At 34.9% G+C, this 287,711-nt stretch overlaps 4 protein-coding genes across 5 annotated transcripts; 2 read left to right on the top strand and 2 right to left on the bottom strand.

Moving 5' to 3' along the window:
• Positions 1–46,688: 46,688 nt before the first annotated feature.
• LOC123546033 (dysferlin-like) lies at positions 46,689–168,362 on the top strand. The gene is made up of 50 exons (XM_053550454.1): positions 46,689–46,925; positions 49,316–49,371; positions 60,727–60,818; positions 67,874–67,982; positions 68,900–69,175; positions 70,549–70,794; positions 71,595–71,741; positions 73,447–73,493; positions 75,537–75,619; positions 77,937–78,040; positions 80,578–80,690; positions 86,697–86,773; positions 88,797–88,808; positions 92,475–92,575; positions 93,854–93,967; positions 94,415–94,514; positions 97,416–97,618; positions 97,944–98,050; positions 99,193–99,388; positions 100,461–100,613; positions 104,038–104,175; positions 104,487–104,576; positions 105,171–105,250; positions 105,811–105,925; positions 106,616–106,718; positions 107,278–107,408; positions 110,037–110,207; positions 111,739–111,756; positions 118,250–118,316; positions 118,708–118,967; positions 119,308–119,457; positions 136,025–136,128; positions 136,457–136,488; positions 138,160–138,235; positions 138,707–138,833; positions 144,289–144,396; positions 146,135–146,260; positions 147,926–148,081; positions 149,360–149,451; positions 151,022–151,192; positions 153,611–153,756; positions 154,776–154,915; positions 155,094–155,182; positions 155,679–155,822; positions 156,091–156,181; positions 156,992–157,091; positions 157,812–157,999; positions 159,989–160,098; positions 160,450–160,597; positions 164,782–168,362. Exons 1-50 carry the CDS (start codon positions 46,832–46,834, stop codon positions 164,815–164,817), a joined length of 5,937 nt encoding a protein of 1,978 aa, XP_053406429.1. The 5' UTR covers positions 46,689–46,831; the 3' UTR covers positions 164,818–168,362.
• A 1,785-nt stretch (positions 168,363–170,147) lies between these two features.
• On the bottom strand, positions 170,148–175,441 carry LOC123547812 (4-hydroxy-2-oxoglutarate aldolase, mitochondrial-like). The gene is made up of 7 exons (XM_045335064.2): positions 175,153–175,441; positions 174,170–174,298; positions 172,979–173,106; positions 172,308–172,442; positions 171,963–172,059; positions 171,332–171,465; positions 170,148–170,895 (listed from the first exon to the last, which is right to left on the bottom strand). Exons 1-7 carry the CDS (start codon positions 175,427–175,429, stop codon positions 170,746–170,748), a joined length of 1,050 nt encoding a protein of 349 aa, XP_045190999.2. The 5' UTR covers positions 175,430–175,441; the 3' UTR covers positions 170,148–170,745.
• A 104-nt stretch (positions 175,442–175,545) lies between these two features.
• Positions 175,546–194,603, top strand: LOC123546762 (programmed cell death protein 6-like). 2 transcript variants are annotated; one of them, XM_053551012.1, is made up of 7 exons: positions 175,546–175,708; positions 176,141–176,238; positions 188,479–188,931; positions 190,310–190,437; positions 192,325–192,399; positions 193,692–193,766; positions 194,228–194,603. In XM_053551012.1, the coding sequence occupies exons 2-7, from the start codon at positions 176,230–176,232 to the stop codon at positions 194,586–194,588; spliced, it is 1,101 nt and encodes a 366-aa protein (XP_053406987.1). In that variant the 5' UTR covers positions 175,546–175,708; positions 176,141–176,229; the 3' UTR covers positions 194,589–194,603. The 2 variants fall into 2 exon arrangements, with proteins under 2 accessions (XP_053406987.1, XP_053406988.1); XM_053551013.1 differs by lacking the exon at positions 176,141–176,238.
• Positions 194,604–206,186: 11,583 nt separating this feature from the next.
• Positions 206,187–208,863, bottom strand: LOC128559666 (uncharacterized). Its single transcript, XM_053551989.1, has 3 exons — positions 208,802–208,863; positions 207,944–208,018; positions 206,187–207,304 (listed from the first exon to the last, which is right to left on the bottom strand). Exon 3 carries the CDS (start codon positions 207,300–207,302, stop codon positions 206,343–206,345), a length of 960 nt encoding a protein of 319 aa, XP_053407964.1. The 5' UTR covers positions 207,303–207,304; positions 207,944–208,018; positions 208,802–208,863; the 3' UTR covers positions 206,187–206,342.
• Positions 208,864–287,711: the final 78,848 nt, after the last annotated feature.

The following is a 287,711-nucleotide window of genomic DNA, read 5'->3' as shown; positions in this document are numbered from 1 at the left end:
CATTTGCTTTGTGTAATATGAAATTAGGCGCTGCCTATCTGACGGGAAAACATAGCCATACGGATTCTTTCTTCTTTCTGCATAAATTGTTCTTTTTGATATTTTCAGTTTTGACAGTAAGCCTGCCGGTTTTGCTCTTAAAATTGTTATAAAAATTATGAACAAAGGAAAATGTTTTGTTTAAATGAACGTAGATCTAATCATTTCTTCAAATGTGTCAAGACTAGACAGACAATGGAAAATAGTGTTCATGAGTTAAAGATAATAGTGATATTTGAGTGCTCAGAATCTAGTCCCAAAATGCACCCATAGGCCACCAATTACATATACGTACTAATATGGCGTACCATTAGGGTCGAAAATGCCGATTTAGCTTTTAAGACAATTCGATTTAGTATGACCCAGGGTCGGACATATTCCAGTTAGTATGACCCTGGTTGAGAATTAGCTTAAAGCTATTTCATTTAGTACGACCCAGGATCGGACATATTATACTTAGTATGATGCAGGTTCGGAATTAGCTTAAAGCTATTTCATATTTAGTACGACCCAGGGTCAGACATATCGGAATATGTCCGGCCCAGGGTCATACTAACTGTAAATATGTCCGACCCAGGGTCATACCAATTGTAACTATGTCCGACCCAGGGTCGTGCTAAAGATGGCTGCCGTAATTGAGGGTCATACTAATTCGGAATTGTCTTAAAGCTAATTGGAATATGTCCGACCCAGGGTCATTCAAATTGTAAATTTATATGTCCGACCCAGGGTCATACTAATTGGAATATGTCCAACCCATGGTCGTACTAAAGATGGCTGCTGTAACTGAGGGTCATACTAATTCGGAAATGTCTTAAAGCTATTTGGAATATGTCCGACCAAGGGTCATACTAACTGGAATATGTCCGACACAGCGTCGTACTAATTCGAATTGTTTTAAAGCTAAATAGATTTATCTTAATTCAGGGTCGTACTAATTCGATTTAGTATCATACTAATTGAAATTGTCTGACCCTGGGTCGTACTAAATGAAATAGCTTTAAGCTAATTCTCAACCAGGGTCATACTAATTGGAATATGTCCGACCCTGGGTCATACTAAATCGAATTGTCTTAAAGCTAAATCGGCATTTTCGACCCTCACGGTACGTCATATACTAATATTTAACAATGTTCAGTATACCCCCTTCGTTACATACCTACACTCGGCGCTATGCTCCCTAACGATCATGCCTTTGCTGTCAATTTGTTTCTCTAATACAAACTTCTGAATCCGGGAATGCACAGTTTCTTTTCAGTTCATTGTTACAAATAGTTCTTAAAAAAGATAAAAAAATACACATTAAGCCTGCGTAACATCACGCTCAACCTCATGTTCTTCTAATATTCTTTTGTAGTATAGATACCGGAACTTCCATAATCCTGTTATCCTAAACGCTGATTATTACAATTCTTTTAAATGCCATTATTGTCAAATGACACTCCTTTAGGACAATTTTTGGCCCACTTGTACAGCTATGGTAAACCTCTTGTATGTGAGAATGACAGACAACCATTTACACGTAAAATACTTACTTTACTTCAAATTCATTCTAAAAAGTTCTTGACCAGAATTTTATCCATAACACGAACACTCTTGGTCGAAATCCATTTTAATTTACCTTAAAAAAATTACTCCTAACAGTCTGGGGCATTTTTTTAATATGACTAGGGTTAATTTCTTAGCTCGATAGGGATCGTAGTTGGGGCCTCTCAAGTTTATAGCTAACATTTTTTTGCAAGTGTAAAACTCTAATCAATGAATTGATTTATTAAGAAAGTAGTTGCAATGTATGTGAAAGACTGTTGAAGGGAGGGGAGATAAGCAACATATGCTTTTCCATGCCTTTGAATTTTTGTTCAAAATTTACAGGCAGAACATTGGTTAACTATTAACTATACACAAAAAAAAATTAGAAGCATCTTACGAGGTTCGAACTCCGGACCTCGCGCATGAGAAGCATGTATGCTAATCATTTGACCACGGGGAACTGTGACGTTACTTGTTGATAAAATTATGTATATAAATAAATGTTGTTACGGCAGCGTGTCTAAATTCGTTTTACTTTGACATTTTCGAAATAATTGGCTGTTCTACATTAAAAATAATAAACTGGCGATGATTTTGTTATTCAAACAGTGCTGTAATGTACATTATTATTCAATATTGGAAACAAAAAGCGGGCCGCTTGTATCATCCATAAACTCGTTGCATGAAGAAACCCGACCAACACCGATTCCATTAATACCGCGAATTTTCAACTCGTTAGAATACGATAGAACAAGAATAATCTGTTTTCTTTTTCACATACATGTATCTATAACGGTAATGCGGCGCCGGACCGTTCATAAGCAATTTTATTTTATCAAATGTCGTCCTGAAAATTATTTACTGCGCGAATTGCGCGGCAGCAGTTCCGGGCATTATGGGTAGAAACAACAACAACAATAAACGGTGAAGGTATAGGTTAAAGGTCAGTAATTCAAATCCTTCTTTGTTTCATATAAAAATCGACAACTTCATGTCGTCTTTACGTATCTTTAGAGAACATCACTTTTTCCTACACCAATTTTTCATGAAAGTTCTATTACAAATTAACGCAAAAATGCAAAGAAAATAGGGGGTTGAATAGTTCCTAGTGAAATGCCAGTCAGTTGTGGTCTGCTACCCTAAAAATGGCGCATATTTGCTCTCCTCCGCGCAATAAACACCTACTTCCGGTTTCGATCTGCAAAACTTGCCATGTGGGTTGAATGAACATGAAAACCGTCTCATTTCATGCAGAATGTATTCTAGTAGCGAAAAAGTGTGATTAAAGCACTCGTTCTACACGAATTTGCGCAGAAAATGGGAAAATTAGGATCTATTTATTATGGAGTTCTTTCGACTACACCACGGAAGCACATTTTCGACCGAATTACTGACCTTATTCCTATAGAACATATATTCCCGAGTTGAAAGGTATATAGGTTTACTTTGACATATACACGTACACATTATCTATAGACGGAAAAACCTTCGGTTTTCCCGTATCAAATTTACATATATCACAGGCGCTTAAAGCTCTATCAATAAATATATGCATTACCATATCCCACCCACCTTATATACTATTTAAACCTTGGTATTTAGTAATTTAATTTTTCTAAATGTGTACACTATTTTGTGGTACATTGATTTATTTGTTTTGGGTTTAACGCCGTTTTCCAACAGTAGTTCAGATATATGTAACGGCGGACAGTTAACCTAACCAGTGGTCCTGGATTCTGTACAAGTACAAATCTGTTCTCCGCAAGTAATTAACTGCCAACTTCCCCACATGAATCAGAGGTGGAGGATGAATGATTTTAGACACAATGTCTTTTATCAAATCGTCACGGAGAACATACGCTTCGCCCAGGGCTCGAACTCACGACACCGCAATCCGTAGATCTGTGCTCTCCCTACTGAGCTAAGCGGGTGGGCCTTAAATTGATTAAACTATATGTACTAAAGGTAATGATTCTTACTGACAGCTCTATTATATATTTTTTTGTATTTCTTTATACTTGTTTTCAGTAGTTGGTTAAAAAGCTCATTCAGAGCTTATGTTGTATTGTTATATGATAATACATGTATGTCTTGCCCACTTAAAACAAGAGCTGTGTCCGTAAGACAGCGAATGCTCGACTATTCGAATGATTGTCCCAGAAGCAGGAAAATATTACCCTAAATGTTAAAATATCTGTAGAGTTTCAATCCAGTATCTGCATTAGTTTTGGAAATAGTAACTTGCATGCAAAACTTTAACAAGCAGTTTTAAGTTCAAAAGGGGACATAAATTGACCAAAATGCATGTCAGAGTTATGGGACTTGATGCAATCAACTAGTTTTGTAACCTCGAAGGCACATGTGAAGTTTCAATTTAATATCTGCATTTGTTCTGCAGACAGTAACTTGCATGCAAAACTTTAACCAGGATTTTATAAGTCCATCAGGGGGCATACTTTGTCTAAATACATGTCAGAGTTATGGGACTTGACCCAGTGAGGTTGGTAATTGATCTATAAAAAGAAAAATTAAGTTTCAAAGCTATATGCCTTTAAACGATAGCCATATGTACTTGCATGCAAATCTTTAACCAAGGTGTGACGCCGACACCGACGCCGACGCCAGGGTGAGTAGAATAGCTAGATTATTCTTCGAATAGCCGATCTAATAAAACTAACCTTATCTTATTATATCTTATCTCAGTTAGAGTTACTGTTGCATTGTTTTTGTCTTGCATATCTACCTTCCTTCCTACCTACCTACCTACCTCCCTCCCCTCCCCAGCCCATCCATTCAATCCCACCCGAACCCCACCTCATTCATCCATCCATCCATTTAACTACCCTTGCGGATATTAACGACAGGTGAAAGCCTCACAACATCACGAGAAAGTTCGTTCATGATATCTTGACTAAATCAAAAATTTGTCATCATCATTTTTGTGCAGCCAGGCGCATGTTTCACTAAACTATTTCACAATTAAATGTCATGTAATAACATTCTTTTCAACTGCCAGTGTTTTCATATAGTCATATTACAAATTCATGCATTAGGTGCTCAATAAAGTGTATACTATTTTCAATCTAACGTACAATACTGTATACATGCAAGCATTATCCTTTTGTAAACATTTTTAATTTCGGCACAAGATCGCTTTTCAGTTTATTAGCCGCATGTAAATGCTTGATTCTAACCGATAGGCAAAAAAAATCATGAAAATGTTATAAGGTTAGAGACCACCAATTGTTTTCCCATAGACTTACATTGTAACATTATGGCGTGTACGGCCTTCCATACATCGAAACATGTATATCTAATTACAAGTTTTCAAGAACTATCTTAGTTCTACCAAATATCGGACGAAAAACATATGAATAGTGATACTTTATTTAAGTAATTTTCGTGGAATGAGATGACCCCCTTTACATCATTGACATGGCGGGAGAAATTCGTTTGATAAAACTTTTTTTCAATACACATAAAATGTAGCAAATTTTGTCAAAATGTATAATAAAATACTGTAAATGCAGTGAAAAAATATCAATTTTGAAAAAATAATCACTTCCTGGGTTTGTTTACATGACTGACCAATCAGAACGCACAGACGTTACCTTATTCCCAGGTATACACTTACCTCATTCCCAGTAAGTTCCCTGTACCTTTTTTGAATTGGTGGTCTCTGGCCTATAGATGAATGTTTCGTATCACGTTTTCCAATTTTACAGTGGTATTGTGAAACATGATCCAATACCAAATGTCTTACAAAGTTTCATAAAGAAATGTTCAGTGTTAAGAAAGATATGGACAGTTTACTGAGGCCACCCCCTGTCGATTTATATGCCCATACTTAGTCCCTGTCGTCTTCAGATTGCATTTTTCGTGAAAGTTCAGTTATCTGCATTGATTGGACTTTGAGCTGAAATGCGATTCATTCCGTAAAAAAATAGAAATAAGGTCCAATAATTTGATCACTCTTTAATATTACAGAGAAAAAAATGAGCCTTTTGCCAAAGCTCAGATAAAATGGGCACACCTGTTAATAAAAGAGGCACAATTTAAAAAAAAAGTCAATTTCACGCTTATTTTTGCACGAAACGTCTTCTACATATTTACAACAGATTTGTGGCATTACTTACCTGTGACGGCTTCGACGAAAGACATGTTTTAGCTCTACTATAGTTAGATACCACCAATTGTTTTCCCATAGACTTACATTGTAACATTATGGCGTGTACGGCTTTCCATACATCGAAACTGTATATCTAATTACAAGTTTTTCAAGAACTATCTTAGTTCTACCAAAATATCGGACGAAAAACATATGAATAGTGATACTTATTTAAGTAATTTTCGTGGAATGAGATGACCCCTGTTTACATCATTGACATGGCGGAGAATTCGTTTGATAAAACTTTTTTCAATACACATAAAATGTAGCAAATTTTGTCAAAATGTATAATAAAATACTGTAAATGCAGTGAAAAAATATCAATTTGAAAAAATCACTTCCTGGTTTGTTACATGACTGACCAATCAGAACGCACAGACGTTACCTTATTCCCAGGTATACCTACCTCATTCCCAGTAAGTTCCCTGTACCTTTTTGAATTGGTGGTCTCTGGCCTATAGATGAATGTTTCGTATCACGTTTTCCAATTTTACAGTGGTATTGTGAAACATGATCCAATACCAAATGTCTTACAAAGTTTCATAAAGAAATGTTCAGTGTTAAGAAAGATATGGACAGTTTACTGAGGCCACCCCCTGTCGATTTATATGCCCATACTTAGTCCCTGTCGTCTTCAGATTGCATTTTTTCGTGAAAAGTTCAGTTATCTGCATTTGATTGGACTTTGAAGCTGAAATGCGATTCATTCCGTAAAAAAATAGAAATAAGGTCCAATAATTTTGATCACTCTTTAATATTACAGAGAAAAAAATGAGCCTTTTTGGCCCAAAAGCTCAGATAAAAATGGGCACACCTGTTAAATAAAAGAGGCCACAATTTAAAAAAAAAAAGTCAAATTTCACGCTTATTTTTGCACGAAAACGTCTTTCTACATTATTTACAACAGATTTGTGGCCATTACATTACCTGTGACGGCTTCCGACGAAAGACATGTTTTAGCTCTACTATAGGTTAGATACCACCAATTGTTTTCCCATAGACTTACATTGTAACATTATGGCGTGTACGGCTTTCCATACATCGAAACATGTATATCTAATTACAAGTTTTTCAAGAACTATCTTAGTTCTACCAAAATATCGGACGAAAAACATATGAATAGTGATACTTTATTTAAGTAATTTTCGTGTGAATGAGATGACCCCCTGTTTACATCATTGACATGGCGGGAGAAATTCGTTTGATAAAACATTTTTTCAATACACATAAAATGTAGCAAATTTTGTCAAAATGTATAATAAAATACTGTAAATGCAGTGAAAAAATATCAATTTTGAAAAAATAATCACTTCCTGGGTTTGTTTACATGACTGACCAATCAGAACGCACAGACGTTACCTTATTCCCAGGTATACACTTACCTCATTCCCAGTAAGTTCCCTGTACATTTTTTGAATTGGTGGTATCTGACCATAACGTAATTTAAGTCGTTTTATATTTGCAATTCACGGTGGGTAAATTGGAAATGATAGGTACGTAGTTCTCCCGTACTGTCACAGAAAATAATAAAGGTAAGTTATTGAATGATCATAATTGTGCTAGTCACTATAGATCATCTCAACGCTAGGTAGACGGGTCAGCAGTTTACTGTTGTATTTTTGTACACCGGACTGGCGGTTCCGGTGATTTATCCCATGCCGGCAAAATCCATCCTGTACCCCATGCTAGATGACTCTCGTGCTGTTAATGGCATGCACTGGATACATTTTAAAAATAGATAAAAATCTAATACCTTGATAGTTGCACTTCATTCCATATAGTATATTTCTCGATTCAAATAAACCATTTTACAGAAAAATGTAAAGTTATGCTACAAATGACCATACTGAACCGGAACTTTATTGTTTTGCGTCACTCAAACCTCATGATGTCTCTTCTGTTTACGGACGTTAATTAGTTTCCCGCGCTTTGTTTAAATACGCTACAATAAGAAGGAGTGATATATTAATTCTATACTAGTAATCTGTAAAATACGGTATACAAGAAAATTAATCTACCACTGGTTGTAGATGCAGATGGGAATATCCGGCTCTCAGGTAGCTGTTTTAGCGGTAACTCGACAGAGCCTCGTTACCGCAAAAAAGTTACCCTCGAACTGGATATACCCATCTGCATCTACAACCAGTAACAGATTATTATACTCTTGTCAACTATCTTGAATACTGGAAAAAACATTGGCCACATTACATTATATTTAAGAGTCCACATCAGTTCAAGCAGGACTGTTATATGAACGTGAGGATCCGAAATATCTCACGTGAAAATATTCAAGAATCGTGACGGTATGGAATCTAGGCAAGTGAACTTGTATGATTCACGGTGCCTTAAAAATCGCCAAACCATATGATGTTAGTATATTATATTTCTTTGGTGCTGTAGATAAGTGCCCTTATCTGGTAAGTTACGCACACGAGCATCTCAGTGAAAATATCATCAATGTACTGTAGCGGGAAGACTCATGCTGTGTCTTGTTTTACCTTTTGGTGAATGCCAAGATTTCTCTCGAATTCTGTTCAACTTCCCAGTTTCCTTTATATAGGTTACTGGACGTTCGAAGGCAGTGCCCCTATTTTCAACTTCTTTTCTGTCTGTCTTGTATTTTGTGTTGCATATGTTGTCCTGTTTGTTGTTAGCGTTTCTTTCCTCTTTCTCCTCACTCCCCCTATCGCCCCTATCTTTTCCCCTTGCATTTCCCCCTTGTCTTGGCATCCACTCCCCTTTCACTATGAGTAAGTTATCGTGTCCACCTTAATTTTGGCTGCCGAAATCCTAAGGCGGTGCCCGATTGTTGTTTTTTCCTGCTTATGTGTGTGCGTTTGTGTGCTTGTGCGTCTGCGTGTATTGGGCGGTACCCTACAGTGTTGTTATATCTTACTTGTCGGTTTATCTATGTAAGTTAGTTATGCAATCTGACTAAAGTACTTGATCTTCTAAACGAAGATCTGAGAACGACCCATTCACATTCGTCTTCTGTATATTTTGGATTTCCAGTATTGCTATTTTTATTTTATCCAATCAGACGACTTGTTCGACTGTCAAAGAGTAAGAAAAATATGCGGTCATTCTAGGGCTCGAACCCGGGACCCATCGCTTACAAAGCAAGTGGCCTACCGACTGAGCCAGCCGGCTATCTGATACATTACGACATAAGAATCATAAATATCAAACGTCAAGGCTACATGTAGATTTGCAAGATGTTGTAAGTTAGGCTCTGATTGGCTAGCGAAAGGGTCGTCAGAACGAGGCTATGAATAGGTCGTTCTCAGATCCTATGCGTAGCGTAATAGGAGATGTACTTCAGTCAGATTGGTTAGTTATGTGAGTTTGTCTTTTGTACATGAGTTTCTGCGCTGTTATGGTTTACTTTGTAGGGTAACTGTGATTAAGGAACGTAGCATTTGTTCCACTGTCCCCTTTACACCCCCCCCCCACCCCTTTCTACCCCTACCCCTTCCTCGCCCTTTTTCTATATTTTGCATATAATTAGAATGTACTTGTTGGATTTTTGAAGCAACCCGTCTATAATATTTTTCCGTTACAGCTTCTTTTTGTTGTGGGCATACTTTGCAAATGCGTGGCTGTGAGGCTGTGTTTGTGGTGCTCTGTGCTTCCAAAAATCTACTATTACCTATTATCTTTTGCCTCTAGGCTTGTGATATTATATACATGGTTGTTGTGTGATTGGAGGAGGATTTCGTGTCAGGAAAATGACAGGTGTTTGTATCGTTTTGTTTTTTTAGGACTGTCGGATGCTTTAACCTTTTTGAGATCTCTTTCCTTCTACATGGTTAGTCGCCTTGTCGTAGAATCCACCCGTGGGGGTGTTATGATTTTTAGCGCGTTTTTTCAGGGGATATGTTTGTTCTATATGTTAAAGTGCTTTGTGTTGAATCTCTTGAATTGATCAGTTGTGAATCTGTTTGCAAACTGGTTTCTGATACGCCAGTTTTGTTCTAGAGATTAGTGATTCCTCTTGCTTGTTTTCCCTGTTCGGGGATATAAGTGTATCAGTGAGGACATTGTCTTGGCCGTCATCACCCTGCGAAATGTTTTCATTTGTGAACCCACAATGGGCTGTAGTTAAAGAAAAGGTCTATGATCTTTCTATCTCTAATTGCGGTTTCAACCATTGTCTGTGCATTGGATTAAGGGCATAGAATATTTCATATACTAAGGAGATAACAATGTGAGATGTATGTGTGCGAGAAGGCCATTCAATATCTGGTAGGCTGAACAATCTCCTGCTACCCAGAGCTATTATGGCCAGTATCCGGCATAATTAGGAAATACGTACATTGTACATGAGTGTCTGCGCTGCTGTGGTTTACATTGTAGGGTAACTGTGATTAAGGAACGTAGCATTCCCTTTTGAATATTCATCCTTGTTCCACTCTCTCCTTCACCCTCACCCTTTTCTACCCCCTACCCCTTCCTGACCCTTTTTCTATATTTTGCATATAATTAAAATGTACTTGTTGGATTTTTGAAGCAACCCGTCTATAATATTTTTCCGTTACAGCTTCTTTTTGTTGTGGGCATACTTTGCAAATGCGTGGCTGTGAGGCTGTGTTTGTGGTGCTCTGTGCTTCCAAAAAATCTACTATTACCTATTATCTTTTGCCTCTAGGCTTGTGATATTATATACATGGTTGTTGTGTGATTGGAGGAGGATTTCGTGTCAGGAAAATGACAGGTGTTTGTATCGTTTTGTTTTTTAGGGCTGCCGGATACTTTAACCTTTTTGAGATCTCTTTCCTTCTACATGGTTAGTCGCCTTGTCGTAGAATCCACCCGTGGGGTGTTATGATTTTTAGCGTGTTTTTCAGGGGATATGTTTGTTCTATATATTAAAGTGCTTTGTGTTGCATCTCTTGAATTGCATGATCAGTTGTGAATCTGTTCGCAAACTGGTTTCTGATACGCCAGTTTTGTTCTAGAGATTAGTGACCCCTCTTGCTTGTTTTCCCTGTTCGGGGATATAAGTGTGTCAGTGAGGGCATTGTCTTGGCCGCCATCATCCTGGGAAAGGTTTTCATTTGTGAACCCACAATGGGCTGTAGTTAAAGAAAAGGTCTATGATCTTTTTATCTCTTATTGCGGTTTCGACCATTTTCTGTGCATTGGATTAAGGTGCATAGAATATTTCATATACTAAAGAGATAATAATATAAGATGTATGTGTGCGAGAAGGCCATTCAATATCTGGTGGGCTGAACAATCTCCTGCTGCCCAGAGCTATTATGGCCAGTATCTGGCATAATTAGGAAATATGTATTTTTCCGTTTTCCAGTACAATTTCAATACACAATGCACTTTGTTTTCGTCTACCCTGGTGACAAGGTACACTGCATCCTTAAGCAGCAAACTCTATGTCACAATCATGCTAGGTTAATCTAAGATTCCTCCTGCGCCTAATGCGACCCGTGAATGACAATTTTTATCCGAGTCGAGTACTACATTTGAAATCAAGTTATTGTTGAAAGAACGCAAGTGATTAAACCTGTTACGTCAAATAGAATTCATGGCAGGTGTCATGTAATGCAATACAATGTATTTGAAAACTATTGCCTCGTTTGAAAACGACTTCTTCATGTAAGAATGGAATTGCTGTGGGATATTAGACGTTTAGTAAATTTAATCTATTTGCAATTTGATAACAAAAAGCAAGCTTTGAAGATCCAGCAAGGCACGGTCTCATAGTAAGGGCGCAGAGTTCTCAGACAGTGACCTCGGTGTATTAATGGATGTGTACATTTTCAAAGTGGGGAACCGTCTTGGAGTGGCCGATGTCAAAACACAACTGCGGCGTTTAAATAGATTAAATGCAGACCAAACCTCAGTCTTAATACCCACAGAAAATGACGGCAGTGTAAAGTACAGGTAACTCCCTAATGCACCTAATGATAACAAAATATATGTGATGTAAACCACAGACTTATATAGAAGTACCCGATGGAAACATATACAACGAACTCAGTGACCTTGCACGAGACAGTCTTCCATTTGCGAAACTATTTTTAACAGTTGACCTTACTGTGATGTGGATGCCTCATTTTGTTCATACAGATATTTCTCTTCGTAAATTTGCCATTACCTATGGCCTAGTACTTGCAACGCCGTCGTCGGAAACAACAGGAGACAGCTTTATTTCACAAAAGAACTTGCTTACTTTATATAGGCTATGACTAAATACAGAGTTGGTGCGCCCGTGATATATTACAGACTCCGGTATATACCGGATTAACTAAATTTGAACAAAAATACCTTAAATGTATATATTTTGTAACCATGGTGATTCTAACCCTAACCTTTAGTCATTATATTATGCACATTATACACTAAATGCATGCGGACATGCAAAAAATGAGTATTTTTGCCGTGCGTTCCATTTGATAATAATTCCGCGCATGCGCCGAACGGCTGCACCAACTCTGCAATGAGAAACATTCCTTTATATAAGTGTGGGTGTGTGCTGATCGTATGCACGTCCGCGTGGGTTAAGGTTTAGGGAGGCTGCATTTTTGGAAAAAGGTATCTTTCCTTGTAATACTGCTGATCCAAATAATTACAGACAAATTTCTATACTGCCTTCTATTTCAAAGCTATTTGAGAGACATGTCACTAAACACCTATTCGCTTATCTCAACAAATGTAACTTGCTACAGACATCGCAAAAACCATTCCTGCCAAATTGAGCTAGTTAATGTAATTTTGTAATTATTTCTTTACACTTATTAGTGTAAATAGTCAACGTATGTACTCTACATGTTCTTTTACAACTATATTACATAATAAAACGACAGCTGCACTTACTCCATAACGGTTAAAATTCCAATATTTTAGAAGATTTGGTGTCTCTGTGAACTTCAGTTATATCCCGCCAAATTGCATTAAAGATGGCTGACAGTACTCATGTTGCCCTCCAAAATAAGTTACAGCTGTTTTTTGAGAAATGACCATTTTACAGCTGTAGTTTGCAACTGTTAGGCTATATTTTACAGCTGTATTTTTGAGAACTGCCTGTTTTACACCTGTAAGTTTCAACTGTATTTCTGGACATTTTCCACGTACAGGTCTTTTAGAGCTGTAATTTCAATTTACAGTTCATTTACAGTTGTTTTACAGCTGTAAACAGCCCGTTTCTATTTTCGTACAGGTTAAGTTAAACTCACAGATAATTCGCTAACAAATAACGGAGAGATAAACCCTGTACGAAATCTTACAGCTGTACAAGACCTGCACAATTGTTCAAAATTACAGTCATGATTATTTTACAGTTACACCTGTAGATTTTATATAACAACATTGATTTTACAGCTGTAGATTTCAGCTGTAAAACGACTGTAAAACAGGTCGAATTATGCAAATGAGATAAAGCTGTAAACAAGAGTGCCAGGCTGTCACAAAATACGCCCGTCTAAATATTCAGTTACGTATCATAAAGGTAAACATTTTGGTGTTGTATGCCTTGTTAACCAAAAAAAATAGCAAGAAGGAATAAAGGTATTTGTGAGGTTCCATGTGGGATGAAATCGACAATCGGATCAAAACTGTCTGAAAGGACAAGGCTAATTACGCACAGAGTGTCTGGGGCGATTTGGGTGGTTATCGAACTTGGCAGAGATATTATGCCCAAAAACATTGTCACCAAGTTTGGTGAAGATCGGATAAAAACTGTTCGACTAAGAGAGCGGACATTACACACTGTACTAAGGCTAAATTCGCATTTTTCAAGAAATTCAAGGGTCATAATCCAAGAGTGCCCGAGGCGATTTGGGTGGCTATCGAACTTGACCGAGATAGTATGTCTACAAACATTGTCAGCAAGTTTGGTGAAGATCGGATGAAAACTGTTCGACTTAGAGAGCGGACAAGACTAAATTCGCAGTTTTTCGAGTAATTCAAGGACCATAATCCAAGAGAGCCTGGGGTGATTGGGTGGTTATCGAACTTGACCGAGATAGTATGCCCACAAACATTTTCAATAAGTTTGGTGAAGATTGGATGAAAACTATTCGACTTAGAGAGCGGACAAGGCTAAATTCGCAGTTTTTTGAGTAATTCAAGGGCCTTAATCCAAGAGTGCCTGAGGCGATTTGGGTGGTTATCGAACTTGGCCGAGATATTATATCCAAAAACATTGTAAGCAAGTTTGGTGAAGATGGGATGAAAACTGTTGGGCTTATAGAGCGACCATGCTTTTGGACGCCGCCCGTCCGCCACGGGTGTTCGCATAATACGCACCGCTCTTTCACAGACGGGCGTATAAAAATGTTACAGCTGTAAAAAGGAGAAAGTTACAACTGTAAATATGTCTAAAATTTACAGCTGTAGAAATATTATAGGTAGTGAAAAGAGAGCATTATTTTAAGAGACGAAAGCAGAGGTACAAAAAGTTTAAGGATACATTGTAGTTCTCTAGAAAGGATAGCCATTATAACAGAAAATGACAAAATACATGATCTAGTAAGTACAGAAAAATATGAAATATTGTAACAATATAACAAGTGCAAAATTCAAGAGTAGAATACAAAGTAAATGTAAACACTATGCATCATATCTTGTTTATTAAAATTTCTTTGCCACGAAAACATATGGCAATCTTGTAATTATTTCTTTTAAACTTATCAACTTCAAATATAACGTAAATAGTTAATGTCTGTACTTATACATGTCTTTGTACAACTATATAAGATAATTTAATACTTGCACTTACTCCCTAATGGTTAAAATTCCAATATTTTAGACAATGTGGTGTCTCTGTGAATTTCAGTTATATCCCCCCAAAATGTATAAAAGATGGTTGACAGTACTCATGTTTCCCTCCAAAAAAGTTACAGTTGTAATTTTGCGACATGACCAATTTTTACAGCTAAATCCCTTGCCACTGTTATGGATAATGAAAGGGTAAACTTTTGACCTTGAGCTGTGACCTTGATCTTGAACTGACATGGCTGACTCATGAATTCTGTACATTGTCTTGATGAGGTGATCATTTGACCCAAGTTTCATGAAAATCCATCAAGGGGTTTAGGAAATACAGAGCTAAAATCTTTGACCTTGAGTTGTGACCTTGACCTTGAGTTGACATGAATAAATCGTGAGTTCTTGATAAGGTGATCATTTGACTCAAGTTTGATGAAAATCCTTCAAGGGGTTTAGGAGATACAGAGTGGACACAAAATGGAAGGCATAAACCTTTCATCCTAAGTTGTGACCTTGCCATTGAGCCAGCATGGCTGACTCATGAGTTCTGCATATCGTCTTGATGAGTTGATCATTTGACCCAAGTTTCATATGAATCCTCCAAGGGTATAATGAAGATACAGAGCGGACACAAAGTGGAAGGCTCAAACCTTTGACCCTAAGTTGTGACCTTGACCTTGAGCCAGCATGGCTGACTTATAAGTTCTGCACATCGTCTTGATGAGGTAATCATTTGACCCAAGTTTTATAAATTCCTTCAAAGGGTTTAGGAGATACAGAACGGACACGAAATGGAAGTCTAAAACATTTGACCTTGAGTCGTGACCTTGACCTTGAGCCGACATAGCTGACTAAAAAGTTCTGCACATTGTCTTGATGAGGTGATCATTTGACCAAAGTTTCATGAAAATCCTTCAAGGGGTTTAGGAGATATGGAACACGAAACTCCCCTACGAAACAATATCATTCTTTTAGCTTACCTGCCACGTAGTGACAAGGTGAGCTTTTGTGATCGTCCTTCGTCCGTCGTCGCCCGTCCACAATTTCTTATGAACACGATAGAGACCACACTTTGCAATTGATTTTAATCAAACTTGCACACAACTTTTATAATATCTCGATTCCTTTCGAAAACTGGCCAGATCCTATGATGAGTTCCAGAATTATGGCCCCTTAAATAGCCAAAATTTGCTATGTTGGCATTTGAGCCATATAGAGACTTCATTTTTGGTTTGATTTGATACAAACTTGCATAATATCTTTAATAATAACAGATCTTGGGTTCCATGATGAATCCATCAGATCCAATCATAAGTTCCGGAGTTACGTCTCCTGACTGAAATTAAGATCTCGGTTCCTTTTGAAAACAGGCTAGATTCCATCATGGGTTCTAGAGTTACTACCCCAGAAAGGGGCAAAATTTTGGCCCATTCAGCCATATAGAGGTTTCATTTATACTTTGATTTGATACAAACTTGCATAGAATGTTTATCTTGATGTTCTCTAGGCCAAGTTCAAAACTGGATCATGCGGGGTTAAAAATTAGGTCACCAGGTCAAATCAAAGGAAAAGCTTGTCAACACTACAGAGGCCATATTTATGAAATTATTTTCATGAAACTTGGTCAGAATATTTACATTGTATCTTGATGATTCCTATGCCAGACTTAAAACTGGGTCATGTGGTGTCAAAAACTAGGTCACCCACTCAAATCAAAGAAAAAGCTTGTTAACACTCTAGAAAGGCCATATTTATGGCCCTATCTTCATGAAACATGGTAAGAATGTTTATCTTGATGATTCATAGGCCCAGTTCGAAACTGGGTCATGTTGGTACAAAAGCTAGGTCACCCGCTCAAATCAAAGATAAAGCTTGTTAACTCTGTAGAGGCCACAATTATGACCCTATCTTCAAGAAACTGGGTCAAAAGTTTATCTTGATTCCAAGACCAAGTTAAACAGGAGAGCTATAAAGGGTCATCATGACCCTCTTGTTTAAATGTAATCCAACGATTCACATAAGAGTTTTTAGGGTTTTGTGCGCGGATAACAAATAACATTTATTCTTTAAAAACTTGTACATTTTAAAAGGTTTTTTATTGTACTGAGAATATATACTGTTTATGCCATTAAGTATTAATTAGTTCATAATACGTTATTTCAATGTATGTCTTTCATTACATACTTAGGATGTAGTTTTGAGGACCATATGTTAGACTGGTTATAGCCAAATGTTATTCTCTTTAAGTAAAGTTATTATTATTATTATTGTTGTTGTTGTTGTTGTTCTTCTTCTTCTTCTTCTCGGATAATTATCTTTGTTGTTTTATTAATTATATATTATACATTAGCTTAAGGCTGGTGTAATATTAACACGTTTCGTTACATATAGTTTAAAGAAATGTAACTTCGAGTTTTGTTGTTGTTTGTGCTGCCAGTCGTAAATGTTACGAGAAACAGACACATCCAGATTACAATCCTTTTCATTTTTTATAATGTATGTTGTAACAGCATTTTAACAAATGTATGATTATAGCACACTTAAATGTCACAATAGAGAGAGTTAAAACAAAGTTGTCAGTCTTCGTAATAAGTATCCGCAAGCTGAAATGTATAATAAAGCGAGAATTTTGTCAGTAAATCACAAAGTTCTATCAAACAACTTAGTAAAACTATCACTAAGAAACGTAAACATGTTGATTTTTTTCTTACAAAGGAAACGCCCTTTATATACTAATATTTTAGAAACACTTAAGGTGGTGTTAATTAAAAAATGACTGACACTTCCTACTGTCAAACATTTCCTATCAAACGTGTTATACATGTATATTAATATATATTATACATACAATATATACATATTAATAATTGATATATGCGGTGACAAAGAAATGTATCAAACTTAAGAAAGGACACGATCTTCATAATAATAGGTTTTACGTCTCCAGATGATATCATAAAACTTTAGATATTTGACATAGATTTCCGGAAGAAGCAATCAAACATTGACCTACATATCCGGAAGTAACGGCATAGACTCACAGTTGAACATTCGTACATGCATTACGTTTCCAGAAGTAAGGATTAAACTGTATAACCATGTAGCAGACATTTTATGTTTCCAGAAATTTACGGTGCTATTGGTTTCCTGGTGTTTTACCGGATGTTTTGGTTGTAATGCGCATGCGCTCTTTACGTGTGGTATAGAAATTGGCTGTAGCTAGATCTTTTTGCACTGGATACCCACCACTTCTGTTACAAATAATCGAATTTATTTTATTGCATAAAAAAACAAAACCTCTCATTTTGGTATCTTGTGCAGAATTAGAAAACCGGTGAAGTTTCTGATATCAGTTCTGCTTTAAATTAGTGTAAAAGTCAAGATGTTCTTTAAATCTGTCAAAATGATTCAGGGAAATATGTTTTTCGCAATTCTAATTATTATAAAAAATGAGACATTATATACGAACATACCGAGAAAGGACAATACAAAATAAACAGGAGCGCCCATAGTCCACAATAAATCGCTCAGCAAATAAAGCTAGTTTTAATGCTGCTTTATTTTTAATATAAATTGAGTCTCTATTTCCAATACTACACCAGGAGCCGTATTCATAAAGCATCTTAAGTATAAGTTTTGACTTAAGTTGAAGATTTTACTTAAGATTGTGGTGATTTCAGCTTAAGCCTAAGTGAAAAACTTAAGTCCTATTCATAAAACAGCTTAAACTTAAGATACCGTAAGAAATGACTTAATTTAAGTCAGAAAACAAAATGGCGTCGTGAGTACGATTAAAGTGTTGTTTTTCAGATAAAAGCACTTTAAACATAATTGTGCATGTTGTATCTGTCTGAAATTAATGTGTTTTTTTTTAATGTTTTCGTGCACAATAAAAGCCAAGAATTACTTATGAAGTTGTTTTATGAATAACAAATATACTTAAGTAAAATAAATTTCTTACCTAAGTAATACTTAAGTAAATAATAAATTTCTTATACTTATACTTAAGATGCTTTATGAATACGGCCCAGAGTACTAACACTTTCACATTGACGTCGTTTCAAATAGATAGGTAAATAAAGAAAAAAACTTCAACGTGTTAGCAGAAAAATATAACTTGTGATAAAAAGAATATTCCACTTGTGTCTTTCCACAATGAATTTGAAAAACTCGTTGAATTAAAATGCTACAACACTCGTATACCCCTATACAAGTCATGAAACAAATTCAAGATGAAAAGACATTCTATCCTCTATAAATTATGTAAAATATTCAAAGCATGCTCTTAGATTTAGCTTATAAGTAAACACTGTTAATAACATTTAAAATTATTGTCTAGTATGACTGTTTTGTAAACGCATATATTTCTTCGACTAGCTGGTCCTTACCATTTATATGTATGTTATCTGATGTATCCCTGTAAATATCGAAATAAAGGACACCGGTATTCTTTCAACATCAATAACTATGTACATATTTGAGTGAAAATATTTATAGCTAACTTTTACTTTATCTAAAAATACAAATACAAATACATGGCATTTGTATAGCGCAAAAATTATAAAATAATTGATTGCTCTAAAGTACAATTACATAACACATATTAAAAATACAAACATTGAATACTGTTTCATACCACTACAGACTTTTTGTTTGTATTTTGTATTTAACAAGAGTACACTCATTGTTCATGAACTGACTAAACAAATGTGTTTTCAGTTTTGATCTAAAGCTGGCTTCAGACTGAATGTCTTTCAGATAGCTAGGTAGATCGTTCCCCCATTTGGGACCAATGACAGCCATAGATCTGTCTGTTAATTTTGTCCGCCGTCTAGGGATGTTAAAGGTAGTGTCCGTTGTCGAGTAGATACAAACATTTCCCTCAGATATACTGGAGCTGTACTATTGATGGCACGGAAGACTATTACTAGGACTTCGAACATTTAACGCAATCTAATGGTCATCAGCGTATCCATAGAGATCGGCTGGATATTTCTGCACCACTCAGTTGAGAGCCGATATATACAGGCTAAAGATCACCGGTCCGGCACAAGAACCCTGCGGGACACCGAACCTCAGTGGCTCCGTGTCAGATGCTGACTGTTCGACTAAGACTTTCATTGTTCTGTTCGAGACATAAGATTCTATCCATTTCAAGGGAGTGTTATGAATACCAAATTTATCTTGAAAGATTTTGATCAGTATCGGGATATCGATGGTATCGAACGCTGCACTCAAGTCGATCATGACCACTATTGTCACTTGATTTCATCTATGATTTCCAAAAGATCATTATACATTTTGAATTTTTGACCATTGCTCTTTCAACCGCGTGATATTTTCTAGAGGCTTTTTGGTAAGCTGGGAGGAGATAGTTAGCTTCAATATGCTTATTGATTTGGTTTAGTGCTGCTTTTTCAAGAATTTTGAAGTGGAATGTTAAGTTTGACACCAAACTATAGTTATGCAGTTCCGGTGGGAGACCTTTCTTCTCCAACCAGGTTTAATCACAGCACTTTTCCACTCCTCAGGGAACACACTAGATAGCAGTGATCGATTTACAATTTCTGTCACAACAGGAGCAAGTTGTCAAAAAATGCTCCTTTAATTTTTTAGTTGGAATTACATCAAGTGTAGATTTTGGGTTGAAGTTGTATTTTTTATAGTATTATTCCATATTTAATGTTATAAACGTTTTTATGTCATCTATAATATATTTTTCTAAACATGATACTAAAACGTAATATTTCAAACTGGCGGAGTATCATGTGTTGCGTACAACTTGCAACCAGGTAATAAAATTAATTTTTGGTTTTGACCGCACATGGCGACAATCATAAAATAACACATCCCACATAATTCAACGCACAAAGAGACAGCAAATGGTAGAAAATCATCTAATTTAACGAGTGGGCTATAAGTTGTGAAATATGACTGAAAAAATGTTGAGAAAGACATTAAACCCGAACATACACACACACACACACACACACACACATAAGTTGTGAAAAGCAATCAACTGTCAACACAGTAATTCAATTGCTTGTCATTGTCTGTGTATACTTAATTTGCAAATACGTTAAACCATACCAATCCCATTTGACGTAATAGTCACCTTAGAAATGAATTGCACGGAAGTTGTGGACAATATTGAAATCATAATAAGATCAAACATACAGCTGTAACAGTGACAAAATGAATATAAAAGTATATCATTGTGTATTGATTCTTGATGCGTATGCTTTGCATTACAAACTTATAATTTATTTCCTACTTTTCCATATTCTTCTTATGTAATTGTTTGGTAATGTTATAAACGATTATGCCTAAAGACAACATATGTCTACGAAACCCATTAAAATTGAAATTTACAAACGTTATAGATAACATATTGAACAATTGTCTGTGTATTTTAGCTCGACTATTCGAAGAACAGGTAGAGCTATTGCACGCTTCCGTTTGTCGGCGTCAGAGCCCCCGTCCTGACTTAGTTAATTGTTTGTATGTAGTTACCGCTCGTGGGAAAATCGGAAACTTCAAGCGATTGTTCACTGTGATAATCTTACTTGTATTACTCCGGTTTCATAACTCATGTTGCATATTTACAAAGTCTTTTTGATTTAGCAATATTTGTTTAACTTTTAAATGTAAGATGGTACCAAGGTAACAATTTGCGGTAAAAGATGAAAACTTCACACACTTGTTTACTTTGATACTATGACATGTTGTGCACAGGTTCCATAACTGTATTGTGTCTTTGCATTGTTTACCATATTTTGCATTTTTACAAAGTTATGACCCTTTTTCGATTATCAAAAGTTGGATAAATTTTTGTATGTAAGCCGGTATACATACTTATACGGATTATACTCAGGCTACATAACTCTAATTTGCTTTGTCGCAAAGTTGGTTTTCATACATTTTACACTTTTGGTGACAAGACTTTTGGACAGTCGAGCGTGTCCTCTGACAGCTCTTGTTATGTATAATGCCATGATGTTCACATCCAAACAGTCATTGCTGTAGAGGTTTAGTATAATGGTGGCGTTTCTGAGAACGTTGTCGTATTTATCATTTGTATGTGTGATGGCTTTTTGTGAGTGCAGTGAGAAGTGTATGTCGTAAATGACGATTTTTTTCCTTTCTGTTTGCAAAATTTCAAAATTTTATTTTTAATGTCTGATCTGGCCCTTATAATGGCATCAGATTTAACAACACAAACAAGAAAAATAAGTTTCACTAGAAAAAAAAGCAGGAAAGAAACAAAAGAGCAGAAAAGAAAGCAATTTGTGTCGGAGATCACGTGTAAAATTCCTTTCGTTTTCAGTTTGATGAATGCGCCAGAAAGAAGTATACCTTTTCGTGTGTAATGGTTTTATTATTTTTTTTTTTATTTTATTTTAAATATTGATTTATTACATTGTAGGAATTGTTATTTGCCACATTTATTTCATATGATAGGGGGATATAGGCGTTTTATTTCAACCGAAATTCCGGAAACTGCTTTGTAAAGTTAATTCATGCTAATTTTTAAACCCATTTTAGTGTGTTATTTTTATTGGATTGTATATAAGTAAGTTTTATACTACTACTTCTGTATAAGCAGTTGTTAAGGATTGTTGTGCATTTGTTAAGGATTGTTGTATGCTGTGTATCGTGTTGTTACACTGTCGTTGTTTCTATGTATTAAGTTTATAACTCACCCTGCAATTCCTTAAGTACAAGGCCTAGGCTATTCCCATTCCTGTTCCGGTTATCAACACCAAACTTACTACACAGTACGTACGTCTGAAATAAACAGTGTCTTATATTTTTAGTTTTATACTTTGATTTTTTTAGTTATATACATGTATATGTTTAATGGTTCATATACATAATTATAGTCAAATGTTTTACAAGTAACAATAAGGCAAAATCTGACATTTGAACCAAGGTGACTTGCATTTTAAAGTATTCTTGCTCTATTATCTCAATGTAAATTCCTTACAGGCTTACCTTAAGCAATATTAGAACAATGGTCTTTCTTGAGAGGTAGGTAATTGCACAACATTGGCTGTTTGTCCTTCCAAAATACCAGTTGATCAGTATATGACACGTGTAAAGGTGTTTATAGTAGTGAACTGTTTAGTCAATATTCATTGCTGCGTATTCAGAAGCTGTTTTCTTAAGGAGGGGGGTGAAGAAATCAACAACAACAGCAATACCCTCTAAGTAAATACACCAACGTATCATTAACATATAACATTTGGGTTATAATTTTCTTGTTCTTTTAAACTGTGTTCCGCGCACCCAGAAGGGATAAAATGTTTGTTGTGTTTCATTCATTGTACATCATAGTCCTTCCTCATCATTTAACTTCAAAGTATCATATAGAGCCCACATTCCTGATTAGGCATTTATCAGAATAATGGTCAAGATAACATCTGAACTAAGTTTGAAACTCAGTCATTTCGGAAGAACAACTAAGTAAGTCTGAATTTAAGCACAACCTTGTGTATGCAATACATTTCATTACATATACCGAAACTCAGAGGTCAATTTCGCATATGGGTCGTGATCAGTCAATAATTAGGTCACTAAATACAACAATAAAAGTCCTGCTCACACTACAAAGGCAATGCTTTTTCTCCAACATTCACGAAACTCCATCAGACTGTCTGTTTGCTTAGGGTCTACAACAAAGACATCTGTATTATTATATCATCTCCTGTTCTATCAGTACTACGTACACTGCTTTGTTTAGCGCGGAGTTTCCTTTTGCTACATCTTGCAGCAACCTTCGTGCTTGTATATATTGACACCCCGCTATTGACCCCAATTAAAACTGGTATATCTGCAGTTATAATTGATAATGCTTTCACTAAAATATCCAAATACCGGTCATCTATGGCAATCATCGAGGTTATACGCAAACAACTGGAGTTATATCCAAATATTATTACACGTGAAATGTGTATACATTTAATCAGGGGTCCGTGCAAAAAGGTACCTATCTCCAGTTTTGGTGAAAATGGAGATAGGACCTTTGTGACATAAAAAAAAAACCCATTTCCTCACCTGATTAACTCCTCCCAACAGCGTATTCTTAGCGTAATAGCCTAATGTAAATGGACTATATCACAATAATTTTAATAGTCATCAGGTATGTGAAATTAATATATTTCATTGACATACTTAGGCAAAATGATGCGCATAGCATGGTTTAAATGCATCAATGGTCCTAACTCCATGGACTTAGAACACTTGTTGCACAACTCCATGGACTTAGAGCCCTTGTTGCATAAACATAATCGAGAAAAACAACAATTTTTTTGTTATAAAAATGATATAAATAGTGCAAATTACACGAAACTTGGTAATATGACTGTTTAAAAAGTATACAATCTATATTTTGGAAAATATCACACTTCACCGAAATTTTACAGAAATGCGTTTTTCCAACATTTTTAGTAAATGAAGATAGGTAGGCCTACATTTTTGCACGGACCCCTTCCTATGTAAATAACAATATGGATTAAACTGGTATCAGAATACAAACATTAAGTAATTCAGTCCCATTACAAGTGGTATTCAATATATTCCGTTATTTATGCACTTAGGAAATAACATTGAAACGTGCATTTGAATGTATTTCAGTATATGCGAATATGCGAATAAATGTTACGTCCAATAAGAATTAACAAAGATAAAGATAAGCGACGGTTTCATACTAGAACTTGTATATAGTGCCAATACTTCCATGCGGCGATAAGAAACTGCATATATAGAAATACGGAATAAAGGAAGATATGTTTTAATTGTACAAGTAAAGAGGGGTTTCTTTTGGCTAAGAAATTTAAAGTTAAATTTACATGAACGACAGTCACAGTCTTTCAGGTTATCAATAATTTGCGTGGCCCGGTGGTCTAGTGGTAACACGCTTGACAGTCATTCCAGAAGTCTAGGGTTCCTATCCTGGTCCTAGCACTGAGAATTTCTGAGATGCTTTTTCCAACCTAACTAAGAGGCCGTGGCAGTACTTGTTCTCCCCAGGAAAGACGGCTTCGCGTCTCGCGGTGCTGTACACCGGGCACATTAAAGAACCGAACTATCCGCAAAGAGCTAGGCTAAATTAGCCGATCAGGCCTGTATCTAAAAGGATTTCTCACTTTCCCTTCTGGGGGCTTTGTCTCACTCTACCCCTCTGGTCAGATCGCTCTGTCTGTATTAGTAGAGGATGAATTTAGCGTCATAAGTGGCTGCCTTTGCGCTATGTAAAGCGCTTTTTACATGTTTATCATGATAAGGGTGCTATATAAATCCAGTACAATATATTAGCATCAATGATTTACAATTAAAAGAGATTTATTATGAATTATAGTATTTTTGTCTTGCAGTTACATTCAAATTTAGTTGACGACAAATACGAAAAGCAAAATGTTTAAAGGGAATTCCTATAGTTTTTTATGCGCATCTTTCTGCGCAGCCGACACTTTCTATGGAAAACTGAAGTGAAGTCAACATTTGTTGAAACATGTCACAGACAATCTTAAATATGAGGAATCTTGAATGAAATAACATTTTTGATAAGTTTTATCAGTAATCAAATGTTGATACTGGTTTATGTTGTATTGACAAGTATCATGCCTGTCAGGTATCTTGCCATTTTTTGTGATTGTGTTTTCACATCGCATTTTAGTACAAAGACAGTGTTGTTCATATAATGTAAGACAATTGACTTAGTACTGATAAGACAATATCTTCTTTCAGATTATTTAGTATTCAATTATAGAAATAATTAAGATTTTTTAAAACTTTTTTTAACTTCTAGCAGATATACATGTAATCAATTTGGTCAGGTTCGCGCCATTTTTCGTCCGAACAGGTGTTGTATTCAAGCGGTCTTAACATAAAATTTAGCATGATGACCATACATTTTAGCCATTTTTATGCTCACAATACAATTATTTATACACAAGAAAAACAGGGAAAAAATCTATGAACGAGTTTTTTTCAAAATTTAAAAAATATTCTTCACTATGGGTATTTTTCATTGAAAAAAGTTCACAAATGTGAATATGAAACAAGACATTTTTTTTCATTTGTACCCATTATTGTAAGGATATAGTATTACAAATATGAGTATGATATCAAATAAGTATAAAATAAAATCTGTAAAAAGAATAAACCTTTTTGTGCTGTCTTGATGTATATTTTGGTTGGTATTTATAAAAAAGCAGAAAATGTTGAAAAATCGCTGGCAGTTTCAGCAACAGGGGGTGTGTTCAAAACAAGTTTTCACAAAAACAAGCCTGGTGACCCATTGTTTTTATTTGTTCATTGTTTACAGCACAAAATTTCCTATCATATATGTGAATTTGAAAAAAAGTTCTATGAAATGAAAAAAAAAATAGGAATTCTCTTTAATTAATATGTGCTTCAATGTTATATTTTTTATTATATAATTCTTACTTTGATGGAACGCATGTGTATAATTTTGAGCCCCTATGACGGTTAAGCAACAAACATGCGTAAGGTAAAACTCAACTCGATATTATCATAATTGTACCTGATATAGCATGTCTTCTGTACAATGTAACCATAGTTACAGGTAACGTAGTAATTACTCGTCGTGTATATATTCATGAGCAGAACATGATAGTCGCAGATAATATTTAATACTTCGCAGATCAATGATCAATCTCTGTAACACTATATAATGACGTATTCTTTTCGAGAATGTTGAACATTTTGTTTTTCCGTCATTTGATTGACACTAACGTTAGGAAATCAGAGAATGAAGAGAGAACCACTGTTACTGGAACGCTTATATATTATTATATTCTAAGACAGATAGTACATAAAGTAGACAACAGACAATAAAATGTACAGATTTCATGTAGTCCTACTCGATATAATGTTGAAGGTACTGTTTTTATGTGCTTTAGTTATTCCTGGATTTGCAGTAGGATTAAATAAAGCTCCACATTCTGACGTGACCAGTCGGAAATTAGAGATGATTATGAAACAAGCAGAACTGTGCCCGTACATATCTCTTTGTACGAAGTCAAACAGTTCTGTTCATAGAAAATCCAAGTATCAGGTACCGTGTTGTCAAGAGTGCTCGTGTGATAACACTTGCAAGATACATGGTACATGCTGCCCGGACGCCGAAATTACGGAATCACATGCACATTTACTTACTGTACAGAAACCGTCTTCAAATTGGACTAGGGAAAGAAAGGTTTGTGTAAAGACAAAGTTTGGGAACCTGATTAACACCGATAGGTATATGATGATTGGTTCCTGTCCGGATAAGTTTAAAGGTGACGTCATAAGATTTTACTGCGAATCAAATTTTGAATTTTCAAGTACAGTATCATTGCTCAATCATATACCAGTTTCTGATACTGTTACAGGACTGACATACAAGAATCATTACTGCGAACTGTGCAACAGAGGCCCGAAAAGTTTGTCTGTAGTACGGGATGTGTGGTTAGAATGCGGAGCGACGCGGTTCCTATTTCCGTATTACTTGGTGCGTGACCAATTTGAATTTGCTGCAGAAACTATTTCAGAAAGGAAACGAACATGCAATATCGCTTTTCACTTGAATATAGCGAAGGACAACTTCACGGAACTTCAGCCTTGTGAAGTAGACAACATCATCGACACATGTAATGAGGAATATCATGGCAGTGAATCTGAAAAGGTTTGTATGGGTTACTCGTGGCGAATTAAAGAAATGACGGGCGTCAGAACGTACAAGAACTATCACTGTATGGTATGTAATGGACAGAAGTTTGAAGAGCGCTGCTGGAGGCCTGTAAAGGTAGATTTCGCCGTTTCGCTTATTATGAACTCTGCTAAGATCAAACAGATGGATTCATCATACAGTGATGCAAATACGACATCTGAACAGGTTTACAAGGATCAGATAATTGGACGATTCTTTCCGAACGAAGCAGGCAATATTCAGTGCCCTAAAGGGTTCATTTATGATAGCAAAAAGGTACGTCTTAATCGAAGAAAATATGTAGATATACGTATAATTTGACCTTGAGTATATTCTGTTATGTCATTTTTATTCAAGCAATCATTTTACTAAACAAAATAATTTGATATACAAACAAAATGGCACAAAGAAACATATTTGGGCTTCATTATCTGTTATTAAAACAGATATCTTAATTTATTCATTCATTATGATGCATATTCATGATATTTAAGTGTTAAAAGAGTGTTTACGTTTCTGTTGGTAAAATAGTTAAACATATTTCTGCAGGTTAACTACATCATAGTTACATTCTCGGCAATTACTAATGAAATAAGCTATATAAAATGCAGAATCCGACAAGAGACAATATGTTATTAAGGTAATAATAGTTCGAGTCTGAAATCTTGTAATTGTTGATTATTGCATATGCCACAAGATTTAAGTACATTGTATAAATCCGTCCATAAATTATTTGTTTTTGGACATTCTACAAACACATGTTACTAAGTTTCCACTTGATTGATTACAAATAAAACAAAACGTTTACCATTCCAAAGGTAATCAAATATCCGTTTGTACGAATTTTTGGACCACTAGTGCATGAAAAGTGTACGCGAATTTCAGTCTGATTAGTGTTTTGATATTTTTGACACTTTCTTTCAGTTGTCAATTATCGTTTTGGATTTGAACATTTTGTCTTCTCAGTTCGATTCAGAATATTTAGATGCATTATGACCAAAAATGAACGTCTTAAACTTTAAATTGTTTTTTTTTTTATTTTATCCCGCCAATTTGTTTTTCGCTGAATTTTGATTTGCCAATCCACAGCCCTTCAGTTTTGTTTTTGTTTGATTTTAATCCCGAACTTTAAAAGTATTTCCAGCATTTTCTCAATTTTTAGTAGTATCACCTGCTAATTGCGAAATGTTTAGTGACTTCTTTCATATTTCTGAATTTACTGTTATGCCTGCTATATCATTAGAGTTCATATATATTAAAAGCCATTATTTCTGCGACCAATATAAAGGGAGGAACTTAATTGGAAGTCTTGTCTAATACCATTCCATAATTTAAAGCTTTCGATTTAAAGTCGATATGAAACCAAAATATTTAAGTACGATAAAAAGAAAGATCAGATGCTTTTCTAAAGACTAAAATAGTATTGCTTCTTCTATTTCAAGATGTTCCGAATAGTCTATTATCTCTTGTAATTGTCTCAGATTATGTTTTTTATTTTTTATTTATCCCTGTTGGTCAGTGTTTCTTATTTTGTATATAATTTCTGAACTCTGTCTGCTTATATCCTTGCTGCAATATTGTAATCATTATTCAATAATATTACCGGTCGCATTGAGGGTCCCTTTTTTCTTATGTATTAATGATTTAAATCCTAATTTGTATACTAGTATTTGAAAGTGCTGTTTTTGCAAATTTTTCATTTGGTGAGTACATATCTTTGTCTAAAACTGTTTATAAAATTTACAAGTAAGGCCATCTAAACCAGTGGTTTTATCTAATTTAATATGTTTTGCTGCTTGTTTGCATTCTTCACATGTAACCAGACCTTCTCACAAATTAGCAGCAGATCCGGTTAATTTATTTTCTTAAGATGTTTCAGCAATATATCTCGAAATTATTTCAGATTCGACTTTATTTGTGCTCCTTTTGCTTTAATTTCATATAATTCTTGGAATTCAATTAATGACACCTTTTTAAAGAAAAACACATTATATTCTGTGAAATAAATGTGTTTTAAAAGTTCATACTTAGGAGAGAACTTAGGATGAAAGTTATGAAAGTTTGTGAAACGGGCCCCGGATTATTCAGGTTTTTGAGAATATCTTCAAAACAGAGAAATACTAGTATATGATAGACGAACAACATCTTTACCAACAATCTACCTGACCATCACATGTTCTGCCGTACTGTCCAATACGTCGGATACTTAAAATATTCTCAAAACGTTGCCCCCGCCCCCTTTAAAAATGAATACATTTGTAAAGAAGCAAGAATAAATAATTGCTGAAAACTACGTTCTGAAATCTTAAGTTATGTGAAATTTCAGCACTGGAACATTATTGCAAATGCATCGAAACGAAGAAATGTAACAGTTCTTTGAATAGGTGCCCATGCGTTATTGAAGGCAGACATGTTTATTTTTTGGCGCATAAAAATTTGATCATCTACGAATATCTAGCGATTTTGTGGCGAAAACGTCTACATCATTGAGATGGGGAACATCAATATTGTGAGTCTGATTTAGTATTGGCACGACTAGAAAATAGAGTCTGACAAAATTAGACCTTGGAATTGGATCATAGCCCCAAACGGAAGAAGAAGAAGTCATCCGAATAAACCGGAAGTTAGCTAGTAAACATCCTTTGGACAAAATGTGAGAATCCAAAGTCCCTACAGTAACCATTGCTCTTGAAGCTTCCTTCTGTTGTATTCTGAATCCTTATAAAATTAGTGAAATAACAGATAGAGGTAATGACCGTACCATTATTGCTCTAAGAAACATAATTAATTCGAACCAGCATGCTAGTGTTTTCCTGTTGAATCGCCTTAGACTTCCCGGTATTAAGAATGCCTCGTATAATGGAAAGACATGTCTTACTTACCTGTGCTACTTATTATGAATTCATCAGACCGTCACCCAAATCCAGGACCTCGCATACCAAAGTTCTCCTGTCTAATATGGAAAAAAGTGGTGAAGAATACAGGCCCTAGCATATGCTGTGACAGTTGTGATATGTGGGTCCACACTGAGTACTTGAATATTGGAATAACGAGATTGCATTGTTTGTCTGACAGCAGTGTTACATGCACTTTGTCTTCAATGTGAGTCACACACTGTAACCAAATCTACCTCACTATATCCTTCTGGCGATATTTCAACCTCAATATCATTTGAATCTATGTGAAACACATTAAAAGATAGTGTATTTGTTTCTGCAGAAAATAACGTATCAAATGTAAAGCAAAACAGACTGTCTATAATGATCACTAACACCCAGAATATAAGAGCAAAGAAATAAATGTTATGGACCCAAATAGAGCAAAGTAAACCTCGCAGTGCTAAATCATACTGCATGTACTGTTAACAAATTGCTGACATAATATCGTTGAATTTCAGTCTCCTTTAACATAAAATCCGTGCGCATTCTGGATAAAGATTGAAACAAGTCATACATTGTCTATATGTTGGTCTTTTTTCACTTATCATTTATATGTTTTATTCTTCAGCCTTTCCGTAAATTATATTTCACATTTAAAAAACCACTAGCAGTTCTATACCGCAGTCCATTATTTGTTTCGAGAGAATGGCCCTTTTTGGCAATAGTATGACATTGAAAGGCCTTCCTCGATTTTTTTCGTAACGTTATTCATTTCTTCCGCAGGCGTTGGTAGCGATCAAGCTATTAACCCAGATATAAACTTGTTTGGTGTGCTTTCTCCCTGCATCACGTATTAGTCCATTTATGTTTGTCTGCTAATCTTGCAATATGTTGTGATTTATTTTTAACTCGACTATTCAAAGAATAGGTATAGCTTTTGGACTCAAACGTGCGTCGGCTTCGGCGGCGGCGTCGTCGTCCAGATTTGGTTAAGGTTGTATTTTTGTATGTAAGCTGATATCTCAGTAGCTACTTGTGGGAATGGATTGAAACTTTACACTCTTATTCACTGTGATAAGCTGACTTGCACTGCACGGGTTCCATAGCTCTATTTCTTTTTACAAAATGATGCCCCTTTTTCGACTTAGAAAAGTTTGATTAAGGTTTTGCATGTAAGCTGGTATCTCAGTAATGGAAATGGATTGAAACTTCACACACTTGTTCAAAATCATGATCTGACATGCAGTGCACAGGTTCCATAACTATGCTTTGGAATTTTACAAAATTACGCCCCTTTTTCGTCTTAGCAGTTTTTGGTTAAGTTTTTGTATGTAAGCTGGTATCTCAGTACCAACTTATGGGAATGGATTGAAACTTCACACTCTTGTCCACTGTCATCAGCTGATTTTCATCGTACAGATTCCGTGACCCTGTTTTGCATTAAAAAGATATGCCCCCTTTTCGACTTTTATATGCATTAAATTGATAAGGCTGTTAAATAGTCGAGCGTTGCTGTCGTCCGACAGCTCTTGTTATGTTTATGTCTAGGTTTCTTTTGTAGTGTAGAATCATAAGATAGAAGGGAGACTCTCGGGTTTTCCACTGTCTGTAGCTTTTGTCTGTTGCATTTGTCTTGAATACTGTAGATTTTCTTTCCTATAGGCGCCCTTCGTTTAAATTTCGACCGACTGTTTCTGATGTATTTCAAGAACTCGACGGGATATCTGATGTCACATTACTTTTTTTCTAAAAATGATATACGGAAAGGCACCTTGGGTGTTCCTCCACCATCATAGCTGGACAGTCGCCATATGACCTATAAGTGTGTCGGTACGACATTAAACCCAACAAAATAAATATTTTTTTTTTCTAGAAATTGAAATGACTTTAAATCCTTCTAGAAATAACTCCGTCATCCGCAGATAAACCGATGTTTCGTAGTGTTCTCATGGGTTTATCATTAAGATCGCTAATGTTTTCCTCTTCAAATATCAGTGTCACCTTGACCTCTAGGTTATCCAGGTAAATATGTCTGATGCCCTAAACTCGTTAAAGGCCTGTGATATTTATGATTCATCAATCACATAAGATATACTCATGAATGTTTCTTCATATCTCTGCCATTGTTTAAAATCAGATGGCATGTTCCTATACAGACCTTTCTTTTGAGAAAATAATAAGGGGACGCCATGTTGTTTTGTCAGATACATTCTAGATCAAATTATCCTTATCCACACTCAAAGTACCCATATTTTATTCATTTATATAGGTATTTATAAAGCTTATACTCCTTTTATATCATTTGTATGGCTAGCTTTGCCTTTATCACTTTTATATAATTAAAATTGTCCGATTTATTTCTGTGAAAGAAAACACTAAATTTTATCATGTCGCTTGTAAACACAAAAATATATATATTCGATTGATTCTGAAACGGAACAAGCCGTTGCACATTTTTACTAAAAAGGTAAATTGACAGAGGTGTTACCGAGAGCTACAATGTCCTGAAAGTATTATGTTTTTATATGAATTAAGAAATAATATATGATCTCATCCAGTGATTTCTAGGTGAATAAAATCATTGATTGGAGTTCAGATGCGAAGGAATTATATAATACGCATCTAAACGACAAACAATGATTTTATTTAAGAGCAAATCACTAACTGAGATATATCATTTCGATTCTAACACGTTACCAAGGATTTTTAAGTACATCATTGACGACGTTCGTCAAATATTTGCTTGTTTTTTTTTTTTTGTTGTGATGAAAGCATAAGAAGTCTGAACAAAATCCATAAATACATTTGTACCATGTACAGTATGGAAATTCTGTCAATAATACAGACATCAAGTAAACTTCTGTATAACAGCTATTTAAATAATAAGCAGAGTTTTCTCGTATCAGTTTATATGTGTGTGTAAAAAGTGTAATATAGAAACTAATTCAATCGCAACTCACTTAGTGATGTTTTGTTATGAAAATGATGCTGTACGTCATAAACTGTGGTGTTCGCTACATGATATATTAGGCGAAGAATTTGAGGTTTTCTGTAGCTTGAGTCCAGATATACAATTAATTGAATTGCTAGCTGGTTTACCATCATTTTACATGCAAGACAGTAAAAGGATTTCTTCCTTTAAAATGATTCTGAGACAATTACATTTTTTTTGCAATATTTTAAATATTTAGATTTACAAAATAAATATTTAATTACACTTTGCATAAAATGAACATCATCCGCAATGCATTTACTATATGGCTTTCCTCAGCAATATGCTTTCTTTTCGTTTCGCTAAGCATCCTGATAAAATGAGAGATATCCATATAATTAAGATTCCATCAAAAGATGTACATTTGTATTTTCATGTATTTTCAATACAATATACACTCAGTTCCAGAAGAAAGTGTGCACTTAGTTTTCTGTTATTTTTTCTCGGTTATTTTCATGAAAATTTATAATGTTTGGTGCCAAAATTTAAATCAGTTCGTAAACAAATTGGTGTGCATTTTAGATTTTGAGTTATACCTGAGAGTTAGTGTATGAAAAAATGAAACAAAAACGTCAGGGAATTTTTTGAAATATTTAAACTTAAAAAGTGCACACTTTCTTTTGGAACTGAGTATATAATAATATTTTTTTACAAATTTCAACACCGTTTTCTATCATATGCTTAGATACGCTTTCATCAAGTCTTATTCAATGCAATATAAACGTTGTCATCTGTATATTTACCATGTTTGCATTTATATTTTCTCATTTCTGCTTAGATTCATTGTATTCATTTTGTACATTGTATGTGACTCTTCAAAATCTGGAGGAAATAAAGAAATCTTATCTTATCTTGTTTAATAGGAAAAGGAATCAAGTCGTGTTACAATTATTCTTTTATTTGTAGAATACGGTATGTAGTAAAACGATCATTTGTTTAAGGTCTGGCTTTCGGGATACTGATTTGAAGAGTTGCTGTTTAAATAGTAGCCTAACCCTTGAGTCGGATATTCCTATATGCATCTAGAACTGATCAAAGTTTCTGTTAACCCTATTGATTTGTTTTTCCTCGTTCAACCATCAGTGTACAAAATGTAATTACCAAACCATCTGATTATTTCAGATGTCGACATGTTCTGTGCCCTTTGTACTTCTTCGTAAATAAAGGGATTTGTGTTTCAATGTTTGGATTGGTGAAAGGTATCTTTTACACAGTTGGCTTAAAATTGCTTGTTCCGGATTCTATTAAACACGCTGAACAACATGATTTTGAAAAGAGTGTTTCGTCTAGTATCAACAGTTTCCTTTCTAACCGATTAGGCGAATCGAATTTTAAGTTTTATCTATGGAGTAGCCAGACACTACCAGGAAAAGTGGATACTACAAAACCGTACTTGATTGAATTAATCGTAGAAGAAAACGTTTACGGAAGAAACTATACGTCTGTTTTAGAATTTGTGAATAACTTTGTGTTTCGTGTTAAAAAGATAAATATATCCCTACACACGGAAGGAGAAATTAAAAACGAGACAATTGGAATTTGCTTCAGCTCTTCAATTGTTTGGATGAATTTAAAGCCTTACGGTTTTCCAGAGACATATCGCCTCATCAACTCAACAAAGGAAATCACGGAAAACCTAGGTATTGAAAATGCTACCGAGGTAGTCATATCAGAATCATCTCTTTGTTTTCGAACGAATCTGAATGATGATGAATTTCAACAACAGGGTGTTAATCAAATCCGTATTTTTGAAACTGATGCTATTCTTTTATCCCCAGATTATTTCAAAATCACAGTAAATGAAGAAGAACGGACACTATCTTGTATAAATAAAGCTTTCAAGGAAATACCTGATAGTAGTAACAATGTTTTCTTCAATGCAAAAAGAGCTAGTTACAGGCAGCTTTCACGGTCTAACGTAAAAATTAAACATGCAGATGAAGTCGCTAATGCCAACGATGGAGATGATGTCGGAACCTTGTTATGGCGACCTGTACTGTGCACAGTTGGTCTGCTTCTTTTTCTGATTGGGATTAGCCTTTGTATTGAAAGATTACGTAAAAGACATAAACAACTTAATGACATTGATTTGAACCCTGGATTTGATGATGGAACTGTACATGAAACACAAAATGCGGATGGTCTTGTGACAATACAACAGTCTATGAATAGCTACGAATCTTTAACGAGACATATATCTGCAAAACAAATCTGCTCAGCCGACAGAAATCAGTCTTCAGGAAAAATGTTAGCCATATGCCAGTCCACAAGCAGTAGTGCATGTTCAGTTAAAATTCAGCTTGCACGCAATGATCAAGATGAATCGGCATCAGGATTACAGGCTACACACTTTGAAGAATCGGCAGCAAGCCTTCAGTACGCAGTCAGTAATGAATCTTCAGCAAGAATTCAGATCGCGAGAAATGATATATCTGCATCAGAAATACAGTCTGCAAGCAGTGATACATCTGCAGCAAAAAATCGGTCTGCAACCAATGATACATGTGCAGCAGAAGACGGTCTGCAAGCAATGATACATCTTTACTGCCCTTAAATGTGACCTACTGACCTACTTTCTTGTTTTCTAGATACAGCTTTGAAATTTGGATGACATGTATAGTTTTGCATGCCAGTCTTTAAACAGACTTTCAGTGACCATCAGTGTGACCTACTGACCTACTATCTTGTTTTCTAAGCTACAGCAAAAGGATTTGGACCACCTGTAATATTTGTTTTTACAGATTTCAAAAGTAATCTTGCATAATATTTACCTTGACCCACTCTCCTAATTTTCTTGTTTTTAAAGCTTTATCTAAGAAATTTGTTCAAGCAAACAACTCTACTCAGATGAGCGATATAAGGCCATCATGGCCCTCTTGTTTAGTATCTTAAAGCCTTGAACTTTCAGTCAAGAAGATTTTTAAAAGTTGTTTTTCCTATGTTAGTCTATGTAAAACTTGGGACCCCAGGGCAGGGCCTCTTTTTATCCCAGAGGCATAATTTGATCAATCTTGGTAAAAGACCACTAGGCAATGCAACATACCAAAAATCAAAAGCCTAGGCCTTGCAATCTCAGACAAGAATATTTGTTTCCTATATAAGTCTATGTAAAATCTGAGTACCCGGGGCGGGGCCTCTTTTCACCCCAGGGGCATAATTTGAACAATTGTGGTAGATAACTACAAGGTAATGCTACATACCAAACATCAAAGGCCTAGGTCTTGTGGTTTCAGACAAGAAGATTTTTAAATTGTTTTCCTATCTAAGTCACATGTAAAATTTTGGACCCCCGGGGCAGGGCCTCTTTTCACCCCAGGGGCATAATTTGAATAATCTTTATAGGGAACCATTAGATGATGTCACATGCCAAATATTGAGGCTCTATGTCTTGTGGTTTTATACAAGAAGATTTTTTAATGTTTTATCTATATAAGTCTATGTAAACCATGTGACCCCCACGGCGGGGACATATTTGACCGTAGGGGAATAATTTGAACAATCTTGGTAGAAAACCACTAGAGGATGCTACATACCAAATATAAAAGCCCTAAGACCTGTGGTTTTGGACAAGAATATTTTTTAAAGGTTCTCATTTCGGTTGCCATGGAAACCAGAGTTCTGTATGGAATTCAATTCTTTGGACAACTTTTGAAGAGGACCATCCAAAGAACATCCCTGTGAAGTTTCATCAAAATTGGCCCGATGGTTTAGGAGGAGATGTTGTTTAAAGGAAAGTGTTGACGGACGACGGACGCCGGACGGTGAGCGATCACAATAGCTCACCCTGAGCCTCTGTCTCAGATGAGCTAGAAATAAATGGATTATTTGAAGCACCAGCTCGTTCACGAGAAACTTAAATTGTATCATATCCAAGTTTTTTTTACAGCAATTTGACATCAACCGTAACATTCGCGTGTGTATACATTCGTGATTTTATGCTGTAATAAAGTTTGAAATTCTTTGAAAGAAAGGTATTCGCGGACAGTTTATCGACACTGTTCTATTAAAAGGCGATGCGCGTAATAAAGAAATTCACTTTAGTCCACATATTAATAGTATTGCTCTTGTAACAATCGTCTTCATTATCAAAAATGACACTTAAAACATGCCTGTTTAACTGCTTCGTTTATATGCCTAAGTGTTTAAAATATTGCCTAAAATACTTAGATGTTTTGTTTTTAAATATTTCAGAGTACTGCCTTTACTTTCCGGAAAAAAAAAAACCCCACTCCATGGCAATTGAAACACATGCAATTTCAATATAGTTCAATGAAGCTTTAATAAAGTTTCATTAAAGTCAGTAATTGGGTTTCTTACGAAAAGTTGGCACGGTATCTTGAAAATGTGTTGCATGACTATGTCTTAATACGACAAGTCTATGTAACATTATCAATTACATGTCGATCATAGGGTTATAGGACGAGATGGGTGTTGCAAATTCCTAAGAGTCTTTAAGTGTCTTGTGGTGGGTGTGAAAGGTCGCCCTGTACTTGTAATCAGTGTTGTTATATTTTCTTGTCCAATGGGATCAGGAGTACATCCAATTTTACAATAACAGAATTGCTAGGGGGCGTGTAGAGTGTTGCACAAATTTTATTACCTCTCGTGAACAGACTCAGTCAAATCGACTCTACTATTATTTAAATTGGTTGTGTTCTATACTTCCTAGGCTTTATTAACTACCACAGCTGCAGTCTTTAAGTGTCTTGTGGCGGCTATAAAAAGGTCGCCCCATACTTTGACTCTTCTGGTCTATTTGGTCAATTTTACTACAATAGGATTCCACTTCAGTCGGTGCTAGGTGATACTACGTACGTTGCACATTACAAAGGATCTTTTATAGATTTCATTATGTTATAGAGGTAGGTTGCAATCTATGGGTGAATTCTAGTTTAATATTTAAGTGTATTCTGTAAAAGCTGACATTTTCACAAGGGTTTAAATTTCGCTATATTCGCGAGGCCCTACATATCGCGAAAATTAATCCTCGTGTATATATCCACGTATATATAGTTTAATTCAAATTCAAGTAGGATTTCGTGAATATTAAACCTCGCCAACATACTCAAAATTTTGATTCACGAAGTTTTGAACCAGCGAAAATATGAGCTTTTACAATACACAAACAGTATAGCAAAATTTATTATTTTGTATAGTGTTTTGGCATTTTGTATTTTTAGATATTTTCTATGATTTTATTACTTCATCTGATTTTTTGAAGAAAAAAAGATGAGCTTATGTCATCACTTGATCGGCGTCGGCGTTGGCGTTGTCTGGTTAAGTTTCATGTTTAGGTCAGCTTTTCTCGTGAACTATCAAAGCTATTGCTTTAAAACTTGCAACACTTGTTCACCACCAGTAGCTAACTCTGTACAGCAAGAAACATAACCCCATCCTGCCTTTTGCAAGAATTATGGCCCCTTTTGGACTTAGAAAATATTATATTTCTTGATAAGGTTTTGCGTTTAGGTCAACTTTTCTCCTTAACGGTCAAAGCTATTGCTTTAACATTTGAAGCAGTTATTCGTCATTAAAAGCTGCCTCTGCACAGCATTGCCTTAGATCTACATTGCTTTTTGCAAGAATTGCGCCCCCTTTTGGACTTACAAAATCAGATTTCTTGGTTATGTTTTGTGTTTCAGTAAGTTTTTTTCCTAAACTATCAAAGCTATTGCTTTCAAACTAGCAACACTTGTTCACTATCAAAAGCTGACTCTGTACAGCAAGACCAGGGTTTTTTCTAGCTAATTTGGGAACATAGCCTATACCCCCAAAATTGGGAATTTCTACATGCAAATGTTCCAAATTGGGAAATATTTAGTCCCATAGGATATAGTAAGGATGTGTTTAAGCACTTTCTCATACACTTGTTTCACATTGTACAACTCCTTTAACATACTTCCATTACAAAAATGTCCATAATTTGGTCAATTTTTGTGCAATTTTGATGACTTTTTTTTCAGAATGTAGATTGGGAATTTTTGCACTCATTTTGGGAAAAATATATACTTTTTGGCATTGGGAAAACAGCCGAATAACGGCTATAAAAACGGCCGAAAAAAAAAAACAACCCTGAAGACACATAACTACATCCTGCTTTTTGCAAGAATTATAGCCCCTTTTGTACTGGGGGTGCAAAATGACCATTTTGGAAGTCGTCAAGGGATACGAAATGACCAAAATAGGGACGATTTGACTGGGAGACGAGTTGACTAGGGAACGAGTTCACGGGTGATCACTCCGTATCAGAGTGAGAGAGTTGAACTCGGCCGCAGAGGATTCAGGTTTATGACGTTTTACAAGCTATTTCCACGGGAGCCTTGCAACGGATTATACAGTCTAACAATACAGCTCAGAGCACCTGCACACCCCTACAGAAAATACTATCTATTCCATTATAAACCTGTGGATTTTTTCATCCAACAATCAAAATGTACAGTTTTAAGCAGCTGTCAAATGACCTTCACCCCACTGAGATATAAACAGGAAGTAAATATGAAATCAGTACCGGCCTGTGGCCTGAAAAGGGACAGATGAAACATCGCATCCTCTATAATTGAAAGAAATGTCAACTTAATCCCTCGAATACTTTTTCAGTCATGTTCCCACCTTCAGTATTTTCTCAGTTTTCAAAAGTTTCAGTATCTCTAGAAAAGTGTTAATACCAACATTTTAAAATAGTTAATATTTTTGATATATTTATCTATCACCCGTGAACAACTTTATTTATTTTGCTTTTGTTTAAAAAATTTGGAATAATCTCACTCTATTGTTAATTCGTCATATCTTACAAAGTTGTCAAAGTTAGTAAAAGTTATCCAAACCTTTGTTCTTATTGTTCCTTCTTTGTCTCCTAACACTTAGAATTGGTAAGCCACACTTGACTGAGCAACTGATCGCTAAAACGGTGCCCAATCAAACTGTGACGTTAAAATTATTTTTTCCGAATTGAGGCGACTCTCTGGCTGAACACGCTCCGCGGATTACATTTTACTAAACCTGAGAATGGAAAAGTGGCGTTGTTGAAACATGCCAAAACATACGTCGTTACCTTCGAATGCATAGCCAATATGTGAAAACAAACCCCAGTGCGACCCTCTCATTGTGCGCATCAAATTCACGCATCGAATGCCCGGGTGTCACACTCACGAGATTTAGGACAGATACTACTAAATTGCACTAAATTTGTTGTGTGCGAGGACGTAGACTGTTAGCGCATCAAATCACTACATTAGGATGTTAAACAGAAAAAAATAAAGCGTGTCAATAAGGTAGTCGCAAAGGTTTCTGTATCCGCCTCAATAACTCAGTGGTAGAGTATCCGTTTTGAGTGCGAAATTTTAACTTTTCAAACAGACACAAAATGTAAAGTGCCTGCCCATTGCACAGCTAGGTCACAGGAGCTAAAAACAGATGTTTTAACTTCTTGTCTGAGATTATTATTATTATTATTATTATTATACCAGATTTATATAGCGTCCTTTTCATGATAAACACGTTCAAAGGCGCTTTACATATAGAAACGCAGTCACACAGGACGCGAAATTCATCCTCTACAAGTACAGACTCAGTGCAATCTGACCAGAGGGACAGAGTGTGATAAAGCCCCCAGAACAGATAGTGAGAACAGGTTTAGATACAGGCCTGTCCGGCTAACTTAGCCTAGCTCTTCGCGAATAGACAGTCTGGTTCTTTAACGTACCCAGTGTATAGCACCGATACACGCGAAGCCGTCTTTCCTGGGAAGAACCAGTACAGGCCTCTTAGTTAGGTGAGAGACACTCAAGAGAATCTCAGAAATTTCCAGTGCCTGGATCGGGATTCGAACCGGACCTCTTGATTGACAGTCAAGCGTGTTACCACTAGACTACCGGTCCACAAGATCACTAGACCTAGGCCATTGATATTTGGTATGTAGCACTGCCTCTTATTTCCTCTACCAAGTTTGTTCAAATAATGCCCCTGAGGTGAAAAGAAGCCCAGCCCGGGGGTCTCAAGTTTTACATATACTTATATAAGAAGAAAACTTTAAAAAATCTATTTGTCTGAAAGTACAAGGCCTTTGATATTTGGTATGTAAAATTGCCTAGTGGCCCTCTATCAAATTTGTTCAGATTATGCCTCTTGGGTGAAAAGTGGCCCCGCCCGGGGGTCACAAGTTTTATATAGAGTAAAAAGCCCTTATTACTCGACAAAGTTTGGGCCTAGGACTCTTCGACTAATAGTGAGGTTGGACCTGAAGAGTAGATGACCTCAAAGTCAAAGATCAAAGTCACTGTAACCTTAAGTACCAAAAAAGGTTAAAACTCTGTAATGCTTATGCATTGTGACTAGGGCCCTCAAACTTAGTAGGGATGTTGGTCCTGACCACTAGATGACCCTGAGGGCAAAGGTCATGGTCAAGGTCACCATGACTTTTAGTACCAAAATGCTTGATAACTCGGCAATGCTTGGGGCTAGGACCTTTAAACTTAGTAGAGAAGTTGGTCCTGACCAGTAGATGACCCTGCGCACATAGGTCAAGGTCATCGTGACCTTTAGTACCAAAATACCTGATATCTCTGCATAGATCAGGTCTAGGACTCTCAAAGGTAGTAGGAAGGTTCTTCAAGTAAGTCTGATATTCACTGACCTTTACCATGACCTCCTGACCTACTTTCTGTATTCGAAGCTATTGTACTATTTATTTGACCTGTCAAAACATGTTCCCGGCTTTCATTATATTCTAGTCACTCCTATATAAGATTAACACGAAAGCCAGAAACATGTTTTGACAGGTCAAATAAATTGTACAGTACAGCAATGGAATTTGGACCACTTGTACTCCTTTTGCATGATCAGAAACAAATTCCAAAAATCTCCTTGGCCCGACCTGGATTTGAACCCGGGATCTTGAGTTCTCTAAGCTGACACTCTACCCCGTCTCCATCAAAGCTAGCTGATAGGCAAGGGAGTAGAAATAAATAATCGTTTCGTATCTGATTTTAGTGCGGCCCATTGTGTACCTACTGGCGCGGACCTATCACAATCTCTTTACCAAGAGTCAGTCAGTCTATGTCAAAGTACTTAATCAAGATCATCATATTAAATGCGTTCTCGAATGGTAGAGAAGAGTGTTGTATAAACACCAGGAAACATTTTGCCACCATACGTTTGACATATCATACATAGTTTCCATATCGTACAAAGACTTGGGCTTAGTGTTGTTGTGATCAGACATTTTGATACATCTTTACAGGTATAAAACAATAATATTTAAAACAAGAGCTCCGCCAAACCGGGCAATATATGCCCTAAGGGTTATATCAGAGGATGGGAGCAAAATTTAAAGAACTTGACAGTTGAAGCCTAAAGGACTGGAACAACAAAGGGAAGAAGTTAAAAAAAATGTAAGTCCACAAAAGAATCCTTACCGGGTAAAGATATGTCAGAATACACCTAAAAGACACTATTTATAGTAGCATAAAAGGGAAGTAATTCAAACAAGAGTTGTCACTATTGGTGACAAATGCCCCCGAAGTAGGCTCAAGAATGCCACAGTTGTATTCGCAAAAAATCACAAATCATTTTGTGACCTTGATCTAAGAGGCCTCGATCGTAAGTGTGACACATCTTCTCAATATGGTTAACACTTGTGTCAAATTATTTTCAAATCCCCTGATAAATGGCAGAGTTATAGACCAGACAAGATTGACTTCTAAGTGTGACCTTGACCTTGGAGCTACGGGTCCGGGTCTTGCACATCACACCTCATCTCATTATAGGGAACATTTATGCCAAGTAATTTCAAAATCCCTTCATCAATGACAGAGTTATGGACCGGACAAGAAACGGACCATGTTAACCTTTGACCTCTAAGTGTGACCTTGACCTTGACATTGGAGCTAGGTGTCTGAGTCTTGCTCATGACACGTCGTCTCATTATGGTGAACATTCATACCAAGTAATTTCAAAATCCCTTAATGAATGGCAGAGTTATGGACCGGACACAAAACACATTCGGGGGCATAAACACAATTATTGTAAGTAAAAGAAAAAGGGATCTGCCAAATAAAAACAAGAACATCGCAATGCAGAGCAATATACACACGAAACAAAGGCATATCACATCTGACACCTAAATGTGACTGATCTTGAAGCAAGTCATCCGTAACATGCGCTCTGCATGTCGTCTCGATATGGTGTACATTTTTGCCAAGTTTCTTCAAATGCTTCAAACAGTTCAAGAGTTACAGAGCGGACTCGAAACAAACTGATATGACCTCAGACCCCTCAAGTTTGACATTGACCTTAAAGCAAGCCATCCGAAACATGCGCTCGATGTGGTGAACATTTGCGTCATGTTTCTTCAAAATCCTTTAAGGGTTCAAGAGTTACAGAGCGGACACGAAATTGCTAACGGACAGACGGACACCGGGGGTATATCATAATACGTCCCTTCGTGCGTATAACAACATTACAGAGATATTAACAAACAGAAGTTAAAACATTGTCAAGAAAATGTTAGAAGCAACTTTATTGGTGTGTTTCATACAGAGGCTTATGTAAGATTATTATTAGTAGATAATTATCAACAGGTTTCTATTTTGATTAACGTCTATTAACGATGCAGCATAGAAATTATTTCACTAAAGCTTTTGTTTTCTTTCGCGCCACTTTAACGATGCAGGGCCTACTATGCTCACCTTTTACATAAATATTTCATCAAATGTTGCATATCTATCTAATGAAATATCTTTACCTTGACTAAATATAGAAACTGTGTATAGAGCTAGTGCAGACACAATTAAATGTTTATAAAGTAACAACCATCATTTTTGTTTCAAACAAACTTCCAGTTATTTAGTGGGTGGCGTATCATATTCGTACTAGCGCGATTCATCGATTTGCCGATCCTATTCTGTCGTTTATTTCGCATGAACACCGAAAAAAATAGTTTCATTTCTTATATTTACATTATATTCCTTTCCATTTATAAACAAGATAATATTATGAATTGCATATATTTTGTGGCGTTCAACATTAAAATCAGCTACCCGGCCATTCTGTTCATCAGACGGAACAACAGCGACGTCATCTAAAGAACGTTCTCCCTGACTATACGCGGACATTCAATAAATAATATGCGATAATGATTGTTCATATATTCAAATATGAAATTTGGGCAGTGTATATCTTTAATATTGTATAAATGACGTTCCTTTTTTTTCAAAATAACATAATGCTAAATAATTACAAAAAAAAAAACGAGAAAAAAAAACAACAACTCATAACAATTATTTGAAGATGGTGATAGATTTAATTTTAAGAAGTGGCCGCTTTAATCTTTTTACCAAGAATATGTACTTTACTCATTACACGTACAAGATATTCTCGATATAACTCGGAATTTCAATGTAACTTACTACCAAAGCGTAGAGGTGTTGGTCCTGCCCAAGTTTAGGCAGCTCTCGGGTAGTCCTAGTGGGTCATGCGAAATTTCAAGTTACAAATGTAGAAATTTTGAGTTAAAAAATGTAGAACCTTGAACGATAATTTATAGTTAGATTTCTACTAGAAATTTCGATTTACCTTGTCAAGATTTGAGCATATCTCATAAAGTACAATACAACTGTATCATAGAGCTACTTTTTAGGAGTCTTAGGCGTAGAGAAAATTGTTTGTTTCCAGTATCCCGACCTACCCTAAATTTTTGGCCCGACCCTAAATGTTTTTATGGCCTTGGAGAATAATTTTTTCAACTTTTTGACAAGAAGTTGCCAAACTGCACTTTTTATATGCTTTAAACATGGTCAGTGATGTTAGAAATCCACTTCGGCAAAACATCCATATTTGTATTCATTTTTTGACACAATAATAATAAAAAAAAATTCCGACCTACCTACCCTAATTTTTTACCGGAAACAAAGAATTTTTTTTAGGCCTTACCGTGTTTGATAAAAGGCGGACCTACACATTTTTTCGGCGACGCCGTCTAAATTCGTTTTCGTTACCTATGCCACGTGACTTCAGTTTGCAAATCAAACTACCTGATAACGCATTTTAGATAATTTAACAAAATGGAAGATTTATGCAACACTCTGCCTGACTGGACGAGAGTGTCAATTTCTTTCACTCTGTTGATTGTGCTACGCTGAGTGAAATGTAGACACAGCGTTTATCCTAAACGACGCTGTTCACAGTTTTAAAGCTAACTTTGGCTCAGTATATTTAGCAAGAATATTGATATATCTCAAAATGATAAGTAAGTTTAATAAATATGATAAAAACCTGTTCAAATACCAACATATATCAAATTAAAGAAAGAGCTGAATACGGTCTGCGTATCACATGAATAAGGGTGTGATAAGAGTCTTTTATGTAGAGAAGTGCTTTTTAAAAGATTTTCCTTGTTACAATTGTCGTCTGTATATGAAAAGGTTTCTTGCTTTTGTGACTTATTCAGATTGCATATTAAAATGAGTACTTGTTTGCTTTGATATTTTTGTTATAAATTATTTAACTGATTTATTATATATGAATATTTTTCTTTAGTATGGTATGCAAATATTGAACTCAGTTGAAATCTGTTTCATTATATATATGCTATATAATGACTGAATCTCCTTTCACTGGAGTGAAGGTACGTTGCATACAGTTTATCTATGTGATATGACTACGATCTAACTTTGCTTATAAAACAGAAATATTGAAATAATTACAATTGTACATTTTGCTTGGCCTTCACTTTTTTATAGGTGTGACGTCATTGTCCAAAGATTCACGAATAGCGAATATGCATTTGTTAAAGCGGGATCAGTTGGCCTATTTTAGAAATAAATAAAAATAATAAATAAAAAAATCCTTTAATTGATTTTTTCTCATGTATTCTAATCAAACTTGATTTGTAGCATCTTTATTAGGCGCAGCCAACTTTGTTCAGCTGGGACATTTGACCCCTTTTAGGGGCTGCTAGAGCTAAAACTAGAAATGCCTTTATACAGCGTCGCATGAACAGCTTGGTGGATCTTTGTCATACTTGGTCTGGAGCATCATTATAAGGTCCTCTTCCAAATTTATTTATATAGGAACTTGGGTCCTATTAGGGACCACTATAGCTAAAAGTAGATATGCCTTTCTTCGCATTAACCACTAAAATGTAATGGATTTTATCAAACTCGATGTGTAACAATATCGTAAGGTCTCCTGCTATTTTGTTACAAATGGGGATAGGGACCAATTTAGCTAAAAATATAAACACGTTTAATGACCTCTTCTCATGAACCACTTCATGAATCTTCATCAAACTACTGCTGTAATTATTCGTCTAAGGATAAACGAAACCGCAAAAATTGCAACCCTACGAAACCTTTGCGAAAAAGTAAAAGAGAACCATTTAAATTGTTAAAGTGCGGTGTTTAGTTTTGCAATTTGAAAAATGTTAGATGAAAGATGAATGTTAGATGAAAAATTCATAAACTACTTTCCTTATTATAATTCGCCGACCATCATTTTTAAAGATATTTCTTGTTTTGGATTCTTTTTTCGAAGCAGGGGAGCAAACACCTTACTCCTCATTATGAGCGAAATAAAGGTAAACGGATTGATCTCCCTTCGCTCACCTGTTCGCATATTTGAGATTTACCCACAATTCATCTAGCCGGTACTATACATCGGCTGTCAGTCACACCCACTCTAACAGGATGCTCGCAGTGTTATGAGGAAGAAAAATCGTCGAATTTCTATCGGAAAAGTGAATTGATTGAAATGGATTTGTAAGGAAATCACAAGAACTTGCAAAAATGTCACTAAAGGTAGAAGTTATCGAGGCGTCAAACGTTCCGAATTTGGAAAGTTTTGGAGAAAGTGATCCATACACTACAATTACTTATCAAGGTAAACCGTTACTATAAATAGATGCAATATACATGTATAAGGTGTGTATTGCATTTTTGCTTCTTATGAAGGCATTTGGATAAAAATAAATCAGTTAAGAAAAGTGAATTATAAACGTACAAAATAGCTCAAACTTGACCAAGGAAAATTAAAACTTGGGTCGAACTTGGTGTGTTAATTATTCAGAATATCCCAAGTTTTAAAACAAATTTTGCAGCTTTTTTCTTTTCCTTGATCAAGTTTGAGCTATTTTTTATGTTTATAATTCATTTTTCTAAATTAATTTTATTTTATCCTTATATATATTATTCAGGAAATTGTTTGATTTCAATAAATGCATACAGTATATTAAATATGCATTTATTGAAATCAAACAATTTCCTTAGTAATATATAGAAAAATGTAGGGAATAAATGGGCAATTTATAATACATTTTATGATAAGAAATTAGCAGATTTAATAAATGATTCAAGAAAATTGCAAAGTGCACATTACAAAATATTATATATTGGAAAAAATATTTGAATGTCCATTTTAATAAACAAACCTGATGGTAATTTAATTTTACAGCTGTCTTCTATCATGGTTATTTTGTAAACCAATCCTACAATAATAGAAGGCCAAGAGAATTGGAATTTTGCTATAAAAATAACTATAGTATAAAATACGTTATTAAGTATGCTAGATTTAATCGCATTAATGATATAATTTCACAAATATGTGCTTTCATAATGGTCCTGTTGTTAAACAAGGTCTGTCTTAATCAAACGAGGGCCAGTACATTTGTTACAGACCGTGTTTATGATTTACAGTTTTACAAATAGATATTTATGTACTTGAGTTTTATTACACTAAGGGTCATTATAGCTTTGTTTAAAATGTGGCTGCCACATTTTTTGTTAGAAACATAAAATACATTATTTTCTTGTTAAATCCTATTTTTGATTATTTTTTGATGATATATTTGCCATATGTTTGAATATTTGATTATTGTGGTACATGTAGAAAGTATATTTATACTGAATCCATTTCTTTGATTACCTCCCTTTATTGCTCCTATATTAATTAATATGTAATGTTGAGAGTAGAGTTTTTCTAAACATATAATCATACAAATTCTCCTTATGGACATCTTTTAACTTAACATGAATGGAACTGGCTAAAAAAGTTTTTTATTTTAAATTGAAGTTAACATTAGAACACGAGTTTTTGTTTCAAAACTTATCTTAAAAGGTGCAAACTGCAGAAGGAAAAAATATATTCAAGTCAGGAATCAAAGCCTGGGTGCTTCAGCAATATAAACTTTCCTACTTCCTTGACCAATACACCCCAGAAGAATTGTACTAACCAACCATTAAATATAAAGCTTTAAAATTAAGGCAGTTTCTCTCCAGTACCCCCCCACCCTCCCCACAAACAAAAACCTTTTTAAGAAATATAGTAATAATTTCTTGATACCTGAAAGTAACTAAATTTCTCCTTTTTTTTGTCATGATTTTATCCGGCAACCAATTCCTTCAAAGGCCTTATATGGAATGGTAAAACCTTATCATTTGCCAGAAAATAATTTTCTGCCTGACATTTTGCAATGACCTCTGTAAAATTATATATTGCATGTGCATAGCAGCTATATTTCAAATGATACTGAATAGGGGAACCTTCCCCTCATCCGTGTACTTACCAATATACACATTTCCAACATCTCGACATTTTGCATTTTGATTAGTACGTAGTTCCAATTATGTGAAATCAAAACAATGTTGAAGTCTGGGCTTCCATGCTTTTGTCGTCTAGCTACGTGTCTGCTTTGTGGGAGTTCAAGGTTGTATTTGCCCACATGAACCCTTAGCCACTATTGATTTAAATAATGTGCATGCTGTTAAAATAATGCACAAACACTGCACAGGAAAGACTGTAATTGCTGAAATGACGTATATTTTGCAAACATGTTGTGATCTAATTTGCTGTACCAGACAGGATTATTTCTGTACATATTCTGTGATTCGATATACAATGTAATACAATGCATTAATCGGTGAAAAATTAGTGTTTTCTGTATTCACTACTCTCTAAGAAGGAGTATGAGTCTCCCAGCAAAATCTATGGCATACATATAGATCTTAAGCTCAGGTTTGGGGTCAAGAGCAGCTTTGTAAAGATTATATTTTGCCAGGTATTTCTGGAACTGCAGAGGCATGTATTCTGTCTTCAAACATTCCTTAGAAGTCCTGCATGAGTTATAAGATCAAGTTACCTTGTGACAAAGAAGAAGTTGACATTACCAAGTCGGCAAAAACCCACTGAAATTGTTTTTCAAGGAATTATTGCATTACAATATCATTACTGTTTCTAAATTATTTTTTACAAATATTTCAATTTTCTTGTTTCAGGAGTGTCCAAAAAGACCAAAGTTATAAAATCAGACCTAAATCCAAAGTGGAATGAGGTATCTATAGTCATTATCATCCTTCATTATTTGTTTTCACTTTAAAGCGACACACCTCCATTGTTATGTAAAATTTTTCAAATTAAAAAAATAATCTTTTATTTGTTTACATAGTTAATGTAATATTGAAATCCAGGTTCAGTGAGTTGTATGTGGTATGCAGTATTTATTCATAGAAACACCAGTCTTTCATATCCCTAGTAGAAAAACTACCCTCTTACTACATATATGAGCCGTGCCATGGGAAACCCAACATAGTGGCTTTGCGGACTGTGCATGGATCCAGACCAGCCTGCAGTTCGCTAACTGTTTCTCTAATTGCAATAGGCATTGATAGCGAACAGCATGGATCCTGACCAGACTGCGCAGATGCGCAGGCTGGTCTGGATCCATGCTGGTTGCAAAGCCACTATGTTGGTTTTCCCATGGCGCGGCTTAGTCATATGTATATTTGCGGCACAGCAAAAATTGATTATAACACCAGATTTTACTTATACAATTTTTAACATAGTTCAAATGAAATTGATTTATGGTCTTTGGGATTTTACTGATGTTGCATAGATACACTTTAAAAGTTTAATAATGTATGAGATAGCTGCTTTAAATAAAGGACTGATTTGTGGGTTAATTGATTTCACTTTGACATGATTAAATAGTGAAGACAGTTGAATGTTTGTATGTGACCAGGTTTAATGTTAAGTCTTTTCATACTATCTGATGTCTTCAGCCCACTCAAACTGGTTATCTCGAAACATCATTATTTACCTACAACAAGTTTGATAGGATATCTCTTGTCAAATTTTTGTGGATGGCTGGCATTTTTTATTAATAACAGTATAACTTTTCCCCATGTGCTAACATAAATAATTATGTCTCCCACCATACAGTGGTGTGGGAGACATATTGATTTACTCCAGTCTATCGTGTGTCTGTGTGTGTGTCTGTCACAAAGCTTGTCCGCACTCTAAGTCGAACATTTCTCATCCGATTTTCACCAAACTTAAACAAAATGTGTTTGACCATAAGACCTCAACCAAGTTCGATAACTAGCTAAATCGGCCAAGACACTTCGGAATTATGGCCCTTGACAATAATTTATGAATCACCTAGATGCATAAATATGCTGAAGTCTTCATTCTCAAACATGCACCAAAAGCCATTCATCTTGTCCGCACTCCAAGTCGAACATTTCTCATCCGATTTTCACCAAACTTAAACAAAATGTGTTTGACCATAAGACCTCAACCAAGTTTGATAACTAGCTAAATCGGCCAAGACACTTTGAAATTATGGCCCTTGACAATAATTTATGAATCACCTAGATGCATAGATATGCTGAAGTCTTCATTCTCAAACATGCACCAAAAACCATTCATCTTGTCCGCACTCTAAGTCGAACATTTTTCATTCGATTTTCACCAAACTTAAACAAAATGTGTTTGATCATAAGACCTCAATCAAGTTCGATAACTAGCTAAATCGGCCAAGACACTTCGGAATTATGGCCCTTGACAATAATTTATGAATCACCTAGATGCATAAATATGCTGAAGTCTTCATTCTCAAACATGCATCAAAAACCATTCATCTTGTCCGCACTCTAAGTCGAACATTTCTCATCCGATCTTCACCAAACTTGAACAAAATGTGTTTGACCATAAGACCTCAATCAAGTTCGATAACTAGCTAAATCGGCCAAAACACTTCGGAATTATGGCCCTTGACAATAATTTATGAATCACCTAGATGCATAAAAATGCTGAAGTCTTCATTCTCAAACATGCACCAAAAACCATTCATCTTGTCTGCGCTCTAAGTCAAACATTTCGTATCTGATCTTCACCAAACTCGAACAAAATGTGTTTGCAAATAAGACCTTGGCCAAGTTAGATAACTAGCCAAATCGATTAAGACACTTTGGAATTATGGCCCTTGACAATAACTAATGAATCACCTAGACTCATAAAAATGCTGTTCAAAGTCTTCATTCTCAAACATGCACCAAAAACCATTCATCTTGTCCGCACTCCAAGTCAACATTTTTTATCCGATCTTCACCAAACTTAAACAAAATGTGTATGACCATAACTCCTCTCCCAGGTTCGATAACTAGCAAAATTGGCATAGGCACTTCAGAATTATGGCCCTTGAATTACTGAAAATCAGGCATTTTACTCTTCAAAGGTATATTTGTTGTGACTAAACGGTATAAAAACACTGACTTAGTGTTTAGATGATTAGGCAGTTGTGGGAGACATGCGCTTTTCTCAAAAGTAGCCCTAGTGATAGACAAATATACTTAGAACTACAGGCCTGAGAGTCAAAATAAGTACATTTTAAGACTAGTTTGAGCAATTAACCATCAGATGCTGAGATTTACAATCTGAGTTAAGATTTCTGACAGTAACTATACATGGCTCTATGACTATATGTTACTGTATATATGATTGTAACTATACATGGCTCTATGACTATATTTGACTGTAACTATACATGGCTCTATGACTATATTTGACTGTAACTATACATGGCTCTATGACTATATTTGACTGTAACTATACATGGCTCTGTGACTATATTTGACTGTAACTATACATGGCTCTATGACTATAATTATGTGACTGTAACTACATGTATACATGGCTGTATGACTATACATGACTGTATATGTGACTGTAGCTATACATGACTCTATGACTATAAATACATGACTGTATATGCGACTAACTGTGCATGGCTCTATGACTATGCATAGTATGCATGACTATATATGCGACTAACTATACATGGTTCTATGACTATATATACATGACTGTATAAGTGGCTAACTATGCATGGCTCTATGACTGTGCATGACTACATATGTGACCAACTATGCAAGGTTCTGTGAATGTACATAACTGTATATGAGACTAACTTTACATGGTTCTAAGAATGTACATAACTGTATATGTGACTAAATGTGCATGGCTCTATGACTATACATGACTACATATGTAACTAACTATACATGGTTCTATGAATGTACATGACTATAAATGACTGACTGTATATAGCTCTGTGAATGTACATGGCTGTATGTCATATGTGACTAATTATATATGGCTCTGTGAATGTACATGACTGTATATGGTATGTGACTAACTATATATGGCTCTGTGAATGTACATGACTGTATATCATATGTGACTAACTATATATGGCTCTGTGAATGTACATGACTTTTTATCATATGTGACTAACTATATATGGCTCTGTGAATGTACATGACTGTATGTCATATGTGACTAACTATATATGGCTCTGTGAATGTACATGACTGTATATCATATGTGACTAACTATATATGGCTCTGTGAATGTACATGACTGCATATCATATGTGACTAACTATATATGGCTCTGTGAATGTACATGACTTTTTATCATATGTGACTAACTATATATGGCTCTGTGAATGTACATGACTGTATATGGTATGTGACTAACTATATATAGCTCTGTGAATGTACATGACTCTATATGGTATGTGACTAACTATACATGGCTCTGTGAATGTACATGACTGTATATCATATGTGACTAACTACACATGGCTCTGTGAATGTACATGACTGTATATGGTATGTGACTAACTATATATGGCTCTGTGAATGTTCATGACTGTATATTATATGTGACTAACTATATATGGTTTTGTGAATGTACATGACTGTATATGTGACTAACTATACATGGCTCTTTGAATGTGATTGTTTGACTAAAACTGACTGATGATACAGGATGTATAATTATGTGACAGTATGACATACATGGCTGTGATTTTGGGTGACTGTAATAATTAGCTGTACTTGACTGTATATATAACTGTACATGACAATATCTCATAACAGCCGTATGGCTGATCATAAGGTACATATAGGTATAAAAAATGGTTACAAACAGACAATAGTGATTTTTACTAGTGTTACATTACTGATATATGATATGTTAATACTGAAACATATGGTTATAGATAAACAGTGATTATAGTGTACTATGAAACAGGTGTGCCATATAATGTCAGAGTAATCTTAAGTGGTTAGTAATGTATAAAACATTGACTGTTACTACACCCACATATAAACATTAGCTTTTCTGTACAGGTAATCAATACCTTGCATTCCTTATTAATTCAAACTCCACCAATTTAAAACTGAATGCTTTTGTAAAGATTGTATTTTTTGTTTCAGACAAGTGCAAATAGGATTACACGTTAATTAGGTTATTTATAGAAAATCGATAATCAGTAGTTACATGGAAACTCCTTCAGATTTCCCCAGGCTTTGATAATATCAGAAACTCATGAATGTCAATTAACACTAATTAGTGCAAATTAAGTGGGATCTTTAATTCATAGATAATATGATTTCTTCTGACAAAGCGCAAATATTATCAACGGCTTCCCAGGCTAATATCTCTGTTACTGTCAAAGCTTTTGACTTGAAACGTAAAATAGTTATTTACTATCAAAGTCTACCAAGAGAAACAATCCCCATAACTCTGATCTGGTTTTTGACAGAGTTATGCCCCGTTTTAAGGATAACATGGTGTAATAGGCCTCAATTTCACCAAAAGTGTACATACAACTTGATAATTCCAAGCTTTAAGAATGTCAAACTATAGAAATAAGGTGCATATTGACAAGTTATATAGTGACAGAAGTTCTCAAAAATTTCCTTTAAATAACCTCCCCTGATAATTTTTTTTCACGAGTTATCTCCCCTAAAAACTAGAAAAATATGATTTTGTCCTTTTCCCTTCAGGGAATTTTAGATTTCTTTTTGATATTTGTATCAGAATCATATAATGCAGCTTTCTACCGCAAAATTTTCTCGAAACTCGAAGTTCAAATTCTCGTAATCAAAGAAATTATATATTTCCCATAGGCATCAATGTTAACTTCAATACCGATTATCTCCCCAAAAAATGATAAAATTTGAAAAATCTCTCGTTGAAAAGTTTTTAATTTTACATGTCTTTAAAGTGACCAAATTTCATTTAAATATTACCATCCAGTTACAAGATGCGAAATATGGCTATTACACAATGTTATCCTTAACTTGGAATCTTTTGGTTAAAGTTTTATAAAGTTTTTACTGGCAAATCTCTAATACAGAGTCAAGCACTGAGAAAAGTCGAGCGTGCTGTCTTAGTAACAGACAGCTATTCCTACGTAGAATTTTAGGTTAATTTTGATGCAGTTTCACTATTTATCTGTTATTGCAGAAGAGATCTGGTTCAGACTAATAATAATTGTTCTGCATTAACGTCCACATCAGTTAACACAAGGGCCATAACTCTTGCACCAGATAAATATGCCCCCTTTTTACTTTGAGTTGTTATTACTGTACTGTACTGATTCAGACTTAAAATAGTTCATCCACATTATCATCTTCATCATATGACACAAGGTCCATAACTCTGGTACAAATATTTCATGAATTTTGTCCCCCGATGATTTTACTTAGAATTTCAGTTTAATTTTGATGCATTTTCACCATACGTCTGTTGTTACTAAATTGATCTGAAACAAACTTAATTGGTTGTTCCAAATTATCTCAAATGTCATATGACACAAGGTCCTTAACTGTGGCATCAGTATGATATGAGTTTAAATTGCACCCTTTTTACTTAGCATTTCAGGTTCAAGTTGTGGTGCACTTTTGCTCTATTTTAAACTATTGTCCAATATCTTCATCCACATTGGAGTCATTAAACACTGCATTGACAGCTTCAGTTTCCTCAGATGTGCTGAGTTTCACTATCCAGCATCGCAATAGTCGAGTGCGCTGTCTCCTGTGACAGCTCATGTAATGATCTGATGTAGTGAATTGATACAATTTCTATACTCTATAGATATATGTCTAATACTATATGTGATCATTTTAACATCATTTCTACGATGGCTGGTTTTTGCCATGTCATTGGTGCTCCCACCAGACTGACAGCAATGCAGCATGATAGTATCATTGTTGTTGTGATGACTCCAGCAATACAGTGCAAGGACATGCAGTGTTTTTTTCCAGGCCAAATTTGGGGGCCGAAATTGGTCTCTGATCCCATTGCAAATAGTAATTAACTATGTTTTTTTTCCCACTTTCAAAGCTAGAATTCCCAAAATAACTTAACTTTATGACCATTTTTAGCTCGACTATTCATAGAATAGTAGAGCTATTGGACTCGCCCATGCGTCGGCGTCCGTGTCCACGTCCGCGTCCCGATTTGGTTAAGTTTTTGTATGTAAGCTGGTATCTCAGCAACCACTTGTGGGAATGGATTGAAACTTCACACACTTATTCACTGTGATAAACTGACCTACATTGCACAAGTTCCATAACTCTGTTGTGCTTTTTTACAAAATTATGCCCCTTTTTCGACTTAGAAATTTTTGTTTAAGGTTTTGTATGTAAGCTGGTATCTCAGTACTTACTAATTGGAATGGATTGAAACTTCACACACTTGTTCACTGTCATGATCTGACATGCAAAAAGCAGGTCCCATAACTTTTTTTCAAAATTATGCCCCTTTTTCGACTTAGAAATTTTTGGTTAAGGTTTTGTATGTAAGCTGGTATCTCAGTAACCACTTGTGGGAATGGATTGAAACTTCACACACTTATTCACTGTGATAAACTGACTTAAATTGCACAGGTTCCATAACTCTATTTTGCTTTTTTACAAAATTATGCCCCTTTTTCTACTTAGAATTTTTGGTTAAGGTTTTGTATGTAAGCTGGTATCTCAGTACTCACTAATTGGAATGGATTGAAACTTCACACACTTGTTCACTGTCATGATCTGACTTGCAATGCAAAGGGTCAATAACTCAACTTCACATTTTACAAAATTATGCCCCTTTTTCGACTTAGGAGTTTTTGGTTAAATTCCTATTATGTAAGCTGGTATCTTAGTACCCACTAATGGGAATGGATTGAAACTTCAGAAGTTTTTGGTTAAATTCCTATTATGTAAGCTGGTATCTTAGTACCCACTAATGGGAATGGATTGAAACTTCACACACTTGTCCACTGTCATGAGCTGATAAGCACTATGCAGGTTCCATAACCCTATTCTGCTTTTTTACTAGATTATGTCCCTTTTTCGACTCGTATTCATTCAATCAACAAGGCTGTTGAATAAGTCGAGCGTTGCTGTCCTCCGACAGCTCTTGTTTTCTTAACTGTAACAAATCGATAAAGTAAATATGACTTTTATAATAATTCCTAAAATTGTTAAGGCCCGGCCCACTCCCCCCTGATTTCCTAAATCTGTGGGGAAAAAAAGCTCTGGCATGACAAAAGGTAGGGTGACAACACAACATAACAAAAATTACTTATCATGCTTTAGTGTTGTCATTCTGGAGGGGGTGGGTGGGTACCAGTAATACAATACAACTTGGCAGAAACCAGCCACCATAATCTACAGAACACATGTAGAGAGGTTTTTGCCTGTTTGAAATGGAATTAGACAAATGGAATAGAAAGCAATGTAAAAGTGCCTTCATTATCAGTCTGATGCGAAACTACTGTAACTTTATATAAATAAAGAACAAGATATACAATAGTTGCCTGCTCAGCCCTCGACTTTATACAAGATACTTAATAAATGTCTAGGCTTCAGATAAATTTATCAGGGTGATAAGTGGTTTCACAAGAATTCTATTGTTATCAGAGGCCTCTGGCATCTGAACCTTTTCAATTCAAATGAGCCGCATCATGAGAAAACCAACATAGTGCGATTGCGACCAGCATGGATCCAGACCAGCCTGCGCATCCGCGCAATCTGGTCAGGATCCATGCTGTTTGCTTTCAAACCCTATTGTTATTAGAGAAAACGTTAGCGAACAGCATGGATCATGACCAGACTACGTGGATGCGCACGTTGGTCTGGATCTGTGCTGGTTGCAAATGCACTGTGTTGGTTTTCTCATGGTGCGGCTCAAATTTGTTCCTGACAATGTCTCTTGTTCTTTCCATCATTACAGTTAGTTCCATTAAAATTTCCATGATCATTGATTTTAAGGTAGTTTTGAAGGCAGATTTGGTTTTCTCAATCGATCAGCATTTTACTATTATATATTCATCTCAGAGCTGCTGAGGTTCAAAAAGTGGCCAGAAAATACTTCTTAAAAATGAATGAAGAAAGTCTAAAAACAACAATAAAAATCCATATAAATTTTTGTTTTTGCTGGATATTGCTGACAAAAATGGTCTTAAATCTCAAGAATTTTATGGGAGTCATAATTATTTAGGAATTTTTATGTTGCCTTAAGGGATAAAAAAACTGTCAGTTTCAGTAAAATTTGTGTTATGAACTTGTATGTAAACTTGTGTATCAGTTACAATTACTTGCATGAATGCACTTTGATATGCAATACTTTTCATGCAATATAATTTATTATTTCATGCTATTAAATGCGGGTAGATAATATTTCATAGACTGTCAACCTGCATGAAGAAGAAATAGAAATATACATGTAATGATAAATGGTTGAAACGTAAATAAACTAAAAAGAAATACACCTGGTTAGCACCATTGCAATCCCTCATAAATAAAAAAAAAATAAAAATAGAAGTGAAAGAGATACCATCCTTAAGTATGAAACCCGTTGTTTTGGAAAAAACAAGGTCATAAGTGAAACAATAAAAATAATATATCATTGATAAATGCTCCTCCTCTTTTTGCAAAATGTAATGTCCCCAGAGGAATTAACTTTGAAAATATTTGGTATGTGATTTATAACTGTGACAAAATCTTGAAATGTGCAAAAGCACCTTAAAGTGGTCACATTTGTGAATTATTGCAGTCATTCTTAATTCTTATTTAACGCATAAGTTTAATTTAATGAATAAAAAGTTTTAATATAAGTTGCACTTTAACAAATACCCAAGTAAGTAAAAGTAAGGGAAGAGATTTGAAAGGGATTAAAATTCTCCCCATTCATACTTGGCAAAAATATTTTTCGATTTCCTTCATTGATTCATCATGGTAATATAAACGACCTTCGGGTATTTATGTTAAGTCGTCAATAAGAAATTGCTGATCATTCAAGTTGTCAGCGTCTGTCATAAAGTGTATACGCATGATGTAAATCGTGTGATATTACACATACACGAAATGTAATGGGTGATCATTAAAGTAAAATGAGTTATAAGTTATAACCTAGCCAAAAGTTTACGGTTGCCAACACTATTAAATAAATACTTGTCAATGAATGTTTTTGCTCTGAAAAGTGTAAATGCATATCCATAATTTATCAAATCTGACCCCAAAACTGACTTCTGTCTAGAAGTCACTGAATCACTTTTTATACATGTTGAAAAATTTCTGAATCATTTTGCATGTTTAAGCTATTAAGAAAACTGCAATACTTGCTTTGGTCTGACATAGAAATGCAGCACTATAAAGATCATATTATATTTTGGCATCTTAAGTCAAAAGTTTGATGCCCGACTAAGGATCTGATAGAGGAGAATGTGATAATTGAGCCGCGCCATGAGAAAGCCAACATAGTGGCTTTGCGACCAGCATGGATCCAGACGGATGCACTGTCTGGTCAGGATCCATGCTGTTCGCTAACGGTTTCTCTAATTGCAATAGCCTTTGAAAGCGAACAGCATGGATCCTTACCAGACTGCGCGGAAGTGCAGGCTGGTCTAGATCCATGCTGGTTGCAAAGCCACTATATTGGTTTTCTCATGGCGCGGCTCATAATATATTGATGTGGAGAACTTGTCAGTTGCTTGCAAAGAGACTGGTGAAGTTACCTTACTGCTGATATGTAACTGTTGAAAATTGTGTTAAAACCCCTATCATTAAGCACACAATTTGAACTTACTTAAGTATTTAATTTGCATACCCACATGATAAAATATTTTAAAGTTTATCACTGAGGTCCATCATTGACATGATAATCATTTATGCTATTTATATTTGACAATGAAGAATGCAAACGAAACAGGATTTAAGTACTATAGGATGTAATTCATTCAGTCCCACCAAGTGGATGTAACTGTGCTATATTTCATAGAAGAACAGTTTTATGTCTGTCTTGACAATCCCTTAGCAAATACATCCTTTTCAGTTAGTCTATATCTCTTAGGAGGTCTTTTTACAAAATCAGTTACATTTTACGTCTTCTAACTCACTGACAAAACATTTTTAGCTCATCTGATTTTTTGAAAAAAAATGATGAGTTATTGTCATCACTTGAGCGGTTGTCGGCGTCGGCGTCGGCGTTGCCTGGTTAAGTTTTATGTTTAGGTCAGCTTTTCTCCTAAACTATCAAAGCTATTGCTTTGAAACTTGGAATACTTGTTCACTTTCATAAGATGACCCTGTATAGCAAGAAACATAACTCCATCTTGCTTTTTGCAAGATTTATGGCCCCTTTTGTACTTAGAAAATATCAGATTTCTTGGTTAAGTTTTATGTTTAGGTCAACTTTTCTCCTAAACTATCAAAGCTATTGCTTTGAAACTTGGAATACTTGTTCACCATCATAAGCAGACCCTGTACATCAAGAAACATAACTCCATCTTGCTTTTTGCAAGAATTATTGCCCCTTTTGGACTTAGAAAATCAGTTTTCTTGGTTAAGTTTTATGTTTAGGTCAGCTTTTATCCTAAACTATCAAAGCTATTCCTTTAAAACTTGCAACACTTGTTCACCATCATAAGCTGACCCTGTACAGCAAGAAACATAACTCCATCCTGCTTTTTGCAAGATTTATGGCCCCTTTTGGACTTAGAAAATATCAGATTTCTTGGTTAAGTTTTATGTTTAGGTCAACTTTTTCACTTAAACTATCAAAGCTATTGCTTTAGAACTTGCAACTCTTGTTCACCATCATAAGCTGACCCTGTACAGCAAGCAACATAACTCCATCCTGCTTTTTGCAATAATTATTGCCCCTTTTGGACTTAGAAAAATCATTTTCTTGGTTGAATATTATGTTTAAGTCAACTTTTCTCATAAACTATCAAAGCTATTGCTTTAAAACTTGCAACGTTTTTCACCATCATAAGTGGACACTGTACATCAAGAAACATAACTCTATCCTGCTTTTTGCAAGACTGATGGCCCTTTTTAGACTTAGAAAATCATGGGTAGGACAATATTTCTATTATACAAAAAAAATCAGATGAGCGTCAGCACCCGCAAGGCGGTGCTCTTGTTGTTCTTCGACTTAATTCCCCGTTTATAAATACCGTTTTTGCTGTCTCCTGCTGATTCTACTTTTCAAAATTTGGTTAGTGTTGTTCGGGAAAAAAATTCACTTACTTGTCTAGATAAATCAGCGTGTTTAATTTCAGGCATTGGACTTCGACCTTGCGGGTGTGGCTATCAGTGGAAATGACCAACTGGAGGTGACTGTCAAAGACTGGGAAAGAGTTGGTAGAAACAGGTACAGTTATCTTTATGCATTTGAATTCTTTTGCTGGTAGAGTTCAAGGGCGAGGGCACAAGACTACAAATCTAGAGATCAGTTGCCGATCCTCCCTTCAACAAGGCAAATGACTGTAAGTCACAGAAAAAGACATCAGTGCATCTTAAGTCATGTGTTCCATACTTATGAAGAAGTTGTCATTGTAATCAGTGTGAAAAGACATCCTAGGGCATCTTAAGTCTTGTGTTCCATTCTTATGACGAAGTTGTCATTGTAATCAGTGTGAAAAGACATCAGTGCATCTTAAGTCATGTGTTCCATTGTTATGACAAAGTTGTCATTGTAATCAGTGCGTGTTAAAGGTGGTCAATCACATTTAAACAACATTTAATGACATTTTTTACTTTTTGTATATTCTGGTAGAGAATTATTTAAGGAACAAAAAGACCGATTACATAGAGTTAGATTCCTATTTGAAATGTATATTTTATTATTTTTAGCTCATCTGATTTTTTGAAAAAAAATGATGAGTTATTGTCATCACTTGAGCGGTTGTCGGCGTCGGCGTCGGCGTCTGCGTCGGCGTTGCCTGGTTAAGTTTTATGTTAAGGTCAACTTTTCTCCTAAACTATCAAAGCTATTGCTTTGAAACTTGGAATACTTGTTCACCATCATAAGCTGACCCTGTATAGCAAGAAACATAACTCCATCTTGCTTTTTGCAAGATTTATGGCCCCTTTTGTACTTAGAAAATATCAGATTTCTTGGTTAAGTTTTATGTTTAGGTCAACTTTTCTCCTAAACTATCAAAGCTATTGCTTTGAAACTTGGAATACTTGTTCACCATCATAAGCAGACCCTGTACGTCAAGAATCATAACTCCATCTTGCTTTTTGCAAGATTTATTGCCCCTTTTGGACTTAGAAAATCAGTTTTCTTGGTTAAGTTTTATGTTTAGGTCAGCTTTTATCCTAAACTATCAAAGCTATTGCTTTAAAACTTGCAACACTTGTTTACCATCATAAGTTGACCCTGTATAGCAAGAAACATAACTCCGTCCTGCTTTTTGCAAGATTTATGGCCCCTTTTGGACTTAGAAAATATCAGATTTCTTGGTTAAGTTTTATGTTTAGGTCAACTTTTTCTCTTAAACTATCAAAGCTATTGCTTTGAAACTTGCAACACTTGTTCACCATCATAAGCTGACCCTGTACAGCAAGCAACATAACTCCATCCTGCTTTTTGCAATAATTATTGCCCCTTTTGGACTTAGAAAATCATTTTCTTGGTTGAGTATTATGTTTAAGTCAACTTTTATCATAAACTATTAAAGCTATTGCTTTAAAACTTGCAACAGTTTTTCACCATCATAAGTGGACACTGTACATCAAGAAACATAACTCTATCCTGCTTTTTGCAAGAATGATGGCCCTTTTTAGACTTAGAAAATCATGGGTAGGACAATATTTCTATTACACAAAAAAAATCAGATGAGCGTCAGCACCGGCAAGGCGGTGCTCTTGTTATAAAATTTTGTAATTACTCCCCTTTAATATGAAAGTATATAAAAAGCTGGGTATTTCTTTTTATTTCGATACAATGTCTAGTTTTACATTTGCATTTGATAGACATATCAACTATTGAACAATCTGAACCAAAATGCAAGTTTAAAAGCTGTGTGTAGCTTCTGAATTCATTTATTTCCAATCTATCTTGGTTGCGCAACCAAGATAGGCAAAGGGAGGTAATAATAATTTTTCAAACTTGCGTTTCTAATGAATTCCATCTAAATACATAATTTTTAATGCAAATATTTTACAAATATATTACAATATGTCTAATATTTATACATTTCCTTAGGCAAAGTATGTTTATCAAATTTATACTTATGATAAAATAACTCTATCTTGGTTGGGCAACCAGGACAGGAAAATGAATTTTTAAAAATACCTCCAGTGAAAATCTAATTTGTATTAAGTGTTAAGTGAACATAAATGAGTGTAAATGATCAGATGCTAAAGTTTCGAACAAATCCGTTACATGGCCAAAATCTGATTATCCACCTTTAATACTGCCTGGCTAGTATACTGTAATGAAAGTTATAGTGCAGAACCGCTATCTTACTTTCTTGCTTGTAAAATTTGATTTGTCTGGCTTTTATCTTTCAGGCGCACTTCGTATGTTTACATTTTTTTTAAACAAAAAAATGCATCTTACTGAAATTGTTTATTCAGGATTTTATTTAGTATGTTACGATGGGCACCTAGAAACAATCAGCAAATTGTTCATGTAAATATACAAGTATAGTACAGGAACAACCACAGTAAACAAAGGACACTTTTAACTAATTGATTAAGTCAGTTTCAGTATCATAGTTGATTGACGTTTGGTGTCAGTGTATAGTAACCTTATAGCCGTTTGTCAGCTCACTTCACTCAAAATGTCCAAGTCTGACCCTTCGTTGGTCTTTAAAGTACAACTTGACCTTTAAATACATGTATTGTTTGCAAACAATCCGTTCAGGACAGCTTGATAATTTCTTTTTTTTTTTTTTCATCTTCATTTACACACAGTGGTCATTTACCATTCAGCATTGCTGAATTACTTGAAATTCGTGTCTGAATTCTGTTCTTGCCATATAAATATATACTTTCTAAGATGGAACACATACATGTATATACCAGTGGCCTTTAAAGTGTTGTATTTAGCCCTTAGCCTGCTGGCGGCAGATGATTCTGCCTTTGCGACCAGTGCAGACCAAGATCAGCCTGCACATCCGTGCAGTCTGATCATGGTCTGCACTGTTTGCTATTCAGTCAGTAAATTTTCAGTGCAAACCCCTTTGAATAATAAATGGTATGGTCCAAATTGAAAGATGGACCAGTCCATTATAGAAATACAGCAGGGTAAGGGTTAGTTATCTTTGGTTAGGATATCACCTAACTACCTGTCTTACACTGAGCTTTAGGAGTTGAAATCAGAACTGAAGGTTATGAAATTGAATTTGGAGACCAGTCTCAAAACTAATTTTAAAGCATTTGATTGGTTGTTTTTAGCACAGATTTGAAAATTGACCAATGGCAAGGCTGTAATCTGAGACTGGTCTCTAAGCAATGTTTGTAAAAATCCTTCCTGTACTTTGACTCAGTTTTGTTATAGACAAGAAGTTAAACAAATCATTAGTCCTCCACCTCTGGTTCATGTGGGGAAGTTGGCAGTTACTTGCGGAGAACAGGTTTGTACTGGTACAGAATCCAGGAACACTGGTTAGGTTAACTGCCCGCCGTTACATGACTGAAATACTGTTGAAAAACGGCGTTAAACCCAAAACAAACAAACAGACAGATAAATTTGTCTCTTATGATAGTCATGGAAATACCATTTGTATTTTGTTTGACCCTAAAAATCAACAAAAAGTCATTTGATTTCCTAAAAAAGGCTTTGATTGCCTATAGTGAGCAGATGACCTGTAATTATTTGACATCAGGATCAAGCTCTAAGAACAATGTTACAGTGACCTGGGGACTGAAAATGGTGCTGGACCAATAACTGGAAATCACTTGAGTCCTTGACTGTCAAATTTTGTGGATGATCCCCTGTGACCTTGAGATTAAAACTGAATTCCAATCAACAAGTGGAAAACAATTAGGCTTAAGGTCATCACACCTTATAGCATTTATGGTCAGTAACTAAGATTACCAATAGGTAATTTTGGGGCATTTAAAATTTGTTTCACAAACGTGTGATTGCCTGTTGAATTTAGGCTTTTGAAGTACTCTGCTAGCTTTACATAATGATAGATAAAGACAACAGGAAAAATGAAAGGCCTTATAGCAAAGTTTTTCAATTTTCCAACAATGTTGGTACTTAACATATACTTCCCTCAATTAATTACTGTATAAAATGTCAACATTATAATTGACATGTTTATAAGGATTTTAACTAGAAGTTTAGATAGAAGTTTTCTATCTATAATTTTGATAAAATTATTTCCGTTTTACTTCCTTTTTGACATTTTTCACCTCCAAGCTTATATGAAGGGAGTTAATTTTAATATGAAACTTGATGAAAGCATAAAAGTGAGTCATTATTTAAAGTGCAAGAACAGTAACTATGTTTTGAATAGTTATAAAGTTATTTCCCCTTTTCTTCCTCTAAACAGTTTTCAGATGTGAGCAGATTAACCCTAATCATTCTGGACACGATTGATTCTGCCTTTGCGACCGGTGTAGATCATGATCAGCCTGCACATTAGCAGTCTGATCATGATCTGCACTGTTCACATTCAGTCAGTATCTTTTTGGTGAGCACCCCTTTTAACAGTTAATGGTACTGTCCAAATTGAAAGATGGAAAAGTTCATTATAGAAATTTAGCAGGGTATTTTTAGGGTTAAAATTTGAATATACCTCTGACAATACACAAACCGTGCTATGGAGCTAGAATTTTTACCTCGGCTATAGCAAGAATAGGTAGAGCTAAATTAAATGCTCACACCCATATGTTGTCTGGGGCAGTATATTCTGAAGAAGCTGTCCAACTGTCTTTGGGAATGTAAATGATTTTACCCATAGGCATTCCACACATTTGTTTGGTCAATGATGATGCTATATATTATAAAATAGATCTATATTCAGTCCAGGACCCAAAAATAAATCCAGCATCCATTTACTATATATTGTATTGTAATTATAGTGCTGGATTTATTTTTGGGTCCTGGACTGAATATTGATGTATTTTGTCATATATATAGCATTATCATTGACCAAACAAATGTGCCAAATGCCTATTATTTTACCTAGATACTTGTAAGATTTATCGTTAAACCTAATGAAACCCATCAGAGTTAAACAAAAGTAAAATCTATGCCCTCTATAACCTGAATGCAAGAGAAATAATGTTGCCTGTCAGAAATGACGCATATACTTTTTTTGTGAAAAGTTAGTTCTTTTCAGAACCATTTGACATTTGCACACCAGATAATTAGGAGTGAAATTATTCACAATTATTTATAGAGAAATAGGCAATTTCTAGAATAATAATTGTTTTCTCAAAATTAGTGTGGTATTAGGTGATTAAATTAATACTAGATGTATACCATTATCTATATTTCTTAACTTGATGGTGTTTAATAAAGCATAACATACCTTTGTTCTTACTTTATTACCAGGCATGTCAGTATTCTGGATTTTTTTCCATCAAAGAGAATCTGGAATTTATGTCCAAGCACTTGAGAAATACAGATTAACTGTAGGTCATATTTGATACCATGAAATCATACAGATACTATACAGAAAATATAGCAAATATTCAGTTGAGATTAATTTAGTCCATCATAACCAGAAAAAAGTCACTTATCTTAGCTCATTTTGACCAAGGGTTCAGGGTAATCTATAATAACTATAGGTGGATGCTTTGGCATCGTTTGCCAGTCTTTTATTTGCCACAATTTTACTTAAACGTCATCTCCTCTGCAACTACTGAACAGAACTTGCATACATAGCATTCTGGCATGCACCTATACTAATTTGCAAAATGGTTTTGTTTGACTGCATTAGGAGCTGCCAGAGCTAAAAGTTACAAAATATAAGAAACACTTTACTTTGTTTGTACAATCTTAGTAGTTTATCGTGTAGAATTAAAATTACTTTTGAACAATTTTAAGTCAAAAGGTCAAGGTCAGGTACGTGAGCAAATGTCATTGATGTTTTGTTTTACCTGTTGGTGACAGGCAGGGAATGGGAGTCTTTTTTAAGTAAATGGGATTTAATTCAATTCTATATTTATCTCATCCTGGCCATACCTGGAGATGGGATGATCCACAAAATATTTGTATGAATAAATCTTACAAGGTACATTGTGTATACTCCCACACTTTATCAAAATATTTACACATCTATATGTTTTTATAAATGATTCATGCTTTAACATGATATATCACACAGCTGAGCAAGTTTGACAAGATCGTTTATGAATATGCATTTTACATGCATTATAATTAAACCTCCTTTATACCAGTAGATTTACAGCCAAATAAAATGTTATTGTAAATATAGAACTCGAACTTGAAATAACACAAATATTGGTAACTTTCCAGATCTTATATAGTATACAATCAATCATTTATGCAAAAGGTGATATTACATGGTATAGAAAAAAAGTGTAAATATTTTTGTTACAGTTTTATTCTAGAAAAATGTGTTTGCATTACATGACACATACACAAATATATGTTTGCAATATAATATTACACAATGTGTTTATGTTTATTGTGTGGGCATTTATGGCCAACATGCCTGAATGGTTAGTAAGAATGTATAGGTGCCCTGGGGAATATGGTAGTAATAAGGTTAACACAGTTGTCCCCCTTGTTAGCCTTCAAACAGGTGTACCGGCTTTAATATTATAGATACATTGATATTTAAGAGAATATCAAAGTCCAAAATTTCAAAGCCTTTCTTCTATGCCAATTGAAATGAGGTGGTATTTAGATGTAGCCTTTATACAGTAAATAATAAAAATATGTACATATATCAAAAAATCTTTTTTTTAACAATTTAAGTTATTAGATGCAACAGTTGGTTTAGACTGAAAATTTCCATATACCCAAGATGTGTAATAGATAAGCAATTCATGTAGGGCTCATAATGGCTTTTTGTTAGTCAGCATTATTTATCATCTATCTATATCTTGATGTCAAAGGATTCAGTCAATGTCTCTTCCCAATTTCTGTCAAGTATGAAGGTCATGTAGTTCCCAGTCCTGTAGTGATAAATATACTTAACCCTTATTATGCTGGACACGATTGATTCTGCCTTTGCGACCAGTGCAGATCATGATCAGCCTGCACATCCATGCAGTCTGATCATGATCTGTGGTGTTCACTATTCGGTCAGTATCTTTTTGATATGCACCCCTTTTAACAGTTAATGGTACTGTCCAAACTTAAAACTGGACAAGTTCATTATAGAAAGTTAGCATGGTAATGGTTAATCTGAATTGTAAGATGTCTAGAAGCTGCTATTTAGCAATATTATATTGCGATAATTATTATCATATTGTAATATTTTTCAGATTGCTTGGTACAGCTAAAGTTCCCCTGGCTGACCTTTGTAGGGGAGGACCCCAGAACAAAGATGTGGACACAATATTGATGGACGGAAATGGGCAACCATTGCCTCAGGTTGGTTCAGGTCTTGCTTTCCAGTGACTAGCTTATGACTTGTCCTCCTCTGACAAAAATTAAGACAATTCTAACAAGCATTTTTTTAACAATAATAATTCATTCAAAGCCATAATATAAACTGTATTGAAACCTCACACTTTTTATGCCCCCGAAGGGAGGCATATTAGTTTTCAACTGTCCATCCATTCGTTTGTTCGTCACAACGTTGAGTACATGACCCCTACTGACTTTGGGGTCACCAGGTCAAAGGTCAAGGTCACAGGGGCCAATGTGAACTTGTTCGTTAGTTTGTTCCTCACAACGTTTATTCGTCACAACATTAACTTTTTGCATGAAGGCGCTTTACTTGCGAACCACTGCACCCAGGACCTTCAAACTTCACATGCTGATAGTACTTATTGAGTACAAGACCCCTACTGACTTTGGGGTAACCAGGTCAAAAGTCAATGTCACAGGGGCCAATGTTAACTTTTTGCATGAAGGCAATTTACCCACGAACCACTGCACCCAGGACCTTCAAACTTCATATGCTGATAGTACTTATTAAGTACACGAGCACTACTGACTTTGGGGTCACCAGGTCAAAGGTCAAGGTCACAGGGGCCAATGTAAACTTTTTGCATGAAGGCACTTTACTCGCGGACCACTGCGACCAGGACCTTCCTACTTCACATGCAGATAGTACTTATTTAGTACACGACCACTATTGACTTTGGGGCCACCAGGTCAAAGGTCAAGGTCACCAGGTCAAAGGTCAAGGCACTGTGGCGGGCATTTGTCACCATTAGTGACAGCTGTTGTTAATTATAAAAAGTTAAAAACATTGACAAAAGTCAGGTAGATACCTTAAATGTTAACAATGAGGCACTGCACAATCAAGGCGAGATAAATGTGTATTTTGTGGTGTATTACAGACAAAGATCAGAATGAAAGTGAGCTATAACCCTCCCCCTGGGGCAACCCCACCTGCTCCTGCACCAGGGGCTGGTGGAGCAGCAACAGGACAGGAAGTCTCCATGGGAGATGCCGGGGAGGAGGAAGAGGAAGAAGAAGAAGAGGAGGTGGATGCAGGACCACCGGAAATTGATCCGGCTACAGGTTTACCGAAGCCACGCCCTAAAAAGAAAAAGAAAAAATTGGGCAAAAGAAGATTCAGAGGGAAACTGTCAAATAAGCCTCAGGACTTCCAGGTAAACAAACAGGTTTTACTGTTTGGCTAACACGCTAGATTTTCCAAATTTTACCGACTGATTATATAATTTTATGACTAGAAAATACCTAGAACTCACTGTATATTGTAGATTCGTTAATATTCACAATTTCTATAATTTAGCTTATATTCACAAATAATCCCACTTCTAAAGTCAAAGTATTCGTGACTTGAAATTCAGCATAACTACAAAGGCTCGTGTCTCCTGAATTCTAAATTCTTAAGAAAAGACTAGTAATCATGAATTGTCTAAAGAAGACTTACACAAAAGTATTGTTCCTTTCTTATCTACTGGCACGCGAGTAGTCCCTGGACAGCAGTAGTCCCCGGACAACCGCCCGCAACGCTCCATTTTCGCGATTCGTCTACATATTTTTGTGCCTAATCATACAGACGCTTGTTTTTGAGAAGTTTATAAAGTTCATTTTTTCACAGGTAATCATTTGAGTATAATTATTGTGGACATCCTACCCAAAGGTTACTTGTTTACATTTTCACTGGCGGGGCTTCCGTTTTTAATGCGCATGCACAAGAGAGGCCCCTATGGAGGGTTTTAAAATTAAGGCTACATGTCTTTACTTCACAACTAGCAGACCATATATACACTTTCAACAAGAAAAGTTATTTTCTTTGTGACAATAATACTAATTTGCCAAAATATTAAAGAGGTGTTATAGCACTATATTGTCCAGATATCTATAACTTAAGCATAATTATTCTATTTTCTGTTGTCGCAATTTCCGTGTGGCTGGGACAAATAAATATGACGCAAACTTGTGATCTTTTAACAGTGATATAAAATATCATTTGTCTTTTTCATAATTCCACCTCATATGGGCAGTTCCCGATAAATATATTCATGAAAAATTGGTGTCCGGGTATTACTATTGAACATGTTAAAATTTGACGTTCTACAGACCCCTTTTCGTGCCTCGCTAATCCCCCGCGAACGTGACGTCATTTCACAGGAAAACCCCTAAACTGGTAATACCGGAGCTAAGGTTTTGTATAAATGTAAATTGTTTTTATTCTTGATATTGGTTAAGCTTTTGAGGACGAAATATATGCGATTTCTGTCCGGGGACTACTCGCGTGCCAGTACAGATACTGAAGAATGAAATTCATTTAGTAATGCTTCATATGTAGACTCTGCTTGTTGGTTAGTTGAAATAAATTCTATGTTGTTAAAATAGGCCTGACCCTTTCATATGAGTTTTAACTGAATAAAGTCAGTTCTGTGCTAGCAGAAGTTGTCATTAAGGTCTGTTCATGACAGATGACTGTTTTAATTTTCATGTTATTTGTAGGAAAAAAACACTTTCATTTTTTAACAGTTGCACAAAACTTTTGCAGATTCGAATAAAAGTTATCGAAGGACGTCAGATTGAGGGATCAAATATACAGCCAGTTTGCAAAGTGACCTGCTTCAACCAAGTGAAACAAACACGTGTGAAGAAATCCACAAATTCTCCATTCTGGAACGAAACATTCTTTTTCAATTTTCATGCTTCGCCTGCAGAACTGTTTGATGAACTGTTAGAGTTTACTGTATTTAATTCCAGGAAGCTTAGATCTGATGCCATGATAGGATCATTTAAGGTAATCCTTCAGATGGAACAGTCTTGCATTTTGGTATCAGTTACTGATTATTGTGATTAGAAAATAATTGCTATTGTATTAGTGCTTCATTATTCCGTGTTAGGAGTGTCAGTAATAACTTAATGGCTCTCTGTCCAGCTTGCCATCTAGGCAGATACTATCACCTGGAAATGTAGGTAGAGGCAAACGTCTGGCTTAGAATCATTTGCCCTGCACTGCTGTAGTTTTAAAACTCATTTTGGAAACTTTTTCATGTTAGGTAGCTATCAAGCTGGCTAGAAGGTCGGAGATTCTAGCCCATGTTTAACATAATGTCCTCAGGAGCATCTGGGGTCTTTCTTTACCGAGCTTTACGAGCTGGTGTCTTCTTTCATTTACCTTGTATCGTCCTTCACCTACCTGGTGTCTTTCTTCACCCACCTGGTGTCTTGGTTTAAACTAATTTATTTTTGGCTTGATTGTGATGAAAACTTTAAGCTTGTTTGAACCACTCTCGAGTTCGCTTCCTGGACAAACCAGTACTGGTGTCATTTGAGAAGGCATTATAGGGCTTGATCTCACAAGCCCTGGTTTGAGCAGTTGACACCTTAACCACTAGACCACCACCCCTGGTGTCTTCCTTCATCGACATGGTGACCTTTTACACCATTACAGCTGAGAAGGTGCTTTATCATTTAAACTGTCTTTTAGTATAATTTACAACTTGCCAACAACAAAAATGTCCTCAACAGCCAAAAAAATTTCTTTGTGGTGAATTTTTCTGTTACATAAGGGGTATGGTAATGTTTTCTGAATTTCAGATGGATATTGGTATGGTATGGGAGCAAGGAAATCATGCCTTTGTAAATAAATGGTTGCTACTTGGTGACCCGGAGGACAGTATGGCAGGTGCCAAGGGATATCTCAAATTCTGTGCAATAGTCTTGGGTCCAGGTGATACCCCTCCGGTAGGTCTCAACAAAAATGTTTTTTGATATAATATTTTTTGATGTAAAACTTAAATAAATAAAGATGCATTGCTTTCAGTTATACCAGGATAATGTTGTTTTATTGTAACATTACTGTAAACTCAGAATTATTAGTGAGACTTCAGTTTCAGTTTTTTGCTTTTAGAGTGATCTCTTTCCATTGCAAATTAAAAATGTTCTTTTATACATTTGTCTTCAGTTTTTGTTACATTTTTACTTAAGTGGTGTGTAGTCAAATGTTTTAGTAGCATAAAAAAGTCCTTATACAAGAAAATTGTGAAATGAAGGTCACACAAAATTTCTCAGTCCACAGTAATTGTAAGCTTATCTGAAATGGTGGAATACATGACTGTAGTTCTTCAGAGATATTGATATTTCGGTCTTGTCGTTGCATGTGTGATGAATAAACAGAAACATCTGTTTTTTTACTATGTAAATATGCATGCTATACTTGATTTAAGTTTGTTTGCATCTTTATAATGACAGACATATCATTTTATTATAATTTATTATGCTCGCTGTGCTGCTTGGAAAAACAGGCTGTATTATGTGATGGTCAGCTATTTGTCCATCCATCTGTCACTCTTTCCATCTGTCTGTCCATGATTATATGTGTTCGTAGCACCACTTTAAAATTGTTCCAGATATTGACTTTTCGGTCTTGTCGTTGCATGTGTGATGAATAAACAGAAACATCTGTTTTTTTACTATGTAAATATGCATGCTATACTTGATTTAAGTTTGTTTGCATCTTTATATTGACAGACATATCATTTTATTATAATTTATTATGCTCGCTGTGCTGCTTGGAAAAACAGGCTGTATTATGTGATGGTCAGCTATTTGTCCATCCATCTGTCACTCTTTCCATCTGTCTGTCCATGATTATATGTGTTCGTAGCACCACTTTAAAATTGTTCCAGATATTGACTTAAACTTGACATATAGGTATATGGCAGTGAAATGATGTGCAGACGGCAAAAAAAAAATGGGTTGGTAGGTCAAGGTCACAAATTAAGATCAGTATGAAATCTGTCTGTTATATTTGGTGTCAAGAACATAATAATTACTCACGAGATTTACTTTAAACTTGGCATATAGGTAGGTGGTAATAAGATGATGTACAGGGTATATAAACCAGGTCAGTAGGTTAAGGTCATGAATTGAACTCAGTGGTCAAATCTGTCTGTCATATTATGCGTCTGGATCATATCTTAGTTACCATTCAAGGTATTGATATCAAATTTGGCATATAGGTAGGTGTCTATGTGACAAGAGTGCAGAGTGCATTAACTGGGTCAGTAGGTCAAAAGATAAGGTCACATATTGATCTCACAGGTCAAATCTGTCAGTCATTTTTCCTGTCAATAGCAGAAATAAATAGCTATTTAAGGTATTGACTTGAAATTTGGAATATACGAGAGGTGGTGATGGGACAGTGTGCAGAGTGTAACACACCACATTTCTTCTTCCCGTTCCCTTCCTTTCCCCTCTCCATATGCATAGTATGTTTGTTGTGCAGGAAAGTTTAGTCCAGATAGAATTAATAACAGTCACAATGATAAAGCCAGGGTTCCTTTTGTGTCATACTTCCAAAAACTAAATTTATGAAAAAAATATTGAAAATTGTCCTGTTTTCTAACTAGCATATAACTGTGTATTTCTCTTGTTTTTCTTTTTTCAGTCCATGAAAGCCCACACTACGTCTGATGATTCGGAGGATATTGAGAGGTACATTTTGTTCCTATATATACTTTGAATGTGGTCTGCTCTTTTGTATGAATGCTGTTGACTATTTTTTGGATTTTGTAGAAACAGTTATTTTTAGAATAACAGAAAGTAAGTGTATGAACTTAGTTAGATATCAGGGAGGTTTAGCAAATATTGAAATAATATGTAGAAAATAAGGAGGTTTAGTGGATAGTGAAATAGAGTGTAGACATAAGGGAGGTTTAGTGGATAGTGAAATAGAGTGTAGACATCAGGGAGGTTTAGTTAGGAAATAATGTATAGAAAAAATGTGTTTTAACATTATTAATGCTCGAAAATAGGTTATACATCCGCGGAATAATTTCACCAGGGCATAGCCTGAGGGTGTTATTCTCGGGACGTATTACCGATCACAGTGTATTAATGTAAGTAAAACACAATTTTGCTATACATTATTGTACCCCCCGACAACAAAGTTGTAAGGGGGGGTATACTGGTTTCAGGTTGTCTGTCTGTCTGTCTGTCTGTCTGTCTGTCCGTCTGGTCGTCTGTCCGTAGACGCAATCTTGTGCGCACCATCTCTCCTTATCCCCTTGACAGAATTTAATGAAACTTCACACAAGTGATCAGTACCAACAGTAGTTGTGCATGGGGCATGTTAGGTTCTTTTAGAAAAAAAATTTGCAGAGTTATGGGACTTTGTTTTTTTGTTACTATACTATATACATAGACACAATCTTGTGCGCACCATCTCTCCTCATTCCCTGGACACAATTTAATGAAACTTCACACAAGTGATCAGTACCAACAGTAGTTGTGCATGGGGCATGTTAGGTTCTTTTAGAAAAAAATTTTGCAGAGTTATGGGACTTTGTTTTTTGTTTCTATACTATATACATAGACACAATCTTGTGCGCAGCATCTCTCCTCATCCCCTGGACACAATTTAATGAAACTTCACACAAGTGATCAGTACCAACAGTAGTTGTGCATGGGGCATGTTAGGTTCTTTCAGAAATTTTTTTTCCAGAGTTATGGGACTTTGTTTTTTTGTTACTTTACTATAGACATAGACACAATCTTGTTGGCACCATCTCTCCTCAGCCCCTTGACACAATTTAATGAAACTTCACACAACTGATCAGTAACAACAGTAGTTGTGCATGGGGCATGTTAGGTTCTTTCAGCGACAAAAATTGCAGAGTTATGGGACTTTGTTTCTTGTTAATATACCGGTACTATGTACATACAGTCTGCATATGCAATCTTGTGCATGCCTAATCTACCAAACCCTTGCACACAATTTAATGAAACTTCACACAAGTGATCAGTACCAACCCTAGTTGTGCATGGGGCATGTTACATTCTTTTAGATAAATATTCTGCATAGTTATGGGACTTTGTTTTTTGTTACTATACTGTATACATACAGTTTATATACATACAGTCCACATAATTATGCAGTCTTGTGTGTGTCAAATTGCAATGTACTGTGTCAGTGCATGCGGGGGGTACATTCATCACCTTTAGTGATAGCTCTAGTTTTGATTCTTGTATGCTTTTAATATAAAACAGTAGATAAAATATAGTAGCACTCTTTCTTGATGGCAACAAAAATACTGACGTCAATGCACTTTTATGTGACGTCATTTTGTCATAAGCTTGTTTTAACAGAACAAGCATATAAGAATGAATATTGAAATAGAGTGTAGACATCGGGGAGGTTTTATAATGAATATTGAAATAGAGTGTAGACATCAGGGGAGGTTTAGTGGATATTGAAATAAAGTGTAGACATTATGGAGTTTTAGTGGATATTGAAATAGTGTGTAGAAAATTCAGAGGTATAGTGAATATTGAAATAGAGTGTAGACATCAGGGAGGTTTAGTGAATATTAAGATAGTGTGTAGGAAATAAGGAGGTTTAGTGGATACTAAAATGAAGTGTAGACAGGGAGGTTTAGCTGAGGCTGAGAGCTGATAGTGTAAATATCAGAGAGGCTTTTTGGAAAATAGAGTGCAGATATAAACAGATATTGAAGTGATCATGTAATATATTTGCAGTAATCTTTTACGACCAGCAGGAGTCCAGCTGAGACCAGCAACATTTGCCCTCAATGTATACAAGTGTGAGGATATACCCAGAAGTAAGTACATGAAACAGTAATGTATAATTAGTTTTAAATGTTACTGTTAGTGTTATATTATACACTTAAGAATAATTCAATAAAATGTTTGTAACAGTACATTATCAATAAAAAAGTGATTTATGTAAGGAGTTATGTCATAATTACATTTAATATATAAGTTGAAATCATTTATTTGTGGGGACTTATTTTGCAGATTTCAACTGTTGACTTAAAAAAAATGGATGAATTCTAACATATATGCATTTTTTTTTGAAAAAGAAAGTTAACCAAGTTTTCATATTATAATTGCATGAATTCTGTCAATCTTCTGTGGTCAGTTTTGCTGTTATCAACTTTTTTGGCTCACCTGTCACAAAGTGACAAGGTGAGCTTTTGTGATCGCGCGGTGTCCGTCGTCCATCGTCCATCGTCCGTCCGTGCGTGCGTGCATAAACTTCTGTTTGTGACCACTCTAGAGGTCACATTTTTCATTGGATCTTTATGAAAGTTGGTCAGAATGTTCATCTTGATGATATCTAGGTCAAGTTCTAAACTGGGTCACGTGCCATCAAAAACTAGGTCAGTAGGTCTAAAAATAGAAAAACCTTGTGACCTCTCTAGAGGCCATATATTTCACAGGATCTGTATGAAAATTGGTCAGAATGTTCATCTTGATGATATCTAGGTCAAGTTCGAAACTGGGTCACGTGCCGTCAAAAACTAGGTCAGTAGGTCTAAAAATAGAAAAACCTTGTGACCTCTCTAGAGGCCATATATTTCACAAGATCTTCATGAAAATTGGTCAGAACGTTCACCTTGATGATATCTAGGTCAGGTTCGAAACTGGGTCACGTGCCTTCAAAAACTAGGTCAGTAGGCCAAATAATAGAAAAACCTTGTGACCTCTCTAGAGGCCATATTTTTCATGGGATCTGTATGAAAATTAGTCTGAGTGTTCATCTTGATGATATCTAGGTCAAGTTTGAAACTGGGTCACATGCGGTCAAAAACTAGGTCAGTAGATCTAAAAATAGAAAAACCTTGTGACCTCTCTAGAGGCCATATATTTCATGAGATCTTCATGAAAATTGGTCTGAATGTTCACCTTGATGATATCTAGGTCAGATTCGAACGTGGGTCACGTGCCTTCAAAAACTAGGTCAGTAGGTCAAATAATAGAAAAACCTTGTGACCTCTCTAGAGGCCATATTTTTCATGGGATCTGTATGAAAGTTGGTCTGAATGTTCATCTTGATGATATCTAGGTCAAGTTCAAAAGTGGGTCACGTGCCTTCAAAAACTAGGTCAGTAGGTCAAATAATAGAAAAACCTTGTGACCTCTCTAAATGCCATATTTTTCACGGGATCTGTATGAAAATTGGTCTGAATGTTCATCTTGATGATATCTAGGTCATGTTCGAAACTGGGTCAAGTGCGGTCAAAAACTAGGTCAGTAGGTCTAAAAATAGAAAAACCTTGTGACCTCTCTAGAGGCCATACTTGTGAATGGATCTTCATGAAAATTGGTTAGAATGTTCACCTTGATGATATCTAGGTCAGGTTTGAAACTGGGTCACGTGCCTTAAAAAACTAGGTCAGTAGTTCAAATAATAAAAAAAACCTTGTGACCTCTCTAGAGACCATACTTTTCATGGGATCTGTATGAAAGTTGGTCTGAATGTTCATCTTGATGATATCTAGGTCAAGTTTGAAACTGGGTCACGTGCGGTAAAAAACTAGGTCAGTAGGTCTAAAATTATTAAAATCTTTTGACCTCTCTAGAGGCCATATTTTTCAATGGATCTTCATGAAAATTGATCTGAATGTTCACCTTGATGATATCTAGGTCAATTTCGAAACCGGGTCACATGCGGTCAAAAACTAGGCCAGTAGGTATAAAACTAGAAAAACCTTGTGACCGCTCTAGAGGCCATATTTTTCATGAGATCTTCATGAAAATTAGTGAGAATGTTCACCTTGATGATATCTAGGTAAAGTTCAAAACAGGGTCACGTACCTTCGAAAACTAGGTCAATAGGTCAAATAATAGAAAAACCTTGTTACCTCTCTAGAGACCATATTTTTCAATGGATCTTCATGAAAATTGGTCAGAATTTTTATCTTGATAATACCTAGGTCAAGTTCAAAACTAAGTCACTGTGTCAAATAATAGAAAAAACGATGTCATACTCAAAACTGGGTCATTTGGGAAGAGGTGAGCGATTCAGGACCATCATGGTCCTCTTGTCTTATAAGCTATTAAACTTTGTGGGAACCCTGTATTATTGTGTATATTTTATTGATAAATAAATGGATTATTTTATTGTATTTTCAGTGGATACAGCCTTCTTGCAAGGGGTGAAGAAATTTTTCCGTATTGGGGAGGAAGTAAAAGAGCTTGTTGATCCTTACTTTCTTATGGGTTTTGCTGGAAAAGAGGTATGCTCATTTTTGTCTGTTTTAAAAGTAGACTTGTGCAAAAGACATCAAAAATCCCGTACTTTGAAACCAGGGGTCCTGAGTTTGAGCCAACTGAAATTACAAATATTGGGATAAGAGTTCTGTTGGATGCTTCACACCTGGCATGCTAAAGAACTAGAGAAGCTTCTGGAATTGGAATGTCTTCTGTTTCTTGCACTATCCTCACACTACTGAAAATTACTAACAGTGATCTGGAGGAGTCCCTTATATGACTTACTGGTGGCAACTATAGATAAGCTTAAAATGAACAAATAACCACACATAAAAGCTCTAATTATACTGTTTAATACAAATATAGTTCCTTTTGTGCTAAAGTCAAAGATTAAGATAGAAATTATAAGTATTTTGACAGTCATGATTTGTGTTAGGTCCAGTAAATGATACTTTGATGTAATATTAATTGTTTTAGATTCAGACAAATATAGCGTATTGTTAGGTTGTGTAATTAAGGTCCCCAAGAATGTTGCATGTTGTATGACTTGGTAGATTAGATCCAGGCAAAGATACTATACTTTAAGGTTGTATTTTGTGCAAGGTTTTGTGTTTTAGGTCCAGATCAAGGTTGTGTACTCTAAATAAAATCTATAAGAAGATCCTTTAGAAGCATAGAACACAACCGAGCAAAAATAATAGCAAACTCGGTTTGATAAGTCCGTTCATGAGAGGTAATGATGTGCAACACCACTCATGCACCATGTTTTCCATAGATATTGAACACAATGATACCAAAGGACCAGTAAATATAACAACACTGAGTCCAAGTATGGAGGGTCTTTTTACAGCCACCTTTTAGCACTTCAAGACTATTGTTGTGACTGATAATAAAATCTGTAAGAAGATCCTGTAAGCAAAGAGTGCAACAAAGCAAAAAATACAATATTAATTGAGTTCGTTTGTGCATACATGTCATACGTCCCGGATTCTCAGGGATTGTCCCGGAAATTACATACTCGTTCCGGTGTCCCGGACAGTGTTGAAATGTCCCGGAAATTTAAAAATACAGAAAAAAATAACCCATAGAAAAACTAGTTTTTTTGGTCTATAAATTGTTGAATTTTACGTTAATAAAACACAATAAACAGTCATCGGTGTCACATTGTTTATTCCTAATTATCCGATATCAGTTTCATGCCCTCGAGCGGGACACATGTTGATTAAGCCAGCTCCGATCAACACTTGTATTGAACGCGCCCCGCGATCTTTTGATGACCCAGATTAATTTACAGTCAGCTATTTTGATGACCCTGATTATGAATTGACAGAATTATGCAATCAATAACAGTTTTATGATAACAATAGCCGAAAATCTCGTGTTTTTAGCACGTAGGCTGTGAAGCTACATGTAGCTTTTATGGAAGAAATGGCTGAAAACGGTCAATTAAACGATAATTATTTTAAAAGGTTGTAATCTTTTAAAATGTAGATTGATTGTCACACATATTTTAAATTAAAATTTTGACTGTTGAATGCCTTTGCCGACCGATCCATGAAAATTGACCCAACCCAAAATATTTTATGTAGATTTTATCTACAAGATTTATTTTATTCCTTTGAGGATTCCATTTTATTAATGATTAGATAAACGTTTAAGCTTTAAAATGATACCAAATAAGCTGGATTCTGAATCACGATATGACCGGGTTAATTCTTCGTATGTAGTAATTAAGTCTCCTAATTCTGTTCACTTCGGGAACGCAACCAATGCACGTGCCGAACTATAGACGTGAATTACCCTATTTACCTCCCTTAGAAAGCTAGACGACATTTGCAGCAAATTATTCCTAAGCGAGTGAACAATGTTTATCTCCGGAAACTATTTATGCATGAAACAGACGAATACTAATGTCACGGTGTATGTCCCGGACAAAGGGTAAAAATCCCGGAAATTTTAACTCAGAATCCCGGAAATGTCCTGAAAAATTATGGCATGTATGTCATTTGTGACAGGTTATAAAATATGCAGTGTGTTAATTAATTAGGTTGTGTATTTTAAGTTTAGACCAAGATAATGTAGAGTAAGTTTGTGTATTTAGGACCAGACCAAGATAATGTATTGTGAGGTTGTATATTTAGGACCAGACCAAGATAATGTATTGTGAGGTTGTGCATTTTAGGTCAAGACCAAGGTTATGTACCATAAGGTTGTGCATTTTAGGTCCAGACCAAGATAATGTACTGTAAGGTTGTGTATTCTATGTGCAGTCCAAAATTATGTACCGTAACGTTGTATATTTTTGGTGCAGACCAAGATAATGTACCGTAAGGTTGTGCATTTTTAATTTTTAGGTCCAGGCCAAGATTACGTACTGTAAGGTTGTGTATTTTAGGTCCAGGCCAAGATTATGTACTGTAAGGTTGTGTATTTTAGGTCCTGACCAAGATAATGTACTGTAAGGTTGTGTATTTCAGGTCCAGACCAAGATAATGTACTGTATATAAGGTTGTGTATTTTAGGTCCAGACCAAGATTATGTACTGTAAGGTTGTGTATTTTAGGTCCAGACCAAGATAATGTACTGCAATGATCATCCAGAATACAATCAGAGATTAAAGATTGGTCTACAGTTTCCTTCAATGTGTGAAAAGATCAGACTGTCCATGAAAGATTGGTAAGAAATACATATTTCAAATAGTTATCTAATCTAAGTATATCTAATATAGATTGTGTATTGCAGATATCTATTTATTTCTGTAAGAGAATTAAATGAACATGTTTTAAGTAAACAGTTTGAAAATGTATGCCATTTTAAAATTTGTGAATTACAGACTTCTTTAAAGTTGAAGCTATAGCCATAACAAACTAGAAAAACATTTAAACCTAAAGACACTTTTGTGTTGTAGTACATTTTAACAGCAATAAGCCTTCAGAAGACTGAGATTGTTTAATGAACAGAAAGCGTCATACTTTCACTTCCTGTGGAATAGTCTGTTCCATTATCATGTGCTGTTGAGAATGGCTAAGGTAACCATTTTTGTGCCCAAGGTATAGCTATTTATCTTGGGTCAAGAGGTGTCACATGCTAACCTGATATATTCCATATCGGGTTAATAATTCCATAATCGGTGAATGGCCGTTTAGTATAGATTTAATAGCTGCTTTATTTGTTTGCAAATACAGCAAAAGTGAATGTAATGGAAGTTTTGCAAGATGATGTCATTAGATAGTGTGTTGGTAATTCAATACAGGAAACTTGCTTACTCGAAAATCTGTAACTGGCTTGAGCAGTGATGAATGTATGATGTGAATTTCCTTGACAGCATAAATTCCGTGTCCCTTCACCAACATACCAATATGTATTCATGTTTTGTACTTGTGTATAAGATTATATATAAAATTCAAACAATTTTGTTTGGACATAACAAAGTAAATGTTAGAATTTTCATTTGTAAATTACCCCCAATGCACTAGGTACTAATTCCTTATCATGTATTAGAAAATTATATATAGATATGGGTGTTATTACCAATAAACCTTTGTGTTTTATTGTGTGGAGACTATGATATTTTATTTACAGCACCTTACACATCCCGTAGTCTATCATCCCATTTTCCATCCCGTTGACCAGCATCGCATTGTCAAGCATCCCATTGTCATGCATCCTGATGTCAAGCATTCCATTGTTGTATTATATACATCCCATTGTCAATCATCCCATTGTCATGCATCCCATTGTCATGCATCCAATTGTTGAGCACCCCATTGTCAAGCATCACATTGTCATGCATCCCAATGTCAAGCATTCTATTATTATGCATCCCATTGTCATGCATCCCATTGTCAAGCATCCCATTGTCATGTTTCCCATTGTCATGTATCCCACTTTCATGTATCCTATTGTCAAGCATCCCATTGTTATGCAAACTATTGTCATGTTTCCCTTTGTCATGCATCCCGCTGTCACGTATCCCATTGTCATGCATCCCATTGTCATGTATCCCATTGTCAAGCATCTTATTGTTATGCATCCCATTGTCAAGCATCCAATTGTCATGTATCCCACAGTCATGTATCCCATTGTCAAGTATCCCACAGTCATGTATCCCATTGTCAAGCATCCCACTGTCATGTATCCCATTGTCAAGCATTCCATTGTAATGCATCTCATTTTCCAGCATCCCATTGTCTATAATCCCCCATTGTCTAGCATCCCATATTTTTTTCATAAAGCTAATAAGTTAATGTTACTAATTTTGACATCAATGTTTGCCTGAATGCTAATATTTTTCATGTTTTTATATGAAATTTGTACTAACTTATATGTTAATAATACAGGGATAGGTTAACCGAAGATGATTACATTTCAACAGCATGGTTACGAGTGTCACAAATATCTGCTCTCGGAGAAAATGGTTCGTCCAATCACAGGAGCTGTATCACAGCTCTTACTTTATAGCTCTATAGGCAGATAAACTTATGGTGTATGAAGAAATGTTCATAAGGGCTTTTGAGTCGTATCTTTATATTTTATATGGGAAAAAAGGAAGCTTTTGAAACTGCTGAACCTTTGTAAAAAAATATTTCGTTTGCTGTGTTGTGCTAGGTTTACTATAATTCTCTGTAGAATTGCACTGTAGAAAGTAGAACACTTATGAATTAGCCCTTGTTAACATTTCTTGGGATCTGTGCAAAAGGTTTGCACATTGCCCCTTTGTATCAGCATTCTGAGTCCGTTATAACATTAGATGTTGTATTCATACCTTCTGGTTTTCTGTAATTATGTCTCCCCCAGGAGACATATTGTTTTTGCCCTGTCTGTCCGTCCGTCTGTCCGTCCGTCCTTCCGTCCATCCGTCCGTCCGTCCGTCACACTTCATTTCCGAGCAATAACTGGAGAACCATTTGACCTAGAACCTTCAAACTTCATAGGGTTGTAGGGCTGCTGGAGTAGACGACCCCTATTGTTTTTGGGGTCACTCCTTCAAAGGTCAAGGTCACAGGGGCCGAACATTGAAAACCATTTCCGATCATTAACTAGAGAACCACTTGACCCAGAATGTTGAAACTTCATAGGATGATTGGTCATGAAGAGTAGATGACCCCTATTGATTTTGGGGTCACTCCGTCAAAGGTCAAGGTCACAGGGGCCTGAACATTGAAAACCATTTCCGATCAATAACTAGAGAACCACTTGACCCAGAATGTTGAAACTTCATAGGATGATTGGTCATGAAGAGTAGATGACCCCTATTCATTTTGGGGTCACTCCATCAAAGGTCAAGGACACAGGGGCCAGAACATTGAAAACCATTTCTGATCAATAACTAGAGAACCACTTGACCCAGAATGTTGAAACTTCATAGGATGATTGGTAATGAAGAGTAGATGACCCCTATTGATTTTGGGATCACTCTGTCAAAGGTCAAGGTCACAGGGGCCTGATCATTGAAAACCATTTCCGATCAATAACTAGAGAACCACTTGACCCAGAATGTTGAAACTTCATAGGATGATTGGTCATGAAGAGTACATGACCCCTATTCATTTTGGGGTCACTCCGTCAAAGGTCAAGGTCACAGGGGCCTGAACATTGAAAACCATTTCCGATCAATAACTAGAGAACCACTTGACCCAGAATGTTGAAACTTCATAGGATGATTGGTCATGAAGAGTAGATGACCCCTATTCATTTTGGGGTCACTCTGTCAAAGGTCAAGGTCACAGGGGCCTGAACATTTAAAACCATTTCCGATCAATAACTTGAGAACCACCTGACCCAGAATGTTGAAACTTGATAGGATGATTGGTCATAAAGAGTAGATGACCCTTTTTGATTATGGGATCACTCTGTCAAAGGTCAAGGTCACAGGAGCCTGAACATTGAAAACCATTTCTGATCAATAACTAGAGAACCACTTGACCCAGAATGTTGAAACTTCATAGGATGATTGTACATGCAAAGTAGATGACCCCTATCGATTTTGGGGTCACTCCATTAAAGGTCAAGGTCACAGGGACCTGAACATTGAAAATCATTTCCGGTCAGTAACTTGAGAACCACTTGACCCAGAATGTTGAAACTTAATAGGATGATTGATCATAAAGAGTAGATGACCCCTAACGATTTTGGGGTCACTCTGTTAAAGGTCAAGGCCACAGGGGCCTGAACATGGAAAACCATTTCCAGTCAATAATTTGAGAACCTCTCGACCCAGAATGTTGAAACTTCATAGGATGATTGTTCATGCAGAGTAAATGACCCTTATTGTTTTTGGGGTCACTCCGTTAAAGGTCAAGGTCTCAGGGGCCTGAACATTGTTAACCAGTTCTGATCAATAACTTGAGAACCACTCGACCCAGAATGTTGAAACTTCATAGGATGATTGAACATGCATAGTAGATGACCCCTATTGATTTTGGGGTCAGTCTATTAAATGTCAAGGTCACAGTGGCCTGTTCATGTAAAATCATTTTTTGGAAATAACTTGAGAACCACTTGACCTACAATGTTGAAACTTAATAGGATTATTGGACATGCAGAGTAGATGACCCCTATTTTTTTGAGGTCACTTGATCAAAGGTCAAGGTCACAGGAGCCTGAACAGTGACTTGAGAACCACTAGGCCACGAGTGTTGAAATTTAGCGGGATGACTGGACATGCCAAGTAGATGATCCCTATTGCAGCCAACCATCAGTGTCTCTTTGACTTTCGCTCCTGACCCCTATTGACTTCTTGCCTATAGGACTTTGCATTGGGGGAGACATGCGCTTTTTTACAAAAGCATTTTCTAGTTTAGTTTGATTGTTACTGAAACTTGTTCATTTACTTCTTTTTTTCTATCACATTTGACTATTGTATTAATGGTCACTTGAATAAGTATTTTCAGATAAAAAAGAAATACAGCATATTGAAATTTAGATTCTATGTCTAAATTTTGTACTTGCAATGTTGATACGGGCTCAAAGATGTTGTTGGTTTTAATGCTTTTACCGCTTTTCAGCTTTCAGGGTCATTATTACGTTACCCTGCATGCTCCGTGTCATTGTTTTGGGTTGATATTGTACACCTTAACAGAATAAAACAGGGACAGGCTGGGCCATACTTCTTGTTTTGTTAAAAATGGAGGACACTATGACTTTGACTATAAATATTTTCAGTTACTTCTACATTTGTCTTAGAGTTACTTCATTATTGCATAGTTCAAATATATTTTTTTATTTCATAAATTTGCCCTTTATCAATCAGTTACAACTTCTTTCTTGGACAGATAGCTTTATTTAGAGGGCACCCATGTCCTGGAAACAATTTTTTTTTTTAATTGTTTTTTTTTCTGTAGTGAAAGCCATAGTCATAACTTCATTGCATGCTTTCTTATATTTAGGTGATACTTAATTAATTTACAAGGATTGTTCAATATTGACATAGACTTTTGCTGTCAAACACTGCCAGTGTTTTATTTACCATGGCTATGCATACCAGGAACAGCACTGTTGCTTTTTTCTTATCTGTCTTAGTTTGAATTTTACTCAAGTTATCACTGATTGTCCAATGGTATATGAGAAATTTTGTGAAAATACAGCATGATGGTATGAAGACAGTTAATAAATTTTGAAGACATTTTAGCAAGCCATCAACCAAGATATACAAGTTAATGAAGAATATACCAAGCCAAAGCATGGTTTGCCTTTTCTTAACCTTCATATGGCCAAGAAAAACAGTTATGGTCAATAAAGAACCAGTTTTCAATGGTTCCACCTCACAGCATTGTTGAGACCATCAAAATATAATTGCAATGCACTGAGGCTGTGTTAGTGACTGTTTCTTTAGTATGCATAACTTCTGACAGTATCGTCATATTCATACCAAAGTTTGCAGTGAGGTTAGTATAAAGATTGATAAAGATAGTGAAAATCATGATATTATATTTTTCGTTATTTTCCCTTCAATAAAGTACAAAGTCTATGCTATTTTGAACAGCCCTTGTATTCTATTTTATATAGGTAAAGTGGTGTATCTCTATATCCTTATGTGTAACAATTTAATTTTTCTAACATATAGGTATACTCTTCTAATGGTACCAAATTTTCTCTTTATTTCAGATTATTTCCTAACACATATATTACCTTATTACTTATACAAGTATTATTAACTTGTATTTAGTTTGTGCAAATATGACATTGGTATCATTTGCGTAGTAGTACACAATCAATTAAAACATTGTAAATTAGTGAGAAGTCCTTTGTTCCATATCGTATGCCTCTATAAAAGAACATGAAAAAAAAAACATAATAAATTATAGCATTTTTTTAAAATATTAAATACATGTTCACATAAAATGATATGTAAAGGCTGAAAGAAAAGCTGCAATATTTTCAGGACCTATTACTTTTTTTGCATGGAACTATATTTGTCCTGAAAATACAAGAAACTGAATTGTACAAAACTGAGGGTCAGCCAGTATCAAACAAATATACGTAGTACTTGATACTTTAATACGTATTCATTTGCACAAGTTAGGTACTTAAATTATAGCATGAATAATTTATATGTACCCATGTTGTACCCAGTATTCCCAGGTATGCGCACACACAGTCACTCACATTTCAAGTTTTAAAATTACAATAGGTCGGCTTTTATGGCTTTCAACCTTTCTTGAACTTTTTTCATCAATACAGGGACAGAATTTCAGAGGACGATATAATCGGTACAAATTTTCTTGAGGTGTCACAAATTTCATCTCCAGGAGACAATGGTATACAATATTCTTGTTTGCTCTTCTTTTTCTATCATTGAAAAAAGTAAATTGAGCCGTGCCATGAGAAAACCAACATAGTGCGTTTGCGACCAGCATGGATCCAGACCAGCCTGCGCATCCATGCAGTCAGGTCAGGATCCATGCTGTTCACTTTCAAAGCCTGTTGGAATTAGAGAAACTGTTAGCCAACAGCATGAATCCTGGCCAGAGTGTGCAGATGCGCAGGCTGGTCTGGATCCATGCTGGTTGCAAATGCACTATGTTGGTTTTCTCATGGCGCAGCTCAAATTAGTTATCCAAGTTCCACAACGTAGCAAGTATACTTCAGCTAGTATAGGGAGTGTTAGTTAGAGTGGATTGAATCTGAGTGAACAATACACATGTGCATCTTTCATTAACATAGACAGAATGTTTAGTACATTAGAATGGAGTGCTCTACCCTTTCAAGTGTATGTTTTTGAATGAAATGTAAGAGGCAATTTCCTCAGCTGTGACTTATAACTAAATTTAAATGTTTCCTAAAATCCCTTTTATTCCTTAAACACTTACTCATTATTGTACCATCCACAAGGTAAAAGCTCCCTCTTTTTATGAGCCCGCCCGCTTCGCTTAGTAGGGAGAGCGTTGGTCTACGGATACCGGGGTTGCAAGTTCGATCCCCGGGCGGGGCGTACGTTCTTCGTGACGATTTGATAAAAGACATTGTGTCTGAAATCATTCGTCCTCCACCTCTGATAATTCATGTGGTTAACTGCTTAGTTTAACTGCTGTTACATGACTGAAATACTGTTGAAAAAATGGCGTTAAACACAAAACAAACAAAGCCCTTTTTTTATGTGACCGAAGAGAGGCATACCTTTTCTGGTATTAATATTGACTTGGCTATGATTAGAGAAACTAGGATTATAATATTTGGTGTCTTATAAACTATTGACTGGTGGTTCAGTTTATTTTTTTTTCTAATCAGAAAGCAGAGACCACTTGCCCAAAGACAAAAGAAATCTCAGCATGGAAACTTTTTAACAAAACACTTGTTCTGCAAATGCATCTCTGTATTAAATAGTTAAAAAAGCTTCAGTCTCTGTATTAACTAGTTAAAAAAACTTAAGTGTTAAAAAAACTTGAGGTCACTCCCCTTATAAACACATATCCTTAGTGACTGTTTGACCTATAAAACTTTTAGTTCCCTTTTCTTTATTTATTTTTGAAGAGTTTGGTTGTACTTGTAAAAAGTGTATATATATGACAAGCTTACTTACTGCTAATTTGTAAATGGAATTGCTTCAGCTCAGTGCTAAGGAACTTCTAAAAAAGTCATATTTCCATACGAATTGAGATAAAGTAAATCATAATTTCTGAAAATTTGACTTCATAAATTGCAATTTCATTTGAAAATATTTATATTTATTTGCTACTTAATTGCTTAAGGTAGCAGAGCGCCCAGCAGTTTGTAGTTCTAGAAGACTGTGTATTATTAAGGAGTGTGCCAATGTTTAGAATAGCCCTGATATGCAAAGCGCTTCATTAAAACTTGTGATCACTATTGCACTGTTGCATGATGTTTATAGCTCAATGTTACACAATGTTGTCAATTATTAGAACATGCAAACAGATGCTTGCATGATTTGCTTCTCAGCCATTGTGTATATTTCCATTTCCTTTCAATTGTTTTGCTGAAAATATTTAAAAAAATTGAAGTATGTCCATTCTTAATGCATTTTTTTTTTAAATTGGAAATTACAATTGTAAGTTGTAATGAAGTTGTTAGTTGACAATAAATTACATGTTATCTTTGTCTTCTAGAATTTAAATAGATATTCATTTTAAGCCAGATTGGATGAGCCAAGAAAAGTTGAGGTCTTTGAATAATTTGTTCCTTATGATTTTAATGAGAAATTCAGTAAAACAAATAGAAGGAAAACTGAAATATTTTGCATTGGCTTGCTGACATACCAACCTTATACTGAGCAGTTTATTTTCAAAATGACTGCTAACAAATATTTTTTTCTATGGTTTTTAGAGAAAGAGGAGGGTAAAGTTACTTTTGTTTTGAAAAAAAGAACTATATTTCGAGCACCATTTGATATTTTTGTGTTAATGTTTGTTTTCTCTTTTTTTTGTAGTTTTAATCATTTTACAAGCAAATTTAGCTGTATACTTTTCTAAACAGAAAGAATATATACTTTTCTAGACAGAAAGGATAATTACTTCACCATTTCAAGTTGAAATAGTGTGGTATTTGATATACTTTTTAAAGAATTTATTGTATTTTCTTTCAAATACATGACATTGTATAAATTTGGTTTTGAATTTAGCTTGACATTTTTCTTTGCCTTTCAAAAAGTTTGCTGCTTTATTTTCAGTGTGGGGTATCACATGATCAAAATAATCTCTAAACAAAAATAAATGTACAAATAATATGGGATGATATTAAAGGGAATTCCGATAGTTTTTTTTATACGCATCTTTGGAATTCTGATAGTTTTTTATATGCATCTTTCTGCGCAGCCGACACTTTCTATGGAAAACTGAACTGAAGTCAACATTTGTTGAAACATGTTACAGACAGTCTTAAATGTGAGGAATCTTGAATGAAATAACATTTTTGATAAGTTTTATTAGTAATCAAATGTTGATACTGGTTTATGTTGTATTGACAAGTATCATGCCTGACAGGTATCTTGCTATTTTTGTGGTTGTGTTTTCACATCGCATTTTAGTACAAAGACAGTGTTGTTCATATAATGTAAGATAATTGACTTAGTACTGATAAGACAATATCACCTTTCAGATTATTTAGTATTCAATTATAGAAAGAATTAAGAATTTTTAAAACTTTTTTTAACTTCTAGCAGACATACATGTAATCAATTTGGCCAGGTTCGCGCCATTTTCCGTCCGAACAGGTGTTGTATTCTAGCGGTCTTAACATAAAAATTAGCCTGGTGACCCATACATTTTTAGCCATTTTTATGCTCACAATACAATTATCTTTACATAAGAAAAACAGGAAAAAAATCTATGAAAGAGTTTTTTTCAAAATTTAAGAAAATATTCTTCACTATGGGTATTTTTCACTGAAAAAAGTTCACAAAAGTAAATCTGAAACAATATTTTTGTTTTATTTGTACCCATTATTGTAAGGATAGAGTATAACAAATATGACTATGATATCAAATAAGTATATAATAATATCTGTAAAAAGAAAAAAACCTTATTGTGCTGTCTTGATGTATATTTTGGTTGGTATTTATAAGAAAGCAGCTAGAAAATTATGAAAATGTTGAAAAATCGCTAGCAGTTTCAGCAACAGTGGGTGTGTTCGAAACAATTTTTCACAGAAACAAGCCAGGTGACCTATTGTTTTTATTTGTTCATTGTTTTCAGCACAAATTTTCCTATCATATATGTGAATTTAAAAAATTTCTATGAAAGGAAAAAAACTATAGGAATTCTCTTTAAAGCAAGTTTTGCTGTAAATCTAAGATATAGTCTATCTTATAACAGCATAGTTGTATTCTAAACATTGCATAGATTTTAATCACAGCCTTCTTAATTTCCTTTTCCTAAGTGTTTGCAATTGTTTAAATTTCATATCTAAATAATATCATGGTTACTTACCGGAGATTTATTCATGTTCTTCAAAAAATTACTTTAGTTTAGAGATTATTTTGATCATGTGACTCCCCGACACTGTTTTGTAATTTTAACAAAATCTATTTAACTTGTTATTTATTTTGGAAACAATTATAATGAAGCTATGAATTTGAAAAAGAATTGCCACATTTTTACTCATGCTGATTAAATTGGTTTTTGGTACAATTATTGACATTCTAGAATTTCAGATAGAAAATCAGAATTTGATGTTTAGCTCAAACACTAAATGTAATAGTATACCTAGGAAGTAATTTAGACAAAATAATGACACTTTTTGATGGCATAAATTGTAATTTTAGATAATTCACAAGATTTCTTTGCAGTTTTCATGCCCTTTTGTAGATTTTGCCTGAGTCTGTCTTTTTACTGTCTGTTTTAATGCCTTGATTCCTGCTGGTATGTTACTTAGACAGTTTTTAGCTCACCTGTAGCCAATGGCTGGTGTTGAGCTATAGTGATCACTTTTTCTCTGTCATTCTTCCATTGTCAGTAGATAGTTCCTTCACATAATATCATCTCTGAAACCACTCAACCAGTCTTGATCAACCTTTATAATGGTGTTCCGTTGTTAGTCTTTAACCAAATTATTTAAAGAGTATTCAAAGATCTAATCCTCAGAAGCAGACAAACAGAATTATGTCTCCCCCATACCCCTAATATGGGGGAGACATTGCCATCCGTCTGTCTGCATTAAGCTTGTCCGGCTTTCACAGGTTAAACTGCAGGCCGGATTTCAATGAAACATCGTAGGATTGATCAGTACCAAGCCTAGTTGTGCATGTCGCCGGCATGTTTGTCTTCGCTGCACAAAATGGCCGCAAGAGCTAAAAGTAGAAAAATCTTGTCCGGCTTCCACAGGTCAAACTGCTGACTGGATTTTGACGAAACTTCTCACAGGAGTAATCAGAACAAAGCCTAGTTTAGCATATCGCAGACACTTTTCACTTCCTGCATGCACAAAATGGCCGTCAGAGCTAAAATAGAAAAATCTTGTCCGGCTTTCACAGGTCAAACTACTAGCTGGATTTCAGTGAAACTTCACAGGAGTGATCAGTACCAATCATAGTTGTGCATATTGCTGGCACTTTCTGCTTCACTGCACAAACTGGCGAGCAGAGCTAAAAATAGAAAAATCTTTTCCGGCTTTCATGTACAGGTCCAACTGTTGGACAGATTTAAATGAAACTTCACAGGAGTGATCAGTACCAAGCCTGTTTGTGTGTTATAATTGCCGACACGTTCCGCTTCGCTGCACAAAATGGCAGCCAGAGCTAAAGGTATACATAGGTGGGAGACATATGTTTTTGTGACAAAAACACCTTGTAGTTCATAACGATTTTCATAGGAATGATTATTTGGGAGACCCTTGCCGTCTGCTCCACAAACATTTAGGCCAGTTTTGGTGAGCTGAAATAGGGCCATCACTATTCTCTTGTTTCAGATCTTGTTTGATTAGGTTTTGTTTACAAATGACGGTATATTTTTGTATCAACAGAAAAGGTTAGAGCCACAAGTTACCTAAACTTTTATAGTTGCAGAGAACTTTTGTCATGTAGTTTAGTGAATTTCATTAAATTTTTTGTGCAAGCATAGTTTTTTAAGAATATTCTAATTTGTTTTAAAAGTATTAATCAATAATGTTTTAAGAATTTGACAAACTGAAAATTATGACCTAACATGTGTAAATGAGGTTCTATATAATTTAGATTATGACATAGGTATGTCTTGGTATATTGAAAATAATATTTAGCTTACATTATGAAATTCTTGTTGCATGACAGCAAGGTATAAGGGAGATAACTGTGATAACCCCAGTAGGCATTTTGTTTGGTTGTCTTTCTTTTTGCTTCATTTCTATTTATAGACATAAATGTATTTGAATAAAAATGTATGAAGAAAAAAATTTCCTAAGGTTTTTAAATACTTCCTTTGCTTATTCAATATTTTATAGATTCATTGAATTCATGTATCACTGGTCTTGATTATTCAAAATGATATTATTTGACAGACACATTTATAAACATTTTGTATTTTATTAAAGGTTTCCTTCCAACATTTGGACCATGTTTTGTGAACTTCTACGGCTCCCCCAGAGAATTCTCAGAGCTTCCTGATGAGTATGAGGAACTGAACAGTGGAAAAGTAAAGTTCTACCTTTAATTCATACCATAAATGAGCCACACCATGAGAAAACCAACATAGCGCATTTGCGACCAGCATGGATCCAGACCAGCCTGTGCATCCACGCAGTCTGGTCAGGATCCATGCTGTTCGCTAACAGTTTCTCTAATTGCAATATGCTTTGAAAGCAAACAGCATGGATTCTGACCAGACTGTGCGGATGCGCAGGCTGGTCTGGATCCATGCTGGTCGCAAACCCACTGTTTGGTTTTCTCATGGCACGGCTCAAATACATTTTCCAAGTATCAGTATTTGCTAGATCAATTAGTTATTTGGGCCTTTATGGCCAAGTGGTTAAGGTGGTTGACCTTAATTTTTACTTGCCCCTCAATGCTGTGGGTTCAAGTGCTGCACAGGTCACCTTATGAGGAAAATATCTAGTCTGGTTACAGATTTAGCAAGATTTACCTAGATTGTAACCATCCATGCCTGAGGTAATGTTTGGGGCAGCTGAGGTCTTCCTCCTCTGCTAAAAGCTGTTAAGTCACCATATGACCTATATTGTGTCATTTTGACCTAAAAAACAACAGAACAAAAGAGGTAAATCATACACTGTTGGAAGACTAAGTTAGAGGACCAGTTCCTTTATGGAACTGTGATACTGAAATTCTGAGACTGGTTCTCACATTGGTCATTTGTAACCTGGTACACTGCTAGTGTGTAATTTAAACAATGGCATAGTATTGTAAAAATGTTCAGCCCTCACTTCTTGTCATACAACCCTGTTATGTCAGTAGTGAGAACTTGAATCATTCAATTTGGAGTTTTCTTTAATTCAAACGACTTCGGTATTGGAGCCAAAGGGAAGGCAGATGCTTTACATGCAGTTAGATTGGTATTTAAAAACAGATATGCAAATAAATATCCAAAACATCATTCTTTGTGTAGCGGAAGAATGGGTTGATTAAGGAAAAGTGGTAAATATTTAATTTTAATATGCTTGTCTCTGTTAAAACACGCTTACGCTAGAATGATGTCACATTAACGTGAGGTGACGTCAATATTTCTGTTGCGACTAAGAAAGAGTGCTGCTATATTTTGACACTGTTTATACACTCGGTCGTACAAATAATTTCACCCAACATATAACCGCCCAACCGCCCATCGTGCATAAATAGTGTTAAAACACTCTTTTACTATAAATAATTTCTTAAATAAAGTGTTAAAACAGGTTGGCTGAGATTAAAGATGTATTAACTAGACAATCTATTGACATGAATGTTCATTTTTGCTGGGCAGGGTGAGGGAGTGGCATTCAGAGGTCGAGCTATGGTTGAGTTGAAGACAATTGGCGGTGAATTACCAGATGTTCCTGTGGAAGATATCAATCCTGAAGACACGCTAAAAGTTCAGGTACACTTACACGATATGATCATTTTGATAAAAAAGCATTGCCTAGATGGACATATAAATTTATATATATATATATATATATATTGGTCTGAATGAAAGAAGCAAAGCAGGGATCAACAAATTTGTTATTTAGAAATTTACCTTGAGAAACAACACATTCCTCATAATTTGGTGTTGATATTGAAATGAAAATGGATGAAATTGACTGGTTTTCCAAAGGTATGCTGCAGCTTAGAACCTGTATTGCAAACAAATTAAAAATGTCGACCAGAGGTTCAACCAGGGAATCATGGTATATGTAGACATTCATTGAAGGCAAATGGAAGTGTAGTTGTTAAGATTCACTGAACAGTCTGTTATTATGTCAGAGTCATGTAAGGAAAGTAAATCAAAACTTTTCAGTAAGTAGTACTTCAAGATGTTTTATTAAAATATTCCTATTTTCAGAAATTTATGAGAAAACGACGTTACAAGCTCCATGCTGCTTTCCTACATGCCACAATGGTCAGTGCTATAGATGCCCCAGTAGAGTTTGAAGTCAGCATAGGTCAGTATAAGGTCAACTGTTTAGATGTGTCCCCAGATTTCACAACCATGCAATGGATAAAGAAATATCATTTTTAGGATGTATGTGGCAATTTTGGGTAAAAAAAATCCCAATAATAGAATTTGTTTAAACTTTGTATATGAACACTGTGTCATATTAGAAACAGAATTTTGAAAAAAAAATGGAAGGTCACTATGCTTGTTCAGGAGTTAGCTGCCCTTGAATATGCAAGTTTGAAGAAAAATCCAGTTTTAAGGGCAGATAATTCCTAAACAAGCATGGTGACCTATGATTGTTTTTACATTTTCTGTTTCTAACATGAAATTGTGTTCACATACAAAGTTTGAACAAATTCTATTTTTGGAAAAATTTTGCCCCATCTCTCATACAAGAAACTGCAGCAAGTATCTTTAAGGCTGAATGTGCCTAAATGTTGCTTGCTCTTTGAATTGTTAGCCACAATATGTTATGTTCTTGATATTATTATATCAAGTGTTTTTTATTAGCTCACCTGTCACAAAGTGACAAGGTGAGCTTTTGTGATCGCGCGGCGTCCGTCGTCCGTCCGTCCGTACGTGCGTGCGTGCGTGCGTCCGTAAACTTTTGCTTGTGACCACTCTAGAGGTCACATTTTTCATGGGATCTTTATGAAAGTTGGTCAGAATGTTCACCTTGATGATATCTAGGTCAAGTTCGAAACTGGGTCACGTGCCATCTAAAACTAAGTCAGTAGGTCTAAAAATAGAAAAACCTTGTGACCTCTCTAGAGGCCATATATTTCACAGTTTCATGATAATTGGCTAAATTGCTTGCTCTTGATGATATTAGGTCCAATATCGAAATGGTTCGTGGTCAAATACTAGTCAGTAGTTTAAATTAGAAACTCTGAGACTCTTAGAGGCGATTTTTTAGATCTTGTGACATATTGTTTAGAATGTTCACCTTGTGTATTAGCAAGTCGAACGGTCAGTGGGTCAAAAACTAGTCATTAGGTCTAATGAAAACCTTTTGACTTTAGAGGCCATCTCACGACTTATGAAATGGTAGATGTCCCTGTGATTCTGGGCAGTGAAGGGTCCGTGGGGGTAAAAACTGGTCAGTATTAAATAGAAACTTGTGACCCTTAGAGGCATTTTCTGAGATCTTCGATATGGTCGAGTTCACTGTGATATCTAGGTCAGGTCGAACTGGGTCAGTGGTACAATAGTCATAGCTAAATAGAAACCTGTGACTCTAGGCCATATTTTCAATGGATTTCATGAATGGTGGAAATTCAGCTTGATGTACTAGGTCAGGTAATGGTATGTGGGTCAAACTAGTCATGTCGAATAGAAACCTTGTGACCTCTCTAGGGCTTTTTCTAGATCTGAATGGTGAGATGTTCCTGAGAATCTGGTCAGTTTAAAGTGGTGTGCCTTCAAAAACTGGTATTAGTCATATGAAAACTTGTGCCTCTCTAGCTATTTTTCATGGTCTCAGAAATTGGTCAATTTTTATTGATGAACTAGTACATGTGTCACTAGGTCATAGTCAAATATGAATACGACGTCTACTCAGTTCAACAGGTTTGTGGGGATAGGTGAGGTTCAGGACCATATGGTCTTGTTAATCTTTTCTGAATATGTGGATTGTACTTGTACATTGCGAAATGTAACATTTATGCAATGCATCAGAATATAGTGCTTTATATGCCCACTTGGGGGGGGGGAGGGGCGCATTAGATTGCCTTTCGCGTCCTAAAAGAAGTTGTGTCGCGCCATCCAAGTATTTGACCGAGTAGACGGAGTGTCAGATGTGAGTTGTGCACTGGGTTTCCTCTGATTCATTCATCGTGTGGAGTAGGCCAGTAGGAATTGGTCATTTTATGTTGTGTCGCACCTAGCTCCAAAGTATTGATGTAGAGTCACAAGTTTACAGATGTGGTCAGCATGTGTAGTTGTGCACCTGGGGTTTCGCATCCAGTTCATTCAGTCGGTAGGAGTTATGGCCTGACTTAGTAAAATGTCTGTTAATGTTGTGTGCACATATGTCAAAGTATTTGACTAGTCACAATACAGATGTGGTAGCATGTGTTGTGCACTGGGTTCGGTCCAGATTCATTCAGTCGTGTAGGAGTTATGGCCCCTGACTTAGTAAAAAATTGGTCATGTTAATGTTGTGTCGCACATAGGTCCAAAAGTATTTGACCTAGAGTCACCAAAGTTTACAAGAATGTTGGTCAGCATGTGCAGTTGTGCACCTGGGGTTTCGCGTCCGGATTCATTCAGTCATGAAGGAGTTATGACCCCTGACTTGGTAAAAAATTGGTCATTTTAATGTTGTGTCGTGCGTAGTTTCAAAAGTATTTGACCTAGAGTCACCAAAGTTTACAGGAATGTTGGTCAGCATGTGCTGTTGTGCACCTGGGGTTTCGCGTCCAGATTCATTCAGTTTTGTAGGAGTTATGGCCCCGACTTAGTTAAAAATTGGTCATTTTAATGTTTTGTCGCGCTTATTGTTTTCCCAAAGTTGATCTGTGTCCTTTGTCATGTAGTGGGGGCATCTGTGTCCCATGGACACATTTCTAGTTTGTAAAAAGTAAACCTATATTAGATTAGATAAGTTTTGATTATGTTTTCATGCATTCAAAAACCTACTTTAGAAGCTTGTGAGTGCTTTTGACAGCTACTATAGGGTTTTAAAGTTACGTGTTCTAGTAGGGAGAATTTTCTTTGGGAAATTTAATCAGTATCAAAATACAGTGTCTTATTTCTTCCAATCCACTGTTCGATGCGAGAAAGTTGTCGGCTATATTAAGCAAACAAAGTAGTACTTTAAAATATCTAAAAACACTAGTATGTTTAGTTACTGCTACTATGGACTGAAATATAGTATGAAAACTGACAAATTTTGTTTTCACAGGAAACTATGGTAACAAGTTGGATGATTACATAGCTCCGTGTGCATCTACTACCCAGCCTACTAATGCTGTATTTGATGGTTCACACTATTACTTCTTGCCATGGGGTGGTACCAAGCCTTGTGTGGTGGTTGATGCCCAGTATGAGGATATTGGTTGGAGACTTGAGGCGTTGAATTTGTTTGAAGGCATAATAGCAGCTCTGGTGAGTAGAATGCATCTAGACTCAGTCTTGTATCATCAGTTAAGTTTAAATCTTTGGTTACCATAAAACGCCTTCAAAGACAGATAGAATTTATTTCATAAATTTAATACCTACTATATAAGATCTGCTTTTGAGGGGACTTCCATCACTATGTGCAATACTGATTAACAGTATACATTTGGCAGGGAAAAAACACTGAGATAAAAAAAAATTTAACTGAAAAATAAAATTCTTGTGAATAGAATAAGTTTAACAGTAGGTAAATGTAGATGTTGTGTAAATTAAGATTTTAATATATGTATTAAGCTTTTCTTGATTTGTAAAGGAATCTAACATAGAACAAGTGAAGGTTGGAATAAAAGCTAAGCTGCCAACCCCAGAACTGGCTCAACTGCTGATATCAGCCCTGGATCAGCTGGTGGAGGACTGCAGGTAAGTTTTCATGTTGTTTTACTTTCATAGAAGTTGATGTGTCTGTTGTTTGACTCTAAACATTTCTAAAACAGATAGAGATATATGAAAATGCAGTTTGGACATAGGTGTACATTTTTAGCTCGACTATTCAAAGAAAAGTAGAGCTATTGGACTCACCCATGTGTCAGCGTCCCGATTTTGTTAAGGTTTTGTATGTAAGCTGGTATCTCAGTAACCGCTTGTGGGAATGGATTGAAATGTCACACACTTATTCACTGTGATAAACTGACCTACATTGCACAGGTTCCTTAACTCTATTTTGCTTTTTTACAAAATTAAGCCCCTTTTTCGACTTAGAAATTCTTGGTTAAGGTTTTGTATGTAAGCTGGTGTCTCAGTAACCGCTTGTGGGAATGGATTGAAACTTCACACACTTATTCACTGTGATAAACTGACCTAAATTGCACAGCTTCCATAACTCTATTTTGCTTTTTTACAAAATTATGTCCCCTTTTCGACTTAGAAATTCTTGGTTAAGGTTTTGTATGTAAGCTGGTATCTCAGTAACCACTAGTCTTGTGGGAATGGATTGAAACTTCACACACTTGTTCACTGTCATGATCTGGCATGCACTGTGTAAGTCCCATAACTCTACTTTGCAATGTTTTCAAAATTATGCCCCTTTTTCCACTTAGCAGTTTTGGTTAAGTTTTTGTATGTAAGCTGGTATTTCAGTATCCACTTACGGGAAAGGATTGAAACTTCACGCACTTGTTCACTTTATGAGCTGATAAGCACTGTGAAGGTTCCATAACCCCTTTTCCCATTTTTACAAAATTATGCCCCTTTTTCGACTTTTGTATTCATTCAATTGACAAGACTGTTGAATAGTCGAGCGTTGCTGTCCTCCGACAGCTCTTGTTATTGCCTGATCTCTTAGCTGAAAGCACTGATTGCATAATAAAGATAAAGTTAACAGTCTGTAGATTCTATAATAATTTTACTTATATTTTTGACAATTTTCATTCACCAAGTGCAGTGAATATTAGCAGAAAGTAACGAAAGTTATGAACAGTTGAAAACATAGCATAAATAGTGACTATTTATTTTAATATTTGTTTGTGAGCTTTATGCTATTGTGGTGTGATCTTTTTTTACAGAAAGCCATTACCAAAGGCCCAGAAAGGAGTGCATCTAACTACAGAACTGGATAGTCTGTTGACAGGCTACAGAGAGTGTGAAATGGAAAATCTTATTGAGATGGCAACAACCCTCCGAGAAAATGCCACCGATATAAACGAGGCTCTCAATGAGGCTGAAAACTTCCTACAAATTTTAAGAAACCTCGCTGTTGAGGTAATAAAAGCTTTCAAATTTCTCAGTACCAAATAAGCTAGACCATAAATTTCTAAATAGGACTTTTTCTGCAGAGTGCCTTTAAGTATTAGTTATATTGTTAAAAAGCAGATTCTTCCCACAGCTGCATCTGCCATACTTAATGGTCCCAAAATGTGCAGTTGAGGATGACCTGGGTTATAACTGTCTCTGATCAGCTTTATTGATTTACAGTTCCCGTAAACTTGTTTTATTTAGTTGTTTTGAATAAGGGCAATAGACCTAAAAGATATAGGTTCAAATTGATTTAGCTGAACATTATAGGCAGAATCAGAATGAAGCAAAAATGATGGGAGTTGAAAACATGTGATTATCAAATGTGTATGTAATTCATATTTTGAGTTTTTTAGGGTTTAAAGTTTCTACATAGGGCAATGTTTCAGATAAAGGCTGGTACAAAATCTGGCCAAAACAAAATGTTTTGCATTTTTATGCGCCCAAAGGGAGCGTATTATGTTATGATGCCATTGTTCATCCGTCTGTTAGCAATTTTGTGTTTGCTCTGTAACTCTCGAACCCCTTGAAGGATTTCGAAGAAACTTAACACAGATGTTCACCAAATTGAGGCAACTTACAGAGTGCATGTTTTGGATGGCTTGCTTCAAGGTCAAGATCAAGATTAGGGGTCAAAGGTCATATAACTTTGTTACGTGTCTGCTCTTTAACTCTTGAACTGCTTGAATGATTCTAAAGAAGCTTGGCACAAATGTTCACCATATCGAGATGACGTGCAGAGCACATGTTTTGGATGGCTTGCTTCAAGGTCAAGGTCGCACGTAGGGGTCAAAGGTCATATAACTTTGTTATGTGTCTGCTCTGTAACTCTTGAACTGCTTGAAGGATTTTAAAGAAACTTGGCACAGATGTTCACCATATCAAGATGACGTGCAGAGCAGATGTTTTAGATGGCTCGCTTCTAGGTCAAGGTTACTAAGGGGTCAAAGGTACTTTGACATACCTTCGGGTGTATATTGCTCCACATTGCGGTGCTCTTGTTTTTCTGTATATGTAACACTGAACTTCCCTTTTGTAGCCCCAGAACAGTATGCCAGATATTATCATATGGATGATAAGTGGAGAGAAGAGAGTAGCGTACCATCGTATACCAGCAAACACACTGCTATACTCCAAGAATCCACTGTATTGTGGAAGGGAATGCGGAAAGATACAAGCCATACAAATGAAGGTTCATCTTCTTTATATTTGATTATTACATATATTGTGATGGAAGGATTGATGAGTCCTAAAGACACGCTGTTTTGTATACTAAATGTTAAAGAGATTCATTGATGATTCATCTGTATTTTTTGTTGTTGTTGAATTGAGTGTGCAATTGACTGAAAAGTTTGGTTGCAGTTTTAAAGCATTTAAATTCGTTAAAGAAAATTAGAGAAAAGTGATAACAATCTACTTACCTAACATTGCTTTTGAAGAGCCAGTTTAACACAATTTTTATTTAGGCCATGCTGTCTTGTTTCTGTTTTAACTATTTTACAGTTGGTAGATGCTTGCATGTTTCTAACTTAACAGATGACAATCATAATAACATCAAAAGAAACTAGAATAATTATAGTGCTTTTTAATTGCTTGTATACGTAATTGTTCAGGGTTTCCTCTGGGTCAATTTCATTTTGCGCCAACAAATTTGCCAATTGGAAAAAGTTTGCTCTACTGGCTCCAAAGTTGGAGCCAATAGTCTGTGAGAGGTGACATATCATATATGTTTAGGTATAGTAATAGTTACATTGCATTCAGTAACAAACGTGTATATAAATATATATAAATATGTATTTAAATTTATTTCAGTTGTTAAGAAATTAGGTATCATAAAGCTGCGATGGCGACATCAAAAGCGTGATTTGTTTTCATTGTTTTGAATTTGCTTCAGACAACATAAACCAACACATGTAGTTATCTAATCAGCTGAGTAATTAAACTCGTTAGTTAGTCCAATTATACAATTAATTTGACCCAAAAAATGTCACTAGCTACTCAATACACTCATCTCAAAGTGTCATACAGGTGAAATAAACAACACGTCATGTAGATCTATAATCAGTCATGCGAAACCTTTACCTTGCATAGATTTCTGGTGCACATTGCAAGAATTTTATGTCCGCGAGAAAAATCTGATCACCAATTTATTTCATTGTATTTTTAGCTCACCTGTCACAAAGTGACAAGGTGAGCTTTTGTGATCGCGCAGCGTCCGTCGTCCGTCCGTCCGTGCGTGCGTCCATGCGTAAACTTTTGCTTGTGACCACTCTAGAGGTCACATTTTTCATGGGGTCTTTATGAAAATTGGTCAGAATGTTTATCTTGATGATATCTAGGTCAAGTTCAAAACTGGGTCACGTGTGGTCAAAAACTAGGTCAGTAGGTCTAAAAATAGAAAAACCTTGTGACCTCTCTAGAGGCCATATATTTCACAAGATCTTCATGAAAATTGGTCAGAATGTTTATCTTGATGATATCTAGGTCAAGTTCAAAACTGGGTTACGTGCCTTCAAAAACTAGGTCAGTAGGTCAAATAATAGAAAAACATTGTGACCACTCTAGAGGTCACATTTTTCATAGGGTCTTTATGAAAATTGGTCAGAATGTTCACCTTGATGATATCTAGATCAAGTTCGAAACTGGGTTACGTGCGATCAAAAACTAGGTCAGTAGGTCTAAAAATAGAAAAACCTTGTGACCTCTCTAGAGGCCATATATTTCACAAGATCTTCATGAAAATTGGTCAGAATGTTCACCTTGATGATATCTAGGTCAAGTTCGAAACTGGGTTATGTGCCTTCAAAAACTAGGTCAGTAGGTCAAATAATAGAAAAACCTTGTGACCACTTTAGAGGTCACATTTTTCATGGGGTCTTTATGAAAATTGGTCAGAATGTTCACCTTGATGATATCTAGGTCAAGTTCGAAACTGGGTCACGTGCGGTCAAAAACTAGGTCAGTAGGTCTAAAAATAGAAAAACCTTGTGACCTCTCTAGAGGCCATATATTTCACAAGATCTTCATGAAAATTGGTCAGAATGTTTACCTTGATGATATCTAGGTCAAGTTTGAAACTGGGTTATGTGCCATCAAAAACTAGGTCAGTAGGTCAAATAATAGAAAAACCTTGTGACCACTTTAGAGGTCACATTTTTCATGGGGTCTTTATGAAAATTGGTCAGAATGTTCACCTTGATGATATCTAGGTCAAGTTCGAAAATGGGTTACGTGCGGTCAAAAACTAGGTCAGTAGGTCTAAAAGTAGAAAAACCTTGTGACCTCTCTAGAGGCCATATATTTCACAAGATCTTCATGAAAATTGGTCAGAACGTTCACCTTGATGATATCTAGGTCAAGTTAGAAACTGGGTCACGTGCCATCAAAAACTAGGCCAGTAAGTCAAATAATAGAAAAACCTTGTGACCTCTCTAAAGGCCATATTTTTCATGGGATCTGTATGAAAGTTGGTCTGAATGTTCATCTTGATGATATCTAGGTCAAGTTCGAAACTGGGTTAGTGCAATCAAAAACTAGGTCAGTAGGTCTAAAAATAGAAAAACCTTGTGACCTCTTTAGAGGCCATACTTTCAAATGGATCTTCATAAAAATTGGTCAGAATGTTCATCATGATGATATCTAGGTCAAGCTCGAAACTGGGTCACGTGCCATCAAAATGTAGGTCAGTAGGTCAAATAATGAAAAAACCTTGTGACCTCTCTAGAGGCCATATTTTTCATGGGATGTGTATGAAAGTTGGTCTGACTGTTCATCTTGATGATGTATAGGTCAAGTTTGAAACTGGGTCAACTGCGGTCAAAAACTAGGTCAGTAGGTCTAAAATTAGAAAAATCCTTTGACCTCTCTAGAGGCCATATTTTTCAGTAGATCTTCATGAAAATTGGTCTGAATGTTCACCTTGATGGTATCTAGGTCAGTTTCAAAACTGGGTCACATGCGGTCAAAAACTAGGCCAGTAGGTATAAAAATAGAAAAACCTTGTGACCTCTCTAGAGGCCATATTTTTCAAGAGATCTTCATGAAAATTGGTCAGAATGTTCACCTTGATGATATCTAGGTCAAGTTCAAAACAGGGTCACGTACCTTTGAAAACTAGGTCAATAGGTCAAATAATAGAAAAACCTTGTGATCTCTCTAGAGGCCATATTTTTCAATGGATCTTCATGAAAATTGGTCAGAATTTTTATCTTGATGATATCTAGATCAAATTCAAAACTGGGTCACATGAGCTTAAAAACTAGGTCACTATGTGAAATAATAGAAAAAACGACTTCATACTGAAAACTGGGTCATGTGGGAACAGGTGAGCGATTCAGGACCATCATGGTCCTCTTGTTTAATTGTTGGAGCCACTAAAATTTGCCAATTGAAGATTTTTAGCACCAGAATTTATTTTTGTCACATTTGGCGTCATTGGCGACCGACAGCGGGAACCTTGATTGTTGTATACCAAGGAGGCATGGAACAAAATGGAATATATTTTATTTACCAATTGTTGGAAATTATTGACATATAATTCACAAACATGAACTAAACAAAGAAGACTTGATACAGCTATTATAAACCTTCTGATGACAATATTTCTTTCACTTCAGTATCCTGGCCACAAGGCAGAGAAAAAGCATGACGTTCCGGCACTTTTGAGGATCAAACTTTGGTTCGGCCTTCAGGGTGATGAGGAAACCTGGCACCAAATGCAGAAGGAGGGTGAAATGGCTGTGTTTGCTGAGACGGTAAGAATCATTTTAAGTGTGTAAGGTTTCCACTGAGCTCAGAAGAGAGAGCATTTGAATATCTTTTGAAGGTTACAGGCTTGTACCATACCATAACACAGATAACAAAAGACAAAAACTTCTTGTGTAAAATTTAAATGAATATGAATTATTTAGGATGAAGGAAAGTGGACTACATAGTAAGTGATATCCTGATGACTTACCTCTTCAGTACATAGAATATATTGAATCAAAGATTGCTTTGGCATATCAGCTGGTTGATTCAGTCCTATATTGCTTGATGTTTAAAGGACAACTACTCTTTTCTTCAGTATGAGAACCAAGTGAGCATTCTTGGTAATTGGACTAGTAGGGGGGGACCACTATTGACAAGACCAAAATTCTCTGACTCCCAGGGAAAGGTAATTCTAACATTGATCTAATACCTTAATTAATTAAATGTATAGCAAAACCATGCTTTAATATATTTAAACATGATAAAGAAGTTAAACACCTGCAGAATAATTTCACATGGATATAACCCAAATGAATCATTCTATATGCTGTTTAACAAAATATTGCCATGTTTTAATGAAATAAACAGTATTTTCATATTTTTAACTGAGAAACAAGTAGAAAATACTTCAGTTATGTATTACAAACTGTTGAAAGTTATATTTTTTTGTTTTTAGGTCAAAAGTTTAATTTGTACTTTTTCGAGTTTTAAGTTGCTTGACTCTGGCATAATATTATACTTTCGTTGCAATAATGTAGTTGTTGCATCTTTTAAGTATTGTATTTGGTCAATGCAACTTCATTCAAATCTTGTTATTATTATTTTTATTACACTGTTGAAACATCAGCTTTATATGCTAGCTGGATAATGTTGCTTAAAGGTGAGATTGAATTTTGAGACAAAATAATTGTTTGAAGTAAAATGAGTTAATTAGTAGGCACACATGACAGGATTTGAGATCTGTTGCACCAATGTAAGTATTGGAGTTGATTCATTACAGGTAAAACTGACCAAAGAGAAGTTTGTGCCTCCACCTGGCTGGCAGTGGGAGGGTGAATGGTACATCAACCCTGAACTTAGGTAGGTTGCTGTAAATGATTTCAGAGAAGAAATCATTCATGCCTATGTGACCCTACAATAATTAACAGCTGACACTTTGTGTATACCCTCACAGAATAAAATTATTGGTATATAGATTGTCTGTCTGTCTGTATATACATATATAACATTGTGAATCATGCTTACTATTCAGTATACAGCAACAAATTAAGATGGGTAGATACTTCATGAAGGAATAGATTTTTGAATATGCAACAATATACTGGAGTTATGGCTCATCATTTGTGGAGATGTACCAATATTGCATATTTTCAGAGGGTCTTATTGACTGCTTTTTTAAACTTTACCAGTATTCAGATAAATTTCTTGTTCTAACTGAATCTTTGCAGCAGTATCTACTTTCACCTTGCGTCATGACTTGGATTCTCATGGTGCCATTATTAAATGTTTATACTCGGGGATAGAAATTTCAGCATAAATTAATCTGAAATAAATTTTGCTAAATCTTCACAAAAATTGAATTTGAAATACTTCTCATTAGGTACAATTACTCAGTTTACAATTATTTTTTTAAATTTCAGTATGTTGTATGACAAAGATGCTGGGCACCGGACATTTATTGATGATGTGTATGAATGTCAGATGAGGCTGCCGGGAACCAACTGGGTAGAATCAACAAGACCATGGTCTAATGTGGTAAGTTTATATATATTTATTTAAAGAGTTCATCTGAATTAAACATCATGCAACTGTTTCAGTGACAATAACTGGCATATTAAATTTTGATACATTATGGACCATAAGTTATAAGTTATGAATTATATGAAAAAAAGTAAGGTGGAAACTGCTAAATCAAGACTGGAAAGCATTTTTGTAACCAGTAATAGAACTAGTTGCTAGAGCTTACAAATGAACCGTGCCATGAGAAAACCAACATAGTGCATTTGCAACCAGCATCTGCGCAGTCAGGTCAGGATCCATACTGTTGGCTAACAGTTTCTCTAATTGCAATAGGGTTTGAAAGCGAACAGCATGGATCCTGACCAGACTGCGCAGGCTGGTCTGGATCCATGCAGGTCGCAAACGCACTATGTTGGTTTTCTCATGGCGCGGCTCAATTAGAGAGATTATTAAAGTTTGGTTCATTAGATATTTGATACAGCAACAGTAAGGAAGTACCGGTAGTGTATGGTTTTGACTGGTCAGCTTGCTGGTCACAGGTTCATGCAGTGGTCAATACAACATGTTGTAAGACCCTAACACTGCGTTCTCATAGGAACAGACTGCTAGAAAGATTCGAGCTTTCTTCCCATTCAAGCCTGAATAAATAAGTGTAAATCGAAACTATAGTATGGTTGTTAAGCATTTTATGATGTGTGTTGACAGAAAGGAGACCCTTCCCCTTCTAAAGGTGAGATGGAGCTACCTGCAGGCTGGGTGTGGGAAGATGATTGGCAGATTGATCTGAGCAGAGCTGTTGATGAAGATGGTAAGTTAACTGATAGTTTTCTTATCTAGACTGAATTTCATAGATGTAAAAATTGCATATGTGACTTTCACTGCTAGTTTTGATATGTATCCAAAGTTTCCTAATGACATTGAATTAAATATAAGAATTATGTGTCTGCCAGTTTTGATATGTAGACAAAGTTTCCATATTACATTGAAATAGATATGGAAATTACTTATATGACTTTAATATGAATACAGAATGTTATGGTAAATTTTACATGCTACAATATGTATATTCCAATTAGATTCTGATGTGTGAGAATTCAAAGCACTGGAGAATTTTGAGCAGAATTTTAGATACTTGTGGTCATTACACTCTATATCTGAATTGAGAAATGAGGTATGCTTATGTGAATGGAGCTTTAGTTTGGTGGGCAATTTTCAGTGGTCTCTTACTTTTGAATATGGAGATTTTCTGTGCTTGAGTGTTCATGCATACACATTAATATATGAAACTCATTTTAGGAGAGGTATGGAAATAACTTGGAACTAATATTAATATTTTCTATGCAAAATGAAAATTTTCCAATCTGCAGGATTTGAGTACTGTGTTGAAGCTACAATTGGAGGCTGGGGATCAACAGAGAGGAGGTACCATCTATGTAGACGTCGTAGATGGGTCCGATCCAGAAAACTTGTAGAAAATATGAAGCAGAAAAAAGAAAAGGTAATTAAGGAATTTTCCATTACAAACATTTTCACCAAGCTGGAGTGCAAGGGAGAGCACTTTTTGGTATACATTAGGAAGTTGTTTTCTTAATAGTACTGGTTAATAGTCTGATAAAATTTACTATTCTTTGAGTGTTTAAAATATTGAATATGTACTGTGCAGTCATAAATTATGACATGTAGGTTTACAAATGGTTGCTCATCTAAAAAATGAGAATGGATAAGTGTTGCATAAAAAGTCCAGATCAGCTTACTGTTCCTTTTAATGTATCAGTTTTGTATTAAAATCATTTTAATACCCATGATACATTCTTGAAAACAGAAAATGGAGTCAATAAAATGAAGGTACTTATACTTATGGAATATTTTAAATATATGTGATACTTAATGAACTTTCAACCAAAATTAAGTAAATAGAAATTGATTTCCTTTGATTGATTGAGACATAATGGTATTATAGAAGTTACTTTAACCTTCAGGATTACCTGGTGAGTATCAAGTGTCGGCATGGAGACCTATATTGAGTTTATGTGCTGTTATGTTATGTGCCAAGCAGAATGGCAAAACAGCCAAACTTGTACTAATTAAAACTGATTGACTGCATGATATTGAGGACTTGGCTGCCCCAGTTTCCTGTGAATGTTCATTTAACCTTTAGCCTGCTGTCGGCAAGTGATACTGCCTTTGCGACCAGTGCAGACCAAGATCAGCCTGCACGTCCGTGCAGGCTGATCATGGTCTGCACTGTTCGCTATTCAGTCAGTAAATTTTCATTGAACACTCCTTCAAATAGTAAATGGTACTACCCAAACTGAATGATGGACAGGTCCATTTTAGAAATTTAGCAGGCTAAAGGTTAATACCACCCGATTAACAAAGACAAGTGTCTACAAGAAATAGGTAACACAAAATATTTTAGAATAGTGGTATGAAGATTTTTCTCCTTTGAAGTGATTTTAATGCTGCTGAAAATCAGTCTGGCTGGCAAGTACTTTAAGGTATTTACCCATATTGGGAGAATAATTTTGCAGAAATTACATATTTCTCAGGAGTTTGAGCAGATTTTACAAATACAGTAATTATTATAGAACTGTAGAGTAACTGACTGTGAAGTCATTGTGATGTGGTTACTAACATCGTATGTGTAGCTTTTGATTTTTGCTCATCCTTCAGGTTCAACATTGTCCCGAGATTAACCTCTGATTTATTACTTTAGTTTATTTGGAGAGCATGACATATTGTTTCAGCCATTCAGTGCCCTCGTTTGATTTGACTCGCCATATTGAAAATTCAAGCAACAGCTAAGCAAAGCACTTGCTTAAGGACGTATGCTAGAATTTGGTGCGAAAATTTTCCCAATAACAGAATTTCTTCAAACTTTGGATATTGAAGGACAACCATCTAAGAAACAAAAAAAAATGCAATAAAAATCATAGGTCACCGGTATCGAAAAAGAGTTATCTGCCCTTGAAAACCGCATTTCCCCCAAAAATGGCATTTTCAAGGGCAGATAACTCTTTTTCGATACGGTGACCTATGATTTTTATTGCATATTTTTGTTTCTTAGATGATTGTCCTTCAATATCCAAAGTTTAAAGAAATTCTGTTATTGGGAAAATTTTCGCCCATCTCATATACAGGGAATTCTAGCGTACGCCTTAAATATGAATTATTGCTGTATCATTAGTTTGTCATTTAATGAATAGATATATAGATTCATAAGGTTCAGTCCAGGGTCTGACTGTTATAGTTGTTACACCTTTCTTTCCAACTTTCTGCAGAATTTTCCCAATTGGTGATATTCAGTTTGGTTTGATTTTGATATTGTTTAATTAATGAAGTTATAGTAGTTCCTTTTGTAACTATTTCATTTTAAGTTGTTGGTAGCTTTTTGATTTTGATAAATAGCATGCACAGAAGTTGTGTTTTGATTAAAAAAGATGCCACTTTGTTGTTTTATTAAGATGAACTTACTAAATAATTTCAAACATAGAAATAATTGTGTAAAAATTAATTTTTGGTCTTGAAAAGAAGCTCCAATGCTTGGCTTGATATTCCCCCAATGTATAATGTCTTGGATATATGAGCCGCGCCATGGGAAAACCAACATAGTGGCTTTGCGACCAGCATGGATCCAGACCAGCCTGCGCATCCGCGCAGTCTGTTCAGGATCCATGCTGTTCGCTAACAGTTTCTCCAATTCCAATAGGATTTGAAAGCGAACAGCATGGATCCTGACCAGACTGCGCGGATGCGCAGGCTGGTCTGGATCCATGCTGGTCGCAATGCCACTATGTTGGTTTTCCCATGGCGCGGCTCATATTATAATAAGGCTTTTAAGATTTTTTTACCAAAGAAATTTTATAAAAATGTTAACAGTTTTACATGTTTTCAGAATATGTTATGATTGGATTCTTGTTATGTATTCTATTTGTATGTCACAATTCTATGTACCATTTGAACATTAGCCTGATTGTCTCCACCTGTGATTCTTATGGGGAAAAAGAAAGTTCAAACAGGTTACTGGGCATCATTTCATTACCAAAATCAAATTAAAAAATAAGTGTCGAGTGCTTACCAAACATCAATTAATATCATAATAAATAAACAATAATGACATTTTCAGGAGAAGCAACTCCAGGCTGCCACAGAAGGTTGGGAGTATGCTCCCTTGTTCAATATGAAGTTCCATCACATTGAAAGGAAAATGGATATGGTTAGACGTAGACGTTGGCACAGAAAAATGGTGAACACCGACCCCGGTGCGCCATGCTTCTTCAGTATGCAAGAAGCTGATGTATGTATCTGAACTTGTCTCAGAATTTTTTAAAATTATAATTTCTTGTCACCTCAACGTAAGAAGTGGATAACTGCATTGACTTAAAGAAGGACTTATTCACTTTTTGTGCCAAGGTGACGTAAAATAAATCTGTTAGTGAAAACCCTAGAGAATATATATCTACATATAAGCACAAATAAATACTTATGTACTGTCCAAGCTACTAAGTAGATTAATCTTTAAGAAAAAAACAAATACATCAAGTATATTTGGTATGCTCCTGTTACTTTGCTGTATTTTAAGTTCTTTAGGTACTGGTAAACAATCTGAGACCTATTCAAGACAATAATGAGGAAAGAGGTTTTAATACAAGCTTAAAGCTCACTCCTCAATTCTATCACATTAATATATGTTTGTATGAAGTGCATATTTGGCAAATAAATATTATTTTATATAATTGTATTAAATATATAATAACAATTTCATTAAATGTTGAACTTAGATGATTTTATGTATCAACATTTCATGTTGGATTATGACTTATGTGTCAAATCCATTCAGAATTTTCATACATTGTCTTTATATTGGAACCTTTTCTCTTACTTATTTCTGCATCATTTTTTTTTAAAAACAGACAATTACTTTATCATACTTTGTATGAAAGAAAGTAAAATAACAAGTGAAATAATGGCATCTGTATACCATATTTAAAGAAGGGGTAGTCTTGTGGTTAAGGTGTATACAGGTAAACGGTGGTCGTTGGCTTGAACCTTGGGTCATGACTGCATACCTCTTCATAAAGTAACTTTTTTTCTGGGACGGCAGGCTTAAGATGGATTCAAATCATCATCAGGCTTTCTACACAACTATTTTAAATTAAAAAAGTAAACTACTTTTTGATCCGCCTACATTTTTGTTAATTACAACTTTATTTTGCATGATCCAGCTATTAATAAAACATTGTTCTAAAGGTCTCCAATGTGATAATAGGATTTTTGAGATAGCTCTTATGGCCAGAAATGTATTCCTGTGTAAAAAATTGGGCAAAGTCACAATTTAAAACAAAAACAAAAAACAACAACATTTTTACATGGAAATGATGGTTTTAAGGTAACATCATTATATCAGTGCATTCACAAAATGAATGTAGTCCAAATTGTATTTTAAATACCCCAGGATTTTTTTGACAATGAATTCAAAAGTAATCGAGATATTTTGAAAATTGACAGAATCTTTTGTAACCCGCAGAGTTCTTTAGAATGATGTGTAATATCAGTGGTATTGTCCAATATTTAAAGATAAATCAAGAAAAAGTCTTGTTACATAAATGGTGAATCAAACAGTAATAGTAATTATAAACATCTACAGGAGCTTTGTTAAGTTTCATTCAAGCTGTATATGAGTTATATTTTAAGTTTTGATTATTTCACCCATACTATATTGTGTTTAGCAATTATTTTAAAAGCATCACAGATATGTTCATAGCATGCCTACCAGTAAGTCTATATACCAATTATTTCATATGCTTCTTTGTTTTTATTTTCAACAGTCAAAGTCCAAAAAGAAGGTTGTTGTTATGTTTTTCTGTTTGCTTTTGCTAAGTGTTTTATCAGATAGTGAATGAAATATGAGCCGTGCCATGAGAAAACCAACATAGTGGGTTTGCGACCAGCATGGATCCAGACCAGCCTGCGCATCCGCGCAGTCTGGTCAGGATCCATGTTGTTCGCTTTCAAAGCATATTGCAATTAGAGAAACTGTTAGCGAACAGCATGGATCCTGACCAGACTGCGCGGATGCGCAGGCTGGTCTAAATCCATGCTGGTCGCAAACCCACTGTGTTGGTTTTCTCATGGAGCGGCTCAATTATCTTTAACAAGAAAGTTTTTACCAAATGTGTATTATGATGATAGGCTTGGTGTGAGATAACATTAATTTCACAATAACTTTTCTGTGATACCACACTAACACTTGTGTCCTTCAAAGATAAATATAAATTTAGATGCATTAGCACTAGAGAGAAAATCTAAAAAGTTATGTTTTAGTCACTAATCTGGCAGTATAAATTGAGATGCATTAGCACTAGAGGGAAAATCTAAAAAGTTATGTTTTAGTCACTAATCTGGCAGTATAAATTGAGATGCATTAGCACTAGAGGGAAAATCTAAAAAGTTATGTTTTAGTCACTAATCTGGCAGTATAAATTGAGATCATTAGCACTAGATGGAAAATCTAAAAAGTTATGTTTTAGTCACTAATCTGGCAGTATAAATTGAGATGCATTAGCACTAGAGGGAAAATCTAAAAAGTTATGTTTTAGTCACTAATCTGGCAGTATAAATTGAGATGCATTAGCACTAGAGGGAAAATCTAAAAAGTTATTTTTTAGTCACTAATCTGGCAGTATAAATTGAGATCATTAGTGCTAGATGGAAAATCTCAAAGTACTACACTGGCAGTATAAATTGAGATGCATTAGTGCTAGAGGAAAAATGTCAAAGTTATGTTTTAGTCAGTATTCTGGCAGTATAAACTGAAATGAATTAGCGCTAGAGGGAAAATGTCAAAGTTATGTTTTAGTCACTATTCTGGCAGTATAAACTGAAATGAATTAGCGCTAGAGGGAAAATGTCAAAGTTACGTTTTAGTCACTATTCTGGCAGTGCCCACAGGAGAATGTGAAGTTCACGGAAATCACTGGAGATAAGACCTATCACCAATAGTTTCATTGCCATTTGGGGAGTGGGCTAGATTCTAGACAAATGCTAACAGCAAGACCTTTTTCTTAAAGCACATGTTATATGTCTGCAATGCTAAGCCAAGGAAATTGCTCAGTTTAATGATGTGACTAAACACTGTCTCACTTACTGACTGTTTGATTCTACTGAATATTGAGAAGTACTCATTCACTGGTGAATACAAAGTTTATATGAGCCATGCCATGAGAAAACCAACATAGTGGGTTTGCGACCAGCATGAATCCAGACCAGCCTGCGCATCCGCGCAGTCTGGTCAGGATCCATGCTGTTCGCTGTCAAAGCCTATTGGAATTAGAGAATCTGTTAGTGAACAGCATGGATCCTGACCAGACTACACGGATGCGCAGGCTGGTCTGGATCCATGCTGGTCGCAAACCCACTATGTGGTTTTCTCATGACGCGGCTCCTATAATAATCATAGAAATGCAGTCAAACTTCATTCACTTGAACTGGGATAATTTGTGCTCTACCCTTTGCTCAATCCCATTGTCGGGTCCCATCAAAATATCTATGTAATGTATATTTTCCAATAGCTCGAACTATCAAATATCTCGAACAAATTTTGCTTGTCCTGCTGTCAGAGTTCAAGCGAATGTTAAAAGAAAAATGAACCTTCATCATCATAATACATGTATTTGGTTAACTGTTTGACTCAGATGGATGCATAAGTCTTTGTAATACTTCTGTGTCTTTAGCTGCATTAAATGTTGTGTAAACCCTTTAAACCTGACTCTTTCATCTTAGATAGAGAAAAAAACAGAAGAAAACATCCACATTTTTTATCATTTTTGTTTCGTTCTTAAACTAACATTTTTAGACTTTCATTTATTCAAATCATATCATTTTACATACACCAGTAACTTACAAACAAACTTACGAGTGTAATTGTAATTTAGAAATATTCCAGTTGAAAAAAGTTAAAAATGTTTAATTAAATTGTTAATATTCATTTAAAACTGTAAAATGAAAAAAGTATTAATTGAGCCATGCCATGGGAAAACCAACATAGTGGCTTTGCCACCAGCATGGATCCAGACTAACCTGCGCATCTGCACAGTCTGGTCAGGATCCATGCTGTTCACTAAAGGTTTCTCTAATTGCAGTAGGCTTTAAAAGCGAACAGCATGGATCCTGACCAGACTGCACAGATCCATGCTGGTCGCAAACCCACTATGTTGGTTTTCTCATGGCACGGCTCAATTAAAATGAAGATATTTTTGTAATGCCTTGTAATATTGTAACAGGGCAGCTTTTCTTTCATGAAGCTTGTAAGTAATATTAGATATGTTTAGCTGCTAGGTTATTTTTGTGTTTGTGTTGTGTCTGACAGAGTTTTGTCACTTGGTGCCATGTGCAAAATGCACTTATAATAAATGGCACCTTCAGATATATTCTGTAATGCATGTTTATTATGCATTTTGAATGACTAGAAAGCGTGAAAATAAATGTAATGAGAAAAAGGCAATGACTTTTGAATATTTTAAGACTTTTTTTGAATACTTTGTTCTGGCACCAAACCACAGATGAGTGCATAAATAAAGATATGAACTGCACCATGAGCAAAACCAACATAGTGCATTTGCGACCAGCTGCTGGTTCCAGACGAGCCTGCTGTTTGCTTTCAAAGCCTATTGCAATTTGAGAAACCGTTAGCGACCAGCATGGATCCTGACCAGACTGCGTGGATGTGCAGGATGGTCTGGATCCATGGTGGTCGCAAAAGCGCTATGCTGGTTTTCTCATGGCCCGGCTCATATCTTCTTATTTCACTTATAATGGAAACTATTTGCTTTTCTTCATTTATAAGTTTGCAATTTATGACTGAGTAAGACACATTTGTAATGAAATGAATTTGCTTGCTTAAGTTAAGCAAGGACAGATAGTATAATTCAGACAGTATTAAACTGTTTCAAGTTTTTAGAATAACATTTTGTAATGTATATTATTCTTATTTTTTTTATGCTTGAAACGTTCTGCTTTTTGAAGAAAAATATTCTTTTATTATTCCCCTACCAGTGGAACACCGGAAGGGGTTCGTCCACAAATCTGGATCCTGTGGTAACTTGAAAAGTATTCAAGCCAGATTCATAAAACTTGGTATGTGTATAGATAGATTATGCACGTACATGACTTATGCTTGTAGATCAAAGATCAGATTACTATTGAAGGTCAAGTGAAAATTGTTATTGCTCCTTTACTTTTATATTCATTGATTGATAATCTTAGTGTTACGCACAAACGTTCCCCATGATGAGACAATGTGTCAAAGCATGATCTATGCTAGTCGGTTAAAGGTCAAGGTCACTTTGCAGGTTCAAGTAAAAATTTGTTTCTGCTCCATTACCTTTAATTGCATTGAGGGATTTTTTTTGGTACTACACAGAAATGTTCCCCATGATTAGACTATGTGTCACACACATGACCCGTGGTTGTCAGTCAGAGGTCAAGTCAAGTAAAATTGTTTTTTCACTGGTAGGGGACTTCTGTATTGTCACAGCAATACTCGGTCACTTGTATTGCTTTTGTTTTTGAACAATATCTTTTTAAAGAAAGATATAAAATATTCTTTATAAATACTTCAGGATTTTTTCAGAGTAATTTATAACACAATTGCATGATGTTTTATAACCAAAAGACTTTGTTAAGTTGAGCTTGATATATATCAAAAAGCTTCTCATAAAATCATGAATGAATCTTTTTTCTTTTACTTCATTTTATCTTAGCATGCACTTTTTATATGTTTGAAATGTTTTATGGCAAATTTGAAACAAAATGTAATACTAAAACTGCCGAGAATATAAGTTTCATTTAATTGAATAAGATTGTAAAAGTTTACTTTTTAAACAAAAACAAAATCATAGAATAGTTACTAAATATTGTGTGTCATTTTTAGCTCACCTGAGCACGAAGTGCTCAAAGGTGAGCTTTAGTGATCACCCTGTGTCCGGCGTCCGTCGTCGTCCGTCGTCCGTCCGTCCGTCCGTCCGTCCGTCGTCAACAATTTGACTGTTAACACTCTAGAGGTCACATTTTTGACCCAATCTTAATGAAACTTGGTCAGAATGTTACCCTCAATAAAATCTTGGACGAGTTCGATATTGGGTCATCTGGGGTCAAAAACTAGGTCATCAGGTCAAATCAAAGGAAAAGCTTGTTAACACTCTAGAGGTCACATTTTTGGCCCAATCTTAATGAAACTTGGTCAGAATGTTACCCTCAATAAAATCTTGGACGAGTTCGATATTAAGTCATCTGGGGTCAAAAACTAGGTCATCAGGTCAAATCAAAGGAAAAGCTTGTTAACACTCTAGAGGTCACAATTTTGACCCAATCTTAATGAAACTTGGTCAGGATGGTACCCTCAATAAAATCTTGGACGAGTTCGATATTGGGTCATCTGGGGTCAAAAACTAGGTCACCAGGTCAAATCAAAGAAAAAGCTTGTTAACACTCTAGAGGTCACATTTTTGGCCCAATCTTAATGAAACTTGGTCAGAATGTTACCCTTAATAAAATCTTGGACGAGTTCGATATTTGGTTATCTGGGATCATAAACTAGGTCACCAGGTCAAATCAAAGGAAAAGCTTGTTAACACTGTTGAAGTCGCATTTATGACTGTATCTTCATGAAACTTGGTCAGATTGTTAATATTGATGATCTTAAGGTCCAGTTTGAATCTGGGTCATGTAGGATAAAAAACTAGGTCACCAAGCCAAATCAAATGAAAAGCTAGTTTACACTAGAGGCCACATTTATGACCATACCTTAATGAAACTTGGTCAAATCTTGATGATCTATAGCTCAAGTTCAAATCTGGGTTAGGTGGGGTCAAAAACTAGGTCACTAGGTCATATCAAAGGAAAACTTGTTAACACTCTAGAGGCCACATTTATGACTATATCTTCATGAAACTTAGTCAGAATGTTAAACTTGATAATCTTTAGGGCAATTTTGAATCTGGGTCATGTCGGGTCAAAAACTAGGTCACCAGGTCAAATCAAAGGAAAAGCTAATTAACACTGTAGAGGCCACGTTTATGACCATATCTTAATGAAACTTGGTCAGAATGTTAATCTTGATAATCTTTAGGTCAAGTTTAAATCTGGGTCAGATGGAGTCAAAAACTAGGTCACTAGGTCATATCAAAGGAAAAGCTTGTTAACACTCTAGAGGCCATATTTTTGACTATATCTTCATGAAACTTAGTCAGAATGTTAAACTTGATGGTCTTTAGGTCAAGTTCGAATCTGGGTCATGTCGGGTCAAAAACTAGGTCACGGGGGTCAAATAAAAGGAATAGTTAGTTAACACTTTAGAGGCCACATTTATGACCATATCTTAATGAAACTTGGTCAGAATGTTAATCTTGATGATCTATAGGTCAAGTTTAAATCTGGGTAAGGTGTGTTAAAAAACTAGGTCACTAGGTCAAATCAAAGGAAAAGCTTGTTAAGACTCTAGAGGCCAGATTTATGACTGTATCTTCATGAAACTTAATCAGAATGTTAATCTTGATGATCTTTAGGTCAAGTTCGAATCTGGGTCATGTGGGGGCAAAAACTAGGTCACCGGGTCAAATCAAAGGAAAAGCTAGTTAACACTTTAGAGGCTACATTTATGACCATATCTTAATGAAACTTGGTCAGAATGTTGATCTTGATGATCTTTAGGTCAATAGGTCAGGTGAGCGATACAGGGCCTTCATGGCCCTCTTGTTTATTAGTCTGAGGAATTTTCAAATATTGCCACAAGAAAAATAGTTTCCTATCATTTTTATCTTCACATTTTGTATTATATGTTGAGTTTTCATATTTTAGTTTATGTTTCATATGTAATCAGTAGTTACTGTGTTACATTACTGATGTCCTTGGTGTCCTGGAGGTTCTGTTAATTTTCAGTTTAAATTTTTTGATTCTGAATTACTGATATTAGGATGCCAAGAGCAACAGTTGTCCATGCAGCCCTTCATTTTAAGTTTCCTAGAATTACAGTGTTTAACCCTTATCCTGCTATATTTCTATAATGAACTTGTCCATCTTTAAATTTGACCAGTACCATTAACTGTTAAAAGGGGTACTTACCAAATAGATATTGACTGAATGGCGATCAGTGCAGATCATGATCAGACTGCACGGAGATGCAGGCTGATCATGATCTACCCTTGTCGCAAAGGCAGAATCAGTCCTGTCCAGCATGATAAGGGTTAACTCTTGTGTAATACTATATGAGTCAGCAATCTTCCTGTTACCTGGAATTCTTTGTAAACCTTGTTAAGGGTATCTTGTTACATTATGTTACAGGACAGTGATGATGAGAGTGAAGAGATATCTCAGATGTCTGCTCCTAGAATGTTCCTTGTCTTCAAAAGTAAGTCTTTGTATACTTCCAAAATGATTTTCTTGATATTTTTTTTTATTGTTTTGAGATTAAATACATTTCAGATTTTGTTCAGATTGTTGGACATGAGCAGGTTTCACTTGATTTTATTACGAAATGTTTGGCCATGAAATATGAACACAAGAACAGTCAGTTGGGTATTATAGACATGGAATAGCTTAGATCTAATAAAAGTTAAAAATTGAAATACTACTTTATATAGACTTTCATTGAAAGATGTACATTCATAACCAGTTATTACATGAATTGTAGAGGCAGACATTTTTGATCACAGCTACTGCTTGGACAACAGATTTACTTAATATGTGCTTTGAAAGACAAAAAGAAAAACTTTTATCTCCATTTTGTGTCATTTGAACAGATGCTTTCAAATACCAACTTCGTGCCTACATATACCAAGCACGTGATATTCTTGCCATGGATGACTCGGGAATGTCTGACCCATTTGCACGAGTTTCTTTCCTTACACAAAGTTTACGAACAGAGAATATAAAGAAGAGCTTATGCCCCACATGGGATCAGACGCTGATCTTTGAGGAGATTGAGATTCACGGAGATCCGAGGTCGATGGAGGCCCAACCTCCAGATATCTACATAGAACTGTTTGACCATGATACCTTTGTAAGTTGAAGAAAAAGTCATAGGTATTATTTGACTTTCTTGGTATATTTTGAAAGGTTCCTGAAATGTCAAAAGCGCAGTAGATTCAATAAAACAGCTACCGTTCTTTAAAGCAGAATGAAGTTAGTCTGAATTTTTTATCATTTTTCAAATGAAGTTAAAGGGAACTGCCTCAAGTCATACAGGCCTTTGGTGATTAAGTATTCGTTCTGATGAAATGGTATTTCAAAGTTTAGCATTTTTACAATGTTTTCAAAATAATTAAGGATAACAAAATTAGACGTTGATGAGACAAAGTTGAGTTTGATCAGGTACAATATTTATCTCCCTTGCTTTTCAGGGTGAGCCAGAATTCCTTGGTAGGGCTAAGGCTCATCCTATGGTAAAGTTAGACCCTGGGGATGCTCGATCCCCCGTGCTGCAGTGGTACGAGATCAGACGTGGAAAGGATTCTGGAGGCGAACTCCTTGCAGCATTTGAACTTTTCTTGGTGAGTGTCTCTTTGAAGTTTCTTTCTAGTTACAAAAAGTGTTGTAAGCTTTTTGACAAGTTTGCTTAAGTTTAGTTAAGTTTCAATAAATCAGTTCTTATTTATATTTTATCAAAATGAAGTTTCTTACAGTTATTATTTTTGTTTACAGTTAAATGTATCCATGCTTACTATGTTTCAGTTAACTGCATTCTTTATAATTATAGTTTACCTTGATATCTTAATACAAACATGGTGATATATGGGAATGTAATGATCACAGAAAACCTGTCTATATTGAATACCGTTCTAATGATGAACAGATTTGTCTTTGTAATAGATATGGTTTTATTTGAAAGGATCAGGTTTTATCATGAAAATACTGTAGTGATTAAAATGTTTTATCCTGAACATGCTTTAGCGGATAAGATGTTTTATCATGAATTAGTTCTTCAGTGGTAAAATGTTTTGTCATGAATATACTTAAACAGATAAAATGTTTCATGAACATGCTTTAGTGGATAAATTGTTTTATTATGAACATATTTCAGAGTTTTAAATATTTTATCATGAACATGCTTTTGTTGAAAAAATGATTTATCATGAACATTCTTCAGCAGATAAAATGTTTCATGAACATGCTTTATTGGATAAAAGGTTTTATAATGAACATGCTGTATTGGATAAATTGTTAAATCATGAACATGCTTCAGTGGACAAAATGTTTTATAATAAACATTTTCTAGTGACTAACTTAAGTATTGAAAATAAAAATTGTAAAAGAAATATCTAAAATCAGTTCAATGTAGACAGGGTTTCTATTACTAAATGTCATAATTTTAAACTTTGCATTCTGTTCTGTTTCCATAAACTAGACCAAGGTATGTGAAGGCTAAGAGTAATATGAGCCGTGCCATGAGAAAACCAACATAGTGGCTTTGCGACCAGCATGGATCCAGACCAGCCTGCGCATCCACGCAGTCTGGTCAGGATCCATGCTGTTCGCTTTTAAAGCCTACTGTAATTAGAGAAACCATTAGCGAACAGCATGGATCCTGACCAGACTGCGCGGATGCGCAGGCTGGTCTGGATCCATGCTGGTCGCATACCCACTATGTTGGTTTTCCCATGGCACGGCTCAGTTATAATAATTATGTAGCTAGAAAAATAATGAATGGATTCTCTTTGTTATATATTTTTGACCGTGAATAAATCTTACCTGACTTACGTTATTAAGAAAAAGATTATAAAATTATTTGGAAATACTCAGTATTTCGAACTTGCTTGTCTAGAAATTCTGGTTATGCCAAAGGGATGTCCAAGTTCAGTTATTAGTTCGATATGACATTGTGTCGATGAAAAAATTGGTTGCCTACAAAAAGGCATACCGGTAATCATGGAAAGCAAATATTCAATTAATAAAAATAATGAAAAAAAAAGAGAAGCATTTCAACTTGCTTAGTACTGTCAAAATCTTATAAAATAGTCAGATCTGATTAATGTCCACACTTTGGAAATTCAAAGAAATAGAATTAATTTAAAGTTTATTTTTATTTCGAGACCAGAAAACACTGCAAATTAATGTTTTAATCAGAAATGGCAGAATAATTCTTTAAAACTGCAGATGGTCTTGAGAAACAAGTTACAAGAATAATGTTATTGAATAAAAATTAACAATAAGTATTATTGGTCAGCTGCCTTAAGCTTTGCTTGAAGTTGTACAGTGTAACTCGGGAGAATCCATTCATTATTTTATAGTACTCGGCATGGATAAATCTAAAATTGATAGTTTGAGCCTTGTGTATGCTAGCTGATATCATATTGAAGATGGTACTAACATCAGTTACTAACTGTTTTCCTTAGAAGTGATTTATTGTCCTTTGAAGTGCATCATAGGGTGAGCAATAGTTTTGACTTAAACATATTACTAAGGTGTAAAAACTTGAAAGTGGGACCACTCACTAATTTCATAGAAACAAACACTTAAATGCTTGAGGTTAGAGTACTTGTTTGAGACTGAAAAAGAAAAACTACAGCAAAGAGAATAAAACTTTCTGATTCACGTGAAAGTTTGAAATTTTTGTGAGGAGCGGCAAAATGATGGTCAAGATGATAGGTGTTCATCCTGGAGGCAGGAGGTCTGAGTCCCAGGTCACAATCAAACCTTCTGTTACCATATATGACAGCAGAACTGTTTTTTCCAGAAAGACGAGAAAGCTTTCGAAATAAAAGTGATTTCACATTTCGCACATTGAAAACGTCCCAAAATGACATTTCTTTCAATATTTCAGAAATCTATGCATGCATTGGAATAAAATTTTACAGTCATATCAGTTTCCATAACTTAAAATTTTCTTTGTATAAAATTATTCTGCTTTTGGACTTCGAAAATATTGCATATTTGTTGTTTTCCTTGAATATCTTTTAAGCCAGTGGAGATAATGCATTAGAACTTCAAATAAACCTCTGTGATCATGCAGCAAGTTAACATTACAAGTCCCATAAGTTTAACTTCTGTTTCTGAAAGTATTGACTCCCTTGTCATACACCTTTCAACATTCAGGACAACTACGTTAAACATGTTACTTGAAACAGGGACATATGGCAGTAAGAAGAAGTTAGATCATAAGAACCTTAACTCTGTTTTGAAAAAAAAGATATTTAAGGAATTATCTCCCTTCATACATTTTAAAAAAAAAAATGTTGGAACATTTTAGACAAAACCATATGACTTCACTGAAGCAAATGTACTGTAACTTGATACAGTGATAAATAGCAATTAGAGAAAGTGAAATGCACAAAAAACATAATTCTTAATCTATTCTCTTTTCATAATTGTATCCCTTTTTGTTATAGATTTTTCAGTTTTGAACTTTTAAGACAAGTAATTTTCAAACCACTGATGGGAATTTGTTGTAACTTGATATTTTTATTTCTTCTTTTTTTTTGGAATTTTTCACCTTTATAGCCATTTTGAAAATTAAGGACTATAACTTTTTCGTCATTGCATGAATTCTTCATGTGAGGAAGCCATCCAGCTGGCTAATATACGGAAGGTCGGTGGTTCTACCTAAGTGCCAGCTTGTGATGAAATAATGCACGGAGAGGTACCTGGGGGCTTCCTCCATCATCAAAGCTGGAAAGTCGCCATATGACCTATAATTGTGTCGGTAGGACATTAAACCCAACAAAATAAATAAATAAATAAATATTGAAGTGAATTGAATGGAAATGTTTATACGTGTACATGTCTAAAACGGGAATTGAAAGCCTTGGTAACAATAACTTTCTTGAAGGGAATTAATTTGTACAAGAAACCTTGACCCTTTATTGTACCCCCCGACAACAAAGTTGTAAGGGGGGGTATACTGGTTTCAGGTTGTCTGTCTGTCTGTCCGTCTGGCCATCTGTCCGTCTGTCCGTAGACGCAATCTTGTGCGCACCATTTCTCCTTATCCCCTTGATAGAATTTAATGAAACTTCACACAATTGATCAGTACCAACAGTAGTTGTGCATGGGGCATGTTAGGTTCTTTTAGAAAAAAAATTTGCAGAGTTATGGGACTTTGTTTTTTTGTTACTATACTATATACATAGACACAATCTTGTGCGCACCATCTCTCCTCATCCCCTCGACACAATTTAATGAAAATTCACACAAGTGATCAGTACCAAAACGGTTTTGTGCTTGGGGCATTTTTAGGTTCTTTTGGGAAAAAAATTTTGCGGAGTTATGGTGTGACGGGAAAAGGGCCCTTTAACCGGCGCCCAGAAACCTTTCAAAAAACAAATCAACCCCCTTTACAATATTTCCCAAATTTTTTTTACAAAAGTGATTTTTAAAAAAATGAATAGATATGAAAAGAAAAAAAACTGATTTTAAGAAAGAAAAAAAAAAAAAAAGTTCAGTTTTTCTCTAGATAAAAAAAAGTTTTTAAAATTTTCCATTCTAATCGGGCCGTGCCCACGGGCCCTTTTTTTTGAAATTTGGGAACTTTAAGTAGACAAAAAAAACTTGCTTCAAAATTTAAAATACAGTCCCTTTAAACCTTTGAATACTTTTGTTTCCGTGTTGGCCCCCTTGGTGGTGGGTTTGTTTTCCCATCCCTGAGTAAATTCGGGATAAAAAAATTCATCGTCTTTGCGGTTTAGGGGCACAACCTGGGACGAAAGCTCTGCGTGGGAATATCCACCCAGGCGGTAAAGACAAGTGAACCTGGGCTTTGGGTTTTCCCGGGGGTTTTGAAAATCACCGGGAAAAATGTCGGGCCCGGAAGAAGCAAAATTTATTTTAAACCTTTTGGTAAGCACCAAAACAAAACAAAAAAAGGGCCCAGGGCATAAAATGCCCCTTTTGGGGGTTACACCATACCCCCGTAGGCTCCCAAAAAATAATACGTGCTACTTATACAAAATATTGTGCTACAAATTTCAGGTCCCCATGTTTTTAAAAAATAGCCCAAAATTTTACTTCCTTTTATTCCCAAAGTTTTTTACTTAAAAGACTAAATTTAAAAGTTTTAAAAATGATATGAAAAGTTATGATGAAACATTTTAGATACGGGCTTGAAAAACTGCAGCTTTTTTTTACAACTACAAAAAACAAAATTCAATAAAAAATCAAACGTTTTTCTTTGTTGGCTTCCATTTAATTTAAAATTGCCATCCCACAAAACGGAAAATTAATTAGAGTGCTATAGACTGGCACAAAATTACAAATTAAAAAAAAATATATTACTTACGGGTTTTACTAGACTTGCCTTATGGATTTATACTTAAAAATTTAAAAAGAAAGTAATGGGTTTCCCCATAATTAACAAAAATTTTTGGACATAATTTTTTGAAAAAAAGTACTTTATAAATATATGTTAAAATTTCATAAAAATTTTTAAAAATCTTTTTTAAAAAAAAATTTTTAGATTCCTCTTTCGAAATAATTTCCCAAAAAGTCTAAAAAATTTAATTAAATCACCCTGACATACCAAAAATTTGCAAAATTATATGCCAAAAAGAAATTTGTTACAGAATTCTGTAGAATGAACAAAATTTCCCAAAAATAAATTTTAATGCAAAAATCATACAAAAATCTAACTTTTTAAATTTTTTTACCTCGATCGATTTTTAAATTTTCTGGGCAAGAAAATAATTAAAACATAGATTCGTCTTTAAAGTGGAATGTGGTGTGGGGGAAAAAATGGGGCATATCTTTTCCAGTTTTTTTAAAAAGGTTATTTTTCCCCCCAAAAATTACTAAATTTGGGGGGATTCACGGCAAACCCGGGGGAATCCGACTATTTGTGTTTCCCGGGATTCCGATATACCCGGGGAAATTAACTACTTTGGGCGGTTTTAAAATTTGCAATTTGGGGCCCTTTTTAAGTGGTTTGGGGGAAAAAAAAAAATTTCTGAATTTTTAAAAAATTATCAACTTTCTTATTCCCAAAACAGTTTTTTAATAAAATTTTTTCAGGGAAAATTTTAAAAGTTTTTAAAATTTACAAAAAACCCATGAGAGGAAATTTCATGGGGGGGAATTTCTAAAATTTTACCTCTTTTAATCAAAAATTTACAAAAATTGATGCAATATCTGTTTTACACAAATTTTTTTAAAAAAAGGGCCCCGTTTTGTCAATTTGGGGACCCCGTCCCCCCTTAAAAAGAAAATTTAAATTTTCTTAAATGAAAAAAAAAGGGAATACTAAAAATTAGAAAAACACAAAAAAAAAACGCCCACTTTCCACTATTGTCATCATATAATTTTTAGCCACCTGCCTAATTTAAACCAAATAATTTTGCCCCTACATTTTCTTACCAGGAATTGCTCTGATATGTTCCTATATTTTTTGAAATCCCAAATTTCCCATCTCATCGGGCCTTTTTGAAAAGTTTCGCTTTTCAAATAAGTGAGCGGGCGGGATGATCTGTTCTAATAAAAAGTCTTTACCGAAAAAATTTTCCCGGTGAAAATTAGAAATGCCCATACTATCGCAAAACACTCCTTCTTATCACTGAGTACTTTTGCTCCCTAGGTAGCAATTTTCTATTTGTTTTCGCAAACAGGAAATTTCTCTCCTTCCCTTTCCTGAAGAAATTATGAGCCCTAAACCTAAATCTGAAGCATTTTCTCTCAATAAAAAAGTCTAAATCAAAAATCTGGCAATTAAAAAAATAGGGGGGCCCCTTTAAGTATTCCCCCAAATTTGGGGAAACCCTTTTTCTTGCTTTCACCCACTCTAAAAAATTTTTGGCTGACCCTTTTTCGTCAAATCTGGTGAGGGGGAAAACTGCAATGGCGGCAAAAAAATTTGGGTTTAAACTTTTTGAAAAACCCAAATTTAAAAGGGAAAGGAATAAAAGTTTGCCTTTTTGGGTTTTTCGGTCTTTGGGTTCCTGTTTTCCCGGGCCCTTTTTTGGTACTGGTTTAAAGGGTCTAAACCTTTTTCCCCCTTTAATGTCCCCTAAACATTTAACTTCTAAAAAAACCTTAAAAACTTAGTGGGTTTTTTTGTTTTTAACTTAGCCTCTCTTTTTGGGGTTAAAAACTCTTTTAAGGGTTATTTAAAATTTGTTTGGGCCAATTTTTTTTGGTTACACCGGGTTTCATTTAAAAGCTTCGGAGTGCCCTAGGCCCTTTCCCAAAACCCTTCCCGCATCATTTCTAAAAACTTTGGCTGGTGGGGTTAAAAACTAATCCAAAGGGCATCTTAGGGAAAATGGAAAAAACCCTTTGGGGGGGTTTTCCCCCCAAAAAAACCCTTCAGGGGTTTTGGCCTTTTTGGGAAAAAGGGGTCCCTGCCAGAAACCCCTTTGCTCAATTTAAAGTTTAAAAAAAATCCTATACTTGGGATAGTTTGGGAAAAACCATTTCTCCTTTTTGGCTTTGGTTCTGCATCGAAAACCCGTATTTTGTTGCCTAAACGAAAATTATCAAAAACCTTTACTGTTAAATTTTTTTCCCTTTTGAGGACGTTAGGGGGGGGAAAATGGAGCATTTGAGGTTCGATTACCCCCAAACTCCAACTTTTTATTACTTCCTCTTTTACTACTGGTGGGAAGGGAAAAGGAAGGGGGAAAACCCCTTTACTCTTATCGGATCTGTAGTTGACAATGAATATTTTTGTTCAACTAAAGTTAGTATTTAAAGGAATTTCTGTCAGTAAATTGAAAAAATTTTCTAAAAATCTTTTTCTTCCTGTTTACATGACTGGTAACTCTGGTTTTTAACTCTACATCTTTGTACGTTTCTGTCCCCTGCTTTATGGGGGACACAAAACTATATCCTTTTTAAAATCTACTCGAAAAATCATCACTACTTTCTTTGGGAAATTTAATCTTCAAATCTCTCTAAACCCTCCTCTACAATAGCGGCTCCAACCTTACTTAAAATCCCCTTTCTGGTTTTAGACTTACAAATTCACCCTTTCCCTTTTTACATTTACTTTTTCAGCATTTTTCCCATGAAACTTTTTTTCAAATTTTCCCGTCTCCCATCTATCCTGTAATTTTGTCTATTTACTCCCTTACTATTTTCGAAAGGAAACCCTTCCAATGTAACAACAATTATTTTTTTTTTGTGGGGAAAACAATACAATTTCCTTCCTCCCTGCCTTAAACCCCCTTCTCTAGCTTCCTATTTTTAAAAACTTCTTGAAATCTAGAAAAAAACTTTTTGCTAACTTTTTGTGAGCTTTTTAAACAGTATCCCCCAACTTTTCTTGCAAATCCTAACATACGGGAAAAGGTTTTTTTAAACCTTTTTTTCCTGTCTTACCAGCCCATAATCTCTTACCCACATTATCGGTCCAGGGATTGTTCTCCCGGGTAAATTTAAAAAAAGGGGAGAAAATCCCAAACTTTCTTTGGGGAAACCCTTCCCGGTAACCCCAAACCAAATTAACCCCCCATTCCCAAACTCCAATCCCAATCTCTGGGGCCCCTCACTACACTTTCGCTTCAACATTTGTTTTAAAAATCCCTTTAAAAACTTCTCTACAAAACCCCGTTACCATAGGGTGATACGGTTTTTGGGTTTTTAAAACTGCCTTAAAAAAAAAAACCCTACTTACTTTTTGCCATAAGTTTGACGTAAACTGCGACCCCAAAATTGGGTAAGAATTTCCTCGGGGCACCCCTAATCTATTTTAAATTTCTACTAATGCCTCTGTACTTCTCTTTTTAAATATTTGGTAGTGCATAGCTTCTGGATATTATTAGCAAAATCTCCCTTAGTCAAAAGGGCCCTTGTTTTTCCTTCAGTCATAGGTTCGATCGGCCCCAACGATATCGCGGAAAACTCTCTTAAACGGAGTATCAATTCTAAAGGCTTTTTTCCCAAAAAGGAAAACCTTTACTTACTCTCCCCTTTAGCTATATTTTACTTTGGGACAAATTTAAATGACGGGACAGTACCTCCTAACCTTCCCAATTTTTTGGGGGCATTTAAAATTCGCCAATACCCTTCATTTGTTTTCCTTTTTCCAAAAATGGCCTGACAGAAAAGAGTAATGTGCAACTTTAATCCAGTTTCTTTTAAAAACATTTGGGTAAAATCAACTGTTACTTTTTTTCTAAATTTGGGGGGTTTATACTTTCTTTTATAACAATCTTTTCCCTTTAATTAAAAACCAAAATAAAACCTTTTAAACCAAATTACACTGCTTAATCGTCCTTCCTCAGTTTCTTTTACACAAATCAAAAGTGCATCATTCTTTTGGGCTTTCTAAAAATTTTCCTCTCTAAAAAATTTTAAAAATTCTGAGAGGGAAAAATTTAAAGCTTTACTTGCTTCTTAATTTTGGCTTGCCCCCCTAGTTTCTACTGCTAAAGCTAAGTTCTAAACTGGGGTTTCTACAGCTCCCTTTACATTACCAATTATAACATCATTGGTAGGTTTTTTCTACAACCAAAGGCCCCTTCTGTACCCTTGAAATACGGACAATCAATATTATTCTAGCTACATCTAGGGCCTTTTGTTCATCCCATTATGTACTTACAAAATTTCGGGGTTTTTTTTAAAAAAAAGATTGCTTCTTCTTAAATCCCGTTTCACTATCACAATGTACAACCCGGATCCCGCATAGCGGGGTTTCATCCCTACCATTTTAAAATCCGGGTTTTGTTGGACAGGGACTTACATAAGGGATACCCAAATTTACAATTTATTGTTCTATAATACTATTTTCCCCTCTTGACCCACTTGGGCTTTTTCTCCCATCTCTATCTCCCTTTTTTTCCCCTACCTCTACTCCTAGGGTCGGTCACGGGCCTCTACCTCTTTTCAAATTTTTTTTAATATTTCTATTCTCCCCTTTATACTTTCCCGTTCCTGCCCCTTTCTTTAACTTGCTGCGGGTTAGACTATTAACCCCCTTTCTTTCCATTCCTACAGTTTAAAATTTTAGCCCATTTCCCAATTCGACCAATTTTTTAAACTTCAGTACAAACCAAAAGGGGGGGGAAAACCCCCTACCTCTATTTGCATTTTTGCTACTACCTCTATTACTAGGGGCCTACATTTTCGACTAATTGGATAGTGTCTTGGGGTTGGTATTTTATATGGTTTATTTCTCCCCGGTTTTTTGGTTCGTTTTACGCATTTTGGGGGGCCCCCACGGTCTTTTGCAAACAAATCTGAAACTTCTGCTTTCATCCTTAGCTTTAACTAAATTTACTACTCAAAAATTTTGGGGTTTTTTTCTTTTTTTACATACATCTAAAAATTTGGGCCCTAAGTTTAAAAATTAAAAATTTCCCTTTTTTAAAGTTTTTTTCTACCTTACTCAGTCTAACCCCCATCTAAATATCTACTTATTCGGGGTTGAAACAAACACAAAGGTTCATTATCCTGACCCCCTCGTTCTAAACTTTTTCTTTTTAAAACCTTTGTTAAATGAGTTGAAAAGACGCAAACAAAAAAGGCTTTCATTTATCTTTTCCTTCCTTTCTTCCCAAAGGAAAACCCATCAAAAAAACCCCTCTTGCTTACCCTTTAAAAAGGAAAGGGTTTAAATTAAGTGACCATATCTCTTTTTCCCAAACTTTCGCAACAGCTTTGTTCGTACCCCATTCAAAAATTTCGCATCCATGGAAAACAATTTTTTCATCAAAAAGGGGGAATTTAACCTTTATCTTTTTCTTACTCTTTTTTTCAAGTCTGTCCCTTTAAAAATTTTGCTCTGTTTTTTAAATTTTTCCTACCCTTTTTCTTCCTCCTTCTCTGTTTCTAAATTTTTTAGCTAACATTTTTAAATTTTCCTTTTTCCCTTTCCCAACTTATCCTGGGTTTTTTAAAATTACGTTATTATTCTATTTTTTTCCTTCTGCAACCTAGCCTCTAACTCTAACCTTACTCTCTCTGCTTTTTAATCTTTCCTTCTCTGTTCTAAATACTTTGTTTTTTCCTTTTTCTATCTTTTCCTTCTGTAAAACCGCTTCTTTAAATTTTAATTTTTTCCCTTTTCTGTTCTAAAAAAAATTTGTGTTATATTCTATCTTTTCCCTTTTGCCCCAAACCCAGCTTCTAAATCTAATCTATCTTTCTTGCTTTAATCTACTATGTCTTTTTTACAGTTCCCTAGCCTTTTTCTTCCTTAACAAAAATAGTTAAAATCCCCCTTTTCCCTTTATACCCCAATTTCCCTTTTTACCTTCGTTTAAAAAAAACTTTCATAGTCTTTATTTCCCTACGGTTAAAAATATATAAAACTACGCACTTTAAACACTATAAACCTGAGGGGCACTAAATAAAAAAACGTGGGGAATACTTTGACTACATAGTTTAATTTAAAAATTTACGTTTCCCTGGACCAAAACAAAATTTCTATTTCCTTCGTATATTCCCACACCAAAAGTCCCCCACTAAAATAATAATACCTAAGTTGCGCAACAGTACTATGTGTTTAATCAAGGGTTTCATAGGCAAAAATCAACAAAGTACAGTGACGTAGGGGTGTAAAAAATACCCCTTTGCCTTATCAAAATCAAACAATGTAATGGTTTTTAAACACTTTAGTGTAACAAATAAAACCCAAAATTTAAAACCCAAAAAAGGCCCTTTTTCCCAAGTAAAAAAATTTGGTATAAAAACAACAGGTTTTTTGCACTAAAAAAAGAGAGGTTTAAAAATTTTATGCAAAATAAACAAACTTGCTAAAAACACACAAAGTAAAAAAAAAATACTGTACGGGGATGTTTTACAGTACAATAATACAAAATAGGATCAATGGGGAAAGTAGGGCGGGCGCACAATTTAAAAGTGAGTAGGATAACTTCCTTTTTCAAGGGCGGTCATCTCAAAAACAGATATTGAAGCTTTAAATAGAGTGACACAAAAACCCCAAAAAAAAAATAAAAAAGGGAAAGAACTCACCCCAGAAACAAGTGTCGTAACAACTGTCATCAGTCTGTGACAAAAAAACTGGTTAGCTTTAAGCCCAAAGGATCTGGGTTTTTCTTGTCTGAGGTAAGACGTCATCTGAAAAAAGAATTTTTTTCAATTTTATGTGTAACAAAAAAACAAAACAAGAGGAATTTTACCCAAAATTTTTGCGGGAATTAAATGGGTGTTAAAAATGTTCGAAAGCTACTGTGTTGGTCGACCAATCCCATTTGAAAACCCTGTGAAGGAAAAGGGCCCTACCCGGGGGACAGTTTAAACCCTCAGAACAAATCAACACCCTTTAAATATTTACAAATTTATTTACAAAGATGATTATTAAAAAAGAATAGATATGAAAAAAAAAAAAAAAACCCGATTTTTAAGAAAGAAAAAAAAAAAAAAAGTTCAGTATCCCCTAGATACAAAAATTCTTAAAATTTCCCTTTTTTAAATTTCGTGACACAGGTCTTTAATGTAATTTGAACTTTAAAATTTGCAAAACAAAAAGCTTCTAAATTCAAAATACAAATCCCTTTAAAAAGTGAATCCCTTGATTTCCCTGTTGGGTCCCTATGGTGGGGGTGATTGCATCCCTTTAGCTGACTTCAGAGGAAAAAAACCAAAAAAAAAACCGTCTTTGCGGGTTTTTTCGGCACAAACCTTTGGGGCGAAGCTCTGCGCTGGGAATTTTCACACCCAGGCGAGTGAGACAAGTGAACCCCCGGGATTGTACTTCCCGGGGTTTTTTGACATCACCAGGAAAAAACGTTTTGGCGGGGAAGAAAGCTAAAAATATAAAAATATTTGGGAAGGGACCTTTGCAAAACAAATAAGGGGAGGGCATAAAAAATGTCCCTTTTGGGGACACCCTACCTCCGTTGGCTCCCATAAAAAAATAAGTGTACTTTTTTAAAAAAAATTTTTGTGCTTTCTAAGTTTTAGGTCACATGATTAAAATTTGTCACTAATTACTTCCATTATTACAAAGATTACTTACTTAAAAGACTAAAAGAAAGTGAAATGATATAAAAAAGTAATATGAAACTTAAGATAGGGACAATAAACGCAGCATTATTTACAACTAAAAAATTTAACAAAATTAAATAAAATCAAACGTTAAACATGTTGGATCCTATAATATCAAATGCATACACTACAAGGGAACATTAATTAGATTGCATAGCGGGCACAAAATTACAAATTTACAAAATATTTTAAATACGGGGTACAGACTTCCCATATAGATTTTACATAATAAACAATGCAGTAATGGCGTTCCAAAAATTTAACAAAAATGTTGACAAAATTTTTTTGAAACAAAGTACTTTTAAATATCATTTTACAAATTTCAGACAAATTTTACATCTAAAAACGAAACATTTAGTTCCTTTTTCGAAATAATTTACAAAAGTCTAAAAATTAATAAATCTCCTGACATACCGAAACTACAAAAAATATGCCAAAAAAGTAAATGTTACAGAACGTAAAGAACAAAAATTTCCCAAAAAAAAATCGAAATGCAAAAATCATACAAAAACTAACAAATAAATTTCTTACCTTGATCGAGCATAAATTTCTAGCAAGAAAAATTCAACATAATTCGTCTATAAAGTCGGAATGTGGTGTGCCAAGGCAATCTTTTCCGTCTTTTTAAAAGGGAAAATCCCCCGCCAAATACAAATTTCAGGGGATTCACGAAGCCGTGGACTCCGACTTTTTGTGTTTCCAGGGGATTCACGATATACCGGGGGAATCAACATTTTGGGCGCGGTTTTAAATTGAAAATTTGAGGCCCTTTAAATGGGTTTTTTGGGGAAAAAAACATAAATTACGAAGTTTATAAAATATAAATTTTCTTTTTACCAAACAAATTTAATGAAATTTCAAGGAAATTTAAATTTTTGAAAACAGAAAAAAATGGAGGTATTCATGCGGAAACTACTTTACCTCAATAACCAAAAAATTTACAAAAGATGATGCAATATCTGCATTTTCACTACAGATAAAATAAGGCCCGTATGTCAATTTGTGACATATGGGACTTTGTTTTTTTTTTTGTTACTATACTATATACATAGACACAATCTTGTGCGCACCATCTCTCCTCATCCCCTTGACACAATTTAATGAAACTTCACACAAGTGATCAGTAACAACAGTAGTTGTGCATGGGTATGTTAGGTTCTTTCAGAAAAAAAAATTGCAGAGTTATGGGACTTTGTTTTTTTGTTACTATACTATATACATAGACACAATCTTGTGCGCACCATCTCTCCTCATCCCTTGACACAATTTAATGAAACTTCACACAAGTGATCAGTAACAACAGTAGTTGTGCATGGGGCATGTTAGGTTCTTCCAGCGACAAAAATTGCAGAGTTATTGGACTTTGTTTCTTGTTAACATACTATGTACATACAGTCTGCATATGCAATCTTGTGCATGCCTAATCTACCAAACCCTTGCACACAATTTAATGAAACTTAACACAAGTGATCAGTACCAACCCTAGTTGTGCATGGTCCATGTTACATTCTTTTAGATAAATATTCTGCATAGTTATGGGACTTTGTTTTTTTGTTACTATACTGTAAACATACAGTCTATATACATACAGTCCACATAATTATGCAGTCTTGTGTGCGTCAAATTGCAATGTACTGTGTCAGTGCATGCGGGGGGTACATTCATCACCTTTAGTGATAGCTCTAGTTTTTGAGACAATGTAGTTTTTTGGGAGTATGAATCACTTGTAGTAATCGCTTTAGTTATTTTAGCTTCTGTAGCTGTTTTTATGCCCCTGAAGGGAGGCATATTAGTTTTCAGCTGTCCGTCCGTTAGTTCGTTCGTTCGTCGCAACGTTAACTTTTTGCATGAAGGCACTTTACTCGCGAACCACTGCACCCAGGACCTTTAAACTTCACATGCTGTTACTACTTGGTGGGTACACGACCCCTACTGACTTTGGGGTCACCAGGTCAAAGGTCAAGGTGCTGTGGGGGCATTTGTCACCATTAGTGACAGCTCTTGTTTATGATTATTTTCATGGTTTTCACAGATACACAAAATGTAAAAGATATTGCTTTGCCGCAGTTAATACATTCACAGAGGACATTTAGGGTGAAATGTTACACCTTATATATCAAGCATGGTATATTTAAGAATGGTTCAGTGTTTGAAGTAATATGTACAATATTTAGATTTTCATTTGACTGTTGAATGACTTCCCATTGACAGCAGTCCCATGTTTAGCTATTGTGATCACTTTACGTCTGCTCATTAACATTTCTGTCCATCACTCATAAATAGTAGTTGCTTTAAATAACATATTCCCTGGAACTACTGAGCCATTCCACATAAAATTGTATGGGTATGTTCGTTTGGTGATCATGTACCAAAGTTACTATACTGAAGCAGGTCTTCACAGAACTTTGGTGGTCATGGCAACAGAAAACGATAATAAAAATCACATTTGAAACCAGTTGTCAGATTTATAAATAATTTCACAAGAATGATTTTTTGGACACTGTTTACTCATTAAGCTAAGACAAACATCATGAAAAAATACGGCCACCATGGTTGAGAGTGAATAATAATATTAATTTTAATGTGTAAATCTATGGACAACTTAATTTGTAGTACCTTTACCTCTGAAATTGATGATCAGAATGAAAATAGCTAAAATTAAATTGAACCTTTAGTTAAACATGACAGTCATGTCTAAATGACATGTCAAATGTGAAAACTTACAAAATCCTTTGATCAGATTCCAAATACATTTTGTAGGAATAATTTTTTAGATGCTCTTCCAATACAGCTCAATACCCAGGCCTCCACTACATAGAGAGGGCAGTGTGCATGCATTGCTAGAACTAAAAATAAGACTTTGACTTTTTATCATTGAGCTGGGTGATTGTGGCAAATCTTCCGGCTTTGTTCAAAGAGTTTTGGAGCTCAGACTTAGTTCCAATATTAACTCACATTTCTCAGATGAACAATTTATGGCTAACTTGGCATGCATGTTTAAATTTGCATGCATTTTGATACTACTCTTTCATAATAGAAATTATGCTGGTTGGAGACCCAGAAATTCGGACGACCCAGAAAATCGAACAGTCGCGTAAACGCTTATTTTGGCGTAATTTTTTATCATTTCTTGACAAGTACATAGACGTTTGCATTATGTGCAACATCATCTGCAATAATTGCAAATCAGTAAGTTAAACTTCCAAAAATGGAATATTTACATTTGTTCACGAAATGTTGTGACAGCTCTCACAGGGGGAAGCTGCATGTGCTTTCAGTGCGCATGCACATACATGTTTTGATGCCCCAACATTATTCAAGGGGAACTCATCTACAATCTGCTAAATGCCGACGAGAAAATTGCGTGTTATAAAACAAGTATCAAAGTTTTCCCATTAATACCACAAGTTAAATGCGTTTAAACCATACTGTTTTACCTAAAAGTTTGTGTCATATGTAGGCCAGCTGGATTTTTCAAACTCTCAGCAGCATCAAACATTTACAGTTGAATGTAAACAAGGTTAACAATACTTAAAATGTCTTTTTATCATTAAAACCGACCTAAACGTGATTCTGCCAAACAGAAGTGATGATAATTAGTATTTTCCTACTGTCCGATTTCTGGGTCCTGCAACAGGCTGAAAACGTTAAATTTACGTACCCTCTTTCGGGCGTCAGGGACGTGTTCAGTTTATTTTTATATACAACAAACTTGTGTTTAGCGACACCGAAGAACTGAACTTTATTCAGGTATCATTTCATGAATCTTGAATTAAAAATTAAAGTATGACAGATGAAAAGGTTGTAAAATTGTCCGATTCTGTGTCAGCAACCAGTATTCTCCCTTCTTAATTATCTATTAGAGCCAGTGTAGTGGTGTCAGTACAATAAGATATTTTTTTCTTATATTCAGGTGTTTATTTTCTTCTGTTAACATATATTAATGGGAATATAAACTGTTTATTAGAAGTGAAGTATTTTACTAACATTAATTCCAGATTATTCTGAATTTTTAAAATACTGGCATGCACATTTTAACTGAACGTAGTTTACTAAAAGTTTAATGGGAGGCTTAATATAAGGAGAATGAGGTCTAACTATTATATTTGAATTGTAACATTTTAATAAACTCTTAAGTTTTCCAAGAATAAGTTGAACATATAGCACAGTATGTTTTATTTACAGATGAATGGAAAAGATTTGCCATTTATGCCACCGAAGAGAGGTGATCTGTTTACTGTACCAAATGGTATCCGACCTGTCATGCAGAGGACTGGTATAGAGGTAAGGTTGTTACATACTGGGAAATCACAAACGTTCATAGGAGACTGGTATTTGTGGGTTTCTTGGTTTCTGTGAACTTAAATCCCTACAAATGAACACAATTCTTATTCATTTTTTTCTGCAAAAATTGAAATCCACAAAATTTTATCCACATGAAAGAGCTGTTTTTTTGGCCCAAAAAAAAAAATCATGCTTGCAAAATTAAAATGATTTCACCGTACAACGGAAACTAACTTGGGGAAATTCTATAATTCATTTTGGGGTAAGACACTAAAAGAATTAGAAAAGGAATGACTTACAATTTCTGCTTGAATATATAGACTTATCTTACAGATGGATACTATCAATACATGGGCCACAAAGAAGTAAATTGCTGTAAAATATTTCAAAATGCAATGATTTCTGTCACTCTTTCATTGGTTTACATTTGATGGTTGGTCGTGAATGAGAAACTGAAAAGAGATGTACACAATTTTTTTCTTTTTTCTTCTTCCGGGACTGTTTTGGGGGGGGTAAGAAATATGAAGAAATAACCTGCATTGTCACATCTCCAAGCTTTGAGTTTGAGGCTCTGACTTTTGTCAGTCAGATATGTCAAAAATATAAGGGGAACCCAATTTTGGTACCCCTCTTTGTTCTTTATGGGGTAAGTAAAATTTCGTTATCTGTGCCAAAAACTTTTGCTTATTTTCCCATTATGTATTCCCCTTAAATTGTACAAGAGTTCATGCCCTTTTCACTCCAAAATTCCAAAAGCAAGAGACATTCCATAGATAAACTAAGTCAAAAAAACAAATGATTTAAAAAAAAAAAGAATTCCATATACTGTTAGCCAGTTTGTCTAAAAGACCTTGAAAAAAACTTTATATTACGTCGGGCTTGTATAATTGCGCAGAGGACTAATCAGATAAGCAATTTTATTTTAATAAATGTAAAACTTTAGTTTTCTTTGACTTATTTTCACAGAGAAGAAGTAATAGCAATTTCAATAACTGGAAATTTTGAAAAAAAATATACTATGTCTTTAAAAAAGTGTCAAAAAATAAAATTTTCTTTTATAAAAGTTTTTAAAAATTGAGCATTTTCAGTGTTATAAATTTTCGGGTTTGTTTAAAATTGTTTTTTTTGATTTGAAATGTTTCCTAAGGAAAAAACTGACTGCCACCGTAAACATCAATACGGGCCCAAAGCCAGTTTGGCGAAAGCCTCTGTTGGCCTTCATGTTTAAAACCCTTTAAAAAAATTCCAAATTGACCCTGTCATAAAAAGGGTTTTTGGATGACTTTTGACTCAGGTATGACATGTTTAGCAATGAGCTGTTCCTGAATAATAATTTTTTTTAAAGTAAAAGAACTTAGTTGATAAAAACAGCTACACACAGCAGACAAGAAACAATTTATTGAAATAATTGCCTCCAAATATTAATCATAGAATGATTGTAACTGTTGGAAAAGTTGTAGATAAAAATACTAGCCTAATTTCCAGATGGGGAAATAAAAATAATTTTTATTGGCCGTACACAAAAACAAATTTAGTTTCTTTCGCTCATGTTCAAAAGGGGAAGGTAACTTGACACCACTTTGGGGGTTTTCTTTTCAATGTTACAAAAAAGCTGATTTAAACTGAGTTGCAAGGGGAAAAACTTCGAAATTATTTCTCTGCAAAAAATTTTACAAAAGTTTTAAAAGTTCAAAAACACCGCCTCGATACCTATGGGAAGCATCCGCTTCGAGTGCGGGGGGTTGTGGTTCGATCCCCCCCCCGCGTCATACCAAAACGTGAAAAATGGTACCAGCTCCCTTCTTGGGGTCACATTAAAAGGGGCTGGCCTCTTCTCTCTCCCCCCGTGGGGGATGGGGTTTCCCTCGGAATGAGGTTCGAGAGTGGTTAATAAAGTTGTAAACTTTTTTTGCAATCAATCTAAAATAAATATGTAGAAAAAAAAGCGGTGAATCCTGTATTTTTGCTTAAAAAATCATCAAAGATAATTATCTGAAACAGTAAAATGTAAATTTTATGTGAATCTTCTGTCACAGGAGCCATTGTTGGAAATGGACCAGGTGGTGAACATGTTGTAGACATGCCAGCTGAAGGGGAACAGAGGGAAGGGAGGTCAGGGTATTATAGAAGGGTTTTAGCTTACACCAAAATTTGCAGCAACTATATTTCAAAAATTTAGAAACATCTGGGTTTTTAAAAGGATTTAGTAACTTAATTTTAAAGATACTTTTTATGTAAATAGCTCACATTTTTTACCAGAAATAAGGGGAACAAATTTTTCAACAGGACAGGGAGTAAATTGTTCAAATTGCGGCGAATTTTGATATTTGATTTTTTGATGCCAGGGGTAAAAATTGTAAAATGTTCCCCCACAACAAAATGCACTAATTTTTTGACAAAAAAAGGGTCTTTGAATTTTATACTAAACAAAAAATATTGTAGCAAGTAATGTTTTCATACCTTTTTTTTTATGAGATTCTTGGGGTTATCCTGGGGGACTGAATCTTTGTCAATAACTAAGATTTTTTGATCTTTCCAAATTTGTACAGAATTTCTTTTATTGTAATACCTAGTTTGGATTTGACAACAAACCAGTTTGGATGGAAAAGCTATTTTACAATTACAGAAAACAAAAAAAGTTAAATCAGCACAGAAATTAATAGCAAGAGAGTCTTGTGTAATTTCTATGGCAACTTTGATGAAGGAACAGGTGATATAAGATTTCTTTTTAACAAAAAGAATGCCATATTATATGTTTTGATATTTTTTGACAATTTTTTTTCCCTAAATTGCTCACTTTCTAGTAAGTATGTTATGACTTAAATATGTATGTTTGTTTATTTTAAAGGAGATGCCAGTTTGTAATGTGAATTTATTGCTGGCTTTTTGAATGAAATGAAACATATTTTTCAACCTTTTTTTGGTTGGAAATTTTGTGGTATATTTAATCCATTCATTCTTTTATCAGCATTAAGTTTGTGAACAGTTTTTATGCCCCCGAAGGGAGGCATATAGTTTTTGAACAGTCTGTCGGTCTGTCAGTCTGTCCGCAATTTTTGTGTCCGGTCCATATCTTTGTCATCGATGGATGGATTTTCAAATAACTTGGCATGAATGTGTACCACAGTAAGACGACGTGTCGCGCGCAAGACCCAGATCCGTAGCTCAAAGGTCAAGGTCACACTTAGACGTTAAAGGTCATTTTTCATGATAGTGCATTCGTGTCCGGTCCATATCTTTGTCATCCATAGATGGATTTTCAAATAACTTGGCATGAATGTGTGCCACTGTAAGACGACGTGTCGCGCGCAAGACTCAGGTCCGTAGCTCAAAGGTCAAGGTCACACTTAGACGTTAAAGGTCATTTTTCATGATAGTGCATTCGTGTCCGGTCCATATCTTTGTCATCCATAGATGGATTTTCAAATAACTTGGCATGAATGTGTGCCACTGTAAGACGACGTGTCGCGCGCAAGACTCAGGTCCGTAGCTCAAAGGTCAAGGTCACACTTAGACGTTAAAGGTCATTTTTCATGATAGTGCATTCGTGTCCGGTCCATATCTCTGTCATCCATGGATGGATTTTCAAATAACTTTGCATGAATGTGTACCACAGTAAGACAACGTGTCGCACGCAAGACCCAGGTCCGTAGCTCAAAGGTCAAGGTCACACTTAGACGTTAAAGGTCATATTTCATGATAGTGGATTGATGGGCGTGTCCGGTCCATATCTTCGTCATTCATGCATGGATTTTAAAATTATTGGGCATGAATGTGTACCACAGTAAGACGACGTGTCGCGCGCAAGACCCAGGTCCGTAGGTCAAAGGTCCTAAACTCTAACATCGGCCATATATAACTATTCATTCAAAGTGCCATCTGGGGCATATGTCATCCTATGGAGACAGCTCTTGCTAAACATCTTTTTGAGGTCAGATATTTTTGAAGTCAACATTTTTGCATGGATCAGTTACATTTAAAATTGCACGAGTTCTTGCACAGTTTTGTTATTTTATTTTTGTGGTGACCTAGTACTTATCTGAGGTATTATTTTTAGCTCATCAGAGCATGAAATGCTTATGGTGAGCTTTTACAATTGTCTGGAACTTTGAGAATGTTCCTGTCAGAAACTGCCAGCTTAATTTTAAAAAATCTCACCAGGATTCCTTCTTTTTTTTGTTGTTCTACTTCAGTAAAAATCATCTTGGGCAGGTTTGTTCATATATTGTGTAAAGTTTCATAGTCTGCTGTCCTGATTTCAAAAAAAAAAAAAAAATAGTGAAAAGTACCTTATTTGGAAACTCTCCACCAGGAGTTTTTAAGTTATTTTAATTCATCAAAAAACATGGCTGCCAGAGGGCATGTTCACTTTTCCTAATATATTTATTATAGAAAATTTAAACTGCTGTTTGGAAACTACTGCAACTGGCCTGATTTTAAATATTTTCACACTTTGTCAAATGTTCATTAGGTGGCCTTCTGCCAAGATTGTTCAAATTGTTGATTTTTTTTGTAATGGCTAGAGCTAAAAATGGAAATATCTTCAAACATTGTCTTCTTTAATCACTCGGATCTTTTGAATTAAACTCTATTTTCACAGAATTATTTTAGAGGACCCTTCATCAAACAGTTAAGTTTTTGAAATGTTTCACATCAAATGAATGTGAATGCCCACCCGCTTAGCACTGTAGGTAGAACGGAGAACAGGTTTGTACTGGTAGAGAATCCAGGAACACTGGTTAGGTGAACTGCCTGCCATTACATGACTGAAATACTGTTGAAAAACGGCGTTAAACCCCAAAAACACAAAACAAATGAATGTGAAAAACAGTTTTTAGAACAAATAAAAGGACCAGTTCTCTTTTCATTTTCAAAACCATACTAAGATGAATGTCTTTGGGATAGTGAGATGGATTTTCAGAAAATATGCTTCATTTGAAGCAAGTGTTTTCACTATGGGATGAACAGAAACATATATTAAACAGATAATGTGTATCAAGTAGAAAATATGTAAAAAAAAATCAGAAGTGTAATTTATTAACAGTCCTGCCTAGATAGTGTATTCATTGCATTGCATGTATAATTAACAGAAAGTGCATGTATATTTCTAGATGTTTGGCGATGTGACATATAGTTATCCCCAACAAGAACTCTCTAGTCTGAAACCATTCAAAAAGCCGTCCCGAGAGGTTCGTCTTTGCTGACTAGCTACGCAGTAACGCTCTATACTAACTAAATGCATGTACCTTAGTTTTAACAGGTCCCTTCTTTCTCTCTTCTAACTGAAAGCACCTAAAACTTTTTCACCGGTTATAAAGTGATAATTTTAGATCATTAACTTAAGTTATATCTGTCTGCTTTATTTCTTTGGGCTGCTTGCAAAATCATATATTCAGTGCCTTTAGACAAATTTAATGCCTCATATATTTGTAAATATTTATATAAATTTTCAATAATCATATACCTGTAGTAGCAAAGCTGTTTTTAGGACGAGACTGCTGTGAAACCCCTCCAAGAGAAAGTCTAGTTAATCAGTTTGAAATGTCTCAAAAAATGACCTTTGACTGCATGTGTCACAAATTAAACAAAAGTAGCATAGAGAAAATGCAATTATTTCCAGTGAGTGTGCTTTTCCAAAAACTTATTTTTTTTTCTTTTATGAAAAGATTGTAATAATAAAAGTAAATAAATAAAAAATCATAGATGTATGGATCAAAGGGTAATGCAGAGTTTGATCCTTGAGCATGATGAATATGTTCACTGTGACGATTGATAAAAGACATTGTGTCTGAAATTGTTCATCTTTCACTTGGCAGTTTCTTGTGGAGAACAGATTTGTACTGGTACAAACTCCAGGAACACTTGTTAGGTTAACTGCCTGCCATTACAGAAGGAGTTTTATGTTACTGAAGAGCTTAACCTAGGTAGGCAAAGTGGCTTTGCCCTTTTTATGAGACCTAGAGTTTAAAATGTTTTGTTTTCATAGCTTGCTTGCATAAACTGTGCTGAAACTGTGCCATAGTTACCTTGAGAATTTATTATATAAATTATGCCTTCTTTGTAGAAAACATGAAACACTTTACATACATGTCTCGGGTTTAATTTTCTGATTTTGGGGTGTTGGAGAACAATGGGTTCTGAAATGGGTTACTTTCTCCCTGGCTTATGGCTTTATCCCGCTATAATCCAGTTGAGGGATAATTAGTGATAAAAAAGTTTAAATTGATATAAAAGTTAAAGATATTCTTTCTTTCTGTTCCATGAAAATATGAAAAGAAAATACAATAAAGGTGTTATCTACTGTAAAAGCAGAAATTTTCGCGAAGGTTTAATTTTCACTATATTGGCGAGGCCCTGTATCTCGCGAAAATTAATCCTCGCGTAAATATTCATCATTAGTATAATTCAAATTCAAGTAGGATACCATTTTTACAATTTCGCGAATATTAAACCTCGCAAACAAACTCAGAATTTCAAATTCGCGAAATTTTGACCCAGCGAAAATATGTGCTTTTACAGTACTTTGCCATGCGTGGATCTATGGCTGCATTTGGTGTGCTTTGTACTTCTGAGAAATCTACCCTTACCTTTTATCTTTCATATTCAAGTGTTTGTTTTATCTTTCATTTAGTAACATACTGTAACATTTAATGTTAAACCAAACCTTTAATAACATGTCATATCACTAATTGTCACCTAACGGTTATCAGACTAGATAGAGTTCTGTTTGTGGTGTTAGACATACTGTTTTGCTTATTGATCAGATTTTTGCTACAGTCCAGTTCAAACTGACCATTCCGACAAAGGATATAGGCAGTAGATATAGCTGGAAAATGGGATGTTTTTGATTTATTTATTAAATAAATGTAATCTGTATCTGTTGTTTTGATAGAGCTACACTGTAACTTCCAGTGTAACCAGCACATAACTTATCCTGCATTTGTTGTATTACCCATTCTTTTTAAAATAACAAAGATTCGGCAAATAAGATGTTTTGGCGGATACCCCACACATTATGTGAGCAAAAGCGTATTTCATGTCAATGTGTATTTATTAAAGATAGGTGTCAATTTTATATTGTTGATATTTGTCCTTTAGAAAGTTAGCAGGTGAAAAGTAGTGTAACACTGCCTGTATCCAAAAGCAACATTATAACTTATTTCAGTTTTTACTTTTACAATGATCTTATAAATCCAGGAATAATATACTTAAGTTACCTTTACCACACAGGTCAGTTTGAATTGGAATGCAGTGTATAAGTGCAATACATTCTTCAGTGCGTATACAATGCTATATCAGCGATAGCTGAGGAATTTTCGTATTTTGTTTTTGTTTGAAATGATAAAAACTGATTATAAAAGTTCAGATATCATTGCAACATTTTTGTATGGTCCTTCTTAAAAGGACTAAGGTATTCAAGGAAGACTTTTCTTCTGACAAATACTGAATTATATTCCTCTTTTGAATGTATGTTACATAATATCAAACTTAATATAATATTATGTCAGTGGTTTAGGTTGAACTAAATATATTTGTCAGTGGTTTAAGTTGAGCTACATGTATTGTTAATGGTTTAGGTTAAACTAAACATATTATCAGTGGTTTACTTTGAATGAAACATAATTATTGTCAGTGGTTTAGACTAAATAAATATAGTCAATGGTTTAGTTTGATTTAAATATATTGTCAATTATTGATAAGTTGAACTAAGTATAAATCAGCAGTTAAGTTTGAACTAAACATATTTTAAATGGTTTAGTTTGATTTAAACTTGTTGTCAATGGTTTAGTTTGATTTAAACATGTTGTCAATGGTTTAGATTCATTTAAACATTATTATTATATAATTGTCAATGGTTTAGGTTGATTTAAACATATTGTCAATGGTTTAGGTTGAAGCAAATTCAGCAAAAAATACAGCATAAATATTATATTAATGCAGCAATCATAAAATGATAAAATTATTATGTTTTTAAATACAAGGTTAATTAATACAAAACATTGAACAAAAGCACCAGTCCTATGACAATTCCATGAAAATCACCAAGGCTTGTTTCTTCTTCAGAATGCTGTGTGCCACAAAGGGAAGGACTTTATTCTATGAAATTCCTCATTTTATCGAACAAAGTAGCTATTCATTAATGAAGATGTTTGTTTTAATTGCAGGAGGAGGTAGATTATGAGGACATAGACTGGTGGTCAAAATATTATGCCTCCATCGGAGATACAGAGAAATGTCAGAAATACCTCGACAAAGATCTCGACAAGATTGTTGTAAGAAAACTGTTTCATGTATTATGCTTATAAGGTGTTCTATAATGATGCAGGGCAATGTCTGACAGCATTTCTGCATATCATTATGATTAATTTTAACACCATTTTCCTGTTAAACAAACAAGACTTAAGACTGAAACTGTATGTTATTATTCAGTAAAGTCTTTTTTTTGTCCATCATAATTTTTATGTCAGCATCAAAGATCAAAGTGGCGTGTTAGAAAAGAAACCCAAGCAAAACAAGCAAATATTTGGTAGATTTTTGGATATATTGTTTCTTAAGCAATGTAAGGAAAGATTGATGATTCCTTTCAGCAAAATTGTAATATCATCTTTGTTTACTTTTTAGCCATTAAACTAACTCAGACCATGAGAATTTTTCAATGTCTACAATAAGCTTTATCTAATTTGTGCAACCAAATCTCACCATACAGCCACCAGAGCTGAATTTTTTTAAAAAGAATATATTATCACAATGCCTGAAAAATGTCATTCATTTTGCAAGCCTGGGCCCCCTAATTATGGCCCCTTCGAAGAAGGAGGGGGTATATTGTTTTGCAGATGTCTATCGTCAGTCGGTATGTCTGTCGGTATGTAGACAGTTTCTGGATGATCACTCAAAACCCTTGGGCCATCATGAAAGTTAATAGGGAGGTTGGTCATGACCAGCAGATGACCCCTAATAATTTTCAGATAAGTAGGTCAAAGGTCAAGGTCACAGTGACCTGGAACAGTTATACTGTTTCCGGACGATAACTTGAGAACGCTTGGGCCTAGTAGGTTGATCATGACTAGTAGGTCAAAGGTCAAGGTCACAGTGACCCGGAACAGTTAAACAATATCTGGATGATAACTTTAGAATGCTTGAGCCTAGGATCGCGAAACTTAAGAGGGAGGTTGATTATAACCAGCAGATGACCCCTATAGATTTTGAGGCCAGTAGGTCATAGGTCAAGGTCACAGTGACCTGGTACAGTTAAACCGTTTCTGGATGATAATTTGAGAATGCTTGAGCCTAGGATCAAGAAACTTGATAGGGAAGTTGATCATGACCAGCAAATGACCCCTATGGATTTTGAGATCAGAAGGTGAAAGGTCAAGGTCACAGTGACCGAAAACAGCTAAATGGTTTTCGGATGATAACTTGAGAACGCTTGGGCCTAGTATCACGAAGCTTAATAGGGAGGTTGATCATGACCAGCAGATGACCTCTATTGATTTTGAGGTCAGTAGGTCAAAGGTCAAGGTCACATGCATCAAGGGGGGCATTTCATGTTCTATCAGCTCTTGTTAATATCTTGGATTAAGATTGAAAATTTTGGCTTTTCCTATGGAAACATAGTCTAGATTGTCAAAGTATAATACTAGGTCCTGAAAATAGGTTTTATAATACAATTTATGTGCAATATGTCTTAGGTGCTGTTTAAGTCCATTTAGTAGTCTGATGTAATGTAAAGCAGTGAAAATATACTTACATACCATTCATACAGGAGTTGTCTTACCATGCTAAATTTCTATAATGGACTAGTCCATCTTCCAATTTGGACAGTACCGTTTATCATTTGAAGGGGTGTTTACTGAAAATTTACTGACTGAATAGCGAACAGTGCAGACCATGATCAGACTGCACAGATGTGCAGGCTGGTCTTGGTCTACACTGGTCGCAAAGGCAGAATCAATTGTGTTCAGCATGGTAAGGGTTAATACCTCTTCTTACATGACTTTTCTCCTGTTACAGGTATATGACTCTGAGCTAGAGAAGACAGAAGGTTTTGGAGACTTTGTTGATTTCTGTGAGACCTTTGACCTTGAGAGGGGCAAGGATGATGATGATGAGGAGTCAAACATGATTGGACAGTTCAAGGTCAGTCACAGGTTTATTATCAGATAAGTTCTCTCATTAGGTAGCTTTATTATATACCTTACTATAAATAGTAACATAAAAGCCATTGAAATCAACCATTTTGGTTGCTATTGATGGGTTCATAATGCACAACCCTGCTTCATGTGCCATAACTATAACGGCCATTGGTATCCTGAAAGTTGCTGCATTCTGACATTAACATCATCTTACAAGGTCATTATAGCAGGTGAAAGGGTGCTTTGTTGTTTTGATATCTGTTCTCAAATATTTATGACATTGTGGATGAAAAAAGCATTACAGTTGATACTTGTCAGTTCGAAAATATGAAAAATGAAAATACCAAGATAACAATGAAAAGAAAGTAGGTAATAAAAAGGTCAGTAAATGGTTTGTGTGTGCCTTCTAGCCATAATGGCTAAAGCTGTTAGGCAAAATGTGGCAATAAGTGTGCCATTGTGGTGAGAAGGCACAACCAATAAAATCTGTGAAAGATCTTTTGGAAGCATAGAATGCAACCAAGCCACATAATAGCAGACTCGGTTTGATCAAGTTTGTTCATGAGAGGTAATGAAATGTGCAGCACCCCTAATGCCACCTAAGCGGAATTCTATTATAGTAAAATTGAATGTTCTCCATGACCTCCGAGGACCAGAAAATATAACAGCCATATATCAACCTCTCTTTACGTCTTCAGTTAATAAGATGACCCCTTTTTGTCATAGTAAATTCTGTTAAAGTTTTGTGTGCAAATTACTATCAAGCTGTATCTCAGAAACACCTAGATTGTAGCAGATTGAATATTCACAGTAGGTTTCTCAGTAATCAAGCTTACCAAGTAAGATAACTTTTAGTGACATCAATCCAAATTGTGGCTTTTGTGTCCTAGAAGATTTGGTTAAAGTTTTGCATACAATTAACTGTCAAAGCTGCATGTCAGTAACAACTACATACCGGTAATTATATTTGATAGATACTTTACACGTTAGAGGTGGTTAATGTTTAAGTAAAGGAACTCTTGGTTGAAATCAATTCAAGTTGTTGCTCTTTTTAGCTCACCTGAGCACAAAGTGCTCAAGGTGAGCTATTGTGACCAGTCATTGTCCAGCGTCCGTCGTTGTCCAGCGTGCATCAACATTTGCCTTGTTAACACTCTAGAGGCCACAGTTGTGACGCAATCTTTATAAAACTTTGTCAGAATGTTTGTCTTGAAGATCTTTAGGTCAGGTTCAAAAATTGGGTCATGTGGGTCAAAAACTAGGTCAGTAGGCCAGATCAAAGGAAAATCTTGTTAACACTCTAGAGGCCACAGTTTAAGTTTGAAACTCATGAGAATTGGTCAGAATGTTTGTCTTGATGACCTCTAGATTAAGTTTGAATCTGGGTCATGTGGGGTAAAAAACTAGGCCATTCGATCAAATCAATGTAAAAGTTTGTTAACACTCTAGAGGCCACATTTATGACCCTATGACCAGGGTATAAGCATTTTATTGGATGATAATTGCCAGGCAGCTTATGTAATCTCCTTCAGGAGTGTTGGGGGAGCAAAATAAGTTGGTGAGTAAAAATGACCTTAATAGGATGAGCTATAGGAGAAGTTGCCATATCTTTGAAATTAAATTTAGTACAAACTTTCATGCTTATCAGTGAATTGTGTTTTTATTTCAGGGTCTGTTTAAAGTATACCCACTTCCATCTGACCCGAATGAAGAAGTTCCAGTTAAAGTTCTTGGCAATGTACCATCTAGTGAACCAGAGGAATGCATTGTTAGAGTATACTGTATCAAAGCCATAGATCTGCAGCCAAATGACCCAACTGGACTGGTAAGTACTGTGATAACAAACACAGGAAGTTACAGTTTAGGCTGACTGTGAGTCTCACAGAAGAGGTTTTAGATTCTTTAACCCTTAGCCTGCTGCAGGCGAATTTAACAGCCTTTGCAAACAGCTTGGAACCAGATCAGACGCCAATTAAATCGGCGTCTGATCAGGTTCCAAGCTGTTTGCTACTCTCACAATATTTCTTCCAATTTTGGAGCAAATTGAATGAACTTTACAATTTTAGCAGACGACATTTCCAGCAGACGACAATTTATCTAGCATGCTAAAGGTTAATTGAAGATTGTTTTCTAACTTTGCTCTTGGCTTTTGTTCATACCTCTGTCAAATATTGACATACTTCAATTAAAACTAGACACACTATTCAATGATTGTCTTATGTAATAAAACAGTTTGATATGAATTCATCAAGCAGTGACAGTTACCATTGCAACTTAACAGAGTTGTAATGTGATTGTGTAATAATATGAATTATATCAGTTCTTCACATTTTAAGTCTATTGCTGTCATTAGGGATTTACAGACTATGTGACTTGATTTTTATCTATCTATCTATCTTTGAATAGTGTTTAACTCCCCTTTTGAGTATAATTAACAGAAGCGCAGTCAGTGCAAGAGAAATATTTTAAGGCATATCCTATTTTAACTGTTATTGTTAATATATTTATGTCAGATTGTTATTGTTGTTAGGTTTTATTAAATTTAAATATTCATTATACATTGTGGCCAATTTTCCTTGAAAACTTTTGTTCATATTTGACAAGAGATATGAAAAATAAAAACTAGTTTGGAGTTAGAAAAGTATATTTTAAAGTGCTTCATGTTGATTTTGAATGTCACTGAGTGCATTTCAAATCAAAATATTTCTACATATTAACATTGTATTTCTCTATGTTTACATTTTATTTCTCTATGAATGAATATATCTAAAGCTTTTCATTAGTTGTAAAAATATAGAAAGGAGATTTTGTCCACCAAAGTAAAATTTGCTTTGAGATTTTGTATTTTAAGGAATTCTACTTTCTGGAATTATTCATTTTGTCAGGCAAGTGCAGTGAATATGCGCTTCTTCTCCAATATTTGCACTTAGATAATGATATTATGTTTTGTTTGTTTAAGATGCATCTTGCCATCTACATTTGCTAGATTGACTATTTTACAATGAAGATGATTCCTAGTATGAAATTTTCAGATTTTACCAAAAGATGTAGTCTCTAATTAAGTGAAGACTAGTTTTATAAGCAAATATTGACAACATTTCAGGCTGATCCCTACATTCAGATCAAGTTAGGAAAGAAGAGTGTAGATAGTAGAGACAACTATATCCCTAACTCAATCAATCCCGTTTTTGGAATGTAAGTAATTTTATTTTGACATGAAAATGTATAGAAAAAGTAAAAATAAAATGCAGTGTAAGAGCTAAAATGATCAACTTCAAATATAATAAGGTATGGCTGGCAATTCTTAAAACTGATCTTATTTTTTACGCTCCTGTTCAAGAAGAGGGGTATATAGTTTTGCTCATGTTTGCCAGTCTGTTGCCAGTCTGTTGGCAGGTTCTGATAAATAGCTAAAGAATGCTTAAGCCTACAGTAGTAAATCTTCATGCCATAATTGCCATTGGTCAGTAAATGATGCTTATTGCTTTTTATGTCAAAGGTCAAGGTTACAGTAACCTTGAGACTGAAAACAGTCTCTGATCACTAGCTGGAAAACACTTAGGCCTATGGTAGTGAAGCCAAGTATGATTGTGTTTGGTCACTAGATGACACCAATTGATTTTAAAAATGATTTACAATCAGTACTTGGAGAATGTTTTGACCTATGATAGTCATATTTCATAGCATGATTGTCTGTGGTCAGTAGATTATCTATATATTGTTTTGAGGGTTAAGTATGTCAGAGGTCAAGGTCACAGCGCTGTTAAGACTATATGGTACTTGTTTGATAGCATGATAATGCTAGGACCTAAGCCATCATATTTAATAAAATTATTGTCTATGGACGGCAGATGACCTCAGTAGTCAGGAAGTCAAACGTCAAGATCACAGTGAGACTAAAAGTGATTTATGTCTATGAATCAAGAATGCTTGTTTATTTGGAACCCTCATCAGCACATTGACATTTCCTGACAATATCAAAAAAATCAGATATCACTATTAAACCTTAGCCTGCTGGCGGCAAGTGATTCTGCCTTTACGACCAGTGCAGACCAAGATCAGCCTGCATGTCCATGCAGTCTGATCTTGGTCTGCACTGTTTGCAATTCAGTCAGTATCTTTTTGGTAAACACCCCTTTTAACAGTTAATGATACTGTCCAAATTGAAAGATGGACAAGTTCATTATAGTAATTTAGCAGGGTAAGGGTTAAACCACATTCAACAACTTAGTATCTATATTAGGATAGTAAAACATTGGGCTCAGTATCAATATTAAAGCTTTGTTGAGCATATTGGTTATTTAGCTCAGAGGTAGGAGGGGATCAAACATTTGAGTTTTATAGATTTTATCTTAACATTTAAGCTAACACGAATGTGCAGGCAGATCTTGGTCTGCACTGGCAGCAAAGGCAGAATCACTAAGTCTTGCCGCCAGCAGGCTAAAGGTAAAGAACTAGAAAATGTATATGCATTATACACAGTTGCCAGGCCTGCAGTGTTTACTTATCATAATGCCAGTACCCTATATAAATGACAGACAAAAATAATATTCTGGAGAATGATGTTTTAAAGTCAGTTACTGCGAAACGTTTTGATAGATGGCAAAAATTTTCAGTAAAAAATTATAAACATGCTTGATTTGATCTGCTTTTGTAAAATTCAATATGGGTAAAAAATGTGGTTCAATGTTTAGTGTGAAATGTTACAAAAAGGATTTTTTTCCTTTTCATAGAATTAAAGTATACCATACTTGTTTCATTTCAGAATGTTTGAAATGACGACTGTGTTACCGGTGTTTAAGGATCTTACTATCAAGGTGATGGACTATGATCTAGTGAGCAGTGATGATCTGATTGGAGAAACTAAGATAGATCTGGAAAATAGAATGTTGTCCAGGCACAGAGCCAGCTGTGGTATTCCAAAATCTTACTATGTGTGAGTGTCTGCTGTAGATATGATTTACCATTTTTATTTTATTTCAGTTTTTTATACCCCTGAAGGGAGGCATATTAGTTTTCAACTGTCCATCCATTCGTTAGTTCGTTCGTCACAACATTAACTTTTTGCATGAAGGCACTTTACTCGCGAACCACTGCACCCAGGACCTTCAAACTTCACATGCTGATAGTACTTGCTGAGTACACGACCCTACTGACTTTGGGGTCACCAGGTCAAAGGTCAAGGTCACCAGGTCAAAGTCAAGGCGCTGCGGGGGCATTTGTCACCAGTAGTGACAGCTCTTGTTTTAACTTATGTTACAGCACACTATTTGACGCAAAGAGGGTTTGAAAATTAAAAAATGTAAGAAAAAAGGCTTAATATCACATGAATTGCTCAAGTGAGACTGGGTGCTTGAACCATCAGTGCTCAAGTGGGATAGAGTGCTTGAACCATTGGTGCTCAAGGGAGACTCGGTGCTTGAACCATCGGTGCTCAAGTGAGACCGGGTGCCTGAACCATCTGTGCTTAGGTGAGACAGGGTGCTTGAACCATCAATGCTCATGTGAGAATGGGTGCTTGAACCATTGGTGCTCAAGTGAAGCTGGGTGCTTGAACCTTCGGTGCTCAAGTGAGGCTGGGTGCCTGAACCATCGGTGCTCATCTCAAATGAGGCCGGGTGCTTGAACCTTCGGTGCTCAAGTGAGGCCGGGTGCCTGAACCATCGGTGCTCAAGTGAGACCGTGTGCTTGAATCATCAGTTCTCAAGGGAGACTGGGTGCTTGAACCTTCGGTGCTCAAGTGAGACTGGGTGCTTGAACCTTCTGTGCTCAAGGGAGACTGGGTGCCTGAACCACCGTTGCTCAAGTGAGACCAGGTGCTTGAACCTTCGGTGCTCAAGGGAGATTGGGTGCCTGAACCATCGTTGCTCAAGTGAGACTTGGTGCCTGAACTGTCTGATGGTTCAAAAACTCATTTGCACCCCCATGGTGAGTCTTGGCCCCTAGGTTTCTTGACCTTGACCTTGAAGAAATTAGCATTTCTTAAATATTTTTGACACCTTTGAAAATTCACAAAAACAACAACTTTTCAAAAACCATTAAATATATAAGGTGAGTATAAAAAAAACCAAGCACGAGTCCAATTGCCCTTTGGCAAGACACTTTCTGGCGGTGGCCTTATTATTGTTTTTTGCCCCTGGGCATTTAGCGATTGAACTGTTTGTTTAACCGTTTGTCCATCCATCTGTACAAACCAGATTGCCTACAGCCCACTTTAATGACCCAATTTAGTCTATACTCACCCTCAACAATCCTTGTGGCAAGACCTACTAATTGACCTATATATAAATGACCTTAACTCTCGTATGACCTTCACCTTAAAACTTAAAACTCTAAAAAACAACATTTTTGGTCCTAGAGCCCACATAAAGGACCCAATTTAGTTCATACTCACTCTCAACAAACCTTGAGACAAGACCTACAAACTGACCTATATATAGGTGATTTTAACCCTCATATGATCTTCACCCTTAAACTTAAAACCTCAAATAACATCTTTGGTAGAGGCACAATTTTGCATTTTGAAAATGCAGCTCCTTGTTTATACAACAGTTTTGATTTATTTATATATCAAATACTATCATAATAATTTTACACGATAGAGTTACCGTTCGTTATCTCGCGTGAAGTTGTTTGTGACGAGAACTTACTTGTTTACAAACAATGGCGGATGAAAAACATAAAAAAGAACTGTTTTGTCATTAGAACAGCGTGTTAATGCACTTGAATTGCTCGATTGGGGAAAACCAGCGTATAAAGGCGGTGAAGAATTCGGAGTCGGTGCATAAATTAACAATGTTCCTGGTGAAACAAAAAGATGGCGGTATTTAACAGGAAACGACGAAGAAAACACGGATTAAAGATGCAGTCAATAAACGGATAAATGTCAATGAACCATTAATACACAAAAATATAAATATCATAAACCTCAGTGTGTAAAATAGTTCTAATGGAACATTTATATTTTACTGCTCCCCTTTATTTTCTCGCCTGATCATGAGCTTATATTTGTTTTATCAACATCATACGAATGATGCAAATTATTTGAAATTTATATTTTATCAATATGCAATTAAAGAAATAGAATTTAATCATTTTTCACGCATACCTTAAAAGAGGTCTATATATAAGTATCCGATATACATGTACTTTAACTGGAAAAATATATGAAACCAACGTCATCCAGTTAAGTGAGACTGTTTTAAGAGACTCCCTGTCATATGTGACCTTTTCTGCAGCTTCCCAAAGTCGGTCTCTTAAAACAGTCTCGACTGTACTCCTAATAAAGTATTTCGAGTAAAATGAATGAGTAGTATTTTGGTAATCTTCTTTCATTGTCATTGAAATATTTTAGAGAGGGGCCTAACAAATGGAGAGATGCAAAGAAACCTAAAGAAATTCTTGAAGACTTATGTAGTAACAGAAGCATGGCTCCACCCATGTTCTATGGAAATAATAGTGCCAAGGTTGGAAGAAAAGTCTACAAACTATCGGAATTTGGTACGTATTATAATCATTAAAATTTTCCTGTTGGGTTCAGTTATACAACAAGTGCTGTTTATACTCTGCCTCTTGATATAGTAAAACATTAACCTTAGAATCATTTACTATCAGAGAATATAGCAATGCATACAACTTTTTTTAATTATTTATATTTTTTGCACACAAGTTAAATAACTTGTAGTAAAACCAAACAATTTGTAAATATTAACACTCCCTTACCATATTAGTTCATTTTACTTGTGTTTATTCATGCAAACCAGTTTGTATCAGTGTGTGTTTTTACAATGACCACTTTCAGCAAGGAGGGGATGATAATGATTCTATTGGTAGACTATTTGGTTATCTATCAGTGACTGAAGACAGCTTTGAACTTCGTTTGTCAAATTTCATAGAATGATAGCATTTGTTCAGCATATGACCCCTGTTGCATTTGGGTTAGTGCAACAAAGCTCATTGTCACAGTGACCTCGGGACTGAGAACTTGTTATATGCCCGGTGTCCATCTGTCTGTCTGTTAGCAATTTCGTGTCCGCTCTGTAACTCATGAACCCCTTGAAGGATTTCAAAGAAACTTGACACAAATGTTCACCACATCGAGACGACATGCGAGCGCATGGATGGTTCGCTTCAATATCAAGGTCACAGGGGTCAATAGTCATATGAGTGTGTTTCGTGTCCGCTCTTGTAACTCTTGACCCCCTTGAAGGATTTCAAAGAAACTTGTCACAAATAGTCACCACATCAAGACGATATGCAGAGCGCATGTTCTGGATGGCTAGCTACAAGGCCAAGGTCACACTTAGGGGTCAAAGGTCATACCTTCAGGCATATATTGCTCCGCATTGCGGTGCTCTTGTTAAGTTCAATCTTGTGCTGACAACTATCGGAGTTCATATATAAAATTGTTTGTTGTAGGTTCCCCTGTTGTACTTCTCTGAAAACAGCAGATGATTGCAGCCAGGATGTTGCAGAGTTAAATAAAACTTAAATGTATTTGTCCTTTATTCATTTTACAGAGGCTGGGAAGGTGATTTCTGTAGATCATGGTCCAGCAGACCAGAGACTAGCCCTACATATTCTCAATACATTTGATGTAGTTAAAGAACATGTGGAAACTAGGCCTATATACAATCCACTTCAGCCCAATATTGAACAGGTAATATAAATTACTATCTCTACTTGATATATTTAATCTAAAGGGGGATGTGACCTCTTTTTCTGTATATTTCAGTATAAAGTTTATTAAATACATATTTTATACTGTAGATTGGAAGAGCCATGTAATGTCAGGCTTTGATATTTAGTTTTAAGTTCTAGACATTTATACTTAACAGGGCAAGTTGATGATGTGGGTGGATGTATTCCCGAAATCTCTCGGAGAACCTGGCCCACCATTTGATATCAAAGCCAGAAAACCAAAAGAGTAAGTTTCCTTCCTAACTAATGTCTTCCTGTTTTAAAGGTCCAATACCACACTGTTATGCAGTATCTTGTGGCATAATTAAGCTCAGAAGAGGTTAAATTGTAGCATGTATAATAATGCTACAATAAGGTGGCTAATAAAATAATAATTGAATAATGCATGGAGGAGCACTTGAGTTCTTCCGCCACCATCAAAAGCTGGAACATCACCATATGACCTATAATTGTGCTGTTGTGATGTTAACCTTTACCCTGCTAAATTTCTAAAATGGACTGGTCCATCATTCAGTTTGGGCAGTCCCATTTATTATTCAAAGGGGTGATCACTGAACATTTACTGACTGAATAGCGAACAGATCAGACCATGATCAGACTGCACGGATGTGCAGGCTGATCTTTGTCTGCACTGGTCGCAAAGGCAAAATCACTTGCGGCCCGCAGGTTTAAAGTTAACCATGATCACTGTTATATGTTTTAGTTTATGATTTTTATTTTAGATATGTATTGAGAACAGTGATTTACAACACTGTGGATGTGATACTAGATGAAACGTCCATCACCGGGGAGAAGATGAGTGATATATATGTATCTGGCTGGCTTCAAGGGGCTGATGAAAAACAGAAAACCGATATACACTACAGGTAAGTGGATCATAATTGACGCCCATTGTAGTTAATTACGTGTACTCTTTCTGTTTTGATACCATCTGTTATATCATGCAGATATTTCAGTTAATTGTAAAAGACTGTCTTCGATAATATCAATTTGTAATTTTTTGTATTTGATAAGAATTTTTGACTGCTTTGAAAATTTTAATATTGTGAACAAAACTTAATACATAGATTATGAATTCATTTAAATGTTTCTTGAAAGTGGCCAGAAGATGTTAATTTTGTTCTATTGATTTAGGTCACTAAATGGAGAAGGAAACTTTAACTGGAGATTTGTTTTCCCATTCGAATTCATGCCAGCTGAAAACTGTATGGTTGTGAAGAAAAAGGTAAGATAACTGGTGTTATTTTATTAAACTGAAACCTTGTTCAAGATGTTAATATAAGTGGGAAATGTGCATCATCCTTTGTCCATCCTTAATGTCATCATTTAAACAACTTCTTCTCACGAACAGCTTTATAGATCTTCACCAAACTTACATTTAAAGCATCCTTGCATGTCTCTTGTGGTTTTGCTCCGTTGCACAAAATGGTTATAGAGATATACTCTTTAAAAAAGTTCTCATGAAAAAGTTGATGGTACTTCACCTGTATAATCCTTACATGGACCTCCTTAGATTTTTAAACTTGATCAGTTTTAATTCTGGTGAGCGATTTAAGGCCAACACTGCTATTTTGATAAATTAAATTATAAAATGTACATCATTACATTCTGCTATTGAATTTTGAGGTGCTGTTGAACTGTGCATATATGAGAGTAATAGTAATGCAAAGTTTTCATGATACATGGAAGTTTTTGGCAAAGTGATTACAGTTTCTGTAATTGATATCTCTTGCCTAATAAAGGTATAGATCTGGGGTATCATAGCCATTTCACATGCTTCTTTAGGACAGAGGCTCTTTACAGGTGTCTCCTATGTAAGTAATATTATTAGAAGGTGCAACTGTATCTTTCTTCACCAGTAAAGTTTGAGCATTGCTGTATAACCTCGGGTGTCAGACCTGAAACAACATACCAATTTGTTAACAATATCAGATAAGCAGATCAGCTGTACAAATATATTTTTAGAAGTTTTTTTTCTATGTTAAGTACCACTCTTTCCAACAATAGACCATCTAACCTTTATCATTTTAAACAGGAGAAGTTCTGGAGTCTAGATGAGACAGAACAGCGTCTGCCAGCTATATTTATGATACAGGTCTGGGATAATGACAAATTCTCATTTGATGACTTCCTAGGTAAGTAAAAGTTTTAAAATAGTTCAGCTGGTGCCAGCAGACATAAAACTGAGCAATGTTTCAGAACATACAGCTTGAATCCAGAAATGATCTTAATTTGTTGTTTATGATCAATTTACCATAATCCTTCCCATGATGTCTATTATTTAGAAGATTATATCTCGCCAAAGGAAAACTCTTAACACTTGACTATAGCTTTGCTTTCCATCCAAGAAACATAACTTCATTTTATAATGTCAAACCATTGATGCTCAGCACTGCATTTTTAACTACAGTTGACATCATGCACGTGACCACCTGCTTAAAATGGCAAATGAATATTTTCATTACATGAATACATCACATTAAATAACTTTCTATTATGTGACCAGCAAACATAAAACTGGCACTAGCAGGTAAAATTAGCAGTAAAAATACCTGTTAAATGACAGCATATGAAAGTATCTGTTGGTCACTTTCGCATCAGTCTTATTGGGGAGTATGTAGTTAACCTTTATTAGTAGTCAAGCAGTCAAACCATGATAAGCATTACAGGTTTTAAAAATAATAATAGTATATCAACAGTTCAAATATTATTTGCCTTTCTAAATTTATGAAAATTTGTGAGAACACCATTTGCTTAAGAGACCACTTTTTGGCAATCCTTAGTGTGGTCTTATAATACAAAGTCAAGTGTATTCCTGAACATAAAGACGTAAAAATTGTAACAATTTGCTACAGGTACAATTGAACTAAATTTGAGCAACATGCCGATGCCTTCCAAGCGTGCTGGATCATGTGATCTGAAACAGTTGCCGGACATCACCATGGGTAACACAAATGTGAAGACTGTGTCACTGTTTGAGCAGAAGAGACTACGAGGATTCTGGCCTGTCTATGACGAGAAGGACGGCCAGAGACAACTAACTGTAAGCTGTTGTTGAGTGATTTGAGCATAAAATCATCATAAGGGATCAGAGGAAATCTAGGCTATATAAGATAAGATTCTATTAAAGAGATAGATACATGTACAGTACTTGAATGGTCAATCAGTGCTTGCGTTCAGTTTTGGCATGCTCATAAAGGGAAGGGGTATATTTAATTGCCCATGTTCCTATTTTGTCAGTTTGCAAGTTTTTGAAATTTATGAGTGCCACACTATTTATTCATTTATCAGACGAAATTTTGACTTTCATGCTGTTAACATATATAGGAATTTTTGAAAGGAGAAAAACTCCTGGTTTAAGAGCCCTTTAAAGTTCTTTGGAAACATGCTACCATATATTTTGAGGTCATATTTGCCTTTGCCTGGTGAAAAAATTTCAAAATTCCATTATGAAGAGGGAGTAAGTTATGAGCAGTTAATTTATGAGGCTCATCATAGCAGTGCATGCTTTTATCAAGCTGCAGTATCGTAACATTTTGTCATATTTTTTTTTTTTTTAAATGAAGTAGAGTAACTTCGGGTATATTCGACACCTTAAGCATAAAAACGGTGAAGCAATTTTCGGTTCAGAATGATCGGTGCGAACATTTCATGAAAACGAAAGTAGACCTTTTCTGCGTCTTCAGTATAAAACGCTGCCCAGTGTTTGCATCTACATGGTCAGTAGGATGGATATTATTCTGATTGTTGTCGTCGTGTGAGTTCGACATCTTTCGGGCAAATTCGTCACCCTGGTAGAGTTTTAAAAAATATACAAGTTGAGATTTATCTTTTTTATATAGCTACATTAAAAACAGCAAATGTCGCAATAGACATAACACAACAGTTTTTATGCTGACGAGTAGGCTCTAATTTTTTCAGATTTCAAAACTCGATCAACTAAAAAAAAGTAAAACAAAAAAATAATCTTTATTAATTGTTCAGCAGATTATACAAACGCCGGCTAATTGTTTCGGGAAACAATATAATATAGCCTCATTAATTATGTTTATTTATTTATTCGCTGCTGCCTTCTTTTTTGACAATGGTACCATTTTCTACCATCTGAACGGTAGGGGCAAGTTTTGATGGAGAGTAAGAGCTCTGCAACACTTTGCATGAATTTGTCTGGACATTTTAATCTCAAATAAGGCGTATTTGTTACCGAAACCTTTGGGTTACTCGGCTATGATTGTTTTAAATAACGATGATATGTTCTTATTATGTCCTTTTCAATATATTTTACTTTGCACAAATTTTGATTGTCTATTGATAATTAATTGTCATAAATTCGTACTGGTCCCAGATGTAAATATGTGCATGCTAATTAAATGCACAGGTGCTTTTTTAATGCACAAATCAGTGACGTAATTAGCGACGTCAGCTTAGGTTAACATACTTTAAGAATCTGCGTGGACAAAATTAGGAAAGCATGGATATGGTTAAGAAACACACTTAAACCATTTGTATGCTGTAAATATCCTTTAAAGACGATATAATCGAATAATTTTGATAGTATGTCAAATTTGCACAACAGTGTTATATCTTGTCGTGCAAATTCGTCACCCCTAGCCAAGGTCATGCTTGGAAACCGGGGAATATTATTTGTTTCTAAATATCAACATCTAATATATTTCTGTTTGTATTTCGGTTAAGTAAAGTCAAAATGCAATTGTAAAAATAGTTTTAAATACCTTAGCTCCGCTGACCATTCTTACAGAAAACTGTAACTACGATTTTCGTTCAAAATGAATTTGAATGTCGAAGTTACCAGATGCGCGTATCGGAAAAGGGAAGAAAGCCTGTGTGATCAAAATGTTCTCATGATGTCATATATAAATATGACGTCATATAAATTACTTAAGAAAAATTATTCAAGGACATTATGGGTTTTTCCACGTGGATATTAATTCAATGTGTCGAATATACACGACTGTCGAATTTTCCCGAAGTTACTCTACCTGTAGTAAAATGTTTCTTTTACTATTTCTAGGGCAAAGTTGAGATGGAAATTGAACTGATTTCCAAGGAAGAATCAGAAACAAGACCAGCGGGTAAAGCCCGAGATGAACCCAATATGAACCCTGTCTTAGATCCACCAAAGTAAGCTCATGATTTATATAATCAGTTATTCATTTGACCTCAGAGCATTCAGATTTCAAACTAAAAAACTTTTGTAACTTTAGATTTTTTCCGACCAAAACACACACTTCAGTCCTTTGAAAGTGTACTCCCAAATTATTGTTTGGGTTGTAATCTTGCTGCGCTACAGATTTTCAGACAATTCAGTAATATCTGTGCAGAAATTCCTCGACAGAGGCATTTAAAGAATATTTCACTCAAGTTTTGTTAAAGGGAACTGTATAATTTTTCTCCTGTCACATTTTACACTTCTCCTAAAAAAATATTATCAGGTAAACGATATATATCAAACTTCTGTATACTATGTTTCAGTCGACCAGAGACGTCATTCCTGTGGTTCACATCACCATTCAAGACCCTACGATACATTATCTGGGCCAACTACAAGTGGTATTTCATCATCGGACTTCTCGTCCTTCTCCTGATACTGCTTATCTTCCTGTTCATATACTCCTTCCCAGTAAGTGTAGCCCTTGTTTTATATTTAGTGTGGTATAAAACACAATATGAGAAGATTTCATCTCAGAAAGACTAATGCCAGAATATATATATGCAGAAATTTTGTCTACATTGTTTAATAAATTTGCAAGTGCATCTAATTTCAGTTGAGAAAGCAGTAGATCTTTTTTATACGCCCGAAGGGACGTATTATGTTATGACGCTGGTGTCCGTCTGTCCGTTAGCAATTTTGTGTCCGCTCTGTAACTCTTGAACCCCTTGAAGGATTTCAAGGAAACTTTACACAAATGTTCACCACACCGAGACGATGTGCAGAGCGCATGTTTTGGATGTCTCGCTTCAAGGTCAAGGTCACACTTAGGAGTCAAAGGTCATATCAGTTTGTTTCGTGTCCGCTCTGTAACTCTTGAACCCCTTGAAGGATTTCAAAGAAACTTGACACAAATGTTCACCACACCAAGAGGACGTGCAGAGCGCAAGTTCCGGATGACTTGCTTCAAGGTCAAGGTCACACTTAGGGGTCAAAAGTCATATCAGTTTGTTTCTTGTCCGCTCTGTAACTCTTGAACTGCTGGAAGGATTTCAAAGAAACTTGGCAGAAATTTCACCACATTGTAACGATGTGCAGAGCGCATGTTCCGGTTGACTCGCTTCAAGGTCAAGGTCACACTTAAGGGTCAAAGGTCATATATGACTTTGCTTTGTGTATATTGCTCTGCATTGCAGTGCTCTTGTTTTTATTTGGCAGATCTCTTTTTTAGCTCATCTGATTTTTTGAAAAAAAATGATGAGTTATTGTCATCACTTGAGCGGTTGTCGGCGTCGGCGTCGGCGTCGGTGTCGGCGTCGGCGTCGGCGTTGCCTGGTTAAGTTTTATGTTTAGGTCAGCTTTTCTCCTAAACTATCAAAGCTATTGCTTTGAAACTTGGAATACTTGTTCACCATCATAAGCTGACCCTGTATAGCAAGAAACATAACTCCATCTTGCTTTTTGCAAGATTTATGGCCCCTTTTGTACTTAGAAAATATCAGATTTCTTGGTTAAGTTTTATGTTTAGGTCAACTTTTCTCCTAAACTATCAAAGCTATTGCTTTGAAACTTGGAATACTTGTTCACCATCATAAGCAGACCCTGTACATCAAGAAACATAACTCCATCTTGCTTTTTGCAAGAATTACTGCCCCTTTTGGACTTAGAAAATCAGTTTTCTTGGTTAAGTTTTATGTTTAGGTCAGCTTTTATCCTAAACTATCAAAGCTTTTGCTTTAAAACTTGCAACACTTGTTCACCATCATAAGCTGACCCTGTACATCAAGAAACATAACTCCATCCTGCTTTTTGCAAGATTTATGGCCCCTTTTGGACTTAGAAAATATCAGATTTCTTGGTTAAGTTTTATGTTTAGGTGAACTTTTTCTCTTAAACTATCAAAGCTATTGCTTTGAAACTTGCAACCCTTGTTCACCATCATAAGCTGACCCTGTACAGCAAGAAACACAACTCCATCCTGCTTTTTGCAATAATTATTGCCCCTTTTGGACTTAGAAAATCATTTTCTTGGTTGAGTATTATGTTTAATAATACTTTTCTCATAAACTATCAAAGCTATTGCTTTAAAACTTGCAACAGTTTTTCACCATCATAAGTGGACACTGTACATCAAGAAACATAACTCTATCCTGCTTTTTGCAAGAATGATGGCCCTTTTTAGACTTAGAAAATCATGGGTAGGACAATATTTCTATTATACAAAAAAAATCAGATGAGCGTCAGCACCCGCAAGGCGGTGCTCTTGTTGTACTTACAATAATTTTTTTGGAATTACTTCCCTTTTATGTTACTATAAATAGCTTATTTTGAAACTTTTTAGCTCACCTGTCACACAGTGACAAGGTGAGCTTTTGTGATCACGCAGCGTCCGTCGTCCGTGCGTTCGTCCGTGCGTCCGTCCGTCCGTAAACTTTTGCTTGTGACCACTCTAGAGGTCACATTTTTTGTGGGATCTTTATGAAAACTGGTCAGAATGTTCATCTTGATGATATCTAGGTCAAGTTCGAAACTGGGTCACATGCCATCAAAAACTAGGTCAGTAGGTCTAAAAATAGAAAAACCTTGTGACCTGTCTAGAGGCCATATATTTCACAAGATCTTCATGAAAATTGGTCAGAATGTTCACCTTGATGATATCTAGGTCAAGTTCGAAACTGGGTCACGTGCCGTCAAAAACTAGGTCAGTAGGTCTAAAAATAGAAAAACCTTGTGACCTCTCTAGAGGCCATATATTTCACTAGATCTTCATGAAAATTGGTCAGAATGATCACCTTGATGATATCTAGGTCAAGTTCGAAACTGGGTCACGTGCCATCAAAAACTAGGTCAGTAGGTCAAATAATAGAAAAACCTTGTGACCTCTCTAAAGGCCATATTTTTCATGGGATCTGTATGAAAGTTGGTCAGAATGTTCATCTTGATGATATCTAGGTCAAGTTCGAAACTGGGTCACGTGCGGTCAAAAACTAGGTCAGTATGTCTAAAAATAGAAAAACCTTGTGACCTCTCTAGAGGCCATATATTTCATGAGATCTTCATAAAAATTGGTCAGAACGTTCACCTTGATGATATCTAGGTCAAGTTCGAAAGTGGGTCACGTGCCCTCAAAAACTAGGTCAGTAGGTCAAATAATAGAAAAACCTTGTGACCTCTCTAGAGGCTATATTTTTCATGGGATCTGTATGAAAGTTGGTCTGAATGTTCATCTTGATGATATCTAGGTCAAGTTTGAAAGTGGGTCACATGCCATCAAAAACTAGGTCAGTAGGTCAAATAATAGAAAAACCTTGTGACCTCTCTAAAGGCCATATTTTTCATGGGATCTGTATGAAAGTTGGTCTGAATGTTCATCTTGATGATATCTAGGTCAAGTTCGAAACAGGGTCATGTGCGGTCAAAAACTAGGTCAGTAGGTCTAAAAATAGAAAAACCTTGTGACATCTCTAGAGGCCATATTTATGAATGGATCTTCATGAAAATTGGTCAGAATGTTCATCTTGATGATATCTAGGTCAAGTTCGAAAGTGGGTCACGTGCCTTCAAAAAATAGGTCAGTAGGTCAAATAATGAAAAAACGTTGTGACCTCTCTGGAGGCCATATTTTTCATGGGATCTGTATGAAAGTTGGTCTGAATGTTTATCAACTGGGTCATGTGGGAAGAGGTGAGCGATTCAGGACCATCATGGTCCTCTTGTTTATTATTGGCCTTAGAGAAAAACCGAGACCACTTTTCTGTGGTACAACATGGATGGTACCTCCAATTTTAAGGTGTATTTTTACATACCTGTACGTGATACGGATTTTTTTGTAGACTTTGAATATTTTTTTTGTGGACTTAGATTTGTTTTTTGAAGTTTTCCTTTTGTTGTTCCAGTCCTTTGAGGCTACAACAGTAAAGTTCTTAAAATTTTGCTCCCATCCTATGATGTAAGCCTTCGGGCGTATACTGCCCCACTTGGCGGTGCTCTTGTTATACCACGGGTAGTATTCAGAATAAAATAGTGAAATTGTTCATTGTGAAATTTGAAATATTTGTAGAGTACTATTTTTCCTGGATTTGAATCAGTCCACAAAATTCAAGCCTTACAGACCAGTAAATTTCCAAATCTTCTATGTGTAAAATGTGAAATCCACTAATTCATACCCTGATATAATAGCGGTTTTGACTAAAACCACAAAAATTTGTGTTTATGAAATAAGATATTTTCAGAGTATGTATGATGTTATCTGCTCGAGTCATAGTAGATGACTGTTTTCTTTAATGCCATACAGCATTATCCTGTGTTTTTCCCCCAGTGCTGGAAAACTTGTCAGGTTTAATATGAACTTCATGATGTAGTTTATAAATTAATGCATAAACTGATGGGCTTGAGAGGAACTGTCTGGTGGTACAGTGTATAGTGAGAATTTCATATCTTAAACCTTTAAGTGTTCTTGCTTTTGTACTAGAAATTCAAATGGAGACTTATTTATTTGAAGTTTGTTAAGTTGGTTTCTGGTTGCATTGCACTCACAAATAGTTACTGTTGTGATTAGTTTTGATACTAGTGTTGATGTATGTCAGTTAAGGAGAAAGTCCTTACAACTTACTTCATATACGTGTATTAACAAATGTTTTTAACTTATTTTTCAGGGCAATTTCTCCGCCTGGATTCTTGGCAACAATTGAAAAGTCCAAACAAAACAGTAACTGTGATCTATTTCAGGAAATTTGGTGTAAATGGAACATTTTGTTGTGACAGCTTAATCATCTTCATAAAGCTAAAATGTCAAATATCAAAACACCACCTAAAACATTGAGTGACATAGATTCTCCACAAAGTTTCAGTTCATAACTGGCTTATACATTGTGTAGCAATATATTGCAAATATCCAACAAATGGGCACTTCTTCAGAAAGACTTATTATCCTTATATGTTGCAATTTCTCATTAAAAATTATTGAATTTCTAAGCGACCTTGATATTTATGGAGTATATTTGTGACCATGACCTTGATTAGAATAACCATGGTGATTTTAGTGCTTACACCATGCAACAAACATCAGTTACTGAAATTCTGGAAATATTGGAAAATACCGTGGCAAAGAGTGACGTCTTGTTCAATGAAGTATGTGTTAAATGAACTGGAAGTTTTGATTGTCATCACAGTAAATTTTGAGTAAGGGGTGCCTGAAAAACAGATTTAGTTTAGACAACTGCATATAGATTGGATACAGTCTGAAAATTATTTAATATTCTATATTGTTATGTGATAAGCCTATTTTCACAAGTATTTTAAAGTGGAGAATGTTTTACTTGACTCTTAAATTATGCTCATTATTGAAAGGAGTAAAAGAGAACCACTTGAAGCAAAACGTGGCAACTCTGCAAACTATGTAAACTTTGCAAAATATAGCAGTCTTGCAAAATATGGCAACTTTGTGAAATATGGCAACTTTTTAGAGTTTGAAGTGAGATAATCCCCACATTAAAATGTTATGTGAAAGTTGGGTTTTGAGGGACTAGCTGAATAAACAATATGCATAAATTAGTATATAAGGTGCTTCCTTGTTAAGCAATTTCCTGTTAACGTCTGTTTTCTTGTTATACACTGTTTACAGTTTATAAATATATTATATTTATAGCCTATTGATCAAATATTCACGGGGGTTAGGACACTGATATTTTTAATGTGTGTTCCAAATTTTTTCCAAATCATCCCATTCTGAGGGTCTTTATAAGTGAATTTCTAGACAGTTTTGAAAAATGATGAAATACAATTATTTGTGTTTTAAGAAATTACAAAAAGTTGATAAGTTAATGAAGTTAGGCAGATAGTACAAAAGTACAAAAATTTGCTTAAATATAAACCTTGCTAATGTCTAAATTCATTTGTTTTCTCAACAGATTCTGCCAGACAGATCTTTAAGCGGCAGTGCAAATTTGGGACGTGTTGTATAGAAATAATTCCAGTGAATTATGAATGATTGGGTTGAGATTTTAGTACAAAATATTTTACTTACAACAGGCATATTTTAAATGTAAGTGTCCTACCTCCAAATGTGAAAGCAGCGCTTTTTTTATTGTTAGACAATACACCAGTATTCACTCTTGTGATACATTATATTTTGTAGTGCTATATGAACTAATCATATGAGCCGCGCCATGAGAAAACCAACATAGTGACTTTGCGACCAGCATGGATCTAGACCAGCCTGCGCATCTGCGCAGTCTGGTCAGGATCCTTGCTGTTCGCTAACAGTTTTTCTTATAAGAATAGGCTTTGAAAGCTAACATCATGGATCCTGACCAGACTGAGCGGATGCGCAGGCTGGTCTGGATCCATGCTGGTCGCAAAGCCACTATGTTGGTTTTCTCATGGCGCAGCTCATATTTACCATTTTACATACGTATACCATATATTATGCAAAATTTGTGATGAATAGTACCACCTCTATAAAATCATGCAAATTAATGCTGATTTAGAATATACATGTATATCACTGTGTAGCTATCACACACATCAAAACCTACTGACAGCGAAAAATATAGTTTTGATATTTTGTATTTAGAAATCTGCATAGTTTTTCTTTAGATTTTTGCTTGCTTTTTTGAATACTTTTTTTTTTCAATATTTGATACAAAGACTGGGTGCTAAAACTATGAAAAGTACAGTTGTATATAGGAGGCCATTTATACAAGTTATTAAGAAAGCAGAAGCAGATGATGAGCAGATGAATGACTGAACATTTTCTTTAATTTATGACATGTGTTTCATGTAACAGTTTTCTTAATGACAGCTGAAATATACATGACCATAAGTTTGAAATGGCCTAATTTTGTACAGTAGTTTTCATTTTGTTAATAGTATATTTTACATGTTGAATATATCACACAGGCCTGTTTATTTGCTTGCATAAATGTTAAGTTTACTTTAAATGAACTGAGTATTAAGTGAAGTCAAAATAAGCACTTGCAGTTAACCAATACTTACCTTTCATGGTAATAACATACATGCATTTATAACTTCATCAGTATAAAAATGTATCAAAGCACATGTAATTAAATAAATTTTTAAAATCTTAGGAAAACGCTGAAAGTTACATGTGTGTTTAATGTGGTTTAAATTATTATAATATTCTCTATATTTTTAAGACTTTTCTATGCCTTTTTATCTTATACACATATAGTTTTTATAATATATATTGTTGCCTCACTTTATTGTATACTTTCAAACTGTTTAGGTTTTTGCAATATAGGTGCAATTGTTTATGACAAGAACAAAATTAATGTAAAGAAAATTTGTGTTGTATTACACCCCCAACTTTTCTGTAGTAATTTCACTCTGCATGTATGTAAGACAAATACAAGCCTGTATACAGTATAGAAGGAGAATTGATCTGAAAACTTTGGTAATAAAGCAATGTAAGAGATTTCAGTTTGGACTGTTGTCAGGGCCTTTAGATATTAGTGGTAAAAAATAACCCACAAAAGAAAAATTGAAGCAAGAGATCAAGTGAGCAGCGCCATGAGAATACCAACAAAGTGGCTTTGCGACCAGCATGGATCCAGACCAGCCTGCGCATCCGCGCAGGCTGGTCAGGATCCATGATGTTTGCTTTCAAAGCCTATTGCAATTAGAGAAACAGCGAAAAGCATGGATCCTGACCAGACTGCACGGATGCGCAGGCTGGTCTGGATCCATGCTGTTTGCAAAGGCACTATGTTGGTTTTCTCATGGCGCGGCTCAAGTGTTTTCTGGAACCGGTATAATCTCTTACATTATATATTATGGTGGTGATGATAATTAGATGCTATATGGTAGTGCCTGCAAGATGGCAGGGTGTGGGAGGGATTTTCACTTAGTCTAAAGAAAACTTGCCATTTGTGTGTTTGTTTGTAATATTATGTAGCACATCAGTGGTAGAAAGATTTTGATCAGAGTATGAAAGTGTACTATACAAACATTCTGAATTATTGTAGAATGTCATATTACTTGAGGTTCGTTGGTGTGAGTCAGCTCTGTTGACATTTGCTACAATTACTTGACTTTAGTAATATTTAACTCTACATTTCAATATCACATTATACATGCAAATGCAATGTAACAAAATTTCTTCTCTTTTGTAATAGCATTAACATATACATACATTACTGCTTTTATAGATATTAAGCAATATTATATATTTGTAAATGAAATTTGTGGTTAAGGTATTAAATTTTATCATTGCCTATGAAGTGTTTGTTGTTTTATACTGCCAGTTAAGGACTAATGCTGACCAGCAGCTCAGTGTGCAACTCTTTCGTTACAGTGGAACCTGTATAAAAGGACCATGCTCGGGCATAATCTGAAAAAAAAGGTCATTTATTGGTGATCTTTATGAACAAGTTTTAAAATAACACTTAAGAAAATGAAACTGCTGATCTTCAAGGCCAGGGGATCTATTCTCATGTGTTCTTTAGCAGATACTACAGTTCCAGACATCGTCAACAGAATCCATTTCACTTAGATTGGAACCTTGTGCTTTGACATGCTATGAAATAGTAGGAAATAACCTGACCTTGCATAGACATCATTAGTAAATTTCATCATTATCTCTGTATCAAGAGTATGCAGTCATTTTTAGGTAAATACTGTAAAAGATGACTAGTCTCCCTTGGTACATGGTTTCAAAATCTAATAAAATTTTAGCAGAGTGAACACAGTGGTAACACTGTCTATGACACCAGGTGTCGTGAGTTCAAGCCTTGGGTCCTCCCAACTAAAACTACTGTTATTTAGCCGAGAGTCCTGTATATGCAGGCTTTACAACTAGCCAGCAAAGTAATCCGGGAAACTTCTAGAATTGGAACCTCTATATCTTGCACTTTCCCACAACTAAGATTACAGTCTTATAGAAGGCACCCATATGAGATAATTGTGGTGACTATAAATAAGCTCAAATACATACATGCAACTTAATCTTGTGTCTAGAATAAGTAGATGTTAGACAGAAAAGCCTTGAACCCCATACACTGAAGATTAATTTATGGCATGTTTAGGCAAAACAGTTCCAGGTCACCGTAGCTGTCAGAATGTATATAGCTGTGTTGATCAGCTGACTAGATTGTATTGTTTGTTGTGGATTCTAGTACGTCTGAATAGCTGTAGAAAAGAAACTGCAGTAACATCATTAAGATTGCAACTAATTTTGTATATCATGGCAATCCACTGGGTATGCCATATCTGTTTTGTAATGTAATGTGTCCTAACACCAGTTTCATTAATTATTTAAGTAGAAGGTAGAAGTTGGGGAAACAGAGGTGGGGGCAAGGGGGCTTGTGCTTCCCCTCACCCCCCCCCCCCCCCACCCCCAGCAGTCGATGAAGGGTGCACTGCTCCTGTAGCAGATTCAAGGGGGAGGTGTGTGTGTGGGAATCTCCTAGCATAAAATGATATTTAAACAGTTAGCTAAAGTTAAAAAAAGCTGTCCAATGAGTTTTATAAGCATTTTGTTGCTATTTCGTCACAAGAAAATGGAAATTTTCTCAAATAATGCACATTTTTAAGTAGAAAATTTTGTAACTATTAGACAGTACACAAAACTATAAGCCTAGTTAGAGGTCCTATGAAATAACACTAGGTGGACTTTAGAAAAGCAGAAAGACAATGCCTAGAGTGTCTTTAAACTACTTCATACTACTTCATACTTGTTTATTTTATCTATAATCATGATAATACAGAAAAGAGGTGGTGCTTCAGAACACTGTAGCAGGGGAAATCCCTGCCACCCTGCACCTTAATAAAAATCCCTGTACTAAAGTTCAACGAGCTGAAGTATTCCACATAATTATACATTTATAAAAACGGAACAAACATTCTTGCATGAATTTTCAAATTGTTTCAGCTTTTTAGCAAAAGTAGATCTGTAAATACCAGAGTTAAGATATAAAGTCAGTATGATATCAAGCTCTATTAACTACTAGTACAGCTACAGTCACTTCTGGAATATTTCAGAGATATCAAACGAGCAGATGAATTCCGTTTAGATGTTTTATTCTTTTTTTTAGAAGTTGTATTAACATAGTAACATAAATTATACTGGTTATTAATTAGTTCATAATAATTTGGGTGTACATGTTTTGTAATACCGGAATGTTTAACGTGTTTTTTATGAAATATGCATTACTTTTTAAAGAATTAATGTGTTTTTTTATGAAATATGCACTATTTTTCAAGGAAACATAAAAAATCTTTCAGTTCAGTTATTGAGCAATGTTGAGCACTGCATTCTGAAGCACTCTTTATCATGAAAGACAAATATCCAATTCACTTTTCATTGACTTTAAAATCTTTTAAATATATCTTACATACGTTTTATCATGAAAAGAAACTATCTCCTGGATGTTAATTTCACTAATAAAGATTCTATTGTCTCCATTTTCGATCCTTGCCAACACCGATGGCTGTATTCCACTCAGGGGCATTCATGACATAACAATGCATACATGTAAACAAGTGCCACCACTCTAAATTAATCATTAATCTTTGAAGTTCTTGAACACATTTTGATTACTGGCAAAATATGTTTTCTGATTATTGATAAACGTGACTCCAGATTTTAGGTGTTGTAACCTCTACAAGAACCCTTCATCTTTCAGTACAGTCCTCAGTGTTTCTTCATTCTGTTTTGTGATTGGCTGAAGTGGTGACCTGTTTGGGCCTCCATAGTAACCTAACATTTCCATGGCTCTCTTTAATCCTGGAATGCCTAGCTTCTTTGTTACCTTGAAATTAAAAAAAAACTTCTTGTAACTAACCTATACATACAAATATTTTTGTACTTTCATATAATTGTACAAAGAGCTAGTATATCACTATATCAGATCTTATCTGTTCAATTACTTATGAAACCAGTTTAGTTTTGCATCTATTTACATAGTATCTTAATATAAATAACCTTAAGGTATTTTCTGTACTTAAGTATACTATGCTTACACCAACTATAACAGATCTACAGTAATTTAATTTTTAACAAATTATAAAAGATTAGTTTTGCATACTTTTACATAATATTTCAATGTCAATAACCTCAAAGGTATTTTCTGTTATGATACACCCAAAAACTAAAATAGAAGTGACCAAACTATAAACATGTTTATTATTGCATATATATATTTACATATAAAGTATTTTAATACATAATTTGTATCTACAACATACCATTATGTTTGGATTGATAAGTCTGTGCTGCAGTAACTTTGCTTCCTCCAGTTTTCCCGCCTTGAAGAGTTTTTCTACCTCGCAACATGGGTCACCCAAAATATTAGCTAGACCTAAAACGCCGCCTACACCACCTTAAATAATAAAAGCAGTAAAAAGTCAGTGGTGTCCACCTCCATTTTTAACGAGGGGGAGGAAGGTGGGGACAATATATTATTCGCGTTAATGAATATTTTATGGGTCTGAATTAACCTCAAGTTGATCAGAAATTGTGTGTTTGAGAGGACACGGGTGTCCCCAGGTACTGTTTCATCCTCTATATAGCAAAAACTATCACATGGCCATAACTACAGGAAAATAGTAAGAGAAAAATCCTTCCTTTATGGTCATCTAAATATCAAGCTTTTTCATCTGTGAAAGTTGAATCAAATCAGGCTAACAGTGTGGGAGGAGCTGGGTACACAAGATTTCAGGACGGACGGACGTTCGAACAGCAGCAACGCTACATGCCCCCGTCCCACCCCCACACATAAATTGTGTTACCAAATTTGTATATCTTTACAACTGGAGTAAAGTCTAAGTGCAGAGTTTTTGTTTTGCGTTAGTATATATACATTTAATATATGCTTACCTACTGTATACGAAGCCAGCAAAAAGCTAGCAGATCCAGCAAGAACTTGGAAATTGTTTCCCTTTGTTTTGTGCACCATGTACCCTATTTTGGATATCTGAAGTAGGAAAAGGGCAAGTTCGCAAGTTATAATCGGTTCTTCAAGAGATAATGGTGACATAGTTATCTATAAGTGGAAAAAAGATTTTCAGGTTTTCAGTTAGAACCATTCCATTTCGACTTGATAAAACTGGAGCTTTTTATTAAGCTAATCCGACAGTAGCTGACATGTTTTTACGTTGGCCTGCTGGCTTTTGGTAATTTTAGAATTCAACAATAATACACCGTAAAACATTAAGTACATACGTCACCGCCGCTATCTTTTACTCCTGCAATATTTGGGTGTGTTGACAACTGTATAACAACTTCCGGTGCTAGATCTATCCCAGTGTTACCGGGCACGCTGTATAATATCACAGGAACAGGGCTCGCATCAGCGACCTACGTGAATACATTCTGAGCATCATATTTAAGCACATTTAAAAGTAAGCCAAATTATTACGCATGGAAACAATTTTAGACTGGATTTGCATGTTGTATCTGTTTAGAATGCCCTTATACTTATCGCGAAACTGTTGCAACAGTTCGAGTTGAAGCGACAGCATGCGCATAAGCTATATATATATGGATCCGTATCTAGAAGCTTGTTCTTGTAGACATTTTGAACTCGTGAGAGAACTAAAACAGGTTCAGAAAACAAGAAAAAGTTAAGTACTTTCATTGTTTTTTGCTCTCAGGGGGTCATTCCATGATATTAAACTAACTGCAGACATGTCAATACTATTTACCAATCTCCTGATACTATTTACTACAGACGATTCTTAAATATAAATATATAGCATAACTTTTAAGTAGATGACATAATCTTTGAAAAAACTGACATTTCCGTGATACAGCAAATCATAAAATATATTAGCAATGCATCGAGTGTCTTGAACACAATACCACCCGTTACACAAGTATCGCACTTTACCTACCTTGGTAAAATGTGAAATCAAAGCCTCATTCGACATCAGCCCTTTATAGAAGCAGGGCGTTACAACAAGCACGGCTTTAGCCCCTGCCCCCGCCATCTTCTCACACATAGCAATAGTATCTCTTGTCGCTGAAATGGAGAAAAATAGCGTCTCAGTCCTAGTTTGTTACAATGTATAGATCAAGTGCATTCCTTCTGGTTATAACATTTTCAAGTTTTAAGTATAGCAAGTATTCATGGATTCCGCAATGACTCGTTTCTCCAAATCCTCACATGAATCAGAGGTGGAGAATGAATGCCGTCATTTTAATACTTTAGATAAGATTGTCGCGGGGAATCTCGCCCATGCATCACACACTCGGCCTTCTGTATTCAAACACTCGGCCTTCGTGTAACAGAGCTTTGTGCTCTAGGTAATGGGTGAGCCTGGCGTGCCTTCCGTTTTGTGGAGATTTGAAGAAACTGATTTGTAATTTTAGTAATATTTTGTAGTTCGGAGTACTAGCAAGTGACAGCTCGTTACAGATTTACATTAGGAGTTGTGTTGAAGACGGTCAGGGGCCCATTTCGAAAAAATAATAAAATTCATCCTGAGTTCTCTTCAAAGTACGGACTTTTAAAACACATTTAGTTCACAGGATATAACTTGTAGCCTTTTGAAAAGATGTCGTTCATTCAATTTTAGGACAAATCTATCTTATTTTTGTTCCGCCAAATAGTTGAATTAAAGCTACTAAAAATGATATAAATTTGCGAAACGCCTTTCTCTTAAGCTCTAACTTTGTCTAACCATGCTGGACACGACTGGTTCTGCCTTTGAGACCAGTGTATAGATCGTGATCAGCCTGCACATCCGTGCTGTCTGATCATGATCTGTCAGTTCTTTTTGGTAAGTACCCCTTTTAACAGATAATGGTACTGTCCTAATTGAAAGGTGGACAAGTTCATTGTAGAAATTTAGCAGGGTAAGGTTTAAGCATTTGGCAGATATTTTAAATTAACTTCAACATATAGTGGAAAGTTGCGAAAACGGTGAGGGTGACTGGTCTTTAATTAATTGTGAAAACAAGAATGTGAAATGAAGTTCAAAATTTACAGCTCATTTAATTCATCAACATTTTCAAATTTGATACACACACTGCTAATTAATGCAAGACATGGTACACTGTAGGTTTGGAATACATGTACATACATTCACAACCGGCCCCAGCCACAATGAGCTTGTCTTTTCCCGCCATCTCGGACACTCTGCGCACGAGTTCCACTCGCTCATCCTCCCTCAGATACACGTATTCGCCGTTGGAACCTTGCACAACATAGCCTACAACATATGTTCTATATATTGGAATGGTGTAGTTTATTTCAATGAAAGCCAGTACATTCAATTAATGAAATGTAGCTTTTAAGATAAAAAAAATAAACAAAAGGGCAATGATGGTCCAAGATCGCTCATTTGAGCCTCACTATCCAAACAAGTAATATAAAAAAGCGGGCGCAGATTTCCAAAGTATTTTATCTAGCCATACAGCGCCGATTATAGCCACTCGCCCCCAGGGACGGGGTCGCGGCGGGGGGGGGGGGGGGGGGCGTGTTGATAGAAATCACCAGCGGGCAATTTGTGCAAGATTATTTCAAAACAGGGCCAGCAATTTCTGACGATGAGATACTGCTAAATATACAAATAGCGAAGTGACCTTATTATCGAAATTATTTGCATAATGGTGATCACCAAAGTCACATTTCGGCGAAGCTGTTCCCATATCGGACAATCATATTCTGGCAAGAATATTCTAAAAGTTCCTGCTGTTGCACGTAATGAAAATGTTTTTGATATATTTGACTAGTTTTAACAATATCTGTAATCTTAAGAAGTGTCATTTTTAGCTCTGACTGCCCTAAGTGCATCGGAACAAGTTTGGAATAGGGTCATCCTGGATCCTTAGTTCTATCAAATTCCGCAGAATGGGTATCAGATAAAGGACGGACGAAGAGTGATCATAACAGCTCACCCGAGAGCCCTCTACTTATGTAAGCTTAAACCCAAAGAGGATATGTGTACCAATTCATAAATTATAACGATCATTCAACCAGTTCTTTTTTGTATTAAATATAGAACGCATTTCAATCTTCTAATCTACAAGTCCCTATGAACGTAAAATATTAGCCTATAAGTACCTCTGAACGGTATTTTATTCCAGCGTTCCATATTTTGTTGAAGTTTGTCATATGCAATCGTTTCATCAGCATTGAATGGTGTAACAATCGGTGGATATATACCGCTCAGGTCAACCTGCATTTTGCCAGCTGCCGCTGATGATGATGACCTTGCTGATGTAAATCGTGACGATAACGATAATGAAAAGGAGGTAGTTTTAGTCCAGCCTTGTATTCCACTGACAATATTCCGACTAAAAGGTCGCGTCCTTACAACACGAACTGACAGACATGCCATATCTTGAATTTTTATAAACCTGAACACTGAAACACTACATGTAAACTAGAATAACGCTATCAAGTGCATAGTTGTTACAATTATTTCAACCGAATATCGTGTAATCCGATAGTGTGATTTTACCACAGGGCTTTGAAAACACGTCCACTGGCATAATGCGGATAAACTTGTTTGTAATTCAATACTTGATGAAATCCTAAACTACTGTCATAGTTTAGAGTCTGTATTTTAGTGTCATCAAATCTAATACAGAGAAATGAAAACCATAGGAGTATAATGGTAATAGATCTATAATATGCGTTTATTAAAAATCTTAGCTCCTAGATTTAGATAGTAGCATGCACAGCCAATGTGCAAAACTCCAACATAGTATTATTTCCCTTTATCAGTACTGTAGAAAGTAGTTATTTTGGGTGTATTAAATAATGGTAAAACATTAAAGTCTTGAACAAACTGGACTGGACCTTTAGTTTGATTTATGATTATCTTACTGTCATCAAACTATCACCTATTCAAACTAGTGGACAATATGAAAATTTCATGGCTTATAGATCTACGTTTAGGCTCCTATAATACATCGTTGTTCTTTATATACTTTTCATAACCCCGTATGAATTTTACAGTTTTTCGAAGCAAACATCAAAAATACTATTATCAAAGATAAACACTAGGCTATAATATATATTCCCATCTGTCACTGGTATTTTGTAGAACGTCGAAAAGAAATCGAGAAATGCACACTTTTGATTTTGCAGTGTCTGCAAACACCATATATTTTGTATAATAGTGACGAAATCTACATGCATCAGGTGAGATTTGTATTACTTTCACATTCGATGTGTTAATCTAATGAGATTATATCGATTTTTTCTCTTAATAATTCTTTTTAGGAAATGGAAATGCGGTTAAAACACAAAATTAGGTATTCTAGAACAATTCAAGACAATTTTCACTGTAGAATTGTTAGTTCTTATTGAATATATTCTTTTACAATTGAGTTAACTGAGTAACACTGTCCTGTATTTTTAAAAAATATTTTTACCAAGACTGAGAATTTGAGAGCTTTTAGACGCTGATCATTTTAAGGCTCTTCCCTACTGTGTTCATCTGTTTGTTTCTTTTAATCTTGTTGTCTCATTATTTTACTTTGTTTATGCATTTCTGTGTAAACCTTGGTCATATGTATTTAGGATTTCGTTTTAATAGATTGCTTCATACTAGGAACGTGGTAATTCCAATGCGTGTTTGTCTTTGTTTTAATATCATGTAAACAGCGTTTGTTTACTGAACAATAAACTTTTGTCTTAGAGCAAATTCTTTCTCCCTCTTTCTGTTAAAAACTTTAACTATTGTTATAAAAATTGTTTCATTCGCTGATCCGTGAGACTAAGGCAAACTGTTTGCGTGCGTATTTCAGAATGGTACTTATTATTATAAGAAATTTCTGTCAGGACGTTATATGTTTGACTTAGCCGAGTATTACTGAAAACAATCTAAATTAATAATCATACTCGAAAACAATCTAAATTAATAATCAGTATCATTTGTATTCGTTCAAAGTTTGGTCCACAGTTTTCAAACATGTCGAACGACTTTTTTTCAAAAGACAAGAATGTCGATGCTTATCCATTTATTTCAAATAAAGACTTGTATTACTCAGAAAATATTTGACAATATCGGTAGTTGATGTGTCCGTTTATCTTATTATACAACATACGGTCTGACAAAAAGAATATTACCTTATTTTTTATAATATAACACACTAGTCTATTTATATCTGCATTGAATGAGTGAATAGTAAAAGGCTGGTCGTCATGCTCCCTTCCTATTGGATTATTAATGCGTCATTAACCTTACGGAAGTTATATCTATGGAACTACTAGAGTTACTGAACAAAAGGTGGCGGATACATACCAATCGAATAGTATATTCAGTTCCTGACAAAATTAGGTTGTTTATGTAAAATACGCAGCGTACCAAAGAAAAAGCAAATGATACATCATTCTCAGTTGTTGTGTGTCTGGAGACCAACCTTCAAAAATACCTTTAATTAAAAAAATACAGGTGTATTCCGGTTATAGAAAGTGTATTCCGGTGTATTCCGGTTTTTAGGTGGATTCCGGTTTAATGTGTGACCCCAATTAAACTAAGCCAAAAATATAACTGTCACCTCCTCATGTCACTCATTATACCAGATTTCATCCATAGCATGGAACTACATTTTGGACTACTTCACATGTAACATAATCTGGTTCCCTGTCCAATATTGGTGCCCATTCAAAATGGCTTCCAATTATTGGATCAGGTAACCACTAAGCAAAATAGCCAAAATTGTGGCTAACAGACTGCGTCGTATAATAATATTTGAACAAAGCTGATTCCGTAATCAAAATATATACCAGTCGAGCACCTGAATAGCTCGACCAATGAGATAGTGTCCTAGATTTTACCAACCAATGAAATCGTATCCTTGTTTCCAAGGTAAATAAAGAATGACATATCGACAACAACAACATGAAAACTTTTTCCCTCGATTCATTCGGAAAAATTTGAATTTCTATGACGAAAGTACTTCATTTCGTTGTATTTTATGCATGATCATCAGAGAAAAACAGAACTTATGCCTCAAGTAATAATGTCTTTGTTCAACAAATGAAGAAAAGCTCAAACTACCAGAAAATGCTGCCCAAAAAGGGACACATTACCGGTACGCACATTTAATAAATACACCCCATTTTTTCCTACTGCCACCACAGCCCCGTTTTTCTTTAATGAATAAATTATTGTTACAATTTATTTAAATGATTGTAACGAGCACGTCCTGCCTTTTAAAATCCTAGCAGTAAAGTGCATTCTAGCCCCACCCCCCCTCACACACATCTACATCTACATGATACTTCCAACAATCATTAACGATTATGACTGGAAGGCACACACACCAAAAAAAAAATAGGCATGCCAGTGACACATGTTGACTGTTGTCAGTCTTGAATTTTGCCCAATAAAATTTATTATATTACATATTTACAAGTTTTGTCTTTTCAAAATAAATTCATTGATAAATGTGCAAAGTCAAAGCTTGTCAGGTTGTTCATGCATAAAACAGTCCTAACATTTATAATCATCATAAATTATATTTGCCAAAATGTGACAAAACCCTTATTTATTTTCATTTATACCTGTAATAATTCCCCTCCCCAGTCTCCTTCAAAACAAAACCAGGGACTTGCAGTTATAACTTGTCTTCAATACTGAATGACCATTCACTTGAAAATGCATATTTTGCATAAAATGCCAATTAAATGTTCATGTACTATTAAATCACTCTCAACTAGAATCACTAGTCATGATCAAATACACCCATAGCTTAATTTATGTGTGTCATGCATCTTCACTACAGGAATGCATGTCACATGAAGGCTGAAGACTGACAATTTTCAATGGAATGCAGTTTATCATAATGTGATACCTGCTATAAGGGCCACATTCAGTATTTTGGTTTATGAAGTTGCAAAGTTTCTTGAGGATTCCAAGCATATGACCGCTTGGAACATTGTGTAAGCATACCTGAAATGGTGCAAACTGACTTATATTTGAGGCAGTTTGAGCATGAGTTTTTTTTTTTACAAAATGTCACAAGTAAATTTTCTATATAAGCAACTTGACTAAGGTGATGGCTTTGACAGTCAGCAATAATAAAGAGTAATGTAAATAAAGTTCTGTGAGTGATTCAATGAAGCCAGCTGAACTTTTGTCTAAAATGATTGATGTATTAATTTTAGGCTGTCAAAAATCAATGCTTTTTGTATTTTGGCCCCTTTCAGATCTGCCCATGCTTCCCTCAATAAACATCACAGTGAGATGTGCACTTACAGCACAGCTATAACTACTGAACAAATTTTGCAGTCTTGACTATCACTTCAAAGAGTATTTTTCTTTTATATTTTTTTATTCATTTAATAATTATGACTTGGCCATATCTAAAAGATTTAACAAAACTGTCTCTAGACAGAATGTAAGTCAATATGTCAAAGTAAAAAAAAATGTTTTTGTATATTTACAGTTATTTTCATTTCAGTTACCTATAATACATCTATATAGGTACTTTTAAACTATCTATCACAAATATTTGGTACTTGTACATTTTTAAGTTAAAGAAAAGCAACAATAATTTTATTAAGGTACATAATGCAATGAGGACAGTCACATTTTATGGTGTGAGATCCCTTAATTGTTATAAAAATGTATTGAGACAATAATGTACATTTTGGTGATTAGTATGCAAGTATATGATCTTGAATTTATCATGTACTGTATATTAGTCTTTCATATTGTCCTTGTACCAACAAATTATTGTGTGGGAAATTTTGAGAAAGCCTGTTATGTTTTATGGTTATCTATATTATTTCTCAAAGTGTATACCAAAACAAAATTGTACAAAAATACACAATTAATGACAAAAAAAACCACAATGTTTTGTAAATTGGAAGTCCAAATAAATATTTCTCATATACAAAGGCTTAGACCTCACATATAAGTTGATTTCCTTTTTGTGAAATTTGGAGACTCAGTGTTATTTCAAATCAGGAATTTTTAATGCTATTTACTCTGGAAAAAATGTTTTTATCAAAATAAACTAAAACTATCTGTTTGAGATTTTTCTGTATGAATAAATAGCACTTTTGGGTAAAATTTACTTTTATGTTGCTGTGCTGAGCCATGATATACAAGAAAAAAAGGACATGTCAGGAAAGGACAAACAGCAAAGTATGAGCTTAAAGTAGTATAATTTTCTGAGTAATTGTAAAAAGTCTTTTATACCTATTCAATAAACAAGAGGGCCAAGATGGCCCTAGGTCGCTCACCTAAGAAACACACCATAACAGCGTAAAACATGTTTGACCTAATGATTTCATGGAAACAAATATTCTGACCAATTTTCATTAAGATTGGACCAAAAAATTGGTCTCTTGCGATAAAACAAGCATTTTCTTAGATATGACCTAGTTTTTGACCCAAAATGACCCATGTTCAAACTCGACCTAGATTTTACCAAGGCAATCATTCTGACCAAAATTCATGAAGATCAATTGAAAAATACAGCCTCTATCACATACACAAGTTTTTTCTTTGATTTGACCAAGTGACCTAGTTTTTGACCTCAGATGACCCATATTCAAATTCGACCTAGACTTCATCAAGGCAATCATCCTGACCAAATTTCATAAAAATCAATTGAAAAAAAAGCCTCTATCGCATACACAAGATTTTTCTTTAATTTGACATAGTGACCTAGTTTTTGACCTCAGATAACCCATATTCAAACTCGACCTAGATTTCATCAAGGCAATCACTCTGACCAAATTTCATGAAGATCAGTTGAAAAATACATCCTGTATTGCATACACAATGTTTTTCTTCGATTTGAACTAGTGACCTAGTTTTTGACCCCAGATGACCCATTTTTGAACTCGGCCTAGATTTTATCAAGGTAATCATTCTGGCTAAATTTCATGAAGATCAGTTGAAAAATACAGCCTCTATTGCATACACAAGGTTTTTCTTTGATTTGACCAAGTGACCTAGTTTTTGATCCCAGATGACCCATTTTCAAACTTGGTCTAAATTTCATCAAGATAATCATTCTGACCAAAATTCATGAAGATCAATTGAAAAATACAGCCTCTATCGCATACACAAGGTTTTTCCATGATCTGATCTAGTGACCTAGTTTTTGACCTGAGATGACCCATTTTCGAAATCGGCCTAAATTTCATCAAGGTAATCATTCTGACCAAAATTCATGAAGATCAATTGAAAAATACAGCCTCTATCGCATACACAAGGTTTTTCTTTGATCTGATCTAGTGACCTAGTTTTTGACCCGAGATGACCCATTTTCGAAATAGGCCTAGATTTCATCAAGGTAATCATTCTGACCAAAATTCATGAAGATCAATTGAAAAATACAGCCTCTATCGCATACACAAGGTTTTTCTTTGATTTGACCCAGTGACCTAGTTTTTGACCCGAGATGACCCATTTTCGAAATCGGCCTAGATTTCATCAAGGTAATCATTCTGACCAAAATTCATGAAGATCAATTGAAAAATACCGCCTCTAACACATACACAAGGTTTTTCTTTGATTTGACCCAGTGACCTAGTTTTTGACCCGAGATGACCCATTTTCGAGCTCGGCCTAGATTTTATCAAGGTTATCATTCTGACCAATATTCATGAAGAATAATTGAAAAATACAGCCTCTATCGCATACACAAGGTTTTTCTTTAATTTGACCTAGTGACCTAGTTTTTGACCCGAGATGACCCATTTTCGAACTCGGCTTAGATTTCATCAAGGTCATCATTCTGACCAATATTCATGAAGATTAATTGAAAAATACCGCCTCTATCGCATACACAAGGTTTTTCTTTGATTTGACCTAGTGACCTAGTTTTTGACCCCAGATGACCCATCTTCGAACTCGGCCTAGATTTCATCAAGGTTATCATTCTGACCAATTTTCATGAAGATCAGTTGAAAAATACGGCCTCTATCGCATACACAAGCTAAATGTTGACGGACAGACAGACGACAGACGCTCAGGTGAGCTAAAAATGGGGAAAACTGGATTTCTGTGAAACCAGGCCTATTCCTACATTCTTACAATTATATGGAGTGTGGAGTGTAGCAGGCATTTTTTTCAAACTGGAAAATATATAATTTTTGAAAACATTTTGGCACAATAACCTTTAAATTTCACTCAGAGTATATATTAACTGTTTACATAAGTAACAGATTGGTCAACACATTCTGGTGTTCTCCAATGAAAAACTTGCATTTGGTCAATCTCATTTAAGAAACATGTTTAAAATGAAAAATAGGCATATTCTTATACAACTGGCATCAGTTCCAAGAAATCATAGAAAATCCAAAATAATTTTTATGTCTCAGCTGCAAAAAAAGAAGAAAAAAAACCTATTCCACTATTTTCCATATACTACATACTCTTATGCATTCCTAAGTTTCCTCAAATATGAATCTTTAAAAATTACTTTGCCTGCAGTGCATATAAATTAAAACCAAAATGACTTATAAAGGGGAAAAAAAATGTTGTTTTTTTTTTAATAATAAAAATTATAAAAAATATTGTTTGTTTGCAGTGATCTGATATAGATGCTTATCCCCCATTTCTGCCAACAGAGACATGACAAAAATACAGACAAAGAAAATTCGAGCTGTCAATATTTAGGTTAATAATGAATAAATTATTACATTCTACAGAAATAAGTAAATAGTTAATACAATTTTTTCTGTATGCCAGGGCTTCCTGCTAGGATTTGAACCTAGAATTCTTACAGAAGTAAGTGTGTTTCCTTACACTACAAGAAGTAACCCCATAGCAACACAGACATTTTAGAGCATCCTAACACTTTCATTTATATATAATATAAAAGTGCAATTAGTTCCCAAATCTGCAATAACAGATGATAACTGAAAAGACATATACAAAATGGCCACCTATATTATATATGTGACGGGTGATACTTGTAAATATTTCAACGAAACAAAATTAAATACATCATGAACTGTTGTGATATGTGCTGATAAATTGGCAACACTTGGTAGTATGTACATGTAAAAATAGCAAAATGAACCGCGCCATGAGAAAACCAACATAGTGTGTTTGCGACCAGCATCCGTGCAGTCTGGTCAGAATCCATGCTGTTCGCTTTCAACGCCTCTTGCAATTAGAGAAACCGTTAGTGAACAGCATGGATTCATGCTGGTTGCAAAATCACTATTTTGGTTAGATCTATACATAGATCTCTGAATTCGGCTACCCCTGTCGGGCCTCGGTCAGATAAAATACATGCGATCAGCTGTTTAGATGGCATAGAAGCTATGAATATATTTTGGTCTTCTCAATCTCATGGTGCAGCTGAAATGAAAGTGAATTTTGTTGTTGTTGAACCTATAAGTGTCAAAATTAACAAGAGCTGTCCGTAAGACAGCCAAGCTCGACTATTCGAAATATTGTCACAGAAGCAGGAAATTATTACCCAAAATGTTAAATATCAAAAGAGTTTTAAGTTCAAAAGGGGACATAATTTGACCAAAATACATATCAGAGTTATTGGACTTGATGCTATCAACTAGTTTTATAACCCCGAAGAAACATGTTAGGTTTCAATTCAATATCTGCATTAGTTTTGGAGATAGTAACTTGCATGTAAACTTTAACCAGAATTTTCTAAGTCCAAAGGGGGCATAATTTGTTCAAAATACATGTTAAGAGTTATGGAACTTGACCTAGTGAGGCTGGTAATTGACCTAGAAAAGGAATAAATAAGATTCAAAGCTATATGCCTTTTGGTAATAGCTGTATGTACTTGCACGCAAAACTTTAACCAGAATTTTCTAAGTCCAAAAGGGGGCATAATTTGCCCAAAATACATGTCAGAGTTATGGGACTTGATTCTATCAACTAGTTTTATAACCCCGAAGACACATGTGAAGTTTCAATTTAATATCTGTATTAGTTTTGGAGATAGTAACTTGCATGTAAAACTTTAACCAGGATTTTCTAAGTCCAAAAGGGGGCATAATTTGCCCAAAATACATGTCAGAGTTATGGGACTTGACCCAGTGAGGTAGGTAATTGATCTAGAAAAAGAAAAAATAAGTTTCAAATCTATATGCCTTTTAGTAATAGCTGTATGTACTTGCACGCAAAACTTTAACCAGAATTTTCTAAGTCCAAAAGGGGGCATAATTTGGCCAAAATGAAGGTCAGAGTTATGGGACTTGGTGCTATCAACTAGTTTTATAACCCCGAAGACACATGTGAAGTTTCAATTTAATATCTGTATTAGTTTTGGAGATAGTAACTTGCATGTAAAACTTTAACCAGGATTTTCTAAGTCCAAAAGGGGGCATAATTTGCTCAAAATACATGTTAGAGTTATGGAACTTGACCCAGTGAGGTTGGTAATTGACCTAGAAAAAGAATAAATAAGTTTCAAAGCTATATGCCTTTAAATGATAGCTGTATGTACTTGCATGCAAAAACTTAACCAAGGTGTGACGCCGACGCCGACATGAGTAGAATAGCTAGACTATTCTTTGAATAGTCGAGCTAAAAATATGTTTCATATTTATAAACAAACGGATGCGGTAACCGGATCCCTTGACCCTATGTCTACCGGTCTGGGTATGTTATAATTTACTGGTAATTGCTATTGGGAAAGGAAGTGTCTAGCCGTCCGGTAACCGGACGCCTGGCCTGTGTTCTAGTTACCGGACGACTAGTAAATCCTCAGGGGATTTTCTAGCCGTCCGGTAATTGATTTCTTAATAAATAAGTAATGAATTTATATAGTTTTAAATGTTATTTACTTAAGATATCAATACTTACCTGATTTTTCAATCGATAAAACGAATGAGATCGTGCTTGAATATAAATCCGTTGATATTCTATTTTTTTTTAAATGATAAAACATTGATCGCCGAACGTCTATGTTACTTTGTTTAAAAACTGATGTTTTTCTAACATCCTCAACTTTAATTCTTAAAACACAAATTTATATTTTATTTATTTATTTATTTATTTTTGAAGAATGGAAAGCTTATAAAACAAACAGTTCATTAATTTATTTTGACTATTTTTTTCGAAATAAAAATGGATTAATTATTTCTAAAAGTGTTGAACATCACACTGCCGCTATTGAAATTAGATGTCATTCAAAACAGTTATCCATTAAATAATATTTGAATACTAAAATATGAAAATTGTAGGTATTTTTGAACTGTTTAGATTTTGAAAATCCAGTGAAAAAGTTGTTAAAATGTAAAAATTCCGATCCCATAAAAACCAATTGATGTACAGATTTTAATGAGTGACGTCACGGCGATCTCGCCATTAATTGATTTCGGTAAACTTTTGTTTTATCGGCTGAATAATGCAGTGATTTATTGTTTATCTTTAGTATGTATTCATTAAAACTATATAAAAATCATTACTTATTCATTAGGAAATCTATTACCGGACGGCTAGAAAATCCCCTGAGGATTTGCTAGTCGTCCAGTAACCGGACGGCTAGAACGCAGGCTAGGCGTCCGGTTACCGGACGACTAGACACTTCCATTGGGAAAAGCTGAAGTAAGTTATCATCAAAATTGCCTCTTTCCATTTGTTACTAAAGAATCTATACATTTGTATGAAAAACAAGTATCTACAGTATGAGGCGTTAGACTTGAACTTAGATTATTAATTAAATGATTAAATCAATTATTTGGGGACGAACTGTCAAAACAAGAGCGAGTTGACTGGGGGCGAATCGGCAGTATGCCATCATTTACGCATATTTTTATGACCTTCGTCTACTTAACATTAAACAAACAATGAAGAACAGTAAATCTATAACATTTAAATGAAATGGGATTTGTAACTGCCTGTATTGATTTGAAACAAATCTACATTTCGTCAGAAAATAAAATCTCTCGGTAGCTTACCTGGCAGCCGCCGCCATATTTGTTTACCAAAATCCCATCGGCCAATCAGGCTACAGATTAAGGAGGCAGTAAACAGTTTTCTGAGCTTCTCGGCCTAGAGTCGCCAACCTAACTTTCAAAACCTCACACAAAAGTCTGTAACCACACACCTGAAATAAAGATATTGCAACATTAACATCACTGTATGTCTATCGTTACAAACCATCTGCAATACATCTCTAATATCTAGTTTTCTGTTTACAAGACCTGAATTTTGTGCTCTCCCGGTCGCGGAAACTGATGACGAAAAAAGCTAAATTTGCCAATTTTTCAATCGCTGCAGAAAATTCCCTGAAAATGATAGCCACAATTGCTACACTGTTCCGTACTCCAGTAACACTGTAAAATCTGAAAATAAGCTGAAATATATGGGCCCTCCGTACCGTTTTTTCACTATTCCACTTTTCCTGAGGCACCTGCTAAAATGACAACCCCACTTTCAGCTAGCTCAGAGGAAGCATGTATACGCTCCTGCAAGTCATTACGTCATACTATCAAGATCAAGGCTACTCAACTGATTTTCTTTAAATAAGTGAAACTCAATTCTAGCCGCTGAAACTTCAATTCTAGCAATTATTATTATTTAGAAGTTCAAATATGCACTTCATTCCGTAAATTGCCTCTTATTTGTAAATTTCACCCGGCCAATTCGACACTAACAGCTCAAAACTGTTTACTGCCTCCACAGAAGTCGCTGGAGGTTACCTGTCGTACTTTTTTGAAGTTCGCAGGGGACCAGTCTACATGTAACACTGAGTAGTCACTTCCGGTTTGGTGTAATCCGTCCTATAGTGCAACAAAAATCAATACGAGATAAATGCTTCCTCTGGAAATACTAAAAATTTTAAAAAGTAAACAAAATCCTGACCATCTGTTGGCATGAATTGGGGAAATCTTACCTTGCATTTTCAGAAATATCTCTGCCACAGTTGGGAAAAAATAGTATATTTTAGATTGGGAAGTGGCCTTATACAGGCCTCTGTTATATAAGAATGAAAAGCCCTGTCATAGTATTCAAGTGCAAGGAGAGTAGTCAAAATAATTTGACAGTTAGATTGTTTTATATTTGTGATGGACAGTCTCACAGAATCCCCATTTGATACATGTAAGTTTCCTTTAAATTTATCTCATATTTCGCATCAAAATCAGCATTTAAACCCAAATCAGGGTCATTGGAAATTTCCTCCACTATATTGGTCTATCTTGTGTTTGACGTGAATGGAGATATTGCCCATAAGAATAAGAACTCAATATTTCCTAGAATCGTGTCTAATTTGTTGGACTAGCAAGGAGAGGAGCACAGAGACTGCTTAAACCACATCCCACCCCACAAGTCCTGGCTGCTAAAGCTTGGAGGTTGTTCTACACCGCAACTGCACTCAGAAAAGATGAAAGCTCGTAGTTCTGGTTTTTTGCCTGTGGAATGCATGTGACATGATTCTCATGGGCCTGTATAGGGAAGGCTATTAGCCCATGGACTTTTGTAAAACACAAGTTTAGTATAAAAATATAGCATGCTTAAACCCAGGGGACTGCTGAACATTAAATTATTTCAGTTTTTTGTATATTATGTAAAGTGTCTGGGTTTGGGTTTTGCATCTTCTTGCCTCTTGATTTGTACAAAATGTTTTCAAATCATGACCCCCGGGGTCAAAATTGACCCCACCCCAGCGGTCACTTGATTTTACATAGGAAAATCTTCAAAAATTTTCTAAAAATAAACCAGAAGGCCTAGATCTTAGATATTTGACGTGTAGCATTGCCTAGTAGACTTTACAAAATTTGTTCAAATCATGACCCCCGGGGTCAAATTGACCCCGCCCCATGGGGTTACTTGATTGTACATAGAAAAATCTTCAAAATAAACCAGAAGGCCTAGAGCTTAGATATTTCATATGTAGCATTGCCTAGTGGACCTCTACAAAATTTGTTCAAATCATGACCCCCGGGGTTAAAATTGACCCCACCCCAGGGGTCACTTGATTTTACATAGGAAAATCTTCAAAAATTTTCTAAAAATAAACCAGAAGGCGTAGATCTTAGATATTTGACATGTAGCATTGCCTAGTAGACTTCTACAAAATTTGTTCAAATCATGACCTCCGGCGTCAAATTGACCCCACCCCATGGGGTTATTTGTTTAGCTTTAGCAAAGAATTTTTTTCAAGAAAGCAATTAAACTCATGTGAGCGATATAGGGCCATCATGGCCCTCTTGTTGAAGTATACCGGTAGGTAGTCTACAGGCCTTGGATTTTTTAGGACTGGTCCTGATTTTAGGTTTTCGGCTGTATGAATTTCCTTATATAATTTAATTAAAAACAGAAAATTTCGGGTTTGAAAAGGTACATTTTCAGGCTTTTGTTTTTCGATTGAATCCCAGGCTTGGGTAGAGCTATCGAAATCACTCATCAGATAAAGACTATGGCCATCCGTAAATTCAGACAATTATCTTGACAGTTGAAATAATAGTTTATACACTTCTATATTATAGGGAGGTTATGGAGCACCTCAAGGTTACCAGCAGCCTGGTGCACCACCAAGTAACCAACTTTACGGTCAGCAAGGTCAGGGCGGGTATGGTCAGCAACCACCACCACAAGGTTACAGACCACCAGGGCAGTATGGTCAGCCTGGACAATATGGCCAGCCTCAGCAAGGACCCCCTGGTCAGTATGGAGCACCAGGTCAGCCTCCTAGGGGACAGTATGGTGCTCCTTCAGGTCAAGCACCACCACCTGGACAGTACGGTGCTCCAGGAGGGCAGTATGGTGCTCCAAGTGCACCCCCAGGTCAGGGGTATGGAGGACAACCTCCAGCATATGGTCAGCAACAACAGTATGGTGGGTATCAACAGCCAGGGTATGGTCAGCAAGGAATGGGTGGATTTGGAGGACAGCAAGCCCCTCCTCCTGGTGTTGGTCAAGAACTCTGGGGATGGTTTCAGGTAACCATCATGTTTCTTTTTGTATTTGCTCATTTAAACTAGAGAATCTGTCATAATGTAACATCCTTAACTAATTTTATTGAAGCCTTGTATAGATTTTCATTACACTAACTGATCTGTTGTACCCTTTAGCAACCATTGATTTGTTCAAACGGAAAAATAGTAGGTGTCCCTAAGAATGAGTTCACCAGTGCATTAAGTTTCAAAGTTGTATAATACTTGTCATGTTTTTGTCCAGTTGAAATTATTATTAAGTTTTGATTGATACGTTAGTCACGTTGGAAGTTTGTCTTGAGAAATTCTCTGGTAAACTTTAAGCATGATTTTGCTACATAGCAAACAGAAAATGTCAGTGTTCATAAGCAGTAATACCCCAGGCTCATTCAGTACATTCTTTGGAAAGGCATAAGATAAACAAGGTTTTGGCACAGTTCATTGTACCCCCTGACAACAAAGTTGTAAGGGGGGGTATACTGGTTTCAGGTTGTCTGTCTGTCTGTCCGTCTGTCCGTATACGCAATCTTGTGCGCACCATTTCTCCTTATCCCCTTGACAGAATTTAATGAAACTTCACACAAGTGATCAGTACCAACAGTAGTTGTGCATGGGGCATGTTAGGTTCTTTTAGAAAAAAAATTTGCAGAGTTATGGGACTTTGTTTTTTTGTTACTATACTATATACATAGACACAATCTTGTGCGCACCATCTCTCCTCATCCCCTTGACACAATTTAATGAAACTTCACACAAGTGATCAGTAACGACAGTAGTTGTGCATGGGACATGTTAGGTTCTTTCAGAAAAAAAATTTGCAGAGTTATGGGACTTTGTTTTTTTGTTACTATACTATATACATAGACACAATCTTGTGCGCACCATCTCTCCTCATCCCCTTGACACAATTTAATGAAACTCCACACAAGTGATCAGTAACAACAGTAGTTGTGCATGGGGCATGTTAGGTTCTTTCAGCGACAAAAATTGCAGAGTTATGGGACTTTGTTTCTTGTTAACATACTATGTACATACAGTCTGCATATGCAATCTTGTGCGTGCCTAATCTACCAAACCCTTACACACAGTTTAATGAAACTTCACACAAGTGATCAGTACCGACCCTAGTTGTGCATGGGGCATGTTACATTCTTTTAGATAAATATTCTGCATAGTTATGGGACTTTGTTTTTTGTTACTATACTGTATACATACAGTCTATATACATACAGTCCACATAATTATGCAATCTTGTGTGCGTCAAATTGCAATGTACTGTGTCAGTGCATGCAGGGGGTACATTCATCACCTTTAGTGATAGCTCTAGTTTCATCTGGTAGATACTGTACTGAGAGTCACTGAATACATTTTGTATATAATTCAGGCAGTAGATGCAGACAGAAGTGGCAAAATAACAGCAGACGAATTAAGACAGGCATTACACAATGGTAACTGGACTGCCTTCAATCCCGAGACATGCAGACTGATGATAGGCATGTTTGACAAAGACAGGTAAATATGTGGCACGATACTGCCAGCATGGACCTCTGTGGCTGGGTGGTTAATTAAGGTCACTGACTGAATCATTTGGACCTCACCCTGACCAGATCACTTGCCCCTCACTGAAACCTCGCTTGGGGTGTAGAATTCTTCATTTGAGAATGTCATCCAGATGGCTTCCAGAAGGTCGGTGGTTCCAACCAGGTGCCTGCCCATACCTGAAATAATGCCCAGAGAGAAACCTAGGGTCTTTCTGCACCAATTGCCATAAGGCAAATTTTGTTGTGACTTTAAACCGAACAGAAAATACCTGGTAATAAACTGCCTGCAATTCTTGTGCTTAAAAAAACATGTCAGTTTATCACTTCCTTTCGTTTATCTTTAACTTCCTGCATACTAGTTAGATAGAAGCAGCAATAGATTAGTAGCAAGTTTTTGGTGAATTCCTCAGCAAGGCAGTGTTTTCCATGACAGTTGACTAAAGGCATTATAAGTTAATGATCATCCGCCACTGTCAAGTGGGGATGTTGCCTGTTACTTGCAGAAATTGATATAGTCCTGTTGAAAAAATCCAGTTCCAGTTTGTTTGCTGTTAAAGGACATATTTTTGCTGGGTCAAAATTTATCAAATTTGACACGAGTATTTTCGCAGTGAAATTGTTAAAAAAGTTATTTGATCTATGACACTAGTACCTTAAAGATCTATCACTATTAATTGTATGGATGTCTTAACACCTATTTACATGTAAACGTGGACATCTCTATACTTGTAACAATTACAGTTGTAGAATCACGGCTTTACATGTAATCTACATCCTTGAGCATAGATGTTAATGTTTGTTTCATTAAACACACTCCAAACACAAAAGTTATTTTATAGGTTCTGTATTAAACATATATGTGGTTTGTTCTATTTGTCTTTAAATAAAAGTATCTCATAGTTGTTACAGAAAACATAGAACATATCAGATTTTTGTAAAATTGACAGTTTCCATTTGATATGTTAATGAAGGTTTGTGTAATGAAGAGATTTTTGGGTGTCTTTATGGTTAATATTTACACGAGGATTAATGTTTGCGAGGTGAGGGATCTGGCAGATACAGCGAAAATTCAACCCGCGCAAAAATTTATACTTCTACAGTATTAACTGAAAAACTAGTAATAAACAACATTTAAATGCAATGCAGTAAAAACGAAGTTTTTGTGTGACATTTACCTTGAAACAAAAAAACTGGTTTCCAGTCAGTAAGTTCACCAGTGGTCAAACTTTATAGAATGGTTGCATGTGATCACTAAATAACTCTTATTGCTTTAGGGATTATTAAATCCAAAGTCAGTGTCACAGAGATTGAAAACAGTTCTTTTATGAATCAGTGAATGAACTATCAAATTTAAAGCGATGATTGCCTGTGGTCATTAGATGATCCGTATTGTTTTGGGTGTCTTTATTTAAAGGGCAAGGTCAAAGTGACCTTGAGACTAAAAATGGTTCTGATCACAAGGTAGAAAAAGATTGGGCCCTGGGCCATCAAACTTCATAACATTATTATGTGTGGTTTGTAGATGACACCTGTCATTTTTAATGGGGTGGTGCGGGGTTGGGGGCAGGAAGTGAAATGGTCATTGTCCACCTAGAGACTTAAAATATGGTAGGTTCTATAGCTGGAGAATGCTTGATACTGTTTTCTCTTCTTGTTGAAGTCAGAAGGTCAAGGTCACAGCATACATGAGGCTGAAAATTACACACCCAGTAACATGCTGGGTGGAGGGGTGCACATGTGTTTTACAAATACCTCTTCCTGTATTTACCATAACCACTGCATACGATCTGTAAACACACAGAATGTTTTATTTTTTTTTTTTTTTTTTTTTTTACATAACCCTTTGTTTATCTTTCAGGAGTGGAACAATAGATATACATGAATTTTCAGCATTATGGAAATATATCCAGGATTGGAAAAGTTGTTTTGACAGGTGAGTTAGTAGAAATAAAAATATCATACGGAAATTACCTACATAATGTAGTAGAAAAGATACAGTAAAATGGCACAAAATTTTGTAGTATTAGTCAAAACTGCTGTTTTATGTTCATGTGTACTTGATAATGATGTTTTGTATTCATTTCTGTAATTTAAAAGATTAGAATTATTGTATTTTTGATTTTGATCTCATTTTCAGGATCTAAGCAACCACCAAATCCAAGACAGATAATAATGATTAAATGATGACTTAATTTACAAGGTAGCCAGTTATAGGCAGGGAGGAAACTTTTTTAACTTTAAAAGATACACAAAAGCTGGGTACTATGATTTTTTTAAGACAATTGGGAGTGAAAGGAGGGCGGGGAGGGGAGACTTGCATTTGTTTTTGTCTGTATGCCAGTACGACTGGATGTCCATGGGAGGAAAGTAACACTTTACTGTTCAAAAGTCTTGCCACAAAGAAGTTGAAATAATGAAAGCAGACAAATTAGTACAAAATGGGCAACCATTTTAAAAACTTACACCTTTTATAGTACTTGAGATAAGAAATTACGCAAAAAAGGGCATAACTTTGTGAAATACAAAATTTGGCGAAACTTGCATCTGGGAACTGGGTATTTCATGCCATAACATCACAGTGAACAAGTGTGTAAAGTTTCAGTCTGTCCTTACAAATGGTTACTGAGATACCAGCGTACAAAAAAAACCTTAATCAAAAATTGCTTAGTAGAAAAAAGGAGTTGTATGTCAGGTTATGATAGTGAACAAGTGCATAAAGTTAACCTATTCCGACTGGTGGTTACTGAGATACAAGCTTACATTTATAATTTAACTTGATAAAAGGGCACAACTTTGTAAAATGATTAATGAAATCTGTGCAGTGCATATCAGGGCATCACTGTGAACAAGTGTGTAAAGTTTCAATCCATCCATACTAGTAGTTACTGAGGTACAAGCTTACATACAAAACCTTAAGCAGTTTGGATGCCAACACAAATGCCGACAAATAGATGATTGCAGCAGCCCTACCTATTCTTTGAATAGTCGAGCTAATTAATCATAAATAATGCATGTCATACAAATAAGAAATGATTTAGTATCTAGATTACATGTATGTATGTTAAGACAAAAGATGAAAAAGAATGTTTCTTTGGTAAGGAGAAAATGTTTCAAAAATCTCCCTTCAGTGTATTTTGCAGTGTCCCCTTTTGTAATAAATTGTAAATGAAACAATATATAATATGAGTAGAATGACAAGTTATCAGAAGTTTAACATACTTTCAGATTTGATACAGATCGTTCTGGAACTATCGACGCAAGAGAACTCACTACAGCATTCCAGACTTTTGGATATAATTTGTAAGTACATGCTAGTACAGAATTCTACATAAATTTGCATTTTGAGTAACTATTCAGTTCATTAATCTCACAAAATTAGTATTTTTATTTTGGCGAAATGGCAGAAAAGTATCCTCTCGGAGAAGCGAGTATTTTCATCATCTTGTATACAGTATACATCATCATCGTCATGTCTTACGATGAAAGTATGCAATGGTATGTTAGCGTTATTAGTGCATTTTGAGTAGGGAAGGTTTTTTGGGGGGCATTCATTATAGTTCTGGGCAGTATAAATGTTAAATGCCTTGTTCTTGAGGGAGCAACTGATTACTAACCATTGTTTCAGTCTTAACTCTTGAAGATAGTGCAAAGTCAGTACATCATGTTAATTCCTTTTAAGATTTAGTGGCTTCATAAATGTTTGGTTTAAACAGGCATTTTTATGAGTATGAAAAATAATTTAAAACTGTTATCATTTTCAGATCTCCACAGTTTTGTGATCTTGTGATACGAGTATTTGACCGTAAAGGTGCCAGAAACATACAGTTTGATGATTTTATCCAAGCGTGCGTGATGCTGAAAACTTTAACTGATAAGTTCAGAGCAAAAGACCACCAGCAGAATGGGACTGTCAGAATCAGTTATGAAGAGGTATTGTACATTATTTATCCCCCCGCCAAAGGCAAAGGGGATATTAGAAATGCTCTCCGTCCGTCCATGCTTCCGTGCGTCCGCAACGATCTTTGTCCGGAGCATAACTCCAAAAGTACTGGAGGGATTTTCTTCAAACTTCATACACTGATAGAACACATTGGGAGGAAGTGCAGTGTGCAAGAACAGTAACTCTACCTTGCCTATTTTTTGAGTTATTCCCCTTTTTCATATTTTCTTAAAAAATTTTGTCCGGAGCATAACTCCAAAAGTACTGTAGGGATAACGAAAACCTGAGTTATTAGATTGGGGAAGATGTCGGTCGGTCGGGCGGGCGGCGGCGGCGCGTCAAACTGGTGTTTCTGGTCAATAACTTTTGTTTGGGTAAAGATATTTGAATAAAACTTGGTATGTATGTAGCTTATATCAAGACAAAGGCTGGGATTGATTTTGGGGTTTCTGGGGTCAAGGTCAAGGTCACTGTTACTTAAAATAGAAAAAGGGTTTCCGGTTAATAACTTAACTTAGGAATGAGCTATCATGATGAAACTTGGTGTATAGAAAACTTATATAAAGTTGTAGCTTGGGATTGATTTTGGGGTTTCTGGGATCAAGGTCAAGGTCATTGTTACTAAAAATAGGGTTAGGGTTAGGTTAGGGTTAGGGTTAGCATATCTTCTACATGCATGGAGGGATTTTGATGAAAGTTGGCACAATTGTTCACCATCATGAGACGGAGTGTCATGCACAAGAACCAGGTCCCTAGGTCTAAGGTCAAGGTCACACTTAGAGGTCAAAGGATACAAGAATGAAAACTTTGTCCGGAGCATATCTTCTTCATGCATAGAGTGATTTTGATGTAACTTGGCACAATTATACACCATCATGAGACGAAGTGTCTTGCGCAGTTCCCTTCTTTAGAATTACTTCCCTTTGTTGTTACTATAAATAGCTTATATTGTAACTTTTTCATTACTAGACATAGGGAAAAATTGAGACCACTTTTCTCTAGTACAACATGCATGTTACATCCAATTTTGAGGTGTATTTTGACCAATCTCTACCTGGTAAGGATTTCTGTGTGGACTTACAATTTTTTTTTTTGTATTTTTTTTTAATTTTATTTTTTTTTTTATTTATTTTTTTTTTTTTAGCTCATCTGTCACAAAGTGACAAGGTGAGCTTTTGTGATCGCGCGGTGTCCGTCGTCCATCCGTGCGTCCGTCCGTAAACTTTTGCTTGTGACCACTCTAGAGGTCACATTTTTCATGGGATCTTTATGAAAGTTGGTCAGAATGTTCTTCTTGATGATATCTAGTTCAAGTTCGAAACTGGGTCACGTGCCTTCAAAAACTAGGTCAGTAGGTCTAAAAATAGAAAAACCTTGTGACCTCTCTAGAGGCCATATATTTCACAAGATCTTCATGAAAATTGGTCAGAATGTTCATCTTAATGATATCTAGGTCAAGTTTGAAACTGGGTCACGTGCCCTCAAAAAATAGGTCAGTAGGTCTATAAATAGAAAAACCTTGTGACCTCTCTAGAGGCCATATATTTCACAAGATCTTCATGAAAATTGGTCAGAACGTTCACCTTGATGATATCTAGGTCAAGTTTGAAACTGGGTCACGTGCCTTCAAAAACTAGGTCAGTAGGTCAAATAATAGAAAAACCTTGTTACCTCTCTAAAGGCCATATTTTTCATGGGATCTGTATGAAAGTTGGTCTGAGTGTTCATCTTGATGATATCTAGGTCAGGTTTGAAACTGGGTCACGTGCGGTCAAAAACTAGATCAGTAGGTCTAAAAATAGAAAAACCTTGTGACCTCTCTAGAGGCCATATTTTCATGAGATCTTCATGAAAATTGGTCAGAATGTTCATCTTGATGATATCTAGGTCAAGTTCGAAAGTTGGTTACGTGCCATCAAAAACTAGGTCAGTAGGTCAAATAATAGAAAAACCTTGTGACCTCTCTAGAGGCCATATTTTTCATGGGATCTGTATGAAAGTTGGTCTGAATAATCATCTTGATGATATCTAGGTCAAGTTCGAAAGTGGGTCATGTGCCTTCAAAAACTAGGTCAGTAGGTCAAATAATAGAAAAACCTTGTGACCTCTCTAAAGGCCATATTTTTCATGGGATCTGTATGAAAATTGGTCTGTATGTTCATCTTGATGATATCTAGGTCAAGTTTGAAACTGGGTCAACTGCGGTCAAAAACTAGGTCAGTAGATCTAAAAATAGAAAAACCTTGTGACCTCTCTAGAGGCCATACTTGTGAATGGATCCAATAACAACTCAAAACAACTAGTTGTTCCAAAAAACAGAACTGCGAGGTACGGTGATCGTAGTTTTTCATCAGCTTTGCTGAATTTATGGAATACTCTTCCGGCTACCTTTAGAGACGCTAAAAGTTTGGATGCTTTTAAAAATTTATTGAAAAAAAAAAACACTTTTTCTTCATGGTCTATTGAAACTAGCTTTGCACTGGAAAACAAGCTGTTGTATGACTGTGCAATTAAAATTATTTACTGTTGTTTATTGTTCTTTAAAATATCTAGTATAATTAATATGTAGATAAAAAAAACTTCACAGGTCGCTCAACACGACAAATACGAAAATGTTACAGGCTCGGTTTGATTGTAGAGTCAAACTTGATTCTAGCTAACTACCTTTTAATGTTAAACTATTTTAAAATATATTTTTTGGTGTTGTATTGTATGTCCATATCATTCTGTACAGCGCTATGAACGTGTATTTCATAGATGAAAAGAGCGCTATAAAATCTGGTAAATAATAATAATAATAATAATAAGTGAATTCTCTATCATAAAAGACGTTGTGACAAGTGTATCGCAATTACAAACTTGTACTAAAGGCGAACTTGTACTACATGTCATCTGAATCTTTAAAGAAATGTTACACAGCCTTTAAATAATTTTATACCTTGTCAAAGCACACACATTCAATAAGTAAAATACAGAAAATCAAAAATGGTGTTTATTATGATCAATTATTTGTGAAAACTGTAAAAACCTTTATCAAAAGGACACAATGCAAAAGGCACAAAGTACTGTACATACAAAATGTAGCACAATCACTAATCACTATGCTGATCTGAGAAGTATCCGTGATGGAGTTGGTTTCTTTATCCTACAACTTGCATAACTGTCACTTTACCGGGAAAGTTAAAGTTGTTTAAATATTAATTGTGTCTGCTGCGTCTTTTAAAATCAATTATAGCAGTGAAATAATTTTCAAAATCTCTTTGAAAATAACAAAGTTATGAACATTTAAGTATTTGATCGTGTCATTTTAAGGCGATTCTTGGTTTCATTTCCCTTAATAGAAATATTTCGCTCGACTTGACATCAGCTGGAATATTATAGACGTTGGATTGTGATGTAAATGTATAGTTATATATACATGAAAATGACAATGCAAGCTAGAGATTGCTTTCAACTTTATATAACCTTCTCCATTGTGAAAAACTATATATGAGCCGTGCCATGAGAAAACCAACATAGTGGGTATGCGACCAGCATGGATCCAGACCAGCCTGCGCATCCGCGCAGTCTGGCCAGGATCCATGCTGTTCGCTGACAGTTTCTCCAATTCCAATAGGCTTTAAAAGCGAACAGCATGGAGCCTGACCAGACTGCGCGGATGCGCAGGCTGGTCTGGATCCATGCTGGTCGCATACCCACTATGTTGGTTTTCCCATGGCACGGCTCATATGATATTTATGTATTCAAAGTCATTATATGTGTATTGTTGTTACTGTTCACCATATAGTTTTGTATTTGTATGTCTCATAGGCTTCTTAGCCTAATGGATTTATATGAAATTAAAGCTTACAAAACTTTTCTTCATAATTATACCATTTATTTAGCTGTTATTATAAGGTTTGTAATTTCAGTTCGTTTAATGAATACAAAAAGATCAGTGATTCCGTCTGTATGTCTAACATGCAAACATATGTTCATAGGGGGCTGCGTTCTTCGTATTGGATTTTTGTCTTTTTAGCTCTCATTTACTTTTTTTCATAATAAGATATCAGCTTCATTAGAACGATACACTTTTCTGGAAATTTATAATTTCATAAAATGCATTATTGGAAATACGGTAATAACTACGTTGTGTATAATAAAAGCCATGCTATTTTATGTACAATATTTCCTTACTTGTACTAGATCTATAATTTTTAATTCCGAGAAACACATGGAAGGATACAAATCTTTAAGGTAATGTGAAAACGTGGCATGATTGTTCCCATGTTAGGTATAATCTAGTCCCGGAAGGCGAGATAATTATGTTAGAATTTGCGTAACACGGCCATTTACGTTGACAGGTATTGCGTATTCGCTAGACTGTGTAAACAACATTAGTTTGTCAGTTTAAAATCTTGAAATATACTTTTTGAGCATTTTCCATATATATTAGGATACCGTCAATAACATAGATTATAACGATATTTTGATATGTCAAAGGTATTAGCAATGATATACAGCTTTTCTGCAGTTTGATAGCAACTGTCGGCTTTTGCAGTGCCTTCAAAATCTATCGTCATTTAATGTTAAGGCAGATTTCGTGACATTTTGACTGATTTAAAGATGTCAGTGCCACCCATTTAAAAGTAATAACATAACCTGACTAACACCATTGTAGACTATAGAATAACGACAACGTACAACCACAAAGAAACAGAAGAATTACGACTTTTTTCAAGAATGAATTGTCAGATATTTAAAATGATTTTGTATTATTTTTTTTAAATATTGATATTAGTTTAAAAATATTATTCCCAGGTTTTGAATCTATGATGGACTTCTGTAGGAGCTGATCATTCTGAAGATTTGCAAGTGACATCCATGACAGTTTCGATATTTAACTTGTTTTCTTTTTATTTAAATTATTCAACTAGAGCTTTCTTCGAGTTAGAGAAATTTTCCAGAATTCTCTTAACTTGTTTCCGTCTGTAGTAATCCATCTTTATCATATTCGCACATATTCAAATAAAAACGGAGACAATTTCCATTCAAGACATCAAATACGGATTAAGTTAAAGGCTATCTCCTGTATTAACAAGATGGAAAACGATGAAACAAATTGTATCTAATCTTATGTGAACTAGAACTTTCTTTATTCAAATAAAACATCATCTTTTGAAGACTTAGACACCACATTGATTACGGTTGATCCGTATTATGTCATAATTGCAGTATAAGGTTGCATGTAATGTTTCTATATACCGAACACTGTATCATTGACTATAGAACTACATTTGAGTAAATTTTCTATATACTAGGATAATGTACGTATTTCTATAAGAGAGGCCTTTGCCGTATAAGTAAATTTGATGAATCTATTGATAAAACATTCCATTTTCCTTTTTTTTTCTGATGTTAAATGTTCAGTAGATGGACGAGTTAAAACTCTAATAAAACTGAAATCTTCTGTGCTTTTAAATAACATGTAACCGTACTGTAAAACTTATAGAATGCGATTTAAACAGACAAATATTACATGATTCTTGTTTCGTATCAAGAGAAACCTCTGATGTCTTGTTTCTTCTTTTGTTCTCGTTCTTATACATTTCCTATGACGACAATGTATGCTGCATGCTTCGTTAAACATAAAGTTAGAACAAAAGAATTTGTCCTAGAAAGGAGAGACGTTAATAAATTCTTTTGAACATGAAAATATTTTCATGTTCTGAAATATCCCGCTCTGTATATCTCATGAAGAACACAAAAATGTAACGTATGGCGTCTTTGAATATGAAGGAAAAGGTATTGAAGGAAGCAAACTCATGAAAAGAAATTGACAAAAGTGTTCCGTTAGCAATATAATGATTTCCCTACAGGCAAGCTAATCGTGTTAATATCTGTGTAACTCGATCGCTGGTACTGCCAAATATTGAAGCGCAGAATGGTAAAAGAGAAACTGCACTTCCAGTTATAATTGTACAACTTTTAACAAATGTATAAGATATTGTATATAGAACCCAATGATTAACCATTACTATACGTATCTGTTGTTTAGAAGCACTTGATGAGCATGTAATAAAACGAAACAGTAAGCATACATATTTAATGACATAAAGTAAATAGAGACATCTGCTTTCAGAAAAAGAATGATTAATTATTACTGTCATTGCCGTCTGTGCTTAGCAAATGCCTATTCATATAAACGGCTTTTATTTTCTTTTTCTTTTTTTTCTAAGCAGTACCTATCCACATGAAGCGATTCAGCGATTATTCTGCTTGGTTGAGTTCCATCTTTCCGAAAGATCTTCTTATAGATTCAATAGTCTGTTTAGGATCATAATTATGGTGGCCGTTAAATGATGTGTCCGCGTACATGGACTCGCCGTCCTTTTTTTTTTCGTTCATTTGGGCCATGGAGTCAACTCAGTTATTTGTATAATAAATTTTGCGCTTAGGTCGGTGCTTTCATGTGAGAAAACCATCCAGCTGGCTTACTTAACGTCGTGTGCCCGTCCGTGATGAAATAATGCAGGGAGGGGCACCTATATAGGTTCTTTCTCCATCATAAAAAGCTGGAATGGCGTAATATTGTGTACGTGTGCCGTTTAACCCAATAACAACAAAAATAGGTTGGTGCTAGGTGCGTGAGTGAGGTTGCATATTTCATTACCCCACACGAACAGACTCATTCGAACTCTGCTTTTTTTGGTTGCGTTATATGCGTCTAATGGAGCTTCTTAGTAATTGTATTTCCTCTATTGTATAAAAATAAAGTGATGAAGTAAACGGTTTTGTGTCTTTTTTTGTTTTGGTCTCTCACCATCTTTCAACGGTATTTCAGTTATAAAACGGCGGACAGTTAACCCCACTAGTGTTTCTGACTTCTGCACCAGTACAAATCTTTTCTCCGCAAGTAAATGCCAAGTTCCAAGTTCTCCACATGAATCAAAGGTGGATGGCGAATGATTTCAGCCACAACGTCATATTAGATTGTCACGGAGAACATATGTCTCGCTTGGGAATCAAATTTACGACTCCACGATCCGTAGATCTGTGCTCTCCCTATTGAGCTAAGCGGGCGGGTTGAGGTAAGTGGTTGCATATATACGTAAAAGTATTAATCTATATGAAAATCAATCACTGTATAAAGACGGCCCTGGTTTCTACCAAAGAAATATGAGAACATGTTCAATGAAATAAATTATATAATGTCGAATTATTACCTAATTTAGAGAATTTTGGTTTTATGTAAATGGAAGTATCAACAAAATGAAATTATTATAATAAGTCTGGGACTCCTAAAACAGCTACATTATTACATCAAAATAGTATCCAAAAATATTTTGATACATTGATTTATTTCCCCATAACAATACCTGAATATTATATGATGATAAGTTGTCTGGAGTAAATGCGGTATTTTGTATGTGTCCAAAAATTTCATTCGTAGGTCGATTTGCCAATACTTGCAACTCCGACAGAAAAATGTGTAGTCGTATTAGGATTTGGTGAAACACAAATTGATTTCGATTCACTACAATGGGAAGACCATCAATACCTTTTAGTTGGAGAAGCATGGGACCACTGGATTCGAAATCCGGTGACTAACTACTAACGTATGATATCATTTCCAAATTCAACAACATTTGCTTTAGAGCAACATAAATAAGACTTATTTCATGTTTATAGTTGTAGTTTTCTAGTTATATTCTTAGAAACGAAGAGAGTAAAGGTTGTTATTCTGAGGACAAGGTTTTAGTATGCGGCAATATTTGGGTCACTTCCTGAAGTTCACTTGCACTGCGTAGCATGGTATTCAACGTCCCTTTTTCTTTTCGAGTTTCTTAAAACGCTTCACGTTTAGCAAAACATTTGTCTAAGCTTTGATGTAAAAATCATACAAATATGTTTGCGAACGTCTTGATACTGAATCGATACAGAACACATCAAAATATTCAATTAAACTATTTCATTCTAATCTAAACAAACTTTGTTAATATATACATATTTTGATAAACAAATTCAACAGTTTACAAATAACCGGACAACAAAACCAGAGACACTTGAAGTCTTGAAACATATAAAATGAAACCAAACGTACCTAATGCTTTCTGTTCTCTTTGGAAGCATCGAGTCCATCAAATGTTTCTGAAAAACAGAGCTCCACTAAAGTCAATGGTAAAGGCATGAGGAATGCTATACATGTCACAACCTATCACAAATAGGCTCGATCAAACCAAGTCGGAGTATTTTGTCGATTTGTAACACTATTCTTTCCTTTTGCAGAGAGCTAGTAGATAATGAAATACGTGTTTGTTTGCTTAGATATTTACTGATTGATGTGCTGTTACGTTTTCTCAGGAATACTGTTTAGTAATAAACGTTTCTATTTAGAATCATTCTGGTTTAAAAGACAAAACAAAGGCAAAGGGAAATCCACTGGGGATGCCTGATATATTTGATATTGCACACAGTATCGAGGTTCAGACTGAATTACTTATTAAAATGTGTCCTTCAGATCTTTCAGATGAATAAACTAGGGTTTCATGCAATGATATAATTTGTAATTTAAAGGAACACACGCACAAAATGAAAGCCGGAAGCACAGAGCATCCAAAATACAACAAGAGAGCCATGCATCGCAAGGCAGACCCGCAACGAATGGAAAAATGTATTGGAAAGTTATACAGACGGGTTGCCTCAAAAATCTAACAAGAAAATGGGCAAGGATTAGAGAAAGGGGAGGGGGTGTTGGGAAAAGTGAACAAAAAATCAAGGACGAATATTTACAGGGAAAGCAACGTTCCAAAAAAGTAGTATCCTTGTACCGCAAACCACCGCAGCGCAAACACAGACGTGCAGAAGACACACACGCACGCTCGCTTGTACGCACGCTGCCATACACGGGCACGCACGCAAACACATACAAAACAAACAGTTTTGCCTGAAAGGCAACTTAAGTAGGACACCACCCGGGGACGACAGGTGGTCAGAAAGATGGTGGGCACCTAACCCCACTCTTAGAAAAAGGAAATGAAGCGTAAATGCAGGTGGAAGATGCGGGGAATAAGGAAAGGAACACCACCAACTAACAAGACAATATACATAACATAAAATACGAAACAAAGAAAAAAAAAACAAGTTGAAAGTAAGGGTACCGCAATATCACGGTCAGATACCTTTATAAAGGAAACTGGCGGTTTAAACACGTGTAGAGCATGCCAACCTCACACTAACCCTATTTTCAACGAGTTAGACAAAACGGTGTAAATAAAATAACTCCCCTTTTAGAAAGGCTCTAACACTAGTGAAGAAACATATAAATAGGTTGAATCTAAGGTAGAATACACCAATGTACTCAACTTGTCTAAAGTCAGAGCACCAAGAACTAAACATTTAAGGGCACGACTAAGCAAGCTGTAAGAAATAATTCCACCCCTTCGTCGTTTTCTTTGTAGGATTTAGGAGAAAAGCATCAGAGTACTAGAGAATACTTAATGCTTGTCTAGACATAGGCATCGTTTTTCTTTTTTCGTTAAGCGCAAATATGGAGATAACATTAATTTACTGTACCATTCAATCTATTTTATTCGTATTGTCCCAAACGAGGATATTTGTTTGTTTGGAGTGAATATGGAATATATTTCATTGAGAAGTAAGAAAATTTCAAATATTTTCATGAGCGCGTAGCGCGAGTGAAAATGTGAAAATTTTCCCACTTTGAGGTGAGATATTTTATATTTACTCAAAACAAACAAATATCCTCCATATATATCAACATTCGTTTTACCACAAGTAAGCTGACAAAATCTTAAGAGGCAGGTTTTAAAGGGTAAATCAATCACATATAAATAAATCCAAAACGCTTTTGTTGTGCAGAAAGGTATGATATTGTGACTGAAACCGTTTTCATTTTCGACTTATTTTTTTATTGCAAGGGACGTAAATTAATAAAATATCTCTGCATATGAGTACCGGCCTAAAGCAAGGGTTGTCATTCTTTGCAGGTCACAGCTTTAAATTAAATATTAAAACTTCTGTTATTGATATTACCATAACTATCATAAATTTCACATTTTGGTTATTTCAAGGACTAAGAAATCAATTTCTAGACTTTACTTAGTGTATTTTTTCCTTTTGCTGAAAATCTTAGGTATCTATTGAACTTAAACTTTAATTTACTCAGAAAAATGATTGGTACGTATTTGAATAATGAGCTGCAAAGGGGAAAAGTTTGTTCAATATATAGACAATCAATCTTGATTTGAAGAAAATACAAAATAGGACAATGTTTTTATTGAAAAAGTAGATCGCTAATTGAAAATATTTTGCACCGGAAGACCTCACAAGTAAATGTCTATACAGCGTGACGCAGATATCTTTATCACTAATGTTCCAGATAATAACAATTAGAATTGTAGAAAAAATAAATAAAGCTATGATTTACATATGTATTGATTTGAATTTAAAGCGATTTGAACGCTATTCTGTGTCCTATATCAAACTCAAACTGTAGACGCGTGATGGTCGTATAATATAACGAAAAGAGCAACACATACATCTAACAGATGCTTTACGCACCCGTTATGTAAACATAAATTTCATCTAAATAGTTAAGCGGTCTGACGAGTACAAGTATGTAGATACACTTTCACATATGTGTGAGTAGTTAAATGTGGTCCAAGGTAAGCATATAATGATATTTTACTAAACAAAATATATGCAATAGTTGTATAACTTTAGTAAATTGTAGATGCAAGCCAATACAAACTTAAAGTCGTTAAGACTCACTCGTCTTCATAGATTTACACGCAAAAACATGGAAAAATATAAAAGGGACATTGATACCACCCGGTGTGCGTTTTATAGACTAACATTCGCTATAAAAGACATTAATCGGTAAACGAACGGGACCACTTTTGATATTTTATTATTTCAACAGGAGGCTTTTAAAGATAAAGTAGTAATTAAACAGACAAAACATTATGTAGTTTTTATGCTGAGAACATAAAACAGCATGAAATATTAATTTCGTCGCAGCAAAATCGATAGGTATACATTTTTTCAATTACAAACTCGTCCGTTGACGGCAGCTAATACTACCGCATAAGGACATAATATTTTGAAAAAAAAAAAAAAACTACATATAGTTACTACTGCTCGAAAGATCACGTCTTTTAAGAGGTTGTGTCAAAGTACGTTCCTATACTTGAATGCAAGAGAATTTGCATCATAAATGTTTAAGTTCCAGTGTATTAAATTTTAAAAATCTAGAAATTTCACAGGACTATTTAACGTTTCATAACATTGATATTATGATAAAACGTTTAAGACCATTGAAAATATTGAAATAAAAAGAAAGTCAGTTAGTTTAACATAAAATTTCTATTTTCATTTAGTGTTCACTCGGTAAAAGATATTTCGATCTTTCAACGAAGCATGTGAAATCTACTAACAGAATATGATCTCCAGTCAATGAATTGCGACAGCGATATTTGGTTATTTGCCAATCATATTCTGAGGTTAATTTCACAATAACCCCGAAAAACATTTTATTCTTTTTTTTCCATTTGTAGACTAGTTGTTTTATAAATTGCACATATTGTGTTGTGACTGTCATCGGTCATTCTGGTCACCAGATAGGACAACCGCGAAGTCATCAAAGAAACGTTCTCCCTGACTACATGCGGGCGCCGTCAAAAAGGTAACACGTTATCTCTTAGCAGCATTATTGTAAATTTTCAGTCGCAGACTTTAAATTCCCAGGAAATGTATTATGGTGAGTACCTGTAAAAGGTATTTTAAAGCCCTGTTTGAAACCATTCACCAAATATTCTGTTAATTTCAAGTCGTACTCTTGGAGCCAGTATCGTAGCTTATCAGAATTAATAGGTGTAACAATATGAGTAGCCTTATAATTTAAGACTGCAGGCACTGTGCATGGGGTTTCATCATCAGTTCTTCGACTTCAAATTTGATTGTTCCTTTTGGGCTGGCTTTTTAGAACATACAATTCGTCCATGTGGACCGGAGCATTTTTGACATCTGTGCTGAAAGGTACACAATTTTTTAGCACAAGACCCGTTGTTGAAATCAAAACACGGTTTGTTTTGTTTGGATCTTGCGCCAAGAAAGGACTGTTTTTGTTTTGGTTTAATTAACCCCATGGCCAGTGCCTGCGTGTACAATTGAGTATCGATTTCCCCGTATGAAATCGAAGCCGACCTAGCTTCTTTTAAGAGACGAAATTGTCTATCGTAAAAAATGGCAGCGGAATCCCTTGATTGCTTTGCAAGTTTATGAACTGTGTCGCAATGTTTCATTAAAGCAGGAGCAGACGTTGGGTGTCTGTCTGTGTAAACACTAGTAAAAATATGGAATGCCTTGAACCATTGATCCAGCGTTTTAATACTGGTTGACGATTTAAAAACTTTCTTGAACGAAGGTTCCCCACTGCCATTTTCGACTAACTGATATTGATAATCACCATTATCTAATATGGAGTCTAACTCCACAAATTGATCTGCTACAATCTTAGATTTTATTTTTTCATCAATACCAAGAAAAAGTGGACGCAAAAATGTAGCAGAATTTGGATTCGTACCCGAAGCTGCCAACAATGGTGTTGGTACAGATGCCGAAGAGCTCTGCGTGGGCAAAGGTAACTGTTCTTCTTCGAAGTTTTGATTCTGAGGATTTTCAGGCGGTATTACCTTCAAGTCTTTTAATACCTGTAATATACCTTGTGTGACAGCAGGAACAACATTTGATATAATTGTATTCAAGTCTTTATCCGATAAATTGGATGTGACAGCTTCCGTAACCTGCTCAACTGGTTTAGGTCCTCGTTTGGTTTTAGCAGCTTCCTCGGCTGCAGCAGCCTTAGCTGTTTTTTGTCTTTTTCTGGGTGGCATGTCTGAAATGTAGTACTGACATATGAACAGATAACCATATACTAGTGCATGTAAAGATCAACTTCCATGACATAAATTGTATCTACAACAATCTCTTCTTGTAAAAGTTTACAACTGTATGACAGTCATCCTGTGTTTAACCATACCTTAAAAATAGTCCATTGACTAAATAAAGTAGTCCATATGACTACATATATAGCCCATTTGACTATACAAAAAGTCCATCTGACTATACAAAGTTAGTAGTCCATCTGACTACACTAAAAAGTCCATATGACTGCACCAATACAGCCAAAATATCTTGATTAACATAGACTTAGTAGCTCATTTGACTCAATGCAGCACATTTGACTACATAAATGTACAGACAACCGCCAAATACAACCAATGTTTGTCGTCCATTTGACAACTTGCGGTAAATTTGACTGTATATAATCTCATTTTGTCTGTAAACATTATTTATACAGTAGAATTGAATATAAACAAATGCAGACAATGATTCTAGTAGTCCATTTAACTACATTTAGTCTATCATGTTTATGAACTTGTAGAAAGTCATGTTTATCTATTGAAATAGACCCCATATGGGTTTGTTTCCATCATATATGACAGCCAAACATACTTACTATAGCTATACTTACTGCTATATGATAATATATACACAGATGTGCCACCAATTAGAATACAGTATCTACCACTATGGATTGCTTCCACTCCTGAAGACAAACAATGTACATGCATGAATTACATATCTGTAATGCACTTCAAAATTATTCCTGTCACATTGCGGCAAATTTTTTCATATCCAAGATTGTTGAAATGAACACCATCCCTCTGTAAAATATTTGCCTCAGAATGTTTCATTCTTTTCAAATTCCAGTATGTTAAATATTCATTTCCAACAAGTTCTCGTTTAAAATACCTTGTTTGCTTCTCTCAGTAATTCATTGTATATATACACTGGGATGTGGCGGGTGTGTTGCCTTGGAATTAATTGGCAAATAAAAATATGTTTCAAACTGTTGCGACGTAAGAAAAGTTGAGCAATTGAAATAATTCGTAATACTATGGTCTCTGCATTTAATGCATTAGAGCCTAGTGAATCAATGTCGTTACCACCGATGAACATATCAACATAGTCTGGATTGTGCTTCACTAACGAATCTTGAAAAAGCTGTACATGATTCGAGCCGCCACTTATTCCGCAGAACCTTATATCAATTGCCGAATTAATATCAGATGGATCATAGCTTTGCAATTTATCAATATACGCCTCAAACCCAGCCATATGAGAATCTCCAATGAACAGCAAAGACATCCCTAGCACCAAGTTAGCTGTATCTTACTGGGTCGAAAATGACCGAGTACGAATAAAGAAAATTCAAACCATACAAATACGATTGTCCTGTGTTGTACAATACGGCGATGTCTGTAGTATAACATTACATTGTGATAGACATCAAATTGTAGTAAAACATCAGAACTGTACGTGCTAGAACCTGTTCTATTGACGATTTTGAAGTTCTTGATAATTTGCGCGTAATTGTTTCCTGCTCTGCAATTGAACAACATTAAAAAACGTACCGTCCCGTACTTACATAAATTTATTTATTTTTCAATAAATCTGTATTTATTGCAATAATTCCTTTCATGCAAATTAAAAAGCAGATTCGACGTTGTAAATTTCAATGGAAGAAATAGTGATATAAATAAATATATTTGAAAATATAATATTTTTACGAAGAAGAAATAATTTCCATTTATAATACTGCTGTAAAAATAAGACCGTGGAAACCAATAGGTTGCCAAACACGGCTTGTAAGACAATTCGATTGAGCCTGATCATGGACGGAAGCGGTGATGCATGCTACCATAAACGCCTTAACAGACCTTAACATTTACAAACATTTATTGGTGTGTTCATACAGCGGAGGGCATGGTATCTTCAATGATACATTGAAATGCAATTCCGTGAAAATCAGAGTAATGGTTCCCAGAAAACTAATGGGAAAGCCAAAGACTTTAAAGAATCATTTATCCGCATTGCTGGCAAAAGTACATGGTAACTATACAATCCTACGCAAATATCTATTACATTGTGTGGGACTTATTTTCAGAATCTAATCTCATAACACGAAAACGATAAATACTTGATAAAGAGTTGATATATTTTCTTTAGTTCATGCAGTCATGAAGAATCAATCATTTTACAAAATGCCAAAGCGGTGGGACATTGTATTACTGATTTTTGCACACATAACTCAGTCCCACACGAACGATCAATTATACGTGTGCCTCTTACATGTATTTGATTTCTGTATCAGAAAACTTATCCTGTAATACATATACATCAGTTCTATACGAAATAGTTCATTTTTTTGTAACTAAGAAAGAAAGAATTGAACTCCCGTGCGTGAATTTAGCCTAAATGACGAAACGAATATTTACGTTAAATAAGCACATTGTTTCATCAGTGCAAGAGCTTTGACGTACCATCATAAAATATTTCTACTTAAGTTAATAAAAAATAATAAAAGGGATGTTTAACATGTTTTTTTTTATATTGTGGTTTGTAACATTAAAAACTTATCAAGACATTCAGTTTTTCATTTTTTCCCCTAAAAGTACTTCAAACGGTAAGAAATGCACAGTTTAAATTCGTTTTTATTATGGTGTACTACGGGTATAATTGTATAAACCCTTATTGTTCTGAAACGGCGTTTAACAATTGTTGGTATTTTGCCATGTTAGGCGACCCATATGTTTTGTTCCCAACATGAATTAAAAAGGTCTGACATTGCACATTTATTAAATGTGTTTCGATTATTTCATCATATCATAAGGTGATCTAGAAATTTACAATGACTTGGTTGATATACTGGCCATGTTAGACAAAGGACAGGACAACGATTTCAAAACCATTGAATACTACATCTTTCCCAGTTCGAAATTAAACAGTATTCACGACCGCCAATTACATCGAGTATGATATGAACAACAAATTGATATTTGCTGAATTTGATTAATGCCACCAGAAGAAAAGCTCTGTGCTGACATTTCATTTCTTTCCTAACAAATGTGAAATATTCTCCAAACATTCCTCAGACATAAGAATAACGTTTGTTTGTATGTGTTGTCCCACAATGTTTGACTGTTATTGACCACTTACGCATATATCAGTATGTAAAATGTTCTCCAAACATACCTCAGACATTCCGTAAAAGAGATTTTTGTATGTGCTGTCAAATAATGTTTGATTTGTATTGACAAAATATACATACATCAGGAAAGCTTAATGAAAACTGACATTTTGTTCTTATTACTAACATATATTATCTAGTTTTCGAGACATACTCTAAAGTGTTATGACTTATCCTTTAGTTCATTCTGTCGATAATTTAGCGCCTTTAAACTTTGATGCAAAATATATCTCTGTGGTGTATGTAAAGTTAATGTCCTGCTGATTATCGCCTAGGCAACATAATAGTGTATCTGATCGACTTCTGCTCTTAAATTATATTTATCTTTTTTCTGTATAAAACGCAGTTAAATGTGACTTTTAAGAAGTTTAACTGCCCTAGCAAGAGTCTAGCAAGAACGTTTTGACTGAGGTATTAAAACGGGAGAAATTTTAAGGTACGCCACATCAATTGTCAGTGGTCGGATAACAAACTAGGATTCTCCTTGAAATGTACATATATACAAATAGCAATATACTTATGTCTAAGAAAAATAGTTAAATTACATAAAACATTATAGTTAAGAGAATAGTTACCAAAGCGAATGAAAATATTAAAGCGCATCCATAGAGATTGGTCACGTGGCAACAAGATTACATCTGTTATCATGTTATATTGGTTGCTGCAATTAAATAGTTCGCCAACTGGATGATAAAACTAAGAGATAAAATGATAATGAGACAAAATGAATAATCACATTATCACATTCTAGTGAAAACTGCAAATTGCGCAATTTCCGCAAGCAAAAGAAAGAAAAGAAGAAATTGTTGAAGGGGTATCAATACCGAACAGATGACAAAAATGAGAGATACAATCACAATTATACGTGGCTGTAGAATACATGTAATTTGCTCTTACCATGAGGACAATCTAAATAAAATATTCCACCAGTGCTATCGCTGATATCTTCTGGCTAAAAAAAAAGAAATCTACAAAAAATTAGATGCAAATACGCATTTAACGATAAAGCCAGATCATCTGAAGGAAAATAGTTTTCACAATTTTAACTTTATACGTACCGTTTGTCCAGCTACAAAATAATCAGTAGGTACTTTCTGCGAACGATTTTGTCTGTTTATTTTTGTTGAGATTAACGTCGTTCCGATACAATTATAGGTCATATGGCGACTTTCCAGCTTTGAGGGTGGGGGAAGATCCCAGGTGCCCCTCTATGCATTATTTCATCACGGGCGGGCACATGGGTAAACCCACCGACCTTCCGTAGCTGGATGGTTAATTCAACACCCCGAGTGAGGTTCGAACCCACATCGAGGGACAAGAGAGGGACAAGTGATTCAAAGTCAGCGACCTGTCAGTATTTTCTCTGTATTTTTCATTTTATAGATAATATAAGTCAATGCAAAATAACTGTTGTATTTTTGTACAGCGAAGTATGTTGATTGTTTCGCAAATATAAATATGTTGAGAATTTGGACATAACCGAAAACTATGGAAAAAAATTCAATAAAGATGTGTTATTTTTGCATGCTTATTTATTTTTTCACTAGGCGGGGAGCAATTTCATTTAATCTCTCTTGCCGTACAGGAACAGCAGGAACATGGTAAGGAATAAAGAGTATAGTGTTGGCGTAGCCAGACAGACACACAGATAGAAAAATGACATAAATGACAGTAACAATATGTTGTATAAATAGTCAGGCATGAAGAAAGCACCATGGATTGCACATCAGTAACATCACAGAAAAGGAAAATATTTTTTTCCGTATTTCTGTTGTAGTTTTTTTTGATTTAGTCATATGACAAATTTAAAGAAAGTCATAAATTATCACAAATAATCACATGACTTAATTTAAATTTGCTTTCCCAGCACAGAAACCATATTTAAAGCACAAAACACTGTTCATTGATGCAATAGTGTATTCCAGCAGAGTTATTAAAAGTATTGATTATAAAAAAGAAACAGATCAAAGAACGATACAAAATAAATTGATTGTCAATCGCGTCTTACAGGACACAGTTCAAACATAATATACAATAATACATTAGGCTGTTGGGAAGGCTGTCGCTTCGCTATAAAAAAAATAGAAACGCGGTCTATAACAGCACAGGGCATAAACAAAAACACACAATTGTGTGTACTTTCTTAAGTTTCTTGCAAACATAAGTGATGAAACCAGTGACATCTAGAAAAATCTGAGAAGTATATATCACCAATTCTAACATGGCTCGATTTGATTTCCAGTTAAACAAAGAAGAAAATCAAGCTCTGTATATTCTGCGATAAACAACGGTTGATGCGCGAGAGCATTATGACGTCAATTATAACGTCAGATTGCCGCATGACGTCCGATACATTACTCCTCGCGTAAATGAAGCCCAGCATAATATTTATTAAAATATATCAATGAGCATGTCAGAATGAAAACAATCAAGGCCTTCTTGTGATTTATCGTCTAATTTACCACGGTTCATCGTTCAGATGCTTCAGTATTGAACCACTCGGGCTAACGCCCTCGTGGTTCAATTCCTACGCATCTGAACTCTGAACCGTGGTAAATCAGACGATAAACCACTCGAAGGCCTTGATTATTTGTTAATTATAGGATAGTTCACTGGCATCAGAACAGAAAGAAAATGTCTCTGTACATGTTATACCTTACCCCTAGGTATTCTTTAAGAACCATGATCATAAACGGGAAAATATACTAACCCGTTTCAATCGTACATTTCTCAACTTAAACGCACGGTTCGGTGAATGGGTACCTAGTATATTGAACAAGCGATAATTTATCTTCCATCGTGCACCAGTCACGTTGTCTCAATATTCCATATTGCTGAGATAATCAACATATTTTATGCTTTCGTCAACGTTACAGAAAAAACTTGCTTGACCTTCCCTAATTAACATCCGGTCTAGAGGTCACGGCAGTGTGCACATGTTTCGCGAAATGTAAACAAACAAAAACAAAATTTTAAAAAAAATCACATTTTTACAATAAAACTCGAAATGATGAATGAAATTCATCTTGTATATGATCTTTAATTTGAAACCGTACATTGGTCTGAATCTGTTCTGTTTATTTTATTTATTTTGCACGTTTATGCTGCATTTTTACATTTTAGCGAACACGTGTAGTAAAATGACGATTGGCATAGATTTTCACATTGGCTAATCAGAATGGTTTTGTAATCTAGAACGGAACTTCAACAGGGAAGTTCAAACAAGTTTTTTGTGTAACGTTGAAATAACTATAAACTACGCGTTGTTTTTCTAAGATAAGATGTATTGAAGAAATATGACCGGTACACAATGGAAGATAACTTACCACTTGTTTGATATCCATAGTACACATTTACCGAACTGCGTGTTTTAGGTATGAAATGCGCGATTGAAACGAGTTAGTATATTTTTCCCTTCATGACCATGATTATTATAGAATACCTAGCGGTAAGGTATAACATGTACAGAGGCATTTTCTTTCTGTTCTGGTGCCAGTGGGATAGTCATGCCAAACTCAAATAAAAATGGCGAAATTTCACATTTATGATGGATCAGACAGACAGACCATAGCAAATGTGCAAAAACTATTTTTTGGAACATGGAATCCATTCAGTTTTAATGAAATAACATTCCCCTGAAGCTGGTGCTAGAGGGAGTGAGGGGTGTTACTCATTTGATTACATCTTATGAACAGACTCAAACCGTTTCTGCTGTTATTTTTAAATGTTGCGTTGTATACTCCAAAATAATATTCTTACAGATTTTATTATCTGTAAACAAGCAGACAGCAATTCCGTAATCCTTTATTTTGATCAGTTTTAATTCTAGGAATGTTATGGTACACTTGCATGAAAACATTAAAAGCTAGCGAGTCAGAGGGATTCATTGCTATTGATCACAATAAACTATTTGTGTGTATATATATACATCTCTCTCTCTCTCTCTCTCTCTCTCTCTCTCTCTCTCTCTTTTCTCTGTAATTAGTGTATCAGAGTGTACGGTTGCCTCAACTGGACTCCGATAAAGAGCTTTCGAAGCTTAAACTTATTATCCGTCTGTTTTCAAACCTACGTACTAATCACAACACAGCAAAATATAGAATGACATCTAGTATATAAATGTTTGTGAAATGAACATTTCTTACAGGTAACAATTACATGTACAAAATACTGATACAAAATTTATAAGATTAAAAAAAAAAAAGACTGTTGAATTGTAAGGCTTTGAAACATACCAATCAGATTTCTTACCAACAACGGTATTGTCTAAGAAATAACTGCCATATCGCTTATCAACAAAATTTAAATGCCAACCATAATGCCTTTATCTCGGATTTTGGGTTTTGTTTTGTATATATTCAGAACTATTGCTGGGTTCGTGACTGATACTTACCAACATATGAACTTTAATACTAGTTCTGCTTAAACATAAAACTGTTATATAAAGTAAACAAGTGATGCTATACGTTACAACACATTGTATGAAGTGTGAAATGTGACGTTCTGGTTAAGTTCACATCACATTGCCCTGATTACTCTTAATCAGTATAACAAGGGGCAAAACCTATTCTATCAGTGAATTTTCTGCGAGAGAAAAAGCTAATAACTATTATGCATATACAAAGAATGTAAACAACAAAATAAGCATGCATAAACACTCTCAGACAAGCATTCGCATTTGATATGAGATCAATGATCATATCCGTATCAATTTCTTGTTGTATTGTTTTGCAATTCATCACGATTAAAGGGGAATTCCTATAGCTTTTATGCGCATCTTTCTGCGCAGCCGACACTTTCTATGGAAAACTGAAGTGAAGTCAACATTTGTTGAAACATGTGACAGACAATCTTAAATATGAAGAATCTTGAATGAAATAACATTATTGATAAGCTTTATCAGTAATCAAATGTTGATACTGGTTTATGTTGTATTGAGTATCATGCCTGACAGGTATCTTGCCATTTCTGTGGTTGTGTTTTCACATCGCATTTTAGTACAAAGACAGTGTTGTTCATATAATGTAAGACAATTGACTTAGTACTGATAAGACAATATCTCCTTTCAGATTATTTAGTATTCAATTATAGAAATAATTCAGAACTTTTAAAACTTTTTTTAACTTCTAGCAGATATACATGTAATCAATTTGGTCAGGTTCGCGCCATTTTTCGTCCGAACAGGTGTTGTATTCAGGCGACCTTAACATAAAATTTAGCCTGGTGACCCTTACATTTTTAGTCATTTTTAGTCATTTTATGCTCACAATACAAATATTTATACACAAGAAAAACAGGAAAAAAATCTATGAAACAGTTTTTTTCAAAATTTAAAAATATATTTTTCACTATGGGCATTTTCATTGAAAAAAGTTTACAAAAGTGAATATGAAACAAGATTTTTTTTTTCATTTGTTCCCATTATTGTAAGGATATAGTATTACAAATACGACTATGATATCAAATAAGTATATAATAAAATCTGTAAAAAGAATAAACCTTATTGTGCTGTCTTGATGTATATTTTGGTTGGTATTTATAAAAAAGCAGAAAATTTTGAAAATGTTGAAAAATCGCTGGCAGTTTCAGCAACAGTGGGTGAGTTCAAAACAATTTTTCACAAAAACAAACCTGGTGACCCATTGTTTTTATTTGTTTATTGTTTTTAGCACAAACTTTCCTATCATATATGTGAATTCGAAAAAAGTTCTATGAAAGGAAAAAACTATAGGAATTCTCTTTAATTTGAGCTAATAGAAATATTTCTGGAAATACATACTAATCACACCTAAAATAGTTATCGGATTTAATTCTGAATACCTTTTCTCTTTGTGCTTTTGGAGAGACAGGCGGGAAAGCCGACTGTAAATTAGACTGAAACATTTTCTTATGTGTGTACAAAAACTTACAGTTTCCACTGAGGGAACAGCTTGACAGTGAAATATAATGCCAGTTTTCTCTTCACGATCGCATTTTTATAAAGATACAACCTCAAATTTTCAAAGACAGAAACACATCAAGTCAGGAAATTAATTATTTAGTGTTTCAAATAACCAAAACATATTTTACAGAAGGTTGTTGTATATCAATAATTGAAATTTCTAGATTTATATCTGTGCTCAGAAAAAATGATTCATATTCGTCAGTATATGACATACCATTGCTTCAGATATTTTGCCAACTTATTTATAAAAGAATTTTTCAAGAGAAGAAACAGTTTGAAGTTATACGGTTATAAACTTTACGAGAACAAAGACCGGTTGACTCTAAGATCATTTTTCCCAAATCACAAATCTAGTGACATTTATAACGTGTATGTGCACATTTTCTCGGAATTGTTCACTCAATCACGGATACTTTTGAACTGTAATAAAAACTGTAAAACTGTATATCAATATCAAAATTTAGGTTGGCACGATAACTTACTCATAGTAAAAGAGTAAGGGATGCCAAAGCAAAGGAGCGTACATGCAAGTGGAAATGATGGGGGTCGGGGCGATGGGGGAGTGAGGAAAAAGAGGAACGAAACGCTAACACCTCTATTTCAGTAACACAGTTTTTGAAGTCGGAGAGAGTTACTGTGCTACCACATTCCACCTTATTCCCCATATCTGGCGCCATGCGACTTCTTTCTGTTTCCAAAACTGAAAAACTCCCTTTCTGCTCGTAGATATCGATCGCGACCAGTTCTCGGTTCTGCTGTCCATCAGTTCCTCCGTAGTATACCAAAATCAGTCTACCTTGACGCTTTCCGGAAAAGGATCCATGAACTAAAACTGCATTTCGCACCACGGGGAATATTTTTAGGGTATGAAATGACAACATGCACATTCTATCCGTTTTCAAGGTTTCAGACCACGATACACAATACTTTTCGAGCACTCCTCGTATAGACACCGTATGATGTTGCTAGAGGGACATCTCCATCAAGGTGGGGGATGAGGTGACAATTTCAAAATTAAAATCGTCTCTTTTATCATATATTTTCGTTTCTAGATTATTATTCACAACTGTTAAATTTAAGTCCTAAATCTGAAGTATTAGTCTTGTTAAGTTTGTAACTTCTTTGGGTGAATGTGTTTCACCATTTCTGAAAAATATTGATTGTCCATATTTAAAATATGTTTGGCAGTTTGTAAACATTATTAACTTTATTTATATATGTTCAGACTGTTCAGATGAATTTCTTCTAAAGTGTATTTACTGAAAACATAAAATAATACCTTGAAAACTTTTGTTTCTATTATTTTATACCCTTTGGGATCATGCATTCCATTCATAGATTAGCTAAAGCTGTAAAAGGTGTTGTATAATTGGTTTCTCTCTTAAAAAGATTCCATAAAACTAAATTTTGCCATCTTGTTGCTTGATTCAAAAGGTTAATTAAAATATTACATCATTGAAATATGAAATACAATATTCAAAGAGAATGATTCCATACATTTTCCAGGATGTTTCCCATTAAAGAGACAGCAAACAATAGAAATACTGCATCTAAATACTCGTTACCAATATTCCAAATTAGATTCGCAGTTTACTATTTCTAGTTAATTTTGTTTTCTTGATTGATTGTTCACTTATTTGAACAAATGGTTGTCGTCACTACTCAAATTCTCAATTTTATGTCTTTACTTGACGGAATACAGATGTTGTACAAATAAGTCTAATTTTGTGTCGCCAGCAATTTGTTTTGGCTATTACTACTTTCGATAGAAATATAACAAAATTATGTATAAGAAGACAATGCGTAATTGGGCATACATTCATTGTGTGTGTCTGAAAGTTCTAAGGGTAGATTTCCCGGAAGCACAGAGCACTTCAAACACAGCCATACAGCCATGCAAAGTAGGCCCACAAGAAAAAAGATGCTGTAAAGGAAAAATACTGTAGACGTGTTAGTAATAAATGTATTTGAAACAGATTTGAAATCTTTGACAGTTCCAGGGTATTTCCACACAGTGTTCCTTTATTTGCTTTTGTCCTTGCTGTCTCATTGTTGTACTTTGTCTATGTATGTTGTATGTACATGTCAATCATTTATATATATCAATACATAGAATCACTAGTTTTTGAAAATGTAATCAACAATTAAAACACTGTTTTCTTATTCAACTAAACAACTTGTCTAAGCGTCATAGTGCTCAAGATTGGACTGCTTAAAAAGTAATTTGAGAAATAAACAAGAACAAGTATCCAACAGGGAAAACCACGTTCCAATAACAAAGCCTTCTCAAACCTTCACCTAGCACACGGACGTACACACGACCAAGACACACACCCACACAAAGCAAATACACTAGGAAAAAACGAACAAATCAAGAACACAGTGGGGCACCGCCTTGGAACGGTCAATGGCAAAACCACCACTGGGGAGCTTAAACCGGTTTATGGTGCACCTTACCTCACTCTTACTGTCAGAATAATTCTGTGTTGCTTGTTGCAAAACGGCGTTAAACCCTAGGTTGTAAATATATTCTGTATACTAGCTTAAACGGCAGCTGAAACAAAGTTAATCTATATTTTACGGTGTTCCGTTTGGACAATCGTGACTTTTTATTTAATACTAAACCGCGATGCACGATGGTACGATGACGAAAACGCGATTGCGCGATGATGAAACAACGATGGTACGATGGTGAAAACGCGATGGCACGATGATGAAATCATCGTACCATCGTGCCATCGCGTTTTCACCATCGTGCCATCGCGTTATCATTCGACCATCGTGGTTTCACCATCGTACAATCTGGTTTTCACCATCGTGCGATGTGAAAACGCAATAGTACGATGATGAAAACACGATATTACATCGACATTTCACCATCGTACCATCGCACCATCGCGATTTCATCATAGTGCCATCGCGTTTTCACCATCGAACCATCGTTGTTTCATCATCATGCCTTCGCGCCATCGCGTTTTCGTCATCGTACCATTGTACATCGCGGTTAAGTATTAAATAAAAAGTCACGATTGTCCAAACGGAACACCGTAATATTTACATGTCGCTATATTGTACGTTGTTAAAATAATCACTACAGTAGAGAGAGAATGGGCCAAATAAGAGAGTTGGAATTTTACACAATTTTATGAGAGTTTATTAGTTCTGGTCGCGCTTCAGCGAGAGACAGTCGCATGTTATACATGCAGTTATAAGGTGAATTAGAGTCTATTGGTGGCTCGATTTTGAAGGAAAGATTTGTTTCCTGTTCTGTTTGTTGGAGATTGGTGACGTACGTTTCATTGTTCATAATGCTCGGCGAATATTTTGGTTCTTTGGTTGTTCAATTGTGGTTTTGTTTGAGGTTGATACTTTGGTTGTTGGCGGTTGGAATGGTTGGTTGTTTTGTGAATTTAAAGTTTATAATTTGGTCGGTTGTTTGAATTTGTTTGTTGATTGAGTTTTAGAGGTTTATAAATTGATTTTCTGCAGTTTGGTTATGTATTGTTTCGAATATATATTTTGCTCTGAGTAAACTGTTTGGTTTTGACTGTTTCTTGGTTAAAACTTGTGCTGGCCGAGCATAAGTATTGAAATACTTGCGATATTTTGTTCATCATATATACCCGCGTAAATGTGATAAAGCTTGACGAAAAGCGGTGCAAATTTAGTTATGTTTGTTGACAGAATGTTTGTGGTGTGTGTTTGATTTAGGTGTAAATAGTACGTCACCATGCTTAAGTATATAAAGTATATAGAGTGAAAAAAGTATACAGAATAACTACAAAAAATACACAAAATAAATAAGAAAACAATAAAAGTGCTAGTAAAGATTAGCCATAGTCAGGCGGTGCACACTACCTCCCTAACCGTTGGTAACGCCTCGCGCCGACCACCAGAAAACCTGACACTTACCCCTAGCCTGTTCCAAAGTCACATGATAATATAAATAAAAGTTATCCCCGCCAGATGAAACCCTAACATACGTAATGGCAACAGAATGCCCAACACGACGTAAGTGAAAATGTTGTAGGCTCAGTTTTTATCGAGCCTGTCCAAAATAAAAGCAGAACTCAACATTTACACATGTTACAAGTACCGAAATAAATTTAGAGATACCCATAGACGTATTCATACGGCGGTGTACATGGAACCTTTAGTGATACACTGAGTGCAATTCTATGAAAAGCGGCGTACGGTCCCAGGTTTAAATAATTGGTTTGCCCTGAACGAGAAAACAATGGACAGAACTTAACAAACTGGAATTTAGAGAGAGGATCTGAGGATATGGAGCCTGCATATAAAATGCTCTTGTATAGTTATATAAAAAGCAATCCTTATGAACCTAAAGTGCATGCACTTAGTGTTTTTGCAAAGACGGAGCAGCAAGGGAAACAACCTTAAGGGTCCAACGAAACAGGAAAGAAGACTTAAATCAAAATAGCTCAGTCCCATTGGAATTTAAATACTACCTTTCATAGAGTCCTCCACCTGTTCCGTCAGACGCAATCAAAGGGGAATACGTAGCGTCCAACTGTAAAAGAACTGAATACATGCGGTGTGTCTCAAAACAATTGGGTCAAAATCTCTTTAAATAAAACATTTAATAACTTTACTAAATGCAACTGGAAAATTGCCATGAGCCAAAATCTTACGAAGTTTGTAAACCACATCCCCATAAAAAGTCACGGGACTCCGTTGGGAAACAAACATTTATAGAGACCATTATAACGATTTCTATTAAATGCATAGCCAACGTCAGTTTCAAATCGCATCATTGAATCATTTTGTCATTTGTCGCTTTATCCAGGAATACACACGGCGTCTAGTAACACAAATGTGTAAGAGTATTGTCAAGTCTCCAGAAAATTGAACCTATGATACACCACTTTGCACCTCTTTGAAGTTAAGATCTGTACAATATCATTCCCACTTTTACATTTGATTAAATTGCAGATTCAGCTGACTTTATAAATGTTATACTCCTATTTAAATTTTATATATGCCCATAAAAGGACGTATCAAATACAGGTTTTGTAGCACGTAATTGTGTACAGACGTTAGAGGTAAGCAATTTATTTAGATAATTATGAAATGTTTGAGCGTTTTAACTAGAACCTAACTGACCACCTAACTAATCTTACTTCCACAAGATTCAGGGATGACAGATGAATTGCCCCCTTACTGACTCTCTCTACCAATTCCCAGATGGTGTCAGATATGGGTTTATTGACTTTTGAATTGACTTCCTTTATGTTAATCTAAAAGTACCAATGTTTTTCTTTTTATAATTTCTTCTAAAAGAAACCATTTGTTGATCTTCAAAATACAAGGAATATTAAACTTGGCATGTGGCATCTGTCTAAAACACCTAAAACTGCTCTTAAAGCCTCCTTAATTCATCTAATTTGCCTTTCTGACAATACCAGACATGTCTTAAGACCGTTAATCAGGCATCATTTCCGTAAATGTTCCCTCTCATCAGAGAGCTTCCGATGTGCGTGTGCTGTAATCTCATTTGAGGACAAAGGCTTCAATATTAAACAAATAGGATAACAGTCGATGTTAGGAGTAACCGGGCTTTGATTTGAGAAAACATTGATAAATATTCAAATTCAGGCAAATATACAACATTGAGTTTTTTCTTCATCAATAAAAACGTCAAAGTACAGGACAAACGCAACACATTATTCGTTCTGTGTATAATCGTGTCATAGAGTACTAAAATTTACAATAGAAATATTCCTTTCGTTTCAAATAAAATGACTAATTTATAATATTTATTTCCCAAATGCGTTCCTGTAGTGGCAAAGCATATAACGTACGTAATGTATTACCTACCGCTTGTTTGCACAAATATTATAAATAACAGACTTGCAAAAGGTAATTCTACACAATGATAACATTAACAAGTGATAGTCAAAACTGCTTTTGTTATTATTTTCATAACAATTAAGGTAATTTTCACTTACATGAAGGCATACAGCGTAAAAGATACCCAGAGTTATTGCAGCACTGTGGTGAGTCAAAATAAGATGTAATGAGGCTTTGAAGAGGCTAACACCCATTCATCTGAACCCCTCTTTCAGAAGTCATAGACGATCTGTGATGAATATATGTATTTTTACAGCAAATCCAATAGCATTCTTATTGATGATAACCATTTAGTTTGAAAAATTTCCATTTTTTTTTGTAAAATAAAACGATTTGCTTTATATAGAAAAAAAATGCTCACCTATTTTAAGCTTACAATAAATACGAGGTAACCGAATCAGACACGAAACGATTGACAAAGCGACATGCTGACTGGTAAAACAAGAATACAAAAATGTTGTCGGTTGAGATATTATAATTTACGACCATTGAGAATCAAGGTTTATGTCGTATGCATCTGTACCATATAGCTTAAACAGGACTCCTATGTTTTTTTTTGTATTTTAAAGTCCACGAAGCTTTAAAAAAAGAACCTCTATACCGGTTTGATATGTCTGCAAATCGCGTCTTCAACACTTACACTGTCTTGATATTGTAAGTATCGTTTTAGCAAAGCGGCTTACATTTTATTCCGATACGTCAAAGCTAGAAAATCCCGATTACAGCGTTAAATTTGTTTATTCCATCCGCAAAAGTAGCGTGACTCTTACGCCGAAAGCATGAGACTTGAAAGTTCCTTTCTTTTAGACTTGGAAATCAAACATTACTTCATTGGGCAATGTGTTTGTGTAAAACAAATAATTTCCTTTTGCTCTTAAATTTACCTTAAAGAGAAAGTTATATGAATCAGTATTTACTTCTTATAATTCCCGAAAGATACCATTCAATGCCGTTGTCAGAGGTATTTACTGTCGGGGAATAAAAAGGAAAACATATTAAGATTCTTTCAGTGACTGAGGTGTGAATCATGAAAACACTATGTGCCGTAATTTGTACTATCCATATTTAAGCAGCTTTTGTATAATCTTCTCCGGAAAACAGTAGATGCATGTTGATAATGATATGCTACCGACAAAAATACTTTTCAACAGTAAAAAATTCTTCAAAGTGTTTTTCTTATTGTTTAGCTATTATAATCCATAAAAGAAACCTAGCGGAACCATTTGAACAAATATGAGAGATGTCTATACAAAGTTGCAAAGTTTGGTGAATCTCTATCAACTGGTTCATTAGAAAAGGTTGTTTATATGTTATACTGTTTTAAGCTCTGATGGCCTCTAAACGGACAAAGTAGAACCATTTGAAGAAATCTTAGCGATGTCCATGCAAGAATGCTATAGGTCAACTTTGGTTGTGATTCGTTAAGTGGTTTATGAGAAAAAGTGATTTAACAGTTTTTTTCTCTATTTTAGCCATTGTGCTCGCTTAAAGCAACAAAGTGGAAATATTTGAATCAAGTTGAGAGAAGTCCACCCAAGAATGCTTCATTGAGAGAAGTCCATCCAAGAATGCTACACTGAGAGAAGTCCATCAAAGAATGCTACATTGAGAGAAGTTCATCCAAGAATGCTACATTGAGAGAAGTCCATCCAAGAATGCTACAGACAAATTTTGGTGGTGATCCATCAAGCGGTTCATGAGAAAATGTCGTTTCAATGTTTTATAACTTTAAGCTCTGGTGGTCCTAAAACGAGGCAATTAGAACCATTTGAACAAATGTGAGAGAGGTCAATGCAAGGATTCTACGGGCCAAGTTTTAATAAGATCCATTATGTGGTTCATAAGAAGTTAGTAATACAGTTACAGTATAACACCTTCGTTTACTTGCAAGAATGTTTAGATAACAACAGTTACCTGTATAAACATTGATTACACATAAACCAAACCGAACTTTTGCTAGGTTCAATAATCAGTCAGTTATTGACAAAAATGGAATTACTTGAATGCAACGACAGCAAAATGAGCCCAGTTAAGTATGTGATTTGAGAACAAAACAATTTACAATTTTCCCATCAAGTACCTGTTTCTGAAAATTCAATTTTCAGAAATCTACAAATTAATGAGAAATCGGGAAACAGAGGGGCCATTGTTATACATCTTACTTCTGCTTTACAAGATTTCATTATTATTATTCCAGATCCTATTTACGTCAATGCTATTTTCTTGTTCAACAATACGCTACTTTACTGCTAATTTTCTAAGGAATTGTCAAATACACATTGTGTTAACTCTTCTTCTTTATAAAATAGTCCCTTCGACAACGAATTCACAGTTATTATACGTACTCTTTGTAAATAGTAAAAAAAATGTTGGAAAAAAATGAAAATCTGTGAAGTTAAAGATTTTAAATTACTGGCCAGCAAATGGGACAAAGTGCTCTCAGCTCGCATTCAAACAAACTAAAGGAGTTGACTTACAATGACGCTACAGACCAAATTTGATTACGATCAATTTAACGGTTCATGAGAAGAAGCCATGTAAAGGTTTTCGACCTTTCACTCTAGCAGCTCCTAAAAGTTGCCCCCATTTGAACACAATTAGCATATGACCTTATATGATGCTGCGGACAATTTTGATTAAGATTTATCCTTGGTTCATGAAAAAAGTACTTAACTTTTTTTTTCTATTTGTATTTTAGTGGTTCCTAAAAGAAGCCGAACGCTTCCACATGAACCAGTTTAGAAAAGGAATTTATAATAATGCTACAAACCAAGTTTGATGAAGATCCATCCAACAGTTTATGAAAAGAAGTCGTTTAAATTTGTGTTTATCTTTAGTTTTATCTACCCACAAGAGGTCAATAGGCATTTATATTGGTAAATCAAATGCATGTTGCTTGAAATTTATATCGTCATGTTTCAAAAAGGTGTTCAGTAAGAGAGTTTTATTGAAACAAACATATATTGTTTGTAACCGACCCCAAATTACCATACCAGCTCTCGAAACAATTCGCTGACTCCATGTTTTTCATTTATAGAAAGGTAAATGAAGACGTTATATGTTCCCTTTTGTCTCGTTTGTCTCGTTGCAGAAAGAATAGTAAACCCAAAGTTACATTTTATTTAAATCACATATGTTATATGAAAATCTAATATACAACGAATATGCGCCTTGAGATGTACAAATAATCAGACTTTGAGAGAAAATGTCGTTTGCAATTGTATCTGTAATAAAAGAGAACACTTTCAGAAAAATATCTACAGCATATGCCATGGTTTCATTGTGGACCATTTGCTAGTCAAAGACGTAATCATAAATGACATTTCGGTTTCATATAAAATGCTTTATTGACCTTATACAACAAGGTGTCGTAAATCAACGACGAAATCTAATGGAATTCGACCATCTTAAGTCGGATAACAACAGCGTTACGAAACGGTCAATATCTTTTGTTTTACCATTAATGGTTTTTACATTTATTTCCGAGAGACTTTGTTGAGCACAGCAAGTAACCGTAAAACCCAACTCACTCACTCACAGCAAGTAACGAACGCACCTTCCCCCAGTTGCGATATACTGTTTTCTCAGGAAAAGCTATGCATAAAAATTGCATTAAAAAAACAAGTTAAAAGAACGCTAAATTATATGATTAACTTTCAGTAAATTGAAGGTAAAGCCACTGACTGTATTTCTTAGTTTTCTGTATCTACTTTCAGTACGTAACACCAATGTTTTTGTATTGTGTTATCGGTAACTAATTTCAGCAAATATTTTACCTCAGAACTGACATTCATATGAATTTCGAGTGGAACTAATAATTCCCTTATTTGGATTCAGCATTCAAAAAGAATTGATCTGTTTTTCTATTGTCCCCACGTGCAAATGAATACCATCACGAATGAGGCACGAAGAGTGATTAATATAAGTAAGCAAATCTTTCGCAGTCGATCGAAATAAGTTTGTATGAACTAGTCTTAATGTATTGTTTTCCTATTCTAGACAAAGAAGTTAAAAATAAAAGGCCAAAACACATTTCTTTTAATAGATAAAGAATTCCCAAGACCAGCAATAATCTATTTACAGAGAAAGTAGAATGTTCTGAATAAATCACAAGCAGAACATGTACAGAATTTGTACGTGATGTATGGAGAAAAGTTTGATGGCAGTTTATTATCACATGATTTCCCTGAAGGCGCTGTACTGCTTTGAAAAAATGAAAACTACTGTAGTGACAGTTATTGGGCTTCCCCACCAATGATTCAGAATGGCGGATGGAATAAACATTACGTTTTGCTACAAATCAGTTGTCACATTTGACAGTATTTATTTTTACGACACATTTTACACCCATTACAAGCATGAAATCATAATTTGAGTAAACGTCTTTTCCTTCAAAAACTTTGAAATTCAAATTGTTTTATTTTTCTTGCTTTTGAAATTTGCAATTTCAGTTTTATCTTGTCCAATAAACAACAGTGTATTTTTTTTTTATCTTAGCGGCAAAACAAATGTAGATCCCTTTAATTGAAAGGATGGATTCTTTCACAGAAAATATCAATTGAACGGCAGGCAAATACTTCTTTTCGTGATGACTCGATAAATATTTATTCATAAAAACGATTGCCAGGTAATAATCAAATAAAATGCTTACTTCCCGATTCTTGGTTTAAACGTGTTGGTCATAGAAAATAACCACTGTTACAGTAGAGAAGGTACCTAAAAATCAAATTCATCTTCACAGATTTTTTTCAGGGTGAAATGATAGCTAAGTGCACCAGTTTACTAAATGTATTTATGGTTTTCCTCATCTCCATGTAAAAATAGAAATATTTGATATTTGAAAAATGACCTTCTCAAAATATCTAAAGCAAAATGGACAACTTTTGTATTAATAGTTTTTCAATGATTTGGGGATTTCCCACATTATAGTCTATATCAAAAGTCTCCACGGCTTAATAAATTCAATAGAGTATAGTGTAAGTTTAATCTACTTTCAACACTTTGAAAGAGCCTATACTGAACTTTCTTTTGTTTTTTTAATAAATTCAAAATCCAAGACTAGCCAAAGGTCTGAAACTCATGAAAAAAATCAGAGATTTAAAACTGACATTTTTGTAACACAAACGTATACAATAACTACAAATAGTTAACAAACAGACACAAGACATGCACGAAGAAGGAACAAAGCAGGGTACCGAAATGGAATGGTCAATGACAAATAAAAACTCTATTGTGGAATTTAAGCTAGTTTATTTGTGCCAAATCTAACTCTTTTAGCCCTACTTTGTCCCTCTATAATATTCATTGTAAATAGAAGTTCTTCCCACCGTGTGAATCCCTTATCACACGTAACAGTAACCACAGAAACACATTTTGAATAAGGTAGGGATATATAAATTAAAGTCCATGGAACCGTAATCACGTTCATTTGATGATTTTGCAGAAGTCAGATCACCAAGTGAAACACCATTACGGACATGACGAAGCAGGGAAAGAGATAAATATCAACCATTCAGTCCCAAGATTGGAAATTAAGAGCTAGATACCATGGAGTCAAAATCTATCCCGTCATTGCAAACTCAAAGAGGAAAGTGTAGTAACCACTTATAAAAGGGATGAACACTTAGCATGCAATGTGCTTCAGGAAAATACGGTAAGAACCCCTTGCAATAAAACGTTTGATAATTTCAATGGACGGACATCACAAAAGAGTCTTTAGATTACTTTTGAGTTTAATCATTTTCCTAATAACAGTGATAACATTTAGCAAACGAGTTACGAAGTTTAAGATAACGGTAGCCCTACTGAAGAATTTTTTCTGGTAAGAGTAATATTGCGTAGATTGAAGTCTTCAACACGACTTAAAGCTCCAGTAAATCTTATTTCCTGTGAAATATAAACCATTTAAGATGTGGCACAGGGTACATCTCCAACAAAGTGAGGGTAATTGACAGTATCAACATTAAAGTCATCTCTCTTATCATATATTCTCGTACGTATATTACCATTATTAATGGAGAGATGTAAATCTAAAAAGAAGCAATACTGTCATCATTTTAGTCTTATTTAAGTGACGCTCTCTAGGATATATATTAGCCGCAAAAGGAGCAAAATGCGGATTATCCATGTTTCATAATCCTCTAAATAAAATGAAGTGCTGTTGAAGGCATTTGTGACACCTGCCTGCGCATCTGCCGATAAACTTAACATAAAATCACTTTCAAAGCAATATAAAAAAATCAACAATTAGAACAATTAGTTCCTATGGGAATTCCAAAAACCTTCCCATACCTAACAAAAAGTATTTTAATAAAACAGAAATTCTTACAAACAACATCACACGTATACATGTAGTACAGTTCAATAAAAATTCTAGTAAAAAGGCTCTGTCATAATAGTATAAGCATACTAGTAAATTTTTTTCTGATAAGAACAATCAGTTTGTCTTTGATAAGATTATGTGGTAGAGTAGTATATGAAGTGGGGAAAATCTTATGTCTTAATAATATATGCACTTTGGTAGTTCTTTATATGAATTTTGTCAAGTATAATGTTAAAAGTTTGGAAACATATACATTGTTCATGAACTAGACTCACAAATGTACCGAGCGTTATAAGGCTGTATATGTAATTCTGGAATCAAGAATGGTAGTACATAGTAGGTAACTTATCCTTGTCATCAACCATAACTCCCGAAAGTGGAAACATCAGTAAGGCCTCACCAAATTAAAAAGTTGTTCATCGAATTTGCCGCTCGTATATTTTCAGAAACACACAAAAATATTTTTTTTCGTTTTTGGCTTGCGCTCGCCCCATTGAAAAAAATCAATCCAAAATTTTTTGGTGCGCTACTTTTTACGGACGTAAAAGTGTATAAATGCTTATAATTCCAGCCCCAGATTGTTCTCAAATGGATTTTAATCAAAATAAATACATACTACGCACACATCGTCTATAATAAATCATAACACTTATATTTAGTTGCATTAAAGTTATTTCCCCTTTATGCAGTTACGCCATTTTCTTCAAATGTTTACCAAATTACATGCTACAAAATCGATTTATTTCGTTGAAAACTGGATGAAGAAAAACATGCTAATTTATTTGATAACATCAATCTACATTATTTTGGTAAGGGTAAATACTTATTGATGCATGTCACTTATCTGTTTTCTGTTTTTTCCTGTCCAAATGATCAGCATTTGCATACGAAAGTTGGTGGGGTAAGGAATTTACATTACAAGTTGTTTTCAGAACAGTTTCGATTTTCAAATTTTCCAATCATTTAGTAGACTTATGTTAATGCACGTTAATCTCCATTTCAGATTTTGATTGAGACTTTGTTTCAACAAATTTAATATGTTATGAAAGTTTAAAGTTAGAAAAAGAGCTGTACATAAGACATCATGCTCGACTTTTCTGAATCAGAGCTTTGCCAGTAAAAGGGGCATAACAGTCAGAAGCTATTAAAGTACAGAGCTTTTGGTCATTATATAAAACTTATTTAAAAATATTCTATGTTAAAAAGGGGCATAACTGTCTAGATTCAGACTTAATATTGTTTCTCCTGGTGTAGACTTTGACAGTAAATAACTGTTCTAAATTTCAAATCAGAAGCTTTAAGGTAACACTCACGTAGATATTTGATGTATCAAAAACTTTGTAAAGTCAGCTAAGAATGCTACATTTTCATAGGAGTAAATATTCAAGTCACATATGTATGTGATAAGTATGGTGTAAGGTTATGCATTGTTGTTTATTACATATTTTTAACAGCATTTTCAAAAGCATGCATTATTTGATTACAGTGTACTGTATGACAATGTTATTACCTTTTTTCACGAGTTCGCTTTGTTGTGCGTCTGCAGGTCAGATTTTCTCAATCCCTGGGGGCTTACTTTTTAATTTAAAAGGGCTATACATCCTATTTTAAGGTTTTGTATTAGTCAGTCGGGTGCCAAATGAAGACAAATATATTTCTTCGCTCAACGCTCGCTCCTGATTTTCTCAAAATCCAAAAAAAATATTTAAATTATTTTTTCTCTCGCCCGCTTCAAATTTTTCAGAAAAAAATCCGATGAACAACTTATCAATTTGGTGTGGCCTAACTTGTTTACTGCAGTATCATACTCATTGGATGGAGTCGCAGCAAATGGCCTGGTATTTTGAACTATTAATATAATGAAGGCGTCAGACGACAATTATATTATTAGCTGTTTAAGCTGTAGGAACTTAAACATATTTTGTAAGCATATCCTGGATACCCTTCTTTAAGGGTTGAAAAGTAGATCTAGGTATAGCGGGAAATAGGCGTTCATTTAATTTAGTAAACAGTGCGAGTACATTTATCAATAATATAAAAAACTTCCAAACTGGAGGGCATTTACATATGCATTTTCTTGGCGGCACCATTGGACATTAAACGTTTCAATAGATCCAGCAATCTGACCACGACAAGCGTCAAATTTAGTATTTGAAGGCATTTTGTACAGTCGACATCGTACTTGCGACCACCTCTATTAAGCGATTTTTATATTAAACGACCAGTCAAAATCCCTCCCAAACGTTTTCAGTATATAAATTCATTCCATTAAACGACTTCTTTATTAAACGACTAGCGACCACATTAATGTAGTCCCGACAGGTAAAATACTCGACAAAAGTATCTATTAAGCGACCGGGTACCAAAATTCTACCGGGCATTTCTTCATCTGTGTAATGAGCGAGTACGTTTTGCACGTGACTAAATGCAATTAACCTTTGAATCAGTCAAACTGACAAACAATCTACCCATAATTTTCACGGTTTGTGGACTTGGAAAATTGTTCACAATGTTAAAACAGATTTTTAAACCATACATGTATGTTCATAATAAATAGAGTTACATTAACAGTTAAAAATAACTTTCTTTTTTCATCTGACCGAAATTCATTAAGAGACCATTCCATTAAGAGACCACTTCTTAGCAGTCCCTTGGGTGGTCTCTTAATACAATGTCGACTGTACTTAGAACATTTAGAAAATAAGGTGCTAATTCTTTAAAATTCAATAATATCAAAATTTCCGGAAATTTCGGAGGCTACCCTCCGAATATCGAAATTTAGTTTTAACAGTGGCAGTCAGTAGGAGTATTTGATAGTATATTAAAGTGCGAAAACAATTTTACTGTAATAAAAGATAGCATTTATAATATGTTTATATTTGTAACAAAGAAAGGGATTTCATTTTCGAAATATTTCGGAATAGAATCGATAACACATGTATCACAAATATGCTTCAGATAGGAAATGTTAAGCTGCTCCGAGTCATTAAAACCGACTCCCGCTAATATTGAAATACACTTTGAGAAAGAATATTTCTTGCCTAGGCTGCTTTTAAAGGAAAGAGAATATCAAAGGATGCAAGAGACACATGGGGAGTTAGCCTTGTGATGATGCTATTTCTTTCATGTGAACATTAGATTTAATGTCACTGCTCATAGATCAATTAAAAGATATCAATGTCAAAAGAAACCTTTTTTAATTAAATTATTTGAATGACGATGGTCTATTTCCAAATCAATTTACCATTAAGAAAATTTTAAGTGAAAGAAGCATCTGAAATTATCAAATACGGTGGATTACACATGGATAATATTCTGTTAATAATGCATTAAGTAAATAACTTCATTTATAAGTAGACGTATGAGCAAACGGTTTCCCTAATTGAGTTCCTACATTTACAGTTTTGTCCAGCCCGCTTGCGGAAGCGAAGACATAGCTGTCCAAATGGCTGTTCGGTGTATGAGCGTGCGTCGTGCGTGCGTGCGTGCGTGTGTCCGGATTTGTTTGTCCGGACCATAACTGACATGCATTGAGCAATCTTATTTATATTTAGCCTGAATGATAACCTCAGTTAGTGTCAAGCGCAAACCCCAGGTTCCCATCTAAAAGGTCATGGTCACAGTTAGGGGTAAAAGGACGAGCCCAGGCATATCAAAGATACACTAAGGAGTGAATTGGCATTTTTGGACGATAGTTTCTTATTTCACATAAATTCTCATACTTTCCTCTATCAGATGCCAGGCTATCGGAGACCCTAAAATAATTGATGTCTTTGTAACTTTGTTTTTGTTCTGACAATTAAGAGAAAATTTTTATTACACTTTGGTAGTTTTTAGGACTCCCGCACTGCACACAAACGTTTGGGTCATTTAAAATACTGATGAGATAGTTGAATCTGCTTGAAGATAACAAAAGAGGTTTACATATATTGTTATCTGAACAGAATCGTTATCTTATCAAAATAGTACCCTGGTATAGCTTAATTTTTTCTCTTCATTTTGGTATGTTTTTTCTTTAGAAATGTGGAAGAAAACCATATTAAATCAAGGCACTGCTTAGTGTATCCTTAAAGCAGAGTGTTTGTTTAATAAATGATTTCAGTTAATCCAGTTAATCTTTACGCTTTCCTGCATAATCGCGCCGTTTAGATTGTTTAATTGGTACTTGTGTGGCATTTTCTGTTTGACTTTTGTTATGTATGAGTGTTTTACATCTATTCAAAGCGTCTTCGGTATGAATTCCTGAGCTGACAATATTCTGGTTAGGTCGTCCGTACTGCCATCTAAATGCAAATATTATATACCTTTATCAAATGCACTCATTTGATTGGCCGAAAGGGGTGCACGCGCGGGTCCGCCAAAAGCGATATTGACCCGCAAAAGTGATAATGACTCTTGTGATATCATTTTTTCTTATATGTATGAAATATATAATATAATTTTAATTGGACTATAGATTTGCCCCTTTGTCCTACCAAAACTTAACAACACTCTCCGTTCAAAATATTGGCGGGTCTTAGCTCTTCCTATGCCCTTTTAAGTAATATGCCATAAGACTATAATACAGGTCTTGATGTCCTTCATGTTACCTATTTTCCGGCTGAAAATTTTTGAGTTTAGATTTTGTTTTAGCTGATTTATTGGCAATTTTAATTTCATCAGATGATATGCTAACCATAAATGTTACAGTTTTTTTCTGAATCCGATTGCATAATTTCTTACATAGATTTAAACAATGTTCCCTTTATTTATTGATTATTGCTGATTATTAATTTGAGGGGGTTGCTAAAACATGGTTCTTCCTATTGAATCTTTTTCCATGATTGATTATACATGTTCTCATTTATATCGAAAATGTAAAATGTAATAGACGATAACGATGTAAACGATACACTATTCTAGAAAGGAAACAAAGAAACAAATTAATTTGTGTTAAACAGGAAAAATGGCGTTGAAAAAAGTCCTGTTGTTCGCTGCTCTTTAACAACCACTTTATTAAATGTGTATTTGTACAAGATAGATAATTCCAAATTCGGAGAAAGTCATGGAAGTAAATAAATCTTTACAATAATGTAAAAATGTGGCATGAATATTCCTATGTTAGGAATAATCTAGTTAAAATGTCTTATTTTGCACAGAAAGATTTCCCTGAAGACGAGATAATTGTGTTAGCATTTGCGTAACTCAAACGCTTACATTGAAAGTTATTGAATTTTATATCCGTGGGATGGTACAAACGACATTGTTTTGTTAGTTTCTATACCTTGAAAGAGTAGTTTTTGTTTGAAAATTTTCAAGTTTACCAGAATATAGTCATTTACATAAAACATTGCAAACATTTGGTAGGAATAGAATATCAGGTATGAGTAATAAAAATAATTTAACAACAGTTTAAAAGATTTTCAGTTTCATTCTAAAAATATCAGACCTAAATTTTTACTGGAAGTCAAATTTCGTAAAAGACTGATTTAAGACAGAGTACACTATTAACCCTTAGCCTGCTAAATTTCTATAATGGACTGGGCCATCATTCAATATGGGCAATACTATTTATTATTCGAAGGGGTTTTCACTAAAAATTTACTGACTGAATAGCGAACAGTGCAGACCATGATCAGACTGCACGGATGTGCAGGCTGATCTTGGTCTACACGGGTCGCAAAGGCAGAATCGGTTGCCGCCAGCAGGCTAACGGTTAATGTAAAAGTTTACAAATAAATCTAACAAACTCATATATGTTTATAAACACATATGCCCCCATGACGGCCTGTCGGAAGTAGCTTGGTGTGTAATTTGCTGCGACCTTGGTGTTTTACCTAATGATAAAAAAGTATAAGGGGTATATGTATTGACCATTAGTTAGGAATCAATGGTGTATTTGATGAACATCGGCGTTCTCCAGCTATACATAGTAAAGATTGTAGTCTTAAAGGCAATCTGAGCTTAATCCGTAACCTCCAAAACAGTAGAATCATTTACTTGCCATAGACAGACATGCTTTCCAATAAGATTGCCTAGACCTTAGCATTCTCCAGCTATTGATAAGGAAACATTTTAAGTCTCAATGTCAAAGCGATATTGATCTTTTTACCTGCTGACTCCAAAGTATGAGTCCATCTACTAGCCATAGACAATCAAATTATTAAGTTTGACAAATTTGATAGAAAAGATTCTCCGCGTCCAGAACGTTTTCAGTCTCGTGTCATTACACAATAAAATATATTTTAATCAATTTTTCCCAGCATTTTTATTTTGTTAATACAGCTCGATTTTGTATAACATGTTTTATAGTACTTTGAACTTTCCTTCTTTTCAGTACCAGTGAAATGTAGCTTACACAAAATATTTCATATTTGCCATTTAAGCAGCAGGCGAAAGGCAAACACAGCGGGCTTTTTATGTTTTAATATATTTTGACAAGATTTCAATCATCAGGAAATTTCAGGTCTTTTAATTAGGAGTATCTATTGACCATAGGTAAGCATGCTATAAAGTTTGAAAATACTCAGTCTAAACATTCTCTAGTTAGTGAACGGAAACTATTTTTAAACTTGAAATCATGTAATGTCGACATTTTACCTGTTGACTCTCAAAACAGCAGAGATCATGAAATGACTACAGGCAATCTCCCTATGATGTTTGACTATTGTTGGGTCAAAATATCTTCAGTATTTGATCGGAACTTTTTTCAATGACCTAGTTTCAAGGCTATTTTAAACTTGAATTTTGATCTAATAGTCCCTGGAACAAGAAGGCCATTTATTGACCACGGAAATCCATCCTATGAACTTTCAACGCGTTATTAAGTGATTGATTGAAACCGAACAATCGATTGACAACAAACAAAGAGACAGACATATATACAGACACACAATGAGTAAAAACATATACGGTCAAACGCAGCGAAAGGGAATTACGATGTTATTTCGTGAAGGAATGAGTAATGCAGTCCAACGTTTTGTTTTCAATGTTTGTTAATTAGTAAATAGTCATAAAACGTTTGGTTTATACAATTTTAAAACATTTGGTTCATATAAGGCTCGTCTTCGTTAAAAAAGGCCTAAAGCTGAAAGTCTCTGTCCGTCAACTTCTGCATTATCTTTATATAGGTCAGTTTGTAGGTCTTGCCACAAGAGTAATAACTGAATTTGGTCATTTATGTTGGCTGTACGTGGAACTGTAAAATCTGGTTCGTACAGACGGACAGTTCAATCACTATATGCCCGTGGGTATAAAAATCAAAAGTAAATTAACACTTTTAACATAGCGAGAAGCTTAACTAAGGAAATGAAATGATACTGAAACATTTATCACCTTTTAGGCTGCTGCTTGTTAATACAAAAATGCAAAAGATTAAGATATTACAACCTCTAATGATTTGCATCATTCGCTACGTGTAAAGATGACAAAAAAAATCAGAATTTTAAAACAAAATAGGGTTATCTGTTGATGTCTCCTTTTGGATCAAGAAATCCATTCAGTGTTACTGAATGATGGAGTTCCGCCCTAGTCGGAGCTCGGTATCATAAGTGTTGCACATTTCTTTATAGGCACGGTTTAAATACGTTTGATGAATTATTATGTTTCGAGTTACACCTGCGGGAAATAGAACGTCAAACGTTCGCATTAAAACAGACACAATTAACGCCTCCGACTTAAATATTTTATTGAGCGTAAACGTCTTATTCACATTGCTTTCTGCCTTGAGTTTTGCTAAAACTACGGACTCCTGTTTGGACAATGTCGTATGTCGTCCGTCGCAATTTGACATCGCGACACGACAAACGACAATGTGACGCGACATCGCGACAACGCGACACGACAAGCGACAATAATATCGTAGTGTCGTGTCACATTGTCGCCTTTCAAAAGCACGATATTTCGCATTGTCGCGTCACATTGTCTTGTGTCGTGTCGCGATGTCGTGTCGCATTGTTGTCGATTGTCGCGATGTCGTGTCGCGTTGTCGTGTGCCGCAGTCTGACATTTTTGCTGCTCGAGACGCGCGGCAAAGCGACACGACACGCAACATCGCGACAATGCGACACGACATTATTAAAATGTCGCTTCGCATTGTCGAGCGTCGCTTCGCGTTGTCGCGTGTCGCGTCGCGTTGTCGTGTGTCACAATTCCGACACAGTCACGACGCATGATATTTCAAGACAACATTGCGAAATATCGCTTCGCATTGCGAGTGTCGCGTCGCGTTGTCGCGTGTCGTGTCGCATTGTCGCGCGTCGCAAGCAGCAAATATCAGACCGCGACACACGACAACGTGACACAACATCGCTACAATGCGACACGACACACAGCAATGCGACACGACATTGCGACAATGCGACGCTACAAGGCGAAACAATGTGACACGACACTACGATATTATTGTCGCGTCTCGTGTCGCATTTTCGCGATGTTGCGTCGCATTGTCGTGCTTCGTGTCGCGATGTCGTGTCGCATTGTCATGCGTCACCCTCAAAGCGCGACGGACGACATGGTCCAAACAGGATTCCGTATAAAAACGCATTACAATAGTTGGTTTTATTTATATATTGTCTGATAATGATGGATTATATTTCCTGTTTACTTAAACTATGAAACTCTGCATATTCAATATAATCTAAAGTAGGTCAGTACAATAAATTTTATTTGCTGTGCAGTCTCAAAACAAACCTTTTTTTTCTACAATTATCTGAAAGGTAGGTTTCCGGATTATAATCAGAGAACTATGTTATGTTTTTGTTCTACAGAGCTTATTTTGCGGGAGACCACTTCAACGAAAAACAATGTTTGTACTTCTCACAATTCAAAAAATAGTCAAGTAAAGGGATATTTCATAATGATTAACCCTTAGCCTGCTGCAGGCGAATTTAACAGCCTTTGCAAACAGCTTGGAACCAGATCAGGCGTCTGATCAGGTTCCAAGCTGTTTGCTACTCTGACAATATTTCTTCCAATTTTGGAGCAAACTGAATGAACTTTACAATTTTAGCAGACGACATTTCCAGCAGACGACAATTTATCTAGCATGCTAAAGGTTAAGTAAATTTAATTTGTATCCATAAAAAGCAAATCCGACAATATGTTACGTTTTCGTCTCTCTAAATAAGTTCTTACTAAGTAGAAATACCCTTTCACCATTTGAAAACAAGTTCGACGCAATGATTATATTGTTTATTGAATCTAACAAAAGACACTGCAAAGTTATACAATGTCGTCTTTCCCTTTTATCGCAGAAATTCTTTTATTACACATACATATGTTAAACATATAAAGCATAAATCCTAATATTTGACAATTTTTAAGAGAAAAAAATTAATTTCTCATTTAAATATATGCTCTCATTCGTTCTAAGAACTGTTCTCAGTGAATGGAAAAGAGGATATAATTGTTTTAATTAGCAACGAGAAACGAGATCTGGGATTGAAAATCCTCTTGAAATTGCTGCTAAAGACTTTTTAATGAACAAATTAAATTTTTGTCAGAGAATCCGGTTAAGTCAATTAAACATTTAGCTAGAAAGAAGAATAAAAACGTTCACATGAATGAGAATCAATTTTTATTTTAAATAGAACGAAAGTTTTGATCGACTTTATTCAGTAGCTTCTGCTAAACTTGTATGACGTTATTTAATAAAATCTGTGAGATCCTTTTGAATCATAGAACGCAACCAAGCAACATTATAGCAGACTTTGTCGTGTGTGATCTGACTAGATGTCTTAATGTAATGGCATGGTTAGGTCTGTACTTACCACTGAACCTATTTTAAGGGGGTCATGTATTGTTAGCTTATCGCGCATAATTATTGCATCGAGTGAAATTTATGTCCTATGCTCGTTTCTTCAACCTATTTTTTTTGGAGATCTGCACGTAATATTGAATTCAGGTTTGTCTTCCTGTTGATGAGAAATACTCACCAGTTATCCAACTAGAATAACTGCAGGGTGATATGATTGCTATGTAATTCATCTAAGTTCTTTGTTGGCAACCATATTGATACAAATTAATCGGTGAGTGAGTGAGAGTTGGGTTTTATGGCATATTGGCAAAAAGTCATAATATTATGTCACGGAGTAGTATCTATATCAGATTCATAAATATGCAATTAATGTAAGAGATTTGAATAAAAGACATCAAAGGTGGATCAAGTTATTCATGTGTTAACGAGGGTTTACATATCGTTTATATTGACAAGCTGTAAACGATTAAAACCTCGTGTTCAAATCAATCGAAATAAAAATATTCTGACGAGGTGGATTATCGTTTTTGGACACAGAGCTTTATATTTATTAGTTAGGAGTCTGCTAGTTGCTATATTCCTATAATCCATTTTTATCCCGCTTACTGTACAAGCAGCTCATAAACTGTTGATTTTTTATTTTAATTGCTTTGGGATTATGGGAGATATAGTGAATGTTGCATTTCACATTAAAAGAAGTTCGATATATCTAGATTTATAAAACACAGTCAACTTTCGATAGCCTTAATAGTCCATTTGCACTATGTTTGCCGCTAACTATCCATGAGGAAATGTCAAAATTCTCATAGAAATAAGAACCCCAACGGTACTTAAATAACATACAGGTAAAATAGAAAAAGTGGAAACTCCACAGGTCGTTCAACACAACAAAAACAAAAATGTTGCAGGCCAGGCTCGGTTTGATTGAGCCTGTTCATGGACGGTAGTGGATACACGCCCTCTAGCCCCGGGTTGAGCAGAACTCAACATTTACACATGCTAAAAGTACAAAAAGCAATTTAGAGACGTCTTACGAAGCAATCCCAGTGCAAATTACGAATATATGTTTGGGTTGTCATACCTCCAACAAGAAAAACTCAAGTGTTGAGATTCTCTGCTCTCGCTCATGTGAAGGTAGCATACCCTATATGCTTCCAGATCAAAAGAAGCTGTCTGAAACAAGTCCAAAACAGTAATTATTGACTTGTACATAATTGATTCCTTGCTTTAAAACAGAACACAAAAAAAAATATTACGTTCTGCGAGCATAACTCCTGATTTGAAGAAAGATTTGGGAGGAAGCAAACCCGTTATAAAGTGCTGTTAAAACTGATTCTAAATAGCAGTGTAAAATTTGGAGTCATTTGAAAAACCACGGGATGAACTATTTACTGAACATAAAAATAATTAAATTCTAAGATATGGCATATAGAATGCAGGAACAGTTTGCGAGTAATAAAGATGTAATAAAACAAAACTATTAACATTCATATTTAATGATATTGAAATAACAATGACGTATATTTAATATAAAAGAGTATGAAAGAGTATTTACATACAGTCACTTATATGTACTAAGTAGGAAAATACAGTGCACAGTAACTGACAATTCTAGTATTATAAACCCTCAATTTAAAATGGCAATTCTGGATTTTGACGTAACAAAATCAGATCTTGAGAAACTTAATAAATTTAAAAAGATCTACTCTGTCAAGTTAAATTCTTGACTTATTAAAAAACGTTAGATTTCTTGTAAAGGAAAACGGTTACGTAATGAAATCATTTTAATATTTGTTTTTGGTTTATATTTGCCAACAGAGATAAAGATCACACAGAATCGTCTAAAAACTATTTGAGAAAGAAGAACTTTGTTTTCATACATTTATATACATGTAGTTCCCCTATAATTGCATGTTTTAAAAATAGTACACAAATCATTACGTGAATTTGGTATAGCGTGTTTTTCTAAGTTTATATGCTCCTCAATGAGACTGTTAGTCTTTTAAGGTTTTGGAAGACAGTGCAAGATAAAAAATATTGTGTAAATCAGATAATCAGATATGCGATAGGGGTCTTTTAACGTATGAAGTGTAAATCAACCTTTGTTTTCTTCCTGCCCAGTGTGCAACCTCAGTTCAATGTATCAGTCAGGAGAAAGCAGGCGAGGTGATAATACTGACAGGTCAGATCCAAAATATCACTTAAACTCAATCAAACAACTTCCTGCAATAAAAGAAAAAATCTTATAGTATAGTGATATATCATTGCTACAAATAACATCTAGTGCAAATAACAATCGTACAAATCATTTGTGATTGTTTGGGTGTCTGAATTTTCTTTTCAAAGGACCAATATTATTCATGCACATTTGTAGGGCGACATCGGTTACTCGATCGCGGTATAGACGAACCAAATATATACATTGTACATGTAAAAGTTTTCATTTTTACCATATTTGAAACAGTCCGACATAGAATGAGACACTTTTTTTCCAGATATGTTCATTCCAAGGACCTGGTTTTGAAATGCGGTAATACATTGATCATTGTACGTACCTGGTACATTTTGATATTGCTTTCATGATCATGTTTTCATAATAAATATAAGGGGTAGAATTATTCTTTAAAATGTGTCAGATTGTCTATATACAAAATCTACAGATCCTTTAATGATAAAGAATCAGTTATTCTGTCAAATTTTCAACGACAAAATGTTCATTTTCAGGGAAAACTCTCGATTTACCGCACCTAAGACTTGCATGTTTGTCTAGACATATGCATCATTAATTCGTTTAAAATGCAAATAAAAGCAGAAGATAAGTATGTTGTACTATTCTGAGCATTCATAACTATACCTCTTGAATTTTTTAAAAATCTGTTTGTATAGTCTGAGGGAAATGAACTCCAGGACGATCACATTTTTTGATAACTGCTAGAAGTATCCATTTCTAATGACGAATGTTCTAAAAAATAATGTTTTTGTAATAGAATCTTGCGCTTAAAGGATAAAAGATATGTGCAGTCCTACAGAATAACTGAATGAAAAGCGTTAATTGTCTGCAAAGCTTTGACTCGGGTCAGACATTATTATGAAATGAGCCGTGCCATGGGAAAACCAACATAGTGGGTTTGCGACCAGCATGGATCCGGACCAGCCTGCGCATCCGCGCAGTCTGGTCAGGATCCATGCTGCTCGCTAACGTATTCCCTAATTGCAATGGGCTTTCAAAGCGAACAGCATGGGTCCTGACCAGACTGCGCGGATGCGCAGGCTGGTCTGGATCCATGCTGGTCGCAAACGCACTATGTTGGTTTTCTCATGGCGCGGCTGAAATTATCTTAATCACAGGTGTGCCTTATAATTACAGTCATTGTCTCATCACGTGCAAACAACGTGATTGTTGATGTAAAAGGAATGTTAGAGAACGAGTCCAACACTATTGATTTGAATGCGGTTAATGCGATTTAAATTTGACTGAAAGCATTAACTTCTGTTTTAGCTTCATTATCTGTAGCGTAACGTTACGTACTAATTAACCCCCCCCCCCTCCCCACACCCCCAAAAAATAAATAAATAGATAAAAAAAATAAAAATGCTATGTTTATAGGCAACAACGTACAACTGTCAGTGCATTGTTTGTTATTCAAATTTACGTAAAAAATGCTTAAATACTTCCAATAAAGGGTAAACATATCAGTAGATATGGATACTGTATAATTCTAGTACTTAAAATTGCATTTTGAAACATTTGTGATAGTAATCTTGCTATAATATACACATGCAATAAACAGGTAAATACATAGAAGAAACTGATGTAATAACCTATACATAAACAACTGCATGTAAGTAATTATGAGCTCCTACTCTTTTTAGAAAAGATTTTGCGCTTGTTATTATGAAACAATCATTAACATACTCTTGCTTAATTCAACAAATATACATTTTGAAACAAAATCGAAATTGTACAGTCAATAGAATCTTAAACTCATTTAAGATATTGTCAACCGGACCGATTCCAATATGACTTCCCAATGGACAAAATGGGTGCTAATTTATTTAATTATTTCATGATGTTTAAGTGTTTGGCTTTTAGTGGTTTGATGGGTAAACGCATCTAAATAAACTTTTACAAATGTGTGAGTTGTCAAAATGGTTCAGAGAAGGCAAAATGACAGTTCACACCAAGCTCATGAAAAGCGAAGTATAATTTCGGTACATAGAAAAAATGTTAATCCAAAAATATTGAAACTTAGACATATACCCGTATAATTAAACACTGTAATTCTTTGAATTAAAAAGCGACATTAATGTCATATATGGGGTCTGAATCTCTCCGATAAATAGAAATTTATAACTAGAGCAACGGGCTCACTTTCTGATGTTACAAACTTTTTATATCTTGTAAAACCACATGCCATTTTATTTTTATCGCAAAGAAGTTGACCAATATTCTTTATTTGTCTACTAACCAGTCCGTAAATTCACACCTGATGGAGACTCAATTTCGCCGGTAAAGCACATTGTGAGCTCGATATGGATAATTTGAATGTATTGCCAGTGAAAAACGTCTGTGTTTGAGTAATAAGAGTGACAAGAACTATACTCAGCCTAATAAAATACCATGGAGAAAGAAATTCGTCTTTTTCACGAATGTCTAACAACACACCCTCATCGCATGTAAACAAAAATGAAACTGGAATGATATTCTCTTACAGACATTGCAACAGACGTGTACTGAAAGGCATTTAGAGAAAGAAATAAATATGGCATTGCTGAAGTTTTGAAGTGAAGTACCTGCAGATGAGTGACATATCGAGATATTAAGCTTTGTAATGCATCTTCTGCTTTCATATTTATTCGCTGCCGATGATCGTTGATCAATTAAAAGATATGATATTATATAAATCTCTTAGGAGCGAAAAATAATTTTCATGATGCGTTTGCTAGCGTATTAGATGTTTTAGTTGTAGAAATGAAAATATATTGTAGTGTCCAGAGATCCGATAAATTCGTTTAGAGGATACTTAAGTCAGGGTTCAGTGAGAATATATATTAATTCGAACATAATTATGTGGAAAGTTCTATGTATATTTTTTTTAGTTCGACTATTCGAAGAAAGTAGAGCTATCCTACTCACCACACCTTAGTTAAGGTTTTCGTACCAGTTCACATTTTGACAAAATCTTTAGAGATAAAGCTTTGAAACTTCCAACACTTGTGTACCATCACCATGTCCAGGTTTAGGCAAGAGTATATAGCTCCATTGTTGAACTTAAAAATCTTGGTTAAGTTTTTCGTACTAGTGCATATTTTGTGTTAACGGTTTGACATATGGCTTTGAAACGTTTTCCCTTGCTTATTATAAGAGTCTCTATCTGTAGGCAAGAGTACATATCTCTGGCAACTATTTTGGCTGAATTATGGACTTCATGGACTCGGAAATTGATACAATTTTCGTACATGTCCACGTTTTGTCAACAATATTTGACATGTGGCTTTTAAACTTTGAACACCTGTTTATCATCATGATTTCCATCTGTAGGCAATAACTCTGTCAACTATTTTGGCTGGTCTATTGCCCGTTTTGGACTTGGAAATCATCAGTTAAATCTTTCATACCAGTCCATATTTTGCCTATCCTATTTGTCATATGGCTTTGGAACTTTAACCAGTTGTTTACCATCATAGTTTACATATGTAGGCAAGACTTCATAACTAGGACAAGGACTTTTGCTCAGTTACTGCCCTTTTTGACATAGAAGTTTCGCATATCATTCCATATTTTGTCTAAACTGTTTGATATATGACTTTGAAACTTTGAACACGTGCTTTACCATCGTGGTCACACATTACCATATAGTGCAAGATTTACCCAAATCCACAAATACAGGTACACTGTTTGTCTTATCTATTTTTCTTTTCTTGTCTGAAAATCTTTGGTTAATATTTTGACCCCATTCTTCCAACAATTATTCGAATAGTCGAGCGCGCTGTCAACAGACAGCTCTTGTTGTATTTATCAACTCTTCCAAATTGCGACCATTTTAAATGACATTTTCCAAAGTCAACTGGTGTTGGTGGCATTTCTAAACTGATTAATAAAGGCCTGTTTAGCTTGCGATTTGCAGACCAAAAACACTAGATATCTACCATGAAGTCGTTTGACTGTAATAAATCCTACTAATAATCTCTGGACGTGTGGTTTTACTGAGAGTGTCTTATGCAAAAGTTGTTTCTTCTAAATCCAAGATCTCGAATGTCATGTAATTTCCTGTGTCCTCAAGATCCGCTGCCTACCAAGAAATTGTAGAACGTATCCTTCTTTAACTTAACATAATTAAAAGACTTACTCTCTTACAAAATGTGTAAAATTGTGATGTTCTATTGCTCTCTTTGTATTTCTATACCGTATTAAGTTACATATGTTTATATAAGGCATGGAAAGCAGTAAATCTTAGTAAAATATCTGAAACTTGATTTTGTTTTATTTTGTTGAGTTTAACGTCGCACCGACACAATTATAGGTCATGTGGCGACTTTCCAGCTTTGAAGACCCCAGATGCTCCCCCGTGCATTATTTCATCACGAGCGGGCACCTAGGTAGAACCACCGACATTTCGTAAGCCAGCTGGATAGCTTACTCACATGAAGAATTCAACGCCCCGAGTGAGGCTTGAACCCACATCGATGAGGGGCAAGTGATTGGAAGTCAGAGACCTTAACCACTCGGCCACGGAGGCCCCTGAAACTGGATGTGAATATAGATGTTCTTATGCTATATATAATCTAGTAAGAATGTCTTACTTTGCACATAAAATAATCACGAAAAGCGAGATAATTGTTGATTTCGAAACATACTACATGCTGCTCTTGTATTGGAATATGTGACAGCAAATCAGAAATGGTGCTATTTTTGACTTTTGAATAACCAAAGCAAGTGACCGATAACTTGCCTTTAATTTTGTTGATCGATATTGAGTTAGCATATATAGATTGAACTACACAGGAAAAAAGATTGCAGTTGTTATTGTTTCGATCTTGTGCTGCCTTTGAAAAGGGCTTTCTGAAAGCCAAAAAAAAAAAAAACGCTTATATTTTTATACTTTGACACTGTTTAAACACATTTTTTCTCATATTCTGTAATCATTTTTCATGTATTTGTACCATTGTACCATCCATTGTGTTTGAAATGTAGTCTGTCGTTCATGTTTTCACTTCATTTTCCCACTCATTTAGATTTCAGAAAATAACAACAGTAGACTTCTGAGCTTTTTCCTATAATTTTATTTTTTCACCGCAAGCACATTATCTTCAGGCAGTTACATTTTGAAACAATACATTGATACAACACTATATCAACAAAATACGGCCAACATTGTAAATGTGTTGCGGCAAAACAAAATGACAATTATTGTGAAATACATCCCAATTATATCGATATGCACATATACAAAACATTTGAAGCAGAGAGAAACATACACATATTTCGTGAAAGAGAACAGGCAAAATTGACATAACAGTCTCTGCGACCAACAGCGTTTATATGATATACAATGATAAAAGTCGTTTTTATTAGGCTTACATGTAAATATGGACACTTTATCATGAAAAGTGAGATACGACTGTTACAAAAGTCAAAATTTTTGCGTGACGCGTAAGTCAAAGAATATATCTGTTTCACATTTTCCTCTTTTGCAGTAAGAAGAGTGTAGCTAAATTTCACTTCGAGTCAGATTTTTTAATTCAGTAAAGGAACAAAACTGATTAAAAGCCTATAAAGAGTCAGTATCAATACATAATCGGTACATTAGTTTATAATTATGATAACTGCAAACCACCTGACTTCCGAATCACATTAACATAATGTCTTTCTTGAAGAAATTATAACATGTGTCGTAGGGAGATCAGATGACGTCAGTGAATGATATATGACGCTTGCATGTACTGTAGTACTGTTTTTTTTTATATTTACTTTCGCAAAGATACGATTGTAAAATAAATGATAATGCATATATAAACTTTTAAATACCCATTTGTCATTCATGACGTTCGGGAACATTTTGACTGAGCTCAAGACTGAGTTGACTAATTACTTTTATAACTTTCATGTTATAAAGCTGTTATATTGTGCATGTATAAAATATCAAAGTCTTGTATTTGCAGCATAAAATTTATTAAAGTCTTTGAATATAGCGATATGATTCTCGACAGAGGTCCAAATCATGTCTGACTGACTCAATGTATTCATCTTTTTTAAATAAAGTCAGTCTTGAAAACACACTCATGTAATATGTACGTAGTTACATGTAATAAAAAGACAACTTCCAGACTTTTAGACAACTATCTCCCATATCCGTTATTGTCAATAAAAAAAACAAATAAAAACTTGGCTTCAGACTCCAACTCTGTGTGGAGCATGTGCTGGTCGATGACGGAATCAGTAATGACATTTTCAGTTTCCTGTAAATTGTTTTATTGGTCTAATATAGGCAACTCTTCTCGCCACGGCGTCATAAATCAACGACAAAGTCTAATTGAATTTGACAATCATGAGTCGGATAACAACAGGCTTACTGAACGGTCAATATCTTTTGTTCTACCATCAATGATGTTTTCATATTTTTGAGACTTTGTTCAGAACAGTCAAGTATGAATGCTATCTTCTTCTATATGTTAAACATACATTAATGTTATTCTGTTGCAAAGCTTTAAATGTTTATATATTTCAGACGGAAGGTTCTGGCTATATTGTAATATGGTTTTAAGTACATTTGACATTTTGTACTTTAAGTTTCGTAAAAGATAAACAATTACCACCATAACAAAGCAAGGCACAAGTCAAGCCAGAGGTTTTAAATGAATAGATCTAAATATGATTTCTGTCTTTATAAGAGATATCTGTTTTCTATTATGCTAACGTTAACGTAACGCTAACGGAGATAACAAGCATGAGTTTACGAGTTGAATTCAGCTTCAAAGTCCACTTTTATTCTAGCTATCGTCCATTATTTTATTGTCTTTTTTTTTCATGCAAATTGTTTATATGTCATTCCTATTAAAGTCCCAATATATACATAAATGACAAAATTTTCTGGAAAAAAATCCCAAATCATTTTGTGGAATACATTTCATCACGAAATTTGCGACAGATATGTCAGCTTGCATTTAGAAAAAAATGGACCCGTATGCGGCATTTCCTAGAAACTGTTAAAGTCTGAAAATTATTATGCAATAAATATCAGTTTATTTCCGGGCGATTCTTGATTTCATTTCTGTGCAGTTCAGTTCCTTAATAGAAATATTTCGCTTCACTTGATATCAAAATTGAATTATTTATTCCACTGTAATCAAACGCATTTTGCGCCTGTTACGCTCTAAGTGAATGAATCCCTGTAACACATTATTTAATAGACACTGCCACCCAAGACATATCAACACTATGTCCATTCATAATAATGGAAGAAGAGCGGTTCTTTGGTTGTAAAGATGATCTGCAAATGTCGAGTTCGATCCATGTTTTCTAACTACAATTTACTTTTGTCTGCGTGTGCGTTTAGCATTTGAATGGATGTTATAAGTAAGATAAACTAAAACACTTCAAGTCAGCTTTCTAATTCTAAAATTTGAATGAATTCTGAAAGGAATTTGATTGAATAGTAAGCACGTGTCCCCAAAGCAAAATATATTGTAAGCATTCAGTTAGCTCACATTATGCTAATGTTCTTTTCTGCTGTATGTAGACCTTTAATACATTTACATTTTACATCCTTTCATATAAATCGCATGTCTGATATAAAAAAGTGATCCTTCATTACAATATAAACAATAACCTTTTCTCGATTTGTAAAATAGGAATTGTAGTCAAAATTAGTTTGTGTATGGACAAAAAGTCCGGTTCTTCCCTGCACTGCACTTTATGCATATGTTTGTGGACAAGATTTACTTCTTACTTGTAACAAATACATATGTCTTTATTTGGAGAAACACATGGAAGGTCATTAATCTTTGAAATAATGTAAAGGGTGGCATAAATGGTCACATGTTAAGTACAATCTAGTTAGAATGTCTTACTTTGCACAAAATGATTTCCCTGAAGACGAGATAATTGTGTTAGCATTTGCGTAACTCAAATGCTTACACTGTCAGTTATTGAGTTTTATTTTCTCCGTGACAGTGCGAACGACATGCTTTTGTTAGTTTCAAGGCTGAAAAAGCAGCATTCCAAATATAAAATAATGCTGTCATTACAATAAAGCATAACAATATTTTGAGAATAAAGAAACATGTTTTGCAATAAATATGCAACCTGTTTCGCAGTTTGACAACCCCTGTCGGCCATTGTAGTTAGGCACCTTTCAAACGCTTATTATAAGGCAGTTATTTGGACTGATTTGAAGATACTACAGTCGACATTGTATTAAGAGACCACCCAAGGGACTGCTAAGAAGTGGTCTCTTAATGGAATGGTCTTTTAATGAATTTCAGTCAGATGAAAAGGAAAGTTATTTTTAACTGTTAAAGGTTTACATAAACTTTGAAAAAAGATCGCAATCGCTACATTTCTCCAACAATGGCGTGCATGGCTTTGTGGTTTACAAACTTCGTAAGATCTTGGGTCATGGTAATTTTCCAAATGTATTTGGAAAAATTATAAAACGTTTTATTAAAAGAGGTAACGACCCAACTGTTTTGAGACATACCGCATGTTTAGTGTTCAACCCGTTTACACTTGGACACTACGCTTCCCTCTTTGATTGTGTCTGACGGAAGAGGGGGACGACTCTATGATAAGCAGTTTTTAAATCCTACCAGGACTGAATTGTTTTGATATCTGTCTTCTGGCCTGTTTCGTCGGGCCCTTAAGGGTATTTCTCTTGTTGCTCTGTCTTCTAAAAAGGCATTGAGTACATACGTTTTTGGTTCTAAAGGTTTGCTTTTTTATATATTTATACACGAGCATTTTTGTGTTTTACATGCCATGCCGTTTATTGCCATTACGTGTGTTAGAGATTCACCTGGAGGGGATTACTATTACAGTCGACATTGTATTAAGAGACCACCCAAGGGACTGCTAAGAAGTGGTCTCTTAATGGAATGGTCTTTTAATGAATTTCAGTCAGATGAAAAGGAAAGTTATTTTTAACTGTTAATGTAACTGTATTTATTATGAACATACATGTATGGTTTCAAAATCTGTTTTAACATCGTGAACACTTTTCCAAGTCCACAAACCGTGAAAATTATGGCTGGATTGTTTGTCAGTTTGACTGATACAAAGGTAAATTGCATTCAGTCACGTGCAAAACGTACTCGCTAATTACACAGATGAAGAAATGACCGGTAGAATTTTAGTACCCGGTCGCTTAATAGATACTTTTGTTGAATATCTTACCTGTCGGGACTACATTAATGTGGTCGCTAGTCGTTTAATAGAAAGGTCGTTTAATGGAATGAATTTATATACTGAAAACGTTCGGGGGGATTTTGACTGGTCTTTTAATACAAAAATCGCTTAATAGAGGTGGTCGCAAGTACGATGTCGACTGTAATGCAAAACAAAGGATTGATCCAAAAGTTCAAAAATACAATCTGACAGACTAAGTCATGTTACAGATAACTGCAGCGAAAAAGAGAAGATACAATATTTTTTGTCATGAATTGATGGCAATTTTTGTCAAATTTCATTGTTTTTAAATTGTTATGTACATGTCATTCCCCATCATATTTTACATTTATTTAAAATAATTATTTTAATATTGATGACTCATTATTTACTGTAAAGCCTCTCATAGGTTTAGACATCATGTATGCCAACGCGTTATTTATATTTAATAGTTTTGCAGAGGTTCCCTACACAGATGCTGATAAATAGGGTATTAACAGTATTTTAAAGTCTTTTTCTAGGCATTTCCAGAATCTCTTTATTCTTGGTGATACATGAAAGTGGTTGAATCTTCAAGGATGTTTGAAATAAGAAAATGTTTAAAGATAGGTAGAACCTGAGTAAGAATCTATTTATAAACTTTATTTTTTTATAATAAAGTATTACCGGTTTGAAAATATAACATTTTACATTGTGGATTCAAAAATGTCTGTAAAGAGAGACTTTATATTCTTTGGTATACTGAATTCAGTTTGGATTCTGTGTGAAAAATTTGGAATTAATACTGAATTGATCTAATGTGACCAGGACAGGATTTTTACTATTATTGTATATCATAGTTGGCTTTACGGCTTGTTAACAATTCCATTTACCTCCTTGACATCTAATTTATTTATTAATTTGAAATTGTTGGTAGTATCAAAAAGGATGACATGGTCAAATTTCCTAAATGTTAGTAACACCAATGAATATAAAATTATCAATTCTATTGCATTTGGTATACTTGTTTTTCAATATGCACTTACTGGTTAAATAGTCATCACAGTTCAAGAGGTACAGCAATTCATATCACAAAATTGCAAAGGCATAACATTTAAGAGGCTCCATTCTAAATGAAAACAACCCAAATTAATTTTGTTTCCCAATTGTTTATTCAATTAAGTACGCTGCATTTAAATATCAAAACTGAATGACATTTATTACGCTTTAAAAGCCGACATTTTATGCAATTTTACTTTTTGTCTTTTGTGCAATTCAAGAAGCTGTCACAAAGAGAAAACAAACTTTAAGGCATCGTATAATGCAGGCACACCTTCCGGAACACAAACCCTAAATAAAATTGTCTGGTACAGGCATAGAGTAATAACGGTTTGACGATCTCGCACATTGAAGTAGATAACTCCCTTGTATGAGATACGTAGCTAGTAGAGATACGAAGTTAGTGAAGAAAGACCGTGTTGAGTAAACAAAATTATACTCGTAATTATTGACTACAATTTCAAATCAAAGGTTCTGGCAACCATCTCGCTGGAAAAAAAACACTTTTTGTAACTCTTTCTGGAATCATTTTATATATCAAAAGATATTTTGTGTGACAAAACCAATATAAAACCCTACACTAATAAATGACTCACACGTTTCTCTTTCATTTAGAAAATACATAAGCATCGAATACATCAAAGCATCATATATAAAGAACGACGAATTTGTACTATTACTTTTCATGTCGAGAAGATTCCCTAAAATGAAAACATACAGAAGTTTTATTTTACAGCTGATTATCTTTAATTTGGAGAAAAATGTCAGTCGAAAATAATTACAATAGATAACGATACTTCATCTAATTTTCCTACAATATTTTTCACAACTTCACATTTATATTTTAAACATTCAAGACCTAGAAATACGTTTATGACTATGAATGACACAAGTACATAGGTTATAGGCATAAGTCCTAAAACGTAAAATGTAGAGACTTATCCTTACCCCTGTTTACATAAGACAAACAATCTGTATATAGAAAGTAAGTTGTTGAGTAAATACCGTTTGTGAATCTTAATCAGTAGTCTGAATTACCTGCTCTACAGGAAAACACAGCCATGAACGGTCGTAACGGTAGCCAAATTGTTTTCTTAAATTTTCTCTTATTTCTAGACATTTGTCGAATACTTTTACGAATATATATGTTCCGTTTGGACTTTTCTCTTCATATAAACTGCCTAAACATACTTCACAGTGTGAAATGTCATTGTTTTTTCATTTTTGAAAAAGAAATCTTTCTTTTTTCTTTTGAATAAATTTCACTATGAAAATGTAACGACATCTCCAATGCAGTTCTTGCTGTGATATACTCAAACCATTGATCAATATGTTAATTAAAGCTCTGCAGTAACTATTCAGTTTTTTCCATGCCTAGAGGTAAAAGTTAACAGGTGACGAGAAGTACATGAACACCAAAGCCTACAATTAAGTTTTAGCGCAAATATTTTCATTTTTCTCAAATGTTTTACCCAGCTCAAAAACTTCTTTTCCAGAAAATAGTCTTTAGAATCTAATTATTTAATTTTCAGATTGCGAACTCTAATACAATTTTCTTCCATATAAGTAGTGCCTGCTTGATGTTTGTATTTCTAGTTACAATACCTATTTGTACCTATAGAAAGGTAACTGCACATCCGAATGTATAGTTCACACAATCATACAAGGCGATCAAGGTGTTGCGTGTGTCATATTTCTAGAAAGAGAACACCCTTGCAATAGATCATTGTTAGGAACTTTCATCCTTGTAATATTTTACAAAGCCTCTAAGCAAAATCGAAGAATTGTACTTGTTTTAAAACAATAGGATTATGACAGAGTTATGGCAAAGTTGACTACTGCCTCCGCTGCAGAACCTCCGCTATAATTTAAGATGAATGACAATGGGTAGTTTGTTTAGATGATATCTAATCATGGTTCATTATTGAAGAACTGATTGCAGTTTTTGTTAACTTAAACATAAATATTGCTGCAAACTGAACAATATCGAAAGTAGCATCAGTACATTATTTAACTTCCTATGTAGTGGATAGCTGACTATCAACAAACCTATTTCTATAACAACGATCTCAAAGACTGTCGTAATTAGTCGCTATCTATACGTTGTGCAAAGATTAAATTTACGTTCTTTTCTCCACAGAATTTATTATAAGGACTTTATTAGACAACAGTATACTAAACAAAGAAAAAAAATGTTACATTCTTAAATAGTCTGAAAATTGACCAAATAAATGCTGAAAATGATAGTGATAGTATGTTTTACAATAGTTCATTAAATTTAATTTGAATGTGCATCCAAAAACAATCAAATCTAATAGTTTTATGGTACTACTGAATAGAAAAGGCTTTCAATCGGTAAGCTATTTAAATATTCATAACTTTCAAAACTCTTCGACTGTTCGAATAAAAATCCGGCTCATTGAATTTGTAAGTGGATCTAACAAATAAAATTAAAGTTTAAACAATGTTGCCTTCATTGTCTTTTCACATAATACTTCCGAAATATGCATATTTTATAAAGTTGATGACATCCATTTCTGTTTCGACATTTATCTTCTTTTTCAACTAAAACAACACTTGAATTATTAAAATAATAACTAATGCCTAGTTATATGAATATTCCAGACTTTACTACTTAACCTCCTTTCTTCTGTTGTCATTCATCTTTATCAGATTCACAAATATGCAAATAAACCCGGAGATGTTAGACGATTTCTTAGCAAACATCAAAATAGATCAAGTTGTTCAGGCATTAACATGGGTTTACATATCGCCTGTATGAACAAGATGTAATGGTTACAAAAACTCGTCTTCTAGTCTGAATTAGAATTTTCGTTATGCAAATAAGGCGATCGTCTTTATCAGGCGAAAAGACGTTCTTGTAGAAACTTCAAATTGATTGCGATTTGTCTGAAAATTGTAATACGCATGCAATTGTTTAATATATATAGATATTTCATTGGCTTCCATAGGTTACGTATTCTAATTTCATAAAAAGGTTTTCCGCGAAATGCTTAGCATATCGAAAAGTAAAAGATTTCATAAAAATATAAACTCCAGCTGTTCTGAAAGGTTTCAGACAGTAAACAATTACTGCACAGAAGGCTAAGAGAATATTAAGAAAAGTAACTGTTTGGTCTGTCATAGTTTTAACAAGAGAATTTCCTCTTTGTTTTTGTGCCAAATACGTTTCATTTGCTTCGTTAAATTTAAAGATAACTCAACAGACTGTCTAAAGATCATGAATTTGTTCATAAACTGTTTCTTGATTAGAAAGGTCGTTCCTTTTAGGTTTCGCAAACACCGGAAAACACAAGAAATGCTGCGCTCTATCGCCAGAAGTATATGATGCAATTGGAAGAAAGATATTGAGGAAAGCAAACCTATTAAAAGATAGAAATGTGACAAAAATAATGATATGCCATATCTTATCTTGTAAGCAAGGAAGTGTTTCCTTGCAGGCAAGCTTATTATGTTAATACTTGGGTAACTCACATCAACTGCTCAATCACAAATATTCACAATTTTACACTGACAAAACGATAAAAAATAGTTCAGTAAAATTTTGTACAACCTCACAAGAATGCATGAACTGCAACTGGAAATGAAAATATATTTAATATTAAAACAGTATTAATTTTAAGAAAAGAAATCAGAAAAAAATTTTGCCGTTTAATTTCAACACTTTCTTTTTCTAATATTTTTTACTGAAAGTCTTTTCCTCTTTAGGAAAGATGTATAAAACCTTCTTTTGGATTTTTATACAGTATTAGTATTGTACAAACGTGATATGTGTATATGCAATGGGTTATTGAACTATAATTATAGCGAGTTATATGAATATTCCAGACTTTACTACTTAACCTCTTCACTTCTGTTGTCATTCATCTTTATCAGATTCACAAATATGCAAATAAACCCGACGATTTTAGACGATTTCTAATCAAAGACATCACATATAGATCAAGTTGTTCAGGCGTTCACGATGTTTTGCATTTCGCCTGTATTAACAACTATGTAAATGGCTTAAAAACTCGTCTTCTAGTTTGAATTAGAATATTCGTTATGCAAATAAAACGATGGTCTTTAGCAGGCCTAAAGAAATTCTTGTAGAAACTTCAAATTGATTACAGTTGATCAGAAAGTAGTAATACGCATGCAATTTAGATTGTTTAAAACGATCAATAGCATAACAATTGTCGATAAACATAGGTCAAAATTTCTTAAAAAAAAAGCATTTTGTTATGATAGCCGTTGACATAGATACGTCATTGACATGCAAATTGAAGTAGTATTTCAATTTCACTAAAATGTTTTCTGCAAAATGCTCAGTGGAAATGTAAAATGTTTCATGAAAATATGAACTCCAGCTGTACTGAAAATTTTCATACAGTAAACAGTAAAACTCATGTACAGCAGGCTAAGTGAATATTATGAAATGTATCTTCTTGGTCTGTCATAGTTAACAAAACATACTTTGAGGGGTGGTTTCTTTTTGTTTTTATGCCAAATAAGTTTCGTTTGCTTCATTAAACCTAAAGATAAGATAACAGACTGTTTTAAAAAGGAAAAATGATATTCATGAATTTGTGCATCTAACTCTTTCCAGTTTTGAAATGTCGCGCTGCTCAATATGTCCTTGTACTGATATACATTAGTATCAATCGGGAAAAACAAAGCGACTGCACGATAATACTGATAGATCGAAAATATCACATGGCGTTTTCAAACAACTCAATCAATCATTGTCGACATACCACCTACAAAATTGAGATGATACGTTTATTACGGAATATTGATATATCATAAAAACAAACAACATCTGAAGCCATTAAAACCCGTCCAGCAAAATTTGTGATTTGTCACACAGCTGGAAATCTCTTTACAAATGATCATTATCAATTATGCACCTTTGTCGGGAAACAAGTGTTGTAATTCTGTCAAAATATGCTTTATTCCGGTAAAATCGAAAAGTGTTCAAAATGATAGATCAAAGTTTTCTATTTGTAGCGTACTTGCGTCAGGATAACATAAAATAAAACACTTGTCATGCTTATATTCTCATTTTGCGAGTTGTCAACCTAGAAACGAAGGTAGTATGTTTAATGTAAGGACTAGTTTTGAATTTTTACAAATGTTGTTGACAAATTACATCTGATTTGCAATTTGTTGCATTAAATTTAAAGCCCCTTTTGGTTTTCGATCTTCTGAAACAAATGTAGATGTTTGACGCTAAATAGATACAAGAGTAAGAAGAAGTATAGAAATTATACAAATAAGGTCCTGAAATGTTGCAAAGAAGAATTTGAAAGAAGAACAGCTTAGTAATTGCGGACATCTGAGAAATAATACATAACTTTATAAAATTCAATGATCTCATTCTAACAGGATGTGTTAATATATATGTCACAGTCCAAAATACCCTGGCTTATTTACTGGTATGATGCTGCTCCTGTGAGTTCGAGACTCGGGCAAGGGCAAGGGGTAACGGGTGTGGAAATACACAAATGTGCGCGTATATAATTTATTTATTGTCAATAAGTCAATGAGACAAAATCTGTGGCCTTCGCCATCAATATTTGATTCCAAGTGCTAATACATAGAAATAACAAAACCGATGAATGGCAAAATGTAGATAAATGATTCAGCATCAAAAACAATCTTCTAAATTACCTGGAAATACTTAATGTGCGCGTATATAATTCATTTATTGTCAGAGACAAAATCTGTGGCCTTCGCCATCAATATTTCATTCCAAGTGCGCATGCGTTGTGCAAATTAACCAGGAAATCGAAAATTAGAAGAGAGGCCCATCCATGTGGTTAGTTATTATAGTTAGTGAATTATGAATAAATGATATGGGTAAAGTCTGGACTATTGGATATGATTTATATGAGGTGTATTGAATGAAGAATAATGCCTAAACATAACTAAATACAACAATTAGACTACGCAAGACGATAACGGACTTTATACAATACTACGACTACGGAGGACAATACGGGACATACAGAACATAAACATATAGAAAACATAAACTACGGTCAATGTATAATTGACCCTGCGACATATACATGTTTTGAAATCTAATTACAAATATTTACAGAAAAAGACAGGCGGCCTTTCAGAATAATACACTTATTGCTGTGATACTGGACGTTGTTATGATTTCTGTAGATATTCTATTTAGGAACAAGAGAGCTTCTTTAAAAGCTTCTAATTGGCACAGTCCTGGAAAGGAAGGCAAAATACTGAAAAACGTTACTTCATTTCTGCCAAACTGCCCACAAAATCAAATTGCATGATAGAGATTGAAATGTGTCCGAGATATAAGAATTTATGGTCCCTTTACTGATGAAGACATCAGGTATTTTAATCAGTTTCTACCATGACAGTAGCAAACCGCGAAATGAATGTTACTGTTACAGTAAATAATCATCTCATGATCAGTAGTGGAAAGATGTGTTCAGTGTGTAGGCAATCTATTTTGATTCTCAGTGAAAAGTTTTGATAAATGGGTAGGTCGTTAACTGCTAAATTTGGCTCGTGACAGATATTATAAGTAGACTCGTTTTGAAACAATTCTAAAGATTTGCCTCAATCCAATCTACGTTTCTGTAACAGAAAAATGCGGTGTTCGCAAATAAATCTATACACAGATGAACATTACGAGGATAAGCGTTATTATCCTCATCATTGATGTGCCTGAAAATTACAGTAGTTGTCTCAACACGTGCCAACATCGTGCTAATTAATATTACAGCAGTGTCAGAGAATGAGTACAGCAATATCTATTCGAACATTGTCAATGCGAATTTAACGACAGTTGAATAGTATGTTGCTTTTAAAGCTGACGTTCTACGCAAAAATGAAACACTAAAACAAGGAACGTTTACAACATTTAGCATGCGCTTTACGCACACATCATGCAAGCCTTAATATTTTATAAGTCATTGCATTTAAGTAATTGCGAGCGCACGTTATATTTTGAACAGAGGTTTTGTTTTTTACATAGATAAGGTTTTAAGTAAACAATTTTGCGGCGATTTTATTACATGTTACGATAAGGTTTGAAATAATAAGCACGTAAGTTATTGTTGCAAGCAATATACTTATTAAATGTGCACACTGTGTTTCAGTTATGTATAAAATAGTTTAAGAGCAAACGAGACCTTACATATCCATTTAATTAGGCTATGTAAATGAACGCAGTGTTCCAGTGGGAAGACGCCGGACTACGAAACCAGAGGTGGTGAGTTTGAGTCCCCGCTCTCTAAATAAAAAATATCTAAATAACGATAAGCGTTCGGTGTGCTGGTATTCTACACATGGCACGCTAAAGAGTCTAGAAATTTTTAACTAGAGATACTATCCCAAAGCAAAAAATACTTTTATTGAGGATGAACCGCATACAAGGGTAATTAATCTTAGATATACACCACCATTTCACTAAATTTGAGGCTGTTCATGGCGGCATTCAATAAACGACATTTCTACAAAGCATATTGTTTTATTTTTCAAATATAACTTTAAACCAAAACGCTTTAAATACTACGAAATTTGTTATTAACATAGTGTAGTATGAGAGCATAAAATCGTCTAATATTTGATCTTTATCGCAAACAATTCATGTTTGTACAGAGTTGTATGCTTCTAGTATAGAGTCTGGTATTTATGTTGGTGAAAATAAATCTTCATCTAAACAAGGTTGATTTATGCATGTATTTCCTGTGAGAAACTTTTGTGATAGTGTCATGCAAGTGACGAGATCTTAAGAAATGCTAGTAAAACACCCTAGAGAAAATTCATTTTCACATGAATTTCCAGCTCTACATTTTCATCACATTTAAATTAAAATAATTTGCTTTTACAAACCTGACAAACGTACATTAAAATAGAGGGAGAAATAATCAAAATATTTCTCAAGTTGCTTTTAAGGTAGAGAGCCTAGAGATGCACTACACAATTAAATATTAATCTTTGTAATGCATCTTGTGTTCTCATATTCGATGCAATTGATCACCGATCAATTAAAAGATATGAGATTATTTAAATCTCTTGGGGAAGAACAACCTTACGCGCAAATACTTTTCATGAGCTGTAGCATAATAAATAAATAATGTATTCTGCTTTTAGTTGTAGAAATGACAAAAACTGTAAAATGTTTACTGATGAACATGAAATAAAACACATCTGGGTTCGCTCAGATTACAATATATGGAATAAAAATACAGAATCGGCTAAAAGAAAGCAAAGAGAACTGTATGTTAATAAAGCAACATCTGTCAGACATTGTACGTGTACAAATACATAATTTAAGAAATGCATGATTAGCTTGTCTGGGCCTGAAATCCAGTGTGGGGCACATTTAAGTTAACATGAATGTACATGTATAGTTATGAGGGTACTGGAAATTATAGCATAATGCTATGTTTCTTGGCTGATCAGTGTGCCTGCATAAATATATTTGGAACCACGTAGGAGTGATGAATAAATATCTTGATTTTCGCCATATAGTGTTCTTAAGTCCTATTAAAATACCGGTACACTGGTATATAATATATCATATTCTATATTCTCATATCCGCAGAGAAAACGTTTCTTACGATCTAGTTGATGCCTTATCACTGACGTTCTTGCAATAACCGAAACCCCGAATACCAGTGGTTCCATTCCACTAGAAACACTTTGCAATAGATTTTTCTTCTGATAGTAAGACCTGTAATAGCTTTTTATTCCCTACGTTCTCATTCAGGATTGGTTTCCTGCCTAGATGATGTAAAACATATGTTTCGTTTAACTTACAGATAGATCAATAGACTCTTACTAAAGTGGACAAAATGGTAATCATTACTGCTTTATTATACAAATACAACCTTGTTTCTTTGTCCCTTACATTGCTGGGAGTCTCCTCAACTTAAGGCTACACATGCCATAATATAAACAAGACATGGATGGCAATATATCTGTGAATTATATAATAAGTTTTATCATACTGGGCATAATCTCGATAGTATTCCTGTTTTTTGACAAAAAGACTCCCGAAAGCTTTTGCAACTGCAATGACATTGAATATATGTACTGAACGGTTCACAAGCCAAACCCAACTAAACAGTATCAATCTTCGTTTCCTTAAATTAGCTGTTATTTTACAGCAATGCTATACCAAACTCTATTGAAACCTGGAAAATTCTTACATAAAATATTAATCTTATATGCTCACATTTTTATAAATATGCTTTCAGATTTGTCAGTTTCAGTAATATACATATATGCAAGCACCTTAAACTGATCGTATCTATTTACCAAGAATAAAACGTTTCATCAATGTTCACACATTCGTCAGTTTCAATATATATGCAAGCAACTTGAACAGAATCATTAAGATGGAAGATAAAGATTTTCTTGGTATTTGAATTAACTTGAAGTGGAAAAACGGGAATACGAAACGAGGCAATATGATTAGACATTGGCTTAATGAATAAAGAAATGAATATCAAATTAGACAAGAAAATCGGAATTTGTTCTGTGATGGACGGAGTGAAAGCAGGATGAAAAGCTTCTAAATAAATCTATTTCAAACATAATCAAAAGTGATATTTAAATTGTATGCCTGCAAAATAAAAACAAAACTACAAAATAACTCATTTGAAACATTATCAAGTCTTTGAGTCTTGTGTTGGTTATATGGTATATAGATGACATTAGTAGCACCTCTATCGACAAGTTTAACCCAAAGCTAAATTGTTTCATGTACCTGTTTCTAACCCATGAAAACAGGCCGTGGTATGCTTTTAATATGGAATATTCTACAATTTTTAGCCTCCTAAAATCCGCAGTGGTCAGATTAATTAGAGTTTTCTATATAGTTCAGTTAACGCTTTCATTGATTGAAAGAAAGAACCAATTGCTGGTCGTCTACACAAAACATTTAAAAAAAGATATGTCATTTCGCATGATAAGACCTGCGGTAAATTCGAGAAATCGAGCGTTATTCGACACACAAAGTCAAGTATGCTATATTAAATATTCTTCAATCAAAAGAGTTTTAAAAATCATATTGCATTTGCTATCATGTCCATTTAATGTCAACACTGTATGCACACTAGAAAAAGCACAACACATTAGAAACGCAAAGAAGTATTTGACTGTAAATATTTCTACCTAAAAAACAAGCACTAGCAGTCTTGTGTTTAGGGCAATGATATCTCGTTTGTAGCTATATTTTGCTAATCTATGTTTTTCTTTTTCTCTTTTATTGGTATTTTATTTTCCGAGATGCCTAACTGTGAGAACTTTGATTACTCAGATTTTTGTGAACAACTCACATAACTGTAATCATGACCACAATGTCCATTGCTTTATATTTATAAGTACAGATGACCGCACGATGACTAGCGTATAAACGTTTACAAGTGTCCATTACCTTGTGAATTGTTAAACTCTAATACGCAGTATCTCTTATCTATTCTACCGAGATAAAGATTAGTATCGGACAAAAAATACAATGTATTTACAGGATAACACGAAAAGACGAGAGACATTTCTTGTAGTTTTTATACAGTTCAATCAATCAATGTTGGCAAAATAAAAAATATACATCAATAATGGGGTATTGTTGTAACAGAGAACAAATATTCGTAGAGGAAACAGTACAATTTCAAAAAATAAACACTAGCTGACGTTGCTGAATAGAATAGGAATTTTAATACAAAACAACAACATCAAAGCTTGGCGTATTTTAACAAATACATGACATAACAGCATTGCTTACAAATGCACAGAAAATGATAATCTTTGACTTGAGTCAAGGAATGTTATGGTAAATAGATATATCAAGTTCCTTAAAAACATTTCCGAGATACTTTATGGATATGGTACCAGTACATATACTGTGTAATTACTGATAGAAATATAGCAATTCGCATGGTGACTACGGCATGAATATTTGACGGTGGATAAAAGGCGAGTAGTTCAGAGCCATAGGGTCTGAGAAATAGAATTTTATTCTATGACCATATATACCCTATATATTCAAAATATGGATTTTTCCATAGAAACAGGCTTGTTCATTTGAAAGAAATATATCTAGATTTTCCAGAAAACACAAAAATTTGACATCTGCGGAACTCTTGATTATATTAGATCGTTGAAATCCATATCAACACTTTAGCACTGGTTAAAACTGATTAATCTAAACATTGTTTGCAGCTAGAATCTTTATCCTCTATATTGAATTTAGTTTTTTTTTTAAATAGATTTTTTTTAAAACATGTCATAGTGTATTGTTGAAATTACATTTTTAGTAGAAATATAAAAAGTAGGCATCTTTGACTACTTGGGTCAGATTGGCTTGTTGCTGTGCTGGATTTTACACCATTTTGAGACTCGGTTTTGGCCACATTTTGGGAAAGTAGACCTCTCTTTTTGCTTCTTTCCTTAATTGGTCATACTGGTTAAGTAAATAAGTAAGTCAGTAAGTAAGTCAGTCAGTTAGTCAGTAAGTAAGTAAGTAAGTATATATAATGTTTATAATATGACTGAAACATTCTATGATGGCATAAATCCCATTATTATGTTCTTATTACTTCCATGAATTTCGTACATGAAAAATGCTTTAACTAAAGGGAAAATTGCTCATCATGAAATACAATTGCATCGTTTGCACTCTGTGGAGACTGGGCTTTTCTTTTCTTGCGTGCTAAATTTACAAAATAAAATTTTCACACAACCACATACAAATGTTTATTAACTTGGATCAATGCGGAAGTCTGGAAAATGACAGACATTTAGATAGTGTGGATTATTTGTGCAATCAAAAGCGATTCACATGCTGGGAAGTTAATGAATAATATTGCGAACTCGAATGTCACTTTCAGTTGTAAACTGCAAACAATTTTGGACAAGAATAAAACTAGGCATGAGGATGTATAATATCTGATTGGTTGGTTGTATTATCTTAATCAAAACATATGTGTCCAATTTTGTGTCTCGTTGCCTGTAGCTTACAAAGAAATGACATTTAAAGCAGTTTGCATTTCGGCTCAAATGGTAAGATACTCACTAGAAAGTTCAAGCTATTGCTGATTATGTCAAGGCATATATCTCTCAAAATCATTCACACATACACACAATAGACATTTTGATTGTATTAGTACTTTAATACACGAACGAAGTAAAACAGAAACATTGGTTTATTTTCAAAATGCACTGTGATATATATTTTGATTATTTACTTAACATTTTCATAAAAAATGGCTAAAATATGTTGTTCTTTGTAACAATTAATAAATTGAATGTTTAAAGTTTGAATCCTTTAAGTACATGTAGTTATTTAATAAAATTGTCAATAAATAAGTTATTTGATATTGGCCCTGTTATTTGTCCTCGGGACAATCGTATTGGCCCTCGGACAAATAACGAGGGCCAATATCAAATCGGCCGAGGGCCAGTACGACTGTCCCGAGGACAAATAACAGGGCCAATATCAAATGACTTATTTATTAACATATATAATGAAAACAAAAGTTTTATTATTCAGTCGATATTTTTCATCTAAATACATTGTCAGGCCTCTTTGACATGTTTTACCAAAACCCATTTTCTCCTTGTGTTTATTCAGGACAGAATATCTTTTAAGATCAGAAGTGGAACATTCAGAAGGACCTAGCTTTTAGCAGGACTTGGCAGGGTTGTTGTAATTATAGTTGATTATGTTCTTGACTCTTTGTGCTTTAGGGCATTTTAAATTATTGATGTTAATGTGACAATGGTACTGCTGACACTTTTAAATTGGATTTTCCATATAATTGTTTTTATATTTGATTAATGTGAGATTTATATATTGTATAACTGAACATTAGGCTAGTTTTCATAATGTTGAACCATGACTTCTGTAACAGTATAAAAGCTAATTGGATTTCTGTTTTATCTTCAGAAGCATGCCATTTCGCGACACAACAATGTCAACAGACAAACTTGTTTAAAGAGAAAGTACAATATCCCGAAACAATCTGATGCAGAATTTGAATCTGATGAAAGGAGACAAGCTTGTTGATAATTTATTACCATATTATTTCCTAGAAGGAGCTGTTATTCTTTGAGCAGGATTAAGAATTCTGTTGTGACAGTTATTGGGCTTTCCTATCAATGATTAGGGATGGCAGACAATTGACAGCGGATGGAGTAAATGTTATGTCACATTATGCTACAGATGAGTTCCTACAATGGACAGAGTGTGTTTATCTATATGACAAATTCAAATTTATAAAGTCTGCACTTGAAGGACATTAGAATTTTAGCTTGAATCTTTCGTTTTTCAAAATCTTTGATTTTCATATTTATTCATATTTCATGTTTTGAAAGAGTATAAAACATTTAAATTTCTTTCTTTCTATTGCAAGAAATGGTTTCTACTTCCTTGGTTACACATTTTCTCCAACAAGCTTTGTTTTTTCTCTTTTGTTCTTAACGTAGATTCTTTAATGATACCATTGTTGAAAGAAGGAATTCTTTTACATCAAGATGTCGCAAGAAGGCCAAACAAAAACTGAGTTTTGTGATGAATACTTTAAATTTATTTTTTAAAACGTTTGTCAGGTTAAATTTATTTAATATGCATGTATTTAGTGATTGATTTTACTGGCTTTCTGAATGTATTTCATCCGGCAACTGATTAATTATATTTTAGACTGCAAGCATGTATAACATAACACGAAAGATGATGAAGGTAATTATCTCATGTCCTTGATGAGCATGATAATTACAGTATTTGTCGGCTACGCTATTTGGTGTTATATGAACGTCGCATAATGTGCTCATCAATATTTCTTCTGCATTAGAGAGAATTTGAAACCAGCTACATGGAATTGAGCTGAACACTTTTAAGGCATCTATTAGTACATTTTATATTACTATCAATACACTATTGTCTCCATTTGTACAAGAAGAAATGTTTATGCACTGCTGATGAATAATATATCAAAGCATTATTTCTTCATTTATTAATCGAGACAAATAAAACACGAAACTCATTAGTATCGAAATAAATCTTGAGAAAGTGATTTTCATGCTTAAGCTTCTTCTCAAGAAAACAGAATGCCTAAGGACCCCAAAAGACACCAGGGGAATTAATCGTATGATGATTCTTTATGCTTTCATGTGACAATTTAAATTTTATAGCACTGCTCATAGATCAGTTTAAGATATGAGATGATGCAAGTCCCTATAGAACGACCTTAAAGAATGACAATGTAGTGTATCGTCACATCAATAAACTGGAGAGGAAATTTCAAATTTATTGCTAACTGGAAAATATCACGTAAGCACGATCAAACAAAGATATTCTGTTAGTAAATGCATTAGGAAAATTGTTTCATTTATGGTAGAGCGTGTTTTCGGTTAATTCTAGTTATATTGCATACGAATTCTGTTTTAATGTTTAGGATTTTATACTTTCAATTTCATTTTGGATAAACATTTGCCGTAACATTAAGGCAAGGCAAAATGTAATCAGTGTTCAAATCAATCAATATGATGCTACTCTCTTTACTAGGGATTTATTCCATTTCGTTTGTTTTCTATTTTGTTTACTTCTGTAAATACCAAATGGTTGGTAAGGAAAGTGTAGGATGGAAGAAAACAAGCCTGAACTTTATACATCTGCATAAGTAATGCTTCAAATTTGGTTTCTATGAAAGCTTTCAACCAGTATTTTATTTTTGTTTCTCTCCAAGTCATTTACAGACGTTGTAAAAGAAGCAACTGTTTAAGAGCGGTTATAATTATGGCTGTAAAATAGACACCGGATTACGAAACCAGGGGTTGCGCGTTCAAGCTATAATCAGTAACAGTTTTTATGAGACTCAATTAGACATTTAGCGTGAATGGTGTTATATATATTCCATAGCACCTGAAATTGTACTGTCTTTTAAAAATTCCGAATGCCTAACATTATTCCGGTTAAGTAGCACCTATTGGTGATCGGATGCGAATTTTAAATTATCTTAAAAGACATTCTGCTGCAAAGTTTGGTATTTTGATTCAACAATTCGTTTTACCTGGTTATCAATGTACTTGACACTCAACCTTCAACATCTTGAGGATCCAACTATACCCGTTGAATTAAATGTGCTTTAAAACTATAATACAAGTGCCAATCGAAAATAACAAAATATCTATTTCCCCCAGTTAAGCACATAGAAAACAATACAAGTAAACCTATATCAACTCATTTGTATGATAAATGTATACAGGCCTTAAGCAAAATATGTTAGCTCACATTATGCAAATACTCAGTTTTTTCGGAATGTAGAACTACGATGTATTTAGATTCTACATGCTCTCAATTAAAACGGTTGCCTGATAAAAAAAACAAAATAAAGCACAAGCTTCGTTGAATCATAAACATTGACCTTGCTGACTTTTACCAGAATTTGTACTTTCATCCCAAAAAATAAGACTTTGTTTCAAACACTTGCTTTAAAACAAATATTAGGACTAATTTGAAAAATTATTCTACTGTTAATTCAATAGCATTGTGATAACCTTTCCTGAATTCTTGGCGGACCAAAACACCAAAGTTCTCATATACATTAGAGCAACTCCTTTGCACCTGGCCTGTTATTGCACTTAGACATAATGTCAAAAAAGGAAAGATATCATTGAATTAGCATTTTTGGGTTTTGTTTAACTTTGGCATCCAGTAAAGAGTGGCAACCAGTAAAGAGTATAGAACGTCAAATGATTGTTATCAATTCCGGCTATAAAACTGATACATTGATCCACATGATCTTTAATCAATATTGTGTCATCCAGTGGCGATAACTTATACGTTTTCGTATTTTCAATTAATTTTTCGATGTATTTGTGTAGTAAATACGTCATATTATGATAATATTGTTTGATGCTTTATCTGTAGGAGCAGAAACACAATTAGTCTGGGCCTTTGATAAAACTTTCTTTAATTTTCAAAGTAAGAACTTGGTTTATGAGATAAAATATGAAAACTATGTTGAAGGGGTAAATAGAACAAGGATGAATACAAAAAGGGAATGCTACGTTCCTTAATGACAGTTACACTACAACGTAAACCACATTAGCGCAGACATTCGTGTACCAAAGACAAACACCCCCACACACACACAATTAAATAACATAGATTAACAGACAAGTATGGCACCGCACAAAACACACAGACGCACAAACACACAAACGCGCACATATAAGCAGGAAAACAACACCAACCGGGCACCGCCTTAGGATTCCGGCAGCCAAAATTAAGGTGGGCACGATAATTTAGTCATAGTAAAGGGGAAGGGGATGCCAAAACAAGGGAGCGCAATTGCAATGGAAAAGGATGGGGTGATAGGGGGAGTGAGGAGAAAGAGGAAAGAAACGCTAACAACAAACAAGACAACATACGCAACACAAAATACAAGACAGACAGAAAACAAGTTAAAAATAGGGACACCGCCTTGGAACGGTAAGTAACCAATATAAAGGAAACTAGGGGTTATAAACTCGTTTAGGGCATGTCAACCTCGCACTTACCCTATTTTCAACAAGTTAGACAACACAATGTAAAAATCCCCGCTGAGAAAGGCTCTAACATTAGCGAAAAACTACCAGATCGTAGTAAGTAAAACTTAAAATTAAGGTAAATCTAAGGTATAACTAGAAAATGCTTATGTAAAAAAGCGCATGTCTCCCCCAATGCAAAGTTCTATAGGCAAGAAGTCAATAGGGGTCAGGAGCGAAAGTCAAAGAGACACTGATGGTTGGCTGCAAATAGGATCATCTACTTGGCATGTCCAGTCATCCCGATAAATTTCAACACTCCTGGCCTAGTGGTTCTCAAGTCACTGTTCAGGCTCCTGTGACATTGATCAAGTGACCTCAAAATAAATAGGGGTCATCTACTCTGCATGTCCAATCATCCTATTAAGTTTCAACATTGTAGGTCAAGTGGTTCTCAAGTTATTTCCAAAAAATGATTTTACATGAACAGGCCACTGTGACCTTGACCTTTAATAGACTGACCCCAAAATCAATAGGGGTCATCTACTCTGCATGTTCAATCATCCTATGAAGTTTCAACATTCTGGGTCAAGTGGTTCTCAAGTTATTCATCGGAACTGGTTATCAATGTTCAGGCCCCTGTGACCTTGACCTTTAACGGAGTGACCCCAAAAACAATAGGGGTCATTTACGCTGCATGAACAATCATCCTATGAAGTTTCAACATTCTGGGTCGAGAGGATCTCAAGTTATTGATTTGAAATTGTTTTCCATGTTCAGGCCCCTGTGGCCTTGACCTTTAACAGAGTGATCCTAAAATTGTTAGGAGTCATCTACTCTGCATGACCAATCATCCTATGAAGTTTCATTATTCTGGGTCAAGCAGTTCTCAAGTTACTGACCGGCAATGGTTTTCAATGTTCGGGCCCCTGTGACCTTGACCTTTCATAGAGTGAACCCAAAATTGTTAGGGGTCATCTACTCTGCATGACCAATCATCCTATGAAGTTTCAACATTCTGGGTCAAGTGGTTCTCTAGTTGTTGATCGGAAATGGTTTTCAATGTTCAGGCCCCTGTGACCTTGACCTTTGACGGAGTGACCCCAAAATCAATAGGGGTCATCTACTCTTCATGATCAATCATCCTGTGAAGTTTCAACATTCTGGGTCAAGTGGTTCTCTAGTTATTGATCGGAAATGGTTTTCAATGTTCAGGCCCCTGTGACCTTGACCTTTGACGGAGTGACCCCAAAATCAATAGGGATCATCTACTTTTCATGACCAATCATGCTATGAAGTTTCAACATTCTGGGTCAAGTGGTTCTCTAGTTATTGATCGGAAATGGTTTTCAATGTTCAGGCCCCTGTGACCTTGACCTTTGACGGAGTGACCCCAAAATCAATAGGGGTCATCTACTCTTCATGACCAATCATCCTATGAAGTTTCAACATTCTGGGTCAAGTGGTTCTCTAGATATTGATCGGAAATGGTTTTCAATGTTCAGGCCCCTGTGACCTTGACCTTTGACGGAGTGACCCCAAAATCAATAGGGGTCATTTACTCTTCATGATCAATCATCCTATTAAGTTTCAACATTCTGGGTCAAGTGGTTCTCTAGTTATTGATCGGAAATGGTTTTCAATGTTCAGGCCCCTGTGACCTTGACCTTTGACGGAGTGACCCCAAAAACAATAGGGGTCGTCTACTCCAGCAGCCCTACAACCCTATGAAGTTTGAAGGTTCTAGGTCAAGTGGTTCTCCAGTTATTGCTCGGAAATGAAGTGTGACGTACGGACGGACGGACGGACGGAAGGACGGACGGACGGACAGGGCAAAAACAATATGTCTCCTGGGGGAGACATAATTACAACACTGTGCTCAACAAATTGTCTGAAGTCAGAGCACCAAGAGCCTAACTTTTAAGGGCGCGACTAAGAAAGCTGCAAGACAAAATTCCACTCCCTCCGTCCGTTTTATGTAGGATTAAGGAGAAAAGCATCATGGAGTCTTACACTTTATTAATCATCGCACCATCAAAAACAACTGTGTAAAAATATATTACGACACTTGATCTGGCTTCCTTAAGATACATAACAGAACTTCAACTTACGCATTTTAGAATTGTAACAGATCGTTTACATCATATAAACTAGTTTATGTCTGAAACAAGTACACAGTGTACAAGTAACTTTATTGATAGACAAAGGCTGTTAACCGTTAATGACAACTGCACATAAATAGCATACAAATTCATTTATTTTTCAAGCAATTCTACAAAGAAAATGTATAAATGTGTCTGTTTAGTCTGTCACAGCTGCTGCCTACTTGTTTGGTATTACATCAAACTACAAATTAAAAGCTCTAAATCATGACGCTCCAAATTTAGGTTGTTGAATGAACATAAGCGGCTTTTTTACATTGCTGTTTGGTGAAGCTGCTTAAACCAATAAAAAGGCTGATTCTGTTTAGAGATCAAGCATTGAAGAATTCAATGCAGGTTTTGTTAACTTTAACTTATAAAAGCTGCAAATTGAACTAGATATGGATTTTTGTTTGGTTTAATGTCACACCGACACAATACTAGGTCATATTACGATTTTCAAGCTTTTGATGGTGGAAAAAGACCCCAGGTGCACATCGGTGCATTATTTCATCACGAGCTGGAACGTGGGTAGACTCACCGACCTTCCGTAAGCCTGCTGGATCGCTTCCTTACATGACGAATTCAACATCATGAGACTGGCTCGAAGCCACAACGGTGAGGGACAAGTGCTTTAAAGTCAGTGACCTTAACCAACTATATTAAGTGCTGAATTGTCTTTCTGCAAGGCTTTGCCTACGGTTAAGTGCGATATATGTGACGTGAATAATAGTTTGATAAAGGATCACATGCTATATTCTTTAAATCATAAATATTTGGTATTTGCATGTCTTATCAAATCTGTGACATTCATTTCTTTTCCGGCATTTTATCTTCATTGTAGCAAAGCATTTGAATGATTAAACTAGAAGTTTTTGCCTAGTAACATGAACATAAGTTTTTTTCTTCTGGTGTCTTTCTTCTTTAACATATTCACGAATATGCAAATAAACCCATAAGATGTTCGACGATTTCGAAGCAAAGCCATCAAATATACATCAAGTTGTTCAAGCGTTCACGAGGGTTTTAATACCGCCTGTATTAACAAGATGTAAATGTCTCATACGGATCGTGTTCTGGTCTGAATTAGAATATTCTTTATACAAATAAAACGATGCGTCGTTTACTGTTTCCTCTTTAAAAGACGATATTATAAATAAAACTTGATTGCGATGTGCCAGATAGTTGAAATATGCATGTATTGAACACTGTTTAAGCCGGTCTTTAACATTTTTGTGGTAGATATACATAAGTCTAAATTGAAAAATACTTTGGAAAAAGTATTTTGTTAGGACGGAATTGGCATACAGGTAAGTTTGGTGTATCCATTTATACACAGAATCAGATTTCGACAGATTTCGTATTCCACTTTTAACACAATGTTTGCTGTTAAATGTTCAATACATGGTAAAGTCCAAAGTTTCATAAAAATAAGAACTTAAGCTTTACTGAAAAATACAGTTTTGTACATATAATAAAATTTCTACACAGCACTTAAAAGTAATAATATTGAATATGTGTACTTGATCCAGTAAATATCTAACAAGAAAACTGTCTAAAGTATTGTTTTACTCTTTCGAAATATGTTTCCTATGACGTTAAGATACACTACATGCTTCGTTGATCTTAAAGACCGATCAATAGAAACTATCCGAATAACAATTAATTTGTGAATCACGCTTGTCCTGTTCGGAAATGCCGTTCTTCCTAAATCTTGTGAATGTTACATACTACGAAAAGAAATATGTTTCACATTTCAAGAAAAGGAAGAAAACCTATTAAAATACAGAAATGCTATCAAAGTGATGCTGTGTTTGATCTATTAAGCAACATTCTAGTTTCCCTGTAAGCGGGCTAATCGTGTTAATGTTTGCGTTACTCAAACATTCAACAATTGCAAACTTACACTGACAATAATTGAGTCATAGAAAGGTAGAAAAATGTACATTTTATTAGTTAACTCCGATATAATGTTTTGTACAGCAACATGAAATACATGATCTGCAATTTGAAATGAGAATATTATTCAATATTTAATATATATTATTCATTTTTATATCAGTAATCAGAAAAGAGGCCATGCGTAGTATTTGCGCTTGTCAAATTTCAATACTAAATTTTTTAAGTGCTTTAAGAAGAGGTCCATTTGAAAGAAATATAATATCTGCTCTTTGATTAACACTGTTCTTATGTTGGTTTCTTTAATGTTTGTTTACATTTATGTACATATGTTTGTCTCATATAATAATATACATGTTTAGAATAATTGTAAAAACGTGATCCAAGTATGTTTAGATGCAAAAATGGGAACTAAATAAATAAGTGCACTGTTGAAGGAATTATTGTTAAAGGCAGTTCCGTGACAATTTTCTTGAAATATGAATCTACATTTCAGCATGAAGAAACAATTAACAAACATATTCTAACTAATGCACATTGGATTAGCTCGATTTTGATAACGCAGGTCCCTAAATTTTAGCCGGTTTGGATAGAGTTCTCATTTATGACGTGAATCGATCTCTACAATTAAGTAACAATCATTATTCATTATTAATTATAATGCACAGCATATGTACACATGCTAGTTATTAGAATTTTTTCTGCTTTACAATGAGTATTTTATAGAAGTAGATGATCGATGCTTCCATCATTATTAAATTTAACGCTTAAGTAAGCAAACTAGTTTTTACCTAATTAATATGCACATCAGAATCAACTTTTATAGTTTTAGTATCGACTGAGCTGCTTTGATATTTGTCGTTGGTCTGTGACATTTTTCGTCGGTGCCGTAATGATTTTTTCTTGTTTCTCTGTCGTCTGCAAAGGTATAGCGTACATATGAACATGGCTAGTTTGATTTTGTGTGTGACGAGACCTCTAGAAAAATATATAGTAATTGGAATGTTTTCAGTGCTTCAGAAATGTATTTTTTTAGCAAAAGTGTTTTGTTTCATCTAAAGCATCAAGCATCATCTACCTGCACGCTGTATAGTGGAATTTTACGTAAATATATAAGCTGAACAATACGATCTTTATAAAGTTGGTTTTTGGATTCTGGTGAAACAAAATTAATTCTTAAAAATTCGAAAATGTAATCTCTCTACACAAACGTTTCTTTTCATAATTAACAGCCACCAGGATCTCTTTGCAAAACCAAGATTTAATCACCACACAAAGTAAGAAAATAAGAAGTTATCGTTTTTTTTTTTTCTTATTTCGAATGTTACTGATGTTGGTTTCTGCTCTGACGCAACCAGCTAAAACGTATGGAAATTTAGATTATTTGACCTATCATATTGCTAACGAAAATTCGCCACAATTTCGGAGTGCTCTATAGGCAAGACTCTTACTGTCTTTATTGGATATGGTGTTAATTGTCTATTCAATAAATCTTTAAACTAATTATTTTCATTTTCCTGTAAATATTAATTCTTTAAGTTTTCGGTATGATAAATTAATATGAAACAAATATGAATACAGACCTCTCCTGGTGCCATAGTCAAATATTCATATCTCTCGATCGAGGTGAATATTTGCAACATGCTGATACATTCATGCCTGATTGGACCTATCACACCTTTCACCTAAGTTTAATAAGAGTCCATCTACCCTTTCAGGGGCAGTATAGCACTAGACTCTCGGTATATCGCCAGGCATACAGTTGAAGAAACCTATGGTGAAGAAATTTTACCTTTACGCAGTTTCCGTAAAATATCAGCCAAAAAGTCCAAATAAGTGGGTCACTGTCATGACTAATGAGACCATAAACTACAGAGATCCAAGAGGTGGTTTCAGACAATTAAGGTGAACAGCTTAATAGAAAGGAAGTATAAGTGCACCCTTAAACTCTACCCTCCTACCACAGATTTTTCATATCACCCTCAGTCTCCGGCATGCAATAGGTATGAAGTATATATTGTTTTATTTACCTTTACCTACCTTCATGGTCTCCAAACTGCGCATATTTAACATACATAGCATGATAGTTTGAATTTAATCATGATGTAGTTAGTGTCAATGCATAACGAACGTATACACACAGACCGGGAACTATCCTGTATCAGGAAAATTTAATAACAATTTAAATTACATTTCAGGCGTAAGCTTGGAAGCAAATTAAATTACTTAGAATTCTTCGAAATAGCCAAGCATCGATGGAAGCTAACATTTGCCTTCACAACTCTGGTAAATGGCACTAAATACTAGACTACATTAGAGTTCAATTAATAATAAACAACTCTGTTTTATACAATGTTTCGGCTTTATTCGCCTTTATCAAGTTATAAATGTTCTAAGATGATCACATCATTTTTCGTACATGTTCATTGCTTACTCAATATTTATAACGCGTCAAATTAACGTTGACTAGTAACAATACAAATCATACAAACGTTGTTAGACCCATGACACATGGGTCTTTGCACCGTGGCAACATTGGTATATTTGCAAACGGCAGTAACAAAAGGTATTGTGTTTCCAGTATATAATGTAGGCTACATTGTACAATCTATAATGGAAAAAAAATTAAAATAATATATTAAATTCTGTGTAACATTTTATAAACTGTTGTTTTATTTAACGTAATTTACTATTATAGAATTATAAAATCAATCTTAAGATAAAAAATATACAGATACTGTAAATGTAATTACCTCCCTTTAATTTTTACGACATATATTATAAACAGTCTATAGACTAACAAAACTAGATCTATTAAATATCTATCAATTTTTTTTTTAAATCCGTTCTCCGCAAGTAATGCCAATTCCAATGCTAACTATATACCGTATTATGCAGGAGTGTAATATTATCCAGCTATCAACTGAGATCACGTCAAGTACTGGATCCTGGGTCAGGCGGACATGATAAGGTTACATTTGGTCTTCTAAGTTCTAGTTTTGACCAATATCTATAGGTTTCGACAGGTTCGGTCCTATTCCAAAGTAAAATCTTATTATCATACCATTTTCATGTTGGTGGGGGCCTGGTTATTGATTGAGACCATGTTAAAGTATCTAGGAGTAGCCCTTGAGGTCAGGGCAGGTCATATACGACTACAAGGTAGTGTTCGAAACGGCATTTTTTTACCATGCCTGGAAGGATTTCGACCCAGTTTGGTCCCTTTATGAATTTGTAATGCCATAAAATAATGATGTTTTATATGCTTTTTAATGAAATTAAATGTTTTATTTTTCAATCAATGTTTTTATATAACTTGGCTGACTTCAATGACACGTTTAATTTAAACTCATTTCCTCCTTGAGTTTATTCTGGGCAGAAAATCTTTGAATATTCAAGTATTTTTACCAGTAATGGAACATTCAGATAAGGCAAGGTTTTAGCGTAGATTTTTGAAACAGCATAAAAACTGAATTTGATTTCTGTTTTGTTTTCATTTCGCGACACAACAAAATCAACAGACACACTTATTTACAGAGAAAGTACGATATCCCGTGACTGTTATTGGGCATTCCTATCAATGATTAAAGACCTGCTCCAGTCCTACCTTTAAACATTAAATTGTCACTGAAAAAGCATGAAAATCCTAACTATGAACTATGAAATAAAGTGTGGCACGTGGCCGTTAACTGTTACCGATTGTAATCATGGGTTGCATACACACACTAGAATTTGAATAGCCGCGGAGCAGGGCTTTAAGGATAAAAGACAATTGATAGCGAATGGGAGGGTGTTTATTTATATGACAAAATCTACATCCTTTGTTAAGTTAACAGGAAGTAAATTAGAAATTTTGCATGTGCCTTATTTTTTTAATTTTTTAATTTTACTTTGTTTAAATTTGTACATGAAAATCTTCTGCTGTAAAAACAGTTAAATTTCCCTTTTCCTATTGCAAGAAATGGTATCACCTTCCTTGATCATACATTTTCTCTAGCAAGCTTTGTATTTTTAGCTCACCTGTCACGAAGTGACAAGGTGAGCTTTTGTGATCGCGCAGCGTCCGTCGTCCGTCGTCCGTCCGTGCGTGCGTCCGTGCGTCCGTGCGTAAACTTTTCCTTGTGACATCTCTAGAGGTCACAGTTTTCATGGGATCTTTATGAAAATGAGTCATAATGTTCACCTTGGTAAATTCTAGGTCAAATTCGAAACTGGGTCACGTGCCGTCAAAAACTAGGTCAGTATGTCTAAAAATAGAAAAACCTTGTGACCTCTCTAGAGGCCATATATTTCACAAGATCTTCATGAAAATTGGTCAGAACGTTCAACTTGATGATATCTAGGTCAAATTTGAAACTGGGTTGCGTGCCATCAAAACCTAGGTCAGTAGGTTAAATAATAGAAAAACCTTGTGACCTCTCTAAAGGCCATATTTTTCATGGGATCTGTATGAATGTTGGTCTGAATGTTTATCTTGATGATATCTAGGTCAAGTTTGAAACTGAGTCACGTGCGGTTAAAAACTAGGTCAGTAGGTCTAAAAATAGAAAAACCTTGTGACCTCTCTAGAGGCCATATTTTTCAATGGAACTTCATGAAAATTAGTCAGAATGTTTACCTTGATGATATCTAGGTCAGGTTTGAAAGTGGGTCACGTGCCATCAAAAACTAGGTCAGTAAATCAAATAATAGAAAAACCTTGTGATCTCTCTAAAGGCCATGTTTTTCATGGGATCTGTATGAAAGTTGGTCTGAATGTTCATCTTGATGATATCTAGGTCAAGTTCGAAACAGGATCATGTGGTCAAAAACTAGGCCAGTAGGTATAAAAATAGAAAAACCTTGTGACCTCTCTAGAGTCCATACTTGTGAATGGATCTCCATAAAAATTGGTCAGAATGTTCATCTTGATAATATTTAGGTCATTTTCGAAACTGGATTACATACGGTCAAAAACTAGGCCAGTAGGTATTAAAATAGAAAAACCTTGTGACCTCTCTAGAGGCCATATTTTTCATGAGATCTTCATGAAAATTAGTGAGAATGTTCAACTTGATGATACTTAGGTAAAGGTCAAAACAGGTTCACGTACCTTCGGAAACTAGGTCAAAAGGTCAAATAATAGAAAAACCTTGTGACCTCTCTAGAGACCATATTTTTCAATGGATCTTCATGAAAATTGGTCAGAATTTTTATCTTCATAATATCTAGGTCAAGTTCAAAACTGGGTCACATGAGCTCAAAAACTAGGTCACTATGTCAAATAATAGAAAAAACGACGTCATACTCAAAACTGGGTCATGTGGGAAGAGGTGAGCGATTCAGGACCATTATGGTCCTCTTGTTCCTCTTGTTCTTAACACAGATTCTTTAATCATACCGTTGTTAAAAGAAAGATTCTTTTACATCAAGTTGTGGCATGAATGTTAGTTTTGTGATAAACGCTTTCCTTCTTTAAAACGTTTGTCAGGTTATTCAGTATGTAGATATTCTATTTCTGGTTTAAAATTATTGATTTCACTACATGTATTCTGAATGTATTTCATCTGGCAGCTGTTTTTTTTATTATACTTTTAGACTGTGATGAATAACATCGCACGAAAGATGTGGCATTTATGCAATTGATGTGCATGATAATTACAGTAATTTCCTGGTTACATCCAAGGACTACGCTATTTGATATTACATAATTGTCACATGATGTGTCCATCAATGATTCTTCTGCATTAAAGAGAATTTGAAACCAGTTATTTTTTAAACAAATGGAGTTGATAGAGCATATTGTAACTGAACACTTGATATCTGAGGCATCTATCAGTACATTTTATATTACTACCAATACACAACTGTTCCCCTTTTGTACAACAAGAAAGTTCTATGCGATGCTGATGAATAATATATCGTAGCATTAATTTTTCATTAATCCATCGAGACAAACAAAACACGATGCGCATTACTATAAATACATCTTAAGGCTTAAGCTGCATCTAAAGAAAAGAGAATGCCTAAGACCCAAAAGACACGAGAGAATTAATCTTATGATGATTTATGCTTTCATATGACAATTTAAATTTTATGATACAGCTCATAGATCAGTTTAAGATATGAGATAATGTAAGTCCCTAAAGAACGACCTTCAAGAATGACGTAGTGTATTGTCACATCAATAAACCGGGGCGAAAATTTCTAATTTAACTGCTTATTGGAAAGTATCACGCAAGCTGGATCAAACCAAGACAAAAAGATATTTTATTTGTAAAAGCATTAAGAAAATGGTTTAATTTATGGCAAAGCACGTTGTCAGTTAATTCTAGTTGTATTGCAAACTAATTATGTTTACTTTTTAGTATTTTATGCTTTCAATTTCATTACGGAAAAACATTTTTCACAACATAAAGGTAAGGCAAAAATGTAATCAGTGAGTATTGTGTTCAATTCAATCAAAACGATTGCACTTAATTCATTCCATTTGTTTTCTGTGTTGTTTACTTCTGAAAATACCAAATAGTTGTTTTGTAGGATGGAAGAAAACAAGCCTGAATAAGCTATATATGAAAGCTATCGCATAGCACTTTATTGTTGTCTCTGCGGATGTTGTGAAAGATGTAGTTGCATAAGAGCGGTTATGTGTAAAAGGATGCTTCAAAACCAGAGTTCACGAGTTCGATCAACGTTACTCAAACTATAAATGGTAACTAATAGTATAGCACATTCCTACACCGTGATCTCCCTTGCCGCTACGCTCTGACTGATAGCGTAGCGGCGGCAAGGGAGATCACTGCGTGGGAGTTTGCAAGTATAGTTCCACTTAATCAAAACTTTATCGAGCTATTTTATTGGCTGTGCAAAGTGCATGCAACTAGCATACTATCGTTAATGATGGTACACTGGGATAAAGGAATTGTTATCTACATCTGGATCTAATTAACTGGCCAGGCAGGCAGTTTATACACCCGCCACTTATACATGTCTGTAAGCTTACCTAACAGTCAAACATGAACAAATTTATATGCAATAGAAATAATGATTTTATATTTTCCTATGGTCCGTTTCATGTTCCTTATTTGTTAATTTGTGTCACAACAAATATGTCAGTTTAATAATCTTAGTCTAGGTATTTCTACTGAACTCAACACAAAGCGCACAGTTGATTGAAAATGTCTGGGGATGTCAGACGTGCTTGTGTTCATAACATGTATTTATAGTATAAACAAATAATAAATCAGAAAGATCAAATATATTTAGTAAATTACAAGTTATCAGAGAAATGACACAAAGTTGGGCAACAAAAACCACCATACTGTCCAACCAAAGAAGGAACGAGAAACATAAAGAAACGCCATAATAGAAAACAAAAATATATTACCAGTGTTAAACAATAGGATGTCATAACCTTTACAATATCATTTTTGAATTGACTGCACAATTTTTGAGTATAAATCGTTCCCTTCGATCAAGATGTTGTCAATATCAGTTAAAGAAATATTCAAAATAGGTTCATTTTTAAACTTGTAAAGAGCTAACAATGCCATTAAAGATATTGCAGTACACTGCATTCCATTATATGGCCGAAAATTTCTTAACCTTGGTGGAAATTTCCCAAAATACCTCTTACCATTTTGACTCTGATTGGCGTACTTCTTGTCACGTGAAGCAAATTCTTTACTTTCATTGGCTATTTAAAAGCATCACTTGTCATGGTTCCCGGTAATAGTTGTTCGTAGAGTAATGGAGCAGATAAATTCGAAAACCAATCTGTATAGACTTGCATTCCTACATGTATTTTTCAAGGAGAAAATTTTTGCGCGAAGAATATCATTTCAAATATTCTGTTACCTTATACATGTAACTATATTTACATTTTTTATTTAAGTCAATTTATGATATAAAATAAGCGAAATTCACAGAAATAACTATCTAATAATAGAAACAAAGTGTTTAAGTAGAGGAACCTTGACCAGTCTACAAAAATTGGGAAAAGTTCATTTACGATTGTTGCTGACAATTAATTGTTATAATTATGATTACACACCTGCAATAAAAAGAAACTGAATGATTAAAAAAAAGATCAATTTAATTTTTTACTTTGAAATTTTGTTAAATCAGTTCGTCTTATATACAATTTTGTAATCTAAACACAACAGTAATACAATAGCTGATCCTAAATCAGTGATGTCATCTCCATATCGTACCTACTGGAAGCCGCCTCCAAAAATATAAAGTACAAGATTCGTTGTATCATAAACATTAATCTTACTGGTAGGTATGTAGACAAACTTCGTTACTTCCTTGTATCAAATTTTGTACATTCCAAATAGTTTGTTTCAAACGTTTGCTATAAAACAAAAATTTGGACTGATTTGAAGATAATTGTGTTGTTAATTTAATTACTTTGTGATTACCTTTCTTGAATTCTTGGTGAATTCTTTGCAAATGCGTGGCTCTGAGTTTATGGTGCTCTGTGCTTCCGAGAAATCTACCCTTATCTATTATCTTTTGGTGGACAAAAACACCAGTGTTCTCATATACATAACATCAATTCCTGTGCACTTGTAATTTGATGGAACTTAGACACAATGTCAAACTAGACTAAAGAGATATAATATTATGTTTATGGGACCTAACGTTAAATTAGAAAATTTAGGTTTTGTTTAATTTTGATATCCAATAAAGAGTTTGGAACTTGAACTTCAGCTGATTGTTACCAATTCGATTAAAACTGAAACATTGATCTACATGATCTTTAACTAATATTTGTGTCATCTAGTGGGATAACTGATAAATTTTTGTTTGATATATATATGAGCCGTGCCATGGGAAAACCAACATAGTGGGTGTGCGACCAGCATGGATCCAGACCAGCCTGCGCATCCGCGCAGTCTGGTCAGGCTCCATGCTGTTCGCTTTTAAAGCCTATTGGAATTGGAGAAACTGTTAGCGAACAGCATGGATCCTGACCAGATTGCGCGGATGCGCAGGCTGGTCTGGATCCATGCTGGTCGCACACCCACTATGTTGGTTTTCTCATGGCACGGCTCATATATATGTGTAGTGAATACGTTATATTATGATAGCATTGTAAAAGTGAGAAGTTAAATTGCTTCATGAGGTTAAATGTAAGAAAGAAATGTTTGATTTATAGAAGCTTATGGAAGTTTCTATTACATTGAAGATATTTTCTTTACTATTTAGTAAAAGTGTAATTGTCAAAATTATTCTCTTATATCAGAAAACCGATACAAAACATTACATTTTTAATTAATTCACAATGGCAGCAACTCTAGTTTCTCTTTTCATTCATAACATCAGTGTAAAAAAGTCAAAACACTATGTTGGATACTAAAGGCATATTTGTACCACAATTAATTTTATTCCATGTCGGGAAGGTTCCGTTATGCCTAGTTCACATTTGGCCCGCGTTTGCGGAGCCCGTAGACTGCCGGTATTCTCCTCTCCGTGCGGAGGCAAGAGGCGGCAGTGCGATTTTCGCAGCCTCTTCGATTTTGTTTAGAGACAAGTTACACAAATTTGAAAAATAGCATAAGCCTGTAGCCCGTAGACATGTCTTAGGTGGCACTACACAAACCCCGAGCGAGCATCGTTAGTAGGCAAAGCGGTGATCGTGCAGCCAACACACGATTTTCCGACATGATGCACAAAAGAAATCGTACGGTGATTGCAGACTCGTGGGACTTTCGCAGGGCCCTCGCACAGCGGTTTAATCAGTTTATCACTTCAGTTGAATCAGTTTATATCTGACACAAGTATCGTTTAAAGGCAATTGTACATAAATAGGATGCAAATCCAGATTTTTAACAAAACCCTACAAAGCGACCAAAGCGGAAATACAATAAATATTTCTATTTAGTCTTTCATAGTTTTAAAACGGAGAACAGTCTTGCAACAGGTTAAACTTAAATCTTTTATCAAATTGTCTTGCAATATTTTACTCAAAATATTTTTACGTGGCTGTTGGCCAGGTCCACAAAACGCATGAGAGCTAATACCTCTAGTTTTGTATTACATCAAACCTCCGCATTAAAACGCCACATCATTACGCTCTTAACATAGATTGTTGAATGAGCGTTGGCAGTCTTTTTACATTGATGTCTGGGCAAGTCTGCTTAAACCACGGACAAAGGTGGGTTCAGCATAGAAATTGTTTTTGCAGTTTTTGTTCAACATACTTCAACTTATAAAAGATGCAAATGTAACAAGATGGAAATTAGTATGAGTACGTTACTTGATTTGGCATGCAGTGGAAGAAACTATTAAACAAGACATTACTTAGTTTGATGCTTTAAAGAACCTATTATTGGTACTTGATAATACAACAGAAATACTGTTGCGTTCTTAAATAGTCCGAAAAATGATAAAAGAAAATATCAAAGTGGTAAGAATAGTTCCGAATAATAATTTATTATGTCTAATTGAATCAAATACGACATTTTACTTTATGGTGCTATATAATTACAATGGCTGTCACTTCTATAACAAGCAAATTAAATGCAAGTTTATATAATGTTGGTTTAAATTTCTCATTTATCTCTTAAATAACTGTATTAACAAGTAATTGTAACATATCAATATGAAAGATGTATCCTAACGAATATTTTAAAATTTTCATTTAAAAAAAAAATAAATAAAAAAAAAAATATGTTTCCCTCCCAACTATCTGTTCTCTTTTGTTTTATTTTCTGATTTAAGTAAGGACCATTAATTAATCGCCTTAATCTGTACAGAGGAAAGAAAACTCCAGTAAGAAATTCTCTTGCAATTGCCGGTTTCAGCTTAAATACTTTAAGAACATTCTAAACATTAAGCTTTATTCTAAGAATAATTAGGTTTTGTCAATTGAATAATTAACCCAAAGGAGGAAAACGTTTACCTGAATGACAATCAATCTTATTTTAAAGCGAAAACATGTGGACCCATCTGATTTAATGTGTCTTTGTGTTAGAATTTCCCTGGAGGTAGATGCGATTTGATCAACTATATTAAATGCTGCTTTTGTTCTCTGCTGTCATTGTACATTATTATATTCACAAATATGCAAATAAACCTGGAGATGTTAGACAATTTTCAAACAAAGACATCAAATATAGATCAAGTTAGTCCGACATTCACGAGTGTTTAAATATCACCTGTCTAAACAAGATGTAAATATCTCAAAATCCTCGTGTTCTAGCCTCAGAATTTTCTTTATTCAATTAAAATTTGCCTTGTACAGTTTCGTCTTTTAAAGACATTATTGTAGAAAGGTCAAATTGATTGCGATATTGAACACTGTTTAAACAATTCTTTAATATATTTGTGGAAGACATACATATGCCTAAATTTCTTAGGAAAAGGTATTAAATTTTGCTAGAATGCCTTTGACATATACATCATAAGTTCGATGTATCCATTTTGTATTCTGCTTGCTGTTTCATGTTACGTACATAGTAAAGTCCAAAAAAACTCATAAAATAAGAAATCAGCTGTACTGAAAAGCATGTACATACACTTCTTTACATGCAGTAAAACTCCTACACATCAACCAAAGCGGATACATTTGTTTTGTCCGGCAAAGTTCTATCAAGAGAACCCTCTAAAGTACTGTTTTTCACTTTGTTTTCTTTCCAAATACGTTCCAAATACGTTTACTATAACGTTAATGTAAACTATATGCTTCGTAAAGCTTAAAGACAGATCAATGGACTCTATCCGAAATAGGAAACATGAGCATCACCCTTTTCCTGTTTAGAAATGTCATTCTTTTATCTCGATATAAAATACGTTAAGGTACTTAAGAAAGAAACCAATTAAAATATAGAAATGTGATTAAAGCGATCCTATTCTGCAATCTAATAAGCAACACACTGACTTTCGTGTATAGGCATGTTTCGCCCGTCCCGTAATGGTTTTCCTTATTTGTTCTGTCATTTGCAAAAGTATAGAGTACAGATAATGATAGTTAGGTTTTTGTTACAGATATGAATGCACGCACGCGCGAGCGTACGTTCCTGCCTGTCCGTACGTGTGCGCGTGCGCACGCCCGCACGTGTGTGTGTGTGTGTGTGTGTGTGCGTGTGTCTGCGCGTGTGCGTGTGCACATGCGCGCTCATATATGTGATATATATGTGTGTGTGTGTGCGTGTACGTGTGCGTGTGTGTGTTAGCATTTCTGTGGCTACTTATCATTCCTTTTGTTAAGAGATTCACGTTGCATGGACAACCCCTGTAACTATGGAACCTGGTATGGCTTACGAGTAATGTTTTAGCTTGCAGAATGATAGACTAATTGACTGTTTCGGAACGAGAGAGCTCCTTGAAAGCTTTCAAATGGTATAATTGTGACGCACTGACAAGGGGTGTGGTGTCTTTCTTCTTCTTGTCGTTCGCAAAGTGTGGTGTCTTTAAAACGCGGAACTTATTAAATTTGCTACTGATTACTGAATCAAGTTTCATGACAAAACTTGTATTTGTCATATGTGCCAGGATGTCTAGTTACAAGAAAGAAGTTCATTTTGCGATGAAGAGATGAGGTTTTCATCCAGTTTCTTTAAAGACAGTATTTTCAATTTAAGGAAAAACTCTTTATTCACAGCATACAATACTTGCATGCTTGTCTAGACATTAACATTAACATGTCTTGCATTAAACGCAAATAATGAACAGAATATCAATCTTCTGCCTCTGTGTCATTTCGTCTGTCCTATTGTTATATTACGAAACCAACGTTTATTTATAAGGTCTTTGCACTCGCCAACATAAATAAAACTTGCGTATTACTTATATAATTTTTTTCTGAATGTAAAATGGTATTTCCCTATTATATGATCAATACAACGGGAAAATAATTATTGAAAGATAGAATGCTTTAACAACTGTTTTACAATAGATACATGATTTATCATTAGGTTTCATACAAATGATGACATGATTTGAAATTTTAATTTTCTCAACACAAGGAATGTAATTTAACTTTAAGTAAATAACTATCCATTTGTGCAATATATAAAAATCTATCTTGACTTGCATGAAACAGTTTTATTGAATGAGTAAACTGTCGGCTCTGTTGGGTATAAGCAGTTTCGTTTTGAAACAATCTTAAAGATAGGCCCCATTTTAAACAACGTTTCTTTAACAGAAATGTAGCAGTATTGACAATTAAGTCGATACACAGATGAACATGACGAGAATTAATGTAATTATCTTCAGCAATGCACCGTCTCATGATTACAGTCTTTGTTCATCAGATACAGTGTTACATGTTATTGATGTTACTGCAGATTTAGAGAATCAATCCAGAAATATTTATTTAAACATTTTCAATTAAATGAAAATTCATAGTAAGCGTTCTATGTAAAACATCAAATAAGGAAATTTGAAAAGGTCTAATAACATTATGAAAAAGCAACGCATAACACTAGGTTCACGAACATGTTTTACAAGTATTTGCATTCGTGTAATTACGAACGCAAGGTAAAACAGCATGTTATTTCAGACCCAGTCTTCCCAAATATGTATACTTTGTTTCAATTTTGGATTAATATCTTAAGGCTCTAACGAAAGCTTACATGTCCACTGAAATACAACATGTAATGAATAAAAAACCACATAAATACGACTAACGAGAGCGGATACAGTGTTCCGGAGTCTAACATTCGGATATGCGTACCATGTGTTGGTGCACTACATCAGGTACGCTATAGAACAAATCTGAAATGCATGCGTCCTTAGTATTCCATTGTCCTCCAACTAAATTTACCAACATTCTCTTAGAGGTGTCGCCTATATGGGTTACCGGTGGTGGCTACAAATAAGCTTAGGCATACGACTGTTCCACTAGCTTTGTGGCAATTCTAGAAAGAAGTCGAAAACTTATATAGTATGCGTCATTTGCCAAATATCAATTATGTTTTATGTGTCAACGGTTAGTCAGGCATGATATGTTAAATTCAGTTTAATAAAACTTTGGCAGAATAGTAATGTTTAAAACAAAATGAAATAATAACGGTCATAACAACATGACTGACCTATAACTGATATTTTGTGTGAAAGATTTCTTAAGCATATGCTAGCATCCACTCAGGTGTGTGGTACATTGTCATATTACGTCAAATACAACGAGCATATTTACAATGTGATTCCCGGTAGCCAAATTGACGTCAAATACAACGGGCATATTTACAATGTGATTCCCGGTAGCCAAATTGACGTCAAATACAACGGGCATATTTACAATGTGATTCCCGGTAGCCAAATTGACGTCAAATACAACGAGCATATTTACGATGTGATTCCCGGTAGCCAAATTGACATATACGAACAAATTATATGCTGTTTGTCTTCTTGTAAATAAATAATGACATACACTGTGTTACCGCAGTATCGGTGCTTGCTATTCCAGTGTTTAATTATAAATGGTTTAAAGAACACATTACTAAGTTCTATAATTTAAATAAATAATATAGAAAATATAAAACAATACTTTAGATACATCTATTCAGTATTACGCACTAAACAACCAGCGACATTAATAATATCAGGCATGCAAAATCTATTTCAGAACTCTCTAAAAGACATTTATTTTCAACGCTACGGGGACCACTTTGATAACCAAATCGCTTTACAGTTAAACAGGATATAATGTAGTCTTTATGTGGGGAACATAAACCCATACGACATTTTATTCTTATCGCAACAAAATTTATAGATATTCGTTAGTCAATTACAAACCAGTCCATGAATTCATATTTATAGAGTATGCAATTTTGCTAGAGAAAACGAATTTTCATCTGGATAATGTTAGAATGTATGTATTTATAGTAAAAAGTATTAGTGTAAGTTGTATATATTGAACTGCAAAAAGAAACTCTCCAGATGTATAACTGGGGTATTTTTAATAAAACACTTCTAGCTATATTCTGTCATCACATTGAATAAAATTTGATATACCTGTACCCCTACAAACCTAACAAAAACGTGCATCAAAGTACATATATAGGAATAAATAATTATGATACAACTTCTTTGCTTTTGAGGGGATGCATGATACATAAAGTATAAAGCCTTGTAATGCTTCTGATGCTCCTATATTCGATGCCACTGATCATTGATCAATTAACAGATGTGATAAACTATAAATCTCGGAGGAACGCCGACCTAACTAATAAACAATTTTCATTTTGTAAAATAAAAAGCTGAAACAAAGAAAAGGTTTATAGTTGAACATAAAAATAAAAAAGATCCGATACATTCATCGAAGGAATAAAATGACTGGCTCAGATTACTAGCTCGTGAATAATTATAGATGTTTTGCATCAAATTGAACAAAATGTAAATTAAGAAATACATTTCAGATATTGTACAAATAATAGTTAATGGTTAGTTTGACTGGTTTCCAAACTAGAAATCTTTTTTCCGGATGCCTTTTTCAATCAGAAGAATAGCGAATAGTTATGAGGGTATTGAAAATAGAATAATTTTGTTTTTGACAGGCTGGAACTCCGTCAGAAGTATGTTTCGAACGATGTAGGTATGTGAACTAGAATAGCTTGTTGTTTGCCATTCAAAGTCCTCATAGTCACTGCTCAAAATATACATTGGGACATACCTTGCTCGACTAAACATTTCCTGAATTTGTAGAAAAACACGTTGGACATGAAAAAGATAACGAGAAACACTACCCATCCTTCATACAGCTCTTGCATTACAATGTTTAAGACGTTCTATATACCAATGGTCGAAGCTTTTGTCGAAATGTAATTAATTTCTCTGGAGTCTTGTTATTCCCTAGATTTGCATTCAAGATCAGTTTTTGGCAAATAATGTAAAACATATTAGCCGTGCCATGAGAAAACCAACATAGTGGCTTTGCGACCAGCATGGATCCAGACCAGCCTGCGCATCCGCGCAGTCTGGTCAGGATCCATTCTGTTCGCTAACAGTTTCTCCAATTCCAATAGGCTTTAAAAGCGAACAGCATGGAGCCTGACCAGACTGCGCGGATGCGCAGGCTGGTCTGGATCCATGCTGGTCGCACACCCACTATGTTGGTTTTCTCATGGCACGGCTCATATACTCATGTTTGGAAATACTACAGTCTTAATTTCTCCCTGACGTTGCTGGGTTAAAGTATCATGCAATGATACTCATGCTCTGATTCAAAAACGACATAGAGTACATTAAATCTAGGTAAATTATGTGAAATGTATGTTACCATACTAGGCACAATCAGTTATTGTTTCTTTCATCAAGTAAGAAAATTAAACTTAACAATACTACACAATTTGATACGTTTATATTTATTTTCTGAAATAATGTTGAAAAAAAAACGGTATCAATTTTCCGTCCATCCGTCTTACAAATT

Source organism: Mercenaria mercenaria, chromosome 9 (assembly GCF_021730395.1).
Source record: "Mercenaria mercenaria strain notata chromosome 9, MADL_Memer_1, whole genome shotgun sequence".
Classification (NCBI taxonomy): Eukaryota; Metazoa; Mollusca; class Bivalvia; order Venerida; family Veneridae; genus Mercenaria; species Mercenaria mercenaria.
The sequence above is the reverse complement of the archived record's forward strand: the minus strand, read 5'-3'. Positions and strand labels throughout refer to the sequence as shown.

Excerpts from the sequence above, each read along its gene's own strand:
- LOC128559666 (XM_053551989.1), bottom strand. The coding sequence starts at position 207,302 with ATGCCACCCAGAAAAAGACAAAAAACAGCTAAGGCTGCTGCAGCCGAG.
- LOC123547812 (XM_045335064.2), bottom strand. The coding sequence starts at position 175,429 with ATGGCATGTCTGTCAGTTCGTGTTGTAAGGACGCGACCTTTTAGTCGG. Across the intron at positions 172,443-172,978 it reads TGATTTCACATTTTACCAAG|GTCGCTGATGCGAGCCCTGT; the intron begins GTAGGTAAAGTG and ends GTATTCACGTAG. Across the intron at positions 170,896-171,331 it reads TTATCAATCCAAACATAATG|GTAACAAAGAAGCTAGGCAT; the intron begins GTATGTTGTAGA and ends TTTAATTTCAAG.
- LOC123546033 (XM_053550454.1), top strand. The coding sequence starts at position 46,832 with ATGTCACTAAAGGTAGAAGTTATCGAGGCGTCAAACGTTCCGAATTTG. Across the intron at positions 69,176-70,548 it reads ATAAGCCTCAGGACTTCCAG|ATTCGAATAAAAGTTATCGA; the intron begins GTAAACAAACAG and ends AAACTTTTGCAG. Across the intron at positions 93,968-94,414 it reads AAGACACGCTAAAAGTTCAG|AAATTTATGAGAAAACGACG; the intron begins GTACACTTACAC and ends TCCTATTTTCAG.
- LOC123546762 (XM_053551012.1), top strand. Across the intron at positions 188,932-190,309 it reads AACTCTGGGGATGGTTTCAG|GCAGTAGATGCAGACAGAAG; the intron begins GTAACCATCATG and ends TATATAATTCAG. Across the intron at positions 193,767-194,227 it reads CAGACTTTTGGATATAATTT|ATCTCCACAGTTTTGTGATC; the intron begins GTAAGTACATGC and ends TATCATTTTCAG.